This window comes from Carcharodon carcharias, chromosome 15 (genome assembly GCF_017639515.1).
Source record: "Carcharodon carcharias isolate sCarCar2 chromosome 15, sCarCar2.pri, whole genome shotgun sequence".
NCBI lineage: Eukaryota > Metazoa > Chordata > Chondrichthyes > Lamniformes > Lamnidae > Carcharodon > Carcharodon carcharias.
Window position 1 is genome coordinate 11029846 of NC_054481.1, and position 280055 is coordinate 11309900.

Below are 280055 nucleotides of genomic sequence, written 5' to 3' on the forward strand. Positions count from 1 at the left end.
TTATTAAATTCTTACTGTCTTTATTAATTTTTTTAAAAAGCGCTTCAATCTCCCTGAGGCAGCTCCGTTCCTCAGGGAGATTGAAGCGGCCTTTCGCATGCACTCGTGAACTGCACTCCAGGCCCGACTCTCCCTCCTCCCCCCGCCCGCACAGGTAACACTCAGAGCTACCGCTCGCAATCGACACAGGGCGGGTCTTAATTGGCCCACCCGCGTGAAATTGCGGAGTGGAGCCAATCGCGGGTGGCGGTTGGCTGCCCGACCACCCCCACCAAGGGCAAAATCCTGCCCCTCAGCTCTGTCTTAAATGAAAGACCCCTTACTTTTAAACTGTGTCCCCCTAGTTCTTATCTCTCCCACAAGGGGAAACATCCTTTCAACATCCACCTTGTCAAGTTCTCTCATCTTATATATTTCAATAAGGTCACCTCTCATTCTTCTAACCTCCAAAGGATACAGGCCCAGCCTGTTCAACCTTTCTTCAGAAGATAACACTCCTATCCCAAGTGTCAGTTGAGTGAACCTTCTAATAGTATGACAAGAAGTAGGAAACTTTAATTGGATATTATCCTTCAAGCCAATTGGTTTACTGGTGCTTCTTTGTCAAGGGATGAATGTTTAAAAATCTTAGTGTTAGCAAACTGCCTCTGTGATTCAAAAGGGTATTGATGTGCTTATCAAGGCCTATAGAAGGAAATTGGCCTATGTTCCAAGCAGTGCTGGAATTCAAGAGGCATGATGAGATTCTGTGACCTGACCTCAAAGAAATTAGTAATCTGTTTTCATCATAGCACTGAATATATTCGAGTAATGGTCAATCTCATGCATAAGTTGACCAGCGACTTTTAGCCAAAAAAATCCAAACTCTTTTGTACTTACCACCCACTCGCCGCTGAAGTCAAACTGTGCCTGGTGCAAACCTACACATTGATAGAATTAAGAAATAGCGCACAATTGATGGCAGCTGTTTACTTCTCGCATTTGCGTATGTCAATACTTGATAAAAAATACTTTTTGGCTCCTCTTGCATGACTTTTGGAGCAGGTTTGCTGGGAACAGGCTCTGACCTGGCAACTCTGCGATAGCGAGACAATGGGAGAGGGTGGATTTCAACCCCTCCAAAACATTACCCGTGTTAAAGTCAACTTCCTACTTATAAGCTAAAAATTTAGTCTTAGATACTCAACTTTAACACTAGTACATACAGTATCTAGGATTTCTATGAGCTTTCTCCTTGTGTCTTCATCAGGTTAAATATGAGACTTTACTGTGGATAGCATAAATGTCAGCACATACCAATAAATAGCAGGATATAAATATACAGACATTCCCTCAGCATACAAGGACCAAGGGAACATTTCCCTGCTACAGTGTTCTAATGAAGCTCAGTGCATGTTTGAGGAACAGCATCTCATCTTTTGACTCAGCATTTTACAGCCTTCTGAACTCAACATTGAGTTCAACAACTTTAGATCAGAGCCTCAGCATCCACCTTGTTCTATGTGATTTTTTTTTCTCCTTTTGTTTTGTTTTGCTGGGTCAGTCTTCATCTTGTTTCTTTCTTTATCCCTTCACTTTTTTATGTAGCAATTCACAAATCATTTGGACACGACCTCTGTTTCTTTACCAAATCCGTTACCATTCTCTTTGGCTGTTTCGTCATGAAATCTTTTGTTATTTAAATCTCCCCTGCCCTCCGTCCTATCACAGAGCTTCTCCTATGCCTTACCTGCCCCCTCCCCCGCCACCTTCCACTGGCTTAAAAACTTCTGCATTCCTATCTTCAGTTCTGAAGAAAGGTCATCGAGCCTGAAACATTAAATATCCACAGTTTCTCCCCATGTTTCTCTCCCCACAGATGCTGCCTGACCTGCTGAGTTTTTCCAGTATTTTTTGTTCTTATTCTGTACCTAGATTGATATTTTAGTTGATAATGAATAGTAACAAGTAACAATTATACTGCCATATTAATAATGCCCTTTGTTGCTATTGCATGACAGAGAAACCATCAATAATGCATCCAAGTGTCTGATGATTTCTGTTTTCTGATTATTATTGGTTCCTGTTTGATGTATTTAGATGCTGTTTGATTGTCACTGGTTAGCTACTATTGACTGCTTTTTTTTTTAGGTTTTTAGGTTTTTTTTTTAGGTTGGTCATTGCCAATCACTAATTGGGCATCGATGGTTAACTTTTGAGTGGTCGTAGTTAGGTTGAGCTAAAGGGGCCATAGTTCTGATGCCACTCTTACCCCTTATTCCTAGGAGTTGAAGAACTCAGTTCATTTCTAACTACAGAATACTGAAAGGAGAGCCCAAGAATCAATGGGCATTTGGTGGTAGTTCACTGTATGAATTGGCTATATGATGGCCAATTATTCATAGCAAGGGGCAACAGGGTAAGAGTGAGATTAAAAAATGAAAAAATTCTGGGAAATTATAGGAACTTCGAATATTAGCATGTGAGTTTTTAATGTATTTGCATAAAAAAACCTTTGCTGTTACAACCAACACAAAACAAATGGGGTCAATGCCACCAATAAAAAAGCAGGCAAAGCAGCTTCATCCCAATATGTTTTGTTTCTATATCCTCATAGTCAAAGAGTCTAATTTCAAGATTACAGGGATGACAAGAGTAAGGACAGAATGAGAGAAAACGATTAACAAAGAGAGATAGAAAGGAATCAAAGCTCTCAAATGATCAAGCAAAAAAGAGCCATAAAATAAATTAAAATGTAGGGCAGGACGGAGGAAGTGGTATACTGACTGATAAAAATGATCAGCGTATGGTAGCACTCCCACATAACAATTTTAATTTCCTGTTCTTTGATGGGAAATTGCACCTATGCATTAATGGCCACACCGGAAGTTGGTATGTTCCAAAATAAAAATGGAAAACCAGTCAACTGGCAAGCAACACTGCACATGTATATACACATATACAATGTGGTAATAACGGTATCCAAGGGTGTGACACTTGCGTACTGCATAATAACATACCGTCTAATTGAGGTGCCTCCAGTGTATATATTTTATATATTGACAATTGCATATTATTCCATTCCTCAGTGTAAAGGATGCTCCATTTATGTCTTGATTTCACTGCTGCCTGCCAGGAATGCTGTGCAACAGTGCTTTTATTGCTGCAGTGTCTGGTGTGAATGTAAAGTGTCAGTTTTGGATAGTACAGGTTCTTTGACAGATTAATGAAGTGTGGTCTAGCCATCTGTTCTGAGATTTTCACAAAATAAGAATGTTCATCCAATGACTGGGAGCGCTTTCCATAAATTTTCGGGTCAAGCATGTTCCAGATACCCTCTGAAACGTCCCAGAATAACAGGTATTCTGGACAGTCATAGTCACAGTGCTTATGGTGGGATGTCAATATATCAAAAAGGCTTCAAGCAAGAGCATTTGTAGATACCACTGGAAAAAAAGGCTAAAATAATAAATGTGTTGCACTTGCAAAATGGGACTAAGGGAGGGCCTAATTAATCTTATTTATGTTGCTCAATTATGGACACTTAGAAAACATTTAATTGTTTTCATGGACTATCTAAACATAGAGCTATAATGAATCAGTAACTAAAAGAAATAATAAACCTGCTTAATCAGAGTTGTTAATGGCTCCCTAGTTATGGCAAATACGTCCCATAAAACACAGAGGGTGGAATCGTCAGCCCTGATGGCGTTGGGCATCATGGCGAGCGTGAACGGACAATATGATGAGAAGGCCAAACATCAGTTTCGTGCCGTCACAAAACCAGTTTGTGATCGTCCGCTCTGCCTGTCAATGGCTGGCCGCGTTTCCCACCATCCAACATCGGGAACTTAATTTTAACGCATTTACATCTCATTGTGCCCTCATGCTGGAATCATCACCCCATGTCAAATTTATCGCCTCATCGTCGGCGTGACTTCAGAACACCATGCTTCCCGACAGCCTTTAATAGGCACGGGCCTGATAAGCTGAACTTTGAGGGGAACTCGGAGCTGAGTGCGCACAACTTTGCGCAGCGCTCACGAGCATTGCCCGTAGGCATGGTGCGTTTGGAGGGAGCACAGGCAAGTCCCTTTCTCCCGACTGGCCTTCAGTGCGGTACTGGAGCAAGGGCTCCGGTCCGGTGAGGGGGGTTGGGTGGGGGTGGGGGGTGGGGGTGGGGGGGTGGTGGGCGGGAGAGCTGATGGCAGCACAGACTGAAGGAAGTGCACAATCACATGCTGATTGGTGGAGGGGGATGGGGATGGGGATGGAGGATGAGGGAAGCACTTGGAAAAGCTTGTCAAAAGTGAGCATTCGCCTGCAGCTGAGACCATTCAGCAGCAGCTCCATTGACATGCCTGGAGCTGGGCCTCTGAAGCTTTTCCACCCACTCAAGCAATGCAAAAGCATGAATGCATCACCAAACACTCCAGAACTTTTCAACCCTTGGCATTTTAGCGGGCAGCAGAGAAATTAGCTGGCTGAGCAAGTTGTAGAGTCCCCTTGCGAGAGGCGGCCATGGTGTAGTGACTGGTGGAGGTGCTCACAGCTCCCTGCAATGTCTTTATTAAGACTTGGGCCAGTATCTCTCATGGTTCAAGCTAACAGTGCAGCCTTGCAGTGCGGGTTAGGAGAATGCCTGTGCCTAAGCTGAGAGCACAGCATGCAGGCCAGTGGCCAAAGCTGCCGCCAATCAATCAAGTGAAGTGAGATGGGGGTGGGTGGGGTTTCGAACAGCCAATGAGCTCACTACACACTGGCCATCCAAGTGGTGGCTTGCGCTTTCCTGCATGCGTGAAGGGGACTTGAGAGTTGACCAAGACAGGTTCCTAGGACACATCTGCGAGCACACGCTTCTCTCTCTTTGAACCTGCAGGGGGAGAGCATCAGGATCATGGTGCCTGGTGATTTAGCGGTGTGCCTCATGGCTTACAGGGAGCAGAGAAGAAGGAGAAGTGAGCAGCAGAGGTGCCTGGCCTGGTAAAGGGAGAAGCACCTCCCTCAAGATGAAGGGGTGGCAGGGCTGACTGTACACACAGCTGAAGATCCACAGTGAGCCGTCACTCATAGGCACCTCGCTAGAACCAGGGCCTGTAGATGGCACCTGTCATTCCTGCAGATGACTGAGAATCAGTGTCACTGAAGACTGCGCATGTCTAAGGATCTGGTCAGTCACATATGCCACCTGCTGCAGGATTTGGCACCATGGGGACATGGAGGGCATCTTCTGCCAGTGGCCGTGAAAGTGACCACAGTGCTCAATTTTTATGCCAGTGGCTCTTTTCAGGGCTGCATAAGTGACCTGTACAGGATCTCATAAGCCTTCACACACAAGTGTATCCAGGAGGACATGGACGCCATCTTCATAAAGGCACAGAACTTTGTGCATTTTTCCCGGGATCAGGAAAGCCAGGGAGCGGCGATCTCTGGTTTGCCACAGGTGCAGGTGCCATTGACTGCCCTCACGTGGTGCTTAGGTCTTGGTGGCAACAAGCGGTCAACTACATCAATCACAAGGCCCTCCACTAGCTGAATGTCCAACTGGTGTGCGACCACCACAAACACATCCTGCACGTCTGCGCACAATTCCCAGGGAGCATCCGAGACTCCTACATCCTTAGCAGGTCTCAGATCCCTGACATCTTCCAGGGTCCACGGAGGCTGTAGGGTTGGCTCCTTGGGGATAAGGGCTACCCACAGAGGGCGTGGTTGATGACGCCTGTGCAGCAGCCTCAGATTGTGGTGGTATAATGGGGCTCATGCTACAACCCGGACTTTGGTGGAGCAAACTATAGGCATCTTGAAAATGAGGTTCTGGTGCCTCGACAGGTTCAGTGGAGTACTGCAGTACAGTCCCCAGAAGGTTTTGGAAGAGCTGTATGTCTCTTCTGATGAGGAGGATGTCGAAGGTGATGACTGTGATGAGGGCCTCAAAGGCGAGGGTGCTGGAGATGAGGCCATCACACTGGCTAGACAAGGCAGGCAAGCTCAGGAGGCCCTCAGAGCTGCAAGATTCATGGAGGATGATGACAAAATGCAGTGAAGAAAGTCCTGACATCCTCATCTTGCATCTGTGAACGTTTGACTCCAGTCTGGCTGATGGCAATGCACATACCCTCAGTGCTCAGGCTCATGTCATGCAGACACAGCGGAGGCCCTAATAGTTGCTAGGTTCCAGGAGGATGATGACGACTTGCAGTAAGGACACTCCATAGATCTTCACATTATGTCTGTGCATGTCTGACTCCTGTCTGGCTGAGCACAGCTCGTTTGCGCTCTGTGACTAGGGCCATATCATGGAGACACATGAAAAGTTAAATGCATCTGATCCTTTGACAGCCTTCAGCACCTGACCCCTTCAGGAGCACAGCGTCACTGGTCATAGATGCTGAAGAGATGGGGAGTCAGCCCCTCCTCAAAGGTGCTGAGAGCACACAGAGAGAATGATGGAACTCTGTGACACCTGCCCACGACATTCTGGCAGCAATGACCAGCACCATCGAGGTGCAGACCTCACTAATGTGTCCAGTGAGTGTGAAGTTGGACCATCACTTTGGTCTGAAGGTTACATGTTGCACAGGGAAGAGGCCCTGGACTGAGACACCTACTTTTATCTTGTGCAGGAACCAAGGTTTCACATCTGAATGACAGGAACACTGCTCATCATAACAAGGAGTCATAGGCAAGGAGACATTCTTGGGAGTTTATTTACAATTGTGAACATTATGTACAAGTGATTAACACCCATGCCCAAGCTATGCAACTACTAGCTTGGCCTAAATAGCCAAGTGGTTATGGTACTGGGTTTGTAACCCCAAGATCAAGAGTTCAAATCTCACCATGGCAAACTATGAAACAATGTAATTTCATCTGAAACAGATGGAAACAGGTTTGTACTCGAAAGAGTTACATCTTCCTAACCCTGCCTCTATGCCTTGGTGCTCCCCTGACACCCAAAGTGGAATTGGAGGCAGCCTGCTGACTGTGACACTTTGTCTGATGACTTCAGCGTGCCTCCTCTGGAAGGCTAAGACCTGGAGGGCCCCGGCCTACTTTGCGAGTCCTGCTGTGGGCCAAGTGCACCCTCCTTGTCCTGTGGAGCTGGAGCTGTGGGGGTCACAGGAAAAGGGGATTTGGATCGGCCGGACATTCCCGGAGTCACCTGGGTGAATGGCTCCGGGGTGTTGAGCTGCTGATCCTCCTCCCTATGGGTGCCCGACGGCCCCTGGATGACTCCGTGAGAAGTGGAAGCTGGAGTGAGATCGAGCTGCCCGCACCCCTCTCGTGTTGGCACTTTTGGAGGCCAACTTTGGCATGGAGCGATGGACTTCAGTCCACACAGCAGTGCAGGACCGGTGTCCTGGACCAAAGTTTCTATGGCAGCCGCCATCCTGCCAGTATTGACCTCCGAGCATTGGCATGCCAAGGCTATCACTTTGGGCTGAAGGCAGACAGGCTGCTCCATTGCAATGTGAGGAGTGCAGCGGACATCTCTTCCTGATGTTCCTGTGAATGCCTTTGCAACTCCAGCAACTGATTGAGGACTGAGTCCAGAGGCTCATCATCTGACTCGGACTCGGCAGATACCTTGCCTCCAGCAGTCCTCTGACTGTCAGTGACCATGGATGTCCCAGCCTCCGCCCGCTGTGGAACAGATTGTGGGCTGTGCTCACCAGATTGTGATCCCGAGGCTGCTCTACATCTAGGTCCCATCGAGGTGTGCATCTCTGGGCAGGTGGAGGGTGTGGGTGAGCGCTGTGATGGGTCTTCAATGGTGCTGCCCTCAGGGTCTTCATCTGAGGTGCTCTTGGCACTGGGGTCGGGGTTACAGTTGCCTGAAGGCAAGGTGTCTGATTTGCCTAGGACAAGAAGTGGAGATTATTACTGCTTGGCAGCCGCATTGAACACACGACAGTGGACTCAGAGTAGCATTGAGAATGGGATGATGTGGTGCAGGATCCTCTCGTGGGTATTTACCACTGACCTCACCGCAGCCACAGGAATGGTCCACACCCTCTCCGGCCAGCTCCAATGCCCGACTCTCAAATGAGGTGAGGACCTTGATGTCCAGCACTCCACCCCCGGTCTGGGACCTCTCCTGTTGATTGTGCGCAATCTTGTCCTACATAAAGACAGATGGAGGGAGTGTGAGCGAGGTGCATGCCAGGCCAAATGAGAAGGAGGTGGCACGGATGAGACCATTCTTTCCTTTTCTGCACTGGATGGCCAACCTCTTGTGTGCAGTCTTGGCACTTACCTCCTCTGCCACCACCCCCCAAGCCAGTTTGGTGAGACTGATGGGCCTCCTGCGGCCAGTGTGAGGGCAGAGGACATTGCGGCGGGCCTCCACAGCATCCTAAAGGCATCCCGAGGATGTGTAACTGAGTCGGAGAGCTGCACTCTTCTTGGCTTTTAGGGCTATGTCTTCATCAGAACAATCCTGGGCTGCAAGCATTGAGAAGTGTGCGCGTGGTTACACTTTAAATATGGAGTCCGGCATAAGGAAGTGGTGAGGTAACGGCATGGCAGTCAAATTGGAGGCCAGCTGCCAGCAAACCAACATTTTTCTCGTGACTGCATAATTTGTGAGGCGGGAAGGGGACAATACAGTGCAAACACCCACCATTGTGGCTGGCGGGTTAAAAACACTTCTTTTTTGATAACTGCTACCACACTTAGTGCAAATCTGGGACAATTCTGCCCCTAGGATGCGGACCTGTTTAGTAAGAATGGTAGAACACCAGAATTGTAACAAGGAAAGATGGGGCTCCCAGAGCCCATTGCTGTGCATCCTGTCAGTTTTATTTAACTCATTCACAGGATGTGAACGTTGTTGATTTGTTGCCCTTGAGAAGGTGCTGGTGAGATGCCTACAATTGAGTGGCTTGTTACACCATTTCAGAGTTAAGAATTAACTATCCGTTCTGAAGAAGAGTCATACTGGACTCGAAACGTTATCCCTGTTTTTCTCTCCAGAGATGCTGTTAGACCTGCTGAGCTTTTCCCAGGACTTTCTGTTTTTATTTTAGATTTCCAGCATCTCTATGAGTCATAGAGATATGGGTCTGGAGTCACATGTTGGCCAGACTGGGTAAGGGTGGCACGTTCCATTCCCTGAAGAACATTGGTGAACCAGATAGATTTTTACGACATAAAATAATAATATAACAGTCCAGTAGTTTCATGATCATCATTATTGAGACTGGTTTTTTAATTCCAGATTAATTAATTGAATTTAAATTCCTCTAGCTGCCGTGGTGGGATTTGAACTCACGTTGTTGGAGCATTAGTCCAGGCCTCTGGATTACTAGTCCAGCAACATTACCACTGTGTTACTATACCCCTAATATTGTTAAGTAAAATCTCACTGAGTCGAATCCCAGGGGATCCGCCTCCAAATTTGTTTTAAGTGGAGCTTTGCGATAGCTGAGGAGGCCCCATTCCCACATGAATGCGTCTCTATGTAACCCAATATGCAGACAAACATGGTCTATGTCAGATTCAAATGCCAAATGAAAACACAGTAAAGCAGTAAACGAGAGAGAAAGTCTTTACTCAATTTGTTCACATCTTACAGTGACCTGACCTTGCAAAAGACCGGAGTTTTCCATTGAAAAATGTGGGGGTCATCCAGACAGTTTTGTTAGCCTCATACAGCGTGGGTAGTGTCTTGAAATTCTCGAAGCCATGTGGCTTCTTGCACTTTCCTACCACAAGAACCAGCAGATTTTCGGTGCTGTCCATGTTGGCGCCACCTGTAGCAGTGACACGTTCCCTGCTCCACTTTCCATCATTACATATTTCTCCTTTAAACACCAAAGAGCGGTCTGGCAAGAGACAGTAAAACAGTCCAGCTTCATCCTTGTTAAAAGTATTTCTTGGTGCATACTCGTTCAATACGTGGGCAAGACCATTTTGGAACCAATCATTTATCATTGCTGCTGTGACCGCCACGCCCTCACCACTTACCATGCGGAATATGATGCTGCGCTTTGTCTTGAATTGACCCAGCCATCCGTTGCTGTCGGTGAACTCCATGTGGCCCAGCTTTTTTGCCAGGGTGACTCCCTTTTCCTAGGATTTAACCGGAGGTGGGAACGTTCTCTACTCAAGCTGACTTGACCCACATTAGCAGATCTTCTTCAACGTCGGGATATGTAGTCATTCTCATCTTCCTTGCTAGAGCGAATGCTGCTTGTTGAACTGTTCCAAGATGGTTTGTCTTGTGTTTCGTAATGGTGGACAAACTTGATGGCGGAATTTCCCACTTCTTCGTGATGTCCGCTTTTCATTTCATGCCATGGTTTGCCACTTGCTGTATCAACTTCACCTTCCCTCTGTTTGACAATGCTTCTAACTTTCTGATGGGTTTAGTCCTACTTGCAGGATTTACACGTCCTTTTACAGGGAGATCTCGATGTCAAATGATGGTTTGCCCAGTGCTCTGAGTTCACATTCTAGTGTGGTCTAACTCCACACTGGTTGGTGGATGTGGTTATATGACAAGTTTAGACAAGTCCGGCTAATCTGGAGTTACCAGTGTTGAATTTCAGTTTACCACAGTCACAGTTCTATGGGATTTGCTATTTTGCCAGTGGTATGGTTGACAACTTTGCCATAACTGGAATTTCGCATCATCCGAGTTTGATTCATCATGATTCACTATTAGTTGGAAAATGTGCAGGTTAGAGCGCTCAGCATACAACGTAAATTCACGAGGTTGTTAGCTGGGATGAGAAACCAGAAGGAATGATTTGAAGTTCTGCAAATACTTCTGCTGGAGCAGAGAAGAGATTTAATAAAGGTTTTTTAAAAAATTATGAAGGCATTGGTGGGATGATTAGAGAAAGACAATTTCCCTTTGCCAGGAATCTGTTAAATGAGAGTCCATGGGCAGAATCGACCCAGATTTGCACTAAGAGTGGCAGCGGTCAGGTAAAATGACTTTTTACTCGCCGGCCGCGATAGCGGGTTTTCACACCGTATCATCCCAGACCCACCACATTACTTATGCATCCCCGCGACACATACCATTTCGGTGGTGGGCAGGGTCTGATTCACTTGCCATGCCGTCGCCTCAAAGCTTCATCACGCCAGGCGCCACATTTAAAATACAGTCGCGCTCAGTTCTTCCAGCCCAGGGCTGCAGCAAAGAAGGCTTGACCTCAAAAGGTCTTGAGCGCCTTTTGGACACTGTGGAGGCCCGCTGTGATGTCCTCTACCCCTGCTCTGGCCACAGGAGGCCAGCTACATTATCACTCCATCTTGGTAGACGATGGCAGCGGTGATCAGTGCCAATGTTGCACAGAAGAGGTTGGCCATCCAGAGCAGATAGAGGATGAATGATCTCATTCATGCTGCCAGGGTAAGGCAACCATCTCATCACTCTAAGCTCACACACTCACAAGGCCATCACACATTCACTGGCATCTCACTCACTGCCAGCTCAAGGGACATCACCACCCAATCTCACACACATACACTCATATGTTCATCTGGCCTCATCTCCTCTGGAGACAGCCTCCTCATCCCTCACCATCTTGGGGCCACTAGCACAGATCAACATGCGATACCCTCTTTCCCCAGCTCTCATCCTGAAGCCTCTTCCCCTGCCTGAGGCCACTTCTCCCCCTTCCCCAAGCAAGCCCTAGACCTGCAGCCATTGAAAAGCCGCCCACATATGGCTGATCTGGGTAGGTAGAGACCTGCCCGTAAGCCCCCCTAACAGTGATGTGGTGCTGTCTGTGAAGCCTGGCGCTGATGACTGCCAGTGCTGCCCGAAGCAAGGTCGGCAAACAAACCTTGAAGTCCCAAGTGAAGTGCAGCCGGCCAGGTGCATGCCTTGCAGATATTGTTGTGAAACACATCGGTGTGTTTTCCCGCTGACGTGGGTAGATGATCGAGCGGGGGGGGGTAGGAATGAGCCGGCGGGCTGGCCTTATAATGATATGCTGATGTATTACAATGAGATTCCCGAAGTCCGATCACGGGGAACGTGGCCCCCCCCCCACCATCGGCGGGCCATTGCGAAACCGATTTTTGCAGCTCTCGTTATATTGTCCACCGACGCCGGCGAGCACGGAGAATCCCGGGCTATGAATTTAAACTGGCATTCCCGGAACGAGGCGAGAGATTGGGAGAAATTGCACAGTTATTGGAGAGTTCAATGCTTGCCTCAAGGAATAGCTGACACAGAATCCATTGAAATTTTTGAGAGAAAGTTGAATAAGTTTTTGAACCAGATGAATGGAATGGGGCTGTGAGGGGGGGGAAAGAGAGTGGAGTAGTTTTGGATTTTGCCAGAAAAGAGCTAGTGAGACCCCAGTGGATCAAATAGCTGCTTTCTATGTGGTAAACTTGTAAACTTTACCGTTGAACTAACTAACAGCCTTCTGTGCCTCCTTTCTGTCCAATATGAGCCACAAAGATGGTTTTAAGAAGGCATTTATCTGCAAAGCTTTGGTATGATAGGAATTAAAGGAATTCCACACTCGGATACCTGTTGCACTGTCATGAGGCAGAGCTCATTCAAAATCAGCACACAAAATCTGAATTGGGAGCAGATGACTGGAAATATAAGTTTGTGCTGTAGCCCTAATCAAGATACACAACACGTGAAAAACTGCCAAGATGCAACACCAATCGTTCGAAATTGGAGAATTAACGCCTCGTGCATTAGGTTTGGTAACTGAATCGTTAGTTTGATTAGGAATACAGGACGATGCTCATGCTAGAAATTGTTTCCAGTGATTGTAAATGGAAATCTCTACAAAATTGGAATAGTTTCTCATTTAGAAACCAGTGACAGGAGAAGTATTGTGGAAAGGGCCACTGCAATCACGCTCAGCATAGAGGGCAGCAAGTAGGGAGGGTGGCAGTGGACTTGCTTCATTGATTATCGGTGACAGATTCATTGGGCAGAACTTTTCACTTGGTGGGCGGGTGCACACCCAACCCGTTCGAGCGTGAAATGACGCACGTTGACATCAGCTGAATGTGCCGACATCAATGCGCAGTCGCGCGATAGTTTGGTCGACTCCAGCGCATCACCCGCTGACAATTAAAAGGCCTGTTAAGGCCATTAAATAATCAACCAAGTTAATTTTTTTCACTGCCCGTCCAGCCTAATGGTTGGCTGCAAGCAAGAAGGCCAAGCGGCCTTTGTATGGGCGGGAAGAGGTTTCCAAAAGCAAAATAATAATGAAATAAAAGTTTTAAAATTTCATTAATAACGTGTCCCTGCTCATGTGACAGAGGCGCATGAGGGGACGTGTTTCGTTACGTTTTTTAGAATTAGTTTTTAAAAATATCTCTTCATCTCCCTGAGGCAGCTCCGTGCCTCAGGGGAGTTATGCAGTGGTCGCTTGCTCGCTCGCTTGCATTCCCCCCGCACCCCCTCAACCCACTCCGGGCACAGGCAGCAATCAGCACTGCCGCTCACGTTTCACATTGAGTGGGCACTAATTTTACCGGCCAGCGTGAAATTGCAGTGCGGTGCTGATCGTGGGAGGGGGTCAGCTTCCCTACTGCCCCCGCCTGCCCCTGCCGAGTGCCCCTGCCAAGGGCAAAATTCTGCCTGAGACTGGATTTTAAGTCCCCCACCCCCCCACCACCATCGAGTGTGGTTTCAGCGGTTTTGGCAGGGGGGCACATAAAATACAAGAGGTGGCTGGCCCATTGCCTTCTTGTCACCCCCGAGCTGTCCCCCCATAAGATGGGGGTGTGGTGGGCAGGCTCTGAAATCGGCAGCCTGCCCACCAAATGTAATTAAATAATTAAGGGTCAATTGAGCTTGGTAGGAAGCTAATTGACCCCAATATCACGCTGCCCATGCCTCAACACAGTTGGCTTGGGCAGGTAGCTAGGAGTGGGAAACCCATTCTTTTAAAAGGGAAGGAAGCGGGTGTCCTTTGTGTGTCAGGAGCCACATCCCCCCCAAATATTGTACACCCCTCTTCCTTCCGCCCCGCCTGTATTGCAAAACCTGGGTTGAATTCCAATTGCCACTTTTCTGCTCACCTGACCAGTCCATTGATATCTTCCTGCAGTCTGCAGCAATCCTCCTCGCTACCATGTGACCAATTTTTGTGTCGTCGGCAAACGTCTTGATCATTCCCCCTACGTTTATGTCCGAATCATTGATATAAACCACAAAAAGCAGGGACCTAGTACTGAGCCCTGTGGAGCCCCACTGGTAACAGCCTTCCAGTCGCAAAAACACCCAACAATGATTACTCTTTAATAATATAGAGATAAAAACAGAAAACTGCGGATGCTGGAAATCCAAAACAAAAACAGAATTACCTGGAAAAACTCAGCAGGTCTGGCAGCATCGGCGGAGAAGAAAAGAGTTGACGTTTTGAGCCATTCGGGTCATGAGGACTCGAAACGTCAACTCTTTTCTTCTCCGCCGATGCTGCCAGACCTGCTGAGTTTTTCCAATGATTACCCTTTGTTTCCTGCAGAGGTGCTCAATCCCTCCTCGCCCAACACCCCTGACCTAGCTGAGGATGAGGCCTCCAGTGCACCCCTCCGTAAAATCCAGCCCTTGGTTTCTGTTATAGTTCCAGTTTCATCATAAGAGCCATATGAGGTATTTCTCACCTTCTGGAACAACTGTGGGATTCCCCTCAAATTGTGTGAGTTCATGTGAAACAAAACCTTCCTCACGAAAGCAGCCTCTGGCTCATGCCCCTCTGATTGTTCTGCTAGTCTTTGGAATTGGTGGGTGATTTCATGTCTTGCATTGCCAGCGTTAACCAATGAGTCAGGAACACAGGAACATAGGACTTAGGAACAGGAGTAGGCCATTCGATAAGATCACAGCTGATCTGGTTGTGGTCTCAGTTTCGCTTCCCTGTGCTCCCCATAATCCCTGATTCCTGTATCTAACAAAAATCTATCTTATTCAACCTCGAATAAATTCCATGACCCAGCCTCCGCTGCTCCCTGGGGAAGAGAATTCCGCAGATTAACGACCTTCTGAGAGAAAAAAATTCTCTCTATCTCCATCTTTCAAGGGACACCTCATTCTTTAACTGCGTCCCCTAGTTCTAGTCTCCCCCCACCGCAAGAGGAAACATCCTTCCAGTGTCCACCCTACCCAGTGACCCTCAGGATCTTAAGTGGGCGGAATCCTCCAGAACAAAAACGGAATTACCTGGAAAAACTCAGCAGGTCTGGCGGCATCGGCGGAGAAGAAAAAAGTTGACGTTTCGAGTTCACATGACCCTTCAACAGAACTGCAGCAGAAATCATGGCGGAGCAGTGGGTGGGGGGGGGGGTGGAACTTCATTTAGTGGGGGGGCAAAAAAATCTGTTTCCCGCTGATGGAATAAACTGTTTGTATTTTGCTTTCCTGACTTTCAGGTTAAAAGCAGATTGATGAACATTGTAGGGAACCCCATTTGCATGCATTTGCATCTCAGGCACCCTCATTAAAAGGCCCACTGGCCGGAATTAAGTTCACCCTCCAAAATAGGTTCCCAACCAACGAGAAAACGAGAATTTAGGACATTTATTCTTACGGCTATACATAAGCAGTGTGCACTTGGCGAGCTTCACTTCTTCCATGGCCTGAATTTTTAGGATGGCGGTGGCTCAGCGTTGATTGGCGTGAGGCAGCGGGACTTCCGCCCCCCACTTGGGAGGAAGTCCCGACATGGCCAGTGGGGCGGGGGGGGCGGGGCTGCTGCCGGCCGATCGGATTGACCAGCAGCTCTCCAGTCCCAGAAGCAACAGCGCTGCAGTGGCCGGATGAAGAACTGCGGCAGGAGGCCTGGGACCAAATCCGGGAACCTGGAGCAGAATGTTCTCGTTGGCGTGTGGGGGTGGGCCCTGCTTGTAAAACGACGCGCAGTGACGTTGGGCAAGTGTCCCAGCGTCACTGCGCGCCACCGCGATATTTCGTTGGGTGGGCGCGTGGTGATGTCCGATGCTCATCTGTCCTTGATTAACGGGCCACTTAAGGCCCTTGACTCACCAATCGACACCGATTTTTTGGCGGCTGTGCGATCTTCGGGCCGGCGCATGGACTCAACGGGCAGGCGGGTAGGAGAGATTTGTATAAACCTCATCCACGGGCGGGATAAGAGGGCTCACTGGAGTCGCAAGTGTGCAATGTCAAGTATTTATTTTTCAAAGTCATTGAAACTTGCCTGTGTGATCCGCAGTACTTCAAAACACATTCTGGCTGCTTCTTCTGGACTTTTAACCTTCAGGTCAGCACTCTGCAGTGAGTAACCTTTTCTGGGCCTGCAGGTTTCAGGAAGCCTTCCCTTAGCCTGGGAATGGGAGCTGAACTGTCCACTGGAGGCAGATCCTCTGAGGAGGAAGGGAGGGCTAGAAGGGGGAGGAGGCCAGAAGTAGCACATTCAGCCTCCAGGGGAGCCACCTTTGGGAGGACAGGTGCAGGCACAAGGGGCACAGGGCCAAGAGGTAGACCAAGGCGGAAGGGGCCACAGAAGATGCCACTATCCTGCTGCCAGGGTATACAGGTGGCGAAGCAGCTACCTCACTATGTCTGAGGTGGAGTTCCGAAGGAGGCTCCGTCTCTCAAGGGAAACAGTCAATTATATCTGTCAGATGATAGCGCCTGAGATCTTCGCTAACTGTGTGGGCGGACACCCCATGCCAGTGGCTCTGGAGGTCACAGCTGCCCTCAACCTCTATGCCTCTGGCTCCTTCCAGGGCTCGGTGGTGATCTTTGTGGTGTCTCCCAATCAGCTGTCCACACTTGTGTCAAGCAGGTTACAGACGCTCTGTTCAGACGGGCATTGACCTTCATCCACTACTGTTGGGACTAGGTAAGCCAGACACAGCGAGTCAGAGGTTTCGCGGCCATTGCTGGCTTCCCCTGTGTCCAGGGTGCTATAGACTGTACACATGTGGCTATCGAGGTGCCAGCAGGTGAGCTCGGTGCCCTTGTCAACAGGAAGGGCTTCCACTCCATGAACGTGCAGATAGTGTGTGACCACAGGATGCTGATTCTACAAGTCAGAGCAAGGTACCCAGGCAGCTCCCACACTGCCTACATCCTCAGACACTCCCAGGTGCCAGGGCTCTTCAGTGCTCCAGCCCGGCTGGATGGATGGCTGCTGGGTGACAAGGGCTATCCCCTCAGAAGGTGGCTCATGACGCCTCTCCGCCATCCAAGAACAGAAGCTGAGCAGCGGTACAATAGGAGCCACATCTCCACAAGGGCTGTGGTGGAGAGAACCATCGGTCTTCTCAAGGTGTGCTTCCGATGCCTGGACCGCTCAGGAGGCGCACTCCAGTACCCCCCAGATCGTGTGTCACTGATAGTGGTTGCATGCTGCACTCTCCACAATCTTGCGCTGGAAAAGGGGCACACAGTGGATGATGAAGATGTCAATGCAGTGGCAGCAGCTGCACACGATGAGTCCATTAGTGAGTCCAGGGATGAGCATGCACAGAGAAATGCTGAGGGGTTAGACGCTGACCCAGGCATACTGCAGGGAGGCAGGGACACCCTGGAGGCTTTAATCCAATGAACCTTCAGATAGCAGAGCGCAGATGAACCTCCAGGACAAACCTGGGCGGTAGGCTCCATACTTGACACCTAAGTACAAAATCTGCCAGGTTAGGAACAGTAACTGAGGGCCTTGTTATAGAGTCATAGAGTCATAAAGGTCGACAGCACAGAAAAAGGCCCTTCAGCCCATCGGGTCTGCGCCAGTCAAACAAGTACCTAACTATTCTAATCCCATTTCCAGCACTAGTCCATAGCCCTGTATGTCATAGCAACGCAAGTGCACATCCAAATTCTTAAATGTTATGAAGGTTTCTGCCTCTACCACCCTTTCAGGCAGTGAGTTCCAGATTCCCACCACCCTCTGGGTGATAAAATTCTTCCTCACATCCCCTCTAAACCTCCTGCCCCTTACCTTACATCTATGCCCCCTGGTTATTGATCCCTCCACCAAGGGGAAAAGTTCCTTCCTGTCTACCCTATCTATGCCCCTTATAATTTTGTAAATCTCAATCATGTCCCCCCTCAATCTCCTCTGCTCCAGGGAAAATAACCCCAGTCTATCCAATCTCTCCTCATAACTAAAACTCTCCAGCCCAGGCAACATCCTGGTAAATCTCCTCTGCACTCTCTCTAGTGCAATCAAATCCTTCCTATAATGCAGATTCCAGAACTGCACGCAATACTCTAGCTGTGGTCTAACCAGCGTTTTATACAGTTCCAGCATAACCTCCCTGCTCTTATATTCTTTACCTCAGCTAATAAAGGCAAGCATCCCATGTGCCTTCTTAACCACCTTATCTACCTGTCCCACTACCTTAAGGGACCAGTGGACATGCACACCAAGGTCCCTCTGATCCTCTGTACTTTCCAGGGTCCTACCATTCATCGTGTATTCCCGTGCCTTGTTTGTCCTGCCCAAGTGCATCACCTCACACTTATCTGGATTAAATTCCATTTGCCACTGATCAGCCCATCTGACCAGCCCGTCTATATCCTCCTGTAATCTAAGACTATCCTCCTCACTATTCACCACCCCACCAATTTTCATGTCATCCACGACCTGACTGATCAACCCTCCTATATTCAGTCTAAATCATTTATATATACCACAAACAGCAAGGGTCCCAACACCGATCCTTGTGGAACCCCACTGGGCACAAGCATCCAGTCACAAAAACACCCCTCGACCATCATTCTCTGCTTCCTGCCACTCAGCCAATTCTGGATCCAATTTGCCAAATTGCCTTGGATCCCATGAGCTCTTACCTTCGTTATCAGTCTCCCATGCTGGACCTTATCAAAAGCCTTGCTGAAGTCCAAGTAGACTATATCAAATGCATTACCCTCATCTAGAACACCTGGTCACCTCTTTGAAAAATTCAATCAAATTAGTCAGATATGACCCCCCCTTAACAAAACCATGCTGACTGTCCTTGATTAATCCCTGCCTCTCTAAGTATAGATTAATTCTGTCCCTCAGAATTGCTTCCAATAGTTTCCCACCACTGAGGTTAGATTGACTGGCCTGTAGTTCCCTGGTTTATCCCTTCCTCCCTTCTTGAATAACGGTACCACGTTGGCTGTCCACCAGTCCTCTGGCACCTCTCCTGTGGCCAGAGAGGTATTGAAACTTATTGCTAGCGCCCCTGCTATCTCCTCCCTTGCCTCACTCAACAGCCTGGGATACATTTAATCCAGGCCTGGAGATTTATTTACTTTTAAGCCCACCAGACCACTTAAAACCTCCTCCCTTTCTATGCTAATTTCTTTAATTATATCACAGTTCTTCTGCCTGATTTCCATACCCACATCGTCCCTCTCACTTGTGAACACCAACACAAAGTATTCATTTAGAACCCTACCTACGTCTTCTAACTCCACACACAGATTAGCACTATGGTTCTTAATGGGCCCTACTCTTTTCCTAGTCTGGATTTTCCTTTATTTTACCTGCCACTGTTTTTTCATGCCTCCTTTTTGCTCTCTTAATTTCCTTTTTAAATTAGCCCGTACACATTCTATACTCCTCTCCGGCTTTTGCTGTTTTGAGCCCTCGGTATCTGCCATAAGCCTTCCTTTTTCTCTTTATCCAATCCTGTATATCGCTCGACATCCAGGGTTCCCTGGATTTGTTGGTCCCACCCTTTATCTTTACTGGAATATGTTGGCCCTATACTCTCCCTATTTCCTTCTTGAATGAGACCCACTGCTCTGATGCAGATTTACCTAAAAGTAGCTGCTCCCAGTCCACTCTGGCCAAAGCATATCTGAACCTTTAAAATCGACCTTCCCCCAATTTAGAACACTGATTTCTGACCGTTCCTTGTCCTTTTCCATAAAAACCTGAATCTAACGGAGTTATGATCACTATCTGCAAAATGCTCCCCCACTGATATCTCTACCACTTGCCCAGCTTCATTCCCTAAAATTAAGTCCAGGACCTTCTATGTACTGGCTTAAAAAGCTCTCCTGAATGCATTTTAAGAATTCCGCTCCCTCTAAACCTACTACACTATGACTAACCCAGTTAATGTTGGGGAAGTTGAAATCCCCCACTGTTACTACCCTATTATTTTTACACTTCTCTGAAATTTGCCTACATATCTGCTCTTCTATTTCTCTCTGACTGTTTGGGGGCCTCAAGTACACTCCCTGCAATGTGCTTGCTGTTTTTTTGTTGTTAAGTTCTACCCATATGGTTTCATTTGAGGAGCCTTCTAAGATGTCATCCCTCCTTACTGCTGTAATTGATTCTTAGATCAATACTGCAATACCCCCTCCTCTTTCACCTCCTTCCCTGTCTCACCTGAAGACCCTATATCCTGGAATATTGAGCTGCTAATCCTGCTCCTCTCTCAACCATGTCTCTGTGACAGCAATGACATCATACTTCCATGTGTTAATTTGTGCCCTCAACTCATCTGCCTTATTTGGCAGACTCCTTGCTTTAAAATAAATACCATCCAACCTTGCCAAACTCCCCTGTGCCTTAACTGGCCTATAATTTCTATGCCTTCCAGACTCACTTGCTTTCTCTTCTAATTTTGGCTGTGCATTTCCCCCTGCTGACCCTCCTCTCAGGATCCCATCCCCCTGCCAAGTTAGTTTAAACCCTCCCCAACAGCACTAGCAAACCTCCCTGCAAGAATATTGGTCCCATTCCGTTTCAGTTGCTACCCCTCCGCATGTACAAGTCCCACTGCCCCCAGAAATGGTCCCAATGGCCCAGAAATCTAAAGCCCTCCCTCCTGCACCATCTGTCCAGCCACGCATTCATCTGGACTAACCTCCTATTTCTATACTCACAAGCGTGTGGCACCAGAAGTAATTCAGAGATTACTTCCTTTGAGGTCCTGTTTTTTAATCTGCTTCCTAGCTCCCCAAATTCTGCTTGCAGGACCTCATCCCTCTTTCTATCTATGTCATTGGTACCAATATGTATCACAATCTGTCTGTTTGCCTTCCCCCTTTGGAATGCCCTGCAGCCATTTCAGTGACACCCTTGGCCCTGGCACCAGGGAGGCAACATACCATCCTGGAGTCACATCTAAGGCTGCAGAAATGCCTGTTTGTTCCCCTTACTATTGAGTCTCCTTTTCCTCCTTCCACTCACAGTGCCATGAGCGTGGCTGCACTCCCCAGAGGAACTGTCACTCTCATCGTTTTCCACAACAGAAGAACGGTTCTCAAGCGAGATGCACCCTGGGGGTAGCCTGACTACCTTGCCTGTCACCTTTCTTCTGACTGATGGTCACCCATTCCCTCTCTGACTGCACTTCCATAATCTGTGGGGTGACCACGTCTAAAAACGTGCTATCCACGAAACACTCAGCCTCACGGATGCACCTCAGTGCCTCCAGGTACCGCTCAAGCTCTAAAACCCGGAGCTCAAGTAGCTGCAGCTGATGGCACTTCCTGCACGCATGGGTCAGTCAGAGTGCAAGGATCATCTAGGACTTCCCACATTTTGCAGGCGGTACATAACACTGGACTGAGCTGCCCTGCCGTTGCCTCTAGTTGAAAAAAAACCCTTACTTTAAGTTAAATACAATAAAAAAAGTTAAATTATTTATGTAATTTAATTAAAAACTGGAACTCTTACCTTTCCTTAGCTTAATCTATTTTAAACTGGAGAAAAACCGGAGAAAACACTTACCCACTACTCACCAATCAGCTCTCATTTTTGTGCTGTCACTTTTTGAAGCTTCCCCGCACTCGCGCTGGTTCTGATCTCTCCACTGCTCTCTCGCGCTGTCTTGTGTTGTCGCTCTTGTTATTTTCAACAAGAACTGACTACAGGACACTCTTCCCAGAGCTTGTTAATAAAGCTGAATGTCCAACATTACATTTTTGAAAACCATCCACATGCAGAAGAAAAGAGGCACCCTCAGCCATGGTGACATATCTGAATTTAATATGTCAATCAAACCAACTTATTCCAAAAAAAAGACAACAGTGTTACAAATCAGAACAAATCATAAGGACCTCATCTCAGACCAACACAAAAGCACCAGTGAAAAACCCGTGATGTGCCTAAGGTGCCTTATGTCTTCATCTCTGGGTGCTGCGTCTTCGTGCTGCCCCATTGCTCGGAGTCGCATCTGAGCCGACTCTGCTGTCCTGTTGGCATCGATGACCTTGGCAGTTGTCCTCTGGCACGTGAAGCCAGTGAGGGGCTGCCAGTTCCACAGCTACCATCTCCTCAGTCGTCACAGCCTCACTGGATGTTACGTTCACTGGGAGAGGGGCGGAGGAGCTGCCCCCCTCATCCAGCCCGCACTGAGAGGTGCCCGCAGATATGCCAGGCAGCTGCTTCGCCGACGTGAGGTCGCTTCGGAACTCTCTGCTCACCGCGGATGGATGGGCACTGAGCTGGGAAAGTTGATGCCCAAACCATCTCCCACACTGGCACCAGCTGAGGTCAATGCCAATGTGAGGGCTTGCTGGTCAGAGCGCACCTCCAGGAAGCCCTGATGGGTGTCCTGGAAGAGCATCTGCATGAGAGTCGCTACTCTCTCCATGGAGGGTGCTTGGTGCTCGGACATGTGGCTCATTGCTTCAGCAATCGTCCGCGTAGACTCGTCCACCACCACGCCAAGCCAAGCACAGCCTCATGTATCTCCTCCAGATGCTCCCACACACCCGGCCACATTTCCTGCCCCTGCTGTGTTGCAGACGACTCCAGAGGCACATCATCCAGCAGCGACTGAGTGTGTGCCTGGTCCCCTGAAGCCCTCCGTCCGCTGGTGCCATGGGTGCTCTCTGTCTCTGCCAGCTCCAGCTCCTCCAGCGAGTGTGAAGTGCCCTCACCACTGTGCCCCGGGACACTAGCCGATGTTTTAATTCTCACCGAGGTGCTAGTATCTGCGCTGGTGCCTGCCTGGCAGAGACGGTGTGACACTGGTGAGACTTCAGGCCCCTCAGGTGTGAGAGGGGGCCTCTGCTGCTCCTCCTCCCAGCCCTGCTCTGCTGATGCTGAAAGGAAGAACAAGGACAGTGGATCAGTTATCGTGGAGACAATGACAAAGTACATCCCTGTCCCCTGGATCATTATACGCTCATCCTTCTATAAACAATGGTCAAGCTATGTTGCAAAATTAAATCAATTCAACACTGCTATGGCTGTTGGGAGAACAATGCTGACCTCACTGCTGGGCATAAATACCTGGCAGTGACACCACAGCCTCACCGACACCAGTGGACCTGAGTGCATGGCATCTCTCCAGATCTAGAGCCTCCTGCTCGAAACAGCTAAGAATGGTGGTCTGCGCCTGGCTGCTGCCAGTCCTCATATGCTCTGCCGCATTATGAACATTCTTCTCCCGAAAATGCCGCAAATCTAACTTGTATTATTTTCGGGCCTTCCCCCATGGATCTTCAACCAGCCTGCCCGCTAAAAATTGAGGTTGGGTGGGATGGATAACATTCAGATCCCAGCAAGGTGTGGAGCTGCCGCTCATTCTGAGCCATTTTCTGTCAGCTGCGGTTAGAAGCAGATGAAGGGAGGGAGGAAGTTGGATGTCTGTAAGAGGCACGGCTGGTGGAGGGCAGTCAACTCCTGACTCCAAACCTCCATCCTCCCAGTAAATGGTCATGGCTGACAAGGGCCCCTGGTTAGTCCTTCCATGCTGCCATGGTAATGGTCTCTCTATAGAGCCTCGAGGGCAGTGGAGGCAAGCGGGATAGTGTTGGAGGGAAGCTTCTCACACAAGGCCCTCATCACCCTGGTCATCACGCAGTCATGTGTGAATGGGAGGAACACCACCTGGAAAGGGTTGGGTGGGAATGCCACATCTAGACAGAGGCCGGGCGAAGGGCTTAGCACTGGCCTGTGGGCTTTCAGATGGATGGAAACATGTAAAAGACATGTTAACTAAATGTATCACTTCAGTTCGTGCATACACCCACTGAGGTGTCGATGATGCAGGCTGCAGGCAACCCTGTCTTGGTAATGGCTTTCATCCAGATAAGGAGAAGGAGGGCCCATTGCAGGTTGGCACAGGGCCAGGAGGAGGCAAGACCTGAGCAGCAAGAGGGAGCGGAGCTTCAAGAAGGTCAAGATGCTGGTGAACATGGACCACTGCAATGGCGAGCATTGGCCTGACCATGGGTGCCATTGCCAATGGTGCCCTTATCTAGAGATGAGTAAAAGGCAATGCTGGAGGTGTAGTTGCTCACATCTGCCAGCTTCACTAGTACGAGCTGCAGCTATAAGCACTGTGGATGAGTAATGCAGATCTCCTGGCCTGCAAGGAGTGAATGGCTGTCAAGGTGCCCTTTAAATATGGCGTCAGGACCTTGGATACCATGAGGTAACAGAGGGGCTGGCAACTTCCTGTCTGCCCTGCCACAAGATTTGCAAGCTCCTTGCGGGTACATAATTAATGAGCTGAACAACGAAAGATCACACGTGTTCAGCCATTCAACTGCCCAGCTGGAATCACTCCAATTTCCACGCCCGCTACCGGACTTAGCCTCCAGAATGGAAGATTTTGCCCTATGTTTCAATAAGATCATCTCTCATTCAGATCATCTCTCATTCTTCTAAACTCCAATGGGTATAGGCCCAAGCTGTTCAACCTTTCTTCATAAGATAACCCCTTCATCCTAGGAATGAGTCAGGTGAACCTTCTCTGAACTGCTTCATATGCAGTTATATTATTTTTTAAATAAGGAAAACTGTACACAATACTCCAGGATGTAGTCTCACCAACACCCTGTATAGCTGCAGGAAATCTTCCCTACTTTTATTTTCCATTTCTATTGCAATAAATGTCAATATTCCATTTGCCTTCCTAATCACTTGCTGTACTTACAGACTAACATTTTGTGATTCATGTACCAGGACACCCAGATCCCTCTGTACAATCAAGTTCTGCAATCTCTCTCCATGTAAATACTATACTGCTTTTCCATTCTTCCTACCAAAGTGGATAAGTTCCCACATTTTACTCCATCTGCCAATTTTTTGCCCACTCACTTAACCTATCTATATCCCTTTGCAGATCCTCTACCTCCTCTTGACAACTTACTTTCCAAACTATTTTTGTGTCTTCGGCAAATTTAACCACCATACATTCAGGCCCTTCATAGAAGTCATTGATGTAGATTGCAAATAGTTGAGGCCCAGCACTGATCTGTGCGGCATCCCACTAGTTACAGCTTGCCAATCTGAAAAAGACCCATTTATTCCCGCTCTCTGCTTCTTGTTAATGAACCAATCCTTTATCTATTCTTGTTGTTAGTAACTTTAGATGTGGAAGCTCATCAAATGCCTTTTGGAAATCCAAGTAGACCATGTATACAGGTTCCCCTTTATCCACCTTGCTTGTTACTTCCTCAAAAATCTCTCATTAAACATGATTTCCCTATCACAAAACCATGTTGACTCTGCCTGATATTATGATTTACTAAATTTACTCATTTTGATTGATCAATCACATTTATACGGTTGTTAAATGGTTTTTTTCAATTCTTTTAAACTTCTACTAAAAGTGTACTTGTGAAAAAGTATCATTCAATTAACAATGTGAATAGATTATAGTGAGGGAGAGCTGTGCTCCGTAGACCTCATTCATCCAGACACATCTGAGCCCCGTGCCAAGACAAATTCGAGATGGCTGGAGATGATACAAAACCAAAACAGAATGTGGAGCCATCTGATAGTCAATAGCCAAAAGCTTGAAGCAGTCGACAAAGTTACCTACCTTTGGTAGCACCTCTCCAGAGTAGTTTACGTTAATGCTGAAGTCAGTGCCAGAATAGGTAAGGCCCACTTTGCCTTTGGCAAGTTATGAAAAGCGGTCTGGGAGCAAACAGGAATTAGTTCCTCAACAAAAGGTGAAGGTATACAGAGCAGTTGTCCTTCCTACTGTCATGCATGCTTGTGAAATGTGGGCAGTTTACTCCAAGCAAGCAAACAAACTACATCAGTTTTGCATGCCTGCTTGCAGAGACTACCTAAGAACAGATGACAACACAAGGCTCCTAATACTGAGATTCTCTTCCTGACCGAAATGCCTGATATCCACATTGCTGAAGAGAGCTCATATAGGATGGGCAGGTCATGTTGCCAGAATGCCTGATGAGCGCTTGCCAAAAAAACTCTTCTATAATGAGTTAATTAAAGGGAAATGGTCACATGAAGGCCAGAAAAAGTGCTTCTAGGATATCCTGAAGGTATCACTGAAGAATTTCAACATTGCTCTTGGGACAAGGGGGAACCTCGCACAGGATTGCTCTGTGTGGCACAGTCTCAATCAGCAAAGGTGCTATCCCCTATGAGCAGAACAGTGCCACACTGGCCAACAGGAAACATGCCCAAAGCACATCTTCTACGCCAAGAATGCATGCATGTACAACTTACAGGAGATCCTTACATGTTCAAATTGAACTTATTAGTCATCTTCAAACACAGCACACATGACACTTAACCCATGGTGATCTAGTTGATGCCATGGACATCTTTGACTCAGAAGGACGAACACATCACAATATCAGTCTCTGGAGCATCTGAAAGGAAAAGGTTTTATTTCGGGCTCATATCAACACAAGTAGTTAATATTTCAGTTAGCTGAAGGGTAGCAGGATCTTTGTGGTGAATATTTATGCTTCTGTAATGGGGTAATCACTGATGATATTTTGCCAATATGGTACCAGATGAATGTGCAAACCACCCTTTCTAGTTCTCTCAACCCCAGATCTTAAACAAAAACAGAATTACCTGGAAAAACTCAGCAGGTCTGGCAGCATCGGCGGAGAAGAAAAGAGTTGACGTTTCGAGTCCTCATGATCCTTCAACAGAAGCCCAGATCTTAAACCTGCTGCTCGACAATGCCATTCGGTGATGGAGGGCAATCATCTGGATCCTTCTCAAGGGCACCCGCAATTGCTGTCCTCGTGTTAGGCCAAATGGTACCCAGTTAGATGGAGCTCAACACCACCATCAACACTGGCACTCCATCCGTCTGGAGCAAATTTCAAAGTGCGGTCCTGTTGCTCAAGGAAGCTGAGGTTCATTCCTGAAAAGTTTCTGTTGCTTCCAAACTAAGGCTCTCACTAAGCCTCTGTTATGTCCCACTAGCCACTTTCCCTGAGGGCAGGGATGTACCTTTGTTAGGAAGGACTGTCTCCAACTAGAAACACTCCAATGTTTGGGCTGCTCTGGAAGGAGCAGACCATATTTGGGAGCAGCAGCATAACTCACCTCACCCTAACTCCCTGGCCTCCCTATAACACAAGGTTTTGACATCTGCAGTGCATTTTGGGTGTGTTGCAGTATCTAGTGTTCAGAATGAGGCACAGGAAAGTCTATCCCAATTTCTTTTTACTTGTTGTTGTCTTTTTCTATTGATCTTTCTTGGAATATTTTTGCTTAAATATTGAGTGTTGCTGATACATGAAGGGGTCTGTTTTGGTGGAATTATGAAATTCAGCAGTGCAAAATTGACATTCACATTTTTAAAATTCATTCATTCACAGGATGTTGGCGTTGCTGGCTGGACCAGCATTTATTGCCCATCCCTAATTGCCCTTGAGAAGCTGGTGGTGAGCTGCCTTCTTGAACCACTACATGTGGTGTAGGTATAGTGCTGTTAGGACGGGAAGGTTAAAATAACAATATTACTGAAGTACCCCTGAGTTAATGACTGTATCATTATTGATGTTAATTGAACTGCTGGGTGCAGTAGCTGCTCTGACAGCTGAACCTTATCACTCATCATTTAAACATAAATACCCCCAAAAAATGGACATAAAAACATACAAAGGATCAACAGAAAAGCCATTTAATGGATATTAGAGGTACTAATAGCTGTCAGCATTTTAAAAGGTCTATGAAACTCCTTGAAGCCAATAAAGCAAACAGCAGTGCTCACTCATATTGTTGGATACAGAGGCCTGAGGGTATTTAGTGGCTGATACGCACAGTGAGCCATTGCCAGGCCGGAGTGCTTTGGGCACCGTATGTCTGCCCACAGATATTGCACAAAACTCATTACAGTCTTGCTGAGGGGGTCCTCCCCATAATGTCACAGGGCAGAGCAAATTCACAAAAGACTGAGCGCATAAAATGAGCATTACTCTGGAGGCCTGTTTTTTCTACTTCTCCCACTCTGATTGGTGTCCATTTGCTATCCACTACCCTGTAAATCTCTCTGAGATGTCCCCTTTTAATGTAATGAGCTCGTGTAAACATAAATTGACATTGTGGATTGCTTTCCTTACTTTCAATCATTAACTTCATTGATTCTCAAGTTGATAACTCTCACTATGGGGCTGATGATGTTATGTTTGGCCTACCTTATTAAATATTGAAACCTGAAGCATGTTGTTTGCCTGTTGTACAGTGCACTGGAGAAGTACCTGTGACATTGAAGACTTGTACATGAAGCTTGTGCTAAGGGACCTCCCAAAATGCTAATGAGGTTCTTGCCCCACAATATTGCCTTCATGCTTGAGCAGCAATGCTAGAGCTTAGTGCCTATATAATAAGAAAGACTTGCATTTATGTAGCATCTTTCATGTCCTCAGGACACCTCAAAGTGCTTTATAGCCAAAGATGTACTTTGGAAGGTACATACCTTGCAGTTACTGTTGTAATTTAAGGAAACATAGCAGTAAGTTTGTGCAAAGTGAGCTCCCACAAACAACAATCAGATAATGTATTCTGGTAATGTTGACTTAGAGAAAAAACATTGACCAGGACAGTGGGCATAACTCCCCTGGCCTTCTTTGAAATAGTGTAGTTGGATCTTTTATATCCTGAAAGGGCAAAGGGGACCTCAGTTTAACATCTTATTTAAATGATGGGAGCTGGATAGGTTGGTTCCTGTTCCTTAAAAGAGGGTGTATACAGAGCTAGAACCTGAAGGTGAGAGACACGCCAAGCAAGAGTTCCTTTAAGAGTTCCATATTGATTTTTTTGTTGGCATCCTTGGATTTCAGGATTGAAGATATTCACATTTTCTTAAAGCTACACCTCATCTTCCATCTGTGGGTGTTAGTTAGACAAATTGTAATGAAGCTGTGTCTAAATAGGATCCATGGGTATCTCACGAGGTGAGATCGGAGGAGACAGCACAGCTCAGCTAAGTCACTAATTCATTAACTAACAAGCCACTAGCTGACTTCCTGCCAAAATCAGCAGGGAAATCATCAGGAAGTGGTAAACGATCAACCAACTCAGAGGCTGTCTCGAGCCCAAGGTAAGTGCAAGGTCAGAAGGTATACGGACATTCCAGAGTGGCCCAACAGTTTGTGATTGGGGAGAGTGTTTGGGAAGAGTCCAGGATAGGGAAGCCTACACTTTCAATGTGGGGTTTGAAGGATTACTGCCCCCCCGGTCTCACAAAGGAAAGTATTGGACTCACCCAGAAAGGCCTCTTCAGCCTTCAGACTTGCTTGTTGCTACTGGGGAGGCCACTTTGTGTGCCCTTGTCTTCCAGGATCCTATTACAAAGTAGGACCATGGTTTTTATACCAGTATGAGGCTCCCCTTTGGCTCAAGTGTATTGCAATCATAACAGTGCAGGAACAGAATTGACATGTCAACCGCTCCATTTTAACTTTCCACCTGCCTGCTTTTCACTGGGTTGAGGAGTTAAAATTTCCCTCTGAGATGATTGTATCATATTGAATTGGTTGCTTTATTTTGACACAATTGTCGCCAGGGTTATACAATGGGAAGGTACAAATGTTACAAATGAGATATTTGTTTTACAAGTTGTCTGCAGAGTTCTTGATCCAAGGAAAATCCTAATTAAGATATGTAGGTCACCTTATTAGCTCTATAATTACTAGCTTCAACCATGTAATGGCTCCACTGGTAGTTACAGAACACCAATTCCAAGGCAACTCATTTTGAAATGTTTTTGCTGAACGAATCCTCTCAGAGTTGATACAAATTTTAGTGTGTTAGAAAGGACCTAAAGCAAATGTGTACAATTAATTAACAATCCTTGACTAATATTGCTGGGGAAATTGCATTTAGGATGCTGATGGATGACATTACACAGTTATTTATTGACTGGGATGAGGTTTAAAGTGGGAGCCCATTGGCAAAGGGCAGGCAAAGGTCACTGATTGGGAGTCCATCAAGCACAAGTTTAATTTTGAATACCTACTGTCAATTTAATTATAGTTGTATTAATGTAGGCTGAATTTTTCTGCCCCCTTTGGTCGAAGTGTCATATATACTGAATTAAGATCAGCCACAGTATAACTATCATGTTTTAGTAGAATATCTGTAATGTTTTTATATATTAGTCTTCAGTCCTTGCCACAAATTCCGTTCCATAGCCATTGACTCCCTGGCCACTGTCTGAGGCTGAACCAGACCGTCGGCAACCTTGGCACCTTATTTGACCCTGAGATGAAGTTCCGATCAGACACCCATTTCATCACCAAAGCTATCTACTTCCAGCTCCAATCCTGCCTCAGCTCATTTGCTACTGAAACACTCATCCATTTGCTTTTGTTACTTGACTTTACAGACTTGGCTATACCATTACCTTGCTGGCTGACCTCCCTTCTTCTAACCTCCAGAGACTTGCTCTCATTCAAAATTCTGCTGCCCCCATTCTAATTTATGTCAAATCCCGTTCAACCATCACTTCAGTTCTTGCTGACCTACTTCCAGCAGCACCTTGGCCAGGCTTTTTCGGTCGGCGTGTAGGGGGGATGGTCCCGGTGGTAAAATGCCGCGCAATGACGTTGGGCGTGCGTCCCGATGTCATCGCACTATCTCGCGATTTTTCGTTCGGCGGGCTTGCGCCGGAGTCAGCTGCGCGCCCGCCGATATTTAAACAGCCTGTTGAGGCCATTAGGGAAGTAATTAAGGTCAACTTTGCGCTGCCCGTCCAGCCTTACGGTCGGCGGACAAGCAAAAAGGCCAAGCGGCCTTTACGTTTTTTAGGAAACCTCATCCACGAGCGGGGCGAGGTTTCCTAAAGCTCTTATGAATTAAATAAAAACATTTCCTGAAATATAAAAACATGTCCCATCTCGTGTGACACAGTCACATGAGGCACATGTTTAAGTAAATTCTTAGTCCATTTATTTATTTCAAAAGCGCTTCAATCTCCCTGAGGCACCGAGCTGCTTTTTCGCGTATGGCCCCGACTTTCCCTCCTCCCCCCACCCACACAGGTAGCGCTGCTTGCGTCTAATGCTGGGTGGGCCTTAATTGGCCCGCCCGGGTAAAACGGTGGAGCGGAGCCGATCGCAGGCAGCGGTCAGCTCCATGACCACCCCCACCTGCTCCCGCCCAGTCCGCCCGACCTGGGAACAATTCAGGCCCTTGGTTTTAAAATTCTTGTCCTTGTTATCAAATCCCTCCATGGATTGCCCCACCCCCCCCCCCCCAACCCCATCTTGGTAATTCCCTCCAACCCTCTGAGGCATCTCTGCTCCTCCAATTCAGGTCATTTAAGCATTCCCAAATTTAATCGCTCCACCATTGTTTTTTTTCTCTATTTCTTTGAGGGGCGTGGGCTTTGCGGCCTGAGCAGCAGCATTTATTGCCCATCCCTAGTTGCCTTTGAGAAGGTGGTGGTGAGCTGCCTTCTTGAACCGCTGCGGTCTATGTGGCGTTGGTACACCCACAGTGCTGTTAGGGAGGGAGTTCCAGGTTTTTGACCAAGCTACAGTGAAGGAACAGTGATATATTTCCAAGTCAGAGTTGTGAGTGGCTCAGAGGGGAACTTCCAGGTAGTGGTGTTCCTATGTGTCTGCTGCCCTTGTCCTTCTAGATGGTAGCGGTCATGGGTTTGGAAGGTGCTGTCGAAGGAGCCTTGGTGAATTCCTGCAGTGCACCTTGTAGATGGTACACACTGCTGTTACTGTGTGTTGGTGGTGGAGGGAATGAATGTTTGTGGATGGGGTGCCAATCAAGCAGGCTGCTTTGTCCTGGACAGTGTCAAGCTTCTTGAATGTTGTGTAAGCTGCACTCGTCCAGGCAAACGAGGAGTATTCCATCACACTCCTGACTTGTGCCTTGTAGATGGTGGACAGGCTTTGGGGAGACAGGAGGTGAGTTATTCATCACAAGATTCCTAGCCTCTGGCCTGCTCTTGTAGCCACAGTATTTATATGGCTAGTCCAGTTCAGTTTCTGGTCAATGGTAACCCCCAGGATGTTGATGGTGGGGGATTCAGTGATGGTAATGCCATTGAAGGTCAAGGGGAGATGGTTAGGTTCTGTCTTGTTGGAGATGATCATTGTCTGGCATTTGTGTGGCACAAGTGTTACTTACCACTTGTCAGCCCAAGCCTGGATATTGTCCAGGTCTTGCTGCATCTGGACATGGACTGCTTCAGTATGCGAGGAGTTGCAAATGGTGCTGAACATTGTGCAATCATCAGAGAACATCCCCACCTCTGACCATATGATGGAAGGAAGGTCATTGATGAAGCAAGTTAAGATGGTTGGGCCAAGGACATTGCCCTGAGGAACTCTTGCCTGGAACTGACGTCCTGGAGCTGCGGTGACTGACCTTCAACAATCACAACCATCTTCCTTTGCGCTAGGTATGACTCCAACCAATGGAGAGTTTTCCCCCTGATTCTCTGACTCCAGTTTTGCTGGTGCTCCTTGATGCCACATTCGGTCAAATGCGGCCTTGATGTCAAGGGCAGTCTCTCTCACCTCACTTCAGGAATTCAGCTCTTTTGTCCACGTTTGAACCAAGGCTGTAATGAGGTCAGGACCTGAGTGGCCTTGGCAGAACCCAAGCTGGGTGTCAGTGAGCAGGTTATTGCTAAGCAAGTGCTACTTGATAGCACTGTTGATGACCCCTCCCATTACTTTACTCTTGATGGAGAGTAGACTGATGAGGCGGTAATTGGCCAGGTTGGATTTGTCCTGCTTTTTGTGTACAGGACATACCTGGGCAATTTTCCACATAGCCAGGTAGTTGCCAGTGTTGTAGCTGAACTGGAACAGCTTGGCTAGGGTCGCGGTAAGTTCTGGAGCACAAGTCTTCGGTACTATTGCCGGAATATTGTCAGGACCCATAGCCTTTGTAGCATCCAGTGCCTTCAGCCATTTCTTGATATCATGAATTGACTGAAGACTGGCATCTGTGATGCTGGGAACCTCTGGAGGAGGCCAGGATGGGTCATCCACTTGGCACTTCTGACTGAGGATTATAGCAAATGCTTCAGCCTTATCTTTTGTACTAAGGTGCTGGGCTCCCCTATCATTGAGGATAGGAATATTTGTGGAGCCTCCTCCTCCAGTGAGTTGTTTAATTGTCCACCACCATTCATGTCTGGATGTGGCAGGACTGCAGAGCTTAGATTTGATCTGTTGATTGTGGGATTGCTTAGCTCTGTCTATCACTTGCTGTTTAGCACGCAAGTAGTCCTATGTTATAGCTTCACCAGGTTGACACCTCATTTTTAGGTATGCCTGGTGCTGCTCCTGACATGCCCTCCTGCACTCTTCATTAAACCAGGGTTGATCCCCTGGCTTGATGGTAATCGTAGAGTGGGGGATATGCCGGGCCATGAGGTTACAGATTGTGTTCAAGTACAATTCTGCTGCTGCTGATGGCCCACAGTGCCTCAGGGATGCCCAGTCTTATGTTGCTAGATCTGTTGGAAATCTATCCCATTTAGCACAGTGGTAGTGCCACACAACACGATGGGGGGTGGGTGGGGGTATCCGCAATGTGAAGGCGGGCCTTCATCTTCAGAAGGACTGTGTGGTGTTCACTCCTACTAATACTATCATGGACAGATGCATCTCGGGCAGGCAAGTTGGTGAGGACGAGGTCAAGTATATTTTTCCCTGTTGTTGGTTCCCTCACCCCCTGATGCAGATCCAGCCTAGCAGCTGTGTCCTTCAGGGCTCAGCCAGCTCGGTCAGTAGTGGTGCTACCGAGCCTCTCATGGTGATGGATATTGAAGTCCCCCACCCAGAGTACATTCTGTGCCCTTGCAATCGTCAATGCTTCCTCCAAGTGGTGTTCAACATGGACGGGCATTGATTCATCAGCTGAGGGAGGACAGTACATGGTAAATCAGCAGGAGTTTGGTGGCTGTGCCTTCAGCTGCCAAAGCCCTAAGCTCTGGAATTCCCTCCCTAATTCTCTCCACCTCTCTGTCTCACTTTCCACATTTAAAATGCTCCTTATAATATAAGCTTATATTTCAACTCTTTGTTGGACTCGAACTCAAGTTCTGTCGAAGGGTCATGAGGACTCGAAACGTCAACTCTTTTCTTCTCCGCCGATGCTGCCAGACCTGCTGAATTTTTCCAGGTAATTCTGTTTTTGTTTTGGATTTCCAGCATCCGCAGTTTTTTTGTTTTTATATATTTTTTTGTTTTTGTCCTAATATCACGTTGTGTGGCTCGGTGTCAAATCTTGTTTGATAACGCTCCTGTGAAGTGCCTTGGGAAATTCTATTACAGTAAGGGTGCTTTGTAAAAGCAAGTTTCTGTTGTGTTTTGTCATCTCTTGAGGACATGGTGAAACTAGTGTTTTGTTGGAATTCTGCCGCATATTAGTGTGGGCGGTTAGTTGAACACATGCTACATCTGCACATGGTTCTAATTCCAGCAAAGAAAAATTCCAGGAAGCTAAAACCATTGTCACACATTGCTGTTGTATGGAATTTCAGTGTAACTGTGTATTCCCATTGTATAGAATACCAATGGACTGTCATGATGCAGTACCTGCATGATGGTATTATAAATCTTTAAAGACATTATTTAAAGACTATATTTTAAAAATAAATAAAACTGGAACTTAAGATGGCTCCTTAGAGCTACCAGACAGTTTTTGCGGATTAAACTATCTTAACTCTCAAGAAGACAAAGATACCTTTTCTGATATTAACTCGCTGTGGTTTTGGGAAGGAGATAATCGAAACTTCGACACCTTCATTCTAAAAATGCAAATTTGCCTTGTCAAATCTAAAGGCATTAGCCACCTAAAAAAAAAGCCACAGGTGGGAGAAGACTTCAGGCTGTTAATTAAATTACCACTATTATCTTATTTGAGATCATGACTCAAGACTTATGTGAGGTCACTTGATACAGTGGCCCTCTCATCCCCCTGCTAAGGATATAGCAGAAAATTCAAACTGTTTTTAAGAGACATCTTTCAAGGTATAGACAGAATTCCATCAGAGAGAGAGAAAGAGCGAGGTTCAACAGGCAAAGCCATCGACTGCTGCAGCCAGTTAAGCAGCAAAGTACTACATACAATATCTTGAGAGAGAAACAGCCTCCATCTCTCCTTTAAGTGGTTCCATCTTTAAGCCTACCCATGAAAACAGCCTCGGGGCAGATCAACTCTAGGAACCATCGCAACTACTGAGGGATCTGTGCATTTTCGAGACCTTCACTTCAGTTAAAGTAATACTTTTACTATGAAACATCAGGCTTGCACCAAAATAGAGACTGAGTTAAATTCCTGTTTTTATAATTACTGTTTTACCTTCAATTGTGTCTAGTTTTTGTGTATATGATAGGGTGGGTGAGTCTTTTGAATGAGACATCATGTTTTCATCAGTCTCCAGGGCAAGTGTGAGAGAAATAAACTGACCCTCTTCATTTTCAAAACACAAAAGCTTGCTGCTGGGTTATTCAAATTAACTCAATCACTCTGAGGGTAGGAAAATTCACACATTCACACAAAAATATATTTGATTATGGGCAATAAAAGGTAACACTTCAAAATTGTCCATCACAGAACCAAATTATTTTCAATTGTATAGAATAAAATTATTCATCCAAGCTAAATATGAGGGTCAGAACTCCATGGTATTTACATCAGGATCACACCTGCCAGAACCTTCCAGCCTTGACCCTGCCAGAGTTGGTGGAATCAATGTAATGACATCTATTAACCTTCAGCCAACAGGCACTAGTGCCACTAAAGTGCACCTCCAGCATAAGCTTAACTCGTGCTGCCAGAGACTGTGGTGCCTGCTAGCTATTGAGAGGTAAGGAGGGACCAAAAACCATCCTGTTGCCCTTTCTGTTTCCCCCTTTTGCTTCCAATATAAAAGGGATGATGCTCATTTTTTAAAAACCTTCATTTTTGGAGATGCGGGCTGCAGTTCTGGTCTAGTGGTAGGGCCCACCTACCCTCCTGGAGGCTGATGTGTCTCATCTGACTCAATGCATTTGGTCTCAAGCATTATACTGGATCCCCTGTGTGCTGGGGAAGCTGAAATTCCCATTGCAGGAGGTCCCTGCCCCTGGCTCGCCTGCTGTGAAATGACTTGCCCCGGATGATGCAGACAGAGGCTTTATTCATTGCATTGCTGAGTGGAATTTCCCAAATGAATTCAGGACCCAGTGTACCTGGGGAAGTACACTGCACGACTGAGAGATGGAAGGACAGGAATAACCTTAATGGAGGCCCAGGCTCAGATGTTCCTTTGCTGCAGGGACCATTGTTTTTACCTGAAGGAGGTTGCCTCCAGGTACCATGAACAGATACGCATCAAGCAGTCCTTCAAAAATATTCAGATATCCCTGAATGGTATGTCAGAAATCATGCAGAAAAACTGCCCTGACATCTGGGCAGTAATGAGAGAGATACTGGGAGGCTTCACATTTCCAACTTGTGGCCAAAGGCCTTTTCCCCCACAAGATTCCCTGGTCATCCATAAGGAGTATCCAGCAGCAGAAGGAAGAAGTCCCTCTCTTGATGATTATAGATACATAGAAAGTTTACGGCCCAGAAAGGGGCCACTTGGTCCATCGTGACTCCGCCAGCCAAGAAAGGGACCGTCTAACTTAATCCCACCTTCCAGCATTTGGTCTGTAGCCCTGCAGCTTACGGCACTGGAGGTGCATAACCAGACTCCTTTTAAATGAGTTGAGGGTTTCTGCCTCTACTACCCTTTCAGACAAACCTCTGGGTAAAAAAAAAATCTTTCCTCATCTCCCTCTAATCCTTCTGCCAATCACTTTAAATCTATGCCCTCTAGTCATTGACCTCTCTACCAAAGTAAATAGACCCTTCCCATCCACTCTATCAAGGCCCTTCACAATTTTGTACCCCTCAATCAAATCTCCCCTCAGCCTCCTCTATTCCAGAGAGAACAACCCCAGCCCATCCAATCTCTCCTCATAGCTGCAGTTTTCCAGTCCTGGCAACACCCTCGTAAATCTCCTCTGTAGCCTCTCGAATGCAATTACATCCTTTCTGTAGTGAGGTGACTGAACCGTTGCTTAATTAATGCTTTATATAGTTCCAGCATAACCTCCCTGCCCTTATATTCTATGCCTCGGCCAATAACGGAAAGGATTCCATATGCTTTCTTAACCACTTTATAGACCCGATACTAAAGATGCCCAAACCAGAGGACTGAAGAAGTAGACAGGATCAGCCAAGGTGTTAAGGGTAGCTGTGGGAGCATTCCATGACCCAGCACAAAGAGGCAGCATGCCATAGGCACATCACGAGGTTCCCATTGAACAGCAACAATGCGCCACCACACTTGCTCCACCTACAGAATTGAGATTTAGAGTGAACACTAGGTAGGAGACAGCAGACACCATACACCCTTACCAAGAGCATGCATTGGAGAGCAAGCTGTAAGGGAACACATGCAAACCTGTAGGATGGAAATAAACTAACTTTACGTTCCTTTGAGTATAGTGTTTACGTTTTTTTTCAGAAAGGGCATGTTCAGTCATGACCTTATTGAACTGCGGAGCAGGCTCAAGGAGCTACACAGCCCACTCAAGCTCCTATTTCCTATGTTGATAGTGCAGCAAATGGCGGGTTGTTGGGCCTTTGTGGTAGTGGAGGCAGACTGCCGATTAGAAAAGGCATATTGTTCAAAAAGCCACTATACCGTGCTGAAGACCATAGTGTCAGGGATACATCTACAGAGTTAGTTTCAATAAATCTGTCCCCTGTTTGCCCAATTAATGGGATATTTGCTCGAGCTGGCCATTCGTGTGTTTTGCCAGAAATCTGTGCAGCACTGAGCTTTGTTCCATCAGCAGTCTGCCTCAGTCAGGACTTTCGAAATTAATTCATTAGCCAGGGCTCTAAAAGCAGGTGTTTGTGATTTTTTTTGGGTATGTTTCAATGTTTTAATTTAATGACATATTTACAGCATTGTTGTATTTCGATGGGATTTATGGGTTATTTTGATGGTAGTGTTTGGTTGAGTTCCTCATGTGTTATGCTGGAATTTATGGAATAATATGATTACATTGTTAGTATATTGTGATGGTTTTATGCAGTTCATAATTTCTGTTAGTGGAGTGCCTGCTATTATTTTTATGATTGGTATATGTTAAAATGATGCAGACCAAAGGTTTTACAGAGAAATGCACAGAACTTACAGTGCAGAAATTCAACCCAACAGGTCTGTGCCAGTGTTTATACTCCACACAAGCTTCCTCCTACATTACTCCATCTAACCCGATCAGTCCAACCCTTTGTTAATTTCTCCCTCATGTGTTCTTACCTATCTTGTTCTAATCCAGAAAGCCAGTTGGTGAAGGATAGCACTGGAGCCAAATATTTCATTTTTTCTTTACACTTATATTTTTATGTAAATCTGGGTGATCGGTGCCAGCAACCAGTCAAAATATGAACTTAAACATCAAAGCACTGAAGTTCTTGGGGATGACTGAGAAATTTAAAGTCAGAGCACCCCAATTACAAACCTGTGATAGGACAAAGTCTGAGGGAAATCTTTAGACTTATACCTTTGGGAGCAGGCACTTTTCTATTGGAGGGTGCCTGGAATCTCATTTATTTAGCCACCTTTCATAGAGTAGCTTATTGGGTATTTAAAGCTCCACAAATTTAAAAGGGAAACCTTCCCAAATGCATTAAAAAAATGTGAAAATCATAATTCTGTCCTACCAGTCAATCTTTTCATTCTGGATTGTTTGGAAGTTACATCTGTTCCTCATCTAAGAATTCACTGAATTGCTAGCAATGATAGTTTAATTTGGTCCCTTCGATCACACATAGAATAACAGAGCATCAAGGCTATAATTCAACTAAAAGATTCAGATGACATGAAAAACCCTGAGACTGAAGCTTTACCAATTATGAACATAATCATAACCCTGTGACTGAATTATTGCCTTTAATCATTCAAGTTATTTTATATTAAATTACACCCATATGAACATATCTGTCTAGAATGTGGGAAAGATCATATTTTCTTGTCCAATTTTCTTAATGATTTTTGTGGAGGATGTTGCAGTTGGTTGCCTGCCCATCTCTCTGCCAGGAAATGATACACAAATTCAGGAAACCTAGAAGGGAAAAAAAAATACACACAATGGATAGGAGATAGATATATATTTTTTACCAAAAAGCTGTTCCTGTCATGAAGAGGAAAATATCAGGAGAAGAAAAAGCATTGCCGATGATGAGGGATAAATTCTAACCCCGCATTATCCTCAATCAAATTCTATTTAATATTATACAGTACCTTAACAGCACAGGAAGGGCCCATTCAACCTGTCAGGCCTGTGCTGGCCCTTTGAATGAGCTGTTCAATTTAGTCCCACACCCCACCAATTTTTCATTGCCCTGGAAATTAGTCCCCTTCTCATGCTTCAGTATGAAAATAGATGTTTGTACAAGAGCATTACGTTGCCAGTTACATTGACCTTAATGTGCACACGAGACAAAGGGACTGATGTCACCATAATGCAGTGAGCAATGCATCTTTGAAAATCAATTGACCCAAGACAATCGAGTGTCAATCACAAGACCGCATCTCTTGGCAAAAGAAAGAAAGGACTCAGCTCAGCATCTGCATTAAGGAGATCCACTGGGAGCTCCTTCTGCCTGCTGAAATAACATTTGTCCTACAAGGCCTCTCTACCTCTGCCAAACTTTGTAACAGCAACATACATAAGAACTAATGTTGTAAGCATGACAATATTCCCTTTCAATGATCTCTCCAATCTCCTCATACTTCTCACTGTTCCTGTCCCACATAAATAAAGAAATAAGTAAACCATTTCAACTGATAACTCAACATGCAACATTTTCCTTGCAAAATTTTAACATGCTATATAAACATGTGGTGTAAACAGAATTACTGTTGCAGGAGCCGTCAAATGCAGAAAATAGTTCAACTTGTCATGTCAAGGAACATTTAACCCGCTCAGTCTGTAGACTGGTGAGTAATTCCTCTTCAACGTGAGTAGCATTTGTATCCTTGATGTCCCGTTAGTAATTGTATTCATACCATGTTAATATTCTGTGCTATTGCTAAAGTGCAGCTTGTTAAGATGATGAACCAAGTGTGGTAATTACAACACTAGTTATCACACAGAAATAACCTGAACAGGAAACAGTACCATCTCAGATGTGAAGTGGGTGTGTCATGGTCACTGTCCTAGCTTACAGTTCTATTGGCATATCTGTCACATGAATCATAGGCAAGACTCTATGAAGTTCCCCACATTTTGAAGGTGTTTTTTCATGGTTATATAATGCATTTATAAATGTGTTGCATTCTAGCTGACATCAATTTATTTTACTGGGGCAGATGGCGGCACAGCGGTAATGTCACTGGACAAGTAATCCAGAGGCCCAGGCTAATGTTCTGGGGACAAGGGTTCAAACCCCAACACAGCAGCTGGCGGAATTTAAATTCAATTAAAAAAGAAATCTAGAATTGAAAACTAGTCTCAGTAAAGGTGACCATGAAACTATTGTTGATTGCCATAAAAACCCAACTGATTCACTAATGTCCTTTAAGGAAGGAAATCTGTCATCCTTACCTGTTCTGTCTTACATGTGACTCCAGACTCACAGCAATGTGATTGACTCTTAACTGCCCTCTGAAATGGACTAGCAAGCCACTCAGCTCAAGGGCAATTAGGGATGGGCAACAAATTCTGGCCTTGCCAGTGGTGACAAATCCCATGAAAGAATACATTTTTAAAAAAGCTCTGAATGAGTTCATTGGCTGTAGAAGGCCAGCTGATGCAATGCATTGATGTGCTAATACTGTCTGCAATGGAGCGATGGGATTCAATTCCACATCCTCTGCTTCCCCAACATAGTGGTGTCCTGGCTTCTGTCAGGCCATAGTGGAGACACAGAACAGATACAAAGTACTCCTCCATTAGGAGGAGAAAACTATAGTCTGAGTCAATCAGTGTCATCTTTGCACATCAGTATGTGCTCAACTGGAGTGATGTAAGCAGAAATCCAGCAGTAGGTCAGGCAATGTTGCGCAGCTTTTGGCAATAAGCCTAAAAAGGCTGCGAGGTTAACTAAATAAAACTGAAAAAATATATATATTTCTTCCTCAGAATTTTCAGAACTTGCCAAGAGCAATATCTCTGGACTTCCTCCCACTCAATATAAATACTTAAATGAAGGAACTCAGAACAAAATGTTAAGCTCTCAAAACCTACTGGGACAATAGGGCTTGCAGCATTTAGTGCTTGACAAGGCAAGTCCCATGCCATGGATAGGATTGCTCTTCATTTACCACATGTACCCTTGAAACCCTCCCATTCATTTAGGGATGCTTTCTGCTGTCTGCCATTTTCCCCGTTTGTTCATCTTCATCAGTCAGCTTTCTTTTTATCAGTCAGTCCCCTCGCTCTCACCCTCGGTTCCTGGCACTCCTTCCTGCCCACTGCATTCCATTCTGCTATCACTTTACCCAAGTTCCCTGATGCAAACAATATGAGCCATTGTCAGACTGAGCCCCTAACAGCACAAATCAGACAAACTGTTCCACGGGCACTGTCAAACCACTCATCAATCCACTTGCTCACATTACAGGGCACTATTGTAATGATTTCCCTGGGGGAACTGTAAACCAGAATTACAAAATTTACCAAACGACCCCCAAATGAAGAAATTACCAACAAGATTTCATTTTTTGTAACTTTTACTTCAACACAGATCAGAATCAATGCAACTTAAACATGAATTAGCAGGCAAATTATACTCCAAATAAGAAGGTAAATTTCATTTTAAATGCTCTATACAATAAGGTCACATCTTACACAATCACAAGCACCTGCATTGCTCCCTATAGACATGTGATTTGGCCCTCAAGTCCCATTCTAGCTAGGCTCCCCAGAGACAGTTATTACCTGAACAGTATACTCCTGCAGAGCCTCTAGGTTCACCACAGTCTTGATACACAAATTCCCCAGAGACTCCTTTATCGATTCCTATAATAAATCCAATTAAACAGTCTGGTCAGGTCTGGCAAAATTTATGCAGCAGCAGTAAGATTGATTGGCCAATTCACAATCCCTGCCCTAATTCTATCTTCAGCTTCCTGTCCTGTTTAACTATATTACACACACACAGCTGTTTGTAAATGTGCTTTCTCCATTCCTCTCTTTGCTGCAGCTCTCTTTTGTCTGCAACTCTCCTTTGTGTCTGGCCACATGGCTTTCGTATGTTAACTTTCTTCATGTTGGTACTGCTTCCATGTCAAGGGTTGCCAGGTCACATTTTCCAGTATTTCTTATTATTCAAGAAAATTTCAATTGATTTCTTTACAACTGATGCAAACTCTTAATAGTCCTTTTCAAACATTCTTATAACCAACTACAGATTCCACAGACATTTTAAAGAAATTACAAATTTTCCTTAGTAGCTTTTGGGTCAAAGATTGTCACATTATATATATATATATATAAAGCAGCAAAAATGTTATTTTAAAAAATCAGGACATATGGAATAAAGAATAACAGGCAGTGAATATTAATCCAGTGATGAATTACAGAAAGCAAATGAATGAGTGATGTGATTCACATAACTCAGCTGTGACTGTCACCACCACCTACTTAAAGGTTTACAATCCAGTGTTGTCTGATGTGCATCCTCTATGACATTGTTCATATTTGTTACAAATACTCTTTTGTATTATTGTTTTCAAAATAGTTTAAAATCTTACTAAAATACAAAAGGACTACTTTCCTATCATGCAGCCATTGGTGAATCAAAAACATTTCTTTGAAAATGAGCCCTTGGCTCTGATTCTTGACTCTGTAACATTCTATAAGTTTACACAACTGATGTGTTTTGGAGCAGAAATGTGGGCCAAGATTATCATGGCTGGATTTCCACCATGATGCTGCATGATGTGAATTTCCAGCCAAAGAAATGAATGGTAGAGAGAATGCATGCTAGCAATAGGCTGGAGGCTCAACGCTGTGTCTCCTGCCAACACAAAATGGCCATCTGCACATGCGCACTGCTTCGTGCAGATTTTGCTCTGCTGGGTCCAGCCTACCAGGAAGCTTTTTTTTAAAATCGAAGGCCAAGCCCAAAGTGAAAGCAGCCGAAGAAAGGAAAAAAGTGAAACCGCGTGAGCAAATTGCAAACATCTGAACCCAAAGGCTCTTCTCAGAGCCACCCACATCTCTTAAGAAAGAGCTGATCCCTGACCCGATGCTTGGAGCAGATTTCATGTTGAGTATATTTGAGATTCACGATGGACAAGATACTGCTTGGTTTCCTTACTCAAACCATATAGCACACAGACTGGATATGAGTTAGATCAGGATTTGAACATAGATGAAATTGATAGCAGAAGTAGGAATCCCATTCATTTCGTTGGAGGCCACGATCATGATAAATCATAAATATTCTGCCTCAGCTGTCAGAGAGTGATGGCTGTAAATCTACGGAGGGCTTGAAACATTAGAACTGCACATGTGCAGCGTTGGCAGCAAATGCAGCCTGATAATAAGTAGAGTCACTGGTGCCATTTTGCAGCACTTATGTCGGTGGCACACTACTCCTTAAAATTTCCCATACAAATTGGACATCCAATTTCAATCTGCTGTGTCTTTTAAAGCCATTTGAAGGAATGGCCTGTAGATTAAAGAGAAGCCTTCCAAATCACTTTATCACACTTTGAGCAGAATTGTCCCAGATTTGCACCAAATGGGGTGGAGGGTGGGAAACCTACCAACCACAACAGCAGCCTTATCATCCCTTTCCCAGTGCTTTCCATTTAATTAATAATGTAATTCCGGGAAACATGCTGGGTTGCTGGCAGGGCAGCCTCCAATTCGCCTACCCTGCTGTCATCTCAGGCTTTAGGTAATCTGGGCACCATATTTAAAGGGTGCCCCTGCACAGAGCTAGCTCTCTCTAAGGCATCGGAAACTGCTGCAAAGTCTTGGCTGCCAAAGGGAGGAAACATGCTGCCCCCAAATTTAGTGACGCCTCCCCCCGGGCACCCACCGGACACTCTGGAGGCCCACTGTGAACTCCTCTACCAACGGTCTGGGTGAAGACCAACAAGCAAAGTCACCAATTCAGCCTAGGAGATGATGGCAGCGGTGGTCAGCGTCAATGCCCTGCAAAAGAGGACAGCCACTCAGTGCCGAAAGAGGATGAATGATCTCTGTTCTGCCCGGGTAAGTCACCCTTTTCATCACTCTCAACTCACACATTCGCAAACTCATCACACGTCCACAGGGATCTCATTCACTGCCAGTTCAAGGGACATCACTGTTCCCTCTCTTATACACATCTTCATCTGCTCTGCAGATCATGTCCTCATTCTGTCCATGGTACTACTCAGCACCCACGTATGACAGGCATCCTTCTCATTTGCCCTGGCCAGTGTCCTGTTTACACTCTCTCCATCTGTCTTCATGCAAGACATGCTGGCACACACAAGAGAGAGAGGTCGCAGACTGATGGCTGAATGCCTGACCTCAAGGTCCTCATAGACTTTGAAAATAGAGTCATCCAGCTGGCCGCTGACGATCTGGACCATTCCTGTGCTGACGGTGAGGTCGGCGGTGCTCAACCGAGTGAGGATCCAGCAGTGCAACATCCATCAGACAACCATGCTGTGAGTCAGTTCCCCTGTTTCACAGTCCCCCGCTATGCACTAATTATCTCTCCTTGCTTTCGCAGGCACATCTGGGAAGCAGCCGAGGGGTCCATGAGCCTCAGAAGATGCATCTGATGATCCCTAATTGAAGACCCATCATTGCGCTCACCCGCACTCTCCACCGTCACAGAGAAACACAGCTCAGTTGGACCTCGTTCTAGCTTAGCCTCAGGGTCACTGGTGAGAAGATTGCACTATCTGATCCGCAGCAGGCGGTGGCAGGGACTTCCCAGATTTCCAGCATTCGGAGCACTGCTGGAGACTAGAAATCTGCTGAGTCTGAGTCAGGGGATGAGCCTCTGGACTCGGTCATGTCACAGTTGCTGGAGCTGCAAAGGCAAGCTCGAGAGTATCAGGAAGAGATGTCTGCTGCACTCCTCAGATTGCAAGGCACAATGGAGGAGTCCATCCACCTTCAGGCTGAGGTGTTAGCGTCAGCATGCCAACGCACTGAGGTTAACACTGGTAGGATGGCAACCACTCATCATCCTGACTTGGAAATACATCGCTGTTCCATTACTGTCGCTGGGTCAAAATCCAGGAACTCCCTCCCTAACAGCACCGTGGGTGGACCCACCCCACATGGACTGCAGCAGTTCAAGAAGGCAGCTCAACATCACCTTCTCAAAGGAAACTAGGGATGGGCAATAAATGCTGGCCCAGCCAGCAAAGCCCACATCCCATGAATGAATAAAAATAATACCATGGAGACCTTGGTCCTGGACTATCGGTCCTATGCTGTTGCATGAGCTGAACTCCATCGCTGACACCATAGTTGGCCTCCAACAGTGTCAATGCGAGAGGGGTGCAGGTCCAGCTACCCCTTCTATTCAAGGGATCAGTCTGGGGCCCTCAGGCACCAGTAGGGAGGAGGATCAGCAGTTGCACACCCGGGGGCTATTCACCCTGGTGACTCAGGGAGTGTCCGACCCATCTGAATCCCCTCTTCCTGTGACACCGGCAGCTCCAGCTTCACAGTCTGAGGAAGTGCCACTGCCACACAGCAGGACCCTGAAAGCAGGTCGTGGCCCTCCAAAGGATGCCCATCAAGGTCATCACAGACAGAGGGTCGCAGTCAGCAGGCTGCCTCTACCTCCATTGTGAATGTAGGGGGAGCACCAAGACATAGCATCGGGGTTAGGAAGGTTAAGAAGATGTAATTGCACAACATTGGCATGGGTATTAGTCACTTGAATATAATGTTCCCTATTGTAAATAAACTCCAAGAATGTCTCCCTGCCTATGGCTCCTTGTTATAATGAACAGTGTCCGTGTCCCTCAGATGTGAAACCTTGGTTCCTGTAAAGGATAAAGGCAGGTGTCTCAGTCCAGGGCCTCTTCCATGTGCTATCTGCAGCCTTCAGACCAAAGTGATGGCCCGGCCTCACATTCCCTGGGGACACTAGTGATGCCTACACCTCGATAGTGCTTTTCAATGCTGCCAGAATGTTGTGTGCAGGTGTCACCAAGTTCTGTGATTCTCTCTGTGTGCCCTCAGTACCTTTGTGGTGGGGCTGGCCCCTCATCTCTTCAGCATCTGTGACTGATGACGTTGTGCTCCTGAAGGGGTCAGGTGCTGAAGGCTGACAATGGATCAGGTGGATTTAAAGTTTCACGGCTGCATCCTCATGAAATGACCCTGATCACTGAGCGCAAGTGAGCTGCCCTCAGCAAGAAGGGGTCAGACATTCTCAGAGGCTATGTGAAGATCTATGGAGTGACCCTCACTGCATGTCGTCATCATCCTCCTGGAATCGAGTGACTGTTAGGGCCTTTGCTGTGTCTCCATGACATGAGCCTGAGCACTGAGGGTTTGTGCACTGCCATCAGCCACACAGGAGTCAAACGTTCACAGGCGCAAGGTGATGATGTCAGGACTGTCCTCACTGCACCTTGTCATCACTCTCCATGACGTTTGCAACTATGGGGGTCTCCCAAGCACACCCGTCTCATCTAGCCAGTGCAATACCCTCATTGATTATCACCATTGAGGACCTCATCAACATCATCCCTTTCAATGTCCTCCTCATAGGAGGAGACATGCAGCTCTTCCAACTCCTCCTCATCCAGGTCCTCCCCTCTTTGCAAGCCAACAGGTTGTGGAGCATGCAACCATTAACGATGATGCGCAACACCCTCTGGGGACTGTACTGCAGTGCTCCAGGCATCAGAACCTCATTTTCAAAATGCTTATAGTTTGCTCTACCAAAGTCCAGGTCACGGCATGAGCCTCGTTGTACCATCGCTCTGCTGCAGTCTAAGGCTGACACACAGATGTCATCAACCAAGTCCTCTTTGGGTAGCCCTTGTCCCTGAGGAGCCAACCCTGCAGACTCTCTGGACCCTGAAAGATGTCAGGGATCTGAGACCTGCCAAGGATGTAGGAGTCATAGATGCTCTGTGGGAATCGTGTGCAGACCTGCAGGATGTGGTTGTGGTGGTCGCACGCCAGCTGAATGTTCAGCGAGTGAAAGTGCTTGTGGTTGACATAGTTGACTGCTTGTTGCCATGGCGATCTAAGCACCACATGAGAGCAGTCGATGGCACCCTGCATTGGTGGAAAACCTGAGATCTGAGCAAATCCCAGAGATCTTGCTTCCTAGCTTTCCTGATCCTGGGCGGAATGCACAAAGCTCTGTGCCTTTACGAAGACGGTGTCCATGATCACGATCTCCTGGATACACTTGTGTGTGGAGGCTTGCGATATCCCACAGAGGTCACCTGTGGAGCCCTGGAAAGAGCCACTGGTGTAAAAATTGAGCGCAGTGGTCACTTACACAGCCACCGGCAGTGGATGCTCTCCATGTCCCCATGGCACCAAATCCTGCAGCTGGTGGCATATGTGACTGACCAGTTCCCTAGACATGCTCTATTTTCGGTGCCACTGGTTCTCAGTCATCTGCAGGAATAACAGACCCTGGTTCTAGCGAGATGCCTACAAGCTACATCACACTGTGGATCTTCAGCTGTGTGCGCAGTTGGCACTGCAGCCCCTTCATCTTGAGGAAGGTGCTCCTCCCTTTGCCGAGCCAGGCACCTCCACTGCCCTCTTCTTCTCTGGTCTCTGTAAGCCATGAGGCACACTGCTAAATCACCAGTCTCCATGATCCCGATGTTTTCCTCCTGTAAGCTCATAGAGAGAGACACATGGGTTAGCATATGTGTCCTAGGAACCTCTCTTGGTTAAGCCTGAAGGCCCCTTCGTGCATGCCGGACAATACTGGCCACCACTTGGATGGCCAGTGTGTAGTGCACTCATTGGCTTTCCGAGACCCCAGCCACCTCCGCCCCACTCCACCTGACCGACTGGCGGCAGCTTTGCCCACTGGACTGCGTGCTGTGCTCTCAGCTCAGGCGCAGGCATTCTCCTAACCTGCACTGCAAAGCTGCGCTGTTAGCTTGAATCATAGTAGACACTGGTCCACACCTTAATAAAGACATTGCAGGGAGCTGTAAGCGCCTCCACCAGTGACTGCGCCATGGCCACCTTTTGCAAAGGCGCAGTGTCTTATTCTGGATGCCCTACAGGCTATGCTCGCGAGGGCTGCGCAAGGTTGTGCGCACTCACCTCCACGTTCACCTCAAAGCTCGGGTCGCCAGGTTGCACACCTTTTAAAGGCAGTTGTGAAGCTCGCCGTTCTGATTTCACGCCAACGTGGGCAGTAAATTTGACGTGGAGGGATGATTCCGGTGAATAGAGCTTATAATTAGATGAAAATGTATTAAAATGACCTTCCCGAGCTGCGGCAGCGGGAAACACGGCCCTCCACTGATGGGCGGAATGGACAATCGCAAGCTGGTTTCACGACAGCGTAAAACCGATTTTTGGCCTTCTCGCCATATTGTCCCCTCACCTGCCACGAATCCCGAGGCCAACGGGGCCAGAAAATTCTGGTCTTTGTGTTTATTTTTGGCCAATTTTGTGGCTCATGGGAGACCAAGATCACTCTTTGCAGCCTTGGCTGATAATGTTTCTATCACTGAGTTTTATTGTAGGAGCCCTTGATTTGTCTGCACCGTGCCTATGGAATATTCCATCGTGGCTGCTATAGATACATGCACCTCACTGGGCCTTTGCTCAGCTGGTGTGAGCAGCTGCTATAGAGGTGGCATGAACCAGGACTGAAAAGGTAGTCTTGGTCTCCAAGGAGCCAACATTGCATTCTTCAGACACAGAACTAGCCAAAAATAAGCCCAATAAAAATATCAAAAATGATTTAAAAACACAGCTTAAACTTACAAGCTATTCCTTTAAATAAGGTTATATTCAAAGACACAATTGACCAACAAGGATGCCCAATTCATACAGACAAAATTATAATGGAGCGGAGGCCTTGAAGGCCAGCAGATCCTACCCATGAATATACAAGCCTCTAATGAAAGATATTGTTCCTGCCAAGAGTTCAGATACAAAGTACAAATTAGGCTGATCACAGAAATTTATTCAGGCCCAGAACACTAATAGGTAGGTATGGGCTAACAACTTGCCTCATTGGAGACCATGCATGAAAATTTGGAACTGGATTTCCGATACCTTCTACTTCTGATATGGATGTCAGGTTGGTGAATGTAGCACACAGAAGCTAAGTTGGTTATCATACTAGCTGCAAAACATTATCATCCTTTTTAATAAGTACTAACATTCCCACACATTGTCCTTGCGCACACAGACAAAACTGGCCCCCACCCACACAATCATTAGCAAGGCAGAAACCTCTCAGAACTATGCAAACTCCTACAGAAGTTGTTTAGGTGATGTCAGTAATAACTAAATTACCGGTATCATTGTATTGCTGTGAGTTGGCTCCAAATAGGCTATGAAGCAAGTGCAAGAAAGCTATTGAAAGATTGGAGGCACAATGCTGAAGAGCTTCTAATTCTCCTCAAAATGCCTTGTTAGGTGATTTGGTAGTGAATTATGACATGGTGGAACACTGATTCGGATACTTGTTTCATCATATGCCCAATTGCCAAAATTACATTTCAAAAGTACGCTGCCAGATTCATTGCTCGGGATGCTTTATGTGCTCCAGTAAGGTTAATGGAACAACCTGAGTCAGGAACGGACCTTGAACTCCATGGCAGAAAGTTTTGTATCATATACTGTCTTGGGTAAAGACTAAGCAGGATGAATTCAGAGAGCAAAAGCAATTTCAGAAATTCATGGTGGGGGTTTTGTCATATTTCTGTCTTATTCCAATTTCTGTGTCTTAATTAGCCAGTCACTGTAGCAAAGAATGACAGTTCCAAAGTAGCAACGTCAAAAATCTGAAAAACAGGTGACCAGGTCATATTTGCTGCACATGGCATTGAGAAACCAAGAGAGAGCAGGTTAGTAGGTTAGCCACTGGACTTCCAACTCAATAAGATGGATATAAATCCAGCCCAGACCTATTGCTTGAGATGCCCTCTGTCTGTTAATGTCAAGGGCATTTGAATGATTGTTGACAATCTCAGTCCATTTCTTACAGCCCAAGTGCAGGACTGGCAGTAAATCTTACACTAATGGTTATATTTTCATCCATTTGATATGTGTAAACTAATGATAGGAAAGGTTAATGAACTACTTATCCGTGCTTAGCACTTCTCTGAGGATTGCTCCTGTCCATGAACAAGTTTAGAAAAGTTGTTAATAAATGATGAAAACAGAGTTAAAGACTTAAGAAGAGCAAGTCTTGAAACTTGATGAAGAATTATGAAGTATGGCAGTTAATTGAAAAGGGTAAATAGTTTCTAGTATTTAAGTTGGCTAACCCCAATCTAAACCTTAATGAAGGTGAGGGCGGGGGGTGGAATTTATTCACATAGCACCGTTATGGGGTCAACTATGGGGTCACTCACCATCTCTTCACTGACACTGGGTCAAAAACCTGGAACTTCCTAACAGCACTGTAAATGTACCTATACCACATGGACTACAGCAGGGCAAGAGACAGCACATCACCACCTTCCCAAGAGCAATTAGGGATGGGCAATAAATTCTGGTCTTGCCAGGTGATGCCCATGTCCAAAGAATGAATGAAAAAGTAAATACCAAGGTGGCAAACAGATAAAAGCAAAATACTGCGGATGCTGGAAACCTGAAACAAAAACAAAAATTGTTGGAGAAACTCAGCAGGTCTGACAGCATCTTTGGACAGAAAGACAGAGTTAACATTTTGAGTCCGTATGACTCTTCTTCAGAACTAAAGAGAAGTAGAAATGTGGTGAAATATATATTGTTTAAGGGGGTGGGACAGGTGAAGCTGGAAAGAAGGCCAGCGATAGGTGGAGGCAAAGGAGCGATTGCAGATGTCATAAACAAATGTCGAAGGGTGTTGATGGTGGTGATATTGGCTAAAGGAGGTGCTAATGGTAACATTAAGAGTAGAAAGCAGGATGAGCAAGTGACAGATGGCCCTAGTGGGGGTGGGGGGAAGGGACGGTGTGGGAGAAAAGATCGAACTTGGCTAAAAGGTGGGGATTAAACAATGAATGGAAATAAATTTTTAAAAATAATAAGAATAGAAGTAGGTGGGAAAAAATAGATATATAAAAATTAAAATATAAATATTTGAGAAAACGGGATCAAAAAGGGGTGAGGATGGAGGAGAGAGTTCATGATCTGAAGTTGTTGAACTCAATATTCAATCTGAAAGGCTGTAAAGTGCCTAGTCGGAAGATGAGGTGCTGTTCCTCCAGTTTGCGTTGAGCTTCACTGGAACATTGCAGCAGGCCAAGGATGGACATGTGGCCATGAGAGCAGGGTGGAGTGTTGAAATGGTAAGTGACAGGGAGGTCTGGGTTATGCTTGCGGACAAACCGAAGATCTTCCACAAAGCAGTCACCCAGTCTGCGTTTTGTCGCTCCAATGTAGAGGAAACCGCATTGGGAGCAGTGAATGCAGTAGACCAAATTGAGGAAAGTGCAAGTGAAGTGCTGCTTCACTTCAAAGGAGTGTTTGAGCCCTTGGATGGTGAGGAGGGCATTCATAAAGGGGCAGGTGTTGCACCTTCTGTGGTTGCATGGGAAGATGGCATGGGAGGGGGTTGGGGGTTGAAATGTAGGGGGTGATGGAGGAGTGGACCAGGGTGTCCCAGAGGGAACAGTCCCTAAAGAATGCCAACAGGGGAAGTGAATGGAAGATATGTTTGATGGTGGCATCATGCTGGAGTTGGCAGAAATGGCAGAGGATGATCCTTTGAAAGCGGAGGCTGGTGGGGTGATAAGTGAGGACAAGGGGGACCCTATCATGGTTCCGGGAGGGAGAGGAAGGGGTGATGGCGGATGCACGGGAGATGGGCCGGACATGGTTGAGGACCCTGTCAACCACCGTGGGTGGGAAACCTCGGTTAAGGAAGAAGGAAGACATGTCAGAAGCACTGTTTTGGAAAATGGCATCATCAGAACAGATGCGACGGAGGTGAAGGAACTGAGAGAATGGGATGGAGTCCTTACAGGAAGCGGGGTGTGAGGATCTGAAGTTGAGGTAGCTGTGGGAGTCGGTAGGCTTGTAATGATAATTGGTGGACAGTCTATCACCAGAAATGGAGACAGAGAGGTCAAGAAAGGGAAGGGAAGTGTCAGTGATGGAACATGTGAAAGTGATGGAGGGGTGGAATTCGGAAGCAAAATTAATAAATTTTTCCAGGTCCAGACAAGAGCATGAAGCGGCACTGAAACAGTCATCGATGTACCGGAGAAAGAGTTGTGGGAGGAGGCCTGAGTAGGACTGGAACAAGGAATGTTCCACATACCCCATAAAGAGACAGGCATAACTGGGTCTCGTGCAGGTACCCATAGCCACACCACTTATTTGGAGGAAGTGGTGAATAGTCTGGTTCATCCTAAGACAACTGCCAGGATAAATGACCATGAACTCTGTCCTTCATTTTGATTTTTTCCAACTCCCTCCCTTCGCGTCCCCAAGTGCCAGTCTGTATCTTGTTCTCATGTTTTGCTTTGAGAAAGCACTGATCCACATTCTGCTATCTGACCTTTATGCCACTATTAACACCTGCATTAGTCTTTAACACTATCATTACTATTCCCTTTGTCTTGTGTAAATTTCATCTTTGCCATTTTTATCCCTCCTGACCTCCAACCTATCCCAGACCTTCTATTTTGCTCCACCTGCTGTACCCCCCTTGTCAACAGCATGAAACCCATCACATTTCCACTTCTCTTCAGCTCTGAAGAGGAGTTATATGGACTCAAAGCATTAACTCTGCTTCTCTCTCCAGATGCTGAGAGACCTGCTGAGCTTTTTCAGCATTTTCTGTTTTTATTCCTTGGGAGACAAATTGGTTTTTCTCCAATCTCTTTGCAAGTCTCTCCTCATAACTATAGTTTCCAATCCTGTCATCATCTTAGAGAACCTGGATCTCCCACGCAAAATAATTCACAATTTAACCATGAATCGATTCTCATCTGGGGGTTTAGTTTTCTCTCCATGCAGTTTTCTTTTAAATACACTTGCTGATACATTCACGTTAAATTCATGTTTGCATTGTCTTAACATTAGCAGCTAACTCACTTATTGCAAAAAGGTTGCACAATATATATGTGTAATGAACATGAAGTAATCAACCAAGGTGCCAAAATTGTGCCTGGAGGAAATTAAACCCTAAGGTATAGGATTGCCTGTGTGAGAAATGGAAATATTTGCACTAGTCCAGTTTTTCTAAGGTTGAGAAATATTTTTCAAAATGCTTGATGCTGACTGGATGCAGAAATGAAAAATGTCCTGCGTTACCACACTTCCATTTCTTGCCTTCACTGAATTATTCCCCAGCTAGCAGGGTGACCACAAACTGTTCATGGATGCCTGCCAAAGTTGCTTTGTTACTGGCCATTAACAGAGAGATCCCAGAGCATCTCAGTTACTGTTGAATGCCACAACAGGCATCGAAAACTTCAGCCAGTGATCCTAACGCACGGAAACAAAACCAAAATGTTGCAGATGCTGGAAATCAGAAATAAAATCAGAAAATGCTGGAGTCAGCAGTCAAGACAGCATCTGTGGAGAGAGGAAAATAGTTAACGCTTCAGGTTGATGACCATTCCTTAGAGCTGGTAGGAGTTAGGAATTTAACAGTTCCTGTGCAAAATCATACTGGCATCTACAAGGCAATGTGGAAAATTGCCCACGTAAGTCCTGTACACAAAAAACAGGACAAATCCAACCCAGCCAAATACCACCCCCGCTAGTCCGCTATTGATCATCAGCAAAGTGATGGAAGGTGGTGTTGACAGTGCTATCAAGCGGCACTTACTCAGCAATACTTGCTTACTGATGCTCAGTTTGGGTTCTGCCAGGGCCACTCAGCTCCTGACCTCATTGCAGCCTTGGTCCGAGCATGGAAAAAAAGACCTAAAGCCAAGAGATGAGTTGAGAGTGACTGCCCTTGACATCAACGCAGCATTTGATGGTGTGTAGCATCAAGGAGCCCTAGCAAAACTGCAGTCAATGGGAATTGGGGGGAAACACTCCAATGGTTGGAGTCACGCCTAGCACAAAGGAAGATGCTTGTGGTAGTTGGAGGTCAATCATCTCAGTCCTGGGAAAAAGGGTGAGGCAAGGGGGATGGGATGAAAGAACAAAAGCGGAGGTCTTTATTATTGGTGGTACAAGGAGAGGTAAATGGTTGGTTCAGAAGCACAAAGGCAATGCTATTGAAAGAGATGTGGAAGGATCATTGTCTTGCAGCTGACATATAAAATGTACAATTTCCACATTCTTAGGGAGTGCTTGTCCTTGAAACACTCCACCTGCAGTCTCACAGTCCTGTTATGCCATTCCATTTCTGCTGAACATCTGAATTATATAATGTGGATCACAATAAACACACTAAAGAGTACATTAATTCAAAAAAGAGCAGTGTCCCTCGCCTTATAACTGTAGAGAGATGCCCTTCTAACTGGTGGGATTTCCATCTGTTCCAATCCATAATTAAAATAATGAGACAGGCAAAGTAGCTGGAGTGACTGATTTAAAATCTATTTTAATTATGTATTTTATAGTTGGCACCAGCTGCAGTAATTGTCAGGGTGCTCTCCTTAAAATCATTCAAAACAGCAACTTTTCTCCCTCCCCCATCTTCCCCATTTCCAGCCCTCTGCCTGGGCCTCCTGCACTGTTCTTGGTGTTAGAGGGCAGATGGGCAAGATGTTCCCAGGACTACTTGGGCTGGCTCTTTGTGTCTGTTTCTGTGGGGAACAAACTGACCTACAGTTGGTGCTCATTGCTGATGCCATGATGGAGATCAGAAACTCAGCAATGGGAAATCATCACAGGGTCTCAAGCGTTTTTCTTGTCAGAGGCCAAAAAGATTCCTGTGCTGCTAAAGTGCTATTGGCTTTATCAGTAAGAACATAGAGTATGAAAACAGGAAAATTATGATAAACATGTGTAAAATGCTGATTCGGCCTTAACTTATTTCTTTATTGTTTCATGGGATGTGGGCATCACTGGCAAGGCTGACATTTGTATGTGAGGTTATCCACTTTGGTAGCAAAAACAGGAAGGCAGATTATTATCTGAATGGCTATAAATTGAGAGAGGAGAATGTGTAACGAGACCTGGGTGTCCTTGTACACCAGTCACTGAAGGTAAGATGCAGGTGCAGCAGGTGTTAAAGAAGCAAATGGTATGTTGGCCTTCAAAACAAGAGGATTCGAGTACAGGAGCAGGGATGTCTTGCTGCAATTATACAGGGCCTTGGTGAGACCACGCCTGGAATATTGTGTTCAGTTTTGGTCTCCTTATCTGAGGAAGGATGTTCCTGCTATAGAGGGAGTGCAGCAAAGGTTTACCAGACTGATTCCTGGGATATCGGTGCTGACGTATGAGGAGAGATTGAGTTGGTTAGGATTATATTAGCTGGAGTTCAGAAGAATGAGGGCGGATCTCATAGAAACCTATAAAATTCTAACAGGACTGGACAGGATAGATGCAGGAAGGATGTTCCCGATGGTGGGGGAGTCCAGAATCAGGGGTCACAGTCTGAGGATATGGGGTAGACCATTTGGGACTGAGATGAGGAGAAATTTCGTCACCCAGAGAGTGGTGAGCCTGTGGAATTCGCTACCACAGAAAGTAGAAGAGGCCAAAACAATATATGTTTTCAAGAAGGAGTTTGATATAGCTCTTGGGGCGAAAGGGATCAAAGGATATGGGAGGAAAGCGGGAGCAGGCTATTGAGGTGGATGATCAGCCATGATCATAATGAATGGCAGAGCAGGCTCAAAGGGTCAAATGGCCTCCTCCTTCTCCTATTTTCTTTGTTTCTCTTCCTAATTGCCTTTGAACTGAATGGCTTGCTAGACCATTTCAAAGGGCTGTTAAGAGACAGCCACATTGCTGTGGGTCTGGAGTCACATTTAGGCCATGTGAACCATATGTCCATCTGGACCCGCTCCTATCTGAATGCACATAGCATTCAAACAAAGTAAATGAATTGACAGCCCACATTGAAGTAAATAAATATGATCTGATAGCAATTACAGAGATGTGGCTGCAGGACAACAAAGATTGGGTCCTTAATATTGAGGCGTACATGACATTCAAGAAGAATAGGAAGCTAGGTAAAGGTGGAGGTATGGCACTGTTAATCAAAGGTAGCATTTGTGCAATAGTTAGAGATTACCTTGGTTCAGGAGATGAGGATTAGTAGGGGAAAAAGTTATTAGTGGGAGAAGTCTACAGGCCCCCTAACAGTAGCCACAGTGTAGGACAAAGTATTCAAGAGAAAATATTGCGTGCTTGTGATAAAGGAATGGCAATAATCATGGGTGATTTTAATCTACATATAAACTGAAAAAATCAGATTGGCAGTATTAGCCTGGATGAGGAGTTCTTGGAATGCTTTCAAGATAGTTTCTTAGAGAAGCATGTTCTGGAACCAACCAGAGAGCAGGTTATATTAGACTTGGTATTGTGTAATGTGACAGGATTAATTAATGACCTCAGAGTAAAGGCACCCCTTTACAGGTAGCTGTGACCACAATATGATTGAATTTTACATCCAGCTTGAAAGGGAGAAGAATGGGTATAAGATTAATATCTTAAACTTAAATAAGGACAACTATGTGGGGATGAAAGCTGAGCTAGTGGCAGTGGGGAGTTAATAGTAGATAATAAAGAAATGGTGGAAGAAATGAACAAATGTTTTGCTTCTGTGTTCACTATAGAGGATCCAGTAATAGCTGCAAATCAGGAGGTGAACGGGAGAAAGGAACTTGGTGAAATTGAAATCACTAGGGAAAAGGTACTGAGCAAACTGATGGAGCTGCAGGTTGGCAAGTCTCTGGTCCTGATGGACTACATCCTAGGGTCTTAAAAGTGGTGGCTAATGAGATAGTTGATGCGCTGGCATTAATTTTCCAAAATTTGCTAGATTCTGGAAAGGTTCCATCCAATTGGAAAGTAGCAAATATAACCCCTCTATTCAAGAAGGGAGGGAGGCAGAAAACAGGAAACTATAGGCTACTTAGCTTGACGTCTGTTGTGGGGAAGTTATTAGAAACGATCATTAAGGAGGTTACAGCTGGGCACTTAAAAGAACTCAAGGGAATTGGGAAGAGTCAGCATGGTTTTGTGAAAGGAAAATCATGTTTAACCAATTTATTGGAGTTTTTTGAAGGAGTAACATGCACAGTGCATAAAGGGGAGCCTGTAGACGTACTGTACTTGGATTTCCAGAAGGCTTTTGATAAGGTGCCAGATCAAAGATTAGTACAGAAAATAAAAACATATGGTGTAAGGGGTAACATGGATAGAGATTGGCTGGCTGGCAGAAAGCAGAGAGTATGCATAAATGCATCTTTTTCTGACTGGCAGGATATGATGAGTGGAGTCCCTCAGGGGTCTGTACTGGGGCCTCAACTTTTTACAATTTATATCAATGACTTTGATGAGGGGAGTGAAGACGTGGTAGCTATGTTTGCAGATGACACAAAGATTAGAAAGTATGTTGTGAAGAAGACATGAGGAGGTTGCAGATGGATATAGGTAGGTTAAGTGAGTGGGCAAAGATCTGGCAAATGGAGTTTAATGTGTGAAAATGTGAAGTTGTTCACTTTGGCAGGAAGAACAAAAAAAGCAGAGTATTACTTAAATGGAGAACAGCTGCATAATTCTGAGGTGCAGGGAGATCTAGGTGCTCTAGTTTATGAGTCACAAAAAGTTAGTATGCAGGTACGGCAAGTAATTAAAAAGGCTAATGGAATGCTATCCTTTATTACGAGAGGGATTGAACCTGAAAGTAAGAATATTATGCTTCAGTTATACAGGGCATTGGTGAGACTGCACCTCAAATACTGTGTGTAGTTTTGGTCTCCTTATTTAAGGAAGGATGTCAATCCATCAGAGGCAGTTCAAAGGAGCTTTTCTAGATTGATACCTGGAATGAGTGGGTTGTTTTATGAGGAAAGGTTGGACAGACTGGGCTTGTTTCCACTGGAGTTCAGAAGAATGAGGGGTGATTTGATTGAAGGATACAAGATCATGAACAGCCTTGACAAGGTGGATGTTGAAAGGATGTTTCCTCTTGTGACTGAGTCCAGAACTAAGGGGCACTGTTTTAAAATTAGGGGTCACCCTTTTAGGACAGAGATGAGGAGAATTTTTTTCTCTCAGAAGTTTATACGACTCTGGAACTCTCTGCCTCAGAATGTGGTGGAGGTGGGGTCCTTAAATATTTTTAAGGCAGAGGTAGATAGATTCTTGTTCAGCAAGGGAATCAAAGGTTATCGGGGTTAGATGGGAATGTGGAAATCGAAACACAAGAAGATCAGCCATGATCTTATCGAACAGCAGAGCAGGCTCGAGGGGCCGAATGGTCTACTCCTGTTCCTGTTTCTTATGTTCTCATGTTCATATGTTCTTATCAGGCAAGGGTGGCAGATTTCCTTCCCTAAAGGACATTAGTGAACCAGATGGGTTTTAATGACAATCGATGATAGTTTCATGGTCACCATTTCTGAGACTAGCTTTATATTCCAGATTTATTAACTGAATTCAAATTCCACCAGCTGCCAAAGTGGGATTTGAACCCATATCCCAAGAGCATTAGCCTGAATCCAGTTCAGGACACCACACTTTAGTAAGGATGTGAAGGCATTGGAGAGTGTGGAAGAGATTCATGAGACTGGTTTCAGGGATGAGGGACTTCAGTTACATGGATAGATTGGAGAAACTGGGACTGTTCTCCTTAGAGAAGAGAAGGTTGAGAGGAGATCTGATTTTTAAAAATTCATTCATGGGATGTGAGCTTCACTGGCTGGGCCAGCATTTATTTCCCATCCCTCGTTGCCCTTGAGAAGGTGGTGGTGAGCTGCCTTCTTGAACATGCAGTCCATGTGGTGTAGGTACAGCCACAGTGCTATTAGGAAGTTAGTTCCAAGATTTTAACCCAGCGACAGTGAAGGAATGGCGATATATTTCCAAGTCAGGATGATGAGTGACTTGGAGGGAAACTTCCAGGTGGTGGTGTTCCCATTTATCTGCTGCCCTTGTCCTTCTAGATGGCAGTGGTCGTGGGTTTGGAAGGTGCTGTCTAAGCAGCTTTGGTGAATTCCTGAAGTGCATCTTGTAGATGGTACACACTGCTGCTACTGTTTGTCAGTGGTGGAGGAAGTGAATATTTGTGGATGTGGGGCCAGTCAAGCAGACAATAGATCGAGGTATTCAAAATCATGAGGGGCCTGGACAGAGTAGGTGGGGAGAAACTGTTCCCAGTGGTGGAAGGATGGAGAGCCAGAGGGCACTGATTTAAGATAAGTGGCAAAAGAAGCAAGGAAAAACTTTTTTTTTATGCAGCTACTGGTTAGGATCTGAGAGTGTGGTGGAGGCAGGTTCAATTGGGACTTTCAGAAGGGAGTTGGCTCATTATCGGAAGAGAAAAAAATTGCAGGGCGGCAGGGAAAAGGCTGGGGAGTGGCGCTAGGTGAATGGCTCCTGCACAGACACGACGGGCCGAATGGCTTATGATTCTATCTGTGTTCTGCCTTTCTTTTAAGTATTCTCTTCCCAATCGACGTGCCGCCTTGGTTAAACTGCTGTGTACAAAATGAACGGCAGAGAATATCATGTATTTATTGACAAGCCTGTAAAATCCAAAGCGCTTGTGCCGCCTCTCCCACCCCAACCCCCATACCCCAGTCCCACCACCACGCTGGAGGTTTACTTGCAATTTCGTGCTGGTGATTTCTGCTGTATAACAGAGCGGGTGGGGTGGGGGAGAGAAACTGCATGTGAAAAGAGACAGGAAGATCCCAGAGCTGTAAACACAGAGACAAACCGGGGACAAATCAAATAAATGCTCCGTGCAACCGATTAAATTCTCCTCGAGGGTTAAAAGCATGTGTAACGGCGGAAAGAAAATGAGGGTAAAAGAGCGTGAAACCGGAAGAAATGTGCGAGTGACGACACCGCGAGATGAGCGGAGAGGTGGCAGCCCCTGGCTATGAATTATCTCTGAGCTTTCTGCTGCTGCTGCTGCTCTCAGTTTCCCAGCATCGGGCTCGGCCTAGGTTCCAGCTCGCCCTCACAAGCTTCGGGATACAGTATTCCCTCGGCTTCAGGGAGGAGGAGGAGGAGGAGGAGGGGTGGGGGGGCTTCTTTCCTCCTCCATCCCAGACAACATTCCCCCCCCCGCCCCCGCCCCTCCCCTTTTGCTTTCTCTTCCTTTCTGACACTCAATCGTTCGAAAGAGGAAATCCAGGAGGGGTTGTGTTGGTGCTTTCAACCCCCGGAGACGCCTTCTTGCCGGCGTGTGCGTGAGACACACACACACACACACACAGAGAGAGAGAGAGAGACAGAGGGAGAGAGAGAGAGAGAGAGAGCTCGGGGCGGTCACACTGCTAGAGACTGGTTTTAATTTTTAACTAATAAATCTTTGCCACATTCTCCGGGGAGGGCGTCGAGGAGACAATGGAGCAGGGACAATTCTGAACGGTAAGAGGTTGCGTTTACGCCGGCTGAAAATATCCCTCGCCCTTTTTATGGTTTTGTTGCAGGGCAGATGTTCATTTCTGGTCTAATTATGTACAAGACGCGCGACCATGCCCAGGGTGCGCAGAAGTCTGGCCCTGGCAGGCGTAATGTGGCAGGATTTGTTGCGATATTAAATACAAGGAGAAGAGTGCCGGAATGAGATTGTGTGTGTGTGAGAGAGAGAGAGAGAGATGCATGAGAGTGAATCGAATAAGAGAACGTAATTGTGTGTTAGAGAGAATGTGTGAGAATGTCTATGTGCCTGTGATAGAGTGTATGTGCGTGAAAGGTGTTTTGTGTGAGAATTTATTTGAGAATGGTAACGAGACAATGTACGTACGAGACAGGTTAGATGTGTGCGTAAGATTGGGATACATATGCTTGAGAATATATGCCCGTGTGAGGGAGAGAATGTGTGTGTGGGAGAGAAACGTAGAAACGCCTGAAAGAATTGACGGCGAAATTATGTCAACGTTCAATAGGTTGGGTTCATGACTGAAACGGGGTTGGGGGTATTAGCGATGTGGGAACAGAAGGGACACATAGGCTTAGGGCTACTGCTCCTGGGCAATATAAACACCCACATGGACTGGTTGGGCCGAACGGCCGGCTTCCGTTATGTAATTCAATGTATTATGTGTAGTAAGAGAGAACATGTGTATGTGTATATGCACGTGTAAATGTGAGATAGGGAATGCATGAGACAGCATGCATGTGTCAGAGAGACTGAGATGTATCTGTGCGAGAGAGAGTTTATAGGAACGAGTTTATGCAAATATGTGAAAAAATTATGCATTGAAGAGTGAGGATGTGTGTGAAAGAGGGTATGTGACGGGTGTTGAAGTTTCTGGGCTTGTGTGAGAGCGAATGTGTATTTTTGAGAGGAAAGCGGGAGAGAATGTGTGAGTGGCTATATGCTCTGGAGTGAGTATCTTGACATGTGAATAAATACCTGAAGCATGTTTGGCTGTGGTTATGTGAGAGACATGCTTCATGTCAGTGAGTGTGAGGGAACATGTGGACAGTCGAGTTGTGTAAACCCTTTCCTTCTGTATATCTGTTTTCTTATTCGCTCGTATCCCTGTGATCTGATGGGAGTTTCTTTGTGTCTCCCAAATTGTCCCATTGTTTGGTACTGAGATTGAGAGTCGAGCCCAGTAGCAGCACCACCCCCAGCCCCCCCCCCTCCCCCACCTCCCCAGCGCGGGACACAGGCAACAGAGCTGGGCACCGATCCACGTTGTTTCAGACGCTAACGTCACAGGGGTGTTGGCTGTTAGAAATTTCAGCATCAATCAGAGCTGACGGGGAGAATCCACCTGGAACTGAAATCTGGACACCTATCTTTGGGTCAAACAGTGTGATTTATTGAATTAAAAGAAACCACCAGCTTAATTATCAATGTGTTAAATATTTGACTGTTCTGTGTGCGTTTGAGAGTTTGTGTGTGAGGGAGTCTCTCTTGGTTAATCTTTATGGATCTCGAGTTTCTCGTGTTGGTACCAACATTTGTGTTGTGTTAATGGACTGATAGACCTGTGAAAATACCAATACAATGTCCCTGGTTGATATATAGTTTCTTCGTGTGGTGAATATTTTTCATAGTTTCAGAATCCTTGTAGCTTTTGGTGAAGACTGTCTGGGTTACTGGAAGTGTTGGTTATTTACTGTTCTGTTCGGTGAATGGTTCAATTCGGTCTCCATTAAGTGACGGAAATAAATGCAGGTTTGTGTACGAGTTTATCGAATAGCCTTGGTTTGTATTGGGCGTTATTGCGCGTTTACATCCATCTTCGGTGCCACACTTTCGGCCAGGACCCTACCAGTCAGCGGGCGGAGCTGAATTACAATCCGAAAATGATAGTTTGAAAGACTGTTGGTGCTGAAAGGACAGTTCCTTTCCAATAGGTTGTTTTTTTAGGGCACAGCCCACCGAACAAAATCTGGTTCGAGCCCAAGATTTATCTCTTGTGCTGAAACCAATAGAATGCAAGAATCAATCACTTACTTTCTGGAAATGTATCTTAATCCTTCTTATTTTAATAAAATCGCCTCAACTCTCAGAGGACACATTCTCTTTCTTTGAACCCAGCCTTTTCCTATTTAAAGATATTTCTGGAGTCGTTTTATTCATTTTAATATGCCTGCGAATTTTTTTTATTGAGCTCCAATAACTTTACTTTGATTTTGAATTATGACATTGCTAATAGGGGTCAATGGTAATAATGTCCGTTGGAATTGGTTCAGTTCAAAATTGAGATTGATCGATATTTATTGGGTGTGGGTATTAAAGGATATGGACAAAGGCGAACAAATGGAATGAGGATCTACATATCAACCATGATCTAACTGATTGGAAGAACAGGTTCAAGGGGCTGAATAGGCCTACTCTCATTTCTATGTTGCTCCTTTTGATGTTCAATGGAGTGAATCTGATTTGGATTACAGACTGTTGCGCGTTTGGAGTCAACTAGCCACGCCCACTGAAATGGCCTGACGGCAAAGTAAACAAACACAACAAATTTAAAACCAACAGTACGACAGAACAACGTGTTTTTTCTGTTCCTCAGGTCAGCTTCATTTCGGGCAGGGCAGTAACATGAGAGATGAGCAGTGAAAACCCGCAGCTTTAATTCAACCAGAATTGACAACTTTCAATAGCAACCTTTTTTCTCCCACACTCTCTTTGGCACTCCCATTTCCTGATCGGAATTCTGCCCAGATATCTCAACTTCTTTATCTAATCAAATTCATCTGGCGGGATTTTGCTCTCAGAATCCCCGCCTCCGGTCTCCAGAACTCTTTTCAGGATGTGAAGCCTCCAGTAAAAGGGGGATGAATGGCTCGATCTTTTCATTATTGATAAATATGGACAATCCCCTTCTCCCCACCCCGACTTCCAGCTGCAGATTGAAATGATTCAGTGTCTCTCAGGGCGCTTATATTTTTTTGAGGTGCTTCATTTCGGGCCATGATTCAAATGTATCCCTACGTGTCATTAGCTCATCTCCTTTACCTGAACTGTTATTTCCTTTCTGGAGGACAGTTACCCAGGCACCTCTGGTAACCTCATCCGAGGGGCCATTATTCAGGTGTCACCCTTGACGATGTCAGCGGGCTAATGGATCAGGAACGTGATACCTGAGCCAAATTCTGTGTTCACCTAACACATCATTTCAATAAGGAACAATGGATTATGAAGATAAAAACAAAAAAACTGCGGATGCTGGAAATCCAAAACAAAAACAGAATTACCTGGAAAAACTCAGCAGGTCTGGCAGCATCGGCGGAGAAGAAAAGAGTTGACGTTTCGAGTCCTCATGACCCTTCGACAGAACTCAAAAGAGTTGACGTTTCGAGTCCTCATGACACTTCGACAGGGTCATGAGGACTCGAAACGTCAACTCTTTTCTTCTCCGCCGATGCTGCCAGACCAAATGGATTATGAAGGCTTGTTTCAATTTCCTGTCCCTCTGAGACAAGTAGCGGAGCTTTTACTCCTCCCTCCCCTGGGATCAGGTAACTCGGCACAGGACCCGGGGTCGATTCGGTGGTCTTCCTGGTTTATGATTCAGATCCTCTCTGGTTAAATAGGTTGGTCTAGGACTGGGGTGGAACACTGTTTAGATCACTGGGGAGCCATCTGCCTGTTTTTAATGGCAGGAATGTTACGTTAGAAGATGTCACCAGTCTGAAAAGAATTAAAATTCGATCGGAGTCATTTTACTGAGGGAATGTGTTCCAAAGTCTGACCGCTGTTTTCTAATATCTTTAATGTTGGGTTTGATTTTCTGCCCGTTTGGTTTATAATTCGATATAGGACATTAATTAATAACTTGAATTAGTTATGATGAGGTTCGCACATTGATGCCCCCGTGATGGTTCAGTCTGCCAAGCAAAGGCCAAACGTCGCCTCTAACAATGATCCATTAATCTCCACTTTTCAGCGAGGGAAAGGGATTTCAATCCATTTGTACAAGAAAGTGTCATCCACCCACCCGTACCGGTTGTCAGGAACCATCTACCCCTATCAGACATGGCTTTTTAAAGTCCTGCTGTTTGTCTCCAAGATCCTGATACGGCTGGGTTGGGGTGGGAGTGAGGGGGGTTTTGGGGAGGGTGGTGGCTGGCGGCTCAGTTCAAAGTGATTCAGCCCTTTTCTGCAACCTGGTGAAGTCATCACTCGGCGAGCTCTGTTCAAACACTGCTTCCCAGAGAGTGATGCGGTGGACTGTTCCCGAGGGGGTCTCGTTCAATGTTCGCTCTCCATGGTGCTGATCTAGGTCTCTCGGGCCCTGCTCTAATTACAAGGCGCTGTCCGAGGTGCTGATTCCGTCCCCGTTCTCAGGATCTTGGTTGGCTTCGTTGCTGCTCATCAGCCGTTGTTATTTGGATTTTTAAAAATCTTCAGCCATATTTCAAGCTATAATCCTTTCTGTGCCGTGTTTTTGGCTCTCGGTGATCGTAACTTACAAATGCACACCGGCCGGAGGGGCAGCTCCAGGCGGGTATCTAGGCAGCACCCCCTCGGCTAACTCTGTTATTAGGCCCTGTGGACACTGGCCGCCTCTTGAATTTACCGAAGGGTAACTTGATTCCAGGCTTGACCAGGACACGCAAGAGGCCAAGAATGATCCTAAATTGATTGGGACGCCCAAGGAGACTAGCGTCAATGACCCCAAGCCGCAAGGGAATCGGGGCAAACGCAAAACTGACTGGACCGACTCGTGCCTAGAATCAGAATTTTTCTAAGCGAGAAGGGACTCTGATACATTCAAAACCCGTGAATATATATAAATAAGTGTCACCACTCAAACTGAAACTGAGTCTCCGCCAGGTTGCATTTCAATGGAATCAGAATTCGGTGAGATTTCATTTAATCTTTGCCCCGCTTTATTCTTCTGGGTAACATTGTTTAGTAAATACTAAGATTGTTATCGAGATGGTGCATGAAAGAAATAAACATGGACAATTGACAAGTTAAAAGAGCAGATATTGAAAGGTGACAACACTGCGAGGATAGATGAGAGCATTCATGCAGACGGGGCAAGAGATGATTATACTGTATGTAACCAGAGAGAGAGAGAGAAAGGGCACTACTCTTTGACGATGGGTCATGCGGACTCAAAACGTTAACACGGTTTGTCTCTCCACAGATGTTCTCAGACCTGCTGAGTTTTTCCAGCATTTTCTGTTTTTATTTCAGATTTCCAGCATCCGCAGTATTTTGCTTTTATCTTAGGACGTACTGGATAGTTACTGAGAAATAATAGCATGCCAGTGTGTTTTTGAGTGAGTAAAGAAGAGATGAACTGTGGAATTGTGAGAATATGTGCCGACCTCCATACGAAGGAGAAATAGAGAGGGACAGGTGAGAGAGTATTGTCAGGTACAGAGAGAATTTAAAACAGAATAGAACATGTATGCCTACCTGTGAAAGTCTGTGTGGCAGTGTGTTTATATGTATCAGTGTAATTCTCTACGAGCATATGTGACTGTATGTATAAAACTACATTTGTGAGTGAGGATATATGTTGTGTTCTTAGTGTTCAAATTTAACTGAGTGTGCTGGTGTATGAGTGCATGTTGTGTGCATGAGTTAAGATTAATCTAGGCATGTGCATGACTGAGAGTGTGTGTAAGTCTGGGATTCTGCAAAGTTCTGGGGTGTGTATGCATCTGGGACTGTGTATAGGTGTGAGAGTGTGTGTGTAAGTATAGGTCTGGGAACGTATATAGTCTGTGAATGTGTGAGTTTGTTGGGAGTATGCTTGAGTCAGGGACTATGTATATTAGACTGGGGGTGCATATGAGTCTAGGGGTGTGTATGAGTCTGGGGGTATGTATATGAGTCTAGGAGGGTACATGAGTCTGGGGGTTTAAATGAGCCTGGATTGTATATAAGTCTGTGTGTATATGAGTCTGGGGGTATATATAAATCTGGGGGTGTGTATATGAGTCTGGGGGGTATATATAAATCTGGGAGTGTATACATGAGTCTGGGGTGTATATGAGTCTGGGTGTTTTTTGTGTCCAGGGTGTATATGAGTCTGGGAGGTATATATAAATCTGGAAGTGTATATATGAGTCTGGGGTGTGTATATGAGTCTGGGGGCACGTATGAATTTGTGGTGTATATGAGTCTGGGGCTGTATATGAGAATGGAGATGTATATGAGTCTGTGGGGTGTATATGGGTCAGGGGGTGAATGTGTGTCTGGGTTTGTATATGAGTCTGGGGTGTATATGAGCCCAGTGTATTTGAAAATGCAGTGCAAATGATCCCAAGGTTATGTATGAGTCTGGTGTTGTATTTGAGTCTAGGGTGTATATGACCCTGGGTTACATAAGAGTCTGGGGATGCATATGAGCCTGGGGTGTAAATGAGACTGCAGTGTATAAGTATCTGAGTGAGTATATAAATCTGGGCTGTACATGAGCCTTGGGGTGCATATGGAATTTGTTTATGAGTCTTGGGGTGTATTTGAGTATTGGGATGTATATGAGTCTAGGGGTGAACATGAGCCTGGGGAATATATGAGTCTAGGGGTACATATGAGTCTAGGGAGTATATGAGTCTGGGCTATATATGAGTCTGGGGTATATATGAGTGTGGGGTTGTGTACATGATTCTGGGGTGTATATGTGTCTGAGGCGTATATGATTCTGGGGTGTATATTATATAAGTCTGGGGCATCTATGAGTTGGATATACATGAATCTGTGGTTTTTACGAATCTGGGGGTTTATTTGGGTCATGTGTATATGATTATAGGGTGTATATGAGTTAGGTACATATGAGTTTGTAGTTTATATGAGTCTGGGGATGTATTTGGGTCATGTGTATATAGGCCTGGGGTGTATTTGAGATTGGGTATTTATGGGTCTGTAGTTGTACATGAGTCTGGGTGTATATGAGTCTGGGGGTGTATCTGAGTCTTGGGTATAAATGAGTCTAGAGGTGTGTATGTGAGTCTGGGGTGTGTGTGAGCCTGGGTGTATATGAAGCTGGGTGTATATGAGTCTGTGGTGTATATGTGTCCTGGGATGTATATGAGACTAGGGACATATTTGAGTCTGGAGAGGGTGTAAATGAGGGTTGGATGTATGGGTCTAGGGTGTATATGAGTCTGGGTGTATATGAGCCTGAGGCATATATGATTTGGGGTGTATATGATTTTGGGCTGTATATGAGTCTGGGTGTGTACATGAGTCTGGGGTACATATGAGTCTGGGGTTTACATGAGTCTGGGGTGTGTATATGAGTCTGGGAATGCACCTATGAGTCTGGGATGTTTGAGGTGTGTATTTGAGTATGTGAGTGTGTATATCAGTCTGTGGTGTATATGAGTCTGAGTGTGTATATGAGTATAGGGGTCTATATGAGTTGGATGTATATGAGTATGGGGGCATATATGAGGCTGGAGGTTATATGAGTATGGAGTATACATAAGTCTGGGCATGTATATGAGTTCTGGGATGTATATGAGTCTAGGAGTGTATTTGAGTTGGTGGGGGGAGTGTATATGAGATTGGGATGTATAGGAGCCTGGGTGCATATGAGTCTGATGGTGTATATGAGTCTTGGGGTCTGTATGAGTCTGAAGTGTATATGGGTTCGGGGCTGTATAGTAGTCTGAGGTTTATATGATTCTGGTTGTTTATGAGTCTGGGGTGTATATGACTCTTGGGGGGGGGGGGGTGTATGTGAGCCTGTTGAGGTATATGAATCTCAGAGTGTATATAAGTCTGGGTTTATATGAGGCCGGGGGTGTGTATATGAGTCTGGGGGTGTATATGAGTCAGGCAGTGTATATGAATCAGGAATGTATGAGTTTGGAGGTGTATTTATGCCTCTGGGGTTTATCTGAGTCTGGTGCACATATGAGCCTGGGATGTTTGAGTCCTGGGATGTATTAACCTGGAGATGTATGTGATGTATATATGTGTACTTGAGTCTGGGGGTGCATATGAGGCTGGGGATGTACATGAGTCTGGGGTATGTATATGAGTCTGGGAGTGTGTATATGAGTCTGGGTGTGTAAATGAGTTTGAGGGTGCATATGAGTCTGGGGTGTACATGATGCTGGGGTTTGTATATGAGTTTGACTGTATATATGAGTCTGGGGGTCTATATGAGTCTGAGGGTGCATAGGAATCTGAGGCGTACACGAGTATGGGTGCATATATGAGTCTGGGGCTGTATATGAGTCTAGGTTGTATATGAATCTTGCACTTAAAAAAGTCTGGGGATATATATGATTCTCGAGTGTGTATGAGTCTAGGGGTGTAGATAAGTCTGTGGGAGTGTATGTGAGTCTGGGGTGTATATGAGTCTGTGGGTGTCTATATGACTGTAGGGTGTTTATGATTCTTAGGGTGTATATAAGTCTAGGAGCATATAAGAGTCTGATGTGTACATGGGTCTGGGGGTGTAATTGAGTCTGGGGTGTATATAAGTCTCAGTAGTATATGAGTCTGGATGTATATGAGTCTGGTGCATATGACTCTGTGGTCCATATGAGTCTAGGGTTGATTATGAGTCTGGGGATGTAAATGAGTCTGGGGGTGTATTTGAGTCTGGGAGTGCATATGAGTCTGAGGATGTATATGAGCCTGTGGTGTATTTGAGTTTGGAGGTGTAGGTGTCTGTGGTGCTTATGAGTCTGGGAGGGTATATGAGTCTGGGGGTATATTTGAGTCTGGGGGTGTATACGACTCTGGGCGAGTGTATGGGTCTGTGGCATGTATGAGTCTTGAGGTGCATATGTGTCTTGGGTTGTATGATTCCGCGGTGTATATAAGTCTATATGAGCCTTTAAAAAAAATTAATTCATGGGATGTGGGCATTTATTGCCCATCCCTAATTGCCCTTGTTCAGAGGGTATTTAAAAGTCAACTACATTGCTGTGGGTCTGGAGTCACATGTAGGCCACAACAGGTAAGGACAGCATATTTCCTTCCCTGAAGGGGTATTAGTGAACCAGATGGGGTTCTTTTTTTACAACAATCAGCAATGGCTTTGTGGTCACCATCAGACTTTTAGGTCACGATTTTTATTGGATTCAAATTTCACCGTCTGCCACGGGGATATTTGAACCTGGGTCCCCCGGAACATTACCCTGGGTCTCTGGAATACTAGCCCAGTGACTATATCACTATGCCCCACTGGGGTGTATATGAGTCTGGGTCTGTGTATGAGTCTTGGGGTGGATATGAGTCTGGAAGTGTATATGAGCCTGTGGTGTATATAAGTTTGGGGTGTGTATGAGTCTGATGTGTACATGAGTCTGGGATGTGTATATGAGTCTGGGAGTGTATATATATATATATATGAGTCTGGGTACGTAAATGTGTCTGAGGGTGCATAGGAGTCTGGGGCATACATGAATCTGGAGTGTACATGAAGCTGGGGATATGAATATGACTGTGTATATGAGTCTGAGGTTGCATAGGAGTCTGGGACATACATGAGTATGTGTACGTATATGAGTCTGGGGCTGTACATGACTCTGGGTTATATATGAATCTTGCAGTGTATATGAGTCTGGGGATGTTTATGAGAGTCTAGGGTGTGTATATGAGCCTGGGAGTGTGTATCTGAGCCTGAGCATGTATATGTGTCTGAGGGTCCACATGAGTCTGGGGCATACATAAGTCTGGTGCGTACATAAGTCTGGGGTGTGTATATGAGTCTAGGGGTCTATATGAGTTGGATGTATATGAATGTGGGGGCATATATGAGTATGGGGTGTACATGAGCCTGGGTTGTATATGAATCTTGTGGTGTATATGAGTCTGGGGGTGTATATGAGCCTCTAGTGTATATGAATCCGGGGCACATATGAGTCTAGGGTGTATATGAGTCTGGGGTGTATATGAGTCGAGTGTATTTGGGTCTGGGACTGTATATGAATTTGGGTGTATATGAGTCAGGGGTGTGGATGAGTAAGGGTTTTTTTCTTCACTCATGGGATGTGGGCATTGCTGGCTTGGCCAGCATTTATTGCCCATCCCTAACTGCCCTTGAGTAGGTGGTGCTGAGCTGCCTTCTGGAACTGTTGCAGTCCATGTGGTGTAGGTACACCCACAATTCTCTTAGGGAGGGATTTCTAGGATTTTGACCCAGCGTCAGTGAAAGAATGACGATAAATTTCCAAGTCAGGATGGTGAGTGCCTTGGAGGGGAACTTACAGGTGGTTGTGTTCCCATGGCACCTAATGCCCTTGTCCTTCTAGATGGAAAGCACTGTCTAAGGAGCCTTGGTGAGTTGCTGCAGTGCATCTTGTAGATGATATACACTGCTGCTAATGTGCATCAGTGGTGGAGGGGCTGAATGTTTGTGGATGGGGTGCCAATTAAGTGGGCTGCTTTGTCCTGGATGTTGTAAAGCTTCTTGAGTATTGTCAGAGCTGCACTCATCCAGGCAAGTAAAGAGTATTCCATCACACTCCTGACTTGTGCCTTGTAGATGGTGGGCAGGCTTTGGGGAGTCAGGAGGTGAGGTACTTGTTGCAGGATTCCTAGCCTCTGGCCTGCTCTTGTAGTCACAGTGTTTATATGGCTAGTCCAGTTCAGTTTCTGGTACCCCCAGGAGATTGATAGTCATGGTAATGCCATTGAATGTCAAGGGGTGATGGTTAAATTCTCTTTTGTTGGAGATGTTCATTGCCTGGCACTTCACTGGTGTGAATGTTGTTTGTCAATTGTCAGCCCAAGCCTAGATATTGTCCAGGTCATGCTGCATTTGGACATGGACTGCTTCAGTGTCTGAGGAGTCGCAGATGGTGCAGAACATTGTGCAATCATCAACGAACAACCACACTTCTGACCTTATGATGGAAGAAAGGTCATTGATGAAGCAGCTGAAGATGGTTGGGCCTGGGACACTACCCTGAGGAACTCCTGCAGTGATGTCCTGGAACTGAGATGATTGACCTCCAACAAGCACAACCATCTTCCAACCAGCAGAGAGTTTGTCCCCTGATTCCCATTAATCCAGTCTTGCTTTGGGTCCTTGATGCCGCATTCTGTCAAATGCTGCCTTGATGTCAAGTGCAGTCAATTTCACCTCACCTCTGGAGTTCAGCTCATTTGTCCATGCTTGAACTAAAACTGTATTGAGGTGAGGAGCTGAGTGACCCTGGTAGAACCCAAACTGGGCATCAGTGAGCAGGGTATGGCTAAGCAAGTGCTGCTATTTAGCAATATTGATGACCCTTTCCATCACTTTACTGATGATTGAGTGTAGAGTGCTGGCCCGGTAGTTGGCTGGGTTGGATTTGTCCTGTTTTTTGTGTACAGAATATACCTGGGCAATTTTCCACATTAACAGGTAGAACACAGTGTTGTGGCGGTACTAGAACAGCTTGGCTCAGGACACAGCAATTTCTGGAACACAGGTCTTCAGAAGTATTGCTGGAATATTGCAGTATTCAGTGTCTCAAGCTGTTTCTTGATATCATGTGGAGTGAATTGAATTGGCTGAAGACTGGCACGAATCTGGGGGTGCATATATGAGTTTGGGGTGTATATGATTTTGGGGTGTATGTGAATCTAGATTGTAAATGAATCTGGGGGTGTGCATATGAGTCTGGGGTGTATATTAGTCTGGGATTGTATATAATTCTGGGTTATATATGAGTCTGGGGTATATATATACATGAGTCTGGGGGTGTATCTGAATCTGGGGTTGCATATAAGTTTGGGTGTACATGAGTCTTGGGGAGTATATGAGCCTGGGATGTTTATGAGTCTGCAGGTGTATATGAGTCAAGTGTGTATGAGTCTGGTGGTGTCTATGAGTCTGCTTGTATATGAATCTGGGGGAGTATATGAGTCTCAAGGTGTATATGAGTCTGGTGTGTATATGAATCTGGAGGTGCACATTTGAGTCTGGGGGTGCATATGAGTCTGCCATGTATATGAGTCTGGGTAGTGTATATAAGTTGGGTGTACATGAATCTGAAGATGTATATAAGTCTGGAGGTGTATTTGAGTCTGGCAGTGTATATGACTCTAGATGAGTATATGGGTCTGTGGTGTATGTGTCTTGTGTTACATATGTGTCTTGGGTTGAATGAGTCTGGGGTGTAAATGAGTCTGGGGGTCTTTATGAGTCTGGGGGTGCATATATGAGTCTGGCATGTATATGAGCCTGGGCTTTATATGAGTCTGGAGATGTATATGGGTCTGGGCGGGTGTATAAAACCCTGGGCATGTATATGGATCTACAGTGTATATGAGTCTGAGGTACATATGAGTCTTGGGTTGTGTGTGGGTCTGGAGTATCTATGATTCTAGGGGTGTATATGAGTCTGTGCGGATGTATATAAGTCAGGGGTGCATATGAGTCTGGGGTGTATATGAGAACGGGGATGTATATGAGTATGGGGTGTACATGAGTCTAGAGTGTATATGAGTCTCAGTTGCATATGAGTCTGGGGTGTAAATGAGTCTGGGGCATATATGACTCTGAGAGAGCATATGAAGCTCCAATGTATATGAGTCTTCAGGTGTATATGGGTCTGGGGTGTATATGAGTCTCAGTTGTATATGAGTCTGGATGAACAGAAGTCTGTGTATATGACTCTGTGGTCTATATGAGTCTGGGGTTGTATATGAATCTGGGCTGTATGTAAATCTGTGGGTGTATATGAGTCTGGGGTGTAAATGAGTTTGGGGGTGTATATGAGTCTCCAGGAGTATATGAGTCTGGGGTGTATATGAGCACAGGGGTGCATATGATTCTGAAGTGTATATGAGTCTAAGGGTGTATGTGAGCCTGGGGTGTATATGAGTTTGAGGTGTAGGAGTCTGTGGTGTTTATGAGCCTGGGTGTGTATGTGTTTGGGGGTGTATTTGAATCTGGGGGTGTATACGCCTCTGGGCTAGTATATGGGTCTGTGGTGTATATGAATCTTGAGGTGCATATGTGTCTTGTGTTGTATGAGTCTGGGTTGTATATGAGTCCAGGGGTGTATATGAGCCTATATGAGCCTTTTTAAAAAATTTGTTCATGGGATGTGGGCATTGCTGGCTATGCCAGTATTTATTGTCCATCCCTAATCCCCATGTTCAGAGGTCATTTAAAAGTCAACCACATTGCTGTGGGTGTGGAGTCACATGTAGGCCAGACCAGGTAAAGACAGCAGATTTCCTTCCCTGAAGGGGTATTAGTGAACCAGGTGGGTTTTTTTTTTACAACAATCAGCAATGATTTTGTAATCACCATCAGACTTTTGATTCAAGATTTTTATTGGATTCAAATTTCAACATCTGCCTGGGTCTCTGGAATACTAGCCCAGTGACAATACCACTATGCCCCCTGGGGTGTATATGAGTCTGGGGGTGTGTATATGAGTCTTGGGTGGATATGCATCTGGGTCTGTATATGAGTCTGGGAGTTTTTATGAATCTGGGGGTGTGTATGAGTCTGGCAGTGTATATGATTCTGAAGTGTATATGAGTTTGGGATGTGCATGAATCTGGGATGTATATTAATCTGGGGTGTCCATGAATCTGGGAGTGCATATGCGTCTGAGGGTGTATATGAGCCTGGGGCGTATATGAGTCTGTATATCTCTCTTGAGTGTATATGACTGCAAGTCTGGGGCTTGTATTTGAATCTTGGAGTGAGTGTACAAGTGCTCAGATCGAGTCGGGCTCAGATACTGTCTCTCTCCAGAGACCCGGCTGGCAAAAATATCCTTTCAACGGTTGAGTCTGACGTGGGGATCTGCAGCTTGGAGACTGTGGGCGGGGAGCAGAGAGACCAACACGGCATACACACACACAAAAAAACACTGCAGTCCTGGCGCAGTCTTGCCTGATTTGTTTCAATGTGATCACTTAAAATGTGGGCCTGGGACCCAGGAGTCTGATCCACATCAGGCTCTGTACAGCTCTGAACAGACACTGAGCTGTGAGCTAACCGGTCTCTGGGAGGACGCGGGACCAGATGACAACCGTGCCTTTTAATGCGCCCTTTAATGAGCTGCTGTGTGCGCGGTCGGGCTGAGCATCTTGGCTGCTGTTTGCTAGGGTTAACTGATCCCCGGGGATCATCCCGCTTTAACCAGCGCCGCGATGTGAGCGCTGCTCTGTCCCATTTTGGAACAGGTACCGGGTCCTCCCAGCCTTTGCTTTCTGCTTGGGGTGACAGAAGTTGCCACTCCGTTGGTTTCAGGACACACACACACACACACACACACATTCATTTGTCGACGTGTCCAGCCCCCGCCTGAAATGTGTCGGCTTTTATGTGAAGACATCCGGCATCCGGATACATCCACCTCGCTCCCCGGTTCAGTTCCAAGCGGCTTCTCAGGTCTTTGACTGAAGCCTCCCTGAGGCTTATGCACATTTGTCGGATATTCTTTGGGTTTTTGTTTTCAATAAATATTGGAGCATTTTGTATGTCTGTGTGTGTGTCTCTGTGTGTGTGTCCAGCCACCCATTAAAAAGCGCGTGGTAGCAAAGTCCAGGTTAAAAAGCAAGAGGGAGAAGCGACTCGGGGGCAGTAATCCATCTGGTACTAACCCCCGGGCACACTAGGCGCGGCCAGGCGCTGGCTCTTGCTCGTCGTTCATTCCACAGAAAAGCGGGACCAATGAAATTAATCGGCCCGGAGTGATGGAGCTGGGCTCTCTGTCCGCCACAGATCATTTGATGCAATACAATGACACTAGGTTATAAAGGGGTGCTGCTTATAACGATAGGAACACAGGCACCACCTACAAACGGTGTGTAAATAAATGGGAGGGAATTAAACAGAGGCGTTTGGCTGTTACACATTCCCTGTTTTGCTTTCAGATTCATCACTTTATTTGCGAGGGAAGTCGGTGATGTAACAATTCTAATTACAGTCGTTCTATTTCATTAAAGTGTGTAGTTTGTTATTCAACACCACCATTGGTGTGTCTCAGCGTTTGCTGTAGATGTTGGATTTGTGTGTGTGGGGGGAGTGGGGGTTGAAGGGGAGATGTCGCGTCGATTTAAATCTGCACTGATTCCTATTCCGCCCAGGATTCCGCCCCCTATCTGGACATCAGGGGTTGCCTCGCCGATGGCGATGGCTCGGGTTTATTTTTACCTGTGGGATCGGAGCCTCTGGCTGAGTTGTCAGCGCATGATGTCTCCCGGAGTGTGGGTGCTGCCCGGCTGTACATGGGAGCTGGCTGTGGGTGAGAGCCGGAAGGGGAGGGATGCTCACTAAAGCCCAGAAACAACCTGTGTGATCATGTGTGTGTGTGTGTGTGAATGTTTGAGTGAGCGTGTGTGTGTTTGTGTTTGTGTGTGAGTGAGCGTGTGTTTGTGTGTGCCCCTGTGTTTAAACAGTCAAAGGTAATTAAAGCTGCTCATCCATCATGAAAACGTATGAGGGAGAGACAGAGGGAGTGTTAGTTGAATATTCATTCCTAAATTCAGTGGGATATTTTGCACAATCCTTTAATTCTCTGAATTGGCTCTGAAATCAGTCGCATTGTACCAATATTTCATTAACCTGATCGCTTATTCATTCATTTTCCCCTCCCCTGGAAATTCTTTAATTTCTTCCAACAATAAGGCCCGAGTCAGATGGGAAGGATGTTCCGAAGCCTTGTTAGAATGAATGTGCCTGATGCCTATGAGTGCTGTTTCAGAGACTGATAATGGGCAGACGGAGGAGCTTCTTGATGAAGCTGAATCCATCTTGTATAATCCTCCTATTATCAGTCTCAAAACCATGGGTCTGCCTTCCAGGATATGAGGTATCTGCTCAATAGGATGTCTTTTATAAATTTACCAATCCCGCTTCACTAGTTTTCAATTACGCTTTCTTCTTGGGGCCCTTGAGGGTTAGGGGTTGGGAGGGTGGTGGTGGTGGTGATGGAGGGTGGGTGGAGAGAAATCTATTATTTTAGTTTGCAATGTGGGGCTCTTTCTGGATCCCTAGCCTGGCTGGCTGATTTGAAATAATTTCTGAACAGGCCTCAGTTTGATGCGAGAATGAAGTTGGTATGCTTCCAATCACTTGTTACATGTTTCAGCTCTGTAAAGAGGAGGGAGCTTCACTCCCTATGAGCGGACTGGCAACCACTACACTCCCCTTAAATATTATAAGAGCAGCACTATTCCTGTACAGTAGATCTATCTCCAGATGTTTCCTGGAATTTTGGGGGAAGAGCATGACCTGATGTAGAGGTTTTGTGCCTTCCTCACAATCTCATCATATCAAATAGATTGAATTGCATTCTTGGAAGCCTTCTGCACATCTGCAGCTTCGACCATGCATATTCTCAACAGATTTACAACATGTCTGTGCCTTTGGTCATTTTGCAGTGGATATTCTTCTCATTCAATTATTGCTGTGAAATGGATTGCGGGCTAAAGTAGTCTGATGTTGATAGAAAGTAGCAATTGCCTATTGGCCCATGGTTAGACCTGAACTGAGCACTGGCTAGCAACAAAAGAAGAGAAAACATTTGATTGTTTGAAGACCTTAGAGTCACCAATGAGGAACTGATGCAATATTTTAAGACATCGTCAATGGTTACTTTACCCCAGATTGGAACTGGATTTAGTGGGTTTAAAGAAATGACACATTTAAATATCATCAGAGCAATTGCAGAAGTGAATACCTGTAGTACAGAAGAGTTTTCTGCCCCAGGACAGAGATGTAGTGGCCATTGGTAGGTACATCACAGTGGAGTACAAGGGCTTGATTCATATGTGCAGAAGGTAATAGAGATACGTAACGTAAAGCAGGTACTGCCCAGGCAAAGATGCACTAATGGAAACATGTAATGTCCAGCAGGTACTTTCCAGGCAATGAATGCACTGCAACAATCAGCTATTTTCTATGATGGAGGAATAATTCATGTAGATGCTTAGCAGAAGGCAGATTCTGAGATGTACTATCTGATCCAGGTTCCTCCATCAAAATATTATACCACAGGCATTCATCACCAGCTGCCACCCAACCCTGCATTTTACTTTTAAATGTAAGATTGAAGCAATGTTACTTGGCCCTTAGAAATATTTTCTGACAATAAAGTTTCTTTCTCATCCTAATAATATATTTTGCATAGCCCTACTGTTTTCATATTTATCATCCTTGTGGCTACATCTTTGCTAATATTTGTCGGTATAAAACACTTCCTTCTATAAAGCATTTCGTTCAGGCCTGAATAGTTCCTGTGCAGTTATCCAGTAATATTTTTATCATGCAATTTCTTCTGCACATTACACCAGGCTAAAACTGAGTTCTGTCAGTCAGTAGCACCTACTCTGCATACTTAAGAGGCAGTCTTCTCCGTAACAAAAATGTGCACACATCACTGTTACGGCTGTTGGGGGAAAGACAGTGGTGTAAATGGTGTTGTAATGGTATTGTCACTGGACTAGTAATCCTTAGGCCCAGGTACATGCTCTGGGGACATGGCTTCCAATCCCACCATGGCAGCCGCTGGAGTTTAAATTCAATCAAGTTGAAAATGTAAAGCTAGTCTCAGAAGGGGTGATCATGAAACTATCGCTGATTTTTTTTTTAATACTCATTCACGGGATGTGGGCTTCGCTGGCTGGGCCAGCATTTATTTCCCATCCCTAGTTGCCCTTGAGAAGGTGGTGGTGAGTTGCCTTCTTGAACCGCTGCAGCCCATGTGGTGTAGGTACACCCACTGATGGTTGTAAAAACCCACCTGCCTAACTAATGTCCTTTGGAGAAAGAAATCTGCCATCCTTACCAGGTCTGGCCTACATGTGACTCTAGCTCTTAATTGCTAGAATGGCCTAGTAGGTTGCTCAGTTCAAGGGCAATTAGGGTTGGGAAACAAACGCTGGCAATGCCAGCAACAGCCACATCTCATTAAAGAATCAAAAAATTCAATATAAAATTGTGTCACCCATAGCTGGATGAACAAACTTTTCAACAGTCAAATAATGTCAACTGAAAAGTAACAATTATTGTGCATGAATGATAACTGTCTAATCATTTTTGATTGCCGCCAAGAAGTTTCAAATCCACATATTGCCGCAATTTTGCTCGCGGTTTGGTAATTACCCTGATAATTGGCATTTCTCCAATAAAAGAGCAATATCATTCCTTCAACCATTCTAATATGCTAAAGGGAAACAGATACATGAGTCAAAAGAATACATAGAAATTAACCTTTCTTAAACCTGTACATGGCAATCAGGTTTGAGACTAAACTAATCCAGATGGGACTGTGAGCTGAGCTCCTGCTATGTCAAATGCAAAAACAGAGCTGGATGTATAATCTAAAGCACCCTTATGTTAGCTTTTCACCAACATGTTCCATTTTCCCTTTTATTTCCTTGAAATCCTTCTTGTGATTTTCCTTCATACTTTACAAAAAGACAAAGACTGCAAAATTATTACCATATTTTCCTAAAGAGTGAAGGAACCAGTGTCAAAAATTCTGGTTGATGGGTGTCGCTAGATCTGTTCTGTGATTCAGGGCTCATTTTAACAAGTCTGTACTTGTGTCACTGGGTTGCATTGAACTAAAACAGACCATTTCAATCTGTACTATACTCCCAGAGCACAAATTGCTGAAAAATTCAGAGTATAACAGCATGCACAGAAATGTACTTTCACTAGTAGGTATTTAAGAAGAAAAGGCATCGGTAAGAGGCAAGGCCTCCTCGGACTGTCCATTAATAATGAATGGTAACTTAGCCTTCTCCTCTATCTCATGCCATTCAGTAGGATTGAATGGCACCAAGACACTTTTTCATTTCAACGAGAAAAAAATATAAAATTTAAATTAATACTGTGCTTAGGGGGAGAAAAGCTCAGAACCTCTCTCTTCTTCACACACATAACTGTGGTGCTGGCATCTCAATTCCACTCATTAAAGTTCAAGTTGTCCCGATTTTCCATAGTCCGTTCAACCTTACGGTTGGCAGACAGGCAAATCTGCCAGGCAGACTTTGCATTTTTCAGCAAACCTCATCCAAGGGCGGGATGAGGTTTCCATTATTAAATTTAAAAAAATGTATGGACGGGATTTTCATCATGTGTATGTTCAGGTGACTGATTCTGATAGGTGGACGTTTTTTTTTCCGGACTTTATAATAAATATTTACTGGTTTTAAATTCTTCAGCTTCCTGAGGCAGCTTTCAACCTTCAGGGAGCTTTCATTCCGCGCTCCCCCACGCTGGTGCTTACACCAGCACCCGCCCCCACCTCGGCAGTGCTGAGCATTTCAGCGCACATTTAACCAATTAACGGCCAGCCAGCGTGAAATTGCAGTCGGGGGCCAATCGTAGGCGGTTGTCCATTCTTCGGCCACTCCCAGATCCGCCAATCGTAGCTGCACGTCTAGCTAAAAATCCTGCCCGTGGATTTTACTTTTTACCATGCAGTGCATTTGTAGCAAAACTATTTTGAAAATGGAAATTCATATTCTATGAGGAAAAATTGTATGAGGAGTCTGAAAGATATAAAGGTTTAAAGTGAGCTGGTTAGTAGTAATTTTCTTCCGGCCCTGGTTTTTCAAGGCTATGGCCATGGTGCAGAATGTCACTGGTGGAGGACACATTTTGGGAAATTTGTCCCAAACCCTGTGTCACCATTTTGCTGCACAAAGCATGTTGTGATCTTAATGGCAAAATTACACTGTACTTGAGCCTCAATGGTCTGAATTATTTGTTTTAAATTGGTCCCAAACCAAATCTGTATTTGTGGACGAAGGTCCAGCCCAGCACTCATATCACCTTTATCAGCAGGTCTATGAGAAGCTCTGGAACCTGGCTCACTTAAGTAAGCAGCTTTATTAAAAGGAGATTGTTGTTTGTGTGTATTGTTCATTAGTACATCTGTAAATCTATTCTGTCTCATTTTGCTCTGTTTATTGGTTGGCTTTGCTGGGTGGTTGACATGCTTTGTGTTTTAGACCAACGCTTTCCTTCAATATTTTTTATTACCTGTTTAAGTAGAGTCATGCAGAGTGGTGAAGGGGTGGGGCAGGTGGGGTGGGGGATGCTTTCCCATGGTACTGCATGGTTTAATTGAGGCTCAATGGCTAACAAAGGCAGCCACCAGCATTCTGGGACCCAGATTTATTGGCCTTTTCATACATACTTAGACATGGGCCAGAATTTTCTGTCCCTGCTGGGGTCGGGCATCATGGCGGGAGTGAGCAGAGAATATGACAGGAAGGCCAAAAATCGGTTTTACGGTGTCATGAAACCAGTTTGTGATCATCCGCTCCACCCATCAATGGCAGGCTGCCTTTCCCACTGCCACATGTCGGGAACATCATTTTAATACATCTGCATATAATTATAAGCCCTGTTCGCCAGAATCATTCCGCCACATTGGATCATCCGGACACAGCGGTGGGAAAACATGCAGCCTAGAACACCTCTTGACAAGTATGATGTGCAGTAGTCGGGGCTTAGCCGTTAGGGCCTTGCTCACATTGCAGATATCCGAAGAGCAGAAGATGTTGGAGCCCCACAGCTACCGGACCCTGGAGGAACACATGCATCACATGCTGGGCGGATTTATATGGACATGGCTCCGCCGCAATGCAGCTCACGGGAGGTGGAAGGTCACCATTGATGTCTGGGGTCTGCTTCAGAACGTCAGTGACTTGGCCATGATCTGCTGCGGATGATCGTCGAGCGGGTGGAGAGGAAGGTGTAGGCTTGACTGGGAGAGGAAGGTGTACTGGGTGCCTGGGGGGGGTGGGGGGGGGCTAAGTTTGGGAGGAGGGCAACGATGGTGTCAAGGGGGTGATGTTGGGAGTGGCGTACGATGGTGTTGGGTGGCGTTGAAGTTGGAGGGAGGGAGTACGGGGAGAGGAGGGTGCAAGGGGGAGAATGAGGCAGATGAGGAGATGTGTGTAAGGAGTTAGGAAGGGTAAGGGAAGGAGTTCAGAGGTGGGAAGGAATTCGGAGGGCGGCAGGGCTTCAGAGGGAGGAAGGAGTTCAGAGGGTGACAGGTGACAGGAGTCCAAGGGGAGGAAGGACTCCAGGGGGAGGAAAGAGTTCGGAGAGGGCAAGGAGTCTGGGGAGAGGAGGTAGTTGGAGGGAGGATGGAGTCCAGGTGGAGAAAGGAGTCGGGGGGAGGGGGAGGAGGGAGTAATGGTGGAGGAAGGAGTAAGATGGGGCTGATGTCCAGGTGAACGTGTAAGGAACGTGTCTTTGGAGTCAATGGCTGCCTCCTGGGGACCGAAATGAGGGTGGGCATTGTAGGAGGAACGGTGGGAATGAGAGAGGGCAGAGTGAGCCGGTAGGGTAGGAGGGTGAGGGTGTGACGATAGCGGTAGAAGGGACAGTGAGAGTGGTTGGTGGGAACTCAGAGGCAGACACGGACCCTGGGGGTGGGGAGGAGGAAGTCGAGGTGGTCATTGTGGATGGGGGTGGGATTCTTGAGAAGATAGGCAACGTGGACATTCACCTGGAAATCCTGGAAAGAAAAGGGTTCTGGTTGGCAGGTGATGATAGGGAGGTGGAAGGTGATGCCAGTTGGGCCAACAGTGATGGGGGGAAGGGACATGGGTGACTGGGAGAGAGGAAAAGACAGGGGAGCCGACAATATACTTAACAGATACCATGCTTCTGAAATTGAAAGTGAGAGGGCCCTCGTGTTGGGTGGGCACAGGCGCTACATTGGAGTGCAGTCAATGGGTGGGTGGGGATACAGATCAGCTCAGATGGACAACTGAAGGAGAACCCCAACAAGCAGCATCGAAAATGTTTGGGACGTTGAGATAAGTGTGATGGAGGAAGGCTCTGTGTGTGTGAGACAATGCTTGTACAAGTCTCCGAAAGGCCCTGTCACACACAATTCTCCCTCCAGAATCACTCCTGAGCCGGCTGCGTGCAGCTGAACTGCTATTGTGTGGGGGCGATGCAGGGGGAGGACTTGCGAAGCCTGTAAATGAAGCTGAAAGACACCATTACACTTTACTCAGTGAAAGGGTATATACTCTCAGATTATAAAGTGACAAGATGTGTTCACCCACTTGTGATCAGAAATTCTTAACTTTTCTAGGCCCACCACTTCTTCTAGGTGCTGCCCTGACATCTGCAGGAGGGGTGCAGACAGCCTGTGCAATGGTTGGCCTTGTTGCCTCTGATGTGAGTCCTCTGGAAGCCCCAGTTTGCTTTGTCTGTCCTCCTGTGGGCTGGCTGCTCCCTCTACGGTGATGGAGGACAAGGTTGAGGGGCTCACAGGCAAAGGGGATTCAGAGGGAGCAAATAGCCTTTGAGATCCCTGAGTGGATGTCCCAGGGGTGTCCAGCTGCTACTCCTCCTCCCTTCAGGTACCTGAGGGCCCCGGCCTGAATCCTTGAGGAGAAGGAGCACCTGAGGGGTAAGTCGAGGTGCCCAGTTTCCCTCTTGCGTGGCCACTGTAGGAACTCACCCATGGCTACCGCAATGGCATTCAGATCTGTGCACCTCTCCACATTCTGCTGGACCACAGTCTCCATGGCGTCCACCATCCTTCCCATGGACACCTCCATGCGTGCACATATGGGCAGCACTTTATCAGAGAGCAGGCGGACACACTCCTCTGACTCTCATGCCATTCTGTTGAGGGCTTCCAATAGCTCCGTGTATTTCCCCACCTTCTGCTGACTCTCCACGATGAGTGGGAAGGCCAAGTCTAAATGTCCGTCATCTGACTCGGACGTCACAGATACCTCTTCCCCAAGAGTCCTGCGAGTGCCGGGGAGCTTGGCTGAACCTGCCTCCTCCTGCTATGGACACGTTACCACCAGATTGTGAGCCCGTGCTTGCTCTAGATCTAGTTCCCACTGAGGTGTGTCTCTCTGCACTGATGGAGGGTGTGGTAAGCACTGTGATGGGTCTTCCAGGCTGCTTATTTCCAGCTCTTCAATGGAAGAGTTGTCCTCTTGGCTGGAGGTGCTGACCTGGATGAAGCTGATAGATTGGCTGGCTGAGGGTGTCGGTCACTTAGGAGAACTCCATGTGAACCAAAGTATAGTAATTACTTCATGGCAGCAGAGTCAAAAGCAGGAAAGAGAGCACTCACTGTTGCATTGAGAGAGGGATCACGTGGGATCCTCACATAGGTGTTTGCCACCGATCTCACCATCACCGCAAGCACGGTCCACGTCTTCACCAGTCAGCGCAATGGCATACTCCTCAAAGTGAGTGAGGGGTTCAATGTGGACCACTCCATCTCCGGTCTGGGACCTCTTCCTGCTGTTGTGAGCCAGCTTCTCCTGCATGAAAACAGATGGAGAGAGTGTGAGCAGGGTGCATGGCACTTCGTGGAATGTTAGTGTGGTGAGTGGAGCCAAGGACGGGATGAAGATGCGAGCTCCAGAGGATATGATCCTGACGGAGATGTGAGGGTGTGTGTGTGAGTTAGTGGTGTTGTTCCTTGAGGTGTGAGATCCCTGTGGATGTGTGATGGGTTTGTGAGTCTGTGAGCTGGGAGTGATGAGAAGAGTGACTTATCCTGGCGGGAGGGATGAGACCATTCGACCTCTTCCTGCACTGGGTGGCTGTCCTCTTTTGCAGGGCATTGGTGCTGACACCACTGCTACTGCCTCCCAAGCTGGATTGGTGACCTTGCTTGTTGGTCCCTGCCCAGAGTGGGGTAGAGGACATTGCGGACGGCCTCCACTGCATCCAGTAGGTGATTGAGGGAGACATTGCTAAATCTAGGGGCAGCATGTTTCCTCCCTTTGGCAGCCATCAGTTCTCAGAAACTTCCCATCCTTTAAATATGATGTCTAGTTTACTGAAGGCCTGAGGTGATGGTGGGCGGGTAAATGAGAGGACACCCCAGCAGCGACCTGGCATGTTTCCTGGGAATGCATAATTAATAACACAGGAATGGGACAAATTGGCATGAAAAGCTGCCATTGCGGCCGACGGGTAAAATGTCCTTTTTTCCCGCTTGCTACCCCACTTAGAGCAAATCTGGGATGATTCCGCCAATGGAAGCAGATTTAATAATAATTTGGGAAAGGGAATTGGGTATGTGCCTGAAAAGTAAAAGAAAATGCCAGGCTACGGAGAAAGAGCAGGGGAGTGGGACTGATTGGATAGGTCTTTCAAAGGCCCAGCACAGGCACATTTGGCAAAATGGCCTCCTGTGCTTTGTGATTTTATGACTCTGTGACAAAGGAGGCCTGTCTTGGCCACTTTTACTTAACCAGACAGACTGTCATTGAGATGTACCATCTGCTGCTGGAAGATCTGCAGAACAATAGCTGGAACTGGAAGCTTTTCCCATAAAACTGAAGGCTATGTTAACTTTTGTGGACTTCATGCTATCACATGCATCTAAGGGGACATCTGCCATGTAAGGCAGCCGATAGTGCACACTGGAACCAAGCTGGTGACACAATGTCAGGCTTGCATTTGTAAGTGGCTGTACCTTCATCACTTGCCCTGTGGCAGGGAGGCATCAGCTGGACAGAATGCAGAGCTTTCAGGGGATGACAGGTTTCCCTTCAGTGCAAAGTGCCAATGATGGTATTATGCGGGTATCTGGGCTCCCCATTGTAACTACGTTGTCTACATGACTAGGAAGGCTTTGCATTCAAGTTATGTTCAAATGATATCTGACCCCAGAAGCATAACTATGCACAACAATGGTACTATTATGTATAAGACAAGAGATGACTGGCATTGTGTTACGTATAAAGCAATGGTGACTGGCATTATGTTTTATATGTATATATATATATATAAATATACAGTAGATATCTAAGTGTGTTAAATGCTCATTTTTGTTGCAAACTTCAGCTCATACAAATCTTTGCTGCCCATATCATATCCTGCACCAATTTTTTTCACTCATCACCCCTATGTTGGCTGATTGACATTAGATCCCAGATCCCCAATGTCTAAAGTTTAAAATTCTTACCCTTGTGTTTAAATTTCCTCATGCCTTCACACCTCCATATCTCTATGCAGCCATAATCCAGGCTGAACCAGGTAATTTATTTTAAAAAAAAATTTTTTTTAATTCATTGGTTGTGGATGTCACTGGCTGGGTCAGCATTTATTGCCCATCCCTAATTTAAAAAAAAAAAATAATTCATTGGATGTGGGTGTCACTGGCTGGGTCAGCATTTATTGCCCATCCCTAATTGCCCTTGTTCAGGGAGCATTTAAGAGTGAACCACATTGCTGTGGGTGTGGCGGTGTCTGCTGGCACTCTCAAGGCCTTCCGTGCCCGGTGGGCACCGCGGGGACTGGGGTGTTTTGTTGACCCCTTTAATCACATTTTGATTTAAAGTTTGTAAGGTTCCTTTAAATTTTGTTCTTGGTTTTACAGCTGACCTGAATTAGGGGCTGTGCCTGACTTATCCCAATTTATTTGATTTGGTTTAATTGGTTTCAATTAAAAGATTATTGCTGTGGGTGTGGAGTCACATGTAGGCCACACCAGGTAAGGACAGCAGATTTCTTTCCCTAAAGAATATTAGTAAACCAGATGGGTTTTACAACAATCAGCAATGGTTTCATGGTTATCATTAGACATTTTAATTTATTGTTTTAATTCCAGGTTTTTATTGAATTTAAATGCCACCATCTGCCGTGGTGGGATTCAAACCTGGGTCCCCAGAGCATTACCCTGGGTCTCTGTATTACTAGTCCAGCAACAATATCACCACACCATCACCTCCCCTATACCCTGCAACACAATTGATGCTAAATGTGCCAGAACTCACCGGCACTAGGACTGAAACAGGCTCAGGTTGAGAACAATATTTATGACAAAATCATGGAGATTAGCCCTTTCTCTTTCATAAAACAAACTCTTAAGCTCTGAATAGATCCAGTTTAATATACAGAATACTTTGGCTTTATCGAGGTTTTACCACATATTTATTTTTATCATTGCATCTTCATAGAACTCTGTCCTTCTGCTGCTGGGATCTCAGTCTGAATACAAACCAAATCAATGGGAGTCTCCTCTCTGTCTCTGCCAACTGTTTTAAACAAATTCAGGTAAATAGATTGAACAATCTTGATCCAGTCCCAGATAGCACCAATTGGTAATATCCCTCTGAGGAGCCACAAAGAATAGAAATATCACATTGCTCTGCTCAGGTTCATTCTGAAACATCTTTGGGGATGATTTTGTCTGGTTGCTAAGTGCAACTTGTTAAACGCAAATTGTGTCTGGAAAAGGTTGATTGAGTTCCTCAATGAAATAACGGAGAAAGCTGATGAAGTGTATATGGACTTTGATAAAGTGCCACGCAATAGCAAAGTGGAAGCTCATTGGTACGAAATTGGCTAAGAAACAGAAAACAGAATAGTGGTGAATAGTTATTTTTCAGCATGGAGGGACAGTCATGTCTCCTAAGGGACAATATTACAACTACTGTTCTTTTTTAATCAATAGTATTGACATATAATCGGATACATAGGAAAGATTTGCAGAGCTATGGGGAGAAAATGACTAATTGGATAGCTCTTTAAAAGAGCTGGCACGGGCATGATGGGCTGAATGGTCTCTTTTATTGTGATATGATTCCATCTAACAACATTGTAAGCAGAGCAGGAAGATATCCTATGTTCACCATTACGAGTGAAATCATAAAAATATATATTAGAATTTGTTTGTTACGTTGTTAGCAGTAGTGAATATAAGAAATCTTTTTTTTATATTGTTGCTAGATGCCAACCACAGGAAATCTTCCTCAAATCCCCAATTCTGTGCACTGCACTTTAGGGAAAACATGAAAGCATTATACAGGATATAGCAAAAAATTATGAAAATGGTTCCAGGGATGAGGGACTTCACTTCTGAGCAGAGATTGAAAAAGTTGGGGATATTCTCCGTAAAGCAGAGAAGGTTGAGAGGAGATTTGTTAGAGGTGCTCAAAATCACTAGTGGTTTAGACAAAATAGATTGAGAGAAACTGTTCCCAATGGTGGAAGGGGTCAAGAGGACACAGATTTCACATGATTGGCAAAAGAATCAAAGGCGACATGAGGAAAGACTTTATTTTTATGCAACGAGTGGCTTGAATCTGGGATAAACTCTCTGAAAGGGCAGTGGAGGCAGATTCAGTCATAGCTTTCAAAAGGGAAAACTGGATAAGCACCTGAAGGGAAAGATTTGCAGGGCTATTGGGGGAGGATTGGGGAATGAGATTAGCTAAATTGTTCCTCTGGAGAGTGGGCTGAATGGCCTTCTTCTGCGCTATAAGCTTTCTGTGATTCTATATTATGAGAAAGAGGAGAGAGATTATTAACCTGGACCCAGCCTAAGGTTAATTGTCCTCCGCTACAATTTTTTGGCCTGTGAAGGAAGGCAGAAAGAAGGTGAGCAGCTGAGCAGCAGTTTTGACTATGTGGGCTGCTTTTGGATAGGAAGGGGTGTACCTATTTTAGGGGATCCCTTGTGCCCATCGGGGCACCACCTCCAAGATGGTACCCCCCCCTCCCCCACTTTTTGCCTCCCTCCTAGCCTCTCTAACACAACCCTCACCCCTCTCACGCCCAAAACCCCCTTCCTTGCTGCAGTCTTGTAGCCTGGATCCCTGGACTTATCTGAAGTCTGGTCTCCATCTTCACTTCTTCTTGGGGACTGGTTGTAGTCCCAGCCATGGCCACTACTGTCTTTTGGTGCTGTCCTAAGTCCCTTGGCTATTTAAGGCCACTCCCTTGGCGTACTATCACAGTGGGCCAGCAGGATTTTGTGTTGGTGAAGTGTCGATTGACTTTTAGGTCAGTTTGGGGGGGTAGTGGTATGTGATCTGTCCCCCTGTAAAATCCACCCTCCCTATTTTCCTCTCCACAAATGCTGCCGGACCTGTTGATTGTTTCCAGCATTTTCTGTTTTTATTTCTGCGAATACCTCTTCCTAGTGTTGATGGGGAAATTGGCCACTCTGCCTAATCTGTCCTCTGGCTCATTTTTCTTTATGCTTTGGTGAAGAGCTTTTTAATGTTAAAGATTCTGTGCAAATGCAAGTCCTTATGTTGAATGAATTAATGGGAAAAACTATTCTCTTCCACATCCTAAATACTTCTCGCCTGTAGTCATCAGAATATTGGAGGAAAGTTTCGGTATTAAATTAATTTTTGGAGATTGAATTTACCCTTCAAAAACATTTTTTTAAAAATTGCTTATCATATAAACAACAACACTACTTGTCAATGCCACCTTATTAAAAAATGTCCAATTGCTTCCATATATGCTTCCAATTTTTTCTGACCTGGAGAGTTTCTGAGTTAGTCAGACTGAGACATTGATATGTGCTGTCAATGATCTTCAATGAATCACATGAATCATATACATGGGAAACTGAAGGTGTGCCGAAGGCAAATCGAGAATTGGGATGGGGTGGCGGATGACAGTGGGATTCATTTAATCTGTCATGCGATGTCATTATTTAACCTTCATTGTCTCTGATTAATATGTTTTTACATGGATATTCCCCATGTGTTCTGCGGAATATTGATGATTGCACAGTGTTCAGCACCATTTGTGACCCCCTCAGATACTGAAGTAGTCCATGTCTGTATGCAGCAAGACCTGGACAACATTTAAACTTGGGCTTATAAGTGGTAAGTAACATTCATACCACGCAAGTGCCAAGCAAAGATCATCTCCAACAACAGAGAATCTCACGATCTCCCCTTGACATTCAAAGGCATTACCATCACTGAATCTCCCTCAATCAAAATCCTGTGCGTTACCATTGACCAGAAACTGAACTGGGCTAACCAAATAAATACTGTGGCTATAAGAGCAGCTCAGACGTTGGGAATCCTGCGGCAAGTAACTCACCTCCTGACTCCCCGAAGCCTGTCCACCACCCAGAAGGCACAAGTCAAAAGTGTGTTGTAATACTCTGCACTTGCCTGGATGAGTGAAACTCCAACAACACTCAAGAAGCTCAACACCATCCAGGACAAAGCAGCTTGCTTGACTGGCATCCCATCCACCACCTTAAACATTCATTCCCTCCACCATTGACACACAGTAGCAGCAGTGTGTACCATCTACAATTCATCAAAGCTCCTTTGACAGCACCTTCCAAACCCATGACCTCTACCACCTAGAAGGACAAGGGAAGCAGATGCATGGGAAGTTGCACCTGCAAGTTTCCCTCCAAGTCACACGCCATCCCAACCTAGAACTATGTCGCCGTTCCTATATTGTCACTGGGCCAAAATCCTGGAACTCCATTCCTAACACCACAGGGACTGCAATGGTTCAAGAAGGCAGCTCATCACCACCTTCTCAAGGGCAATTAGGGATGAGCAATAAATGTTGGCCTCGTCAGCGACACCCACATCCCATGAACAAACCAAAAAAGAATGAGGCTGGGTATTTAGGTGGTGGCCTGAAATTCATTTTTCTGATGGGAGGCGTAACATTAAAGTGCAAGTGGATAAACATATAGTTGAAGCCTGCAGGACGTCCACCTTCAGGCTGACTTCAGGCGTCTCTGTCAGGTATGTTCTTCTCATACCAAATCTGGGCCCGAATGCTGTGACTATGTTCTTCCCTGGTTATGAAGAACTTTGACACGTTCTGTAAGGCGGTATATAAATGCAAGTTTGTGCCTTTCAGCCAGTACCATCCATCTGCATGGCTCAATTCCTTCAGCACGTGGTATTTAAATAATAAACTCTCACTCCTGTCTTCCTGATGCAGTTTTAAATGGCCTCTGCCCTGTATCAGGTTGGGCTCTCTCCTGTGTTTAAGCCAGCACTGAGAGTCTTGGTAGGAGTTGGAGAGAAAGTTGTTCAAAAGGCTGGAGGAGTGTCAGCTGACACAAAAAGCTGTTAGGAATGCATTGGTTGATGTTGTTGGGCACAGTTTTTATAATTATATAGAGTATTCACTGGTATGCAAGGTATCCAAGAACTCCTTCAATCCATTTTAACTAAAAACACCCCACCCTCAATCATCAATCTCATCTATTTAGCCTGAGGATCAGCCATGGCTCGGGAGTCTGAAAAGACAATGGCCATAACTGTTTGTGTTGGGTCTATAGGCTTTGTGTCACTGATTTGCACTTCAAAATTTAAAAACAATCTATTCATTGGTAAACCAGTTCCTAAAGAAATGCTGCAGGCTGGAGGCTCATATATCAATAAATTACATATGTGAGTGGCAGTGTCAAGCCTGCCACATACCCTGGAGGTGTACCTTACTGTTGGTTAAGGGGAATTAGTGCTTGAGGTGTTCTTTGCATCTGCAGAGACACCATCCCTGCCAGAGGGTTTGTGCTCCTAATGTCTAGCAGATGACATGCCAGCCCCTCACCCTCGTAAGCATTGTGCCAGTCTGAAACATGGATGAGATTCCTGGGCTCAGGCACATCACATGTCCATCTGGTGCAAACTGTATTTGCTGTCATTTTTTACATTTTTCTTTTTGGGGAAAAGAGGAAATTAAACCTATGGGGGCAGAATTGGCAGACTGGTTCCCATCAGCCACCTTCCCCATATAATGAATTTGGAACTTCTGGCCTTGCAGTCTCCTTCGACTGCTGATGTTGTTTGGTTCCAGGCATATGAAAGAGCATTGTTTAATCCCTTTGAAGCTGAATCCGTTTCTAATTCCTGAACTGAATCCTTTTTTTGGCAACTGCACAATCTTAATTTATGGATAAAGCTTGTCAGTGCCTGATTCTGTGTGCTTTTAGAAATTCATCCCATTGAGCCCCTGAAACAGTAAAATTGCATCTATAATGAAGCCATGCTATAATTACAGTCAGTCAAAGCTCTCTGGCTTGGCAACAAACTATGAATCACCTGGCCTGAGCTGAGAATATGTAGGTATAAAGGCGAGTATGTTGTCATTAGGATACCATCTTAACAGTTACACAGAGTGTTTTTTTGCCTTAATCCTTTTTTTTAAACCAAAATTGCTTAAACAATCATTGCTAAAGATATCACCTGAGAACTGAGAGCTACTGGGGGCCAAATGAATATCAGTGAGGATGCAGTCATTAACATGGAATGCTGCAACCTTTATAGCCTTGATGTCCGTTAGCTCAGCTCCTTCAGTGTATTCCATTGGACAGTAAATCTTCTCAAAGCTGTCAACATTTGCAATGAGATCTAAGATCACAAGCATGAGGCAGAATACAAATCCATTTAAATATATGAGTGATGTGAAATGGGTGATATTTCTAAACCTAAATAAGCAAGCCGTTTTGCGAATGAATGAGATTTGACATGTTTGCAATAAACAGAAATGATTAAAGGTGTCCAAACCAGAATCGTGTATAACAATAATATACATAGTTATAAATTAAGCTAGTTTTGTAATGGCAGGAAACCATTATGCAACAAGATGTTCTCTATGAATTCCTGAATTTAACATTGGACTCTTAAAAATTGAGCATGTGAGTGTGAAAGAATGCTTTGCAGGATTCATGTTGTCCCTATGGCCTAGAATTTCCTCAAAATGAATTATACCTCTGGTGCCCAAAATGTGTGTCTACAGTGGGTGTTACACATGGATTTCCTGGGTCTACTCATATTTGCGTTGTCAATGGTACAAAACATGGAGGTCAAGTGTGAACAGTGGACTAAATTTTTCAGCAGCAGACTAGGAGGTGGAGTGGGCAGGTTGGGGAGAGAACGACAGGTAAGAGACAAAACAGCGCTGGGCTTTTTCACTTCACGGGCTGTCTTAGCAACACTTTTCTTTCTCTTCTAATAGAAGTAATAGAACATGAGGAAACATATTTTCTCGACTGCCTTTGCATTCGAGAGACTGTTTTCTGGGGTTTTTTCTGTATCAAATTCACCTTTTAATGCGCACAGGTCCTTATCCTGACTCTCACTTCCTCACCAGCAGAACTGGCCAAATGGGATGTTGCAGGGGTGGCTGGGTGAGGAGTGGTGATAATGGCGAGTTTACTCCCACCGAGTGTAAGTAACCTGCTGGATTTAAGACCAGTGTTCCAAGGCCAGAGCTATGCAGGGTGAAATTGGGCGTGCGCAAGGATGACAGACATACTGTCAAAACCTTTCGCCTGGCACTCATCAGGACAGAATCGCAAGAATACCAAATCTCAAAGGGAACACCAATTTGAGGGTGCTGATTGATCGGCAAGTGGATTGGTTGGCAAGTGGACTCTGATTGGTAGAGGCCACTTGCCAACCAATCCACTTGCTGATCAATCAGGACCCTCAAATTGGTGTTCCCTTTGAGATTTGGTATTCTTGTGATTCTGTCCTGAGGAGACCAAGATGGAAAGCTTTAACAACATGTCTCTTTTATCAGCAATAGTATGCTTCCACTATTATACAAAATTCCTGATATTCAATCCTATTGAAGCCAATGGAACTAAATATGGGGCAGGACATGTGCCAGGTGGTGCACCAATGCAGTGTCACCAACTTTTCAACCCCACTTAGGTTGGAACTCTCTCCCTAACATCACTGTGGGTCTACCTGCACAAGATGGACTGCAGTGGTTCAAATCTAGGGCAATTTGGGATGGGCAACAAATGCTGGCCTTGCCTGCGATGTTCACATCCCATGAAAGAATGAAAAAAAAATCCAGTTTTACTCTCCCTCTTTCATGTCAGAGGTACAATGGGAGGGGACTCTCAGCTCCCATTGGACACAGGGATCTCACTGGATGTCAACCCGGTATTCAGAGACTGGATCACTTGTCTCTTCCCACCTAGACAATACTTTTACATTATATTTGTTCAGAATTATGACTTCTAGAGCATCACCTGTGCCAAGAGAGCGGCAGGTCCAAGACCCGTCCAGTAGAAGAACACAAAACCTTAACTGATGCAGCCTTCTTCAAAGATCTTGATGGCATGAGACACATATTCCTGGATAAATACCCACCAAATCTGCCAGGGATCTAACTAGTGCTGCCTGGAGGGAAGTAGAACAGCCCCAGGACGGCAGAGCATACCACAAAAAGTTCAACAATCTCACCAGGGCTGTCAAGGTAATACACTAGGCACTCTTTCCTTTTCTCCCCTGCCTTACCTTGGGCACCAAAACACTCTTCACGCTCTTAAAGCAGCACTTGCACAGCTAAGTTTTCATACTTGGTTTATGGGTGACTCTAACTCTATATCCTGCACTATGGTTACAATGTCCTTAACACCAATAACTAGCCTCTGCAACTCAAAAACTCTTCCTCTATTTTGCCAGCTTCATACCTGCACATCACTCCATCTCCCCTATGCCAACAGGCGCACATACCTCACTGCTAGCCTTGCCCTCATTTACTTTATTTTCTTGCAAGACAAATTGGCACACTATTCACGCCAAAGGCAGGCCACCAGAGTGGGCATGTCCACCTTTAAACCTTCACCCACTTTGAGGCGAAGGCTATGGAGCTAATGGGCACTCACTCTGACTTCTGCATTTAACTCCTGTGCAATGCTAAGTGAGTGGGAAACCCCTGCAAAAAGACAATTGACTGTGTTTTTGACCATGGATTCTGACTTTAACTATACCAGTGCACAGGTTTTCTGTGCCCTCTGAAACTTTCTGGGTTTAACAAGGTGAACAGATAGCAGGGATTGACAGAGCTGACCAATTGACATTGTGGAGAACTTTTAAGTATTGAGATCTAAAAGTGTTTCTTTGTCTAGCGAAAGGCAATTTTACTCAGAGTGTGCTTTCACTGTTTTGGAAGTGCCTTCAGGCACTTTGGAAACCATTTCTGCTACCTTAGACTTTTGTGCCCTTGATCTGCACTTCCCAGTTGTCATCTTTCACAGTCGCATTGGAGCAGCTCATGCAGCTTTGCTGAGGAAAGAGAGGTGCAGCACCAGTAACGCCACCAGAAGCAGCAGCAGCAGCCTTCTCCTCAGCTATCATCTGCTCCCTGGAACAGAGATGATAAGCACAGAGCTCCACCTCTCAAGAGGTGATACACTCAACACAGGGGTGGTGGAGCAGCTCTCTGGCTGTGACCAGTGCCTCAGGATGCTCAGACTTCCGCAGCAGGTCATTCATGACATCTGCAACCTCCTGGAACAAGACTTTCTTCCAACTGGACCAGGTGGGCATGCATTGCCAGTGGCAGCCAAGGCCACAACAGACTGAATTTCTTGGCTCCAATACCTCTGAGGGATCTACTGGCAACATGACACAATCTGCTATGTACTAGTGCATCTCCCAGGTGACCAATGTCATATTTGCCAGGGATGCCTGAGTGGACGAGTTCAGACATAGAGAGCTCTCAGATTTGGCTCTGGCTGAATTTCAACAGGTACAATAGAGTCATAGATCGCACCCATGTGGCAATCAAGACCCTTAGATTAATCGGCAACATTTGTCAATTAGAAGGGATTCCACTCCAGTCATGTTTAACTAGAATAACTATAAATAAAAATAATAAAATAAATAAAAGTATACATTGTTGTTGTTGATATGCAACCATGAAGATTATCATGCGTGTCTGTGCAAGATAGCCAAGAAGCTGCCACGATGCCTTTAATACTGCACCAGTCAAGTCTTCCCCAGATCTTCATGCCTCCTTGCAGAGTCAGCAGGTGGCCTTTTGGAAATAAGGACCACCCTTTAAGCATATGGCTGATGAGCCTTACCACTGATTTACAGGTGAGATAGAAGTGAAACCACATGAGCACAAGGACACTCATTGAGATGGCAATTGGGATGCTGAAGATGCAATTCAGGTACCCAGACTGATCTGGAGTTTCAGTAATCAGCAGCAAGAATGTCCAGAATGATAATGATACCCTGCACCTTGCACAACATAGAGCTACAGAGAGGGATGGCCAGCAAGAGAAGTAAGGTGAGGAACACACTGCAACTTCAGAAAGAGAGGAGGAGGAACAGGACGAGGGGAAGCCTGATGCGGCCAGGGTTCCTGCAGCCCCTCAACTCACTGCCAGGGTTGCTTGGGAAAGCTTCTTATGGGTATGATTCAGCTAATCCATGGCTCTGCAACCAGATGGTACACAAATGCTGAACCCATTGGACAACTCTGGCCCCCTCTAACACAAAGCATCCCCATAGTCAATAATCCAGCTATCCCACTGATACCCTTCCTCTTTTCTTGAGGCTGATGGCCACTTTGGAGGTGAGAGGCAACTACAGAGCTGACTGAACAATGGGGACACAAAATATACTTTATGGTGAAGAAACATTGACAATAAAAAGTGACAAAAGTGCACTTTCAAAAACATCTATGTGATTTCCCATGTCAAACTACAAAATCTTTCTCTATCCATTCCTATTACTCCTACGGGGTGCTACCTCTTTAGCAGTGCTCAGGGAAGACTGTTTGTTCCCCTGCTCTGAGAGCTGAAATGCCTGTGCTGAGATCCTCCAGGGTTTGGATCCTCTGAAGATCCCAACAAATACTGCCCCACCTGCACCTGTGCAGAGGCAGACTCAGTCATTGGGGCAGGAAGTAGCATGTGGAGCCCTGACTGGGCCCTGACTGTGGGGCAGGGGTTGCAAGGGGAGAGGAGTGGAAGTACTTTCAGCAGAGTCCCACTTCTATGTGCCCTTTCTCCATCTTCCATCTCATGGCCCACCTACACTTCCCTAATAGCACAAACTATATTTGAGTAAGGCTCTGAACAGCCAATGTGAAGCTTTCCCCATCCTATTCAAAGTGGCAGACTTAGTGTGAACACCATTGGTGAGGGACAGCATACACTCAGTTGCTCCATACAGATTACCTCTTTTTCCATGGAGGTGGACTTCAGTGCAAAGACCTGAGACATCATGAGGCTCACATAGAGATGGACTCCTCCAATCTCTTTCCAGTTGTGCACACTGCTTCTGGAGAGACTTACAGAACCTTACATGTTTTCTGTTGCCGCTCCAGAATAGTCTTCTTCATCAGTAACATCAATGACCAAGGCTCAGCTAAGCAGAGCTTGGAGGATCCTTTGCCAATTCTGTAACCAGGTGTCTGGGAGACCTCCGTATCTCCATCACTATGTATTCTCCACTGTGCTGATCATCTTCTCCAGCTGTCACGGCAAAATGAATCGATGACCATACCCCACTGGATCTCTCCCTCTCCCTGGTAATCTGCGCTGTTTCTGCGAAAGAGAAAGATTTATGAGTGTGAGAAATGGAATATGTGGAGTGGACAGAAGGACATTTGTGGAGGGTGATTGTGAGGGCTGGGTGTGAGATGACAAAAGGATGAAGGTGAGTGTCAATCTGGTCAGCTGGGAGGTGCCTCGAAAGAGATGAATGAGTGGAGTGGCAAGGTGGTTTGAGGAGCACTGTGCAGGAGAAGGCTGGGGACTTCAGAGTTAAGGAGTTGGCATTTGTTTGGGAATGCCACTTACCTTTCCTGCCTTAATGAGGTCATTGAGCCTCTTGTGGCACTGTATCCACGAATGAGGGAATACACTCTTGCTGGTCACCTCCTCAGTCACTTGCAGCCCTGCCTGCTTGGCTTCAGAGGCTGGTCTCTTCCTCTCATTTGATGTGAACAATATTTCTCATGTCTCCAGGGATGCCTCAAAGAAACTTCCCATATTGAGAATCTATCAGTAAAGTTGCTGTCTCTCTTGCTCCCTCTCTCTCTCTCTCTTTTGCAGAATGGATTCATTCTGTCACCCCTCAGGTTGTGGGTTACAATCACACACTCAGCTTCAATTGGTTGAGAAGCCAGGAATCAGGATGGTAATGCTGTAGATCCATTGGAGAACCATGGCAAAATCCACTTGGGTTCCTGACCTACTGCTGACCTCCCCCACTGTAAGCAGGCCCAATCATTAAAATTCAGCCTAACTCTATTAGGAGTCAAGGAATGCAATAGTCCATGCTGATAAATCAGTTAACAAAAGCTAATGGAATTCTATGTTTTATCTCAATTTGCATAGCAATGAGGTAATGAAGACCTTATATTGTATGTGCAATTGTACCCCACACTATAAGAAGAATTTTGATGTAGAGTATCATGGAGAGTACCATGCTGATTCACTGGGATGCTGCTTGGTATGAAGAAATGCAAACATAAAAGATGGCTTGAGAAATTGGTGCTCTTCGTCCTGAAGAAAAGTAATATTGGACTCAAAATATTAACTCTGCTTCTCTCTCCACAGATGTTGCCAGACCTGCTGAGTTTTTCCAAAACTTTCCGTTTTCATTTGAGAAACTGGGTCTTTTTTGTTAGGACAACGCAGGTTCCAGGGTGATACAATATTGATGAAAGTATGGGACAGGGTAGTTAGAAGACTCACAATAGTTCTTGTTTCTAGCAGTTGAAAGGTCAAGAATGAAAGGCTAGGGATAAAGGATTAAGTTTAGAGTACTTGAGACAGGGAGCAGGGAAAAACTCCTTTGCACAGGGAGTTGTGAGGCTGCAAATTCACTTCCAAAGTTAACAGGCAAGACAAAATCCAGGTCAAGATTAAATATTACATCATATAGGTGGAAGAAATAAAAATATTTGAATGAATTTGGGAACGTGGTGGGTAATTGTGAGTTGCTCACATGGAGGTAAACACTAACATAGACTGCTCGGGCTGAATAGACTGTTTCTGTGCTGTAGCTTCTTAATATTTCTATGTCTTTTGATAATAATTTCTAGTGTATTGACCTCTGATTTTGGTTTGCCTGCAGTGAATTTGAGAAATGTCTACACATAGCTCCAGTGACATCAAGCCTCCCTGCATGCCTAGGAACGGACTAGTCAAGATTCCAGCCCAGTCCAATGGATTAGGATCAGCGAGTATCACCAAAGGAACCCCTGCCGCTAAAAACCGACTGTGCCAGTCCTCTTCTATTCCAACAGTGCTACCACCACCTCTACCTAACCACAGTGAGCTGGCTTCATTAGCACAGGCAGCGCACGTGCCTTCCTCATCTCTGTGCGGAGTGACTGACACTATTCCACTGGTGGAACCAAACTCTAACAAGACCTTGCCAAGTACATGCCAGCCATCAGGGTCCAAAAGAAAACTATCGATCTCTTCAATGGAAGGACAATTGCCTATATTGGATGAGAAGATCATCAATCGACTCTTCTGGTACTTTTCCTCTTGTGAGAGATGTGTTTTGGCACAGGTGTGTAAAGTATGGAGAAAGGTCTTGTATCAGGTCAAGTTCTGGGAAGGCATCACACCCATCCTTCATGCAAAGGAGCTGTATAATATCCTTCTCAATGGAGAAAAGGAGTTTGTCAATCTGCAAGGATTTGCTATCCGTGGCTTTGATTCTTTCTGCCTGATTGGAGTCTCTGATCTGGACATTTGCGAGTTTATAGATAACTACCCTCTGTCCAAGAAAGGTGTGAGATCTGTGAGCCTGAAAAGATCGACCATCACTGATGCAGGACTTGAGGTGAGATGGCAATATTCCTATTATTATTGACCCCTGATACTCTGGTAATCTTTCCCCCTGCAATCTCACAAATCTGGACTAAGATCCTCATTTCCTTTGGTTTAGTCCCCCCATGGGCCAAATATGGAGTGAGTCATATAAATCATTATCCTGAAAATAGACAGTAACTACTCATCAAAGGCAATCTCCAGGTTTCCACCTCCTTGAATATTGGCACATTATCCATTTGGTCATGACTTGTTTTGTAGTGGCAGGGGGAGGGTGGGATAGGGGTGGGTGTAGAGTGGGGGAGGGTGAAAAGCACGTTCCGGAGAGATACACACAACAAATAAAAACACTAAAACTTTACTCGTGGTTGAAACATTTTTTTCTGTTTGCAGTAAGTATGTTTATCTTAAAATTGATTATCCTGAGCTGCCCTCTACTCGGGAGCAGTTTGGAAATTAACTTTTAAACAACAGAACTATCCCAGCATGAAACAAGCACTGAAGATGCTATCATGGACTTTGCTGCAGATAAATGCTTAGGGCAAACATTACAACAATATTTTTAGGTCCTGATTTTAATTCCAGGATTTGGGTGAGTGACCTGTAGCCAAAAACAGACCCAGGATATTTTAACTCTGAGGCTTCATTATAATCTGACTGGCAGGTTTCCCACTGAACTGGCTGACCAAAGACACATCACTTCCGGGGAGAAATTTCCCACGGATCAGCCAGAAGTCTATTTAAAGCAGGAATGAGCCTCGTAAAGAGAGGTTGCTTCCCTTGTGACTGCTTTCATTTCCAAGGTGCTGGAAAAAGATCCTCCTTTGCACTGAGTCACAGACCCAGCTCCTCAGAAGCCTCCGTGGACTTACGTGTGGAAGAGAGAGTCCCCCAGCAATACCAGTTGTCAAATACTGTATCCATAAAGCATGGAGAGGGATTTCAGTGGTCATGAGCTCCAAGCTTGTCATTCCCAGAACCTGGATACAGTGGAGGAAGCATATCACTGACTTTCGGGAGTAGCAAGAGTGAGTACTACTTTTCATTACCTACACTCTCTCCACAACACATGGCAACAGTCCTTCACACACCTCTCCTAACATCATCAATAATTTCCTGCCCTGTGTCACATTCTTCACCACCCAGCACAGGGCCACAGACCAATACAATCTCTCATTGTATGCATACACACACTCACTTCTTGATTCCTTCACACCAACCTTCACAACAGCCTTCTCTACTTATTGTCTACGCCTTGGACAATCACCAACTTCAATCATGATTTCTTCCTTACTTCCCACTCTGCAAACTTGCAGCCCATTCAACACCACCTCACCCTGTTTACCTCTTATGTCTCTGCACAGCCCTGTATCTCTCCATTCTCCTTTTTATTGATCACTCATTATCTCTCCCACACACTCTCTCTCTCTCTCTCTCTGCAGGGAAAATGGTTTTGGGAACAAGGCTGGAGGCCCAGTGACTTCATGATCCTGGAGCAGCAACCTATGGAAATCTGTGGGTCTGGCAGAGCTGTGTGCAATAGGCATATTGATATGAGGAGTTGCACTGAACAGAGTCTCTGATAATTACCTGTACCTCATTCACTAGGCCCTGGAGAAATACATATTGAACCAGCTTCAACACATTAAGTTACATTGTGAATGTGCATGTCTTCTGCAACTGTGAGGCCTCCCAATGCCACCCTAAATATTGTCCCTTTTCTCTTTCCTCCAGGTCCTTTTCAACAGCCAGAACCCACAAAGATACAACCTCAGAGGAGGAGAATTTTTCCAAGCAGTCAACATCATGCACTCCATCCCACCTGAGCAGCAACACAGAGATTGGCACTCTGACTAGGTTAGAAAGTGAGTTAGGGTGGTCTGCATGTGGTGATGCATTTAGCACTAATGCACAGAAATGGGTTCTAGTGGCAGGAACAGTCCAAGAGACACCTTGCTGAATTGTGAGGTCCTCTCCTGGTTCTGCATTGAAAAGTAGTCTGCTTGCCTTATTTGAAAGGTTGTATGAGATTCTGAAGGTCCAGTCAAGGAGTTTCACCTCCACAGCTGAACTTGTGGAGGACTCTGTTTCTGACCTGAATGTTGCCATCTCAAATGGCAACAAGACTGCAATCTAACTAGAAGAGTATGGCCATCTCCAGAGAGGCTCACAGCAGAGTCCATGTTTGCATGTTTTGCAGCTTCCGTGGAAACTCAAGCCTTGTAGATTGTGGAGTCAAGTCCGTGCTCCACCTGGGATAGATAGGCATTTGTCTTACAGAGGCAGACACCTGTCTTGGAGACATTGGTGAAAAAGTGGACAGGGGTCGAGAGATCATTCATCTTCTGTACTTTTCCCTCCTGCAGATAAGTAGCAGTGATGGGCCCATCCCCATGGGAGGAACAGTGGGGTAAGGGGAATGGGACATGTTGCTCCCTCTCAGGATGTCAGCATGTTTGAACCCTCGCCTCCGCCTCAATCAATATCCAATACGGTACCAGAAAGCCAGCTGGGCCAGGCTGCTCTGGCAGAAGTCAAAGTGCTGCCAACTGCAGTTGTGCCCTCTTGGGCTCAAGCAGCCAGGAATCAATGGCCATGAGCATCTCAAAGGCCCACAATTGAACAGCAGCAACTCTGCACCAGCTCTGATGAAGCCATTATAGTGTGGAGAGCAGAGAGAGGAAATCTTCTGTTAAGAAAAGCACTATAGGCTGAGGACTTCAATGCCAATAGTTCAATCTCCTGTTTGTAAATAAATTCAACACCTTTTCACATTTGGGAGATTGGTGTATTGTTTTTCATTCCAGCTAGTTAGTTTGCATGGTCAGTATGGCACTGTAGTATAGCTGGGCAGAATGGTTTGACAGTTATTTCAAACAGAATGAAGCAAGTAGTTGAAAAGGTTAAGAAGAATTGATAATGCAGAGGTTTTTTTGCCACCTTCAGATAAGGGGGTTGAGCAGGTCAACAAGAACATAGAAGGTCAGCTGCTCCCAAGCCTTTCTAGCTGCCAGATGTTCTGCTGCCTCTCCTTCAGATTCTCCCTCACCCAATTGTTCCTCATTGGATGAGGCCTCTTGCTGTTTCTGTACTCCTCCAACACCAATCCTCATTGCATTGCCATGTTGTGCAGAGTGAAGCATTCCACTTTGATACAACCCACTTTGTGGCATAACTCAAGGAGTCCGCGGGCAGATATAGGAACTGGAATCTTCAGGTGCCAGTCCTGTGTTCAAGGATGTTCCTGGTGGTCCCAGGTATTACACCTGAGATGCTCAGATATGGTGGAGTTCTGGAGAGGCACCAGGTGTGGAAGGGGTATCTTGTGTCCCTTTGATATTCCTGGAGGGGTAGAATAGTGGGGGAATAGACAAATGTCTCAGGATAAAGGCGTAATGCCAGCCAGCATACTTGTATTATCCTTTAGCAGTGATCACACAAAAGAAAAAAGGGAAGTCTTCATTTTCTATAGTGCTTTTCACAATCTCAGGAATTCCCATAACACTTTCATAGCCAATTAATTATTATTTGACTTGTGATCACCATTGTAATGAGGGAAATGTAATGATAGCCTATCGTGATCGTTTGGGTCTGGAATGTACCGCCTGGAATTATGGTGGAGGCAGGTTCAATCAAGGCATTCAAGAGGGCATTAGATGATTATTTGAATAGTAACTATGTGCAAGGGTATGGGGAAAAGACAGGGCAATGGCTCTAGGTCATAGTGCTCATTTGGAGAGCTGGTGCAGACATGATGGGCAGAATGACCTCCTTCTGTGCTGTTAAAATTCTGTGATTCTATGGAGAAAAGCCCTTAGTTTGCCCTCTGGTATTCTGATAGCCACATGAATGGTCAATGATGCCAGTACCCAAGGGAAACCAGTCACTATAGCAAACCCCAGAGCACCCTCATTATGCTGTTAGTGTCCATTGGAAAATAATGTACTGATTGCCTCTGGTTAAGAGGAGTTGGTGACCTGCTTAATGCAGCTGTACACTGCAGACTGGGAGATATGGGTGATGTTGCTAATAACAGCCTGGAAGGAGGCCGAGGTGAAAAAATACAAGGTGTGAAGCTACTTTCAGAGCCACTGACAAAAGGTGAGTCCTTGATCCAGCAGGCTGCAGGTCCTGGTGTACTTACTGCTGCTCTGAGATGTGTGTTAAAGTGACTTTTAGCCGAAAGACCCTGTGGGTTAGGTAAGGTCCTACAAGCAGCCCTCCACACCTGTTGTTTTCTACCAGGCTAAACTACTGCTGTTCTTCATCCAATTGTTCCTCCATCCAGAATAAGGGAGCAAAATTGACTTAATCAGAGTGGGTATGGCAAAGAAATCAAAGCTCTGACATGCTTTCTACTAATCAGAAAAGCACAACAATCCTAATAATCCAAATGACTTCAAGTGAGTACCCCTATAAATTCTTCTTCCAGTCCTGAGAAGGGCAGAGAGTAGTACCAAGGCCCTGAAGATATCATGGGACCCCATTTGAAAACATTGATTGGCACCCAACAGTTTCTAGCTTCTGACCTGAGTCAGTGGCATCACAAAGATCATGACGGGAAGTTCGCATCGGGTCTGGGGCTGTAAGTGGATGTCTGTGATTTTAACCACACACCCAGCCTGACTCGCTGAGAGGTAGAGTTAAAATGAGCACCTTGCAATTTTTTTCCCAAAAATTTCTGCTTATGTTACGACATGGGACTACTTCAAATTCTTACAGAAGCACACATAAGTGAAGAAAATTGATCAAACTGCAAAAGATAAAAATACTAATTGAACAACTGTTTAGTTGGTTTTCAGTAACTGCTAAATCGCCCATTAGATGTAAACTGTGTTTTGTATCAACAGCTGGGGAAGGAACACTTCTGATGATAAAACCTTCTTTCCCGATCTATTAAGTTCAATGCAAATCAAAAACAATTTAAAAAGCACTTTAAAATATATTTTGTGATCACTGAGTTAGAATCATTAATGACTAGTATTTGAGTATTGTCCCATTTCCATTTCTTACTAGCTATGTCTATTTTGTTTTCATTCTTTCTGTAATTATCTTCTATTCTGAATTTGTGATTTCATTACTTTCTCTGAAGTTTAATGTTCAGGTGTGTTTGTAAATCAGCTTCTGCCCAGTACAATGTTGTCTTATTTGAGACTAACAGGTGACTTTCCATCAGTTTGTTTCAGACTCTATAATATCACAGCTGCAGTGAACTTTCCCTGTTTTTTTACTATGTATGGATGCAAGGGGCTATTCTGTGCATCCAACATTCCCGCAGGCCCCATTCCTCAAATTCAAGGGTCTTTAGGCCTCTACATCTTTCAGGACCTTGCGATTCCTACAGCTTTCAGGACTCTCAGGTTCATATATGCTTCAGATCATGCATTAGAAATTGAATATTCCAACAGGTCCTAGGTTACAAATCCAATATTTGTTGGACCCAGTGGCACAAATCTAGCATTCCTTCAAGCCCTACTTTATTTTTACTTTTTTTTATTCATTCATTGGATGTGGGCACTGCTAACTAGGCTAGCATTTATTGCCCATTGCTAATTGCCCTTGAGAAGGTGATCTGCTTTCTTGATCCACTGCAGTCCATTATTAATGCACTATCTCATCAGGTCCTACATTACAAATCTGACATCCTCCAGGTCCAGTTGTAAAATCAATATTCATTTGTATTCTACCTCGCATTGGGTAAGATTTCCTCTTTGCACCATGTGCAAAGAAATCTTAAACCTGTTTATATAAAGAACGCATTTATGATTTTGTTACTTGAAGGGCACAGAAGAATTTGTTCTCCCCACGGTACTTTGAAATGGAAATGGATATATGACACTGCAACGGCAAGCAAAGTAATTGGAAAAGAATTCCCCACTGTGTATCTATTGTATTATTAAAGGCGACAACCAGCTCCTGGTGAATTGAAAGCTACCATTCAATCTTGGAGCTTAAGATGGTGTACATAATATCCTTGAGTATTGTTGAACCCCATCAAAGACAGTTTGAAACTAAAAATGCTGGGAAAACACAATAGGTCAACCAACATCTTCAAAGAGAAGTACAGGTGAATATTCCTGCTCCAGATTCTTCACACAGAATCTATACCTAAAATATTAATCTTTCTTCACTTTCTCAAATGTTGACGGGCAAGTTCTAGATTTTCATAGTTTCTGTTTTTGGTTCAGATATGTAATTTGAAACATTTTTTTTACCCTTTTTAAAGAGAACACTACCTTATAATCATTCATCTATGCCCTAGTGAATCATGTGACAGCTTTGCATTGCAGCAATTATAGTCTTTCAGTCTTAAACGATTATCATTTCATCATCACCATAGACTGTCATTACTATGGTTTCCATTTTATTTAGACTACGATAGAAATTCCATTGAACAATGCATTATTGCCAGTAAGTACAGGTTTATTTTAGCTTAATCTTGTAGTTCAAATGATTTCAGTTAACTACTCAAATTTTGGTTTTAAGGCTAATGACATCACCTGAGTCAGATTAAATTACGACCTCATTGCTTTCTCGCACCCATGCTAAATATTATGTGAAATGTAAATATATAGAGATAATAATACACAGCACAATGATGAACCATTCACCTACTTGGGGTGCCAGCTTGGGAGGGTCAACAGCTGTGAAGAAAATGAGAGGAAGCCTGTTAATACCAAATGACTAATGATTAAACAAAATAGCTGTGAATATCTTCAAAGAAAATCTACAAGTAGTAATTAATTTCATGTATGCTACAAAATCTCTGTGTGGCCCCTTCATGTTCAGACCTGAACACCATATGTCCCCATCTTCATGTAGGGTATGAACTTTTTGTGCACCCCTCCCCACGTACAGTGCTTACTATTGTACGTAGGGGAACATTATATAACACGAGGCTTGAGTGATTTATTACAAAACATGCACAGAGAATGCACTGGAGCCCTGATGTGAATACTGTTATGTGTGATTAATTACATTGTGGTCTATACAGCATCTCCATTTGGCAGTGAAATGTGGAATATGTTTGAATCAATTCTTAAGTTTTGAAATATCATTGAGACCTGGGGTAGAATCTTCCCCCCAATGGGGGGGCGGCGGGGTGGGGGGGGGCGTGGGGGAGTTCAGGAGTGGGCGCGTGCAGGCATGCCTCCAATCGGAGCCCCCGATCGGGGGGTACGCTGCCATTTTACATGCGCGGGCCAATTCCGCCAGGAAACGCTTTGCGGGTGGGGGGTGGGGGTGCCGAGGGTGCGCTCTTTCCCGCATGCATGCAAAAGAGCACACTCATCTCCCTGAGGCTAAGTGCTGCCTCAGGGAGATCAGCGCCAAATTCAAAAATGTTAAAAATAGAAAAATAAAATTTTCCTGACATGTCCCCTTATGTGACACTGTCACATCAGTTGGGACATGTCCATCACTTTTAGTTAAACTTTTATTACATTTTTGAAAACCTACATGAAACCTCATTCCGCCCACGGATGAGGTTTTGTGCTTTCTCTGAAGCCCACCTTAAGGTTGGATGGGCAGGTCCATTAACTGCTGCAATTACTTTATAAATGGCCTCAATTGGCTGTTGACAGGTCAGCGGGTGCACAGCTGATTTGGTTGCGCCCCCGCCGACCTGGGAATTGAAATGAGGCGGGAGTTCCGCCCAGCGTCATCCCGTGTCATTTTACGAGTTGGCACGCAGGTCCCGTCCCCCGCTTGCCGACCGGGAAGTCCTGTCCCTGGACATCCTAGCCCTATGGCCTTGTGCTGTGACAGTATAAGGTGCATTATCTGAACCCCAATTAGACAGTATTGATATGTTAGCTAAAACAATGGCCTGATTGGGGCATGAGTATAAAATGTTTTCCTCAAAGTTTTATTCTATGGTCATGAAAAGAGATCCATAGATCACAATTTTATTTTATGCCAGTGATGCAAAAAATCTTGCAACGATAACCATGGTAAACCTAATAATTAGTGTCTGATTTACCTTATCTTCTATTTTATGTTTTGAACCTTTGTGATTTTCTGCACTATGAGCTTTGACCTTTCGCTTAGGCCAGCCAGTTAAGGGAAATGTTTGAACGAGAGCGTACCAGTACAAACTCCAGACCAGGGCAGTTATTGGGATAACAATTCACTAGTTTGATATGATATTGACACTGGTATTGTGACTGACCAGCCTGGTTCTATGATTGTTACTGGTACACAAGTTCATCCATACGGGTTTTAACAGTGATGCAAGCTCACCTGCAGGGTATGTGACTGATTCTGAAAAACAGACTCACCCATGTGGGTTCATGATTCATGCTGGTCTATCAGCTTATATATGTGGGTATGTATAGACAATACCACCACCAACAACATAGTGCCATGTCCCAAGGCAAGCATAGGAGTGATTATTAAGCAAAATTTGACACCAAGCCACAGAGATATTAGGATATGTAACCCAAAGCTTGATCAAAGAGATAGGTTTTAAGGAGCATGTTAAAGGAGGAGAGAGGGCTCAAGAGGCAAAGATGATTAGGGACGAGATCCCAGAACTTGAGGCCTGTGCATCACCACCAATGATGCAGCAGAGACAATCAGAGATGTGCAAGAGGCCAGAATTGGAGGAACAGAGAGATCTTGATGGTTGTAGTGCTAGAGAAGGTTTCAGAGATAGGGAGGGGGAAGGCCATGGAGGTATTTGTGAACATGGAATTTTAAAAGTGAGGAAGGAGCCAATGTAAGTGAGCCAGCACAAGTGTGATGGTATATTGTGGAATTAACAAAGTGATTTCCCATTTCTTGTTATGTGGTAGACACTTTCTTTAGCTTTAATGTATTCCTGTCCATGTTGTGTGACACTTTTCGTGGATGATTGAAAGATGAAAAGGTAGAGGGAAGGTGTAATCCAGGGGTATTTCACCTCAAGATGAGCTTCCAAACACATATCAACTCCATCACTAAGACTGCCTATTTCCACCTCTGTAACACTGTCAACCTTCATCCCTGCCTCAGCTCTTCTGCTGCTAAAACCCTCATCCTTACTTCGTTACCTTCAGACTTGACTATTCCAATGCACCCCTGACCAGCCTCCCACATTCTAACCTCTGTAAACTTGAGGTCATCCAAAACTCTACTGCCTGTGTCTTAACTCACACCAAACCCCATTCAACCATCACCCCTGTGCTCACTGACATACTCTGGCTCCCAGCTAAACAGTACTTCAATTTTAAAATTCTCATCCATGTGTTCAAATCCTTCCATGGCCAGACCTCTTCTCATTTCTGTATTCTCCTCCAGCCCTACACAGGGCCACAGAGATAAATCATGGGCCCTGGTGCTTCTCCTGTTTCTGGGCTCCTTATCCAGCAACATTCAAAAGACTTGAACCTCACAAACACCACAAACAATAATTTCATGTACAAATGAGAAAATCTTGAACTAACAGTGACATATTTGACTAGCACATGATTCCTGGTTTCATGTTTTAAAACGGAAAAACCTTTCAGTAAATTAACACCATCCAATTAAACTGCAAAAATGTGCTATTTCTATCCACACAGGTGAGCTTTCTTGACAGAGTGTCAAAAAAAGGTACATGGTCAAATCGAGTCCAAATGGCTTGAATGCGGAATAATGTTAAGAAGGCTAAGTTCAGGGCACTCTCTCATAACGCATGCAGCATTCGCAACAAGGTAGATGATTTGGAGGCACAAATAAAGGTAAATGGGTATGATTTAATTGCCATTACAGAGAAATGGTTACAGGGTGACCAAGACTGGGAACTGAATATTCAAGGATATTCATCATTTAGGAAGGGAAAGGGAAAAGGAAGCGGGGTAGTACTGTTAATAAGGGACGAGATCAGTACGTTAGTGAGACATGATTTTAGATTGAAAGATCAAGACGTAGAATCAGTTTGGGTGGAGGTAAGAAACAGCAAGGGGCAGCACACATTGGTGAGAATTGTTTATAGACCACCAAACATTATAACGTTGCGCATAGATCAGGAAATTAGAGCTGCATGTAACATGAGTAATACAGTAATAATGGGTGACTTCAATTTAAATATAGACTGGGTAAACCTAATTAGCACTAATTCAATGGAGGATGAATTCCTGGAGGGTATATGAGATGGGTTTCTGGAGAAGTGTATTGAACAGCCAGTTAGCGATAGGACTATTTTAGATTTAATATTATGTAATGAGAACAGGCTAATTAATAACCTTGCTGTAAAGAAGACTTTAGGAAACAGTGACCATAATATGATAGAATTTTCTCTCAAATTTGAAAGTGATATAGTTCATTCTAAAACAAGGGTCTTAAATCTGAACAAAAGAATCTATGATGATATGAGGGGCAAGTTGGCTATGGTGGATTGAGAAAATACACTAAAAAATTTGATGGTAGACAGGGTTATGGAGAGGAGAGGGGTTAATTTAAACTGCACTAATTTCTCCTCTCACCACCAGTCCATAAACAGAAATGTGTTTTGATTTGTTTTCCTCTTTATAAGCGATAGCGTGTTTCCCTAACCCCTCATTTTTTGTGCAATCCAAGTTTCTATTAATAACCCGACAGCAAACTCAAAATAAGGTGAACTCAAAGGGACAGTTTATTTGCACAAACTCAACATGTGGGAAGAAGGGTTTGCAGCATCACCTCCACACTCAGACAGTAAAGAAAGGGATGGAGAAAAGAAAGTTTTAAAGTACAGGAACTACGGGGAAAACAAATATTAATTCACATGAGTTCCAGAGCCCAGAATCAAAGTCCAATGAGATATTCCTTCACGGAGGCCTAAAAGCCGATGTTGTAGAATTCACTTTTCCGGCGGTGTTGACTTCACAAGGTGAGATGGGCATGCAGAGATGAATCAGTCTTGTAGATGCTGGCACAGAACTTCCAACAGAAGCAGTGTAGATGGGGGCCACATGACCTCCACCTCTCCACGAGGTCTTCAACAAAGGATATGTATCCGTCGTCTGGAATTTGGCTGGGTCTCAGATTGCTAAATGCATCAAACGTTATGAGTTGAAAGGGGTGCTTGAGTGGCCTTTTGTCTTAGCAGATCCTCTGTCTCCTGTTGGCAAGCCTGGGTTATCAAATGCAAATTCAAATGGTCTTTGTATAGCTCTCTTTGAAGCTGGACAGTGCAGTCCCCAGGTGATCATTAGTGACTCCTTAGAGATAAGGAGGTGTGAGTTTTCCCTAAACTGCAAAATGGCTTATTTTGTTCTGGGATCACAGACAGACATTGGTCTAGCCATTTGAAGGATCTTGTTCAGCCCAGGTCCAGTTTGAAAATGTAGAAATAGCAATGAATATACATATGTATATGTATACATATGCTTCTATTACTGCTTGTTTGTCCCTACAACCACACCAACCCCCTCCACTTCTCTCTCTCTCCCCCCAGCCAACCCCCCCCCCCCCCCCCACCTCCCCAACACGCCTTAAACCAGCTTATATTTCACCCCTTTCTCAGACTCACTCAAGTTCTGTCGAAGGGTCATGAGGACTTGAAACGTCAACTCTTTTCTTCTCCGCCGATGCTGCCAGACCTGCTGAGTTTTTCCAGGTAATTCTGTTTTTGTAATGAATATACATATATGTACAGTGTGAAGTCTTAGTTCATCACAACTGGCAATGGCTAATATTTTTAAAAGTATTACATGGTCTACAATAAATATACATTTCTCTAAGGCACAAAAACCCAACAGGAAAGGTGAATCAATTATGGCTAACAAAAGAAGTTAAAGACTGCATTAGATCAAAGGAAATGGCTTATAAGTTTATCAGAACAAGTGTAAGTCCAAGGATTGGGAGCAATTTAGAATCCAACAAAGGATGACCAAGAAACTGAAAAAGGGGAAGAGGAAGCTAGCAAAAGACAAGAAGGCAGATTGTAAAAGCTTCTTTAGATACGTGAAAAGAAAAAGATTAACAGGGACAAATGTTGCTCTATTACAGGCAGAGACAGGAGAATTTATAATGGAGCGTAGGGAAATGGTGAAGAAACTAAACAATTACTTTGTGTCTGTCTTCATAGAGGAAGATACAGAAAATCACCCAGAAACACTAGGGAACCAAGGAGTTTGTGAAAATGAGGAACTGAACAATATTAGTACTAGTAAAGAGGTAGCACTCATAAAATTAATTGGATTGAAGGATAAATCCCCTGATGAGCCATATCCCAGAATGTTGAAGGAGGTGGCTATAGAGATGGTGGATGAATTGGTGGTTAATCTTTCAAAATTCTATAGATTCTGGAAAGGTTCCTGCAGGCTGGAAAATAGCAAATGTAATCTCACTATTTAAGAAGGTAGGGAGAGAGAAAACTGAGAATTGCAGACCTGTTAGTTTGACACCAGTAACAGGGAAAATGTTAGAATCTATTTTAAAGGATGTGATAACTAGGCACTTAATAATGATATGATTGGACAGAGTCAACATGGATTTATGAACAGGAAATCACTTGACAAATCTGTTGGGAGTTTTTGAGCATGTTACTTGTAGCATAGATAAAGGAGAACCAGTGTTTGTGGTGTATTTGGATTTTGAGAAGGTCCCACAGGATGTTAGTAAACCAAATTAGATTACATGGGATTGGGGGTAATATAGTGGTTTGAACTGAGAATTGGTTAATAGACAGAAATCAGATAGTAGAAATGACAGGTCATTCTCTGGATGGCAGGCTGTTACGAGTGAGGTACCGCAAGGATCAGAGCTAGGGCCATAGCTGTTCGCAATCTATATAAATGATTTTGATGTGGGGGCCAAATGTAATATTTCCAAATTTTCTGAAGACACATAACTATGTGAGAATGTAACTTATGAGGAGGATGCAAGGAGGCTTCAAGGGCACTTGGATAGGCTAAGTGAATGGGCACAAACTTGGCAGATGGAACATAATGTGAATAAATGTGAAATTATCCACCTTAGTAGATAAACAGAAAGGCAGACTATTCCTTATATGATGAGAGGTCGAGAAGTGTTGATGTTCAAAGGGACCTTGGTATGCTTGATCATGAGTCACTAAAAGTTAGCATGCAGGTGCAGCAAGCAATTAGGAAGACAAATGGTATGTTGGCCTTCATTGCAAGAGGATTTGAGTACAGGAGTAAAGATGTCTGGCTGCAGTTGTATACAGACTTGGTAAGACCGCATCTGGAATATTATGTACAATTTTGGTCTCCTTATGTAAGGAAGGATATACATGCCATAGAGGGAGTGCAGCGGAGGTTTACCAGTCTAATCCTTGGGGTGGTGGGATTGTCTTATGAGGAGAGATTGAGGACACTGGGTCTGTATTCTCTAGAGTTTAAAAGGATGAAAGACGATTTCATTGAAACTTATAACATTTTGCAGGGCATTACAGGGTAGATGTAGATGTTTCCCCTGGCTGGTGAGTCTAGAAAGGGGACACAGTCTCAGAATAAGGGGCAAGCCTTTAAAGGCTGAGATGAGGAGGAATTTCTTCACTCAGAGGGTGGTGAATCTTTGGAATTCTCTACCCGGAGGGCTGTGGAAGCTCAACCACTGATCATGTTCAAGACAGAAATCGATAGATAGCATGGGAATGTGGTGTTGAGATATATCATCAGCCATGATCTAATTGAATGGTGGTGCAAGCTCAATGGGCCAAATGGCCTACTCCTGCTGTTATGCTCCTATAGCTAACTGGGTAAGCATAAGGCCAAATCAGATTTAAATAAAATTACTTTTGCAGACTAAAAGCAAATAACTTTCACAGCAACGGGTATAGGTATTGAGCTTTTTATCGAGAATCGTTTTTTAGCTATGCTAGGAGTCAGTGCTTGGTTAAAAAACTGCATGGGACAGTCAGATAAATCCTTAGGGAAGATCCAGGCAAACTTTCAGTGTATGACAGAGGTTTTAAATGGCTCACTTGCACCAATCTTCACTCCAGTAGACAAGGCTGGGGTATCATTATTAGAACGTACACTTATGAGTGTCAATTTGGATACAGATACAGTGCTGGAAAGAATAAGAAGTCTGGAAAAACACTCAGATAATTAGGAGCTGTGCTCAGTGAGTCTTTGGCTTTAGCAATTTGTTAGTCACGGCTTGTTGAGATGGACTGCAGGGAGGCTCATGTTGTGCCAACATTCAAAAAGGGCAATTAGTCATAACCAGGAAATTAGAGGGCAATTAGTTTGACTCTGGTTAAAGGAAAGTTACTGAAAGGGATCATTAGAGGTAATCAGTATAACCACATGGACAGAGAAAGGACTATTAGAGACTTCCAACATAGCTCCTTGGAAAAGACAAACATCTCTTACTAAATCTGGATGAATTCTCTGAGGAAGTTGTTAGGTTAGTAGATGAAGGTAATGTAGTTGACTTTGTGTACTTGGATTTTAAAAAGCTTTTGAAAGGTGCCTCCTTTCAAACAGGCTACATTATAAGATAAGAGTCCTATGGGATTGGAGGGGAATTTCTTTCAGTCGGACAATGAATTGTTCACACTCTTTGAGACAAAAGGTTGGTAATGGTAACGATTCTGTTCTGTATGGAGATCAGTTATTAGTGGAGTTTCACAGGGTCGGTGCAATCTTTATTAATGACTAAGATGAAGGGATTGGAAAACTTCTCTGCCTGCATGTGGATGGTCAAATAATTCTGTGAGTGTTAGAAAGTTGGATGAGGAAAAACAAGTACAAACAGGTCTAGATGTGATGGAGAATCGGTCCACATCTGGCAGATGCCACTAACGCTCTTTGCACTGTTTATTAATGACTTGGATGAAGGAATAAAGAGTTATATGTCCATTTTGCAGATGACACTAAGTTGGAAGGCATCGTAAGAATTGCAGGTGGAAGTGGGAAGTTGCAAATGAATAGATGGATTGGCCCTGACAATAACAAGAAGGAAGTGGGAGAGGGAAGGGTGAAAATTTATCAACTGGGAAACCTGAAAATATGCGTCTTCCAGGGCTCCTGCTGACATTACTGGCAGGGCAGATATAATTTCTTGAATAGTTTCCTGACAGTAGCCAGCCAGATTGAGAGAATGGATGGCTGTCGGGCAGATAGGTGGCCATGGAGTGGACCAAAGGTGAGTTGGACATTGAGAGGGAGGGCATATGCAGGTGAAATTAGACATTGGAGGTCAGGACATGAGTCAGAGATTGGGATGTGGGATGGGAGTGGGGGTGAGTCAGACATTGAGGATCTGATAGCTGGGCGGTGGGTGTCAACCGATCTAAGGGTTTGGGTCATGGGACAATTTACAGATTAGCTTGGGGAGGGTGGGGAAAGCACTCTGCTCCTCTTGGCCCACAAGCAGTGCTGGAAAGACGTATTTCTGATGGATTCTACCCCACTCGCCTTCTTTATCTTTTGGGTTTCTGAAGCCCAGAAACCCCTCCACCACAAATTAAATGTGAACCAGTGGTTAAATTTGAGGCAAGCAGTCTCATTTAAATAATTTGAAGATGCACCTGCCTTTGGTGATAAGGTTAGTCACCTGTCTCCCCTACACCCCTGCAACTTATCTTCAAAAAAATGTGAAGGAGATGCCTTGTAGATGGGCTGGGATCTAGTTTGCTAGTTTTTACATTTTAAACACCCACCCCCATCCATCCTTGAGTATTAAACTTCCTCCATTGAGTTGACAATACAAAGGCAAATGGAGTTCCACATGAGATAGTGCTTTGGACCTTTCTTGTCCTCTCTGCAGCCTTTCACACGTTTGACCATACCATGCTTCTCCAATACCTCTCCACTGTCATTCAGCTGGGTGGGACTGCTTTTACCTGACCCAATTTTTTCTCTATCTAATCGTAGCTGGAATCACTTGCAATGGTTTCTCTTCCTCTGATGTCCCCCAGTGGTATATCCTTGCCCCCCCTGCCCCACTCCCCCCCAACCACCGCCCCCCCCAACCCCCCCCACCACTCCCCCACCACCCCCACCACCCCCAACCACATGCTGCCTCTTGGCAACATCATCCGAAAGCACAACATTAATTTTCACATGTACACTGATGTCATCTAGTTCTACCTCACCACTACTTCCTTTCTTGACTCATCCACTGTTACTAAGTTATCAGACTGCTTATCTGACATCCAGTACTGGATGAGCAGAAATTTCCTCCTATTAAATATTGGGAAGACTGAAGCCATTGTTTTCATCCTCACTCCAAACTCCATTCCCTAGCAACCAACTCCCTGGCAACAGTCTGAGATTAAGCCAGACTGCTCAGAATCTTGGTGTCATATTTAACCATGAGATGAGCTTCTGACCTCAATTTCATGTCATCGCTGAGACAGCCTGTTTCCACCACTGTAAGATCACCCGTCTTCGCCCATGCCTCAGCACATCTACTGCTGAGACCCTCATTAGTGCCTTTGTTACCTCTAGTGTCTACTATTCCAATACACTCCTGGCTGCTCTCCCACATTCTATCCTCCGTGAACTTGAGGTCATCCAAAGCTTTGCTCCCATGTCTTATTGCACAGCAGTCCTGTTCCCCTATCACACCTCCCGGTCAAGTAACATCTTGCTTTTAAAATTCTCATCCCTGTCTTAAAATCCCACCATAGCCTCGTTGCTCCCTTTCTGTGGAATCTCCTCCAGCCACACAACCCTTTGAGATATCTGTGCTCCTCTACTTTTGGCCTCTTGTGCATTTCTAATTATAATTGCTCTGCCATTGTTGGTTGTGCCTTCAGTTGCCTGGGCCCTAAGCTCTGGAATTGCCTTTCTACACCTCTCCTCCTCTTTATGCCACTTTTCTTCTTTAACACAGTCCTTAAAACCTCCCTCTTTGACCAAACTTTTGGTCATCTGACCTAATATCTCCTTATGCGGCTTGGTGTCATATTGTGTTTTATAATGCTCCTGTGAAGCACCTTGGAACGTTTCATTACATTAAAGGTGCCATATAAATATAAGTTGTTGTTGTTGATGCCTCCCCCACCCCCACCCCCACCTTAAATGCATTCATGCCAGTCACCTCAATTACTTCTTGTGGTAGCAAGTTCCACATTCTAGCCACTCTCTGGCTGAAGAATTTTCCCCTGAATTCCCTACTGGGTTTATTAATGACTGCCCTATATTTATTTCCCCAAGTGTTCTAATCAAGTGCAGTAAATCTCTTTTTTCTATTGTGATGTGTATAAATGTTGGCAACTGTAGTTGGCACAGGGCTACCGCTTTGTGCTTGTGCTTTGCTATAGATGTTTAGCACCTAAGCTATTACTCTTACTAAGTGTTTCCCTCGTGAAAAGCATGCTGGCGGGTTGCAAAGTCCCAGAATTGCAGGGATCCTAATTACTTGTGACCTCCTTGGGCGATGTAATGGCTCTAATACTGCCTAATCCCTGCCATCTCCTTCTGCGCCTCATGCACTTCTGGTGGGAGTTGGGGGGGTGGGGGGGGGGGGGGGGGGGGGTAGAGGGAGGGGGTAGGGGGTTGGGGGGGGGGCAGGGTGTCATCTATCCTATTAAACAAGTAGCTTTTTACTTTGACTATGTGCAGTACAGCTTTCAGCCAGTTACTCTACCATTCTTCACTCTGTGATACTCAATTCTGCTCTGTGATCATTCATGCCTGCCTTCCATTGCTAATTCAACTGTTTAAGTGCTTCCAAATTGCACTTCACAGCGATTAAGTGAATTTGTGCTTCTTCCTTTTCATTAGTTGGTCTGTTAAGTGGGAGATATAGTGTATATTTTAGTCCTCAAACTGAAAACAGCAAAATTAAGCAGCAAGCCTTGTTAATTGCAATATTTTACAACCTCTGATGTCTAACCCACCGATGTTCTGGTCCTAATTGACAATAAAAAATATTGAGGTCATCAATGATTAATCCAAACTGGGGACTTTAAAAAAAATCCACAGAACTAGAATTATGAAGAACTCCAGAAATGTTCTCCATCAGTGCTGTACAGGACACAGGCTGCATACAGCCCAAGGGTTCCTTCAGTCTCCTGTGACTCCTCTGTTGCCCTTGCAAACCTGTGGACCACAGCACCTAACATTGGCAGTTCTCCCAAGGCTTTTAAAATTCTATTTTACCTATGAAAAATTGGAATAATTTTTGTTTTGCTTTTTCCTTTAACCATGTTAGGCCCTTACATCTTTCACCCACATTCCATGGTTTAGTCAATGATGTCTTTGCCACACCCTGTGGAAGGTTTCCAGTGAAGTAATCTGTGAATTATTAATTCCTTCTTTTGGTGTTTTGAGGTCACTGATGATTTTATGATTTTGGTTTTAATTATGTTGCCATGGAGGTGATTTCTGTCCCTTGCTATTTTGTACATTTGAACATTGCTCTTGATAGTTTATCAAGCAACTTGGATTTACGCCCGCACGAAGCTATTCCCTTTGGTGTTTCTTGATGGTAATCTTCCACATGGAGGTTTGGATTGCTCTTTCCCCTCAGTAGTAAGACAGAAATTAATAGTTGTTACTGAAATATGTAAGATGGGGCTTCCATATACTTTCCATTGTCATAAAACACACTCATAAAACATCATATCCATCCGCAGTTGACCCCTTAAGGTTTCACAGAGAGGCCTCTTCTGCACATATGCAATGTCAGAATGTGCACAGAGGAGGCATGAAGCTGTACTGAATGGATCGGGAGTTAGTTGCAACTGGACATGCTAATGTAGGACCCACACTGCGAATGTGGGGAAGTCCAAAAAAAGGGAGCTGCCACTGAAAATATGGATGTTTGACAATCCAAGTGCTTTTCGGTAAAGTTCATGAATAAATATTCTGCAACGTTAAGCGTATTTGCTAAACAATTCTTCCTACCAGAGGTCAGGGAAGGGAGTCCATCTTTAGACGCAATTATTGTTGTAGGATGGGTCGGTCTGGAGCAGGGGGAGACAAGCTTTGAATGGAAACCTAGGCTTTGTACTTGGAGAAGCTGGGACTCGGCCTGGAAAGGCTCACTTATGAAGAGTCAGGTTTCAAAATGTGATCTATTTTGATACTCTTCAAAAATAACCCCTCCGTTTAAGCTGACTTATGATCTGTCTCACCCTGTCCTGCTGGTGACAAATCTCAGTTTTCACATTCCCCCAGTGCCCTAATTCTGAACACTTATCCTGCAGCGAAGGGAGCCAACCCTGAAGCTGAGTCAAAACAGAATTACCTGGAAAAACTCAGCAGGTCTGGCAGCATTGGTGGAGAAGAAAAGAGTTGACGTTTCGAGTCCTCATGACCCTTCAACAGAACTAGGTGAATCCAAGGAAGGGGTGAAATATAAGCTGGTTTAAGGTGTGTGGGGAGGGTGGGGGGGGGGGGGGGTGGGTTTGGGTGGGGGGAGAGAAGTGGAGGGGGGTGGTGTGGTTGTAGGGACAAGCAAGCAGTGATAGAAGCAGATCATCAAAAGATGTCACAGACAACAGAACAAAAGAACACATAGGTGTCGAAATTGGTGATTTATCTAAACGAATGTGCTAATTAAGAATGGATGGTAGGGCACTCAAGGTATAGCTCTAGTGGGGAATTCAACAACTTTAGGTCTTGACCTCCCTCCTCCATCCCCACCCCCTTTCTGTTTCTTCCCTCTTCCTTTTGTTTTTTTCAATAAATTGTATAGATTTTTCCTTTCTCACCTATTTCCATTATTTTTAAATATTTTTAAATCTTTTATTCTCCCCCCACCCCCACTAAAGCTATACCTTGAGTGCCCTACCATCCATTCTTAATTAGCACATTCGTTTAGATAATATCACCAACTTCAACACCTATGTGTTCTTTTGTTCTGTTGTCTGTGACATCTTTTGATGATCTGCTTCTATCACTGCTTGCTTGTCCCTACAACCACACCACCCCCCTCCACTTCACTCCCCCCACCCAAACCCACCCCCCCCCCCCCTCCCCACACACCTTAAACCAGCTTATATTTCACCCCTTCCTTGGATTCACCTAGTTCTGTTGAAGGGTCATGAGGACTCGAAACATCAACTCTTTTCTTCTCTACCGATGCTGCCAGACCTGCTGAGTTTTTCCAGGTAATTCTGTTTTTGTTTTGGATTTCCAGCATCCGCAGTTTTTTTGTTTTTATCCCTGAAGCTGGGTCCTTCATTAGCCTGGCTGAACTCATTTCAAAGATTGAGGCCGAGATTTCATAGGGCGATGCAAAGTCTGAGGCAGCCCCACCTCGCCTGATTATGGAATCCCCAACTGGATTTTACTGTCTTAAGGGAGGATGTCCAATGCCAGCCAAGAGCTGTCAGCCAATCAGAGGGCTGGCAGCTCTTTAGTCCCAGGAATGATGGCCACTGTTTGTATTGCAGTTAGTCCTGAACCAGCTACCATGGTGGATGCCCTGGAGTACAATTAAGGTAGTGGGGTTTGGTAGGGCTGGCTGGACTGCCCTGGCAAAGAGGGGCGGAGGGACATGTTGGTCATGTGGAAATTGACTTTGAGAGTGGATAGTCCTTGCTGCTGGGAGGCCTCAGCTCAGTTGGCTACAGAGTCATTGTAAGGCAGGCCCCCTGCCATGCACCATGTGAGGCAGCAGATAGGCCACCAGGTGGTTTGGTGATCTCCCCAGATGGTGAAGTGCCTTATCAGCAGTAGCAGGAAGAAACCCTTAAATGGCTCCTAACTGGCCACTTAAGGTTCCCACCCATCACCTCCTCCATCCTACCCAATTTTCCACAACCCCCACCCCCCTCCCCACATCTCAGCCTGTTCCCTGGGTATCCGGTAAAATCCTGACCTTTGGGTGTATGTACACTGGAACTGAAGTGTAGATGCTCTGCTTCCCACAGATACTGTAATTTTAGTGTAAATACAGCCATATAATCAAGAATCAGAGCTCAACAAGACACTGGAGCAGTGAGATTCTGGAGGAAGCCGCCTGCTTCTCCATCACTTCAGGCTCACCTTGGACCTTATCAACAGATTACCACTTGACAAGTGTAGTGTGCAGCTGAAACTGCCCTTGTATCAATACTAAACCTGTAGTGTAATTACACACTTGAGTTTAATTATTCCAATGATGTTTAATGTGGTGGGGACAAATAGTTACATAGATTCTTACATTAATTCTTGCTACAGGCACAACAGCAACATTAAACCATTGCAATCTTACACATAGCAAATTAGTACCATTCTTTTAAGTCAAATGAGGTTGACATCAGCTATCCCAGCAGGAGAACTCCAGCAATAAAATGCATTCAACATATCGTGACTTGCATTAAGATTCAAATTACAATAAACTACAGTGGAAGTCCAAGGAAGATAAAACTCCATCTGTTATGGTACAAACTCAGCAAGAGAATTCAAACATTTAGCGAAAACATTAGGATATAATTGATCGACATTAAGATTAAAAAGGAAGAATATTTGAGGGAACTTCACAGTCACTTTTGGCTTTGAGCTTGTGTTAGGTCACCTATTCATTCTCTTTTTTGATTTTCCCCTTTTTATCCACTCTGGGTGCTGTTGGTGGTAACAATATGTAAAACATTTAAGAGTTGCTGCAAAAGGACACATATTGTCAAAGCTTTTCATCTTGCACTCATCAGGACAATTCACAAGAATACCAAATATAAAGGGAACAACAACAAGCTTGGCAGTTAACTGTCAGTCTTCAGTTAACTGGTGCATTCTCCATGGCAACACCTGTACCAGGATCCACTTGCCAACCAATCAGCAGTCTCTTCTCATGCAGTATAAATTGCTGATCCCTTTACATTTGGTATTCTTGTGAATTGTCCTGATGAGTGTAAGACGAAAAGCTTTGACAACATGTGTCTTTTTTAGCAATTCTCAAGTTCTGTACTACCAAATGACTATTTGTAAAACAATTATGTTAATTGAACTGTCAATGAAAGCAGGGTCCCATGGCTACATCTGCATGGATTCTGATATGTGTACTATGTAAGAAGACCAAGATTGAGCTTGTTTGGAATGTGGCAGGATGTGAGATATAGTTCTGTAGCTTCGTCATAATATTGCAGTCTCTCCACTTGCAGTCAGGGGCAATGCTGCCCCATATCAGTTGTGTTCAATATGTCGCCTATGATACTGTTTCTGAAGTGGTTAAGTGGTTTGATTTTCATGGAGGCAGTTGCCTGAAGACCAGACTGTCATGAACAGCAGTGAGAATCTCTAGTATTTTGTTATTAGAAATTAACTTTCAATCAACTGCAAAATTTTTTAGGATTAAGCCTGGACAGGAAACTGATCCATTTTTATACTAAGGGATGGGTCAGTTCTTCAGCCTTAAAACAATGTAATGTCTGAATTCTTGGAAAGTATATTTTTTAATTCATAGAATGTGGGAAACGCTGATAAGGCCAGCATTTATTACCCATCCCTAATTGCCCTTGGGAAGGTGGTTGTGAGCCGCCCTCTTGAATATAACTGAGTAGCTTGCTCGGCTAATTCAGAAGGTAGTTAAGAGCCAGCCAAATTGTTGTGAGACTGAAGTCACATACAGATTAGATCAAGTAAGGACTGTTTACTTCCCTAATGGGCATTCACAAACTGAATGGGGTTGTACAACAATCGCCTAGTTTCATGACTACCATGACTGATATTAGCTTAGCTTTTCATTCCAGATTTATTTAATTAACTGAACTTAAATTCTCCAGCTGCGATGGTGGAATTTGAACTCAAGGCTGGATTTTCCATGTTGGGTTGTGAACTGGACATTGGCCTTAATTTCAGGTTGGGAACCAAGAAATGGACATGGTGGGACACTGGTCATGATCTTTCCAGAGGCAGCCAATTAAGAAACTGTCTCCAGGAGTCTCATCCAATTAAGCATAGTGAGGGGACCAGGGAAGCAGGAGGCCAATCAGAGGATCCACATCAATGATAGCGTGCAGCCCCACCAAGAGAGGTAGAGCTGAGGAGGGAGGGATGTGAATGTGAGAGTGTATCAATGTGGATGTGCTGTCTGATGCCTTCTGCAAATGTTAGATTGAAGGGTCCCAAGAAGATAGGGCCATCGTTGTGGAAGGGGGAACCCCTCCACAGGACTAGTTTTGGCTGTGGCAGCAGCCTTTTGTTTAGATAGAAAGGTTACTGGGGTGTGAAGGCTCTGGCTCCAATGGCCCCCTTGGCCTACCATCATGAGGTCACCTCTAGAAAATTGGCAGGCCCCACTCATGGCAGGGAATGATCCGGCAGTGGGAAATTTCCGTCCCCATTGGATAAGGATCCCTAATGTGGCCCTTGTGGCATAACTGGCTCTCCACTTCGTTAGTGACTTGACAGTCTTGACTTTCTTCCCCGTCCAGTTTTGGGAAGTTCCCCAGGAGGTGGGAATGCATTGTGTGGGGCTATCCCAAAACATATCCCGAATGGTCCCCCCCCCACTCTATCCCCACCACCTCAACCCCTGTCTCTCTGAGGCTGGGAAGATCCAACCCCATGTGTCTGGATCGTTAGTCCAGGCCTCTACTGGTCCAGTAACAAAATCACTATGCTACTGTACTCCCATTTTGGATATGAAAGATGTACATAGACTTATAGCTGTTGGACTACACCAGATAGATTCAGCAGCCTTTCTAATGTTTCTCTGGAATATATTAATAGTCTGAAGTTTAACATTATGAAATTAGCTTTTGTGGTTTTAATTTAGTTTTCTCTTAGGCTGTGATTTTGAAATGAATTTGGCACAGGGAGTTCCCACACATTGTGATTGTATCATTGAATTGTCCATTGGATGTTGTCATGCAATCCTTGATACAAGCACAGCCAGTTGTCCTGCAGGATATTTCACAGTGGCTGCAATGATCCATTAAAACAAAATCCTGTTAGATCAAATCTGCTTTAAAGCAAATCATCTCTGGTTGTTCATGCCAAGGATCTGAATTATCTTGAGCAGAGATAAAGCAAATATCTGCAAATATTTCTGTGATCATGTCACTTCCACAGTATGCACGTTAAATCAACTTTTTGAAAGATTGTTTTTTTTAAGCCAACTCCCCTGATGATGTCATTAACATGCCCAATAAGTCCATAGAGGATCCAACCGGCTGCATCTCTGACGAGAAACTGCCAGAAATGCCGGGGAAACGACGTCAATTGTTGAAAGCGGCCATATGCACCTTTCTCTGGGGATCTGACTGGTCTCTTGCCAGGAGTTAGGCTGGGAAAATCTCCATTGAATTTCAGGGCCAATATATATATATTTTTGTTAAAGAGATGCAAAATTAGGCTAAAGTTTATCATATAAACAAAACGCAATGAACACCAGATGCTGGAAATCTAAAACAAAAACAGACCCAACAGGTCAGGCAGGATCAATGGAGAGAATAGATAAATTAACATTTCGAGCATGGGTCCCTCATCAGAACTGGTGCAAATGAACGGAAACAAAAAAAAAAGGAAGAGTGAAGAGAAGGAAAACAGCAGATGGTTAAATGAATCATAATACCGGGCTACCAGGACTGGTGAAGATAAGCTTGAGGTTATTTATCACAGTAAGGTAAAGTATGGAAGCTCAAAAAAGTACAGCAAGAAGGTGGAAAAGACATCAAAATGACTGCTAATTTTACAATTGTGAGGATAAAGTTGGATTATAAACTTAGATTTAAGCCTCATGCACTTGAATCAAGATGCAAGAGCCACAACTATATTGTAGAGTTCAAAAGAGTGACTTTCTTGTATGACTGCCAACTCAAATCCACAGTAATCGCAGCCTCAAGACTCCCATTAGCTCCCTGTTGGGCTGCACGTACACGAGGCTGAATACACACTAGACATTATACTATTGGATAGGACATTTGCAGTATTGAATTGCATGCACCCATTGTGCTGCCTTATACATTACACGAAAAATCTTGCTTCACTTAACTGATTAAGCTCACATGGACTAACCTTACATCATGCGACACACTTAATAGGAACCAAAAGAAAATGCTTTTCCACAAACAATTGCGCACTGGAAGATTTTAATTATTTACCCAGTTAATCAAATTTAGGACTGTGTAGTGCATCTTACTTGCTTACAGCAATTCCCAAAACTAATTATAGCATTTGTTATTCTGACTGAATGGAGTTTCTCACGAAGGTGCAAAGATTGAGGTGCTGGATGTGCTTAGTACCTATATGAGTTCTGTCATGTGCACACTTTTATTCGCAAGGCACATTGGATATAGATTAATTCTGGCGCTAGTCCATAAAGGAATGCGAGAGTTTGTCCTGAGATTCCGCTGAGCTTCTACTCGAGCGGGAGACTGGCAGAAATCCTGAAAACTGCCACTGAAGGCTGTCGGCAGCTGTTCATCTCATTTCCCTGGGGGCTCCTTGGTCCTCCTACAGTCAGAGACCGGTAGAATCATAGCAGAATCTCAGGTCCACAGTGCCTAGTACCTGGAAACTGGAACCATAGTAGCTCAGGTAAACATGGATTTAAAGCAAAATGTGCTGATCCTCGGTACCCTGTGACTGAGGTACATATTCATTCTTCTGGCATCTGGTAAACACTATTACCTGCGATATCGCTGGTAATGAGACACCAACTCAGGTGAGGTAAAATCCTCGCTGTGTGTCATTGTTTTTTTTTCTTTGTTTTTGTGTTGTTGGTTCTAAGCTGCTTGGCCACCTGCTTTGTGCCATTTTCTGAGGGGTGATCTTTTAACTCCCACCCTTTTTCAGATGGAATACAATGCCATGTCCTAATTGGAATTTTCTACCACCTTTGATTTTTGCAAAGAGTAAAGGAGGACCAAATGAAAGAAACAAATTGGAGGAGAGATTAAAAATGGCCACTGAAGAGCAGAATTTACATGTGAGATGAAGGTTTTATGGGGTTGTATGCCGACAGGGTATACAGGGAACATACAGTATAGGAAGAGAGGAAACGTCATCACAAACCTACTGCTACCTGCATCGTACTATTCCATCTCATGCTTCCTCTGTGGCCTCAATCCCAGAATCTACAAAGTGTCTTCCTCATTGAGGAGAAAGGTTTCAGATTTGGGGCCACATAACTTACAGCTTCATCGCTATAGGATGCCTTTCCCTTAAAAAAATGTAAAACAACTTCTTTGTCAATTCTCTGCCCAGAGGCAAGTCCGACCCACAACATCACAAACTCCACCACAGGTGGGTCAAAGAGGCAAGTCCCAAACCCACCCCAGCCAAAACGGGGATCAAACCCTGTGCTGTTGGCACCAATCTAATCCACACCAGCCATCCAGCCAACTGAGCCAACCAGCCCCCTCCAAGGACTCCAAGTTGCTGAGGCAATATGCCATTTTACATGCATGTTGCACCCTGGAGCGATGGAAAATGATGGTAGAGGCTCCAATTCCTTTCCATCACATGGCTGACCAGGAATCTCTCCCACTCTTACTGCCTGCCATTGGTGTGTGTTAGAAGGATTTATAAGTTGATACTTAGCCTGTTTGGCCACTTTACAAAGGCATCTTCTTTGGCCATCAAGTCCTGGATTTGAACCCAGAGCTTCTGGCTCAGAGGCAGGACTGCTATCCACTCCACCACAAGACCTCCTAAATGTAAATCTATTGAGAGTGAACTTTAGTCACCATCACATATAGCAAAATTCAGTTTGCTGCCCATAAGGCAGGTGTAGGCAACAAAAAACTGGATGCTTTCAGTGAGGTCATTTTGTATAAGGTTGTGAGTGAAGGAACACTTCAAGGTAAGGCTCAAGATGTGAACAGTGACACATTCCCTCTTTGACATGGACAGTAAAAAAATTCAGGCACTTTTTAACACAATGTGAGAGGAAGTCACTTAAAAGGTTGCCATGCTGAGCACAGTGCATTCTTGAAAGGTGTAGCTGACTGTCCTTACCTTGTCTGCACTGGTGGGTTTATTATACTTTTAGCTTTGGAGTTGCATTTGGTGCCCTGGTGACTTCTTGCCACCTTGGGAACCTTGTAGTTCTGACTAAAGCAACATCTCCCTAGCTTCAAGTGGAAGTATGTCTACCGCTTTTTCCTTAAATTGGAATAACACCACTGCTCAAAGTCCTGACTCACCATGAGCAACGCCACATGAGTACCTCTGCAGGATATGACAATACTGGATATTTTCAAACCAAATGGATTCTGAGCTGTCCTGTGGACCTTATAGACATTGTCAAATCCCTGGCTAAACAATTCTGGCTTCTATCTCAATTAAACAGCTGCAAGCTCTAAACCTGGCAGTAACATGTCAGTCCCTGCCCCTCAAATAGCAAGTTCTCAAACGGAGATGTTCACAATGTCAGCAGCGCACCAGGAATGTTGAATTTAGTTTGACCCCAGAAGCTACAATGGGAATCAGTGTACATCAGGGGTGGATATGCATCATGCCCCATCATACTTGGAATTTGGCTGAGTGGAAAATCTAGGCTGGATTGGACAAAAAAAACTGCAAGGACCTATAGAAGTGGACTTTCTGTAGGCTAGTCATAGAGCAGCATAGATTGTGCTCTAGGGAGATCCTCAATCCTGACTGTTCAGTTCACCTGGGTGAGATTCATAGGCCTGACTATCGCACTCTTTTGCAATTCTGTCTATGTGTCCCTCAGGGCAGGTTGAGGAGACCCAGAATGATCAGTCTTACGAAAAGCAGGACAAAGCGAGGGCAATTAGGGCTGGGCAATAAATGCTGGCCTAGCCAGCGACACCCACAGCCCATGAAAGAATAAAAAAAGAAGCATTATTGTGAAACCTGTATTAGCAATAAGGTGATAACAGTTGGGTTCCCAGTTCCTAGTGATTGTTTTCCATTTTTATTCCCTTTGTGGAAACTGCATTTAGAGAGGCATTTAAGCTCTTGATTTAAAATGTTGAACTTTCCTAATTTGATTATTCTAGAAGTATTTTCATTAGAAAGCACCTTACATAAGAAGAAAACTGACAGAATTGTGTTGGCTGTTTAACTCTCTAACATATATTTATTTAAATAACATGTGATATATTCCTGTGAAATCCATTCACTTACCCAGCAGCTACTGCCAAATGGAACTCTTTGAAGTCATATTTTTGAAGGAAATATGTTTAATTAAAAATCAGTTTTGAAGGACAGCTTATCGTTACAGCACTGAGACTGAATTCAAATTGCAGACTTAGAATCATAGAATGGTTATAGCACCGAAGGAGGCCATTTAGCCTGTCTGTCTGGGCTGGCTCTCTGAAGGAGCAGTTCACCTATTTACCACCCATGTCAGGCTGACAACATTTATATAGTCATTTAATTTTTTAAAAAATAACTTGACTGTGCAGAGTGACAAATGACTGGGAGTAAATCATAAGGAATTTATTTATAGAATCGTAGAATCATAGAATAGTTACAGCACAGAAGAAGGCCATTTGGCACCTCATGCTTCTGAAGGAGCAATTCACTTAGTGCCACTCCTCTAACTTTTCCGCATAGCCCTGCAATTTTTTTCCTTCTCAGGTAAGGATCCAATTCCCTTTTGAAAGCCTTGATTGAACCTGCCTCCACCACCCTCTCAGGCAGCACATTCTAGATATTAACCACTCGCTGCAAGAACAAGTTTTTCCTCATGTCCATAAGATCAGAAGACAGAGGAGCAGAAATTAGGCCATTCGGGCCAAAGAGTCTGCTCCACCATTCAATCATGGCTGTCGCCATTGCTTCTTTTGCCAGTTACCCTGAACCTGTTCCCTCTAGTATTTGATCCTTCCACCAATGGGAACAGTTTCTCCCTATCGACTTTGTCCAGACGCCTTATGATTTTGAATACCTTCAGCAAATTTCCTCCCAACCTTCTCTTCTCCAAGGAAAACAGTCCCAACTTCTCCAATCTATCTGTGTAACTGAAATTCCTCATCCCTGGAACCTATACGTGATTTTTTTTCCACCATCTCTCTAATACCTTCGCATCCTTCCTAAGGTGTGGTGCCCAAAATTGGACACTATATTCTAGTTCAGGCTGAACAGTGTTTTATACAAGTTTAACATAACCGCCTTGTTTTTGTACTCTATGCCCCTATTGATAAAGCCTAGAATGCTGTGTGCTTTATTAACCGCTCTCCAATCTTCTTCTGCCACCTTCAATGATTTATGTACACATACACCCAGGTCTCTCTGCTCCTGCAAACCCCTTTAGAATTGTACCCTTTATTTTATGTTGGGTGGAATCGTCCCAAATTTGGGCAAAGTAGTGGACGGGAAAAAGTTTTCACGCCATTTCATCCCATTCCTGCCTCATTAATCATGCAGCTACAAAAAACAGGCCGTCTTGCTGGCGGGCGGCCTCCGATTTGCCCACCACGCTGTTACCTCACCGCTTCCTCACGCAGGGCACCATATTTAAACTGCAGCCGCGTGCACACTTCTCAATGCTTGCAGCCCAGGACTGCTCCAGTGGAGACAATGTCCCCAAAAGCCAAGAAGAGTAAACCCCCTGATTCAGTGATGCATCCATAGGACGCCTTCTGGATGCCATAGAGGACCACCGCGATGTCCTCTACACCCTCTCTAGCTGCAGGAAGCCCATCAGTCTCAGCAGTCCGGCTTGTGAGGCAGGGGCAGAGATGGCCAGTGCCAATGCTGCACACAAGAGGTCGGCCATCCAGTGCAGAAATGTATGAATGGTCTCATCTGTGCTGCCAGGGTAAGGCAAACATCTTATCACACTAAACTCACACACTCCCAAGGCCATCACGTACTCACTGCCATCTCAATCACTGCAAGCTCAAGGGACGTCGCAACTAATTCTCTCACACACACCCTCACATCTCCATCTGGCCTTATCTCCTCTGGAGACTGCCTTCTCAGCCCTCACCATCTTGAGGCCACTTGCACAGATCAACATGTGCCCCCCCCCCTCCGCCCCCCCCCCCCCCCCCCCCCACACACACCCTGGGATACCCCCCCTTCCCCAGTACAGCCCTTGCACTGCAGCCTCTTCCCTTGCCTGAGGCCACTTCTCCCCCTTCCCCAAGCAAGTGCTAGCCCTGCAGCCATTACAGCTGGTCTGGTAGGTAGAGACCTACCTGTGACGCCCGCCCCCCCCGCCCCCTGCCTAAAAGTGATGCATGCTGCCTGTGAAGCCTGGTGAAGATGGCCGCGAGTGCTGCCTGAAGCAACGTAGGCAAACAAATCTCAAAGTCCCAAGCGAAATGCAGCTTGCCAGGTGCACGTCACTTATGTACAGTTGTGAAACACCACACCAATGTGCCCGGACGATCCAGCATGGGGGATGATTCCGGCGAGCAGGGCTTATAGTAAGATCTAAAGTATTGAAATTAGGTTCCTGATGTGTGGCGATGGGAAACGTGGCCCGCCATTGTCGGGTGGAGAAGAAGATCGCAAACTGGTTTCACGACAGCATGAAACCGATTTTTGTCCTTCTCGTCACGTTGTCCACCCCCGGCCGGCATGACGCCCGACGCCAACGAGGCCGGAAAATTCTGGTCATCGTCTCTCCCCATTCTTTCTATCAAAATGCTTCACTTCATGCTTCACTGCATTAAATTTCATCTGCCATTTGTGTGCCCGTTGCAGCAACCTGTTTATGTCCTTTTGAAGTTCCACACTATCCTCCTCACACTTTACAATACTTCCAAGTTTTACATCATCCGCAAATTTTGAAATTGTGGTCCTTTACGCCAAGGGCTAGGTCATTAATATATATCGGGAAGAAAAGGAATCTTAACACTGACCCCGGGGAAATTCCATTATAAATCTTCCGCCAGTCCAAAAAATGACTATTCTTTATTTCCTGTGACTCATTCAATTTCGTATCCATGTTGTTACTGTCCTTTTTAGTTCATGAGCTCGAACTTTGCTCATAAGTCACTTGTGTGGCATCTTATCAAATGCCTTTTGGAAATCATGTACACCACATCAACAGCATTACCCTCATCAACCCTTTCTGTTACCTCATCAAAAACTCATGCAAGTTAGTTACATGATGGGTTCAAAATTGGCTTAGTGGATTCAAAATTGGCTTAGTTGTAGGAGGCAGAGGGTGATGACAGAAGGACGCTTTAGTGACTGGAAGCCAGTGTCCAGTGGCGTACCACAGGGATCTGTGCTGGGTCCCCTATTATTCGTCATTTATATAAACACCATAGATGACTATGTGGGGAGTAGGATTAGTAAGTTTGCGGATGACACAAAGATTGGCCGTGTGGTTAACAGTAAGGTTGAGTGTCTTGGGCTACAGGAAGATACAGACGGGATGGTCAAATGGGCAGATAAGTGGCAGATGGAATTTAACCCTGAAAAGTGTGAGGTGGTACACTTTGGAAGGAGTAATTTGACAAGGAAGTATTCAATGAACAGCATGGCACTAGGAAGTTCTGAGGAACAAAGGGACCTTGGTGTGTGTGTCCATAGATCTCTGAAGGCAGGGGAGCATGTTAGTGGGGTGGTGAAAAAGGCACATGGGACACTTGCCTTTATCAATCGAGGCATAGATTGCAAAAGTAGGGAGGTTATGTTGGAGTTGTATAGAACCTTGGTGAGGCCACAGCTGGAGTACTGTGTGTAGTTCTGGTCATCACATTATAGGAAGGATGTGATTGCACTGGAGAGGGTGCAGAGGAGATTCACCAGGATGTTGCCTGGGTGAAACTTTTAAGTTATGAAGAGAGGTTGGATAGACTTGGGTTGTTTTCATTGGAGCAGGGAAGACTGAGGGGCGACCTGATCGAGGTGTACAAGATTGAGGGACATGGACAGGGTGGATAGGGAGCAGCTGTCCCCTTAGTTGAAGGGTCAGTCATGAGGAGGCATCAGTTCAAAGTGAGGGGCAGGAGGTTTAGGGGGGATGTGAGGAAAAACTTTTTTACCCAGAGGGTGGTGATGGTCTGGAATGCACTGCCTGGGAGGGCGGTGGAGGCGGGTTGCCTCATATCCTTTAAAAAGTACCTGGATAAGCACTTGGCACATCATAACATTCAAGGCTACGGGCCAAGTGCTGGTAAATGGGATTAGGTAGGTAGGTCAGGTGTTTCTCACGTGTCGGTGCAGACTCGATGGGCCGAAGGGCCTCTTCTGCACTGTGATTCTGTGACTTGCCCTTAACAAATCTGCACTGGCTTTCCTTAATTAACCCACATTTGCCCAGGCGACAGTTAATTTTGTCCTGAATTATCGTTTCTAAAAGCTTCCCTATCACTGAGGTTAAAGTGACTGGCCTATAGCTGCTGGGCTTACCTTTACATCCTTTTTTAAACAATTCTTCAGAGCTCTGGCACCACCCCTGAGTTTAAGAAAGATTGTAAAATTATAGTGAGTGCCTCCACTCTGGGATTTGCAGTCAGATTTCGTTTGGAACATATTCCCAAGTCTCAGCCGAGGAATCAATGGAGGGACAGCAGTTGACCTTGATGAGCTGCCAAGAGTGCTCTAACATGTAAGCTGCTGGGTTGACATAATTTTGACTATCTGAGAATGCAGATTAAGCAAGAATAGTGTAGGTTTTGACCGTGAGATGAACAGGATATTTTCACCCCAAATGAATCTGCACTGTAATATTAATGGCTTTGCTTAATTCAAGGTGTATTTACTGTTGTGAATTCTTTGTGGTGAACTATGGCAGAAAAATGTATAAACAAGGCAGAATGCCTCTGCCACTCTAGAAGGCAAAGTTACTCTACCATAGAGAAAAGAGAACCTGTTTTGTAGGTTGTCAGCTATGTTACTGAGGACTAATGTTACCTCACAAGGAAGCTGAAAATGCAGAGAGATATCTTCTTCTAACACTTTTATTGCCTAGTGCTGGGCATTGAAGCATTTCATTGTTGTCACTTCAAAACAACTCTGAAATCCCTGGGTCAGGTATAACACCAGCCAGATCAAAGTAAAAATCTTACTTTAAAACGACTTTTTATTGAGCTTGAAGTGGTTGTAGGCTCTTCTACCAAGCACGAGAAGCAATATTATTTAGACAAACTAACTGGTCGCCTGTGGTGTTGCTTGTGGTGATTCAAGGTTTTGAACAACGGTGTCACTCCAAGCCAGATTACCACATGGCAAGACTGCAGTGGGTCTTCTGGTGATGCCCTACTGAAGTGCAGGAAGGATCTTAAAGCTTCGATATTCAAAGTCAGACTTGATGGGCAGAATGTTCCATTTATGAGCCTAAGTGCGGTGGTGGGAGGTTTCAGCAACGCCCACCCCGCTGGTGGGAATGGTGAGAACTCATGCCTGATTCTGCACTTGGAAGCTCATTAATTATACACAGGCGAGTAACGGTCCAAATCACCTGGCGGGTGGGGAGCTGATTCGTCCACCGGCCATCAGTTGGCGGGCTCGAAGGTCCGGGTGCCACATTTAAACGTCAGTCCAACATATAATCCCATTCTCTCCAGCCCACCTGTCTTCAGGACACAGAAAGAGATGTCTTCCAGCCACAAGAAGGAAGCCGAAAGCCTCAAGAAGAAGGCAGCACCCTGCTGCGCCCTCCACACCCCCAGCCTCTCCAGGCTTTGATCGGAGGAGTGCAGGTCCTCAGACATGTCCTGTGTCCCAGGGATGACTCCAGGAAGCACACAAGCCTCACCTCTCTGGCCGGGGAGGCTGTCGCAGAACAGGTCAGCACAGCTGGCAACCGCGCCCATAATGCTACACAGTGCAGGAAGAGGATGAATGATCTCATCCGCTCTGCCAGAGTAAGTCATCCTTCAGCTCTCTCCAACATCAAACTCCCATCATGACATCATGCACTCAAACGGCTACTCTCTTCAGGGATCTCACATAACCAGTAGCGGGGGACACATATCAACACTCATTCTCTCACCGAGACTTTCACATCACCACCAGCCCATCTATCATGTTGTTCACACTCCATCCTCTGGCCCTTCTGAGGAGGGCTCACTACACTCAGGGGACATGCACCTCACCCAACCTCTGCTCCATCCCTTCTCATCACATTGCCTTTCTTCCTTCTTCATACAGGCCAAGCTGGCACACAACAGGCGCGAGAGCGCGCAGACCAGGGGAGAGACGGCCGACATCATTGCTCTCACTAAGTTCGAGGAGGCTGTGGCCAGGCTGGCTGGGAAGGACAGGAATTGCTCTGTGGGGAAGGCAAGGTCGGCCTCTCCCAGCAACCTAGTACGGATCACAGCTCCATCACTTCATCAAAGCCTGACAATCACAATGACTCATGCGGTCTTATGTAGCTCATGCTCATGAACTGAAACTCTATTTTTTATTTTCTAGGCGCCAGCAGATCGAGGCCCACAAGCCAGCCGAGCACCAGTCCGAGCCCCCAGACCACGTCCGAAGAGGAAGCTCTGGAAGAACCGTCACAGCGCTTCACACGCACCCCCCACCAGCTCAGAGACACACATGTTGGTGGGGCACAGCTCTACATTAGGCTCGGGCTCATTTTCTGGAGAACACATTATTGACATGACCCTGCAACAATCGGAGACTGGCCCAGGTCTCCGGCACTCAGAGGGCTGCTGGAGACCCGTCACCCATTCAGTCCGAGTCAGATGATGAGCCTCTGGAAGCCGCCAATAACTCAATGCTGGAGATGGAACAACAGGTGGCAGAACATTAGGCAGAGATTCGACAGTCACTCAGCAGACTACAGTGAACGATATAGGAGTCCGTCTGCGTTCTGTCTGATGTCGTAGCTCTGACACACGAGTGCCTTGAGGTCACCGTGGGAAGGCTGGCAACCACCATGGAGAACCTGGTCCAGCAGGTCTTACCGGATTTGAGCTCGGCCCTGCACTCCACGGCCACACACCCTGGTGGGCACCATCAGGATTTGGGCGACGTGGGGATGAGGCATCATGACCTCCCTCCAGGTACACCATCTCCTGCAGGAGTCAGGGTGGGGCCCTTGGGCACCCACAGGGATACCCTGGTGGCCTCCTCTCAGGACGCTCCAAGGGTGTGCAGCTGCTCTCAGCCCCCTCTGCCTGTGACCCCATCCACTCCAGCTTCTCAGGCTGCCATGGGTGCTTCTGCCCTTGAGCAAGTGATCCTTATCAGGTGATGGCCTTCCAGACCTCGGGCCACCAGAGGATGTCTGCCAATGTCATCGCAGACATCAGGATGTAGTAGTTAGGAGGCAGCCTCCACCTCTGCTGCAGATGTTGGGGCTGCAACCAGGCATAGCGGTTGGGTTAGGAAAGTTATGAAAGATTGTCACTTTTGGGTCACGGGTGTGCTATACCTGTAAAGAAATTGCACTTTTGTGAATACATTTGATGATTATGTGAATGTTTTGGGCATCTGAAGGCATTGTGATTTTGTACATTGGAATCCTCCTATGTCAAGGTTTAGTCATCCTCCCGCTCAATGATAGTGTCTCATTGTGAGATTCACATTCCTGAGATGTCAACCTCAGTAAAACTAGTCTCCACGCCCTTGTGCAATGTGAGGGAGATGTGTTTAAATCTTCATTGGAAGTGTGTGATGTAAGCATTTCTAAGCCTTCTTCCTCAAGGAACACCATTGAGTGAGGGCAGCTAATCAGCATTGATATTCTAGCAGCATTTGTGTCTCCTCAGTGATAGTGGCAGAAGTCAAGACATGCATGGGAGGAGGAGATCCCTAAGCATGTTCACATCTCAGTTGCAGCAGTGTTTGCTTCATTAAATGGCAACAAAGGCTTCAAGTCTTCTCTTGCATCGCTCTTGTTCCTCAGTGGACTCTCAGTTCCCAGAGTGAGCTCACTCACAGGGCACCACAGACCAAAGCAGAGATCATGGCCTGGCGACTCAGGAGGTGAATCCGGGGCTCATTCTTGCTACACTGTGTGGACAACCCCTGAGATGAAATGGAATAACATTGAGGGCTAGGAGAAATGTGGCCATATGCCCTCACTTAAATTCCTGGAACCTGTCAGCAATTAATGTATCATATGGGCAGGTCTCCCACATCTTCCTTCCTCCATGGAGTGATCGCACTCATACTGACCCTCAGCAGCCTCCTGAGGCTTCTGGGCCTCTGGATCATCATCCTCAGCTGAGCTCTCATCCTCCTCCAGTTCACCCTCTGGCAGGGGTTTACCTCTTTGCATTGCCAGATTGTGAAGGGGGCAACACACTGCGATGATGCGGGAAACCCTGTTGGGAGTGTATTGGAGTGAGCCACCTGAGTGATCCAAGCATATGAAGCACACCTTCAGAAGCTCAATGGTCTGCTCTATAAGGGAGCTTGTGGAGGTGTGAGCAGCATTGTACCTGTCCTTGGAATGACTCTGAAGGCAACACAGTGGTGTCATCAGTCAGTGTTTCAGTGGGTCTCCCTTATCCACAAGCAGCCATCCCTGCAGACGTAATAGTCCCTCGAAAGTCTTAGGGACCTGGGAGTGACTCAGGATGTAGGAGTCATGGCAGATCCCAGGGTACCGTGCACAAACTTGCAATATGTGCTTCCGATGATCACACACCAGTTTTACGTTGATGGAATGGTAGCCCTTGTGGTTTATAAACTTTAGGGGCTGCTGCCATGGAGTCCATATAGCCACATGGGTGCAGTCTATTGTACCCTGCACTCTTGGGAAGCCTGAGATGGCGGCGATGCCAGTGAATCTCGGATCCTGGATATCTTCATCTGGAATACATCTGACATAGTGATGGACCTTCCCATAAAGGGCATCTGTGACCTCCTTTATGCATCGATGTGTTGTAGACTGAGAGATGCTGCACAGGTCCCCTGTTGATCCTTGCTAAGACCCAGAGGCAAAAAAATTTAGCACTGTGGCCACCTTCAAAGCCACTGGCAGGGGTTACTCTCCAACTACATGTGGTATCAGGTCTTCATGAAGAATGTGGCATATATGACTCGGGACAAGTGCAGACGTGCACAGCATTGCCTTGCGCTCATTTGTAAATAGGAGCCTTTTCTACAATAAATCCTAGGTCTAGCAATGCGCATCTGTTGTCTGGGTCTAAGCTCCTGACCCTCCTGTTCATGCTCTGGCTGCACTTGCCCATGTCTCTCAGGCGTGACCTCCTGCTGGAGCTGTGCGCGGTGTCACCTCTCCCTCCTTTGCATCCTCCATTGCATTAGGACCCTGATGAAGGCAGCATTGAGCCCTGGATCCATATGTGCTTTTGCCTTCTCTCTGAAAGGAAACATTGAAGACATTAATGATTCAAGGGGCAAGAAAGTGAAGCTCAGAAAATGACATGTTTGGAGACGATAGGGGTCCATAACTTTTCTTGCCCTACTTGTATGTGGCTGATGCCCTCTTGCCGCTGGGACATGAGCTCACACATCAAGGTGACCAAGAAGACATTGCAGATATGTAACATCTTGAGCCCTGCGTGGCATGCTAAGATTTAATTGAGATGAGTGACCCAACCTAGCTCTGTGCTCCAATCTCTGATGTGGCATATTAATGACTAATCACTTGCTGATGGTCAATGAGTGGATGCCCTTTGGCCTGTTAAGAGTGTGAAATCTGGTGAAGATGACAGGCCTTCATTGATGGAATGCCATATATTATTCAGCTGGGTCTCCTTAACTATTGCCTGCATTCCCAAATTCTAAATTCCTATGTGTTACTCTTGAGATGCAGTGACTGTAATGTAAAACCACTGAGTTCAGAGTATCCCTTTAACAGTCCTAATGAAGCCATTGGCTTTCAGTGGCTTTCATCGCGAGGAGGTCTTCCTCCTCTCTAAGCAAACTCCTGTTCACTCTTGCGGCAACAATGATGTAGAGGGAAACCCAAGAAAGGTCCACTCGTGTTCGCCCTTCTGCCTCATCGCCATTCCACAGCCTTCCCTCCCCATTGCCCTCCTCATATTTGCCCTTCTCCCTCATCGCCTTTCCATAGCCTTCCCTTCCCGTTTCCTCCCTCGTGTTCACCCTTCCCCATCACTGCCACTCCACCGCCTACCCTCCCCTTTGTCACATTCATGTTTGCCCTGCCCCCTCACTGCCATTCTAAGGCCTCCCTTCGCCATTGCCCACCTTGCGTTCGTCACCCCCCCACCCTCACCTCACAACCCACCCGCTGTTGAAGTGCTGGTTTTAAAAATGGAGTTCTGCCTGACTACCATTTGCCCAGTGGTGTCCTTGTGGACAAAGGTGTCAGCCACCTGGAGTAGAAGACTCCTGCACTCCCAAACCCTGGCCACAGTACTGGTCACCGTCTGAAGGTGGAGGCCTGTATGAATACCACAGCACAGTAGTATTCTTCGGAACAACGTAGGCAAAGAGCAGGAGCAGACCAGCTCTACAGCCCCAGCCGTGTGGTGTCCATCACAACAAGACCGGCACAGCGCTATGGCAGGTAGGCTATTTATGTGGTACTCACCTTGAAGTAACGAGTGAACTGAGGCCCGACTTGTGCACACTATGCCTTTTCAAACGGGTTTGAGGCCACATAATTTCCCGCTGGCGTGATGCAAAATTGGAAGACTTGACAAGATTCCTGCAAGTAGTTGTTTAATGAGCATTCGTCAAACGTTAATGAATTAAAATGACATCCAAGCCACTAGTTGGTGGAACAACCGACCTGCCATTAACCCACCATCGGGGAAATTGCAAACTATTTTACGCCGGCGGATTTCCGACTTTTTGCCTGCTGCTGGATTCTCCAGTCCCTCCCGCCACCAAACCCACCGTGGTCAGGATGGGAAAATTCCACCCAGCAGGAAGGTAGAAATGGTTTTAGCTTCATTTAGGTGTTGTTTATGAACCTTGGTGCCTGGGAGTCTGGACAGACTTGTAACTAAAAGGTTTCAGGTCTTTTGGGTTTGTTTGTATGTATATATATTTTTAATGAGGTCCTACAACTCCTGAAGTTAAAGAGAAGGGTTAAAAGAGATTGAAAGTTCAGTGATTCTGAAAAAAAATGTAGAAAAGCTTTACTGTTTCCTAGCAACAGTGATCCAGGGACACAGACACAGAAAAGACAGGCGTTGATAGAGAGGGAGTTCAGTGTGTGTCAGAGAGAGAATACATGGATTTTAATCTCTCTGAGAAGAAAAAACTGCAAGGTTGGTGGGACAGTAGTTAACTGAATAATCAGTCATAGGACTCAGTAACGTGGTCAGTTTTGTGGAGGTGCTACTGGGAGACTGAGTTTAAGGAACTTATTTGTTTACTCTGCAGTTGAAGAAACAGTGGCCTGAATTTTTAGGATGGCGAGGCTTGTTTCCATCCCTGCCAATCTTGACTGCCCTGCAGTAAATTTATGCTCCAACAAGCGTCAATTGGCTGCAGATCAGATTTCCATTCCTCACAGTCCCTCGGTCCCTGCACTGACAGCTCTGCATTGGACAGAAACGGAAGTTCAAGAAGACATCAGAGATTAAGTCTGGAAACTGGAGGCCCAGGTAAGTTCAGGGGGTCCCAGGGTGGGGAGAATAGGGAAGGCCTGTGGCGGAGGGGGCACAAAGGGGGTGATCAAGGATTCGGGGGAGAGGGTGGGGGGGGTGTGGTGAAGGGAGGTCCAGAGGCCTTTGGATCCTAAGTGGGGGGTGGCCAGCCTCAGAAGGCGCCACCCCCTTCCCACCCAGGATATAAGTTTGATGCATTTGGGGCTTGCCCCATGGAGGTTCAATCTTTCCACCAGCCTAAAACTTGAGCCTGCATGGGAAACGGCCCTTAAGTAGCCATTAATTGGCCACTTAAGGTATTCAATTGGGGCAAGGGTGGGTTTCCACCCTGAGACCTTGTCCACCCCAGCATAAAATCGCTATGTGGTCGAGCTTGGCAGGAACCCAGAGGGTATCCCATCCCTTCAATTTCACCCTCCCCCGCCCCCCCCACCTAAAAACCTGCCTGTGGGGGAGACTAAAATTCTGGCCAATGAGTTTAGAGTGCAGTCTTTGGGTATCTCTGGGAGAGATATCAGTTGGGTGAGAAACATCAGGTGAATGCGAAGGAATTCACTGGAAGAAAACCATTTGCAAATGTGCCAGTCCCAACTGAGAAGCCTTTGAGAAGCTAGTTGTAGGTCTTCACTGGTTCATGCGTCTGTAAAGATATTGCTGGGATAAAGCAATAGTGGGAATTTGAAACTGTATTGAGATCTTTTCAACCTTTTCACCTGGTGTAATATAGTTCATTTTTCTTATTTTAATAAATATTTTATTCTTTATATTAAAATTTCATCAGCAGACTCCTGTGAACTTGTTTAGTAACTTTCTTCCACGGTTTCTAAAAAAAAGTTAGGATCTATCAAGCCAGGTTTCACTCTGGGATCTGACTTGTCCAGTTTTAACTTATCACTGTGAAGGAGCACGTGTGCACTGAGTAACAATAGAGAGTGGTTAGTGTTTTGGCACCTGCAATGTCCAATAGAGTAAAGGGGCAGTTGAAACATAGGAACATACAAACAAGGAGCAGGAGTAGGCCATTCAGCCCCTTGAGCCTGCTCCACCATTTAATAAGATCATGGCTGATCTGAAACATCTTGCCTACCCCCGTCAGATCAATGACTTTTTCCTGCATTGGTATGAGAGAGATGCCACTCACTGCCACTGCCACCTCCCATCACATGGTTTGGACAACACTAGCTCTCAGCAGTCTTTGTCTCCTTTGCTGCATTTGATCTATGAAGTTGAAGGTGGCAGACTCTCTCAAACTTCCTGATTTTCCTTTCTGCCTCAGTGGACTAATCCTTTCTGTCAGCTCCTGCAGTTGGATCATTCTTTTCAAATCACAGAAAATCTCTGGTAAAGTACCTATCTACGTAAGCTGACATCTGATATACTTTATGATCAACGCTTACTGTTCAAACAACCTGTTGCAGCTCTCCTATAAATGACTCATTTTATAGGTTGCTGGACCAGTTTCTCCATCCCCTGGAAGAGCAGTGTCATGGCACACAACGTCTGTGCGCCTGGCATGCTAATGGATTTTGCAGAAGAGCTAATCCCATATTTTACAGAGGGGTCAGCTCTGCAGCAGGGCAGTCATCCTGTCTCTGAAGCACAAACACAGAATAACTAGCCCCATGAATTTTTAGAGACAGAATTGTTTTTGCGCCCAGGCTCAGTGTTTGCTGCACAGGCCAGCTGGAACAGAGGGGCCCAAGATGTTCCCAAAATTTGGTCTTGGCTTTAGTGTTACCAACCCTCCTGTCGTCTCTAGGAATGAGAGGTTACTCTCCTGGGCACCATTGTGAGAAAACCAGGACAAAAATCATAAGGGCATCAAAAAATGTGTTTCCTTTTTCCATTTTCTTTTTGCTTATTATTTATAAAACATATTGGAGATAGGCAAAATGGCTGTTCAGGTTGGGTAGTTAGAGACAGGAGGTCATATAATCATAGATAGTAAATAGTCCAGGACAGGAGGAGGCCATTCAGCCCATTGAATCTGCACTGGCTCTTTTGAAGTCCAGGTAGTCCCATTTTCACTATTCTATCCCCGAACCCCGACAATTTTTCCTCCAAGTATTTATCCAATTTCCTTTGAATCTGTAATCACCACCCTATCAGATACTACATTCCAAAGTCTAAACACTTGTTGGCTCAAAAAGTTTTCCCTCATGTCACCTCTGGTTCCATTGCCTAGTCCTACCTAATCCTAAAATCCTAAAACCCTTAAATCTGTGCCCTCTGATTATTGACCTTTCAGCCATTGGATACTATTTCTCCTTATTTACTTCATCTTGCTGTCAGTGGCGATGACTGTCCCTTGATTCATGGATGGTATCTACTCAGGGCCATGAGCTACTGCCAGGTAATGTGACTGAACAGGCGAATTCTCGACCCTGCAGACCTTTGGGCACATAGGGTAGGACGTCCCATGAGGTGATGGCATCCAGAGTGCAGAATCTGTCCACATAACTGAAGTCCATCAGATCTGGAATCATTCTAGTAAGTTTCTTCTGTACCCATTCCCAAACTTTCACTCCCTTCCTAAAGTCTGGTGCCCAGGATTGGGCACAATATTCCAACTGGAGCCAAACTAGCGTTTTATAAACATTTAACACAACTTCCTGTCTTTTGCACTCTATGCCCCTCTTTACAAAACATATTTGTAATCTGTTCTCCTTAGGGCAGAGAAAGCTAAAAGGAGGTTTGATAGAAGTGATCAAAATCATTTAGTTCGATTAAATAAAGAGAAACTTTTCCCAATGGTTGAAAGGTTTATAACAAGATGGCACTGATTTGAGGTGCTTAGCAAAAGAATCAGAGGTGACAGAAAGAAACGCTTCTTTAAGCAATGAGCAGTTAGGATTTGGAACGCATTGCTTGATTGGACGCTGGATACAGGTTCAGTAGTAGCCTTCAAATTGGAATGGAATGAAACCTCAGGAATAGTCCAACCAGAGTTGACAACATTACTCCGGCATCATTATCTTAACCTAGAGTTGGCAGACATGGATGCTGAAGCTTGCTGAACAGGACAGTTCTTGCCCCTACCTCGGTCATTGGGAAACAAATGTTTTAGAGAGGTTCTTCAGCAGGATTTAGCTCCCTCATTAACGTAATTAAAGGCCTAACACTTGTTTTAGGCATTGACCCTGGGTGCCTGAAAAATGGTCACTGTCAATTTAGCAGTGGGACCAATGCAGGCTGTCCTACTGCTAAATTGGTATGCAGGCGCAATGCCTAACAATTACTAACCTAATATCATTAGATGATGTTTTCCATTATAAATGTTTGCATAGGAATTTTGGATGTTAAGTGTTGACATAAAAAGTGGAATGTTGAAGAAAGCAATATTTATCCCCCAACCAACACAATTAAAAACAGATTATCTGTTCATTATCACATTGCTGCTTGTGGAACCTTGCTGTGCAGAAATTGGCTGCTGCATTTCCTATTTCACAAGAATGACGACACTTCAGAGGCTCCTAACAAGCTGTACAGTGCTTTGGAAAGTCTTAAGGTTGTGAAATGGGCAATATGTTTGCAAGTTTTTGTTAATAAAATGCAGACTAAAAATCACAATAACAGGATATGAGGCTTGAGGACAGCAGAATTCTGCACCAGAAGCAAGATTCGTCTATATCATATAGGTGGAGGTGCAGAACAAGCAGACTGAAGCAAAAATGCTAATGGTATTACTGCAAATTTTTAATTCCAGTTATTTTGCAAATGTTCAATCCATCTTTGAGCACTTCTTAACCCTGATGTCCTTTGCTGCACAATATCAGAGCCTCAGTAATGCTGTCGCTGGAAGCTGGAAGGCAACCAACTTGGCTGTTCAATGAAAACGATTTATTTATTTAAGCAGTTTCCTGCTGCTGGAACCTGGGAATTAACAGGGAGAAAGAATTTGCAGAAAATTGATGATGGAAGAATGAAAATGCATCGGAACATTGCCTAGATACATATACACATTTAAAGTGAAGCTGGATATGGACAATGAGAGAAAAGAGAATAGAAGGATATGCTAATAGGGTGAGATGACATATGGTGAAGTACTTGGGGAGAAAAGACACTGGCATGGAGGTGGGCCAACTGGCCTGTTTCTGTTAAAAACAAAAAAACTGTGGATGCTGGAAATCCAAAACAAAAACAGAATTACCTGGAAAAACTCAGCAGGTCTGGCAGCATCAGCAGAGAAGAAAAGAGTTGACGTTTCGAGTCCTCATGACCCTTCGACAGAACTTGAGTTTGTGTCCAAGAAAGAGTTGAAATATTTCAACTCTTTCTTGGACTCGAACTCAAGTTCTGTCGAAGGGTCATGAGGACTCGAAACGTCAACTCTTTTCTTCTCTGCTGATGCTGCCAGACCTGCTGAGTTTTTCCAGGTAATTCTTTTTTTGTTTTGGCCTGTTTCTGTGCTGTGGAATTGTATAGAATTAATCACCTCCATAACAATAGCACTAATTTGGTGTACCTGTCTTTACAGTCATCAAAATGCCAAAGATCAAGCTGGCAGTGACTGACTGATTATTGTGCAGAAATGAACACATCCTAGGCAACCCTAGCCTCACATCCCAGAAGTCAATGGCCTCATATCCCAGATGATACTGGCTTTACATCCCAAGTGACACTCATTTCTCCTCTTAGCCAGTCTCCTGGCTAGAGTTAAGGAATGGGAAAGGTGCAATAACATTGTTTGGTGTACTGTATAGACCACCAACTAGTGGAAGGGATGTGGAGAAACAAATTTGCAAAGAAATTACGGAGAGGTGCAAGAGTTATAGAGTAATCATAATGGGGGACTTCAATTATCCAAATATAGACTGGGATAGGAATAGTACAAAAGGATAAGGGGGCGAGAGTTCCTGTAATTTGTTCAAGATAATTTTCTACAGCAGTATGTTTCCAGTTCAATGAGAGGACATATACTTTTGGACCTGGTAGTTGGGGATGAGTGGCCCAACTGGATCAAATATCAGTGGGAAACCCTCTAGGGGACAGTGGCCATCGTATTATAAGTTTTAGGTTAATCATGGAAAAGGACAGGGAATAATCCATAGCAGGGATAATTAATTGGGGGAAAGCCAACTTCAATAGATGAGAATGCATCTGAGTTGAGTGAGTTGGAATCAAATGTTGGCAGAAAAGGCAGTGACTGAAAAATGGGCCACCTTCAGAGAAAAAGTACTGCAGGCAATGTCAAGGTATATTCCCTTCAAGGGGAAAGAGAGGGCAAATAAATTCAGAGCACCTTGGATAAAGAGAGAGATAGAGGTAAAGATGAAAAGGAAGAAATGCACATATGACAGATGTTAGGTAGAAAATACAGTGAAGAATCAGGCTGAATATAGAAGGATTAGAGGGCAAATGAAGAAACTAATAAGAAAAGCAAGGAGAGAACATGAAAAGGAGTTGGCAGTGAACATAAAAGGGAATCCCAATGTCTTCTATAAGCATGTAAATCATAAAAGAGTGATAAAAGAAAGATTAGGGTCGATTAGGAACAAAAAGGGGGACTTGCATTCGGAGGCTGGAGAAATAGCAGAGGTGTTGAATGAGTGCTTTGCATCTGTCTTTACAAAGGAGAAACTTGCTACCCAGGCCAAGGTGAGAGAGGAGGCAACTGGTACACTAGAAGAGCTTTCAATCGAGAGGCAGGAGGTGTTGGAAAGGCTATCTTTACTTAAAATAGATAAGGTGCCAGGACCGGATGAGGTGCATCCAAGGGTGCTGAGGGAAGTGAGAATGGAAATTGCAGAGGTACTAGTGATAATCTTCCAGTATTCCTTAGATACAGGGGAGGTACCAGAGGACTGGAGAATTGTGAATGTTATACCCTTGTTCAAAAAAGGGCGCAAGGATAAAGCTGGCAACTACAGGCCAGTCAGTTTGACCTCAGTGGTAGGGAAACTTCTGGAAGCTATAGTATGGGATAAAATCAACAATCACTTAGAAAAGTGCAGATAATTAAGGAAAGCCAGCATGGATTCATCAAGGGAAAATCATGTTTAACTAACTTGTTGGAGTTTTTTGAGGAGATAACAGAGAAGTTTGATAAAGGAAACACTGTTGATGTGGTGTTTATGGATTTTCAAAAGGCATTTGATACAGTGCCACACAACAGACTTGTGAGCAAAATTCTAGCTCATGGAATAAAAGAGAAAGTATGCACTTAAATAAGAAATGAGCTGAGTGATAGGAAACAGAGTAGCAATAAATGGTTGTTTTTCAGATTGGAGGAAGGTTTGTAGTGGAGTTCCTCAGGGGTCAGTTTTGGGACCCTTGGTCTTCCTGATATATATTAATGAACTAGCCTGTGGTGTGCAGGACATGATTTCAAAATTTGTAGATGATATGAAGATTGGAAATGTTGTCGACTGTGATGGGAATAGCCTTGAACTTCAAAAGGACATAGACATGTTGTTGGATTGGGCAGAGAAGTGGCAGATGAAGTTCAAAGCAAAGAGGTGTGAGATGATTTGTTTTGGCAGGAAACTTATGGTAAGACAGTGTAAAATAAAGGGAAAGCCTCTAAAAGAGGTGCAGGACAGAGGGATCTTGGTGTAATCGTTCATAGGCCATTGAAGATGGCAGGGCATGTCTAGAGAGCAGTTAGTAAAGCATATGGTATCTTGGGCTTTATTAATAGGGGCATTGAGTACAAGAGTAAGGAGGTCATGTTGAACTTGTATAAGACACTAGTTAGGCCTCATCTGGAGTAGTGCGTCCTGTTCTGGGTGCCATACTTGAGGAAGGATGTGAAGGCATTGGAAAGAGTACAGAGGAAACTGATTTCTGGGATGAAGAACTATAGCTATGAGGATATATTGGAGAGGTTGGGCCTGCTTTCCCTGGAGAAAAGAAGGCTGAGAGGAGACTTGATAGAGTTTTCAAGATCCTGAGGGGTATGGACAGGGTAAATAGTGAGAAACTGTTCCCGCTCAAGATAACATCAAGAACTAGAGGGCACACATTCAAAATAATTGGCAACAGGGATAAATGTGATGTGATGAAAAATTTTTTCACCCAGAGGGTGGTTGGAATCTGGAACAAACTTCCTGAAAGGGTGGTGGAGGCAGGTTCGATTGAGGTATTCAAAAGAGAATTGGATTGCTACCTGAAAAGTGAGAATCTGCAAGGTTACAGAAATAAGGCAGAGGAGTGGGACTAGCTGGAATGCTCTTTTGGAGAGCCAGCACAGACTCGGTGGGCCAAATGGCCTCCTTCTGCACTGTAAAGATTCTGTGATACTGTGAGTTGATGGTCCACCTTTATGTACTGAATAATTAAAGGCACCTGTAAGATTGGATTTATCCAGCTCCTTTACATTGTCAGGCTCAATAATCCTTGATGCCAGATATCTTGATGATGTTATTAGCATTCACTTTTAAAATTGTTCAAATAAAATTCAACAGAAACTGATGGGGAAAAATCTGTTAAATCATCACTAAAAAGTCCTAATTGCCCACCATTCCTTAGAAAGGATTAAAATACAGCAGAGTCAATGGAGATCCCACAGTCAATGAAACTGCATATCCCATGCACATGTCAGACACAATAACATTGAACCATCTGCTGCTGCTTTTAACCTCTTAACTCTTAATAACATCAAAACCTAAGGGATCATTCTCAATTGTCATCATTTACAAGGAGTCTTCAGTATGGGTAATGCTGGGTGGGTACATTTAGATGTTGTAATGTGTAGTAATTGGGATCTGTTACTCAGGATCCTACAGAATGATTTGATTTTCTCCTTATTCTTATATTTAGTGCTTCTATGAAGACACCCTGGAATAGCTTTTATTAAGAGTCAAATGTGTGGTATCGGCAGGCTTCAGTTTGAAAGCATCCTTTACAGACTACTGCTAATAGGAACCTAATTCAACATCAAAATCATCGCTTTTCCGAGTTTTGTACTTTACACTTTTGGTAGGGGAAAGGAAGAAACAATTGGGACCAAAAAAGAACTCCTTAGAGTTGACCATTATGTATTTTCAATACTATGGTCCACCCGTGGTACATTAGGTGAAATGTTATGAAAAGTAAGCTGCACAGCATTAAGCCTGCACTTTGGTGAAAGACCTTTTAAAAAATAGTTAATCAAATGAAGAGCGTTGTTCCCAAAGGAGTTTCTTGCAGCTAATTTTGGCATAGTGGCCAAGAGTTTCTGCTTTGGACACAACTGGCAATTCGGGGGGCAAATTGCACTTAAAATGCTTGTTTCAAGAATTGTTCTTTTCGCTCAGATTTCCACTCAAACTAAGTACTTATGACTGAATGTAAAATCTTCCATGATATAAACACAATTGGGTATCCTTTTAGAATGTAATATTAAAAAAATTGCATTAAAAATATTCCTTCATATGTATAGTACTGGTAACCTGGTGCAGTTTTATTAATGGAACTGAAAATGGGCTTATCACAAAAAATAAGAATTTTTGATCAAAGGGCGGAATTGTCCTCTCCTGTGGAAAATCACAAAAATCGGTTTCTCCTTATGGTAAAGCCAGTTTGTGATCGTGCGCTGCAACTGTCAATGATGGGGCCGTGTTTCCCACCACCGCACATCAGCAACCCTGGGGCAGAATGTTTAGCTTGGTGTGTGGGTGCACACCTGACCCACTCGAGTGTAAAATAGCACGTGTTGATTTTGGGCCAGTGTCCCACACTCGCGTGATATTTCGGTCGACGTGCGCCCAAAAGTCGGAAGCGTGCCTGCCAACAATTAAGAGGGTAATTAAGCCCGTTAGAGTTTCTATTGTCCATGGTTTTTCGTGGTCCATCTAACCTTACAGTTGGCGGACGGGCGAATCTACCAGGTGGACTTTGCATTTATGATAAAATCTCATCCAAGGGCAGGATGAGGTTTCCGTTATTAAATAACAAAAAACATTTTAAAGTATGGACAGGATTTTCATCATGTATATGTTCAGGTTACTGATTCTGATGTGTGGACACTTCTTTCTGGATTTTAAAATCTTTATGTATTGCTTTTAAATTCTTCAGCTCCCTGAGGCAGCTCTCTGCTTTCAGGGAGCTTTCATTCCGCCCTCCCCCACGCCCACGCTCACGCCAGCGCCGGCCCTCCTCCTGCCCTCACCCCAGCAGTGCCGAGCATTTCAGCACGTTTTTCAGGCTGGCTGGCTGGTAATTGGCCAGCCGGCCTAAAATCGTGGCCGGGGGCCGATCCCGGAGGGTGGACTGTTCCCCGGCCGCTCCCAAGCCCGCCGATCATGCCCGCACGCCAGCCTGAAAATCCTGCCCCTAATTTCAACACTTTAGCATCTCGTTATCAGTCCTGCTCATCAGAATCATACCCCGTCCCCCCTCCCCCATGCTGGATCACCCAGGCACGTCAGCGTGACTGCACGTCAATGTGTTTCACAACTGTACATAAGTGACCTGCACTTGGTGAGCTGCACTTCGCTTGGGACTTTGAGGTTTGTTTGCCTACGTTGTTTCGGGCAGCACTTGGGGCCATCAGTGCTAGGCTCGAAGGCAGCACCACATCATTTTTAGGGGAGGGGTTACGGGCAGGTCTCTACCTACCAGACCAGCCGTAAGGCAGGGGTAGCTTTTCATTGGCTGCAGGGTTAGGGCTTGCTTGGAGAAGGGGGAGAAGTGGCCTCAGGCAAGGGAAGAAGCTGCAGGGTGAAGGCCGTACAGGGGAAGGTGTTGGGGGGGGGGGGGGGGGGGGGGGGGGTGGTATCCCAGGGTGTGTGTGGGGGCACACATGTTGATCTCAAGACGGTGAGGGCTGAGGAAGCAGTCTTCAGAGGCCAGATGAAGATGTGAGGGTGTGTGTGAGAGAGTGAGTGGTGATGTCCCTTGAGCTGGAAGTGAGTGAGATTCCAGTTAATGTGTGATGGCCTTGTGAGTATGCGAGTTTAGAGTGATGAGATGGTTGCCTTACTCTAGTGGGCTGGATGAAATAATTCATCCTCTTTCTGCACTGGATGGCCGACCTCTTCTGTGCAGTGTTGACACTGACCACCAGTGCTAAAGCATCCCAAGCCGGAGTGGTGAGATTGCTGGACCTCTGGCAGCCAAAGCAAGAGTGGAGGACATCACAGTGGTCCACCAAAAGGCATTCCAGTGATGGGTCACTAAACCCTTCTTGGCTTTCATGGCCATGTCTTCATTAGGGTAATTCTAGGCTGCAAACATTGAGACATGCGGACATGCGTGCAGTTTAGATATGGCACCCGGAGTGAGAAAATGGTGAGGTAATGGCATGACGAACAATTCAGAAGCCGCCCGCCAGTGAGACAGCGTGTTTCCTGTGGCTGCATGATTAATGAAGCAAGAAGTGGACAATACAGCACAGAAACCCGGCATTGCGGCCAGCGGGTAAATTGTCGTTTTTCACTTAGTGCAATTCTGGGATAATCCCCCCCAAAGTGTCTAGTTCACTATCTGTGAATAACCTAATTTTAATAACTGAAAATGACTTGGAAAAGCTATACAGAACCACTTACTCAATATGTTGGTGTACATTAGTCATATTTTTAGCAAATTAGGAAATAAAGCTTTTAAAACGTGCCTATTAGTGTATTTGTACCTAAAGAAACAGCTCAATATAAAGAGCCTCCTTGGCAGCCTGCGAGTGGGGTCAGGACCAGTTTGTGGACAGAGCTGGCTTCCAGAGATGTTTTTTAACCTAGTGCAAGAGATTATGGAAACTTGATTTGTGCTGGACATAAGATTTTCTTGAAATTCCTCAATCTTTTGCACCGGTTTGGCCAATTTCGAACAAGTGGCACTGACAAAAAAAAATCAGTGTAACCTCGTGGAAAGTCCTCCCCAGCCATCCCTTTGGGGAATATGCTAATCAAACTCAAATCTGCCCACAGACTATGTCAGACCATTTGGCACTGCAGTGAGGTTCCAACATTGGCTTATATCATTGAAAACTGCCTTTAATTTTTTTAAGCCCGGACAGGTAGGTCTGTATATTTCATCATTCAATGCTGTAATACAGTCATCCTGAGTGAGACCTGTCAAACATGCGTGGGGAAGAAATTCAACCTACAGCCACCCGTTATGTACCTATAAAATGAGCATTGGTGGTGCTGCGTTACAGTTCACTCAGGGAGTCCGGGTTGCTGTGGCAACGCACACTTTTGACAACAGTCTGGAACTATGGATAGTGATGGTAGAGGCTTCAATTTCTTTCCAACACATGGCTGACCAGGAATCTCTCCCACTCTTACCACCCGTCAGTGGCGTGTGTTGGAAGGAATAGTGATTATGACACTCAGCTGGTTTGGCCGTGTGATGAACACACTTACCTTGGCCATCAAGTCTTGGGGTGGGACTTGAAGCCAGAGTTTCTGGCCCACAGGAAGGGACACTTTCTGCTGTGCCACAATACCTCTCTTAATATGAGTATTAGATCTCCAAATTTTACATTATATGTTGAGTCAGAGCATATTAGCTTTGGCACCTTTTATTCATCCAGATGTCAACCAAAACATGCACCAAGCTTCTTAAATATGAATGCAAAATTCAGGCACAAATGGACAGAGTTTGTGCTGCACAATCTCCTCCGAGCTTACCAGTTCTTGAACAGCCTAACCTTAAACAGCTTACTGAAGGCCACTTAGTAAAAACTCCAAGGAATCTTCAATTTTTATACTTGCAGGCCGAAGAGAAGCAGGAATGCTTCTCCTAAACCCATGAAAAAAATTCCAGCCAGTTACCAATGCATTTGAGACTCCTCCTGGGATGAATTCTCTCCCCCACTAAGCTTGTGAGTTCCTGCCCTCCTGTGCCAGTGAACTGTGGCAGGGCTCCTATTGACATCTGCAACTAGCAGCATTTAAATGAGCCGAAATTGGCTCAAGCTTCAGGCTGGCACTGACCACCGGTACACTCAACTATCATAGTGCCCATTTTGGCTGCAAATTAAATTTGGTGGATGTTGGATCCTGGTCACTAGTTTAGTTGGACCAATGGATCCAGGCTGCACGCTTGTTTTGGGATGACCGAGTTGGTATCATAGGCATAGCAGATCAGCAGACTGTTCTTATGTAGAACACATTCTATTTATTTACAAAGGAACTCCGCAGCTACACTTGTGTGCTTGCAACTCAAACCCTGTCCCTACATTACAGACTACTCACTACTGACTACTAAGGTAGCCCATACTACTCTGCTATTGGATACTAAGATCATGTGAGCTTCCATTATAACATTCTCCTTAAAGGTATAGCACACATCAGGTTACCACAGTGGACAAGATACACTAATGTATATTTGCTGCAAATCATTCTCACAGTGTATTCTTAAGGAATGCTTCCATTCTGTGCTCACTTTGAAAATAAAACCAGCTTGGATTATTTGAAAGCACTCTTTTATTTGCGTCGCAAGATTCACAGCTCTACCCTCAAAGCTGGGCTCTTCCTGCTGGATAATGCTCCATTTTAGGACTGAGGGATTGTCACATTGGGGCCTTGTTCTTCAGATCACACGTTTAACTGCAGCCTGGCTGCTTGTCCTGGAGATTCAGATGACATTAGAAGATTCCGCAACACTATTGGAAGATCACGCAAGAAGTTTTGCCAGTGTCCTGAGCGGCATTCTCTCTCAACCAACACAATGGGCTGAATTTTACTCTCCCAAGGTGTAGGGCTGGCAGGTGGGTGGAGGGGGCCAGAAAATTGGATATAATGCCATGTGTGCCCTTCCCGGCATCTACCCATCTACCCCAACCCATTTATACATGCAATGGGTGAGGCATCAGGAAGCCTGCCCGTGGGCCAATTGAGTCCCTTAATTGGCCAATAAATGGCTGCTTAAGGGCCTCTTCCTGCCCCTGTTGCAATTTTTCCCATGGTGGGTGGAGGCCAAATGGGAAGCCCAGCAGCTTTCACCACTCTGGCTGGTGGCAGGGAAGTGGGAGGTCCTTCCTTTACAGACCTCCTGGGCCCATCGGATAACCACCACCACCCTAACCCTAACCCTAATCCTAACTCCCCCCAACAAGGTCTTCTCCATCCACCCACCCACCCCCATCAGGTTTCGCTCCCCCATGGCCTCCCACCTTGGCACATACCCACCTCGACAGGCTCTGCTAGACTGGCCCTGTCCACCAAAAGGAAAATCCTCCCCATTAAGCTCCAGTGACGATCACTGTTGGGAATTGTGTGCAGTCCAGGAGTGGCCATGGTTCCCAGTGGCACTACTAGGACCAGAGAACAGCCATTTGATTAGCCCTTGGAAGCAGAACTTCCTCTCCAGTGAGGACAGAAGTCACAACTTAAGCCAATTAGCGCCCTACTGAGCGTTAGATGGCCCCGTAAGATTCTGCCCAACATGTATGAAGCACTTTGAGATGCTGCTGAGTGATAAAGTGCCATTTAGACCTTTCTTTGTTATTTAAAGGAAAGGTAATCACAAATGGTGAAGAGGCTCCTGGTTTGTTCCTCAGTCTTGGTAATTATTGTAAACGTTTCTGATCAATGTGTTGTTCTACTGCCCTGAAGATTCTGAGCTCACTTCAGCTGGCTAATTTACTACAATATGTATTTTCTGTTTCTGTAGGTCAATACATTACAATTTCTTGATTCCTGTCAGAGTTAGTCTTCTATGGCTTCAATCTCTTATAAATACTGAAACTGAAGTTGCTGATGTGATCCTTAAACTGGAACAGTGAGTCATTGATTTTATGGCACAACCTTTTTGTCAGAGTGATCTCAGTCCTGGTAATGCTCTAACCTTAGTAACTATTAGTACATGACAATCTTATTTGTTCACTGATTAAAGCATGGTTGACAAAAATATTTTCCAACAAGGCAGCGTTGGGAGACTAGATCCTTTTCAGAGAGTATTAGTGTACAGATGAACTAGAATGCAATATTGTTTGTGCAGCTCTCACTCAAACACCGAGCGTTTCATAATCCCACAAGAATTGTTGAGCTGCAGATCTCATTCGGCATGTTATAGAATGAAAGGGTGCAGGCAGATGCTGGTGACTCCTGTCAGAAAGTTTCTGATTACCAGAGCTGAGGCACTTAACTGCTTACAGGAAGAAATGCATGGGGAGAAACTTGGAGGATGTGCACTGTTGTCCCACACCTCTTAGCAGCCAGCTGCAGAGCAGTATGAGGAGATAGTGCTGCTGACCTGATGTGCATGTCAAGCATTCTCTGCTTTTCTTTCATCATGTGTAAGGCCTGCAACCCAGTTGGCCAAGGAAGGCATCCAAAGTTTGCACATTAATAGAAGGGGAGCAGGGCAAAAAACTGGAGAGGAGGGAGAGAGATTGTTTTTGCAAATCTACAGAAACTGGCAATGCTGGTAATCATTTTACCCATTGACTGGGGAGCTAAGGGTTAAATGGATGATTTCAATCTCTGCTCAGGAAGCTTGAGTTTGGGCTTTATGATTTTCTGGAACCTTGAGACAAATAGTGTAAATGAGTGACCTGAGCATGCAATGGAAATATTTCTGAAATGGATATACCCTGGAAATTTGGATAATTCAACAAGGAATGGAATTAGAAATAAAAGTATGTGGGGGGAGATGATGGTGTAGTGGTATTGTCATTGGACTAGTAATCCAGAAACCCAGGGTAATGCTCTGGGAGCCTGGGTTCGAATGCCGCATTTGGTGGAATTTGAATTCAATAAAAATCTGGAATTAAACCATGAAGCCATTGTCAATTGTTGTAAAAACCTATAGGGAAGGAAGTCTGCCATCCTTACGTGTGACTCCAGAACCACAGCAATGTGGTTGACTCTGAAATGGCCTAGCTGCCACTCAGTTGTATGAAAACACTACAAAGTCTCAAAAAAGAAATGAAACTGGATGGACCATTCGACATCGAGACAGGCACTGGAAATGACAACAGCAAAGTCCTCCTTGCTAGCATCTGTCAAATTAGGAGAACTGTCACTATGTCAAGCAACAGCCTGACATGGTCATCCTCACAGAATCATACCTTACAGGGATGTCCCAGGCACCACCAACACCATCCCTGGGTATGTCCTGTCCCACTGGTAGTACAGATCCAGCAGAGGTGGCAGCACATTGGTATACAATCAAGAGGGAGTTGCCCTGGGAGTCCTCAACATCGACTCTGGACCCCATGAAGTCTGATGGCATCAGGTCAAACATGGGCAAGGAAACCTCCTGCTGATTACCGTGTACTGCCCTCCCTCAGCTGATGAATCAGTGCTCCTCCATGTTGAACATCATCTGGAGGAAGCACTGAGGGCACAGAATGTACTCTGGGTGGGGGACTTCAATGTCCATCACCAAGACTGGCTCGGTAGTACCACTATTGACCAAGCTGGCCGAGTCCTAAAGGACCTAACTGCTAGACTGGGTCTGTGGCAAGTGCTGAGGAAACCAACAAGAGGGAAAAACATACTTGACCTCATCCTGCCGCAGATGCATCTGTCCATGACCAGCATCGATAGGAATGATGACCACACAGCCGTTGTGGAGAGGAAATCCCGCCTTCACATCATGTTGTGTGACACTACCACTGTGCTAAATAGGATAGATTTTGAACAGATCGAGCAACTCAAGACCGGGCACCCATGAGGTGTTATGGGCCATCAGCAGCAGCAGTATTTTATTTGAACACAATCTGTAACCTCATGGCCCAACATATCCCCCAACCTACCATTACATCAAGCCACGGGATCAACCCTATTCAATGAAGTGTGCAGGAGAGCATGCCAGGAGCAGCACCAGGCATACCAAAAAATGAGGTGTCAGCCTGGTGAAGCTATTATATAGGACTATTTGTGTGCAAAACAGCATAAGAAGCAAGTGATACACAGAGCTAAGCGATCCCACACAACCAATGGATCAGACCTAAGCTCTGCTGTGCCACCACATCCAGTTGTGAATGGGCAATTAAACAACTCACTGGAGGAGGAGGCTCCACAAATATCTCCATGCTCAATGATGGAGGAGCCCAGCACATCAGTGTAAAAGATAAGGCTGAAGCATTTGCTACAATCTTCAGCCAGAAGTGCCGAGTAGATGATCCATCTTGGCCTCCTCTGGAGGTACCCAATGTCACAGATGTGTATTTATGGGAGTTTGATTCACTCCATGTGATATCAAAAAACGGCTGAAGGTACTGGATAGTGCAAAGGTTATGGGGCCTGACAATATTCCGGCAATAGTACTGAAGACATGTGCTCCAGAACTTGTTGCGCCCCTAGTCAAACTGTTCCAGTACAGCTACAATACTGGCATCTACCCGGCTACGTGGAAAAAAGCAGGACAAACCCAACCTGGCCAATTACCGCCCCATCAGTCTATTCTCGATTATTAATAGAGTAATGGAAGAGGTCGTCAACAGTGCTATCAAGCGGCACTTGCTTAGCAATAACCTGCTCACTGACCAGTTTGGGTTTCACCAGGGCCACTCAGCTCCTGACCTCATTACAGCCTTGGTTCAAACATGGACAAAAGAGCTGAACTCCCAAGGTGAGTGAGAATGACTGTCCTTGACATCAAGGCAGCATTTGACTGAGTGTGTCATCAAGGAGCCCTAGCAAAACTGGAGTCAATGGGAATCAGGGGGAAAACTCTCCGCTGGTTGGAGTCATTTCTAACACAAAGGAAGATAGTTGTGGTTGTTGGAGGTCAGTCATCCTAGTTCCAGGACATCACTGCAGAAGTTCCTCAGGGTGGTGTCCTTGGCCCAACTATCTTCAAGTGCTTCATCAATGACCTTCCTTTCATCATAAGGTCAGAAACGGGGATGTTCGCTGATGATTGCACAATATTCAGCACCATTCATGACCCCTCAAATACTGAAGCAGTCCATGTCCAAATGCAACAAGACCTGAACATTATCCAGGCTTGGGCTGACAAGTGGCAAGTAACATTCATGCCACACAAGTGCCAGGCAATGACCATCTCCAACAAGAAAGAATCTATGAAGTTCTGATGAAGAGTCATACGGACTCGAAACAATAACTCTGTCTTCCTCTCCACAGATGCTGTCAGACCTGCTGAGCTTTTCCAGCTATTTTTGTTTTTATTTCAGATTTCCAGCATCCACAGTATTTTGCTTTTATAAGAGAGAAACTAAGCTGGTTCCTATGCTTTGGGTATCATATGTTGCCTGATATTTTGTACTTCTAGCTAGTTCCTCCAAGCAAGTGTTAATACCTTATAAGAAATTGTCACTGCCAAATGCACCCTTAATTTAGTCATTACATAATATAATTCCTTGACTTCAGCTGTAGTACATAAACACAAATGTGCATGTTTGTATGTGGATCCTATACTGCTTTTTGGTGATCATTGAAATAATACAGCAGAAGATCACAATGTCTAAATTTTATAGTGTGTTGAGCACTTAGAGGTGAGAATATCATACTTAAAAGCATTAACAAGTCTGGGGAGATTTTCAATACAATGACTACCCGCATGTACATAGCTTGAAAAAGTTACTTATGTGCAATCATCAGTTTAGCCTGTTATTTCTATTTGAGATCGCTGTTCATATCGGGGCATGCTTCAGTGACTCATTGTGGATTCACTCATACAGCCAGAATCATTGCATTAGATAGCATGAGCTTCTGATTCAGTGGTGCCCTAAGATAGAAAAGCCTGCTGAAAACTGAGTGCTACTGCATGCTCAACCAGTACAAACTTTTCGCAGCTAAGGTACCTAGTTAATGACATCCAGGTTGATCTGAAATGCCAACCTCTGTTTAAGTGACTGTGACCACATCAGATTAGTTGGGAGCAGCACCCATAACCTGCGCAATTGGAAGAGTTCTGGGTGCAAAAGGAGATATGAAATGGCAGGTCTGCAGAAGGGGAAATGTTCAATGCAAGGCATCTGCTTTATAAAACATCTACAGTTCTGATTGTCTTTACCTTACAATTGATTACACACTTGTAAGTGCTGAAAGAAATTTCACTAAGCTTCACTTCTTCAACTGCATGTTTCTGTTAAATATGTAATCAATATTTTCAGATTAACTGAGCTGTAAGCAAATTGAGGCAACTAGTTTGCTGAGGAACTGGAGGATCATGCATCAAACAAGATCTTCATCAATGTTATCAGGCATCTCAAAGAGAAGTTGCAAAATGCACCTGAGTTCCTTTATCTTCTTCTAAGCCTTGAACACATAATATAGTAGAACTGGCAACTGGTCATTTTACTGCCATGACCATTTTCATAGTTAGCGTGTAACATACCAATGCCATCTGTTGTAAAGACTCTGCCTGTCATTTTTCATTATCTCTTTATAATACGTGCAACAGTTAATTCAACAGTAATATGCTTACAGCTTAACTATAAGCACTGGACATGTATATTTTATGAAGATAACTTGGAGATATTGAGTTTTCCTAACATTTCCACTTATATTAACAAAGAAATGGCTTAACGACTAGCCAAGATCTAAGACAGTAGACTGTCTGGAGCTCTACTGCCAAATCAGGTCCATTGTTAATTAACATAATGGAATGTGACAGCAGGCAGTCAGCTGATAGATTAAATATTTTCATATGCAAAATGAAATGATTCATAAACTGAATCAAAAATACAATCATACATAGGTAAGCTGATCTATCAATTTTATAAATTGGTTCACAAATATATTTATTGATTCAGTTATTTATGAGTTTCAAGTGCATTTATATCTTTGCACATTAATGCAATTTAGAAATTAAAAAATACACATTACCTGAATGCAGATAATTAAGCTTAAATGTATGAAACAAAATGCTATCTTTTATACATAAATTGGAAACTAATCCTTAAGCTTTCTGACTTTTACTTGAATGGAGCACTGTTCAATACAGAAAGGTATAATTCATATTGGCACAATCTAAGCATAATACTCCAAGTGACCAAACTATTTCCCATTCACTTCTGATGCATAAAACTCTAATGGACCAGCCCACACCCCATTCATTTTCGTAATATAGATCATCAATGAGCAACTTTGCTCTGCAATTAAGTAGAACTTTAACAGGTTCAATCACTTCCCATCTCACTTTCACTTTGAACAATTGCTGATATCCAAAGTTATAATTCCATAGGTAGAGAGGTAGAGATAAAATGAGTTCCATTTTTCCCTTTTCCTGTGCATATCACCCCAGTTCAAACACCATCTTTGGCACGTACACAAGTTCTTACAGAAGATCGTACTTGGTATGATTTCTGATTCAGCTTGCGGTTCATATAAAAGCTACAATTGTATTGTATTTATCACCTGATGGCAGGAGGTAAGAACAGGAGAGTTTCCTGGTCAGCCATTCTACAGAAGACAATGGCAAACCAGTGCAGCCCTTTGCCAAGCATAATCATGGACCAATCCACTGGAAGTCCAGGCCTTAAAGCATGGTACCTGAAGGAGGAGGAGGAGTCTATTTATGTTATTTTTAATCAGTGTGGATCCTACTCTCCAGCTGTAGTTGTAAGTTTAATACACTTTGTGTTGATTTCTGTTGAATTGACACATAAGGATTACTGTTTGTGATGCCATTGCTTCAATTGCATAAACTGTAATCTGTTGTTCATTATCAGGGAATGAAATGTACTTAAATTAAAATCTTGAATCCTAAATTAATTAATTAGAACATTTAGCACATTTTTGGAACTGATAACAAATACAAATGTTCTGAAATTTTGAATTACATTACTGAAAAAAAACTTACAATCATAAATATTTAGTAATTTAAACTTCATTTTTTAAATTTGTTCATGGGATGTGGGTGTCACTGGCTAGGCCAGTATTTATTGCCAATCCCTAATTGCCCTTGTTCAGAGGGCATTTAAGAGTCAACCATCTAGAGTCACATGTAGGCCAGACCAGGTAAGGATGGCAGATTTCCTTCCCTAAAGGATATTAGGTGGGTTTTCACAACAATCAGCAATGGTTTCATGGTCACCATTAGACTTTTAATTCCAGATTTTTATTGAATTCAAATTTCACCATCTGCTATGGAGGGATTCAAACCCAGGTCCCCAGAGCATTACTGTGGGTCTCTGGAATATTAGTTCAGTGACAATACCATTACGCCACCACCTCTCCATTTATGGATACAGTTGCGGATCACAGTCCAGCAAGATAGAGGTGCAGAATACAAGGCACAGAGACATAATGGAAAAGAAAATGGGACGGGTGGTTGGGGGGAGGGGGGAGCGGGTTTGTAGTGCAGAGCTTTGTCAAACTGGCTGGTGATACACTTTTTTTTCAGCACTGGCAATTTCATCGCTGTTATTTTTATACAGAGTTTGGTGAAACTGTGAAATTCTCCACCAGAGGTAATGATTGAAGCGGAGACCATCGACATTTCATAGGTTAGATAGGTGGTTAAAGAAAAAGGGAATAAAGAAATATGGGAACAAAATGGACACGTGGGGTTGGAGCTCATGACTTGTCAAAACCAGGACAATCACAGGCTGAGTGTTCACAATCTGTGAAATATCAGCTGTGACTGAAATGATTAGAAAGATCTTTTGTCAGCTTTATTGTTGAAACAAGATTCTGCGCACTGCCTTTCAACAGACTCAGACAGGAACATCGATTGCTTCCTCCCTTCTTTCATAGAGTCCTTCCCAGAGGGTTCAATATGATCATTCCCATATATGTCTTTATGATGGAGGCAGAATAGGAGCAGAATAAATAAGACAGGCATGCAACAAGGATGAGGACCAGGTCCTCCTCCATTTCTTTCTGTAACAGATTTAGGTGCATAGTTTCCCAGGATCTCCAAGTCTCCTCCTCATGAGAAATCAGAGGCTTAGATTTGGGGACACTACCTTATTTGACCTGAGATTCCTGATGTTATGGACCACATTCTCTTGTGGGACAGGAGAAAAGGGAAGACATGAATATAGTAGTGAAGGTTGGACATAGAGTCTTGCTAGAATAGTTTGACACATAAGGCGATAACAGGGACTGAAAGAATAAAGACTAAGGGCAAAATTTTCCCATCCTGCCTGCAGTGGGTTTTGTGGCAGGCAGGAGCGGAGAACTGAGCGGGAGCCAAAAAATCAGAAACTCAACGGTGTAAAAATAGTTTGCGATTCTCTTGATGGTGGGTTAATGGCGGGTCAGTGTCCTGCTGAGCAGTGGTGTGAACGCCATTTGCATTCATTACAATCTCACGAATATTCATTAAATTAGCTTCTCGCCAAAATCATGTGGCCCCTTCCAATCTTGCGTCACGCCAGCAGGAAATCACTTCCGTCTGAATCTCATTTGAAAAAGGTGGATACTCATAGGTCGGACCTCACTTCGCTTGTGGCTTCAAGGGGAGTACAACACAAGTAGCCTACCTTCCACAGCACTGTGCCGGGCTCGTTGCGATGCCAGTGGAATGCCACACTGCTGGGGCTGGAGGGTCGGTCTGCTCCCGGTGGCTGCCTCTGTAGTCACATGCATACCACTGTGTAGTGGTACCCACATAGGGCTGCGCAATCAGAAACCAGCATTTTGGCCGGTGAAGGGGTTGGGTGGGGTGGGGGGAGTTGGTCAGTTGGGAAGGGGGGCTCAAATGGGGGGGGGCGGGTGGAAATGGGGAAAGAAGGCCTTGCAAGGGGTTGGGGAGGAAGGGGGCATGATGGAAGGCAGAGGGGCAGGAAGGCTTTGCAAGGAGGTAGAGGAGGAGGGGGAATGATGGGAGGCAGAGAGTTGACTGAGGGGTGGGAAGCTGACAAGGAGGTGAAAGGGATACTACATGTAAGAATGGGAGGGTGTGCACGCAGACTCTGGAATAGGTATAGTGATGGTAATGGGAAGCATCTGCAGCCTGCATTTGGGGAACACATATAAAAAGGTGGAGGGGTATATGAAGCTTTTCTGGCGGGGCTGTTCACCTCAGTAGGTGACTGTGCACACAGCCTCTAGATGGGGAGTGTAGAGGTCCACATGGGCACAGCAGTAGTGATGGGCTCAGGGGGGAAGGCAGGAATGTCCACCACAACAACTATGGGATCCACTATTACTGGGAGAGACTGGAGAATAACAGGATGGAGTTCAACCTTCACATTATGAGGCTCCAGGTAAACATTGGGTACAAGGACAGTGAGAAAGGGAGCGTCAAAGCTCGTTTCGAAATAGTAGTGCAGAACCACCATTGTGCTCTACCGGAGTAATGGTGCAGTTATAAATCGAAAGTAGAAGTGATTCTGAATGGGAGGGGTCTGAAGCTGCATGGGAGGAGCGCACTGCTGAACCCTCTAACTTGGTGCTGCAAGAATGAACTGCAGTCTCATTCGAGAGAAAGGGTGAAGAGCACTTTGAGAAGAAAGCCAGTGGAAGCCAATGCCTTTATCAGCGCTGTAACAGGGACACTCAGAGGTCATCGGCTTAACATCACAGTCGCTGCATCTCAACATCAACACATTGAAATGTAAAATTTGGGAATGTGGGCAATTGTTAAGGAGGCACAGGGGCAGCAGATATGACATTCCATTAATTGAGGCCAGTCACTTGATCTCTGGAATTGGCATTTATAACAGGACAAAGGGAATCCAGTCATTAGTCATTATCCACCTATTGTTAATTAGTATGCCAGATTTGAGATTGGAGCACTGAGCCAGGTTAGATAGCGCTTGTCATTCAAACCTTCTCATATCACTGAGGGATTCTGATATTACGTTTCTGGCATGGCATCTTGGTCACCCCACTGTGTGTGGTAGCACCTCAAAAACAAGGCAGCATCAGCGACAATGCAGGTAGGGCAGAAACCACTATAGACCTCTACAGTTGCTAGAGGTAACAGATTGTGAGCTTCAATATCTTGAATATATACTCAGACAACGGAGGCGACTTGCCAAGACAAGGATATACTGAAGGAGACTCTCCTGTTTACCAAATGAGTGGGAGACAATGCCACGCTCAGGGCCAGGTGCACCCTCCTCGGTCTGAGCAGCTGGACTGGATGGGGTCACAGGCAGAGGAGACTCTGAGCAGCTGGATATCCGTGAGGTGTCTTGAGAGGATACTCCTGGGATGTCTGACTGACGGTCATCATCCCTATGGGTTCCGGAGGGCCCCACCCTGCCTCCTCGAGGAGATGGTGCATCTGGAAGGAGGTCAAGGAGCCTTGTCCCCCTTTTGCCTACATCTTGATGTTTTTCCACCAGGGTGTGTGGCCATGGAGTCCAGGGCAGAGTGCAAATCCAGAAAAACCTGTTGGAACAAGGTCTCCATGGTCGTCGCCAACCTTCCCATGGTGACTTTGAGGAACTTGCATGTCGGAGCCATTACATCAGAGAGAATGTGGACAGACTCCTCCACCATTCGATCTAGTCTGCTGAGTGTCTGCCACATCTCTGCCTGATGTTCCGCCAACTGTTGTTGCATCTCCAGCATTGAGTTGGTGGCCACTTGCAGACCTTGTTATCTGACTCGGACTGAGCAGGTAGCTGGTCTCAAGCAGCCCTCGGATTGCTGGAGACCTGGGATGTCCCTGTCTTCAACTGCTGCAGGGATGCTTCAGTGAGGTGTTCTCCAGTAGGTGAGCCTGAGCCTAATCTAGAGCTGTGCCCCACTGAGGTGTGTGACTCCCCGCTGGTGGAGGGTGTAGGTGAGCAGAGTGATGGTTCTTCCGCAGCTTCCTCTTCTGACGTGGTCTTGGGGCTCAGACCTAAGGTGGGCTCCCTTGTGGGCCTCGATATGCTGGTGCCTATAAGGTAGAGAATTGAATTTTAGTTGATGAGCACGCGGATTTGAAGATTGCTCGTCATTCATTGTGACTGTCAGGATGTGATGAACTGATGGACGTGTGGTCCGTACTAGGTTGCTGAAACAATCCGACCTCCTGTTCCCCACAGGAGTGATCCCTGTTCTCTCCAGCAATCTCGGCTACAGCCTCCTCGAAGTCAGTGGGCAATTATGTCTAGCATGCCTCCCCTGGTCTGTGCTCTTTCCCACCTGTTGTGGGCAAGCTTGCCCTGGATGAAGACAAAAGAAAGGCTTGTGATGAGAAGGGATGGAGCATAGGTTGGTAAAGTTGCATGTCCCCTGTGTGTGGTGAGCCCTCCTCAGTAGGTCTGAGAATGGAGAGCGCACAGCATGATAAATGGGATCGTGGTGATGTGAAAGTCTCCAGTTTCCGTGAGACTATCAGTAGTGACATGTGTCCCCCGCTAATAGCCGTGTGAGATCCCTGAAGAGAATATTCCTTTGATTACATGATGCCACAATGAGAGTTTGATATTGAAGGATGACTTACCCTGGCAGAGCAGATAAGATCATTCATTCTCTTCTTGCACTGGATGGCGATTTGGGGACAGTGGTCTGCTGTGCTGACATCCACTGCAATGGCCTCCCAGGCCAGAGAGGTGAGGCTCATGTGCTTCCTGGAACCATCCCTGGGATATAGGGCATGCCTGTGCGCCTGCACTCCTCTCATCAGGGCCTCAAGAGCCTGGTGGGTGAAACGGGGTGCTGCCTTCTTCTTCTGGGTGGAAGATGTCCCTGTGCATGGCCTGGAGACAGCTGGGATGGAGAAAGTGAGTGGCTTGTGCTCCAGTGGCATTTACACATGGCGCCTGGACCTTCGACCCTGCCAGGTAATAATGGGGTGGATCAATCAGCTCCCGACCTGCAGTGATTCCGAGAGGTACTTGCCTGGGTATAATAAATGAGCCTCCAAGCGATTTCCTGCCATTCCGAGCAGTGGGATACATGCCACCAAACCTGTCTGCAGCCGCACTTAGTTTCAAAAATGGAAAATTCTGCCCTAAGCGTTGTAAGTCAGGAAGGCTTCTTCACGTGTGGATGTGATTTAATCTATGTATCCACGTGTCACTCCATGCTTATATATTAGTATTTTCTTAGTTGGATTTGAAGAGGTGGAGTGGAAGGAATAAAATTCTGTGGCCAGGATCTTCCAGTCTCACTATAAGTCAACGGACCTTTGGCTGGTCCACTGTGGCAGGGCCAGAAAACCCTGGCCTGTATCTTTCTCTGTTCAACAAGAACAAAAACAGCTTGCATTAAATAGAGCCTTTAAAGTAGTAAAACATCCCAAGGCACTTCACAGGAGCATTATGTTATGGTCAGGGATGAGAGAGAACTGAAACCTCTGGTCCCTTCCCTTATTGTCCGTAATTGGTGTGTATTTGAAAAGGCAGGTGTGTGTGTTTCTTAAAACCCCTGAGTGTGCGGTCAATTTGAATAACCAGCAGCAAGCTTTGCATGGGTTTAAATAAAGAGGGCTTTTATTCACACGTTTACCCTGAAAATCCAAAGCTACGTCACTCACTCAGCCACTCTTTCACTCACACACACACACACACACACACACACACACACACATAAAGTACAGCTAGAGAGAACAGTGCATTTTTACAAATTATAAACAAAAGAATAGTTCATAATTCACGTGTTTGACTCGTCTCATTGCACGCCTGGTGAAGAGGAGGTTCCTCTCCACGCTTGAGGCGTAGCTAGGTGAATTCAATAACCAGAGATGTATATCAAAGTAATTGCAGGATCCCCTCGAAGAGGTGGATTTTCAGCAGGTCACAAAATTAGTTCTTTGTGGTCTTATTACGAGGAGGTCGGCTTTCTGTACTGGTGGACTTGAAAGGTAACAGGCTCGGAGACCTTACAACGTTGCAGCTCCAGCTTTAAGGCATAGATATTTCTGCCTTTGCTGCTGCTGTTGTTTTCTTGCTGTGTTGTTTGCAGACTGACTGGTTTCTCCCTGGTGCTTAGAGTAAGTAAGATTGGTTACGTGAAGACAGTTTCAATTAAGTGACCAAATTATCAGTACTTTTACTGCTCACCTAGGATGATTTGAAATTAGAAGCCATTGCTACACAATAGGGATGGGAGGCCATTCATACCTCCTTATGATGACCTGGTTTCTCTACAGCTCAAAGTTTCAAGCTTAGATTCAGTGACTCTAGGAGTCAATAGATTTTGAGTTTAGCTAAGTCCACAAACAATAGGAGACTTGAATTCCACAAATGGTTTTTGTCTTGGTATATTCATTCAAGGGAGGCACTCCACTCATGGTCATTCAGTTAGGAACTTTCAGAGACTTAAGATACATAGTGGTATTGTCACTGGGCTAGTAATCCAGAGACCCAGGATAATGCTCTGGGGACCCCCAGTTCGAATTCCACCATGGCAGACGGTGAAATTTGAATTCAGTAAAAATCTGGAATTAAAAATCTGATGATTACCATGAAACTATTGCTGGTTGTTGTAAAAAACCCATCTGGTTCACTAATGTCCTTTTGGGAAGGAAATCTGCCATCCTTACCTGGTCTGGCCTACATGTGGCTCTAGACCCACAGCAATGTGGTTGATTCATAAATGCCCTCTGAATGAGGGTAGTTAGGGATGGGCAATAAATACTGGCCTTGCCAGCGATGCCCACGTCCCATGAACAAATTTTAAAAAAGCACAAATTGCAAAAGCCACCTTACCCCAGCTGCCTGTTAGCAGCCTTTTAATGTCTATTTTCTTAAAAGAAAAGACAGTTCCAGAAAATTCTATACTGAATACAACCCATGTTTAAAGTTATGAATATGAAATACCTTTATTGGGCATGACAATTATCATGCCACCGACTAATACAAGGAGATATTAGGGCAGATGACAAAGCCATAAATTTTAAGGAGTGTCTCGAATGAGTAGAGAGAGGTGGAGAGGTGGAGAGGTTCAGGGAGAGAATTCCAGAGTTTGGGGCCTTGGTAGCTGAAGGCCTGGCTAACAATGGTGGAGTGATTTAAATCAGGGAGTCTCAAGAGGTCAGAATTGGGATAGCGCAGATATCTCACAAGAACATAAGAAATAAAAGGAGTAGACAATACAGCCATTCATTCAAACCTGATTCACTGTTCATTAAGTTCAGAATGACCTTTTACCTCAGAGCTGGAGGAGGTAACTGAGAAAGGGAAAGGTGAGGCAATGGAGGGATTTGAAAATGAGGGTTAGAATTCCAGCACTGGGAGCAGCCTTGCTGAAAACGCTGGTAGATGTGGTAGGATGGCACCAGCTTGAGATGATTATTGTCCTTGCTGGCTCCCTGCAACTGCTAAATCTATCTTCTTCTCCACCTAGAATGAATGCGCAAAGCTGCACACGGGACATGCATGACGTGTGAAATAAGGGGATTTAGCTGAATGTTCTATGACCGTAACCATTAACATTTTTATTTCCTGAAAACACCAAAACTCTCACCAGTATTGCTTTTCTGTTTCACTTGGAATGGGGTTACCTGGTAGGTTTCTAACTTTGACGGTCAAAAACACCCAACAGAACACAGGAAAAAGGACAAACAAAGCACACTTGTTTCCTTGCGCTCCTGGGGGCTAATGACAAAGCCATGATGGTGACCATTGAAACTGCAGGAGATTACAAATAAGAAGAACAAAATCCTTTATATCTGAAGATATAATCCAAGAACGCGAAACAAATTAGCAATAGTCCATGAAGGACCATAGGCATCTCTCTCTCTCCATTTGAGAGAGACAACTGGTTATATATAGCTTGAGAGGCACTGCTTTGCAAATGTGGGCGAGGCAAGATATCTGTAAGTATATATGAAATTGCATAGAATATACAGTACAGAAACAGTCCACGCTCATGTTCATGCTTCTCTTAAGCCTACCTCATATAACTCTATCAGTTCATCCTTGTGTTCCCTTCTCCCTTATGTACTTAGCTAGCTTCCCCTTAAATGCATCAATACTATTTGCCTCAACCACACCCTACGGTAACGAGTTCCACATTTTCACTATTCCTTGGATAAAGACGTTCTTTTCTGAATGCTCCATCAGATTTCTTAGTGACTATTTTACATTGATGACCTCCAGCTTTGCATTAATGCATACAGTAGGGACAGTGATAACAAGTACCGTGTCGTGATTGAACGTGAACTCACAACATACCAGGCCAAAGTAGTAAAAAGTATGTATGCGTGCCAGCCCAGGATGTTGGTAAACATTGGCCAGCTGCTTCACAAAAGATGATTCAGCCCCAAAAAAGCTGACAGCTGAAGAACAACCCCATATTTAGGCCTTGTGGCATGAGAAAGTGAGGGGTTTGCATTGGAAGTGCAGTGACACATGAACAGGTCTAATTTAGCCTGCATATATACTCAACATCTGATCCATTTTATTGTAGTGGAACAATCCTGGAGTGCGTAGAAGTGCAGTTTTCCACAATGATCATAGAATCATACAACATAGACTGAAGGCTATTCAACCCATCCTGCCCGTATTGCCTCTTTGAAAAAGCTATCCAATTATTCCCACACCCTGCGTTGTTCAGTAAGTTTTTCCCTCTTCAGGTTTATATCCAATTCCTCTTTGAAAGTTAGTCTCAAATCTGCATCCACCACCTTTTCGGGCAACTTAGTCCAGACCATAACAACTCGCTGCGTAAAAGAATTCTCAATTTCTGTCTGGTTCTTTTATCAGTTTTATCTTAATTTGATGACTGTAGAAGTTACTGAAGGAGAGTGTGAGCACTGAAGTCTGACATTTATTTTCAGCACTGATCTATGTCTCCCCACAGAATGGGTGGGATTTAATGTAGGGGGCAGGGGTCAGGCCCGACAGCTGGAGATAGCCCCACAGCGCTTCTTTTCGGGAAGGCCTTAAGTGCCAATTGACTGGGCAGTGGCAGATCCCCGGGGTCAAGGACCTGGGGGGGCTGGAAGACCTGCCCACTCAGGGTTACTGGCCAATCAGAGACTGGCAGTTCTTTAATGCTCAGCTGTGCCACTGGGGAGGCAGTGGCTGTCGCCCGAGGCTCAAGATCGTTGAAGAGCCCAGGCCACAGGTAAGTAAAAGCATCGAGAGATGTGCGGGGTTGGGAGGAGACAAGGGTGGAGGGTGTGGCTCTCAGACTGCCCTGAGAGGGCACTGAATGAAAGGCACTGAGAGGCCTTTGAATGAGGAACCTCACCCCCACCACCCCCCCCCACCTCCCCCGAAAGCCTGCAAGCAAACCCAACAGGGTTTGCTTTAAGGAATTTCCACATGGCAAGTCCCCTTCCACTGCTGGGTGAATACCAGTGGCGGTGTGATGAAGCCCTTAAGTGGGCATTAATATTCCAATTAAGGGCTTCAATTGGCTATGGAGTGGGAAGGCCATCCATGAACCTTCTTGCCGTGAACTTAATCGGGGTAGAGGTGGGAAGGCAGCAGAGTCCCCATTGGCCACCCTCTCATCTAATTGCCCCGACTGCTAAATTCACCATAGGGGAGGGCATTAAATTCTGCCCAACGTTTTGATTTTTAACACTCTTTTGCGTTCTCCTGTTATTTTAGAGGCTATTATAATTCTGCCTTTCAAACCATAAATGACTCCTGAAAGGTTTCCAGATATTTTAATTGTGCAAATAAAACTCAACTTAGCAGTAAGTGCACCTGAACGATTCCATCCAGTCCAACATTTGTGTGTAAATAAACTGAAAGTTACAAAACATAAACAGGTACCATGACTGACCCTCAAACAAGCCAGTGGCCAATAGCACATGTTATAGAAAGGTGCTGTAGTAAAATTCAACATATGGGAATCTCAGCAAGATTTGTTTAAATTAAGTACAGCTCATCATCATTTTTATTCTGCTTTTTGGGATGAATTTTAGGACAGGATTCGGGACCTCTACGTTTGGGTAAAAAGTGGGTAGCCAAGCCTTCATTTACTGGCAGCCAAACCTGTTCCAGCAATTTTTTTTTTAACAACAAGCAGCCTCCTAATTGGAACTGTCTGTTGCCATCCAATTAAGGACAGCGGCTGGGCTCTCCATGCTGCTGTCCAATCAGAAGTCACTTGCTAATCCTGGGCCTCTGCTGGGTGCATTGCCAGCAGCTACCACCACTCCCCTGGTGGCACTGAGGAGCTGCTGGGCTCTGATTGGTTGGAAGTTCTCGAGGTTGGAGGGGGGGGGAGGGGGAATTTTCACCCCTGGGTTCTGGATCCTGAGGAAGGCCGCTGGATACTTAAGTGTTTAACTGGCACTCAATACAGCGGGCTTTCCTTAAAGGATTTGCCCAATGCGGGGCTCTTGCCGGCCCTCTAGCCTGCGAGTGAGACCTCATCCCCTGGATTAAATTCTGCCCATAGCATGGGTATGTGGAAAATGAATCCCCTGCTTGTTGGCTGGTAAAATGGACCTGCAGCTGCTTGAAGAGGGTGAAAGAAAGGGGTGCCCTGTTTGACATTTCATGGAACCCTCAACAGGATACAGCTGGGTACCACCCCAGAGAAAACTGATCCTAGATGGTCAATCAGTAATGATTGGATGTAATTTATGTATAATTTGCACCATTGACAAAACTCTCCTGTCCTTCCGTAGAGGAGACTCCAACAGGTCAACTCACTTATGGGATACGATTCACATCCTACAGGTTTGTATAATACATGTCTTATGCCAAAACCATCCAATGGACATTTGGACACATGACTGGATAACCATCACGAATTGGTCAGGATATTAAAATTTGCTGGGATATTAAAATTGGTTAGGATATGTAATGCAGTCCCAGAGTTCCAATAAAATTATTAACCCCTTAGGCTTTGCTCTTGAGGTCTTAATCTCTTTTCTTATCACCTTTATCTCTTGTATTCCAATTGTATAAATTAGAGGCTGCTTTTGTACTGTATTTAACATTAAATCTAAAAATAAGATGGGACAACTGCACTGGGTACGATCACGCAATAGCTTTTTGAGTCAGAAACCCAGGGCAGAATTTTATGGTCCTGTCAGGGGCAGAGGGGGCGAGGCTGTAAAATAGGACAGGCCATTCAAAACTCCATTGACTTTGACAGGACTGTAAAATCCTGCCGGTGTGAAATTCTGCTCCCAGAATTCCAAATGTGACCCCCCCCCCCACCCCCCGCCCCCACTATGATGCTGCTGATCATAGCTGACTCGGGTACCAGGAAAAAAAAGGTCTGTTTTGGAAAATGTAATTGTTCCGATTAAAAATAAATGAAAATGTTCACATTCTTTCTTCCATCTTGGGGAACACTGCATTATCCCTGAATGCTGACATACTGCTGGGGGGGGGGCGGGGGGGGGCTGGTGGGGGGGTGGGGGCTGGTGGGGGGGTGGGGGCTGGTGGGGGGGGTGGGGGGGCTGGTGGGGGGGGGGGGGGGGCTGGTGGGGGGGTGGGGGGGCTGGTGGGGGGGCGGGGGGGCTGGTGGGGGGGTGGGGGCTGGTGGGGGGGTGGGGGGGCTGGGGTGGGGGGGTGGGGGCTGGTGGGGGCGGGGGGGCTGGTGGGGGGGCGGGGGCTGGTGGGGGGGCGGGGGGGCTGGTGGGGGGGTGGGGGCTGGTGGGGGGGCGGGGGGGCTGGTGGGGGGGTGGGGGCTGGTGGGGGTGGGGGCTGGTGGGGGGGCGGGGGGGCTGGTGGGGAGGTGGGGGCTGGTGGGGGGCTGCTGGGGAGGTGGGGGCTGGTGGGGGGGTGGGGGGCTGGTGGGGAGGTGGGGGGGCGGGGGGGCTGGTGGGGAGGTGGGGGCTGGTGGGGGGCTGCTGGGGAGGTGGGGGCTGGTGGGGGGGTGGGGGCTGGTGGGGGGGTGGGGGGGCTGGTGGGGGGGCGGGGGGGCTGGTGGGGGGGCGGGGGGGCTGGTGGGGAGGTGGGGGCTGGTGGGGAGGTGGGGGCTGGTGGGGGGCTGCTGGGAGGTGGGGGCTGGTGGGGGGGTGGGGGCTGGTGGGGGGGGTGTGGGGGGCTGGTGGGGGGGTGGGGGGGTGGTGGGGGGGGTGGGGGGGCGGGGGGGCTGGTGGGGGGGCGGGGGGGCTGGTGGGGAGGTGGGGGCTGGTGGGGAGGTGGGGGCTGGTGGGGAGGTGGGGGCTGGGGTGGGGGTGGGGGCTGGTGGGGGGGGCGGGGGGGCTGGTGGGGAGGTGGGGGCTGGGGTGGGGGTGGGGGCTGGTGGGGGGGTGGGGGGGCTGGTGGGGAGGCGGGGGTGGTGGGGAGGTGGGGCTGGTGGGGGGGTGGGGGGGCTGGTGGGGGGGTGGGGGGGCTGGTGGGGGGGTGGGGGCTGGTGGGGGGGCGGGGGGGCTGGTGGGGGGGTGGGGGGGCGGGGGGGCTGGTGGGGGGGCGGTGGGGGCTGGTGGGGAGGTGGGGGCTGGTGGGGAGGTGGGGGCTGGGGTGGGGGTGGGGGCTGGTGGGGGGGGCGGGGGGGTGGTGGGGGGGTGGGGTGGGGTGGGGGGGGGGCTGGTGGGGGGGTGGGGGGGCTGGTGGGGGGGTGGGGGCTGGTGGGGGGGGGGGGGCTGGTGGGGGGGCGTGGGGGCTGGTGGGGGGGTGGGGGCTGGTGGGGGGGGGGCTGGTGGGGGGTGGGGGGGCTGGTGGGGGGGGCGGGGGGGCTGGTGGGGGGGGGTGGGGGCTGGTGGGGGGGTGGGGGGGCTGGTGGGGGGGTGGGGGGGCTGGTGGGGGGGTGGGGGGGCTGGTGGGGAGGTGGGGGCTGGTGGGGGGGTTGGGGGGTGGTGGGGGGGCGGGGGGGTGGGGGGGCGGGGGGTGGGGGGGCTGGTGGGGGGTGGGGGGGCTGGTGGGGGGTGGGGGCTGGTGGGGGGGGGGGGGGGGCTGGTGGGGGGGGCTGGTGGGGGGGCGGGGGGGTGGGGGCTGGGGTGGGGGGGGGGCTGGTGGGGGGGGTGGGGGGGGGTGTGGGGGTGGTGGGGGGGTGGGGGCTGGTGGGGGGGCGGGGGGGCTGGTGGGGGGGCGGGGGGGCTGGTGGGGGGGCGGGGGGGCTGGTGGGGGGGTGTGGGGGCTGGTGGGGGGGTGTGGGGGCTGGTGGGGGGGTGGGGGCTGGTGGGGGGGGCGGGGGCTGGTGGGGAGGCGGGGGCTGGTGGGGGCTGGTGGGGGGGTGGGGGGGCTGGGGTGGGGGGTGGGGGCTGGTGGGGGGGTGGGGGCTGGTGGGGGGGCGGGGGGGCTGGTGGGGGGGCGGGGGGGCTGGTGGGGGGGGTGGGGGGGCTGGGGTGGGGGGGTGGGGGGGCTGGTGGGGAGGCGGGGGCTGGTGGGGGGGTGGGGGCTGCTGGGGAGGTGGGGGCTGGTGGGGGGGCGGGGGGGCTGGTGGGGGGGGCTGGTGGGGGGGTGGGGGGGTGGGGGGGCTGGTGGGGGGGGCTGGTGGGGGGGTGGGGGGGGTGGGGGGGCTGGTGGGGGGGGCTGGTGGGGGGGTGGGGGGGCTGCTGGGGGGGGCTGGTGGGGGGGTGGGGGCTGGTGGGGGGGCGCGGGGGGCTGGTGGGGGGGTGGGGGGGCTGGTGGGGGGGTGGGGGCTGCTGGGGGGGGCTGGTGGGGAGGTGGGGGCTGGTGGGGGGGTGGGGGCTGGTGGGGGGGCGCGGGGGGCTGGTGGGGGGGTGGGGGGGCTGGTGGGGGGGTGGGGGCTGCTGGGGGGGGCTGGTGGGGAGGTGGGGGCTGGTGGGGGGGTGGGGGCTGGTGGGGGGGCGGGGGGGCTGGTGGGGGGGGCTGGTGGGGGGGTGGGGGCTGGGGTGGGGGGCGGGGGCTGGTGGGGGGGCGGGGGGGTGGGGTGGGGGGGGCTGGTGGGGGGGGTGGGGGCTGCTGGGGGGGGCTGGTGGGGAGGTGGGGGCTGGTGGGGGGGTGGGGGCTGGTGGGGGGGTGTGGGGGCTGGTGGGGAGGTGGGGGCTGGTGGGGAGGTGGGGGCTGGTGGGGGGGCTGGGGTGGGGGTGGGGTGGGGAGGTTGGAGAGCACGGTAGCAGTTCAGTTCTTTGTCTTATTAAACAAGTGCAGTGATGATTTAAAGTGATTGGGGTGTGCGGGTAAGGAATTGTTGCTACAGCCTTTTATATACTCTCTTCACTCTTTCTGTCCCCTAGGTAATGTTGGAGCAGATGCAGGGACTCGCCCATTTGGAGCTCTCAGGCTGCAACGACTTCACGGAAGCAGGCCTGTGGTCCAGCCTTAATGCACGGATTACCTCCCTGAGCGTCAGCGACTGTATCAACGTGGCGGACGACGCCATCGCCGCCATTTCACAGCTGTTGCCGAACCTCACTGAGCTGAATTTGCAGGCCTATCATGTGACAGACACGGCCATGGCCTATTTCACCGCCAAGCAAGGATACACCACGCACACGCTGCGCCTGAACTCCTGCTGGGAGATCACTAATCACGGTGTGGTGAACATGGTGCACAGTCTGCCCAACCTCACCGCCCTCAGCCTCTCCGGCTGCTCCAAGATCACCGACGATGGCGTGGAGCTGGTGGCGGAGAACTTGCGGAGGCTGCGCAGCCTGGACCTATCGTGGTGTCCACGCATCACTGACGTATCGTTGGAGTATATTGCTTGTGATCTGCACAAGCTAGAGGAGCTGATATTGGACAGGTAGACCAAAGGCTAAGTCTGCATTGATATTAATAAGGCTAGTTCATGGGCTAAAGTAAGACATATTAAATTGGTCTCAGGTGATTCATTCAGTAAAGGAAAGCACAATGTGAATCTGCACAGAGTAAAGGTCCACCTAAGCACCAGATTGCAGGGCCTTCAATTTCTTATGGATAAGTCTCCGAATGCAGTTTTTTTTATTCTTTCATGGGATGTGGGGGTCGCTGATAAGGCCAGCATTTGTCTCCCATCCCTAATTGCCCTTGAACCGAGTGGCTTGCTGGACCATTTCAGAGGGCAGTTAAGAGTCAAGCACATTGCTGTGGGTCTGGAGTCACATGTGGGCCAGACCAGGTAAGGATGGCAAATTTCCTTCCCTAAAGGACATTGGTGACTTAGGTGGGTTTTTACAACAATCAATTATAGTTGTCATGGTCACCATTACTGAGACTAGTTCTATCTTCCAGATTTATTAATTGAATTTAAGTTCTACCAGCAGTCATGGTGGCATTTGAACTTGTGTCCCCTCAGCCTCTGGGTTACTAGTCCAGTGACATTACCATAACACAACAATCTTCTCTCTGTTATGTATATAGAACAGAATATTTTAACTGGTAACAATAATGCAAGTCAACAACTACAACCACACTTCACCTCCTGCCTATTTCTCTTTCACCCTCTGCGCAGAGCTACCTAGTTTTATTTTATATTCCAAACTTGCTCCTCTATTTCCCCAAGGTAGGAGAAGCTTTGGCTCAACCTTTCCACAGCCCAGTTTTCCAGGACTGTCACAAAAACTATTGGAGTGTAAAATGCATCTATCAACTTGATTAAGGGTCCAGGTTGTGAGCACCACCTGCACTTTAACCAAGGGAATGTGTGGACTGCAGAGAGAACAGTTTAGTCACTGGAAGGCACCACGATTCTCCAGGTTCCAAAACAACACCTGAAACCAGTTCAGGTCTGCTAGTTACTGATAAACTGGGATATGAATGAAAGTTAGTTTATCTGAAACTAAGTAGAGATAATCAGTTGACTGGCCCCATTTGTTGTTTCCTTGTCCCATGATTCACCCTATGTGTGCAGAGGTCTGTGTCATTGAATATGCTTGCATTTATTGTTGCTAAAGAACTATTTTCTGCTGAACTATTTACAATAGTTGTTGTCCGTGAAGCTCAGTTGTGAACTGGGGATCTTGAAGAAGCATCGTACATGCACAAAGGCCAATTCTCAACTTGCCAAAGAAAACGAGGAATAACAGCTGCAATGCAAGGGCTGACGAATGTGCATATTAACAAAATGTTTCAAATCTGATTTAGGTTTCAGTTCTCAAACTTTATTATTGAGGTGTTTTGGGCACTTATATTTTCACTGCAGCTATTTTCAATGGCTTCAGATTGCCCACTGAATGAGCTCTATTTACTGTCATGTACACCAGGAAGTTGAACAACCAAACTCCTTCGACTATCAGGATATAACAGACAGATGGATCAGAGAGTATATTTCTCTCTAATTATATCTCTTCTAATTAACTTATACTTTCACTACTGCAGGCTATAGGAGATTGATTTTATTTGTTAGACACTTTAAACAGATTACCCTAATGCCAACCATTTTGTGGTGCTTTATGCCAAAAAGCGAACGCACCCAATTTTGCTTACTCCGGACATCAACATACAGTTGGCGGAAATGGCGATCTTTTGAACAGATGTTGGATTATTTATACAAATTTAATATTTTTATCCATGTAAATAAGCCACTTGATCTACGTAAATGACCCGACTCAGTAAAGATGTGTGCAGAATGATACATGATGTCTTGATTCAGCAAAGGGGAGTTTAATCCCCTGATAATTAGATACAGAAAAAGAATCTTTTCTAAGAGTCAAAGCGATCCATGGCACATGACCATGGCTAAGGCATGTCTCAGCATTACCAAAGGAGTGAATCAATGCTCTAAGGACTGGAAATGCTATTGATTGTTGAGAGGGAATCAATGACCTTAACTATCCAGAAAGATCAAACCTACATCACTGAACTATAAAAGGCCACCAAGGAAATTGCTAACAAGGCTTGAGAAAATCATTGCCCTGATAATCCACTTGCAGTATGATCATGACGTTACCTATACCTCAAAGGCTGATGCAAGATTTGGTAAGTCATGAACTAAGTTCTGTCTTGCTTTTCAATAAAAATGAATATTCTCATTGTAAAGTTTATGCAATCATTTATATTTACTAAGAATATGTGATAAAGTCAACTAATAGTAATACGTAATTTCTTGTTAATTACGTATAGTCCATCATCTAGAATATTATTACTTTCGAGACATTAGAAGGCTTTACAGAGTTCAAATTTTGATCATTTAAATTCTTTTATATTTCCACAGATAAGTTCACTAATGAGACAATGCAGGAGAATGTCACAATTTTAGAAGACGAGGAAAAAGGCATTAGGATACTTCCATCAAGAAGGATCAGGGCATAGGATCTGAGATCCAAGCAGGTTGCAGTGATATTCAGTAATAGGGAAACATATCACTTTTGACTCGAACCTCTCTTTGAGCCTTAAATTCTGTAGTGCATGATGAAGAGTTATGCACAGAATAATAGGAGATGGAAGCAAAATAATGCGGATGCTGGAAATCTGAAACAAAAACAAAAATTGCTGGAAAAACTCAGCAGGTCTGACAGCATCTGTGGAGAGAAAGAGCTAACTCTTAGAAGAATCATCTGGACTTGAAACATTAACTCTTTCTCTCCACAGATACTGCCAGACCTGCTGAGTTTTTCCAGCAATTTTTGTTTTTGTTATACTAGGAGATGGGCCTTGCTGACAGGACAAGTACTGCCATTTTCCATTTTTGCACCATTTCACACTGAGCATGTTGAAGAAGGTCTTTTGTTATTTACATGTTACAATGTAATGTCCATATAGGACTGAATTTAATACCCTGGCAGGTACGTAAGGTGGCAATGTGGGTCCCTCCTTCTTGGACGTCCTGTGCCCAACGGAGGGACCAGCTAATATAACAGAAAACAAAACCTTGCCCTTTCCACCAACAGCAGCACCACCCCCATCCCCTTCACTGGGGACTTCCTGACTGGCTGCAGTGATCTCGCCCCATTTACCTGTGTTCTGGGGCTCCAGCATTGTTCCATCTTCTTGGGCTTCCTGAGTACTGGCAGTGGTCGCTGCTTTCACCTGGAGAGCTGCCGGCCTCTGATTGATCAAAAGCTCTTGGAGGTGGGAAATTGCCCCTGCAGGACCCAGGAATTCTGAAAGCAGACTGCTTGACTGGGAACTAATCCCGATGGGGCTCCTGGAAATGGTTGCGGCAGGATTGCCACCGGCTCTCCAGCCAGTGGATGGACCCGCCATGGCAACCATTAAGTTCCGCCTATCTAATACAATCTGAGAAACCTAGAGGCGCAGTGATGTGATACTGTTGCATACCATTTTAATGGGCGTAATTGGCAGAGCAGGTTGTGTCTCTAATCAACTTATTCACTGCACTGATAAGCCACCAGCAAGTCTAAACCAGGTACTTCCAAGACATCGCTGTTCAGAGCACTCCATTGGTCCATGGGACTGTGCAGTGAGCACCAATTTTGTGGCCACCAGTCTAATACACCTCCAATCTTGACTGTCACTCTCTGGAAATTCACTGAATGAGGATTCTTTGTAGAATTCCAGTCAGTTTTTGGAAATATATTGATGAATAGAACAAGTGCATACAGTTTATATGTGTAATAACTAACAATGTGCCATGCATAATTAGTATTCAACTACTTCATACATTGCGGTTATCTTTTCAAAAGTAAGGAACTTAAGAATAACTAATAAAAGTTTGTAGAGAATTGCTAATTTATAGGTTTTATACAAAACTAAGAGAAAGGTCTATAATGAAGTCATCCACTATATGTGCCTATAATATTTATCAGTTAAGCTGAGTAAAGAAATTTATTTAATCATTTCTTATAGTTGTTTGGTAGTACAGAACTTGAGTACTCAACTTAAACAAAAGCTTGGGGGACAGCTGTTCCCTGGTTTATTTCCCATGGCAATGCTTTGACCAATCACAGTCGACCTGCCTGGTTTGAATTTAAACAAAAGCTTGACAGTTAACTATTCCCTGGTGCATTCTCCATGGCAAAACCTGTACCAATCAGAGTCCACTTGCCAACCAGTCAGCACTCTCTTCTCATGCAGTGTAAATTGTTGTTCCCTTTAGAATTGGTATTCTTGTGAATCTGTCCTGAATAGTGCACAATGAAAAGCTTCAACAACATTTCTCTTTGTTCAGCAATAATCATTTCTTATTTGAATGTTTCACTCTTTGTTATTGCCTTCATTTTGGAAATGTGCATCAGAATGAAATTTCCACTGCAAAGCAAAATATCTTCTCTATTTGGCACCCTTTTATCTTGTTGGATTTGTAGTGTTTCTGTCATGGATATATTCATTCTGAAGGTAATAAACATCATGCCATATAAAGTTTTACTTTAAATTTTATACCAAAACATGTTAAAGTTTTCTTAGTGGAGCATCTCCCCTTAACTTTCAACGGCATTACTCACTGAGTCCCTCACCATCAACATGGGCTCAAAATTGACCAGGAATTTAACTGGGCCAGCCATAGAAATACACTGGCTACAAGAGTGAGTCAGAGACTGGGTATTCTGCAGGGTGACCTACGTCCTGACTCCCCAAAGCCTGCCCACCATCTATAGGACACAACTCAAGAGTGTGATGGAATGCTTTCCAAAGGCCTGGATAATACAGTTCTAACAACACTCAAGAAGCTTGACACCATCCAGGACATAGCGGCTCACTCTCCTGGCACTCCATCTACCACTTTAACATTCACATGTGTACAATTTACAAGATGTACTGCAGTAACGTGTCAAGACATCTTCAACAGCACCTCCCAAACCTGCCTAGTAGGATGGAGACAGCAGGTGCATGGGAGTCCCAGCACTTGCAAGTTCCCCTCCAAGTCACACACCATCCTGACTTGGACATCTATCACCATCCCTTTAATGCTGCTGGGTCAACATTTTGGAACTCTCTTCCAAATAGTGCTGTACCTACACCACATGGACTGCAGCAGTTCAAGAAGGTGGCTCACTACCACCGTCTCAAGGGCAAGTAGGGATAGGCAACAAATGACGACCTTGTCAATGGCGTTCATGTCCTATGAATGAATGAAGAAAAAACAGCACCACATGGACCTGTTGGGCTGGTAAATTTTTCAGTAATATAATTCTTACCTATTGAATATGCTATAAAATGAAATATTATTCCAATGATTGCATTAGACATATGGCAGATAGTTCCAAGTCAGGATGGTATGTGGATTGGAAGGAAACTTGCAGGTGGTGGTGGCAGATATAAGCAGTATTGCGAGCACTCATTCACGTTGTTTGATGATGCATCATCATTCATCAGTAATGCTAAAACAGGCATTGAAAACAGATGCCTATAAATTGGATCATCCAGTGGCCATTCTACATCTCAAGATCAGAAACTGAGGTGTCTAACATGGTGTGTAGTTTGTGTGTGTGTATGTGTGTGTGTGTGTGTGTGTGTGTGCTCATTCCATGCCACATACATGCTGCATGCCATATTGATTAGGGCTCCTTAGGGATGAAGGAGGCATCAGCCCATTCCCAATGCAGGTCTGAGGCCAAATGCCTATAATTAGATCCATTCCTGGAACTATCTCATGCCTGGCTACAGCATGTGCCGGTCAGTTTTCTCAAGCGCAGGGCAGTCAAATCCATGGCTCTTTTATGGAATCACTGCATACTGCCCCCAAGAAAGCTAAGTATAAATATTTTACTCACCTGAATGTGAAGCCAGATAAAGCTGGTGTATCCCACCTCTTGATCTCCTCCACACAACCCCCACCCCATCTACGCCAATCCTCACCATTGTTCTGGTAGTGTCTTCCCTGTCAATCGATTCTCATCCTCTTTGTGACCAGCGCATTGCTTCTTGTGACAAGATTTGCCCTCTCAGCATGCCGGTCATCCCCTGATGATGCTGGAGGATGAATTTTGCTTGATCCTCTTGCTCATCAGTTTTGGTGTGGCAGTTCCTGTTTGCTGCAGGCTTTGTAAGATTTCTGGATTTGGGCCCACAGATACCTAAATAGGCAGTCGACTATTTGTATGTTATTTTAAGATAGTTTACTGAGTTTATTAAGAAACAACAGTTTCTTAACGTATGATACATTAATTAGAACAAAAGGTATACGTCCCTTAAAACTTGTGATAACAGCATTCCGTTTTCTAGTTGAAGTGTTAGGAAACTCTTCCCTTGATCTTCCTCCTCCTCCTCTAGTCCATCTTCCATCTGAAGAAGGCAGCTGCCCAATGGGCACTGCCATCTCACCTGCACCTCAGCCCACCTCAGTCCTAGCACCTCAGCCCACCTCAGCAGTATGACACCATTCTATATATCCTTTTTTGGGGGCTGGGAGCTTACCCAGTGTCAATCATCTACCTAACTATTCTGACCAATGGATACAAGACAGGTAGTCAAAACATCAGGGTGGTTACCACCACCTCCCCCCACCCCCTCCGCCTTGTGCATCACCCCACTCGAGGTTAGTTTTTTGGTTTACTTTTTGCTGAGTGTCATATCTTGGTCTTTTCTAAACACTTGGGAGATAGGTGGGTGCACAGGACACCATCTAACAACTCGAGAATTTGAAAAAGGCAACCTGAGCTAAGCGACCTTGCTGTTTCTGAAGACTATTCAGAGGTCAAAATGTTTAGAAAGAGAGGCAACCAATGCTGCTTAGAAAATCCGATAAAGTGCAGAAGATACCCGCTTATTAAAGACCCCAATTTCTTACAGCTTTGTGGCCAAAGTTGGGCATGAACAAATTTCTGGGCCAGGGAATGCTGCCAGTGTCCAAGAGTACCAACATGAAACATATTGGTGGCATTAAATCCAGCTTTGAGGTGAAGAATCAGTAAAGAAGGAAAGAGTCTGCATTTATATGGTAAAGTGCTTCACAGCCAATGAATATCTTATTTATTGGTGTCATTCTTGTTAAAAATAGGCAATAAGATAAATGACCAGTTGATTTATTTTTGATGGTGTTGGTTATGGAATAAATGCAGGCCAGAATACTGGGAAAATTCTCATGCTCCTCATCAAATTGGGCCATGAGGTCTTTTATGTCCACTTATTCAGGCAAATGGAACAAATATTATAGTATGCAATGTTGTTTAAGTGATTTGGATTCTTCATCTGATAAGTGACTCAACTGTGTTCTGAACGCTGTTGTTATAAGATGGTTATGTTTTAAACTGTCTCTTTTAATTCAAAGTAAAATGGTGTAATTTGTTGAGGGGGGAAATTATCTCCTACTAATTCTGCCCAGTGACAGGCCCATGCAATTTGGCAGCCATGGGGATAGGGGCTCAGGTCAAAGCTTATTCAAAATCAAATACCTGGACACAAAGGCCAAAATTTTCCAGCCCCCCACGGCGGGTTTCACCAAGGCAGAACCAGCGAGCCATTGAAATTCCCATTCATATCGGCGGGACCAGAAGATCCTGCCAGCATGAGGGGCTGGAAAATTCCTGCCAAAGGAAAGGGCAGCAGGCCTTATTGCTGCCAAAGATACAGGTTCAGAGTCCCTAGAGAGAGGGAGAGAGAGAGAGAGAGAAATACTATTATGTGTGCAAAGCAGGGAAGCTATTGTTGTGAGAGGAGAATGTTGGTGAGAATGGATTCCTCATTTGAAGGGATGGACCTCGCAGAAATTTAAAGACCAAGAACTCATCAGACAGTGCCTTGCTGCTAGAAGTCAATTTGATTTTATACTCAGGAGGATTGAGTGAAGGGACTTATGAAAGGACTCTGGAAGACTTGCCCCAGTGTAGAAGGGAGAAGAGAGCCTGTTGAATAGCTGGGAGGAATTTGGGATTTTAGAAACACGACTACATTTCAGCTAAGAATGTAATGTATAAAGGGTGTGGGGTTTTCGGTTGTGTGAAGAAGTTAAGAAGAAATACCTTTCTGTTGTTAAGTGCATTAGTTGACTACTAAGTAACGTTTAGCGGATGATTTTAGTTTTGTTTGTTACAGTAAAAGTCTTAAAACGTGAAATCTTGCTGCATGAATCTTTGAGTTGGTCACTGGGAAATGCATATCTCTTGGAAGTTATCGGTCTTTACAAGAATTGTAACTTACCTTCAGAGAGAGGAGTGGACATATGGGAGATGCATAGGGAGAAATCCAATTTGAAAAAAAAAGTGAACAGTGACATCACAGGAACGCTGTAAGTCGATTGGCTGGTGAGTAACAGCCAGGGACTGTCTGTAAAGAGCTGGAATTTAGAAAAATGTAAACTTTTAAATAACCCTAAAGTACCTACCTTATAATGAATTTAGAGACACTAGCAGAAGGGAAGTAAGAAAACAGTGAGTCCATTATTTCTTTTATTCTTAACTGATAGCCTTTATTGGATTACTAAGGCTTAAATTAGTACAGTAAGTGTTGGTGAGAGCAGGCATTGATTTAATTCAAAATTAATTAAGAAAATAATTCATTAGTTACTTAATTAAGATACATTAAGGATGGAAAGACAGGTAATGTGCTGCGACTGCAGGATGTGAGAGCTCCTGGATGCCAGTGTGATCTAGGGCAAACACATTTGCAATAAGTTTTATTTTATTCGTTCATGGGAGGTAGGCATCACTGGCTAGGCCAGCGTTTATTGCCCATCCCTAATTGCCCTTGTTCAGAGGGCAGTTAAGAGTCAACCATTGCTGTGGGTCTGGAGTCACATGTAGGCCAGACCAGGTAAAGACAACAGATTTCCTTCCCTAAAGGACATTAATGAACCAAATGGGTTTTTACAACAATTGACAATGGTTTCATGGTCATCATCAGACTTTTAATTCCAGATTTTTATTGAATTCAAATTTTAATCATCTGCCATGGTGGGATTTGAACCCAGGTCCCCAGAGCATTACCCTGGGTCTCTGGAATACCAGTCCAGTGACAATACCAGTACGCCACCGCCTCCCCTGAGCTGTGGCTTCAGGATCTTTTGCTCAGAGTCATTGAGTTTGAGGCTGAGCTACGGGTGCTGCAACAATTCAGGGAGGGGGAATGTTACCTGGACACTTTGTTCCAGAAGGTGGTCCTTTCCTTTAGGATAGGGTCTTCCATTTGGTCAGCAGTCAGGGACAGGAGGGTGTGACTGCAAGTGAGGCAGGATCGAGAAGGTAGAGTTGGAGGAGCCTCAGACCCTGCAATTGTCCAACAGGCTCAAGATGCTTGCAGCCTGTAAGGATGAGAGTAGGGAGTGCAGGGAGGATGAGCAAACTGACCATGGCACCATGGTACAGGAAGCCATTCAAGCAGAGGAAGCTAACAGGAATGTAGTGGTAGTAGGGGACATTATAGTAAGGGGGATCGAAACAGTTCTCTGCAGCCAAAACAAGAGTCCAGACGATTGTGTTGCCTGCCTGGTGCCAGGGTTCAAGCAATCTGCTCTGGGCTGGAGAGGAACTTGCAGTGGGAGGGCAGGATCCTGTGGTCATTCTAGAGACTAAATTAAAATGTAGAACTTCAAAGATAATAATCTCTGGATTATTACCTGAGCCACGATCAAATTGGCATAGGGTAAATAAGGTTAGAGAGTTAAACGCATGTCTTAAAGATTGATGTGGGAGAAATGGGTTTCAATTCCTGGGGCAATGGCATCAGTATTAGGGAAAGTGGGAGCTGTACCTTTGGGACGGTCTTACCTCAACCTGTGCTGGGACCAGTGTTCTGGTGTGTCTTTTAACTAGGGCAGTGGAGAGGTCTTTAAAATAACTAGTGGGGGTGAGGGAAGATATGGTAAACCAAAGAAAGAGGAGAAGGTAAGAGAGCAGGATAGCAATAAGGGTAATGGTTATCAAAGTGTGTCAGGAAGGGACAGGCTGTATTAACATAAGAATGTGCCAGTAGTTAATGCTAGAGATTGTGAAAATAATAAGACAGAATTAAATGCACTCTACCTTAATGCATTTATTGCCCATCCCTAATTGCCTTCGAGCTGGTGGTAGTGAGCTGCCTTCTTGAGTGGCTGCAATCCCTGTGGTGTAGGTACACCCACAATGCTGTTAGGGATGGAGTTCCAGGATTTTGACCCCGTGACAGTGAAGGAACAGCAATATATTTCCAAGTCAGGATGGTGAGTGGCTTGGAGGGGAACTTCCAGGTGTTGGTGCTCCCATCTATCTGCTGCCCTTGTCCTTCTAGATGGTAGCAGTCTTGGGTTTGGAAGGTGCTGCCTAAGGAGCCTTGGTGAGTTTCTGCAGTGAGTTTCTTGTAGATGGTACACACTGCTGCTACTGTGCGTCTGTGGTAGAGGGAGTGAATGTTTGTGGGAGGGGTGCCAACCAAGTGGGCTGCTTTGACTTGGATGGTGTCAAGCTTCTTGAGTGTTGTTGGAGCTGCACTCATCCAGGTAAGTGGAGAATATTCCTTCGCACTCCTGACATGTGCCTTATATATGGTGGACAGGCCTTTCCACAGGATTCCTAGCCTCTGACCTGCTCTTTTGGCCACAGTATTTATATGGCTAGTCCAGTTCAGTTTCTGGTCAATGGTAACCCCCAGGGTGTTGATAGTAAGGGATTCAGCTATGATAATGCCATTGAATGTCAAGATGTGATAGTTAGATTCTCTCTTGTTCGAGATGGTCATTGCCTGGCACTTGCGTTACTTACCGCTTGTCAGCCCAAGCCTCGATATTGTCCAGGTCTTGCTAAATTTGGACATGGACTGCTTCAGTATCTGAGGAGTTGTGAATGGTGCTGAACTTTGTGCAATTATCAGCACTGTTAATAAAGGATGGGATCTGTACATTAGTGAGACAGGATCTTTGATCAGAAGATCAAGATGTAGAATCATTTTGGGTGGAGCTAAGTTATTTATAAGCCACAAAATAGTAGTGGTAATGTAGGGAATGGTATAATTCAGGAAATTAGACGTGCATTTAACAAGGGTAATACCATAGTCATGGGGTCTTCAATCTACATATAGACTGAGTAAACCTAATTAGCACGAATGTCGAGGAGGACACATTCCTGGAATGTGAATGCAATGGTTTTCTAGAATGTTGAGGAACCAGTTGGAACATGGGCTATTTTAGGCCTGGTATTGTGCAATGAGAAAGGGCTAATTAATAATCTTGTTGTAAGGGAGCCTTTAGGGAAGAGTGACCATAATATAATAGAAATTTACATGAAGTTTTTGAAAGTGATGTAGTCCAATTTGAAACTAGGATCTTTAATCTAAACAAAGGAAACTACGTAGATATGAGGGACAAGTTGGCTGAGGATTGGGGAACTACATTAAAAAGTATAATGGTAGACAATGGCTAGCATTTAAAGAATTAATACATGGTTTGCAACACATTTACAGTCCTTTAGGGCATATAAAGCCAGCAAGAAAAGTGTTCTAAGCATGGCAAAAAAAATAGAAGTTAAGGATTCTATTAGAGCAAGGGAAGAGGCATATAAAGTTGCCAAAAAAATAGTAAGCCTGAGGATTGAGAGTATTTTAAAATTCAGCAGAAGGAGAATCAAGAAATTGATAAAGAAAGAGAAAATAGAATATGAAAGTAAACTAGCGATGAACATAAAAACAGCCTGTAAAAGCTCCTATAGGTACGTAAGAAGGAAAAGGTGAGTAAAAGCAAATGTGGGCCCATTACAGGCAAAGAATAGAGAATTTATAATGGGCAGTAAGGAAGTGGCAGAGAAACGAAATACTTTGTGTCTGCCTTCACAGCAGAAGATACAAAAAAACCTCCCTGAGATATTGGGAAGCCAAGGGACTAGTGAGATTGAGAATCTTAAAGAAATTAGAATTTGTGACAAAGTAATGCTGGAGAAAATAATGGCACTGAAAGTTGATAGGTCTCCTGAACCTGATGATTTATGTCCTAGAATGTTGAAAGAGGTCGCTGTATAGGTAGTGGATGCATTGGTGGTCATTTTTCAAAATCCTGTAGATTCTGGAATGGTACCTGCAGATTGGAAGGTAGCAGATGTAACCCTGCTTTTTAAGAAAGGAGGGAGAGAGAAAACAGGGAACTACAGACCTAATGCCAGAAGCGGGAAAAAGGCTAGAATCTATTATAATGGATTTGATAACTGGGCACTTAGAAGATAATGGTAGGATTGGGCAGAATCAACATGGATTAATGAATGGGAAATCATGTTGGACTAACATATTGGAGTTTTTTGAGGACGTTACTAGCAGGATAGACAAGGGAGAACTAGTGATTGTGTTGCATTTGGATTTTCAGAAGGTTTTCAATAAGGTCCCACACAGGAGGTTAGTAAACACAATTAGAGTTTATTGGCGGAAACATACTGACATAGATTGAGGATTGGTTAACAGACAGAAAACAGAGTAGGGATAAACGGATCATTCTCAGGCTGATAGGCTGTGACTAGTTGGGTACTGCAAGGATGTGTGCTTGGCCCCAGCTATTCACAATCAATGATTTAGATGTGGGAACCAAATATAATATTTCCAAATTTGCTGATGACACAAAACTTGGTGGGGATGTGAGTTGTGAGGAGGATGCAAAGAGGCTTCAAGGAGATTTAAACAGACTAAGTGAATGGGCAAGAACATGGCAGATGGAATATAATGTGGAAAAATGTGAAGTTATCCACTTTGGTAGGAAAAACAAAAATGCAGATTATTTCTTAAATGGGGAAAGATTAGGAAGTATTGATGTCCAAAGAGACCTGGGTGTTCTTGTTCATAAGTCATTGAAAGCTAACATGCAGGTGCAACAAGCAATTAGGAAGGCAAATAGCTTTTATTGCAAGGGGATTTGAGTACAGGAAGAAGGAAGTCTTGTTGCAGTTGTATAGAGCCTTGGTGAGATCACACCTGGAGTATAGTGTGCAATTTAGGTCTCCTTACCTAAGGAAGTATATACTAGCCATAGAGGGTGTGCAATGAAGGTTCACCAGACTAATCCCTGGGAAGGCAGGATTGTCCTATGAGGAAAGACTGAGGAGACTGGGCCTGTATTCTCTAGAGTTTAGAAGAATGGGAGGTGATCTAATTGAAGTATACAAAATTCTTTCAGGGCTAGATTGGGTGGATGCAGGAAGATATTTCCCCTGTTGGAGGGTCTAGAACTAGGGGACACAGTGTCAAAATAAGAGGTAGTCCATTTAGGACCAAGATGAGGTGGAATTTCTTCAGTCAGATGGTGTTGAATCTTTGGAATTCTCTACCCTAGATGGCTGCGGAGGCCCTGTCATTGAATATGTTCAAAGCAGAGATCAATAGATCTATAACCAATAACATCAAGGGATACGGGGATTGTGCAGGAAGATGGCGTTCAGGTAGAAGATCAGCTGTGATCTAGTTAAATGGTGGTGCAGACTTGAGGGGGTGAATGGCCTACTCCCTGCTCCTATGTTCCTATGTAACAATTGGTGGAAACCATCTAATGCTGTGCTGGATCCACCTTGGAGATTAGAATTCAGCATTAACAAGAAGTTTGCTTTTTTAAAATGCTTTCATCAACATAAAAAAATCTGCCATATGGAAAAACAATTTCAATTCTGGCATCAGCTGCATTCAACTGACATCTTACAGCTCTTTTGGATCTTTTACCCTTTTTACTGTAGATATTTTTGGTGCCTGCATTTCAGATGACTCTTGTAAGTGAGATCTCACTTCCTAATCTTCAAATTGCCATATCTGAGTAAAATGCTTTAGCACTCAGGATAATGAAGAGAGAATTATTTTACTGATGACTTTAGCTATTGATTTTATCCCATGCCTACATGAAGTTCTCATTGTCTATGAGAGCTGGTAGAGTAATACTAATAATAGGCTTTAAAAGCCAAACTCATTTATTAAAACAGTAAACAGAAATAAATAATAGCAGAAACATAACACTTCTGATTGTTATTTTAAACATTGCTTGTCATATTGTGGAAAATAACCAAGTTTAGTGTTATAGCTATGTTAGAATTACTTAGTATACTGTGTTTCTTTAATCCTTTCAAACCAATTATATCATTTTATGATGCACATTCTGCCCATCAAAACCTCAAAACTCCAATTTGCTTATTACACAGCCATGTGAAGGTTCCGACCAAAATGGTGGCAGGTATACTTGTAGAAAGATGTGCGAATCCTACCAGCCACAGACCTGCAGTTCCTAAATGGAACTTGTCAGAGTTTATTATGTAGCACATCATCCTTCAGTTTTGCAGAGACATTCCAACTTTAACCTGAGACCACAGCAACAGACATAGGAGGAAACATGGCAGTGAATGGAGATTCCAAAAACAGGGTGTTCCAAACCTCTCTTCTAGCGGGTACATTGTTGGCAGCAACCCCACTGGATGAAGCTGGCATACTGGCCTGCAAATGACAGAAATGTGGACTGCCTGGATCAGATCAGGGTTGCAACCTAGACCTCTGAGGATGGAGGCCATATCTTTCACACATTTCTGCCCCTTACAAATGGAGTTGAGGAGGAATTTGCCTCTTCCGTGTAAGTGTTGCCCTGGCACCCCCACAAAGCTGGAACACTGTCACGCAGTATGCTATCTCCTTCAGTGGGCGGACACTTGAAATGCACCTCTTGTAACTTGGGTGCATGCCTGTCATATTTAAATCCAGAGATTTCCCAACTTCACAAACGTCGGTAGGGTGAGCACTGAAAGTCTTGGGTAGGTACCTCCTGGAACTTACACTGTGATGTCATCTTTGCAAAGCATCTTTCCTTATGGTTTCATTATTTTTAGAAGATGCGTGGCCTTTAAATCTCATGATAATAAACTGTTTTGGACAATCTGACCCAGTTCTAGTCCACCATAATTCAGGGAAGAAATGCAAGTTGTGATTTCCAGTTCAGTAGAATAACCTTCTGAAAACCAAGCTCAATTTATAATACTGAACTGAACCACAAATCACCCAAGAATAAAAGTGGCAGGGTGTAAAACTTGACAAACTGTACATTTGAAGAAGACAAATAAAGGCATCCAAAAAGCTTATCGCTCAAAGAAAACACACTGGGAGATTATCAAAAAATGAATCAGTGGTGTTGCGCTCCAAAACACATTCTCTCATGTCCAGATTGATTGCTGGTTTGGGATTCTGGTGATTCAATATTTGAGAGGCCTATTCCAGAACATGATTGATTCAAAGGCAGGGAGGTCTCCACCACTTAACTGACATGGAATCATAGCAAAACTCCGCAGTTGCAAGTTTACAGAGTAATGAAGAGTCTTTAGACCTCCTCCATCAACAGATATGATTATTAAGTTTTAGAATCGAATAGGGGAATAAATGTTATGAGATGTTACACTCATTAGGGTAGAAATTATGATCACTGCTAAATTCTAAATATACTTGTCCCTCATACCTCTCTGTGCTGCTTTTGTGCAAACATTGTTAGCTCTATAAGGATCATACAAGAACAGCACCAATTCTAATTTCTGCTCTATTTTGTCAAATCAGCTCCAATGTAAAGTAAGGAGAAAGGACTCAAAATGTTCTATTTTGCTTTGGAGGCTTACTGGTGTGTTATAGTCTAGCCATGTGATGATGGCTGAAACAGGAGTAAAGAAGAGACAGATTGGTTCATTTAAAATATTGTATATGAGTCAGTTCATGTGACAAGAGGATAAAGATGGCTTTGTAGCCTTTCGCTGAGGTTACAGAATGAGATTCTATCCTTGTGTTGGGTTTGGGATCAGATTTCACCCTTGTGACTGAGCATGAAGTCCTTGTGATGGAACATAGGTTTGAATGGTTTTCAGGGAACTTGTATTACATTAAGCAAATCAAAGAAATTCACCAATCATGTTTATTGAAATTGACAATAAAATGGTTCATTGGGCCCATATGGAAAGCTGATCATGTATCAGGATGCTGACAGTGGCAGTAACATTAGCCCTCAGCAATAATAAAATGAAACACTCAGTGAATATATAGAGATGGTTATTTCCCCACCAACTGATGGTTATCACTCCAGAACAAGCAGGGAAATAGCCATGAACAGATGCACAGTGATCACCAATACCAATGTCTCTCGAGCAGTTCCAGCTGCTGCCTCAGTGAGACCAACAGTCTCAGTTCCCTCCCATTACGATGAAAATATCAGATAATTGACATCGCCAAAATCGTTTTGCTTTCCCAAATAAAACTAGTAAATTTTGGGGGTTGCAGTACTAGCAACCGTAGGGATTGCCTTTCAAAATGTGATATTTTTAAGTTGACAGAATTTTATTGGTTAATTCCTGATTCCAGTCAAATTGACAATTTTACCACGTAACCAAGGCACTGACTGCATTTCATGAACACAGACCAACAGTATTAACTCCATCATAAGAATTTAAGAAAAGGGAGCTGGAGAAAGCCATTTTGCCCTTTTTGCTCTGCCATTCAGTAAGATCACAACTAATCTTCTACCTCAATCCCATCTTCCCACTCTATCCCAACATCCCTAAATTCCCTTACTACCCAAAAATCCATCAGCCTCTATCCTGAATATACTCATTGGCTGACCGTCCACAGCTCTCTGGATTAGAGAATTTCAAAGATTCAGAACCTGTGAGTGAAGTTTCTCCTTTTCTCAGTCCTAAACGGCCAATCCATTATTCTGAGACTGTGACCCCATGTTCTACATTCCCCAGGCAGGGGAAACATTTTCTTAGCATCTACCCCGTCAGGCCACTTAAGAATTTTACCTCTCATTCTTCTAAAATAATGATCAATTATTATCATCATTATCATCCTTAACACATGGTGGCTACATGTAGCCTTTCACCACCATCTACAATTCATATTGAGAATGAGAGTGCCATATATGACAGTGAGTGAGCACCTCCACACCAAAACCTTGATTGTAACACTGGAGAAGTGGCAAACCAAGCTGATCTGGAGTGAAGCCTGGGAGATTTTAGGAACAATCTTAACCTTGCCCCCTCGGCAGCAGCCATTGGTGGGGGGTGGGTGCAGTGGAGCTAGCAGTTAAAACATCCCATGGGGCTCATCCACCGACTTCCGATGCCAATGTCATTGGTTGCGATTTTAACCTGTTCTTCTGAACACACAAGACGGACACCCAGCAGTGGGGTGTCTCTCTATATGAGCAATTTGGGCTCTGAATCTATGATTGGATCTCAATTGCCAGTTTGACGACAGGCCTGAGCAAAGGAACGGGTCTGTACCTCATGGGAATAGGAGTCAGAGCCCAAGTTGCATATTTAAAGAAGAACTCTACTGGTTTCTGCCAGGTGTCCCTTTTTGCCTGCTCAGTAGAGCAGTTTAAACTCACAGCCTGCACCAGGATCAACGTGAGGCATTTGTGGGTGTGTCCCAGGGCGATTTTAACTGCCCGCCAGGAATCCATCAATAGTGGGGGTTAAAATTTCCCCTGCAGTTCCATTAGTCTAGGCTGGATTTGACCTCAGGCTTTAAAGCTGATTGTCTTTTTAGTGTTTTAACTCATTGCCTTGTTCAGTTCTCCGTCAAAGACAGGAAACATTTGCCCCATCAAGGTTTCAGTTCTCAGTTCTTGGAGCTGAAAGGTAATGTTGAAAGCCATCCTGATACCCAGTGTGGATATTGCACAGGAGAGTGAATCTCAACAGTGTTAATCTTTTGTTTAGCTATTACACCTGTCTGTCTAGATATAGGTCAGTGTTAGCACTGTATAGTAAAATCTTTACTATACAGCATATGCAAGGAATGGGTGGTGTCTGTTATTCAAAAATGCTGCTTAACGGAGAGTTCCATTTACCAACAGAATACAGCGCAATAATTATAGCATGAATTAATATGCCAGTACTCAGGAAGTAAAGAACAGTATTCTTTTTATTTTTAACCATCAATAGTACACTAAAACATAAATTGAAGTGTAAAATACAGTATTGTATAGAGCTATGAGTTCCAGATAACTTCATAATTGCTTCCAGTTGGTAAAGTGACGATTCATTTTAGGGGAACATCAGAAATTCTAGTTAGTAGAGAATTCTGGTTGGATAACACAATGTTTACTCTATGTGGATTGTCATGACCACAAATCATAGCCCCGAATTATTTATGGACATATTGAACTGTTTAAGTAAGACCTTTGTTTTTTTTCAAAAAAAAAGGACATAGAAGCAAAAGCTGGCTGAGACTGTAAAGTAACCACTTGCTGGAAAATTCCTACATGGATTACACTTGACCAATTAATCCAGAGAATGGAATGTCGCACCTGAAAAGGTGTCAAGGCCTACTTCAGACATAGGCACTTCAAAGGAAGCGATGCAATGCAAAAACTGAACTGTAATCTCCTGTGATTGCAAAGATAATGGAGGCTGATTACCATTTTAGCAGAAACGATCTCCTGTTGAGATATATCCCAGACTGTGGACATGATCTGAGTTGAAAGAAGGCAGTTGCTGGGCAAAAGCCATGGTTGTTTTTTCCCTTCCAGGAATACACAAGAAAAGGGGTTAAAAAAAGCCAACTGCAACCCTGGTTTCTGTGTTCTAGCCTGGTGTTGTGGTGCTAGTGTGTGCTGCGAAGGTTACAGCTGAAGAACATAAACTAGGTATCCCTGCGCTTGCAGTAAAAAAGTTTCTCTCTCTGATTGCTAGAAGCAAGTCACAAGTAAGCAACGCCACAATCAAACAGGAAATAGGACAACTCCTTTCAACTACCTGCAGAACCAAGAATCTCCAAACCAACTGCTCAACTGCCAAACTCAGCTCTACTGGAATCATCCAATTTAACGGCTGCAATGTTTCACCATCTACTCCTCACAGACAAGACAAAGACTGCCTCATATATCTTTTTAAACTTCTATTTCTGGACTCACCTCTCATTTCTAATCTGCGTGTATGTGTGTTGCGCTTTTATTATTTTTTCTCGCATTTTAGTAACTAATAAACTCATACTTTCTTTGACTCAAGAAAGCCTGGTTAAATTGGCTCTTTTTAAAACATAAATATATTTGGACTGAGAAAAGGTATCCACGAGGGAAGGGACCCTCTTTAAATTAACCTTTTTGCGACCAACCAAGGGGGTTGAATAAAGAAGGGGAGCCAGTTCATCCCTCCTCACCCGGGAGCATAACATTTAGGGGTATCTTGTTCAGGATCATAAACCAGGGGGACCTTGCCCGGGGACCAGTCATAGCAGGATTAAACAATAAGATTTGGAATACTGGGGATTAAAGGTAGTGGGTTTTAATGTGGTACATATGAGTTAATGTTCTTTCTTTTCTGAGCTTTATCTTTGTAGAAGAACTCCAAATTTTAATTTGTATTTTCCGTGCTTTTGTGTTACCCTGGTGATGATCAAAAATAGGTCCACAAGGAAGTGGTACACACTGATGTTATCACACAGCCCTACATGCTCCAGTTCTTTTATTATAGTGTATATTCTCCAATGCAGAAATACATGAAACCACAAAATTATTTTACCTGTCCTTTTTTTAAAAGTCATTTTAAAATTTAAAAAAATCCAAGCTTGGGGATTTATTTTGTTTTATTCCTCTTAACTGTAAATCTGATTCCCTGACAAGCCTTGTGGAAACTCATTTCTATGTATTATTTAAATATTGTCCTCCTTTGATGTTTATGAAAGGTGCTAACTACAGAGGTGCTCCTTGCCGATGAATTGTGTTCACAGGCAAGCAATTAATCTGCCTCTACACTCTCACTTTAACTTTAATTAGAAATGTGAGACTGTGTGGTGGCTGATGAAATAATGATGAATGATCTCGTTTCACAATAAATGAGGTCACACTAGCAGCCGCTTTCCTCATGCATAATGGGAACCTGTTTTTTGTGTTGGGCAGACAAGTGATTGATCATCGACCCCACCCATATGTATCATGTTTTTCCTGGAATTCTAATCCTAGCAAACAACAAGAAACCTCCTCGCTAGTGATTGTAACCAATTAGCACATAAATGATACCCTCCTAGCAATGCATTGCTTGTATTCTATTGTACATATACATGCCTGTTAAACTTCTACTTGTTGAGCAGCTCAACTACCATAACTGGGCTATTAGGTCAATAATCTATTTAACTAATGGTCAAAGACATGGTTCACTCTGGACCAAAGGATAGCAAGCTGATCACATACTAGACTTTGCCTCATGCTTTAATCAGTTCCCTGACTCAACAGCAGTATAAAGCATTCTGCAACATTCATTATATATAGGATAATGGATAATGGTATTACAAGGTAGATTTCTAATCAAGGGGCTCAGGTCAAGATTAACAGTCATGATATCAATCCTGCAGGTTCTGAAAGAAATAATCTGTAGTTGATTGTCAGAATGTAGATTACCTAGAGAATAATGGCTATCTGAAAGTGATTGCAAGAATGTAATCTCCTCGAGAGCTCAGATGATTTTTACATTAACACTCTGAATGCCATGATAAGATTACACTAGCAATGGTCTCCTGTGTAGCCATTATTTTTACTATATAGTCTTTAGATTTTTCAGGACTGGTTTTATTTTGTCTTCATTTTGGATTTTCTTTCTTCCCTTGGCATAGCAGAAATGGAACTTAAAGAGCCAGAATCCTCATGAAATAGTGCTCGAAACATTTTTATTTATTACTGTTTTCCAGGTCAGTGACAGCCAAGATAAGAGTGTGTTGTTTTCATTACAGTGAGATTTCGATGTGACATGTGTTATGTTTTATTTCATTTCATTATGATACCTTTGTAAACAAATTAGCGAAGGTTTACCAAACATGTTTTCATTAAGAAGGTGCCCTTTGAGTTTGCAGTTGATTACTGGGAAATAAAACACTGTTTATTATAACTAACAATGAACTAGCATTCTAAAACAGAGCACATGAATCATCGGAGCTAATGGTCGTAACACAGAGACAAAAGAGATACACCATTCCAATCAAAGCACGTAGATAGTGCTTTCTGCTCGACTTGTGAAATTTATTTGATTGATAGATTATGCGCTCACAACAGACAGCAGAAACTAACCCCTTAGAAAGAGAGCCAATTTTAATTTAACTTGCCCGTCAAGAACTGAAGGGTATGGATACCACTGATTTTTCATTCCTCATTCACTTTCTTACTTTAAAATCAGTAAGCCCCAGCATTCCACCCAATCCCTTGGGATTCCTGTTCCATACATTAGGCTAAAATTACATCCCAGCTAGAGTCTCTGCAGTCCTTGCTGAATCTGGACCCATGCTACCTCATTTTACCGAGATGTTATTGATTTCTATTATGCCTTGTGGGGAAAGCCAAAGAAACCATTATGGCCGATCATGTTTCACCTAGAAGTGAATTTGACCTCAGGCCACCAAAGGTCAGTGGAAATGATAAGCATTAAACATTAAATGCACTTTTTTACTTATCCTCAAAAACTACACAAGCTTGTGACACTAAATATTAGAGTGATTTGGGCAGACAATCAATGTAAAACAATCAGCAGTATTTTAGGTTTGCATTAGGTTCTAATTATATATTCTGATAGAAACAAAAAAGTGTGAGCATTTAAAATTAAAAAGAACAGAAAATGTTGGAAATGAAGAGATGATAGAGGCAGCATTTAAAAGAGAATGTTAGGTTAATGTCTTCACCAGAACTCATGACTTAATCTCCTACTTGAAAAACTTACTCCAGGATCTGAAATTATCTAAGTGATTTTTTTTTTTCAAATTCTGTTTTCAAACAATTCGATATTTTAATAATTTTTTTATATTTAGGGAAGTATGTCTGTAAAGCAAACCACTTGCCCAATGATTTTGCTGTGCTGCAAAAGTGTCACTATTATTAACTAATTTTGAAATAATAGCAGAATTTCCTGCAAAAGTGGCAATTGCAGCTTCCTGGAGAGTGCAGTACCAACGCAGGAAGGTTTTGTGAAGCATGTTCAGCCCTATGCTGTAGACCCAACTTCATGACCTGATAAACCGCAGCAAAACTGCCAATGCCCTTTGTACTGATTGTGATTGAAATTCTGTACAGTGGGAAGAGACTGGAAAGAAGTTTAATGGTATATGTTGCTGTATTTATGCATAACATTCCTACAAATAACAACCAGTGCCTTCACAATTGACACCATGAGCAGGATTTTACTGGTCTATACTAGGTGGGAACAAGGCAGGGGAAGGCCAGTAAAATCATGGGGATCCACGGCAGATCAGCTCCCTGCCCATGTCCTTTCATCAAAGAATTTTACTGATGGTGGTACAATGACTGCGTGAGGAGGGATGAACTGGTTCCCCTTCATTCAGTCTCCTCGGTTGGTCGCAATATAGGTTTTTAAAAATTTATTTTTCCCAGAACTGTCTTTTCCAATCCAAATGTATTTACATTTTAATAAGGATCCAATAAAACCATGTTTCTTGAGTCAAAGAAAGGGCAAGTTTATTAGTTACTAAACCCAAGAAAAAGTAATAAAAGATGCAATGACACACACACACACATACATACACACACGCACACACACACATAGATAACATAAATAAGAAAAGTTACAGTCCAAATAAAAGTTAAAAGAATATACAATTGAGTTCTCTGCTTGTCCTTAAGGTATAGGTTATTGAACATGTGGCCATTTGAAATTTCCTGGTTTCCTTTAAAATCCTGGAGTTGAACTGAAGTTTAGGTAACTGCACCTTGCTGGAGACAATCTTAGCTTCAGAAAGAGAGAGAAAGAGAGAGAGAGTGAGAGAGAGATTCCTTACTGCTTCCTTCAGCACATTTTCCAGATGACTTTAACAACTTCATTCTGTGTCTGGTTTGGCAAAACCAGTTCCTATACCTCCTGTTTGTATATTCCAAGAAAGAAATTTGATTAACATGTCTTGCAGTCATTGTTGTAGAACAAGTAATCACATTTTTGATCTTTCATCTCAGAAACTTTTGATCACTGGAGATGGGGGCTCTTCATCCTCCACAAGGGGTTTTTGAGTGTCTGTTGGGTGTATTTGGTTAGCTAGCAGTTCCAATTGACTTGACAGAATTACCGCTGATTAATGTCCAGCACTTAACATTTTTAATGCCTTCCTTTCAAGAGTTTCATTTTGAAGTGGACCTTGACACCCCTCCGAGATGTGAAATTCAATGCAACACGTCAGAGCAGGTCTGCAGTACAATCCAAATTGGAACTTTCCAGAAAAGTGGTCAACTTACAAAGCCAGACATCAAGTGACTGGTGGTAATAACCTTTGGTCAATGATTTTTTGTATTTTTTTAAAAGCAGGTCCTCTTTAAACAGTTCAATATGTTTTTGGTTAGCTGGTGGAGTTTTAGGTAGATCGTATTCAGTCACAATTTCCTGTCATCATGACAGTGGGAGCAGGATCGGCAGGTTGCCCACCACAAGGAGGCAGAAAGCCAATTCAAATATGCAAAGGCCCTATGAAAGATTGTATATGCTGATAGGAGGTCAACACCCTGCTGCATACGGAGACAACCAGTTGGCCTCACACTAGCAGCCTGGTTGGGGGGTGGTGGGGGGGGAGGTGGTGGTGGTGGACAGTGGTGTGGGATGGGGGGTGGGGTGAGGGTTTCCCATCCAACACTTTACCAATCACTTTTTTTGTCCTTCCTGCCTTACCAATGGCCACAGCAACAGGGCCCCTGCCTGTCTCAGCAGTGGCCTCCACTCCTTGTGACACTGTGGCACTGAAGGAGCTGAGCTGCTGGCACTCTGATTGGGCTGGCAGCTCCTAGGGGTGGGCAGCTGCCCTGAGTAGGACAACAACTCTGGTGGCAGCTATTTATGTAGCTGCTGCCCATAAAATTAGGAGGAAATTGCTGCCCTTGAGTGTTGCTGACACGTATTTCTGGTCCATGTTGGGAGCGCAATGGATTTGTGAAAATCCTGCCTAATACCCCTGGAATTCCTCTTCTTGATATTAGTCCGTATATCTAATCAAGTGCTAAATTGAAGTCCTACTGGAGTCTGGAATGCGAATAGTAGCACAGAAATTTTGTGCAGAGACTGAAGGAGTTTGTGTTGAGGACCATTAAATAAACCAGAGAATACAAACTTTACTTTAACAGCATCATTCCACAATTGTTAATTTGACAAGAAAATATTCCATATTTATTTATAAAACTGTGCAGGCGATAACACAGATTTTGGTGACTGCCTCAGCCCTCATTAACATGCTCTGCATATTGCACCATATGTACAGGGTGACAATAAATTTATATTTTGGGGAACCCAAATAACAACCCAGATAAACTCACAAGATCTTTTCCATTCTCTTGAAGAATTAGAAGACTTTCTCTTGCCTGGGTGCATGATATTACTGAACATAATTATTTCATAGAAGGGGTGTAATTGTATTTTATCAGTAATCTCACAGGTTGAAAGAACAAATGACACCTGAGCAAGAAAATGGAATGATTGAACAGTAAAGGGCTTCACTGTCAATGAGAAGCATTGGATCCCTTAGGTGTCTCTGTGCAACACAATGTTTAAGAAGCCAGAGGACAAAGACTGAATGGTTTGCAATTATATCTGTGTTTTGTTGGTCAGCAAGTCTAAAGATTCTGCTGATTGCTGCTTCTCCCTGTGATAGTTTTTCAACATCTACTGTGCAACACAACGTTATCATAATATTTTAATACCTCAAAAAACTTATAAAAGCACCAAGATAGAGTGGAGTAATAGGTAAGTAGACAAAGGGCAATGGAAAAGACTCTTGAGAATCATGTGTAGTGTAAAACAGGTTACTAGTTCACTCTGAGCCCATTACGCACTCCTGTCTCAGCAATTTCACCCCATAAAACCTGCTCAGTAAACATCCAGTAGCAACAAAATAACAGAACAGCAGCCATGATTCTACCCTTTGCCCACAAGATAATTATGGATTACAAAGGCCATCTAGCCCAGCTCATCTCATCTATCTAAATGACACACAAACATATAAACATATGTATTAGGAGCAGGATTAAGCTATTCAGCCCCTCAAGCCTGCTCTGCCATTTGATAACACTGCCTACAGTGACTACAACTCTTAATTGGCTGTAAAGCAATTTGGGGCATTGTGAAAGGTGCTGTTTAAAATGTTGGCTTTGTCTTTCTTCCATTACACCTGTATGCAATAGGCAAAGTGACTGTGGAAATGATGCAATTGGAGGCCCAATGCTGATTCTCTAAGGATAAATAATCACAGAGTGATCAACTGATGTTAGGAAAGTGGCTACCAAAAAAATCTGCATTTACAAAACAATCCAACTCTATAGCTAATACTTCCTTATCATTCTGACTTCACTAGTACCTATCCACAATGTGCCATAAATGGCATCTGCTCCTTTTACACTAATGACACTATCCCAGAATTTTTCAATCAGACATCCACTAGCAGTTCAGGAAAAATGTACATTGAATTGTTCTGAATTATTCAAAGAATGATACATAGTACATACATTCAGTATAGGCTTAACTCAAGAACTGGATTGTTTCCCCTCCCTCCAGAAACTGTCATACAAATTGTGTTGTACCCTATGAATTTACAAACTATCCAGGGTGAACTTAGGATGGAGCAGAGATTTGTAAAATCTTTCTTTAAGCAATCTCCTAGTGACAATTAGGAATTTAATTTCTCAGCCTTTGCAAGAATAATAAAATGGGCAAAAGCGAATCAACACTACATTTATTTTGATGAGGCCCAAGATTCTGGTACATCAACACAGCATGTCATCAGAATTGTATCTACTTTAGGGCATAATGAAAATTTAGACCATCTATATGCTAGTTTAAATTCAAAAGAGGATTTTGAGTATACAGTACTTAATTTTGTGATACTAAACTTTAAACGTGACCCTAACAACCCACCCGAATCCCCACATCCCTCACCCCAACTGTCACCCCATCTCTTTACCCCAGCCTCCCATGCCCCCACCCCCTCACCTCACCCCACCCCACCACCACCCCAACCCCCACAATCCCATACCCCAAACCCCCATCCTACCCCTCACCACACCCAACACCACCCACCACACCCCACCTCCATCCCATGCCCCTCCCCCACCATAACATCCAGTCAGCTCTAAAATGATTCTACGGACTTACTACTTTTCAAGCCGATATTAAACCAAGAACATTCTTCTGACAGTTGCTTCGTTGCTGCTCCTGCTGACCTTCAGGCAACTTTGTGGTTTTCTGATGGATATTCCAAAAAAACTAGGAACCATGAAGCTGCCCGAAGGTCAGAAGCAGCAGCGCAGCAACTCAGTGAAATTGTCCTGAAAGATCGGCTTTAAAAAAAAAACAGAATCACCAGCCTGACGGTTCCGATTTGTTTTAAGCTGATCTTACAGGTCTGCTGCTCAGTCTGGATGCCATTTAAAACACCAAGGCTGGGCCCCTGAGCCCCCAGGCCCCAGTGTTGGGCACCGTCTGCACCCCCTCTCCCAGGCCCTGGGTAAATCCATTGGTGGAGATCATGGAGGCAGATGTTCTGGGAATGACAGCGACTCACATTGTTCTTGTGGAGCCTGGAGGAGCACTCCTCCTTCTCCTGGCCCAATGAAACTAATTATTTACTCAACTCTGTGGGGCCTCTTCCAATGTGTTGCCTACTTCAACTGGGTGGAGCTTGTACAATGCACCCTCTGTCCAGTTTTCCTTCTACCTTTCATTGGGGTCCCAGGTATGTCATAGGACCCCATTCATCAACAGTAAAGAGGTAACTATCTGATTGAGGTGGCTCCCCTGGTGGAAGGCGTCAGTAAACATGGCGGTAGTGCAGTAGATAATGCACAGCATCCTCTGGTTGGACCAAATTTGTATCTTTCTGCTGAGGAAATGTGACAATAACAGCTCTAAAACAGCTCCAATGCACCTACCAGCCAATGGCACAAAATGGTCGGCAGTGGATTGGCATTATACGTGACCACCTGATTTTCTTTTATAGTGGCAGTCACCAAATGGAAAATCAGACAGGCTGTACAATGGACAGTCAAACTGCTAACCCCGGTTTTCTGGCTCACCTAAACGTAAAAGTCAACCTCAAACTCCTGGCAAGAAATGGGCAAGCAACGGGCAGAAAGTAGAAATTAGCGTTTTGAAAGTGGAAGGAGCAGAATGATAGGATGCCATAAGAGAAAGGTGGTTTGTTATTAGTGTGGTTCTGTATTGCCTTTCCACATATAGAACATGAGGTGCTTGCAAGTTAGAAGGTATGCTTTATACAACCACGCCTGCTTTATTCATTGGAATTAGATGCTGGTGTCATGTGACCATCAATATGAAATCGTCGTGATATTGTGCATGAGATATTAAACATATTTTAAACGCTTCAGTAAATTTTATCCTCTATATGCACGAGGATTAAAAAACAGTAATGGAAACTTGAATCCTTGTCAGGTCAAACTTTGGCTCCAGGATAATCGAGGTAAAGTAATTGATTCAATTTCAGGGCCCTGTCACGGTGAAAGCAATGTTGTAAACTATCAGAAGTGCGAGGCTGAGATCAAAAGAAGATTGCAGTAATCTAAATGTATTTACTCAGAAAGGAATAAAGTAGGTTTTTGTTTTAAACAGCGGTAAACCATACAGCCAAATTTCCCCCCACCTCACTCTACTTGGCTGGGCATTGGACAAGGGACAACATCTGATGATCACTTTGCCTGTCCGAACTCCTGAGTTCTCAAATTTGGTGGGTCGGGTAATTAATTTCAGTTGCATCTCTTGCAAAGTTGCACATGCCCGTCAGGAAACACAGGGCTTTGGGGGAGCAAAAGTAAAGCTGCAGGACAGGCTACCAGCCTACAGTGCTTTGGGCAGTTAGATAACTTTCAGGCTGAAGATGTATTGTGAGTCTGCAAGAGAAAGGAGGCACCAGCCTATACAGCCTTGCTCGCCTTGCTGCCTGGCTTCCAGACCCACCAACCTGAGGGGGTTCCATGCACAAATTCCACCACCTGCATGTTTGGGCATCCCTGGAAGTGCCCGCTTTTGGACCTAGCTACAGAAATGTGAGATGGGAGGGAACTTCCATGGATAGAATTTGCCCTTAATCTATTGCAGACCTTGCAGAGAGCTCTTTCAGGCAGACCCAGTTAGGTGGGTCCACAGGGAGGAGCAGCGTGAGAACACCATTTGGCCCTTCAAATTGCTCCTCTATGCAAATTGATCAGATATGATTGTATTCCTGTCCCCCCCCACCACCATCCCCCCACCCCCACCCCACCCGATCGATATCTGCCATAGTAAACCCATATCCCTTGACATCTTTATCTAGCTGAAAAGTTTTGTGGTTACTTTGGAGTCCACTCACTGAGAGTGCCTCACCTGCACTATGGGTCGCTGAGTAGCAACCACTCTGGGCTCTCTAGTCACAGAGACTCCTACAAGTCTCAGTCCTGGATGATGTTAGTATTAATGTGAGACTGTGATCTGTCATTGTGGACACCCCAGCCAAGGTAAACATCTTTCCTGCATGGACCCTACAGAGCCCTGTTAGAGTTGCTGATGCTTCAAATGGATAGCCTCAAAATCATTGGCATGGTTCAGCACACAGGCTCATTCTACTCTCTCTCTCACCACATGGAGTAAAACTCTGGTCCTTTAATGATGTCTGATGCACTTTGGCTGCAAACCCTTTATGCAAAGTCTACTGCCACCCTTGATAAAGAGATGAACAGGCCAAAGAAATCTCCATATCAAGTCTGACAAGTGCTTCAGTCAACTGCATACACACCTTGTAAATCCTACACTCAAATTCCTCTTGCAGTCAAGGCTAATTTGCCTGTTACCCGTTGCCTCCTTATTTGCAGCTTTCACTTGCATGTTTGCTCAAAATGTCAAGTTGCCAAGGAAGGCCATTAATGATTGGTCGTGCCCACAATAGTTTCCTCCAGCCATTTAGGACAGCCTCTTGGTTTTCTACTGTTAAGAAGACAGTTTAGAACTTCACTCTCATAGCCCTGAAACTGCATCTGCAGTGATCCTTGCCACCGATATAGCAGGTTTAACACCCCTTGAGTACTGCAGCATCCACCCACATATCACATCAGGGCAATAGCAGTAGGAGCTGCAATGACCTCGCTGGACACATTTGGACTTACATGATGCATGGCCAGGTCACAACTTGCAAAGATGGCTGTATTAGAAGGGTCTGGTACACACAGGGTTAATGTGGGACTGAGTACAGTACCATGCACACAGTGATGTAAGAAGGCATATGACCTATACCTAGAGTCAGTGTATTGTTGGCCAGAGATATGATAAGACTAAGGATGGAGATAACTGTACCGTTTTCCGTATAATTGTATATAGTTACAAGTAATTAAAGACTTGCTGCTAACATACAGAACATACAGAAGACCAAACCCTACAAGAGAACCACTACCATCTGGAAGGACAAGGGCAGCAGATACATGGGAACACCACCACCTGGGCGTTCCCCTCCAAGCCACTCACCATCCTGACTTGGAAATATATCACCGTTCCTTCACTATCGCTGGGTCAAAATCCTGGAACTCCCTCCCTAACAGCACTGAGGGTGTACCTACACCACATGGACTGCAGCAGTTCAAGAGGGCAGCTCACCACCTTCTCAAGAGCAATTAGGGATGGGCAATAAATGCTGCCTAGCCAGCACAGTCCATATCCCATAAACAAATTTTAAAAAGGTACGAAGACTTCTTGAACAGACTTGTTCTGCAACCAACACCATTCCAACATGGCGGCAGCTCCAGGATCAAAAACCCTCATCTTCACAGACTAAGAAAAAAAGGACATCTTCAACTGATTCTGAATAGAAAGAAGCTCCCAACTGAAGCTGCAGATGCTGAGAAAATTCACCAGAAAAAGCTCCAGAGAGGAGTCTGGAAGCTAAAAGGCAGACATTTCACTGCAGCAGACAACTCTATTGAATCTCCCTCGGAAGTCCAGCTTTAACAAGCAGAGGTCATACCCTGCAAGGGTGAGCTACACTCTTTTAATTTCCAGGCTGCAGCCAGTCAGAAGCACCGTTTGAACGCAACCCATCGCGAATCCCAATTCCCTGACTCCGAGCCTCAATACGTGGCTTTCGTGTTGAACAGAAAATATCAAATTAGTATTCAATGTACTCAATTCAGGAACTTTGTGATTGGCTGATTCCTTAAACAGCAAGCTTCCGGTTCTTTTAAACACTTAGTTACATGCGATGCTACATGGCTGATTAAAGCAAGTCAGCAGACTGCTAACCCATGCAGCCATTGTTGAAAATGCTTCTCCCCAAAGTGTGCCAGCACTATTTTGCGCAAACCGCCAAAATTGGCAGGCGCAGGATTTCTAATGTTCTGCAGTGAAACACGATGCCATCTTGAAAGCCTGTAGGCTCTTAAAGCTGTACCCACACTTTTAAAGACTTCAACATGATCACAATTCCACACTTCCAACTCCACTGGGACTCACCAATGGCCCAGACCTGTCACAAAATTGGAATCCTTGGAGGAAAAGATTTTTAAGATACAGCATTTCTTCAGGTGTTATTAAAAAATCAGAAACAGAACGAGTAAACACACTTCTTTAATCAATTGGGCCAACTGCAGACAACATCATTGCAGCAAGATATTGATGAGTCATCTGCCAAATTTGAGGAGGTTTTAAAATCCTTTGACGTTTATTTCACCTTGAGATCCAACAAAGTATTAGAAAGAGCTAAATTTAAGAAGAGAGTCCAAATGCTTGGGGAACCTGTCAATTCTTTCGTAAATGATCTCCATAGGATGGCAGAGGGGTGTGAATATGGAAATTTAAAAGCTGAGTTCATCTGTGAAAGAATTGTGCTGGGTGTTGCAGACAATTCATTCTCTGACCTCCTACAAGCTAAAGGTGATCTTACCCTGGACAAGGCAACCCAGCTAGTTAGACTGTCTGAGGTGAGTGAACAACACAGAACTACCCTAAGAGGAAAAAATACAACATGGGGCAGAAGCCAAACCTGAATCCAGCTTATCAGGTTACAAGGAGGCAGGGACAATACAAGTGAGGGTAGGCGATGGGGTAGTGGTATTGTCACTAGACTAGTAATCCAGAGACCCAGGGTAATGCTCTGAGGGGTTTGAATCCTGCCACAGCTGATAGTGGAATTTCAATTCAATAAAAATCTGGAATTAGTGATGACCATGAAACCATTGCCGTTTGTTCACGAATGCCCTTTAAGGATGGAAATCAAGACCCACAGCAATGTGGTTGACTCTTAAATGGCCTAGCAAGCTACTCAGTTCCTACAAAGAAATGAAACTGGACGGACAACCTGGCATTGACTTAGGCACCTGAAACGACAATGGCAAGCACAGCCCTGTTGACCCTACAAAGTCCTCCTTACAAACATCTGGGGGCTTGTGCCAAAATTGGAGAGCTGTCTCACAGTCTGCTCAAGAAACAGCCTGACATAGTCATCATCGCAGAATCATATCTTACAGATAATGTCCCAGACACCACTATCTCTGAGTATGTCCTGTCCCACCGACAGGACAGACACAGCAGAGGTGTTGACACAGTGGTATACAGTCGGAATGGAGTTGCCCTGGGAGCCCTCAACATCGACTCCGGACCCCATGAAGTCTCATGGCATCAGGTCAAACATGGTGATTACCTCCTGCTAATTACAAGATTACAAGGGCTCAGAATGTACTCTAGGTAGGGGACTTCAATATCTATCACCAAGAGTGGCTCGGTAACACCACCACTGACCGAGCTGGCCAAGTCCTAAAGGAAATAGCTGCTAGACTGGGTCTGTAGCAGGTGGTGAGGGAACCAACAAGAGGGGGGGAAAACATACTTGACATCATCCTCACCAACCTGCTTGCTGCAGATGCATTTGTCCATAACAGTGTCCGTAGGAGTGACCACAGCATAATTGTTGTGAAGAAGTAATCTGGCCTTTACATTGAGGATTCCCTCCATCATGTTGTGTGACACTACCACTGTGCTAAATGGGATAGATTTTGAACAGATCTAGCAACTCAAGGCTGAGCATCCATGAGGCGCTGTGGGCCATCAGCAGCAGCAGAATTGTACTCGAACATAATCTGTAGCCTTATAGCCCGGAATATCCCCCAATCTACCATTACCATCAAGCGAGGGGATTAACCCTGGTTCAATGAAGAGTGCAGGAGGGCATGCCAGGAGCAACACCAGGCATACCTAAAAATGAGGTGTCGACCTGGTGAAGCTATAACACAGGGCTACTTGCATGCGAAACAGCATAAGCAGCAAGCGATAGGCAGAGCTGAGTAATCCCACAAACAACGGTTCAAATCTAAGCTCTGCGGTCCTGGCACATCCAGTCATGAATGATGGTGGTCAATTAAACAACTTGCTAGGGGAGGAGGCTCCACAAATACCCCGATCCTCAGTGATGGGGGAGCCCAGCACAGCAGTGCAAAAGATAAGGCTGAAGCATTTGCAAAAATCTGCAGCCAGAAGTGCCTAGTGGATGATCCATCTCTGCCTCCTCTGGAGGTCACCAGCATCACGGATGCCAGTCTTCAGCCAATTCGATTCACTCCACATGATATCAAGAAATGGCTGAAGGCACTGGATAGTGCAAATGTTATGGGCCCTGACAATATTTCAGCAGTAGTACTGAAGACTTGTGCTCCAGAACTTGCTGCGCCCCTAGCCAACCTGTTCCAGTACAGCTACAACACTGGCATCTACCCGGCTATGTGGAAAATTGCCCAGTTAAGTCCTGTACACAAAAAGCAGGACAGATCCAACTTGGCCGATTACCGCTCCATCAGTCTACTCTCGATCATCACTAAAGTAATGGAAGGAGTCATCAACGGTGCTATCAAGTGGCACTTGTTTAGCAATAACCTGCTCCCCGATGCCAAGTTTGGGTTCTGCCAGGGCCACTCAGCTCCTGACCTCGTTACAGCCTTGGTTCAAACATGGATAAAAGAGCTGAACTCCCGAGGTGAGATGAGAGTGACTGTTCTTGACATCAAGGCCGCATTTGACCGAGTGTGGCATCATGCAGCCCTACCAAAACTGGAGCCAATGGGAATTGGGGGAAACTCTCCACTGTTTGGAGTCATACCTGGCACAAAGGAAGATGGTCGTGGTTGTTGGATGTCAGTCATCTCAGCCTCAGGACATCACTGCAGGAGTTCCTCAGGGTAGTGTCCTTGGCCCAACCATCTTCAGCCACTTCATCAATGAGCTTCCTTCCATCATAAGGTCAGAAGTGGGGATGTTTGCTGATCATTGCACAATGTTCAGCACCATTCGTGATTCCTCAGATACTGAAGCAGTCCATGTCCAAATGCAGCAAGATCTGGACAATACTCAGGCTTGGGCTGACAAGTGGCAAATAACATTCGTGCCACACAAGTGTCAGGCAATGACCATCTCCAACAAGAAAGAATCTAACCATTGCACCTTGACATTCAATTCCGTCACTGAATCCCCGACTATTAACATCCTGGGGTTACCATTGACCAGAAACTGAACTGGGCTAGCCATATAAATACTGTGGCTAGAAGACCAGGTCAGAGGCTAGGAATTGTGTGATGAGTAATTCAGCTCCTGACTCCCCAAAGCCTGTCCACCATCTTCAAGACAAAAGCCAGGAGTGTGATGGAATACTCCCCACTTGCCTGGATTTGTGCAGCTCCCATAACAGTGAAGAAGCTGGACACCATCCAGGACAAAGCAGCCCACTTGATTGGCAACATTCACTCCCTCCACCACCCACGAGAGTGGCAGCAGTGTGTGTACCATCTACAATATGCACTGCAGGAATTCACCAAGGCTCCTTAGACAGCACCTTCCAAACCCATGACCACTACCATGTAAAGGACAAGGGCAGCAGATAGATGGGAACACTACCATCTGCAAGTTCCCCTCCAAGTTACACATCATCCTGACTTGGAAATATATCGCTGTTCCTTCACTGTCACTGGGTCAAAGTCCTGGAACTCCCTCCCTAACAGCACTGTGGGTGTACTTACACCACATGGACTGCAGCAGTTCAAGAAGGCAGCTCACCACCACCTTCTCAAGGGGAACTAGGGATGGGCAATAAATGCTGGTCTAGCCAGTGAAGTCCACATCCCTTGAATGAATTTTAAAAAGTCAAGGAAAACAATTCCTGAACTGTGCAGCAGTGACCTTGCCAGCGCTGTGGTCCAAAGTGCCCTCACAAGAGAAATCAGTGTCCTGCGAGTAAGGCCCAATGCTTCCATTGCAGCAGATAGGGACACTTTGGTGAACTGTGCAAGTCAAAACCCTCACACCGCACAGCATCCCAAAGGTAATCCACGAGGTTGAGACCAAAAACCCAGAAGACACACAGACTTGATGCTTGGGTGAGATCAACGAGTGCGTTTCTTCCTTTTGGAATGCTGACATCTTGGTAAATGGTCATCTAACAAATTCTAAATTAGATTCAGGCTCCATTGTTACAGTCCTATCAGACGGTGAACATGGCTCAAAGGCTCTAGCTTCGAACAACGGACACCACTTTACGGAGCAGGGATAGCCCAATTCCCAGTCATTGGCACCATCCTTGAACCAGTGAGGTATGGCAGCAAACAAACCTTAGGCTGATTACGGAAGACATACATCAGCTCATTCTCTTTCTGAGCAGGGATGACTGCGTAGCCCTGGATCTCCTCCAGACTGCGGAAGATGTCAAGACTATCACCAGACCGAACAGCATAGTCCTGAGTACGCAAACACTAAAGCGTATTCAAGCTCAGATTTCACCATCGATCTCCCTTTTCTCTTTGCAGTGCAGGTTTGTCCATTATCATTCCAGGTCTAGGAAAGTCCCCAACGGCTCAGGCCAGCCTACCACCCATGAGATTACCCATGGCACCTCTGGTGCAAGTGGTACCAGAGAATGATCAGCAGCCTGAGGAACCTCTACCTCCAATTGCGATGATGATACAGCTGATAGACACATCAACCACTGTGCACACACTGCAACTTCCAGCCAGCATGTCATAACCACAAGGGATGATGAAACTCGGTAGCAGTTTATCACCATCAACAAATAAAAGCAGAGGTGAGCATACCGTTCAACCTTCTTCTCAACACAGGAACAGTCTTCCTCAGCCTCCAGATATCCCACATGGAAAAACAAGAAAAATTACCTCCAAGGAGACAAGTACCATCTTCGTCCACCGCAAGAAACGATCAAGAGTAACAGTAACCATGCATTGACGTAACAGCCAGACCATCCATGTGTGGGTTCAACATAAAGCAAGGGAAAGTGCCACATCAAAGCTTATTACGGAAAATGAAAGCACAGAAAATGACACGGGATGACATCAGGGGAACCCCCGAAGTCATCCCGCTCCATTTAAATCTTCAGGAAGGTGGGGGCACAGCAAAATCAGCTGTCCGACCGCCGACCTGTCAATGGCTACTGAGGCCATTGACAGGATAATTAAAACAATTAAAGGACCTGCCCGTCCAACCTTAAGGTTGATGGGCAGGCCAGGAGCCCCAGCGGGCTCCTGATAACACATGAAACCTCATCCACAGGCGGGATGAGGTTTCATGTAAGTTTCAAAAAAGTTTATTAAAGTTTTTGTGAAACTTATTAACATGTCCCATCTCATGTGACATTGTCACATGAGGGGGACATGTTAATGATTTTTTTATTTTTCTATTTTTCGAGTTTGAAAAACTTTCAGCGATCTCCCTGAGGCAGCACTTAGCGTCAGGGAGATGTGTGCTCTTTCACACGCATGCGCAAAAAAGCGCACTCTCGCATTTGGGGAATCCCCTCCCCACCCATCACAGGGAGTGCATAGCGCTTCCCACCAGGCATCACGCTGGATGGGCCTTAATTGGCCCGCCCACGTAAAATGGCGGCAGGGCCCGCTTCTCCGGCGGGGATTGGCTCCCCGCCCTCCGGAGATTGGGTCAGGCCCACCCACCCGGTAGGCAGAAAATTCTGCCCATGGTATCTAAATTTGCAGATGACACAAAGATAGGTAAGAAAGTATTTTGTGAAGAGGACCTGAGGAGGTTGCAGATGGATATAGGTAGGTCGAGTGAGTGGGCAAAGATCTGGCAAATGGAGTTTAATGTGGGAAAATGTGAAGTTGTTCACTTTGGCAGGGAGAACAAAATAGCAGAGCATTACTTAATTGGAGAATGGCTGCATAATTCTGAGGTGCAGAGGGATCTGGGTGTTCTAGTACATGAGTCACAAAAAGTTAGTATGCAGGTACAGCCAGTAATTAAGAAGGCTAATGGAACGCTATCCTTCATTACGAGAGGCATTGAACATAAATGTAAGGATGTTATGCTTCAGGTATACAAGGCATTGGTGAGACTGTGCCTCGAATACAATGTGCAGTTTTGGTCTCCTTATTTAAGGAAGGATGTAAATACATTGGAGGTGGTTCAAAGGAGGTTTGCTAGATTGATACCTGGAATGAGCAGGTTGTCTTATGAGGAATGGTTGGACAGACTGGGCTTGTTTCCACTGGAGTGTAGAAAAGTGAGGGGTGATTTGATTGAAGTATACAAGATCCTGAATGGCCTTGACAAGGTGGATGTCGAAAGGATGTTTCCTCTTGTGGGTGAGTCGAGAACTAGGGGACACTGTTTTAAAATTAGGGGGTTGCCCTTTTAAAATAGAGATGAGGAAAATTTATTTCTCTCAGAGGACTGTGCAACGTTGGAATTCTCTGCATCAGAAGGTAGTGGAGGTGGGGTCATTGAATACTTTGAAGGCAGAGGAAGATAGATTCTTGTCAGGTAAGGGAATCAAAGATTTTCGGGGTTAGTTGGGAATGTGGCAGTTGAAACACAAGAAGATCAGCCGTGTTCTTACTGAATGACGGAACAGGCTCGAGGGGCCGAATGGTCTACTCCTGTTCCTATTTCTTATGTTCTTAGAAGAAAAGAATGGAAGCATACCGAAATGCCAGTCCAACCTCCAACAACAAGAACCAGAACCAACAGAAGCTACCACTCTCCCAACAGAATGGCAAACGAGACTTGGTAGGGTTATAAGGCCTCCAACCACCTGAACCTCTAACTTCAAGGACTTGAAGGCGGTAGCTGGGGAAGTGAAAATGGTGTCAATGCTAATACTATAATAGCAATAATGTTGAATAGCATTAAGGTTGTAACAATAAGTTAAATGCATAAGATGTACAACAATGTAGGACCAAAATAACCCTATATCCAGGGATAAAGACTTGGGGAGAGGTGTAGTACAAGGGTCTGGTACATACAGGGCTAATAGGGATATATATCACACGGTGATATAAGAAGGCACATGACCTAGACCTAAGGACAGTGTGATATTGGCCAGAGACATGATAAGACCTAGGATGAAGATAGCTCCATAACTGTACCCTTTACTGTATAGTTGTATATAGTTACAAGTAGTTAATAAAGACTTGCTGTTAACATACAGAAGACTGTGAAGTCCTCTTTAACAGACACGTCTGCAACCAGCACCATCCCAACAATGGGCAGTGCTTAATCAGGTACATGTGGGATTATTGAGTAATCACTATGTTGATAATGTGAGAAAAATGAATCTATAGGAGTTCATTATCAGACTCTGATGAGGGCTCAAATTCCACACCCTTAAATGCCTGTGACTATTGAAGAGAGTTGCAGCAAGTTGGAATCCACAAAACTTCCAACAGTGCAAGTGAACATATATTTACAAGTGCCAAAATTATATAGAATGGTTGTACACCCATGCCACCTGTGTGCCTTTAAAACTTCTTAACCCTTCTTTGCCTACTGCTACATCTAGGTGCAGCTCCGACATCCGCAGTTGAGGCGAAGGCAGTCTGCTGACTGCTATGCTCTGTTGACTGTGAAGACTTTGGTGGCCTGAGGCCTAGAGGGCCCTGTCCTGCTAAGGGTCTCTTGCTCAGGTACAGGTGCACTCTCCTTGGCCTAACCTGTGGAGATGGCGGGGTCACTGGCAAAAGGGAGGTGGAGTGGCAGGAAACCCTTGCAGTGTCCTGGGATGAAGCCCCAGGGTGCCTGGCTGGCACTTCTCCATGTGGCACCCCCTTGACTCCTTGAGGAGGAGGAGCACCTGGAGAGAGGTCAAGGTGCCCCATCCCTCTCTTGCCTAGCCACTGCTGCACAGCGCCCATGGCTAGAATGGTGGAGTGCAGATCTGAGCGCATATCCAGCAGAATCTGTGCGTTCTGCTGGACCCGGATGTCCAAGGTGGCTGCCAACCTTTCCTGCCAGAGCCACGACAGCAGACAGAAGTTGGATGGACTCCTCCAGCCTTTTGCCCAGTCTGTGCATGGCCTCTGGCATCTCTGCCAGTTGGTCAAAGGATATGGCATTGGGAAAAATGGCATTCAGGTAGACGATCAGCCTTGAACTAGTTGAATGACAGAGCAGGCTCAAGGGGCTGAATAGCCTACTCCTGCTCTTATGTTCCTGTCACTTTGTAACCTGAAATGCTTAAGGATTGAGCAATGATGCCTTTGAGGCCCTTCAGTCAAACCTCCCTCAAGAGTGAACTGAAGACAAGGAATTCAGCTTTCTTTGTCCTAAAGTGTGTGTATTAATAATATATTTTTTAAAAAGCATCTTTTCTTGAGCTTTACAGCAGCAGAGTAGAAATTTTTCAAAGAAAATTCTTGTAATTTGGAAACAATCTGTTGAGATGAGCGTGGGCTGGACACTGCGGAGGAGGGATTAATGTTGCCAAGAAAAGCACTTTCAAACGGAAGTTGAACTCAACCTGCACATGTCTGTAAAGAGACTATAATGAGGACATCCTTTCTTATGTTAATTTATTATTAAAGTAACTCCCATTCCACTGACAACAAACATAATTCAACATTCATGCTACAAATTTGCAATGAAATAGAATGAGAGCTGTCTTCCAAAATATAAACTCCTTACTCCTCAGAGTGCCATTCTAACTGTGGAATATTCTTGCTGAAGGTTGGGATTGGCTTTGCATGGAAGTGGTAGAGGTCACAAAATAGACATAAATTTCCCTCAATGTTCATATAGCATATTCAATTAGTATGAATCTTTTGAGCTGGGTCAGAAAGGAGAAAGCATAATATTTTTATGTAATGCAGCTCTAGTGATCAACTGATTCTTCAGAACCATATATACAAGCTTAGTTTGATAGAGAAAGAAGAATTAATCATTCCCTTCATGAAGGGAAGTGAGGCAAAGCATTAATTCTTACCCATTAGTTAGGAACATGTGGGCCATTCAGCCCTTCGAGCCTGTTCCATCTTTCAGTTATATCATGGTTGATCTGTATCTTAACTCCATTTCGCTGTTTTAGTTCCATATCTCTTAATATCCTTCCTCCTCCTCCTTCAGTTACCATGCCCTAAGGGGGCATTGGTGACCATGGACTTCTACTGGATTGGTCCATGATTATGCTTGGCAAAATACTGCAGTGGTTTGCCATTGCCTTCTGCAGTGTGGCTGACCAGGAAACTCTTACTCCCACTCTTACAGCCTTCCATTCGGTGAATTGGAAGAATTTACAGGATGATAATCAATCTTTCTGGCCACATTATGAATGCACCTTCCATGGCCCTCAAGCCCTGAAGTGCAACTTGAATCCAGAGCTTCTGGCCCAGAAGTAGGGATGCTCCCACTGCACCACAAGACCTCCCCTTGCCATACAAAAATCTATCATTTTCAATTCTGAAAATTTCCCAGTAGTTTTTTATGGGGGGAGAGTTCCAGATTTCCATTTGTGTCACTCAGTGTTTCCTGACACTACCCCGAATGGCCCAACTCCAATTTTAAAGTTATTTCCCCTCGTTCTTGACTCCATCATCAAAGGAAATCACTTTTCGCTCACTACTCTATCAATTACTTTAACCACCTTAATCACACCCATTTGATCACCCATTAGTTTTCCATACTCCAAGGAAATTGAGCCTATTATGCAACCTGTCCTCAGAAGTTAATCGTTTTAGCCACAGTATCACTTGTTATTTTAAGAATGATGACTTATGTCATATAACTTTGCCACATTGATTGTACATTTGGGTTGTTCATCCAGGAAGGTCTTCAGCAATTTCACAACATTGTATGGAATTGGTCAGGAAGTCATTCGCTGATGGGATTTGCAACAGTTCTCAACCACCTAGAACTGTGGATGAGCATTGGGCCCATAGACTTTTACCATTCACTGAGCTGTTAATTTCTCTAATCAGAACTTGGTGAGGAGCAGTTGGGGCTCTTCAGTCAAAAGCTCCACCCTCTATCCGAAGATATTTATCATACTAGTCCCTGTCCGTTAAAATTAGGCTGCGTTTGTTGCCAACGCCACCACTAGGTGGAGCACTGCGCTCATATGCACAAAATCAGCATGTTGCAGTGCTGGCTGCATCACTGTTCAGCGACAGGGGAGGCAGCTGCCTGAAACAAAGATGGCACTGTTCATATACTCACATAGAGCGACCCTGGCAATGTTTGCAAACTCCAACGGCGGTGGCGGCATTTCCAGAGTTTCTGGGTGGAGACGAACCGGGTTAGGTAGGAGGAACTTTACCCCCCACCGCAACCCTGGTTTAGGAGGAGGGGTGGGGGTGGGGGGGCCACCTCCCCCTCCCCCTCCCCCTCCCCACATTGTTTGCCGGTGTAGAAACCTGAACGTGTGATTGAAAGGCAAAAAAAAATCCAAGATCATTCTCAATTCAGAAAAGTGGCATCTCCGGGGCCACTGTCTTCACTGACTGTTGCTTCGAAAAATAACAGCCAGCAGAGATAAGATGAGCTGAATGGATGTACTGTGAGGCTTTATTAGCAGTGTGGAGCTCAAGTTACTCTCTCCTATATTATGCAAAATGAGGAAACGTGGGACGTTATATAGATGCCCACGGAAAGTCAGTGTAAGATAGTAAAGGTTTGTGAGATGAGGGTTGATAGAAAGTTAGGAGTAATCAGTCTAAAAAGAATCTATGGAAATGTCAGGAAATTATGTCATGTTCCATGTTTGGGGTTTATTGCATCTTGACTTAGAGAGGGTAGGATTGTGCCTATAGTAGGTGCTAAGGTTAATTTTTGTCCTTTGGCATTAAGCATGGGCTGGGTTTGGCACAGTGAGTAAAATGGGGTGAAGGAACAGCACATGTGTAATGGACCTCTGCCTGTTTGAAAGGAAAATCCCATTGGCACTTGATTTTACAGATGTGATTTGCACCGGTTCCAAACCATTTGAACCCAAGGCAAAAATTGGCCCCCTACACTTCTACCGTGGGGAAGACTTTTGGATTTTACATCAAACCGGCAAAATATCGGCATAATGCCCACTGTGCCCATCTAATGTGGCAGTTTGGAAGACCCCAAACCATTTTCAGCTTTGGGCCTTGTTGCCTCGTTAACATTTTCTAACCAAGCCGCAAGAACCAATTGATCCTTTGCTCCAGGGCAAAACCAACCAGAAATTGAATGCAGTCTAATGGCAGGTAAGGCCTGTCCGGGGACGGGGGAGGTGTGTGCACCTCCAGCTCCTCCTGGCTGTCCAAAAAAATCTTAAACATCTCCCCACATCACATATTTCAGGAGAGGCCTCCAGTGGTCCTTTTAAAGATCTGTGGTTGGTCCCCTCAGTGCCTTGCAGGAAATGGAACTGCCTGAAAATGTTTAAGCCTTCACCAGCAACCCCTCCACCCCACCCCAAGAGGCTTTACCTGCCATCTGACTGTGTGCAGTCACTGGTCGATTTGCCCTACAAGAATCTAATTCGTGCCTTCAATTCGGTGAAAAATGTTAATGAGGCCTGAGCATGGACTGTGCACGCTTTGCCTGTTTCACCTTGAATGTTGCAATCCTGCAACAAGCATAGATTTCTGATTTGCATATGTGCATATCTATATTTGCAATAAACAGCCCAATTCGCCTCCATCCCCGTCTCGCAACTCCCCTCTCCCCACCCGGGCAGGAGTACTGAGCACCCATTTAAAGGCCTGCCTGAAAGTTGATTTCAGAGATCGGAAGTTGAAAGTTTCCATTGAATGCTGGCTGGAGTCATTGATTTCACGTTGCAGTTAGCAGTCCGGAAGGAGAAAACAATTCAGACCAGTACTCCTTATTTCCCAGTTTTTAACCGGTGTTCCATTTTAAAGTATGCAAGACCAGTTCGGACCAGTGTTCCTATTTTCCAGTTTTTACTGATTTTTCTTTCTGGGAGGGTCAAATATCCCCCATTGCACCAGAAAACGGGCACCTGAAGCTGCTTACCTGATGTCCTGCTGGGAGCAATGTTGGTCATAGCATACGTATTCTGCCCATCAGTAGATGCATGTATTACTGAACGATGAAAGTGTTGGAAATACACCCTGCAGCCTATGACCTGCCATGCTCCGTAGCAACGTTGGATGCTAGAAATGCCACACGATCCCGGCATCAGAGTCTTAACTATCTGGCCCCAGGGAGGTTTAAAATTTAACAGGGCTTTCTTGTCTAGTTCAATCAATCACACTGGGCAAGCTGGGAAAATTGAAAACATTTATTTTTGCCTCGTCTGAGGTAGGGAACTCAGTGTTAGCAGAAATACAGCCAAAACCTGCTAAAATTGTTCAAACAGGGATCAGACGGTGCAAGGGAAGCGTGGAGAAGATGGTTTTTACCTCCAAGGTGGTCTATGAGAAAATACAACCCAACAGTGTTAAGCAACTAATGCTCCTCATGAAGAATCTGCAGTGCTCTTGTTGCAGCAGTCTGTAAGCAACGCACATACATTCTGTGCTGCTGATCAAAGCTGGCTATCGAGATTGTGCTCAAATTTGCTTCCTAACTATTGCGCTGAAACTGAAAGCACAAATTGACTGATGAAAATGTTTGGCTTTGTTACAAGTTACAACTGAAAGGTAATTGAATTATTTATACACCCCCAATACATCTACTGTCAAAATGAGAGGCCAGATTTTCAAAAATTCGTTCCCTCATTGCATGGTTGTCGCATTGCAGAAAAAAAAATGTTTTGGCTTTATTTTTATTTTTTTGCTCCCTTTGTATTTTCAGCAATGGATTTGCAAAATTCAAGAATGTAATAATTCACGACTAATCAGAAACATGAACAAATCTGTGCTGATGTTACAGGTCCTCTTAGTTAGGATAAAAGTCAATGCAAATCAGGTGCAAACATATTCCAGGAAGGCAGAGAGAAAGCCAGTTCTTGGTTGGTAAGGTCAACATTTATTGCCAATCCCTAGCTGCCATAGAGAAAGTGCTGCTGGGTCACCTTCTTGAATCATTGAAGTCCGTGTGATGAAGGTGCTCCCACAGTAATGTTAAGTAGGGAGTTTCGTGATTTTGGCCCAGTGACAATGACAATACTTGTTCAAGTCTGGGTGATGTGTGATTTGGGAACCTTGGAGATGATAGTGTTCCCACACAGCCATTACCCTTCCCCTAAATGGTGGGGGTTAGAAGGTATTGCAGAGGAAGTCTTGCTGACATGCTGAAGTGCATCCTGTAGATTGTACACATGGCAGCCATGCTGGACTGATGGTGAAGGGAGCGGATGTTCAGGCGAGTGAACTGGGTGCCAATCAAGCAGAATGCTTTGTCCTGCATGGTGTCCAGCTTTGGAATGATGCTGCAGCTGCACCCATCCAAGCAAGTGGAGTATCTTCCATCACAGTCCTGACATATGTCTTGTAGGTAGCAAAGTGGCTTTGATAATTAGGAAGTGAGACTCTCTCCATCACTTCACTGGTGTTTGGGAGAAGGCTGATAGGATGGTAATTGGTTGGGTTGGATTTATCATGATTTTTGTACACAAGCTATACCTGGGCAAATGTACACATTGCCAGGTAAATGCCTGCATCATAGATTTATTGGAATAGATTGGCTCAAGTTAGTTCTGGAGCACAGGTCTGTAGCATTACAGACTGGGATGTTTTTGGGATCTGCCATTGCTGTGTCCAGTCAACACAGCCATTTCTTGCTGTTACATGCGGTGACTTGAATTAGCCAATAATTAGAATCTTTAATGTTGGGGACCTCGGGGAAGAGAGAAGAACAACATTTGGTAACAAAGAAATGACTCAGGAAGAGCGAATGTAATGTTTGCATATGTTTACTTTGCATTGTTTAAAAATAAAACTTCAAGGACTCTAGAGGAAAGATTGCACTGTTATTACAGCACATTAGTTATAGTGTAACCAGGGAGTGATAGAAACTGGGCCCGTGCCCAAATTTCCACACAAGGCCACCATTGGTAGGTGGTGAGCAATTAAGGTGAGATTGTAAAAAACAGTGTGTCAAACTAAGCCACTCCGGTATTCCTTCTGGACTGTTGTGCGAGCAGTGTTGGTGCAGGATTTGATGCAGGTCCTCAGCCTGTATTATCAACTGGGGAATGGCATATAGCAAGAATGCAGGATGAAGATGTGACAAGGGGCCTAAAAAGAAAAAGGGGAGGAAAATAATGAAAGTGGAGAATAAAGAGGGTTCATAGATTTAAGAAAGCATGTATGTCAATAATATGCAAATTACTGGAGAGCAATAATACTGGCATTGTTTCTAGGACAATCTTTAGTTCAACCAGGTAATTTAATTGCAATTTTCATTCAGTTCCTTTGGATCTATTGTCATGAATGTGGCTCTTGCAGTTCCTGATTCTCATGGCAGGTTTTTCTGTGCTTTATGGAAAACAAAACTCGCGAACATATAATCCCTGCATTTAGCCCTGTGCCAGTCATAGCAAGCTGTACCCCTTGTTCATGGTTCCTGTCATTGAATAGGATATGAGTGCCCCCTGCAGTCAGGATCTGTGCGTGCGTGGGCCTATTCTATTTGGTCGTTCATATGGGAGGATTGTTTTGAGCAAAGCGGGACATAAAAGGCACTAACAACAAAAGGTTAGTATTTTGAATAATGTTGGCAATAATTATCCCCTTAGAGAATACAATGTGTTCAGTCACTGATTAAATTCTGCCCTCAGGGCACAGGAATGGGATGCATACAATTGTAAACAAGATTTTGGCTTCATGCTTTCCTGTTATCTTTCTGCCCTTATTGTTCCCTTCCTCCTCAATCCGCTATCCTCCTTAACCAGTTCAACGACCAAGAAACATATTCCACGGGGGTACTGTTTGGAACCAGAGCCCTTGTTTCAACATCATTGGAAGGGAGAGCTCCAATGTGACTAAAGAAACATTTTATTTTGAGAATGCCATCCGACGCTTGTCTCCTGTGCCGAGCAGCAGTTTAATAACAATAGCAAAAAACAGTCTAATCTTTGAGTGTCTAGATAGCCTGTTGGCCAGATCCAACAATCAAGTTTAGTTATTTGGTCTGTGAACCCCCAGGCGCTGATGCTGCATCTTCTATTTTAATTAGATTTGTTCCACCCCTGGGCTTATGTTCTTGAGCTGCTATTACAACTGGCACTGCCATATTCATGCTACCCAGTCCTGCTGTTACTTCTTACTGCCTTCCCTTGTTGATTCTGGAGAGAGGGAATAAATTCTTGTAATCCCTAGTTTTATTTGAGATTCCTTAGTTGTGTGCTCAATTTACATCTACATGCTTCAGGCCCTAGCATTTTTAAGTCGTTAATTTCAGTAGATTTATCAGCATGATTTACTAAATCCACATTGGCTGCTCCTTTTAAGCTTTGGAGTTTGAACACACATGGCTTTCCAGGAAATATTGTTCATTACTTTCCCCAAGAGGGATACTAAGATAACTTGCCCATAATTCTTTGAACCATATTTTACTGCTTTTTGCGTATCAAGACAACCACAACAATGATACTTGCATTCATATAGTACCTTGAAAATACAAAATATCCCAAAGCACTTTACAGAAAAAGGGAATGGATGACAAGCCATAGGAGATAGGTTAGTGGAGCTGACGGAAGGTTAGGTTGAAAGAGAAGGTGTTTAGAAGAGGGTCAAGAAGTCAAAAGTTAGCGGGCTCTAGGAAGAATGGCTGAAGTGATTGTAATCTCTGCCAAAAATGGTCAGACAGAAGGGGAGATGTACAGAAAAAAAGAGCTCAAGAGTACAGGAGTGGTGCGAGACTGGAGAATGCTGCCAAGATAAGCGGGAGCAAAGCTGTGGAGCAACTTGAAGACAAGGGCAAAGATTTTAATTGGATGTATTGGCCAACAGGATGCTAGTCATCAAGAGTGGGTGATCGATATGCCGGATTTAGTGCAGGACTGTGAATATCACAGAATCTTCACAGTGCAGAAGGAGGCCATTTGGCCCATCGAATCTGCATTGGCTCTCTGAAAGAGCATTCCACCTAGTCCCACTCCTCTGCCTTATCTCTATAACCTTGCACATTCTTTCTTTTCAGGTAGCAATCCAATTCCCTTTTGAATACCTCGATCGAACCTGCCTCCACCACCTTTTCAAAAAGTCTGTTCCAGACTCCAACCACCCTCAGGGTGAAAAAGTTTTTCCTCACATCACATTTACTCCTTTTGCCAATTACTTTGAATCCATGCCCTCTCGTTCTTGATGTTCTCTTGAGTGGGAACAGTTTTTCATTATTTACCCAGTCCATACCCCCTCAGGATCTTGAATACCTCTATCAAGTCTCTTTTCAGCCTTCTTCTCACCAAGGAAAAGAGTCTAAACCTCTCCAATCTATCCTCATAGCGATAGTTCTTTATCCCTGGATAAATATTCCAGTTTAGAGATGTCAAAAGCACAGATGAGAGTTTCAGATTGGAAGGCTGAAATGGGATGGAAGTGTGCAATATTTTGGTGGTGGAGCTAATGAAGGCCGTGAATCTGTGGCAAAGTTTGAAAATTAATCCAAGGTTGCATGTACTTTGGTCAGTCTGAGCGTCTGGCCAGGGAAAGGGATGGTATAACTGAAAAGGGATTAGAGATAACAGGATAACGTTCACTATGCTCCAATAAATTAGATACATTATGGTCTTCTAACAATGGATCACTAACAAGGGCCACACCTATTTCTCTTTCATTTCCCTGAAGATTCTAGACTGTACACCCTTTAATCTAACATAATGCAAACAGTAGTTCCTTAAATTCTACAATAATGTGTGTTCCACTGACCTCTACATTAGCTATTAGTTGCTGAATTAAAGTGGCTGAAGCTGGAAAGTGCTTTTATTAGTAAAGAATGTTGTGAACAATCATTATATTTCTGTCACTAACTCATCCTGTGCAATTACATGGCTCCTCCTCTGGTTTAGCTGATTAAGGCAGTTTGCAGCTGATCCATGAAGACCAGAAAATGCATCTTGTTGTGCCATTTAGTGGGTGCCTGATGCTCCAATATGGCAGGTGGCATACATGCATTCATTTTGTACCATGTGTACCCTCCACCATATTGACAATGGCTCCTCCATAATGCCTAGGGTACATGACTGAAATTGGAATGAATACCTGTTATGAGCAATCTCCACTGCTTTTACATTGCTAATATGATCCCAGCCTATGTTACCACTGAACAAGTCGGATCCCTGGTGGTGCCTGGCTGGATAGATCCTAACTTTTATTTTTTGGTTTAGAAATATGAGGAGCGGCTACTGAACAGAGTCACAGGAGTCTGCTGATGCACTTTTAACAGAAGAATAAAACATTTATTAAAGAAGAAAAGATGAACTACATTACACTACTGCTTCACTCCAGCTATACCTTAACAGATATATACAGATTCGTAGAGATGACACAAGTTACATATGAACATATGAAATAGGAGCAGAAGTAGACTATTCGGCCCCTCAAGCCTGCTGTACCGCTCAATAAGATCATGGCTGTCTGCTTGTGTTCCGAGTTCCACATTCCCATCTACCCCCGATAACCTTTGATTCCTTTGCCTAACAAGAATCTATCTACCTCTGCCTTAAAAATATTCAGTGACTCTGCCTCCACTGCTTCTGAGGCAGATTTCCAAAGTCACACAATCCTCTGAGAAAAAAAAATTTCCCCTCATCTCTGTCCTATAAGGGTGACCCCTAATCTTAAAACAGTGCCCCCTACTTCTGGACTCACCCACAAGGAAAATCCTTTCCATGTCCACCTCGTCAAGATCATTCAGGATCTTATATATTTCATTCAAGTCACCAGTGGACTAAACTCCAGTGGAAACAAGCCCAGTCTGTCCAACCTATCCTCATAGACAACCCACTCATTCCAGGTATCAATCTAGTAAACCTCCACTGAACTGCCTCCAAAGCATTTACTTAATTACTTAATTAATTACTCCTTACTTAATTAAGGATTACTTAAATAAGGAGACTAAAACTGCACACAGTATTTGAGATGCGGTCTCACCAATGCCCTGGATAACTGAAGCATAACATCCTTACATTTATGTTCAATTCCTCTCGTAATAAAGGATAGCATTTCATTAGCCTTTGTGATTACATGCTGTAACTGCATACTAACAAAAATCTATCTTATACTCTAATGTTCACAATAAATATACACTCTATATTAACCAATTGGCAACCTGTGGTCAGACATCCCACACTCTGAAACCAAGTGACTGATGCCATCCAAAACAGATGCTATGGATTTCTCATCAATTCCCTCCAGACATTTGTCACACAGTGAGCCACCCAGTCTCACTGAACTTCACCTTTCATACGAGGGTTTCTAATCTCCACTCTCGAAGAACTCGTCTTGGAATTGTCTCCCCAAGTGACGCTTTCTCTCGGACGCCTTCCACAATGATTCACTTCCAGATTTTTGATCTCTCCTTCCAATGCTCCTTCCCCTTGGATCTCTACGTGCATTCAGACTTCACCCTTCATGCACCCTCTCAGGTATTCGCTATGCCAAGCAGTACACAACTGCTCCAAAAATCCATAGTAAGGAGTCACCACCCTTTGGCTGTCTCCTCAGATCTTCTGGCTTCTCACAAGCTCAGTGTTCCAAGTATCCTCCCTGCAGCTCTGTTTTTCAACTTGCAGCCTTTTCCTCTGCTGCTCACTCTTAACTTCACTTAACAGGACATTTTCCAGATTCCTCTTCTTTTCCTTTGACCAGAAGGTCTTCTTGGGATCTTTCTCCTGTGCCACTGCCTGGTTTTGAGACTTTTCTTTTTCGTTCTTTGGAACCTGCTTCCTGCAGTTCCCTCTCTGTCCAGCTGCTCCTGGCACCTGCTTCCAACTGAGCTAAAACTGCTTTCTGTTTTCCTGTGTCTATGTGGGCTATTGCTAGACAACAGTAGTTTTTTCCTACTTTGTTTTAACTTCCCTAAACCACTTCAAGGGTCATAAAACCTCATTAAAATGCAGGTACACAAACAAACCCACAGCCTTGCAGGCAACATTCTCCCAGAGAAAAACTCTAAATGAAATTAGGTCCAGGTTTCACCCTTTTAATCCACAAATTAAAAAAATATACAAATTAAACTTAAACTTAAAGCTACAGCTTATTTCTAACACTCACAAATACACATATAACTTATTTAAAACCACCTCCAGTTCCTAACGGTTTCCCTGGACTTCATAGGGTTTTCCCCGGACTTCATAGGGTTTTCCCCAAGGGGTGATAGATGCAGGCTCAACCTATTCATATAAGTGAGGCAGGAGTATTTGTTTCTGGCTTCCCATTTCAGTTACAGGCAATGCATAATAGGGGCGACCAACACCAGCGCAAGATCTGGTGCTAGCTTATGCCAGAAGACCCCTCAATTTGGAAGATCTGAGCTGTCAGCAGAAAGTTTAAGAGGACCATTTGTTGACATCTCCCTTTCATTGTGTGCCAGCTTCTCCTGCAAGAGGAATGGGAGTGGGTTTGTGTATTCCCTGTTGAAGGATTCCGAAGATGTGTGAGGTAGCTTAACACATGCTGAGAGGAAGAAGCAGAGGGCAACAAGAGGGCTGTTGTTCTGAGGGCAGTAGGTGGTATGGAGAATCTGAGTGCAAGTGGGAGGTTCAGTGGAAGTTTCCACTATGGATTGAAGAAGATTGGTTTTGACCTCAACAGCTGGGATGAGAGTGCACTGGACCCCCTTGATGGCGAGACCTGCTTCACCAAGGTGTAGCTGATTTTGAAGCAGGGTGGATGACAAAGGCTGAAGACATGAGAACAAGAAGAAAGCTCAAGAAGGCACACAACCTCTCATCGACCATATACTGATCGACTGACTGATACGGAATGTGGATTTTGGATATATTTTATTTCTCCCTTAGCCTTTCACTTTCCCTTTACCACCTCTTTTACCATGAACTGACTTCACCCTTTCTCTTACAGCCTCTCTCTCTTTCTCTCCCCCTTTCTTTTTCTCTCTCTTACTACTCTAGAGCTCCATGGCAAGCATCCTCCACACTCAAAGAACAGTGAAGTTCTCCCCGGTGCCCTGGCCAACATTTATCGTTCAGCCAACACTGCTAAAATAGATTATCTGGTCTTTTGCTGCTTGTAGGCTTTACTGTGCATAAATGGGCTTTCATGTTCCTACATTACAACAATGACAACACATCATTGGCTGTAAAGTGCTTTGGGACATCCCGGTGTCATTAAAGGTGCTATATAACTGCACACTTTTCTTCCTATTCTTCATACAGTTCACTCCTTCCTTCAATATTGATATTCTTTGTGTATCTTCAACTCTTCAAAGGGAAAACATTTAAAATGAAATTAAAGTTTATGTAGAGTAGTGAAGTCACTTCACATTGAATTAAATAAATTAATATAATTCACATTGAAATAAATAAGTTAAATCGACAAATAATGAACAATTACCATGTATAGTCAATTGTGTAACTAAGTGTTATAATGGGCATTATGTTATATTAGATGTCATGATATATTACTGAATGGTGCAGTGAAGAATCTTGTTTTATTATGCAGCATATTACTGTAAGGAGCTGGTGTGTTATATCAGAGGATGCAATTTATCAGAGAAATATAAGAAGCTATGGTAGTTGCCAGAAATGGATTGATTGCATTTGTGAAATTGAATGGCAGAAAGATGCATTTTAAGTTAATATATATGTCTGGAATGAGTTCTCCTGAGCAGATTCTGTGGAACGTACAAGGAAAAACACAGACAGCATATTTGGCACATTTGCCACTTCCATTTGTCTGATAGGTCTGTTTGGAGCAGGTTTGTTTCCAGGCTGCTGCTGTTTCTGCTGCTATAATTAGCAATAGTTGACCTTGAAACCAGCCCACAAACATGCTTCTCTTGAGAAAATTAGCCATTTTGTTCTTTCTCACTCTGATTAATTGAGTGCTCAGCAGCAGACTCTTTTGTCACATGGTCATAAACAAAACTTTGATGAATGGGCTGACAGACCCAGGTTTCTGTGTGATTTATCCCAGTAATTCTGACCATTGCTGTTTCCTCATTTACCTGCCCATTCCGCTCAGAGAAAGAGACTAAGGAATATATTGTTTTTGGCATTGAAACTCGACTTGCTTTATCACAGGAACTTAATTAAAATTATGTTTTTTAAGTGTGCTGGTAAAAGCAATGAATGTGCTGAGGAAACAGATGTATCAGAATTATTGATCATAAAACAATAATGTCTAATGGGTTTTTACAAAATAAGGGCATGATGTTATTGTAAGCCAGGTGCCAGAGTCAATAAAATTGATATTGCAATATAAAAGGGGAGAGTAGCATTGATTTAATGCTGTTTCTTGCTACCTGCACAGCCCAGGACACTGCCTGCCCCAGGGAATCAGGCACCATTAGAAGCAGCACTCTGTGAATTAATTTTTCCCCAAAAAGTCCTCAGACGTGCCCAATACAACAAAGCCATCCTGTAAGCTGCTGCATGTCAATCAACAAATAGGAGGCAACAACAGATGAGATAACCATAAATTTAAGATTTTAGGCAAAATCTTCCGCTCACGTTGAGGATCCCAATGACAGGACCGGAAGTACATGGCACTGCTGCTTGGAGGCGGAGCAACTGGGCACATGCAATCACATGGAAGCCAACTAATTACATATGCAGAGGCGAAGGTCCAGCCAATCATGCGGCAGGGACGGGCAGGAAGTCACCAGCCCCTTCATGGGGTCAAATGGCATCTGGATTGGCATCCACTCCTTGCCATCCAGTAGCATTGGACTGGCTATTTGTGAGGAGTTTGTAAGCCCTGGATCTGCTGGCACTTACAGTGACCTTTCGTGAGGAGGTCAAGAGATCTTGCTGGGGCTTCAATCTGGCTGGAATCTAAATGCAATAAGGATGACATGGGCCTGTCTGGTGTGATGCTCCATTGGCCTTACCCTACCTTTGATGACCCTCAACCTACCAGCAACCCCTATCACACTTGACCAACTATTTATCTTCGAGCTTCTCCCCTATCGGTCAGCCCCTCCAACCCCCTACCAGAACTACCTGTTACCCTGATCATCCATTAACCTTTCTCTATCATCCTTGTCATGCTCTCTGTTACCCTCAACTCTCAGGACCTCACCACTGACCTTCCCTGTATAATCCTTGATCTCCCCCTAATCAAGATTGAACCACCGTCTGTAGATATTGAACTTTCCTGTGTGGTCCAGCTTCCTCCCCATGTCCCCTGTGAGCCTTCGTAAGGCTGCCACCTCCATCCCTCCCTTGGTTAGCCTTCTTCTTTCACAGTCGCCACCTGATCTCGATACATCTATGCCTCCTCTCCCCTGGTTCAACAGAGCTCCCCAAACTAGAAAAGCAGCTCCTACTCAGCCCAAATTCACCAGGATGACCACCTCGCTTGCTGCACACCACCTGTAACCAGTCGTGAATCTGAAGGCACTTCATGTTTGCTGCATGCCTAATTCCAAAGGTACAATTTACCTGGCAAAGTCGTACTTTAATCAGCATACATGGCATTTCCTGCCATTTGCCATCAGGAAGTATGATCCGCCCTCAATCTGCTGCCCACTTAATAGCCAACTTTCATCCCACCATTAAGAAGCTGACATTGTGCCTCCCTGCTGGCCTCTTTTCCCACCACACACGATTCTGCCTTTGAAACTTGAGGAACATTTTATGAAGGTGATAATTCAGACATAGCCAAATCAGCTAAAGGTATGTGGTAAATTTAAGGCCCTGGGAGTACTTGGTTGTAGGTGGCCTCAGGAGTTACCTGAGCCGTAACTAGGACTCCAACACAAAATTGAAATAGTCTAGACACATTGCAGGATTCCCTGCAATTCAATATTGATGTTTTCCATCATGGTTATATGGTGAATCAACACTCACTTTTAAGAGAATTTGTGTTCTTTGAACATGGAGAAGAATTGTGTATATCTTAGAAGAATACACAATTATATTGTAACAATAATGAAGCTGCCTTCCTCAGGCTATCATTGACACCCCTTCTGCCAGACTGGGCTCATTTGTATAGAATAAGGGTTCTCAACCATTTATGTTTTTTGGGGCCCTTCTATCATGTAATAAAAATTCTGCAAATGCCCTGTAACACAACACTAAATTCTCTGTATAAAATTTGGTTGTACAATTATGTGCGATTTAAGCACATGGGCTGCATGAAGGTTATAAAACAAGGTGATTTAATTCCACTGGCATCAAAAGGGTATCAACGTTCAAGGGAGTGTGTAACTCCAAGAAACAAACTATTTGCAGAGAGTATTCGCTGCTGATGCTCCAGGTCTCTTTGGTAGTCAGGGCCTTGGCTCCGCAATGCAGTCACAAACCAGGCTTTTTCTGGCTTGCCTGATGCCAGCCCCCCCCTCCGGCTGCAGTCCTGTTCTCTCACTTCCTCAGACTCAGAGGTGCGGCCAGTCAGTTTGACTAGGTTTCCAATTCTCTTCCTGGCTCCTTAGCCATCCTTAGGAGCCTCAAGCTGCCCTAGGCTCCTGCCAACTGCCACTCACAAGCCTTGGATTAGTCCTTGCCTCTTTCTCCCTCATGTCAAGGCATCTGGTTCCGCCCCCCCTCAGCTTGTCGGAGACACTGCTGTCTGCGGGGCGGGGCCCACAGGAGCCAATCAGTTCTCCTGCTCCGTGCTCTCCCCCAACATTGCCACTTGATGCCGTAGGTCCCGCTACACATATATCGATTATTATTTTTGCTTTACTTAATATAAAACTTGTTACTGGTGCTGAACAGTGATTCTCAACCTGATTGTGGGAAATACTCAGCAGGACATTTGTTTGAAACAGGAGTTTCGGAATTGGTCATCAGCTTGAAATATTAACACTATCTTTCTCTCCATCTGCTGCGTGTTTCAGTTTCACACTTCATGCATTCACAGTATTTTGATCGCTTGTACATACCCGCTTCCAGGTGGGATCTTAAAAACACAATAATTTGTCCCTTCCCCTCCCCTAAGAAAGGTTATAAATGGAAACTTTACAGGTGGAATCAAAAGAACAATATCTGCATGTGGTAGGAGGAAAAAAATTATAAAATTATGAAAAGGCCTGTGAATCCCATGCATCTGGGAGTGAGTCACTCATGTTGGTTTAAACATGTGACTTACTGTGGATGCCAATGACGATTAAACATTGCTTCATTGTATTGAGAAGGGCTGCAATTCCCCCTTATTGCTGACATAAACAATAGCCCTGAATCATTTCTAACCGTTCACTCCCTGCTACAAGTGTTGTCCACTTGCCCACGGGTCAAATTATTGGATACAACAAAGGTCAGAGGCTGGGAATTCTGGGGCAAGTAACTCACCTCCTGACTCCTCAAAGTCTGTCCAACTACAAGGTAGAAGTCAGGAGCGTGATGGAATATTCTCCTTTTTCACCTGGATGATTGTGATTGTGACTCAGTACATGAACAAGGGCGACTGCAGCAATTGCAAGAACTATTGAGGCACCTCCCTGCTGAGCATCATGAGAAATGTATTTGCCTATGTTGCCCCTGTCAAACTGCAGAATGATACTGCATTGCTTTTTTAGATGGAAGGGTTACTTGATTTTACTTAAATTATGCATGTGCAATCCGGTGGCAGGGTCCATACAGAGCAGTTCAACCATGTCCAGAATGTTAATATCTAAGAACTATTTAACCTTTCTTGCCACAATTTAGTTATTCTATTTTATTGCAGCGACATGTTAACAGGATGCTTAGTGTGCAATTCTGTCAGGCTTACTACTTGTTTTTAATAATCACTTGATTAATATAAGTCTTGCACTTTCTCCTTAACAGAATCAAGTTGACCTCCAGACAACACATCTTGGTACTTCTGAACATTGAAAACCGTTCAATTCCATTTAAGTAATGATCTCATTTGACAGTGGCTAGTTGTCAATCACACTTAACCATAGTTGGTTGTTAATCTCAATTGAACACTGCTACTGCTTTTATTCCCCTCGTTCCTTCTAATCATTCCACATGTCATTGACATTGTAGATGCGTGCGAATCACTGACACTGGACTTGGTTATCTCTCAACAATGTCTTCCCTGCGCAGTCTGTACCTGAGATGGTGTTGTCAGGTGAGTATTACAATATTCACACATTCAATACTCAAATTATTTCCACATAATGATAACTAAAAGGAAGGGCGTAGAAACAGTCAAGTCAATCTGCATGCCACAGTAACACTGAGTACTGTCAGAATTAATACTCTGTGACATGATCAACACAGTGTTCACAACGACAGATACGTACAAATATATAGTACGATGCTGTTGGCAGTGTGCCCAATACTAGTATTAGCATAGATTGGTGATAGCAATATTAATAGATACAACATTGAGAGAGGCAGTTATTAATGCAGATAATTTCCAAGTTGATAGATTTAATAATAAACCAAATGCACAATGACAGAATCAATATAAGCACAGGATTTTCAGTAAATTAACATGCTCAGTACATGTGCCTTGTAAACAATGGTGGGGAGAAACAAGCAGTACAGGTAATGAGAACAAAGTTGTAGAAATTTTGTTACATGAATAAAAGCAGTTTCCCAACATCTGGATTTAGATAAAGATAAAAGCACCTGTGCAAAATGCCCTATTTACTGAAAACTTGCAGGAGAGTTGATGGGTTGGAAACCATCTTTACTATCTCATGATGCTATAACAATAGTTAGGATCTAGGAAATATCAGGGTTTGTTGCCGGTTTTCTTGCTGAAAACACCGAGGACGCCTCTTTTTAAATGAGCTTATTGACATTACCTGCACCTTCCTTGTGTTACCTCATACCTACCCCACACAAATAGAAATTAATGCAATTCATATCTATGAAATAATGCCTGGGTGAATAACTTATTCATTTCTTCTTTCCACAGGTACAAGATTTTGGATTACAACATCTCTTTGGAATGAGGAGTTTACGATTACTTTCATTAGCAGGTGATTAATTTCAATTTGATTAAAATTCCAATATTTAGCAATTTAGTGGAAGGAATTGTTCCCAATTTCTATCCAGGTGACCTATTTCATTAAAAAAAATACAAGGATATTTGTGTTCTCCACTTGAGGGATGACAGTGTGAGACAATAAACCGCCAGGTCATGTTTAGCACGTACTGCAGAGCACACCTCACTCTACGTCTACAATGTAATGACAACTTAGAAAGGCACAGCATACTGCAGCAGTGTGATAGTTATGGGGATGACTTTCCCAGGAGGTGGGATCATTGTATACGGAGGTAGTATTCATTTACTTTCAAGTCTTTGACAGCTTTGAATTGTGAATTTGTTGGAGCTTTCAAATAACAGGTAAGGAGGGAAAAGGTAGCTCTCAGGTTTTCAGGCGCTTCCCTAAAGATGTTATTATCCGAGGTGAGGACCAGAAGGGTCTCACAACATGGGAAGAAAGTGTCTAACAATTTAGTGAAGAAAGCTCAGCTGGAAATCACAGATCAAGTCCATCACAAGGATGTCACCACTGGACATTGATACCCTTCTACAAGATATTTAATGATCTCACAAGTACAGCAAAGGTCAGTACAGCCACTCTTTTTCATGTCTTGTGCAGCTACTCACAGTAACTCTCCTCCAGCATTCAGAGCAGAGACCACTCCTGCAACCCATCCCTCAAGAGTAACCACAAGGCACTTCCTTTCACTCTCACCTAACATAAGCTCACCTTTCCCAGTAAATGTGATCACTGTTGTCTCCACTGCTTCCAATCACCTGACATCACTTGCACAACGTGCAACTCCTCTCATGAATCCTTTGTCAGTTCATATTCAACCCATTTACTTCCCACTCCAAATGTTCCTATTCTCCTATTGGCAATCTTAGTCTTCCTCCCAGCTTATGCACTACTAGAAGAAGCCTCAAACATGCACTTGCTTTCCAGCTACTGCAGGAGCTGACAGTGCACAACAGAGGTCAAAGAGATAAGAGCAGTGGAGGAACACTTGTTATTGTGGCCCTCCCCCATATGGAGCAGAAGGCAATAAAAATCTGGGGCACAGATTTTGAGGTGGCAAGACTGGCAACACTCCTCCGAGCAGAGTGTTTGCTTAACGCTTGAGCCTCATCAAGAACTACAAGCAACTGCACTTTCAGACAACTGTAAAAGGTGAACCAGCATGGTCAAGCTTTGCATCTGTGAATATCCAAACTCTTAATACCATCCTAACTCTATCCTTCTCTTCTTTCCTCGAGAAAGAGATCAGAAGGAACCTGATCAGCCACCTGCTGAAGAGGAGACCTCAGAGGGCAACATCTCTCTTGAGGAATTACTGTCACGTGCTACATCCTTTCCAGGCACCAGCACAGAGATTGGCACCCCTGAGGGGTAGGAGGGAGGAGAGGCAGAGATAGTGAGTTAGGAGGGCTTGCACCTGTTGAAGTGCATGGCACACATAAGGAACAGTTGCTGAATCATGGCATGTTCCGGGTCAGCCACTGCTGTATGTAGCTAATGAGGCTGGTGGCAGGACGGCATGGAATCATTCACTGCCCGCATTTGTTTACCATTAGCAAACTGCAGTCATCAATTGTGGCCACAGAGACAGCTAGCAGGTCCCTAGTAGAACGAAGATCAGCTCGCTTGAATGTTTTCCTAGGCAGGAAATCGAGTCTAGGACGAGGTGGGGGCAGCAATCGGGAGAAGGCAAGTGGTGTGTGGCTGCGACCAAGAAAGTTTATGTGGTACTCGAGGAGCACACATGCACCTCCTGTATCCAAAATATGCAAGTATAGAAAGTTAAAACTTAGCTTTAATTTTCACTGGTTCCTTTAATGACTGCTAGCTTGTTGGGAATACTGACTGTAGCATCAACTCAGTGACTGACACACTTTATAAAGGGGGCTTGAGACAGGTGTTACGTACCCTATTTGCATATGCAAAGGGTCTAACACCTGTTTCAGGTGTGAGCCCTGGATGGTACGCACAGACTTTTTATCTATATAGCGGACAATGCATTTATGATGTAGAATGTACATGTGCCTGTCAGCCGCCACGTTGTACGATTGGGAGTCAATCTTATGCACACTGCCTACAGATTTTCAAGGCCTTATTCTCTAGGGTCAAGCATAAAGAATGGCCAATTAAGAGGAGTATCAGGGGACCACAAGCAACCATGATATTATATTCCACTGGCTTCTGAAAGGGTGACCGTAAAAGAGAAGATTAGAAAAAAAATGAATAATTAATTTATATTAATAGGTTACCTAATGAGGCCATTTATACCTAGCCTACATAACTCACAAGAAAGAGATTGTGAGTGGATTACGCTGTCCTCATTTTTGGGATTAACAGTTTCATCTTCAGCCCCAATCCTAACAAATATTTCCCATGTAAGTGGTGCATTTGCTTTTTTTCAAAAGTGGGGTGATAACAATGCTTTTTTGTTTCCTAGGGTGCCCATTACTGACTACCGCTGGCCTCTCAGGCTTGATTCAGTTGCAAGACTTGGAGGAGCTGGAACTCACCAACTGCCCCGGTGCTACACCTGAGCTCTTCAAATATTACTCCCAGCACCTGCCCCGCTGTATGGTGATTGAGTAAAGACAGCGGGGATTGGCTGCTTACACAGAATTACCACCTCCAGCCAAACCCAGCACTGATTACCATTCAGAGTAAAGCTTGGAGACGAATCTGCATCGGCTCAGCGATAGGAAAATGTTATACAGTGTCAGGAATGAGAGAGAAACTGTGAATATTAACGAACTGAGATTCTTTTTGCTTTGGTGTGCACCAGAGTCATCCCATTCTCTGTCTGGATGTGTGAATTCCACAATCATTCCTGCTCATCACACTGCTCTTTTTAACTAAATGTGGAGTGGTTGTGACCAGGCTTGTTCTGAGCATGTGCAGCGTTTGCGGGTAGCTGCTGTCACATGCTGCTGCCGTAACTCTTGTGTTTCAGTGCCGGATCTCTGTAATGTGTCTTAACGTCTATGTAGAATTCCGTTTGCTGAAATGTTTCCCTCTGCGGATGTAAGGCTGTATTTCTCTTATTAGAAACGAGTTGTGGTGATCATTCCTTGTACCAGGGATGGATGTTAAACATCTCTTCCGGAAGCCATTGTCAATTGATTCTATTGGCCCTATCTGACTAACAACGGAGACCTGTCGCCACCAGCCCACATACTGGCAGATATTTCTCTTTTAACTTGGTATTTTTCCTTTTCAGTTTCTAATGCTGGCTGGTTCACTGCTGGAATCTGTAAGAGGAACAAAGTGGGGGGACTGTGTTAGGATTTAGATGATCGGGTGCAGCGCGTGACTTTTTTCGGTGCAGGTTGAAGGACATGTGGGGAAAAGTCAGCATCAGCGATGGTCCATTTCATTCCTGAAGACTTCAGAGATGGGCTGAGTTGGACTGTTTTGATATCTGCAAGAGTTTGTTTTCATAGAGACCAAAAGAAGCCCACTCTGATTCTGTGCCTCCTGTGACAGCAGGATGCCTTCTGGACTTTCTTATTGTATATATTTTTCTGTCTGTTTGGATACTCTTTAAAAAAAAAGTTATAGCTTATATTTGCTAAGTGTTTTCCTGTGCTGTCGCCCACTGGCTCGCCTGTGATTTATATAATGCATCGCTTTAAATGAAAAGGTACAAGCAGAGATGAGACAAATAAGGTGAAAAGGAAGGCGTGCACTCCATATGTCATCTGTAAAAACACCAAGCTCCTCTACTCCCCTCTTCCTCCCTCCCACAATACAATGAAATTTTACAAAGAAATTCAAAGCAGAAGCAGAAATATTATTTCTAACATTGCTTTCAGCTGGATTGTGATGCCTTTGTTGTGTACAGTGTGATGCTTCCATGCTGCAGTATCCTTTCGGAAAGTCAGTCCACTGTCAGTACAAATATTCTTAAAATAAATATTCCAAACAAAAGACCTAGGCCTTGCTAATCTTATTGAAAGTGCTTGCAAAATGAATATGTTAAAGGCCATTCCAAATGAAATGCTGGTTCACTGCCAGTCTAAACCCAAATGCTTGCTTGCTAAAATCCAATACGTGCTAAATCAGTGTCACTTCAGTGTTGTTCATAGATCCAAAGCTGGTATTGGCCAAATGGCCCATTCTGCCTAGCTTGAGCAAATAATTATCCTTTCTATGTTCAGCTACAGATGTCATGTTAACATTTTCTTGAATTTATTTTAATTCTTACATTGAGGCCATTATAAAAGAACAGTAGTATTTTAAGACTCCGTTTGGACTTTTCACATTTATATATTGATTGAAGAGCTTGGCAGATAGGATCAGTCAAGCTAAGCCTATTGATTGTCAACAAGATGAGCCATTTTGATTATCATCAATTTGCATTGCAGAGACCTGACAGGGAGGCAAAGGAACTATGTCGGTGAGGTGAAAATTTTGCTATAAACAGAAGTATATTTGAATATCATAGAGCTTTTTGTCCCCAGAAAAATTGGGGAAGAAAGTTTCCCTTCTCTTTTCATAATGTTCCAGTCATACTCTTAGTCTGCTTCACGTTTGGCTCAATCATAGGGTTTGGATTCAAACATCACTCCATAGACCTGAGCCCATAATCTAGGTTAATTCTTCAATGCGGTACAGAGCGAGTGCTCTGATCCTGTCTGCCCTCTCAGCTGGCTATCAAAGAACCCATAGCACTATATGAAGAAGGGCAACTGAGTTTTCCCAATGTTAAAATTTATGCAAATGAGTGTCCTGCAGGGTACAAGAGGGTAGGATGATTACCTCTTTCAGGGCAGAGCTAATGTAGAAAAAGGATCAGGAACAGTAAAGAGCATCCAATCAGCCCAATACAATGCAGGGAAAAACTAACTGTGCTTTTCAGCTTAAATAGAGGAGGCACTATGATGGATGTAAGAAAATTGCACAGAAATATGATAAATTGACAAATCTGGTGTTTGTAAATTTTTCATAGTTGATGCAGGAAGTAAGGCAAGAAGGCATGACTGGAAGATTTGGAAGAAAAAACTGACAATGATTTTATGAAATAATTCTCTTAAAAGTTGCTGGAAACTGAAATAAGCTGCCCAATAATGAAGCAAGCATTAAGCTGATCAAAAAAAAACCTGAGCAAGAATTTGTTTGAGCAGCTTGAGGATTGCAAGCCCCAAAATGATTTTGGCTAAGATGTAAAATGCAATGGTAATGGGGCTAGTGGATATGATAGTCCAGGAAGTAATGTCTATACCAGGAAGGAGCAAACCTCTCGTGTACCATTGAAAAGATGCAGTGCATCAACACACCGAGGCTTCTTCAACAGCACCTTCCAAACCCGCGACTTCTACCACCTAGAAGGACATGGGCAGTAGATGCATGGGGACACCACCACCTGCAAGTTCCCCTTCAAGGCACATACCATCCTGACTTAGAACTTTATTGTCACTTCTTCACTGTCGCTGGGTCAAAATCCTGGAACTACCCCCCCCACCCCCCCCAACCCCCAACACCACTGTGGGTGTACTTACACCACATGGACTGCAGTGGTTCAAGAAGGCAGCTCACTGCCACTTTCTCAAAGGCAACTAGGGGTGGGCAATAAATACTGACCTAGCCAATGATGAGGACATCCTGTGAAAGAATAAATAAAAACCTGATGGGCTGAATGTCCTTTAGTTAATCCTTATTTTTATATGCCTTTATTGTGATTCTCTTAGTAATGTGGCTGAACTTAAGTGAGGAGGTAACTTATAAACAGGAAGGCTTACCTTTTGATGACAACAAGGAAGATAAGTGTGCTTTGCTTTTACCCTATGAAGAAACCCCAGTGATTTTGCACGATATTTGAGATACCTTCGAGAAGTTTTAATGAAACTCTGACTTATTACAATGTAGAGCATTATAATAATAATTTATAATAATATACAGGATTGCATTTCTTCAACAAAACCCTCTGTTCCAAAACATTTCCTCATGATCATGTAAACCTCCCTTTTTCCTTTCATATGATGCAAAGTCACAAAGTAAAATACAGTGGCAGGTGACAGAAGATGTGAATCCGGTACTAAGCTCAAGTGGATAAAGTTTGAAGCCTGTAAATGATATAAATAACAAAAGTAGTTGAAAGTGTTTCAAAGGCTGTAACACAGTCCTAGGGTTTGGTGGCATTCATAGATCTACAATTTTCTTCCACAATTTCTGGCATCATTTAAACCCTTCAAGTATAATTCAGCCTTCAAACACTCCCAGTATCTAATTATCTGTATAATGTAAGCAAGCTATGACGTTCCCCTGTATCATTCAGAAATAAATCCCTATTTCACAGTCTTGTCAAGTCACATAATTCAATCTGTACGTTAATAACACCCCTATTAGGGAATATGAACTGAAAATGGTGAATGGTACGATTTTATTTTATATAGTTAAATTGTTCATGGATGGTCTGAGTTAGACCATGTCTCTGATGCTTAATGTGGTTCCATTCTAAGCTGGGCAGAAAGGGGAAATGGAAATTGCAACACAGTGGTGATGATGGGGAGTTGAGAATGGAACACAATGGAAGGAGACAAGGAGCAAGGGACAGAAAACAGTGAGTTACTGTTTAATGGTGCTGGAAACACAGAACGCTACGATGACAGCTGTTGAGAAAGCTCTTTCCTAGATCTGATTTACAAGGTATGTGGGAGAAAATAATCCTGTTTTAAAAATCAGGATTTTAAACCACCATTTTATAACTGTCATAAAAATTATAGCCACAGAGAAGGCCACAACTTCCTATTTGTTAGCCCTGCGCTCCCTGTCCAATACTGTAGAAGACTCAATGAAAAGTGACTATCCAAAAGCTGAATTCTGGGAGCACGGAAGCATTTTCTAATTCACATGTGTGGTACGCACAGAGTGACACAAGTAGGCAAGAGCCCACTGTGTGAAGTAATCATCTTGAAAGAAAATGGCTGACTTAATGGGTAAGCTTGATATTGTTTTCATTTTTTTTTCTACATGTCATTTATTAACTGTATATTTATCAAGGTCAGAGAACAGCTAGTTTGAGGAAAAACAAGCAACGCAATTGGTTGATCGTGTGGTAGCTGGTGCTATACAGAGAAAATATTGAACAATTGAATTAGTTTAATTTAACAGATAGTGATTGCATGACCCAACCAGAAAAGTGCCGTGTAGACAGAGTTAACGAGGTTCTCTGATTTAATGGATGGTACTCATATTCTAAACCATAACAAAATTTGAAATAAGTTCACAGAGCAGAATAATACGTACCAAAAACAAGTTTGGCCCACGCCCACGCTGACGTATTATCATGTGGAATGATACCGGGTCACGTTCCCGACGTCACCAAGCCCGATCAGGATAACATGGCAGGTAGGTGGGCCTAGAAAATCAGGAGCCTGCCCATTTTATTCAAATTGAATTAAATTGGATATTTTGATTGTTACTGTCCCAATTGACTGAAATAATACGTGATGGGAGCAATAAAACACTTGGAAAGTGTGATTCACACCAGGTGGAGATTGTGCTTTTTTTAACTGAAAGCTTGCAAGGACGAGTTTAAAGTCACCAGCTGTATCCTTAGTTTGAACTCAGCAGTTCAGAGTTCTGTGACTGCTGGCAGTACTTGATATTTTGCTCTTTTGAGGCGTTTTTTTTCTGTTGAGAGGTGAATTTAGATCCTCAACTGCACTTCAGCCTTCTTGGTAGGGAAAAAAAATGGGAATAGTTGTCTCTATGGGAGACACATCCTCCATTGAGGGGGAGAGGAGGAGGAGGAGATGATTGAGGGGCAGTGGAAGAAAGGCAGATGGAGAGGTTCAGGATGCACTGGTAGTGCATGGGGGTGGCAAGCCTGCGCCAGAACAGGAAGGTGATGCAGGCATTATGATGCATCAATGAAGGTGCAGAAGGACTTATGCCAATTGAGCAAATAGGCAGAGAATGAGCTACCTTCAGATGTCAAAGACACAGTGCTGGCGGAGAGTCAAGCTTTCCAGAGCCACTGTGACCTCTCTTTGTGACATGCTGGCAGTGGAGATCTCTTCCAACTACATTGGTGGTCACAATGCCAGTGGCTGTAAAGATGATTGTTGCACTGAATTTCTTTGCCACTGGGTCCTTTCAGGCTGCGTGTGGAGACACTTCAGTGGCATTAGGCAGCTTGCTGCACATCATTGCATTACAGATACAATGTTCAGAAGGGCAGGTCATTACATTGCATTCTTAGTGGACCACCAGAGTCATCAGGAAAGAGCAAGAGGCTTTGCAGTGATTGCAGGTTTCTCCAGGCTCCAGGGAGTGATTGACTGTTCTCACGTCACCATAAAGACTTCAGCTGGCCAGATGTGTACATTTATTAACAGGAAAGGCTATCACTCCTTGAATGTCCAGTTGGTCTATGATCACAATTGACGGATTATGCAGGTATGTGCAAGGTACCCGGGCAGCAGCAGCAACTCATACATTCTGCGGAACTCTCAGGTGCCAGACATGTTCAATGGACCTGATGCCCTGGATGGTTGGCTTCTAGGTGACAAAGGTTACCCTTTGAAAAGATGGCTCATGACTCCAGTAAGTGCCCCAAGAATGGTCAGGGAGAGAAGCTACAATGACAGCACGGAAGCACCAGGGCCATTGTAGAGCAGACATTGGGCTACTGAAGATGAGGATAAGATGCCTGGACAGATTAGGAGGAGCATTGCAGTATGCTTCATCACAGGTGTCACTCATGGGTGTTGTGTGCTGCGCTCTCCATAACCTCACCATTTAGAGAAGGGGATGCCCTTGAGGAAAAGGATACATCAGATAGCAGTCATTCTTCTAATGATGAGGGTGAAGAGGAGGTGAGGGAACACCCTGACTTAGAGGTGCAAGGGCCTGCTCACGAGCACATGGATGACAGTAATAACAAAGGATGCCTTGATAAGACAGTGGTTCCAATAAGTCAGGTATTCTTGGCCCCACAGATGCGTGTATTGCATGTGTCTCAACATCATTCCATGTGGAATGTGAGATCACTGAGAACATCCTGTCATCACACTCACCATTTCGAGTACTTAGGATTTGAGGCATCTTGACCTGCGTCCAGCACTGACAAGTCAACTATATTCTCCCAATAAAAATTTAACTGCACTAATACATTCAATGAATCTCTGCATGAGGGGTAGTAAATATAAGGTTTATTGGCATCTTGGCTCTGGCACATCTAATTATCACTTATACAATACACACCCATGTGACCCACTTGGTGACTATTGTGGAGTTTTCTTAAATCGTTTCCTTGTGCTCCGGCGCAGTGCTCCCCCTTTGCTTGCTGCTGCTCTGGAGAGAGGCTGCTGATCTGCTACTCCCCTCGCCCTGGATGACATTGGTGGGCGTCCTCTGTGCGGCTGAGGCCTTGAGGGCCCCGCCACTATAGAAGACTCCTGCTGAGTCACAGGAGTAGCTTCTGTCGCCGTGGCAATCAAGGAGGACTATGCCAATGGCGGAGGAGCAGAGGAGAGGCTCCCCCCATCAAAAGTGGCCTGAGAGGTGCTTCCATATGGCAGCACCAGCAGCTCATCCTCTGCCACAATGACCGAATGGTACTCCCTGCCTTCCTGCGAGGTCCCAGGAGCTGCATCAGTGTCCAGGCTCCCAAACTCCCTGTCGCCATGGCTCTGGGCCCCTGAGCTGGGCGATGGTGTGCATCTGCAATATGGTTGGTTTGCCCCTCCAGGGCAGTCGCCAGCCTCCGAACAGTGGGTGATCGCAGTGCGCGTGGCCTGGATGGACACTTCCACAGCCTGGCCCAGACATGCAATGCCTCTGGTATACCCGCCAAATCTCCACGCACTTCGGGTTGGACATCCAGCATCTACCACCTCACATCTGGACAACTCCAGAGGCTCATTATCCGACTCAATCAGTTTCTGGTTCATCTTGAACACTCCTCCAACTGCCTGAGGCCTGCTCTGCCACACTGTCTGGCAGCTGCATATGCAATTGTGAAGTGCCTTCACCAGATTGTGCCTGCCCTTGTCTCAATGCGTTAATCCCAGCCGATGTGTCAGTATTTGCGCTGGTGCTTGGTGTAGGGAGAGGATGTGACGCTGCACCTTCCGAGGGTTCTCCTGCCTCTTCGCAAGCAATTGTTCGTCCCACAGGTCTGGTAGGTTCAGCAGAAGAGGTTTCAACTGCACAGGAGACACAGGAACAAGAGCCTTACTTGGCATTTGAGAGCCTTCAATGGGTGTACAAGGTCATAACGTTCATTAGCAGCATGTGTATTATGAGATATGGCACATATAGCATACTCACAATGTTTCCACTAGTAAGCCTCCCTGCCTTTAGATGCGTAAACCACACACATTATTTATGTAAGCATAGAAACATAGAAACTAGGAGCAGGAGTAGGCCATTCGGCCCTTCGAGCCTGCTCCGCCATTCATTATGATCATGGCTGATCATCTAACTCAATAGCCTGCTCTCGCTTTCTCCCCATACCCTTTGATCCCTTTCACCCCAAGAACTATATCTAACTCCTTCTTGAAAGCATGCAATGTTATGATCTCAACTACTTTCTGTGGAAACGAATTCTACAGGCTCACCACTCTCTGGGTGAAGAAATTTCTCCCCATCTCAGTCCTAAATGGCCTACCCCATATCCTCAGACTGTGACCCCTGGTTCTGGATTCCCCCACCATCAGGAACATCCTTCCTGCACCTACCCTGTCTAGTCCTGTTAGAATTTTATAGGTTTCTATGAGATCCCCCCTCATTCTTCTGAACTCCAGCAAATATAATCCTAATCGACTCAATCTCTCCTCATGTCAGTCCTGCCATCCCAGGAATCAGTCGGGTAAACCTTCGCTGCACTCCCTCTACAGCAAGTACATCCTTCCTCAGATAAGGAGACCAAAACTGCACACAATATTCCAGGTGTGGTCTCACTAAGGCCCTGTACAATTGCAGCAAGACATCCTTGTTCCTGTACTCGAATCCTCGGGCTATGAAGGCCAATATATTATTTGCCTTCTTTACCGCCTGCTGCACCTGCATGCTTATCTTCAGCGACTGGTGTACAAGGACACCCAGGTCTCGTTGCACATTCCCCTCTCAATTTATAGCCTTCCATTTTTTGCTACCAAAATGGATAAACTCACATTAATCCACATTATACTGCATCTGCCACGCATTTGCCCACTCACTCAGCTTGTCCAAATCACACTGAAGCAACTCTGCATCCTCCTCACAGCTCACCATTCCACCCAGCTTTGTGTCATCTTCAAATTTGGAGATATTACATTTAATTCCCTCATCTAAATCATTAACATATATTGTGAATAACCGGGGTCCCAGCACCGATCCCTGCGGTATCCCATTAGTCACTGCCTGCCATTCGGAAAAAGACCCATTTATTCCTACTCTTTGTTTCCTGTCTGCCAACCAGTTTTCTATCCATCTTAATACACTACCCCCAATCCCATGCGCTTTAATTTTACACACCAATCTCTTATGTGGGACTTGGTCGAAAGCCTTCTGAAAATCCAATTAAACCACATCCATTGGCTCCCCCTCATCAACTCTACTAGTTACATCCTCGAAAAATTCCAGTAGATTTGTCAAGCATGATGTCCCTTTCATAAATCCATGCTGACTCTGTCTGATTCTGCCACTGTTTTCCACGTGCTCAGCTACTAAATCTTTGAAAATGGACTCTAGAATTTTCCCCACTAGCTACGTCAGGCTGACTGATCTATAGTTTCCCGTTTTCTCTCTGCCTCCCTTTTTAAATAGTGGGGTTACATTAGCTACCCTCCAATCTGTAGGAACTGTTTCAGAGTCTACAGAATCCCGGAAGATGACCACCAATGCATCCACTATTTCAAGGGCCACTTCCTTAAGTACTCTGGGATGTAGATTATCAGGCCCCGGGGATTTATCAGCCTTCAATAACATCAATTTCCCCATAACAGGCATCAGTCCCCCTCCCCCTTTCCCTCTCCCACTCTGTGTCCCAGATCTGGTTTCAGCTCTTATAATCTGGACAGCCCCACGCCTTCCTCCAATCTTGCCTCTGCTGATGGATCGGGTCCATTCCACTGAGGACAGCAAAAGAACCTCATCCTCCAGTGGGGTAAGGATTGCCAGATTGGGCACTCCATTTCCAGACCTGTTTCTTTCTCTTGAATTGTGGGTGTAACAGTGCAATGATTATCACTCAATGTTAACTTAATGTTATCCCGTGTTCAAAGGAAGAGAGGAATGCATGATCTGCACAACGCTTGGCAGCCAAGACTCTGTGCATCTTCCTCATGTCTAAGGCCTTCCAGCTCTCCAACCCAGCGCACCGCCCACACCCCCCAGCCTCGAAACCGGAACCACAACGACACCGCAACGGAGGCATCAGGCCACGAAGAGTGACAATGCTGCTAATGCTGCCTTGGATCTCAGTCATCCTCAGAAGGTCCCAGCATTTTTGAGCCTTCCCCATACTCTCCTGGCACAATAACACACATAGTGAGGACTTGCCGGTCTCAAGATCAGCAAGATCATTCAGCCTCTTTCTGCATGGTCTCCAGTTTGAAGTGTGGAAAATGAAAATATACCCCTGATCATACCATACTCCCAACTCCACTGTTCTATGTATAACACTTTGCAGGTGTTCTCATTATTTAATTACACTTCTGAACAATAAGAAAGTTAAGTCTATAGAAAATATGAACTTAATTAAAATTGAACTGGGACAACAGGATAAGTGGATACATTGCAAATAAACAAAAGTCAAATTTTCGGAGAAGGCCACGGCAGGGGGAGGCAATGGCATAGTGGTATTGTCGTCTTCGAGGCATGACACCCACATTGCTGACTTTCGCGGCACGACACCCACAAAGCTGCCGTTCACGGCCACCTCCTCCCAAGCTGAATGGGTTACAGAGAGAGGTCTCCACTTCCCATCTGCTGGCATAAGGGCCTAAGGCCTGGTGGACACAGCCTGGAGGAGGGCGCGGAGGGATTCCTCATCAAAACACGGGACTGCTCTTTCCCTTCTTCCCTGCCTCTCCCCTCGCTTAATTGTCTCGGCCATCTATGGAGGAAAATGTGCTATAACTAAACAGCTCCTTTCCGTTAAGATCTTGACATCATGTTCATGATCAGATTTTATGCCATCTGTGTTCACTGGCAAAAACAACGCAAAGCCTCTGCAGAATTTAAGAAACTTTACATAAGAATCACAATCACCTTTAACAATGCCTGATACCCTGTCTGAAAAAATATTGCTTTGCCTTTCAGGTTCACACATTCACAGGGTCACACATTTGACACTGCCTTGTGCCAGATGGCCCTTTAAAAGAGTGGCCGTGACTTCCTTCCGGGTCATGGTCAACGATTGTGGACGTCGGACATCCCACCCTCCAGCTCTGATTGGGCCAATGACCGACAGACGTTTGACGTTGTGGGATTGAAACTCCTCCTTAAGCCCTCAATTGTTAACTACTGTTTTGTACAGCGTGCAGCAATGATGGGGGCAGGAGTTGGAAAAATCCCTAATTATGCCCCCAGTTTGGAGTGTGGAAAATGAAAATATACCTCTGATCATACCATACTCCCAACTCCACTGTTCTATGTATAACACTTTGCAGGTGTTCTCATTACTTAATTACACTTCTGAACAATGAGAAAGTTAAGTCTATAGAAAATATGAACTTAATTAAAATTGAACTGGGACAACAGGATAAGTGGATACATTGCAAATAAACAAAAGTCAAATTTTCGGAGAAGGCCACGGCAGGGGGAGGCAATGGCATAGTGGTATTGTCGTTGAACTAGTAATCCTCTGGGGACCAGGATTCATATCCTGCCATATCCAGATGGTGGAATTTTAATTCAATAAAATATCTGGAATTAAAAGTCTCATGATGACCCATTGTCAATCGCTGTAAAAACCCATCTGGTTCACTCGTGCCCCTTTAGGGAAGGAAGTCTGCTGAGCTTGTCTGATCATGACTCCAGACCCACAGGAATGTTGACTCTTAAATGTCCTCTGAACTAGGAATGGGTAATAAATGCTGGCCTGGCCAGCAATGCCCACATCCCATGAATGAATTTTATAAAAAGGCGCTCAGGGAGCACTTCACTGAGAAGTAGTGTGTGAGGTGCCTTTGCTTCACCAAGGAGGCTATCATGGAGCCTCACACCAAGGTATGAACAGCACTATCTGTTGTGGTCAAGGTCAGCGTGGTCCTTAACCATTATGTAAAAGACTCCTTCCAGGCTTCAGCAGGTGACATCAATGATGCCTCCCACTCTGCTGATGGTCGTCAAGGTGCTCTATGCCAGGACGAACACCTACATCACTTTCCAAATTGACAGACCAAAGGCAAATGTGAGAGCCCTAGGGGGCTCCCTGGGCTTCAACTACATTGCAGGCTCCCCCAAAGTCCAAGGAGCCATCAGGTGCAACCATATTGCCTTGCGTGCTCCCCATCACCATCCTGGCCGAGAATTTGCTCCCTCAATGTCCTGCTTGTTTGTGACCAAGGGCAGTGGATAACACAGGTTTGTGCCAGATTTCCTGGCAGTGATCGTGATTCATTCATCCTTCATCTGTCCTCTGTGTTACATTTATTCCAACAGAATTTCAGGTCACAAACTGGCTTCCACCAGAAATAATATCAAGCAGGTCAAGCATTGCTTTCACATAGATTAATTGTGAGGAAACTTGCAGTACTCTCCTGACCATACACTCAGATTTGTGATAGTTTTCCTGCATGACCTCTTCATAATAAGGGTGCATCCCCTTCCAGCACCTGGGCAGAAAGAAGTACAGGGGGAATATGAGGAGGAGGAAAAGCTGCACCATAAGGAGGTAGAGCAGGGCCAACATCAATCACAACTACCAAAGAGCTGCTAAAGCTCTTATAGAAAGCAGCTTATCCGAATGCTTCATCTGAACTATACCCCGCTTCCCCAATACACCAACAGTACTGCAATCCTTATCACCATTGTTCTTACTACTGCTATCGACTTGCCTAACCAGTATGTGATCGTGCGCTCCAGCATGCTGGCACATGTGGTGCCTATCCCTTTGTCCTTGGTCCTGCACATTTGAAGACTCTCGTTGCTACTCCCAGCTCCACAATCAGGCCAGTTTTCTTCTTAACCTTACTTTTTGATGATGGCCTCATGCAGTCTCTTTAAGGACCACTGGTCAGGCCGTGATTACCTGAACATAGCCAGCCCAGCACAAGCTGCATTCAGGCAAAGGGATTTTACAAAGGGCGCTTGAAACAAAGCTGGGCTCCCATTTACACATACATGGGGTCTAATGCCTGTTTCATTTGTGAGCCCCAGAGGCCTAGAGCCCTCTTCTGTCTTTATCAAAATGGTGGACCTGGCAGTTTTAGCAGGTAATGGGCCACATCTTCAATGCTTAGATGCTCGCTTTCCTCCTCTAAAACAGACACTGTGCCATTAAATTTCTAGGCCTCAATTCTTACATCATATATTCATGACCTGCATTGCAGCAGAATGACCTGTTTCATTAAAACCTAATAAGAATCCCCACTGAAATTTCTCTTTTGTTGGCTGCATTACCAGCATCTTTCACCAATCTATATCAAGGACATTTGCATCCTCAGGGATTTAGCAACTAAAAATAATTAAACGTGCATTGTGCTTTTGTATGTAGGCTGTGTACGAACTGCCTCCTCACAGCAGAGAATGTATAATATTTGAACAGGATATGTACTCAACATTATCACCTAATTTGCTGGAATTTGACATTTTTCAGCGCAATGACATATTTGTTGACATTTGTGAATTGTTCACTAACTTGCTAACCTGTGGAGTTTACACCAGGGTGTTACTAATGAATTGCTGACATTGATGGATGAGATTTCTGTTCAGCACTGACAAGACTGGTGACAGTGTCCCTTGTTACAAATGCTGTCACACATTTTCAGTACATAAACCACATTCAAATTCCTCTTTTGTCTGTTGCATATCTGCAGGGCAGGTCAACAAGTTTAAAATTCGACCACCTACCCACCACTTTCCAAATTGAACAAATTTGCCAATGCTGTTTAAGGTGTGTCACAAGCCAATCCACACATCCATGTCAGAAATTATATCTGTCAAATTATGTAAAGACATATATTGTGTGTTTAATTAGTTTGTTTAAACAATCATTGGTCTTCAATGCACAGTATGAGGAGACACTGCAACTCAACTGGCTACTTATAGTGATAAATACATTAAAATACAGGAAATAAACAATAAACCATCTTCACACAGGATGTTGCATTGCTGGGTAACTATCTGTCATCTAATTCCAAAAGAATTAACACAAAAAAGGGGAAAAACACAACAACAAAACATTAACTATTCCAACAGCACACATAGGTTTTTCTGTTTAATGCATTGTTAAAATTGTGAATGTCATTTGTTAAACATCTGCCTACATTGTCATTTTCTTTGAATTCAGTGTGATATTCATTACAGCAGTACCTTGCTGATCATGTATTTGCATTTCAGAACCACATTTCCTGCAATATGTCAGTTTTGGTGAAGGTAGTTCTATGCAGGAAAGGGAACCAATGGTTCATTTCTTGTAAAGTATTTCAAACAGTACTAAACAGATTGGAATATAAACATTTTTGATGACTTGATAAATGCAGAGATGTTTCCACTTGTTGGGAAGAGAAAAATTTGGGGTCATAAACATAAGATCATTGCTAATCCAGTAGGGAATTCAGGAGAAATTTCTTTACCCTGGGTGATTAGATAATGGAACTTGCTACCACATTGAGTAATAGAGGTTAATAGCATAGATATGTTTAAGGCAAGCTGGATAAAGCCACAAAGGAGAATTGAATAAAAGTGTATGCTGATAGGATTAGATGAAATAGGGTAGGAATAGGCATAAACATACCATAGATTGTGGCGTATAAGATGACCCAATTTTTTTCAGCACCAAAACGCATGGTTAGACCTATACTTGATGTCTAAGTCGACCCACCATTCCCCTCCTTTTTTCAGCTAATAAATGCATGTTTAGGGTTATACTTGCATTAGGAATTGGCCTCAATTTTTCAGCTCAAAAATACATAGTTACGGTTGTACCCGCCTTATAAGCCAGCACATGGAATCGAACAGGCGACATGGGCCATGTTGCCAAGAAGATGCATGGGAGTTTAAGAGATGCCCAAACAGAGCAGGCTGCGCATGGTGAACAATGAACAGAAATGCGTCCTCCTGCAAAAAGAATAAAGCATGAAGCCGGTTCTAAGCTAACTCGCCAAATAATTGTGCTGCAGTGAGGGAATCCGGTGTTAGTGAAAAACTGATATGATAATGGAAGAAGATATCGCCCTGAAGAAGATGCCCAAGGCCAAATGCACCATGAGAACAGGCACCAGCCACTGGTTTGATCTTGAGAAGCACGTGTTGGTATGGGTCCTCAAAAATTTTTAGAACGGTTACATTGTCACCAGAAATACGATTTGTATATATGCACTTAAGTGGGCCAAATCAAATCCTGAGTCCAACAAAGATTTCAGGACAACAGCTAGCTGGTGTAGCTGCTTTATGGTATGCCAACGTCTTGTGTTGTGGCAGAAGGCCATGATTGCTCAGAGAGTGCCAAAAGGTCTCGATGCCAAGATTTCCAGTTTCCAGTGATCCATCAACAAACAGCGGCAAAAATATATGTACCCATTATGTCACATCAGCAACATCAATGAAACGCCTATGAATTTTGATATGTCGAGAACTGTGGAGTGGAAAGGTTTGGAGACAGTTATAGTGAAAACCACAGGACATGAGAAGACAAGATTCAAAGTGGTACCAGCATGCATGGCTGATGGAATGAAATTAAACCCTTTGGTCATTTTAAACATAAAACGAAAATCAAGTTCCCTGCAGGAGTTTTTGTGTATGTCCTTGACAATGGTTGGATGGTTGAGATTGGAGTGAAGTTGTGGATTGGTAGTGTGTGGAGTAGGCACCCCAGTGGCATATGAAAAGAACATAGCTTATTGGTGAGGTACATCTTCAGATCCTTTATAATACCCAAATTGTAGTTATACCAGGGGGTCTTACAGTCATAGTTCAACCTTTGGATGTGTGCCTCAACAAGTCATTCAAGGATCATGTTCATCCAGAATGCAATAGTTGGATGGTTGATTAAAACAAAAATCACAAAGAGTGAAAATATGCATGCTGCCCCACTTGATGTTTGTGTAATTTGTCATCAAATTGTGGGATGCTATTAATACAAACTGTCATCGGATCATTCAAAAACATGGAATATCCAGTTCAGTGGATGGAGAGGAAGATGATTTGTTGTGGAGGGATGATTATGAAACCACAAATGCCACATCTGATCTAGAGTGGGATCCATGTGATGACACCATAGCAAAAATGATTCAGGATGAACTCGATGAACTCTTTGCATGGATTTGATGGTTTTTAAAATATTATGATTGGGGTTCATACTAACCCTGTAGAATTATTTCATTAAATAAAATGTTACACATTGATTTAATTTGAATTACCATGTTGTTTATTTTTATATTTCAACATGGCCACCACCTACACCAACAGTTCATATTTTATACTTGGTGTATAAGTTAATCCTGTTTTTGAAAGGATTTATTGAAGTTTCAAAAGTTGACTTATTATAGAATGGAATTTCATAAAATTGTTACAGCACAGAAGGAGGCTATTTGGCCCATTGTGTCTGTACCGGCTTTACAAACGAACAATTAACCAAGTGTAATTTGCTCGTCTTCTCCCCATTATGCTGCACATTCTTCCTTTTCAGATAGCAGTCTAATTCTCTTTTGAATGCTTCATTTGAACCTGCTTCTAACACACTTTCAGGCAGTGCATTCCAGACCTCAACCACTCGCTGTATGAAAATAGATTTTCCTCATGTTGCCTTTGTTTCTTTTGTCAATTATTTTAAATCTGTGCCCTCTGGCTCTCGATCCTTTCACGAGTGGGAACAGTTATACAGGGATCAATTACAAGCGTAGATGTTGAACCTAAAGGCCTGTTTCCATGCTGTACATTCTATATACGATGTAATGATCCACTCAATGCCCAATTTCCCTTTACATCATGATGGCATTTTAAAAGGGCATGGTGGTGGCGTAGTGGTATTGTCACTAGACTAGTAATCCAGAGTTCCAGGGTAATGCTCTGGGGACCCAGGTTCATAAGAACATAAGAAATAGGAACAGCAGTAGACCATTCGGCCCCTCGAGGCTGCTCCCCCATTCAATCAGATCATGGCTGAACTTCTTGTGTTTCGATTTCCACACTCCCATCTAACCCCAATAACCTTTGATTCCCTTACCTAACAAGAATCTATCTACCTCTGCCTTAAAAATATTCAATGACCCTGCCTGTGCCACACTCTGGGGCAGAGAGTTCCAAAGGCGCACAACCCTCTGAGAGGAAAAAATTCTCCTCAGGTAGAATTTTGCTGTTGGCGAGCAGGGGGTGGGGCCCGCTCGCCAACAGGTAAAATGACGCGGGATGATGTCGAGTGGAACCCCTGATGTCATCCCGCCCCATTTAAATTTTCAGGAAGGCGGGGGCGCAGCAAAATCAGCTGCGGGCCCGTCGAGCTGTCAATGGCCAATTGAGGCCATCGACAGGGTCAATTATACAATTGAAGGACCTGCCCGTCCAACCTTAAGGTTGGTGGGCAGACCAGGAGCCCCAGCAGGCAATGGAAAAAACATGAAACCTCATCCACCGGCGGGATGAAGTTTCATGTAGGGTTTAAAAAAGTTTAATAAACTTATTATGTAAATTATGCACATGTTCCATCTTATCTTACATTGTGACATGAGGGGAACATGTTGAGGATTTTTTTTTTCTATTTTTAAAAGTGTCAGCAATCTCCCTGAGACAGCACTTAGCCTCAGGGAGGTGTGCACTCTTTTGGTGCGCATGCACGAAAGAGTGCACTCTCGCTTTTGGGGAATCCCCACCTACCGCCGGCCGCACAGGAAGTGGACGTCATGCTGTGTGGGCCTTAATTGGCCCGCCCACGTAAAATGGCGGCGGGGCCCGTTTCTCCGGTGGGGATCGGCTCCCCGCCCACCAGAGATTGGGTCAGGGCCAACCACCCGGCAGGCAGAAAATTCTGCCCCTCATCTCTGTCCTAAAAGGGCAACCCCTAATTTTAAACAGTGTCCCCTAGTTCTGGACTCACCCACAAGAGGAAACATCCTTTCGACATCCACCTTGTCAAGGCCGTTCAGGATCTTGTACACTTCAATCAAATCACCCCTCATTCTTCCAAACTCCAGTGCAAACAAGCCCATTCTGTCCAACCTTTCTTCATAAGACAACCCACACATTCCAAGTATCAATCTAGCAAACCTCCTTTGAACCACCTCCAATGCACTTACATCCTTCCTTAAATAAGACGACCAAAACTGCACACGGTATTTGAGATGTGGTCTCACCAATGCCCTGTATAACTGAACATAACATCCTTACTTTTGTACTCAATCCCTCTCGTAATAAAGGATAGCATTTCATTAGCCTTCTTAATTACTTGATGTACCTGCATACTAACTTTTTGTGACTCATGTACTAGATCCCTACACCTAGATCCCTCTGCACCTCAGAATTATGCAGCCGTTCTCCATTTAATTAATACTCTACTTTTTTGTTCTTCCTGCCAAAGTGAACAACTTCACATTTTCCCACATTAAACTCCATTTGCCAAATTTTTGCCCACTCACTCTACCTATCGATATCCATCTGCAACCTCTCCATGTCCTCTTCACAACATACTTTCCTACCTATCATTGTGTCATCTGCAAATTTAGCTACCATGTCTTCACTCCCCTCATCTAAGTCATTGATGTAAATCGTAAAAAGTTAAAGCCCCAGTACAGACCCCTGTGGGACTCTACTTGCCACATCCTGCCAGTCAGAAAAAGACCCATTTATGCATACTCTCTGCTTTCTGCCGGCCAGCCAATCTTCTATCTATGCTAATATATTACCCACTACACCATGCGCTTTTATTTTCCGTATAATCTTTGATGTGGCACCTTATCAAATGCCTTCTGGAAATCCAAGTACAATACATCTACAGGCACCCCTTTATGCACTGCGCATGTTACTCCTTCAAAAAACTCCTATAGATTGGTTAAACTTGATTTTCCTTTTGCAAAAGCATGCTGACTCTTTCCAATTGCCTGGAGCTCTTCTAAGTGCCCAGCTATAACATCCTTAATGATTGATTCTAATAACTTCCCCATGACAGACATCAAGCTAACTGGCCTATAGTTTCCTGCTTTCTGCCTCCCTCCCTTCTTGAATAGAGGGGTTATATTTGCTACTTTCCAATCTGATGGAACCTTTTCAGAATCTAGCAAACTTTGGAAAATTAACACCAGTGCATCGACTACCTTATCAGCCACCTCTTTTAAGACCCTAGAGGGTATAATCCATCGGGACCCGGAGACTTGCCAGCCCGCAGCTCCATCAATTTGCTCAGTACTGTTTCCTTAGTGATTTCAATTTCACCAAATTCCTCTCTCCCTTTCATCTCCTGATTTGCAGTTATTACTGGAATGTTTTTTGTATCCTCCATAATGAATACAGAAACAAAATATTTGTTAATTTCTTCCTCCATTTCCTTATTATCTACTATTAACTCCCCACTGTCACTCTCTAGAGGACTAACTCTCACTTTACTCACTCTCTTCTTTTTTTAAGTACCTGTAGGAACTCTTTCTATCTGTTTTTACATTTCTAGCTAGCTTCCTCTCATACTCTAATTTCTTTCTCCTGATTAACCTTTTAGCCATCCTCTGCTGTTCTTTGTATTCTGTTCCATCATCTGTTCTACCACTCATCTTTGCAGAGTTGTATGCTTTTTCCTTAAGTTTGATGCTTTCTTTAACTTGTTAACCATGGATGGTGGGTTCTCCCTTAGAATTTTTCTTTATAGTAGGAATGTACTTATTCTGAATACTCTGAAATATCCCCTATTGATTTACCCTCTAGCCTAGTTACCAGTTCAGTTCAGCTAGCTCACTTTTTATCCCCACATAGCTGCCCTTATTTAAATTTAAGATACTAGTCTTGGACCCACTCTTCTCCCTTTCAAACTGGATGTAAAATTCAATCATATTGTGGTCACTGCTACCTAGCGGTGCCTTTACTCTGAAGTCATTAATTACTCCTGTCACATTACACAATACCAAGTCTAATATAACCTGCTCTCTGGTTGGTTCCAGAACATGCTTCTCTAAGAAACTATCTCAAAAACATTCTAAGAACTCCTCATTCAGGATACTACTGCCAATTTGATTTTTCCAGTTTATGTGCAGATTAAAATCACCCCTGATTATTGCTGTCCCTTTATCACAAGCACACAATATTCTCTCTTGGATATTTGTCCTACAATGTGGCTACTATTAGGGCACCTGTAGACCACTCCCATTAATGACTTCTTTCCTCTACTATTCTTCATCTCCACCCAAACCGATTCTACATCCTGATCTCCTGAACCAAAGTCATCTCTAACTATTGCACCAATGCCCTCTTTGATTAAGAATGCTACCCCTCCACCTTTACCTAGCTTCCTATTCTTCTTAAATGTCATGTACCCCTAAATATTAAGGACCCAAGCTTTGTTGCCTACCTTGTTGCCTATGTCTCCTATCACGTTCGATTCCCACCATGGCAGATGGTGGAATTTGAATTCAATAAAATATCTGGAATTAAAAGTCTAATGATGACCATGAAACCATTGTTGATTGTCGTAAAAACCCATCTGATTCACTAATGTCCTTTAGGGAAGTAAATCTGTCGTCCTTACCTGGTCTGGCCTACATGAGACTCCAGACCCACAGCAATGTGGTTGACTCTTAAAAGCCCTCTGTTGACCTCTTAAATGTGCCCAGTTGTATCAATCCACTACAAAGTCTCAAAAAAGAATTGAAACCGGATGGACCACCCGGCATTGACCTAGGCACCAGAAACAACAACGGCAAACTAAGTCTTGTTGACTCTGCAAAGATATCCTCACTAAAATCTGGGGACTTGTGCCAAAATTGGGAAAGCTGCCTCGCAGCCTAGTCAAGCAACAGCCTGACATAGTCATACTCAGGGAATCATACCTTACAGAAAATGTCCCAGAAGCCACCATCACTGTCCCTGGGTCTGTCCTGTCGGTGAAACAGGGCAGACTCATCACAGCTAGAGGTATAGTGGGAGGGAGTTGGAGTCGTCAACATTGACTCCGGACCCCATGAAGTCTCATGGCACCAGATCAAACATGGGCAAGGAAACCTCCTGATTATCACGTACAACCCCCACCTCAGCTGATGAATGAGTACTCTTTCTTGTTGAACACCACTTGGAGGAAGCACTGAAGATGACAAGGGCACAGAATGTACTCTGCATGAAGGACTTCAAAATCCATCGCTAAGAGTGATTCAGTAGCACCACTACAGACCAGCTGGCCGAGTCCTAAAGAACATAGCTGCTAGACTGGGTCCGTGGCAGGTGGTGAGGGAACCAACAAGAGGGAAAAACGTGCTTGACCTCATCCTCACCAACCTGCCTGCTGCAGGTGCATCTGTCCATGACAGAATTGGCAGGAGTGATGGTTGTGGTTGTTGGAGGTTAATCATCTCAGTTCCAGGACACCGCTGCAGGAGTTCCTCAGGGCCAACCATCTTCAGCTGCTTACTCAATGACCTTCGTTCCATCATAAGGACAGGAGTGGGGATGTTCACTGATAATTACACAATGTTCAGCACCATTCACGACTCCTCAGATGCTGAAGTAGTCCATGTCCAAATGCAGCAAGATCTGGGCAATATCCAGGCTTGGGCTGACAAGTGGCAAGTAATATTCATGCCACACATGCGCCAGGCAATGACAATCTCCAACAAGAGAGAACCTAACCATCATTCAAAGGCATTACCATCAGTGAATCTGCCACTATAAACATCCTGGGAGTTACCATTGACCAGAAACTGAACTGGACTGGCCATATAAATACTGTGGCTACAAAAGCAGGTCAGAGGGTATTAATTCTGCAGCAAGTAACTCACCTCCTGACTCCAAAAGCCTGTCCACCATCTAAAAGGCACAAGTTAGGAGTGTGATGGAATACTCTCCACTTGCCTGGATGAAGCTGGACACCATCCAGGACAAAGCAGCCCCCTTGATTGGCAACCCATCCACAAACATTCACTCACTCCACCACCGATGCTGAGTGTGTACCATCTACAGGATACACTGCAGCAACTCACCAAGGCGCCATAGACTGTACCTTCCAAACCTATGACTACTACCATCGAAGAGGACAAGGGCAGCAGTCACATGGGAACACCGTCATCTGGAAGTTCCCCTCCAAGCCACACACTATCCTGGCTTGGGAATATATCGCTGTTCCTTCACTGTCACTGGGTTAAAATCCTGGAACTCCCTCCCTAACAGCACTGTGGGTGTACCTACACCACGTGGACTGCAGCGGTTCACGAAGTCAGCTCACCGCCACCTTCTCAAGGGCAATTAGGAATGGGCAATAAGTACTGGCTAGCCTGCAACACCCACATTGTATGAAAGAATATAAAAAAAGTATCTTGAAAGATGTCTTCGGCTGGCAACAGTGTTGTTCACTGTGGTGACTTCTTAACCTGTCTTCATGATTGTGTATTTAACCTCCATAGGCTGTGAAGTTAAGGTGTTTAACTTCACTGCACACTGACTCATAACTTGTGATGTGCAATGATTAATTGTGATTAATTGCACCACAGAGGAACCTCTTTGTCCCACTATGTTGCAAGTTCAAAGGTCAGGAAATTGTGATATAATTCTGATTAAGACAATACATCAAGCTGGCAATTGGCAGCTTATTGACAAAAATACTTTGGAAGAACTTTCAAGTGATGTCACCTGGTGTTGATGGGCATCACAGTCGCACCATGTATGATCAACCAATCTTCTATGCCAGTGCAAACATACCGTCCTAACAAAATAGGGAAAGATAAAAGAATTCAAGAAAGGGAAAATAAATAGAAAAAGCACTCTATATTGATTTTAACCCCTCCCGCTGGTGAAAACCAGGTAGGTTGGCAGATGAAAATGAGTAGGTTACTTAACCTTTTGGAACTCAACCACTTACTACTGTGTCGGATTCTGCAGGCAGATGAGGTCCTCAGCAACACAGATGCCAATCTTCAGGCAATTTGATTTTTTCTACGTGATATCAAGAAACAGCTGAAGGCACTGGATACTGCAAAAGCTATGAGCCCTGACACATTCCAACAATAGTATTGAAGACTTGTGCTCCAGAACTTGCCGCAGTCCTAACCAAGCTGTTCCAGCTCAGCTGCAACACTGGTATTTACCTGGCAATGTGGAAATTTGCCCAGGTATGCCCCATCCAGCCAATTACAACCACATCAGTCGACTCTCGATCTTTATTCACGCCACACAAGTGCCAGGCAATGATCATCTCCAACGAGAGAGAATCTAATCACCACCCCATAACATTCAATGGCGTTACCATCACTGAATCTGCACTATCAACATCCTGAGGGTTACCATAGACCAGAAATTGAACCGGACCAGCTATATAAATACTGTGACTACAAGAGCAGCTCAGAGGTTGGTAATTCTGCAGCGAGTAACTCACCTCCTGACTCTCATCTACAAGGCACAAGCCAAGAGTAGAATGGAATATTCTCACTTGCCTGGATGAGTGCAGCGCCAACAACACTCAAGAAGCTCAACACCATCCAGGACATCCAGGGACCCAGGTTCAAATCACCCCACGGCAGATGGTGGAATTTGAATCCAATAAAAATCTGGAATTAAAAGTCTAATGATGACCATGAAGCCATTGTCAATTATCATAAAAAGCCATCTGGTTCACTAATGTTCTTTAGGGAAGGAAATCTTCCCTTATCTGGTTGACTCTTCAATGAGAGTGGTTGACTTTTAAATGCCCGCTGTTGCCCTCTTAGTCAGTTGTATCAAACCGCTACAAAATCTCAAAAAAGGAATGAAACCAGATGGAAAACCTGGCATCGTCTTGGTACTGGAAATGACAACGGCAAACTCAGCCCTGTCAACCCTGCAAGTCCTCCTCCCGAAATTGGGAGAGCTGTCTCACAGACTAGTCGAGCAACAGTCTGACATAGTCATACCCACAGAGTCCCAGGCTGGGTGTGTCATGTCCCACCGGCAGGACAGGCCTAGTAGATGTGGCAGCACAGTGGTAACCCATGGCCACTACCAGCTAGAAGGACAAGGGCAGCAGATAGATGGGAACACCACCACCTGGAAGTTCCCCTCCAAGCCACACACCATCCTGACTTGGAAATATATCACCATTCCTTCACTGTCACTGGGTCAAAATCCTGGAACTCCCTTCCTAACAGCACTGTGGGTGTACTCACACCACATGGACTCCAGCGGTTCAAAAAGGCAGCTCACCACCACCTTCTCAAGGGCAACTAGGGATGGGCAATAAATGCTGGCCCAGCCAGCAAAGCTCACACCCCGTGAATGATTTTAAAAAATCATATGACCTCAATTTGTATCCATTAATGAGCCACATGGACACCTTGACCACCTAAAGAAAGGGTCCAACTGAGATGGCAGTTGCTCGGAATTGAGTAGGAACAAGACAGTATGTCGTTGCACGGATATTTTAACTATTCACTCACTCCATTTCTGTCAGGTGTTGGGGGTTACAATTCCCCCCTTGCTTACATGAGGGCTGACAGTCACTGGGGACAATGAGCGTCCTTTTCCCAACTCCTCCAAACATTAATTGTCCCTAAACTTTGAATGTTAAAGCAAAAGTGGAGAAACGTGCAGAACGTTTTTATTTCTCCAGTAAGATTTGCTTAAATACTAAAAAAGGGGAGGCCAAGAAGGAATATGAAAAGCTTGGAGAAGTTAAAAATAAAACTAGGAAGGCAAAGAGAAATTACAAAATCAGATTATCAAGAGGTTTAAAAAGAAATAATAAAATATTCTACAGACACATAAATAACAGAAGGAAAATTAAAGTAAGGATAGGGTCACAAAAGATAAACTTATAGGTAACAACAGAGAAATGGGACAAATGTTGAAAACTATTTTGCCTCAGTTTTTACCAAAGGAGATAATCAAATAAATACTTTATCAGAGGATGAGCTTAAAAGCAAGATTCACACAGCTGGGGTGGAAAGGGAGAAAATAATTACAAACTAGCAAAACTAAAAAAGGATGAAACCCCAAGTCCAGGAAAGGCTCTGGATAGTGCCAGAGGACTGCCAGACAGCAGATGTTCATATATGCAAAAAGGGAGATAGGACAAAGCCTGCGAACTATCGGCCAGTTAGCTTAACATTAGTGATAGGAAAGATATTGGAATCAGCACTAAAAAGATAGAAAATATCAAAAATAATAATCAGCATGGATTTCAAAAGACTAAGAGGTAACTGAAAAGATAGATAAGTATACTGCAATAGATGTCATGTACTTCTTGGATTTTCAATAGATCTTTGATAAGGCACAACACAGTGGGCACATGACAAAGATTTGGGTATGTGGATTCAGGGAAAAATAGCTGAACAAATTGGCTAAAAAGGCAGAAAGCAGAGAGTAGGGTAGTTATTCAAATTGGAAGAACAAAGAAAATGGTATTCCAAAAAGATCACTAATATTCATAAAATGATTTAGATGTAGGAGCAAGGAACACAATCAAAATTTGCAGCTGATAAACTGAGGGGGTGGGGTTTAGCTAACATGGGAAGAATGCAACATAATACAAGGAGGTTAGAAAACGTTCAGATTTGTCAGTGGAGTAAATGACAAATGAACTTTAATATAGATAAATGTGAGGTGATGCACTTTGGTAGACAAAGTAGAAACAATACCTGTACCTTAGACCAATGGTCTTCAACCTGCAGTTACAGCGTTGCATGCGCTTCATTAGGACTTATGTGCAGCTTCCGACCTTGATCCATCAAACCCATCTTGACAGTAATTGAATGGCTTATTTTATTCTTTTAAACTTTTATTAACATTGTACTTGTGAGAAAATATAATTGAATTAACGACATTTTGTGAAAACCTTTAAAATGGTGACCAAATGTATCTTTGTTTTTTGTTATTAATGGCATTTGAGTAACAACATTAGCACTCTTAAGATATTTTGTTTATGACTGGATTTTAAAAATAGTTCTTCTCATTATGAAGGTTGTCAATCCCTGCCTTAGAACATAAACTGGGATAGAAGAGAGAAAAGGGTTTGGGGATACAGGTGAACAATCATTAAAAAGGGCACTCAGGTTAGCAAAGCAATTAAACATGTTAACCAAGCACTGGGATTTATTTCTAAGGGTATAGAATTCTAAAGTAGTGAAGTTATATTAGACTTGTATAGGACCCTGATCAGTCCACACATGAACGGTTCAGATTTCCATACTATAAAAAGGACATATAAACACTGGAGAAACTGTAAAAAGATTTATAATGATGGGACTAGGACTGAGGGGTTACACTTATTGAATAGGTTGCTGCTTTTTCCTTTGGACAAGAGAAAACAAATGGAGGCCTGATAGTGGTCTTTAAAATTATGAAGGGATTGGATATGATAGATATGGAGAGAATGCTTCCACTTGGGAAAGAATCTAATACTAGGACTGCAAATACAATGCAAATAAGGGGAGATTTCTTTACTCAGAGAGTGGTTAGAATGTGGAACTTGCTACCACAGGAAGTGGTTGAGGTAATAGCTTAGATGCTTTGAGAAGAAAGCTAGACAATTACATGCGAGGAAAGGGAATATTAGGGTATGCTGAAAGCCTGAGATGAAGTAAATGGAATGGGTGGAGATTGTTGTAAAATATAAACACCAGCACAGACTAATTGCACTCAGTTGCATGTTTCTGCTCTGTATATTCCATATAATTCTATTCTTCAAATAACTAAAACAAATAATTTTGATTTATATTTCGGACTTTAATGCTGAAATGCTACTGAAGTCATCAAAAGAGGAAATTATACTATGATATATTGTTTGAATTTTAATACTCCTTCACATTCAGAATGAAGGCCACAATATACAACAGCAACTCATGGGACATATATTCCAGAACTCGCACACATAATAACTTGAAATGATTAACTCGAACTGGAATCTATTGATACAATTTTCTAGTTATTAAAAATAATTTAATAAATAAAGCCGGTTTTGTATGTGTCAGTGTCATTGAAGAGCTGAACAAAATGATGTTCTAATGTCAAAGTAGACAGTAAAAGTCTCTGAATATAGAACCAGTGTTTGCTGCATGGTAAATTACTGCGTCTCATTACTTCCCACTATATGAATATAGTGGTGATAAAAATCTGAATTGAGGACAAAATACAATGAAATCTGCAGACATTAATCAGCAGTAATGTGTAAAGGTTTGATGATTTTACTTATGGACTGAATTACACTCAGTCAGTTCTGGTGTGTCCCTTAGTGATGACTAATCAATTGTACAGGCAGATGAAGGCTGAATTTACAGCTGGGATGACATAAAAAGAAACACATTTATACCTTCAAAAACAGTTCCTCTGACATGTCCTCCTTCTTCCTTAACCGAGGTTTTCCACCCACGGTCGTTGACAGGGCCCTGAACCATGTCCGGCCCATCTCCCGCGTCCAATCCCTCTACACCTCCATCCCCCACCAGGATGGTCTGAGGGCCCTTAGCTTCTTCCTCGAACAGAGGCCCGAACAATCTCCATCCACCACTACTCTCCTCCGTCTGGCTGAACTTGTTCTCACACTGAACAATTTCTCCTTCAACTCCTCTCACTTCCTCCAAATAAAAGGTGTGGCTATGGGCACCTACATGGGCCCCAGCTATGCCTGTCTCTTCATGGGGTATGTGGAACATTCCTTGTTCCAGTTCTACTCCGGCCCCCTTCCACAACTCTTTCTCCGGTACATCGATGATTACTTCGGTGCTGCTTCATGCTCTCGTCGGGACTTGGAAAAATTTATTAATTTTGCTTCCAATCTCCACACCTCCATCATTTTCACGTGGTCCATCTCTGACACTTCCCTTCCCTACCTTGACCTCGCTGTCTCAATCTCTGGTGATAGACTGTCCACCAATATCCATTACAAGCCTACAGACTCCCACAGCTACCTTGACTACAGCTCCTCACACCCCGCTTCCTGTAAGGACTCCATCCTATTCTCTCAGTTCCTTCGCCTCCGTCGCATCTGTTCTGATGATGCTACCTTCAAAAACAGTTCCTCTGACATGTCCTCCTTCTTCCTTAACCGAGGATTTCCACCCACGGTCGGTGACAGGGCCCTCAACCGTGTCCGGCCCATCTCCCGCGCATCCGCCCTCACACCTTCTCCTCCCTCTCAGAAACATGATAGGGTCCCCCTTGTCCTCATTTATCACCCCACCAGCCTCCGCATTCAAAGGATCATCCTCCGCCATTTCCGCCAACTCCAGCATGATGCCACTACCAAACACATCTTCCCTTCACCCCCCCTGTCGGCATTCCGTAGGGATCGTTCCCTCCGGGACACCCTGGTCCACTCCTCCATCACCTCCTACTCCTCAAACCCCACCTATGGCACCACCCCATGCCCACGCAAGAGATGTAACACCTGCCCCTTCACTTCCTCTCTCCTCACCATCCAAGGGCCCAAACACTCCTTTCAAGTGAAGCAACATTTCACTTGCATTTCCCCCAACTTAGTCTACTGCATTCGTTGCTCCCAATGTGGTCTCCTCCACATTGGAGAGACCACACGTAAACTGGGCGACCGCTTTGCAGAACACCTGCGGCCTGTCTGCAAGAATGACCCAAACCTCCCTGTCGCTTGCCATTTCAACACTCCACCCTGCTCTCTTGCCCACATGTCTGTCCTTGGCTTGCTGCATTGTTCCAGTGAAGCCCAACGCAAACTGGAGGAACAACACCTCATCTTCCGACTAGGCACTTTACAGCCTTCCGGACTGAATATTGAATTCAACAGCTTTAGGTCTTGACCTCCCTCCTCCATCCCCACCCCCTTTCTGTTTCTTCCCCCTTCCTTTTGTTTTTTTTCCAATAAATTATATAGATTTTTCTTTTTCCCACCTATTTCCATTATTTTTAAATATTTTTAAATCTCTTATGCTCCCCCCACCCCCACTAGAGCTATACCTTGAGTGCCCTACCATCCATTCTTAATTAGCACATTCGTTTAGATATATATCACCAACTTCAACACCTAGGTGTTCTTTTGTTCTTTTGTCTGTGACATCTTTTGATGATCTGCTTCTATCACTGCTTGCTTGTCCCTACAACCACAACCCCCCATCCACCTCTCTCTCTCTCTATCTCTCCGCCCCCCACACACACACCTTAAACCAGCTTATATTTCAACTCTTTCTTGGACTCGAACTCAAGTTCTGTCGAAGGGTCATGAGGACTCGAAACGTCAACTCTTTTCTTCTCCGCCGATGCTGCCAGACCTGCTGAGTTTTTCCAGGTAATTCTGTTTTTGTTTTGGATTTCCAGCATCCGCAGTTTTTTGTTTTTATCTCAGAGTTCACCGAGTTCAGCACAAGTTCACACCAACACCACACCCCGCTCCCACCCCAACCCCACCACACCCCTTGGCCACCCCCTCATCCCCAATTGTGTTTCAACTTAAATGTAAAAGGACAGTTTAAAACAACTGTTTTATAAAGTCTGGCGGTCATAACATGTCACTGTCACTCTGTGCCCACCCCTCTCGCCCCAATGCTTTCAGTCTGTTTCCCATCCAGCCCACAGTACTGAGACTGCCTTAGTCAAAGTCATCAATGGCATTCTCTGTGACAATGACCTCCTCATCCTACTTAAATTCACTGCAGTTTTCAACCTGGTCACCCACGTCCTCTATCCACCCCCGCCACCTATCCTTTCAAATTCACCATGCAAAGGCACTGCCTTCACATAGTTCCAGTCCTGTCTTTTAAAATGTAGCCAACACACTCCCTGTAAGGGTTTCTGTCCCCATGCCTACATAAGTATAAGTACACTGTATCTGGTTGGTGATTCCAGAACCGCCGATCCACTGCAGTATTGTGCAAAGACAGCTATCTGCAATGATTTTATGAATACGCCCAAATGTTCACTGAGTGGATCTGCTAATGTGTAGGGATTGTTTGTAGCTGGCACCTGTTTTTTAAAGAGAATGACCTGTTCTGACCTTGTGGAAGTACAGTTCCTCCTAAAGTGCAAATTGATTTTTTCTGTTTTCTAAATGAAGTAGCTTCCTCTGCTGGAGTGTATTATAACTGCAGTTGCAGTTCTGAATTGTTTTTCTAACTTTGGTTGACTTTGATCCACATCTGAATCCCAGCTATTTCTTTTCAGACCTCCAAGGCGGTCAGTAGGATATAATACATTCACAAAAAACATTTATAAGTGGAATTACAATTACTATATACTATTACTATACCATTCTATATATATACTATATTATACTATATACTATAATAATATATATTATATATATATATATATAATATATACTATATTACTAACCTGCACATTTTCCTTTAACAGTTTGTATCATCTTCTTTCCAGAAGGTTGACTGTTATGGATCTCCAATCCTGTCTGTCCGGCACTGTCCCTACACATTCCGCATAAAGCAACTGCATCCAGTCCGTTTCATCCATCATCCATTTTCTCCTCTGCTTCCCTCTCCTAAGTTTTTCCTCAAATCTCCCCTCCAATAACTGTCTCTGCCTTCCACCTGCTCTAATAATTTGACCAAAGTATGCAGTAAGTTTCTCTTCTCCAGCCATTTCTAACACTTCTTCATTAGTCTTTCTGTCTGTGTAGGATATGTAAATCAGTTATTGACACAAATAATTTGATTTCTTTTAATTTGTGGTCAGGGTACACATCTATTCTTTAGGGATGTTAAGGTGGGTTCCTCTGAGGATAGCCAGTTACAAGAAGAAAATTTACTCATTTTCACTGGCTCATACTGCATCTGGGCAATCAAGAGAGAAATAAAGAAATACTGCATTTACATGAGTGTTTTCAAGACCTCAAGAAATTCTAAAGCACTTCACGTCCAATTAAGTACATTTTGAAGTATAGTCATCATCATAATGTGGGAAAATACAACTGCCAATATCCACACAGTAGGGTCCTACAAACAGCAATGAGATAAATGACAAGGTTATCTGTCTTCATGCTGTTCGTTCAGAGATAAATATTGTTCAGGACCCCCAGAAGGCACCCCTGCTGACCTTCAAATTCCCCATAATTTGGACGAGACCTTGGTTTAACATTTTATCCAAAAGAGATCCAAAACAATCTCATCCAAGAGTGCAGCACTCTTGTAGCACTGCACTAAAGTGTCAGTTTGGAATGTGTGCTGAAGTCCTGAGAACTTAGCTTGAACCCACAAACTTCCTAAGAGATAACATTGCTGCTTTTGAATTAATGCTTAGACCTTAACCAACTCATGCTTCAGCAGCTCAAAATTTCAGAGAGAAGAACTGAGAGGGAGGGTGATGAGGATGAAGGAGGTGAGTAGCGAGGGGAAGAGAAATGCATATTTTTGTGTTCTGCCAGTCCCCTCTCCTGCTGTAGAAGTGACACCAGTTATCCTTGATTTGTCTTTCTGCCATAAACATCAACTGCAATGCAAATACGATCAAAGGAATTTTCACCACTGAAGTATCTACTACTTCCTCTTAATGTATTCGATAGCTCTGCAACATGTGTGGCATTTCTTTGAGACTTGATGCTGTCCAATTCTATCCCCAGCCATTTCATCATTATCTTTTTACATCAATTTATCAGTTCTTCAAGAGCTTTCACTGCCTCAATTCTAACTCTTTTACTGTAGCTATTTGTTCACTGCTAGGTTCTTTTGAGCTCTTGTGTTATATCTGCTTCTTACAGAAGACCTTTCAACAAATCACACTCTTCATTGATGCTTTTTCTGGTCCAACTTCTGCTTTTACTTTTTTGATCCTTCTTTCTGTGCCAGTGAGGTAATGGTTTATTCTAGAGCTAGCATGGTAAGTCACATAATTACTCTTTCTCTTTTGTATTGTAATTTGGTGCAGTTGTGTGTGAATTTTACAGATTCTGGTAAATATTCTCCTGAACTCTAAAATAACCTAGCCAACCTAATCTCTGTTTGTAATATTGCCAAGTAAATTATTAGGGCTATCAGAGGCAACTTTATTGAAAATCATCCTATCTCTTCAGCAATGATGCCAAATGGAATCCACCATTTCATCTTTTTTTAAAAATCTCTTGCTAGCTCTACTAAAAGCAAAATTAATCTGCTGGGATCATTTTTCTTCTCTGATTCTAATCTTGATAATTTTTTAAATAAAGAACCACAAATAACTCTGCCCTGATGATATCTCTTCCATGATGCTAAAGGTGTATGCCCTTCACCTTACAGTGCCTGCTTGGATTGGTAGTAGCTATAAGTCTGAAGTTTTAGGTTCAGGCCCTTCTTGGGAGCCTAAGTGCGTAATCTAAGCTAACACTTCCAGTGCAGAAATGACTAAAAATCACACCATTGATGGTGCTATCTTTCAAGTGAGGCATGTAAACAACATATCTTTTTATTTCTGTTGGACTGTGGATTAAAATTACAATGGCTGCAGTTTGAAAGACATGTCTACTAGAACAGTGTAAGGGATATATACAATGTTGCTGTCCTGGAACAAAGTGTGCCATGAAAGACAGGATGGTGGGGAGAAGGAGTCCGGTCTAGCAGGGAGCCGCCTGGCAACAACATTTTGATTGGCTCCTAACCAGGTGACCAGGGTTTGTGTGAGAGCAGTGCAGCAGGGAGAAGCTCCTAGCCCAAAAAGAAAAAAGACCTAAAGCCTCTTTTTCCTGTGTGTTTAAGATTGCAGTAATTCTACAATGATAGCCAGCTGTTTTTTGTTTTCTCATATTTCTGTAACCTGCTCTCTCTCTGAAAAACCCCTGTCAAAAGTGAAAAATCACCATTAGAGATAATGAAAAGCAAGTGCTCAACCAGTGAACTAAAGAGTAAGTGCTGGGAAGACCAACTCATGTCATCAACAAAGAACGTGGAAGACGCTGATCAAAATTGACCCATTGGATCCTGTACTCCGGAATTGGTGCTATTGAACTGTTTTATCCCACCCTTAAAATCCATGATTTTGCGTGTTTTATGTCGTGTGTGTGTGTGTGTATAGGAATTCAGGAAAGGGTAGAGTTTAGGTTATAGAGTTAGAAATTAGCAGTTCATATTTCTTTCTTTTGCCTCTGGTTAAAGACAATTTGTTCAATAAATAATTATTTACTTAAGTTTACAAGCCTGGTGCTCATATCCTGTTAACCTAAACTAAACAACTAGATGGACTGATCAACTTCTCACATTTGTCGCGGCTTGGGGAGCAGTGGGGCTTGATTTAGCTGCGCACTATCCCCAGTGAGTCGTGCCAAAGTTTGGGGGCTCCTCCCAGGATATTTTGGAACAAAAAACAACGATGATTTGGGTGAAGACTTAGTAAGTAATAAAAATTAACAGGAAACACCAGGTTTTTACTATCAAAAATAAGACGGCACTAGAAATTACTAAAGCTTTCCTGCAAGCAGAAGAGATGTCCCTGATGATTTTACAAGGGATCCCAAAAGCCAGGTTAATTGAATTGGCAAGTAAAGTAAGTGTTGGATTGCCTGCCAAAGCTAGGAAGGCAGAGATAATCGGAGGGATAGCACAGCATTTAAAACGGGAAGGAATACTTGAGCGATTGAGTTCTCCAAGGTGTGGTTCATTGGAATGGGCTCAAATTCAGTTGCAAATAAAACAATTGGAACTAGAGGCAGCAGGAAAGAAAAGAGAAAGGGAACAGGCAGAAAGGCAGGAGGGAGAAAGAAAACAGGAAAGGGAATTAGAAATGGCGAGGTTAGAAAAGGAGAAAAGGGAAAAAGAGAGAGAGACAGAGAATTCCAGCTTAGAATGCTGGCAGTTAAAAATGAGGCACCAGTAGGTGAGGCAGGACTTATTTCCAGATCAGAACCCAGTGGGGAGAGGTTTAAATTTGTACAAGCTCTTCCAAAGTTTGAGGAAAGGGATGTTGAAGCACTCTTTATTTCATTTGAGAAGATAACTAAACAGGTGAACTGGCCAAAGGAAAACTGGACATTGCCCATGCAGAGCAAATTGACAGGTAGAGCACAGGAAATTTATGTTTCACTGTCAAAGAAAGTTTCTAGGGATTATGATGTGGTGAAAGAGGCCATTTTGAGTGAATATGAGTTGGTCCCTGAAACACACAGACAAAAGTTTTGAAATTTAAGGAAGTAGCCTGGGCAAACTTAAACTGAATTTGAAAGGGTTAAGCAAAGTAGTTTTTACAGGTGGATACAAGCTTTGGGAGTTGGAACTACCTATGAAGTTCTCAGAGACCATTCTCTTGCTAAAATTTAGAAACTCCCTACCTTCTGTAATAAGAACCCATGTTGAAGACCTGAAGGTTGCAACTGCTAGACACGCAGCAGGAATGGCTGACGATTATGAGCTGATCCATAAAACTAAACCTTTTCTCCATCACCCCCATAAATTTGAAAAGGATAGAAAGTAGTAGAGTGAAAAGGAAAGCAAGTAACCAAGGTAAAGAATAGATAGCTGGGAATACCTTGAGATCTCCTCCCCAGATCAGGAAGGAAGGTACTGAGGGTGGAGGTGAAACTCAAAGGCCTAAGTGTTTCCATTGTAATAAAATGGGACACGTTCATTCAGAGTGCTGGAAGTTGAGTGAAGCTCATGGGACTTTTTGGAGTTCATAAGAGTGAGTTTGAAAAGGGAGCTCAAAAAGAAAATGCCACAGGTCAAATTGTAACTTTAACCACAAATAAAGGATAATCATTGCTGTGAATGCAGGTGAAGTAAATAAGGTAGATGGGTTTTTGTCTAAAGGAAAGATAACCCCTTTTTCATCAAATGATGCAGCTAAACTCATAACTATATTTAGGGTCGCAGGAGCTACTCAAACTCTTCTGCTAGAGAAGGACCTAGTTTTCCCTCCAGAGAGTTCAATGAAAGCTAAAATATTGGGAAACAGGACAAGTGGAGAGTATATCCTGGTTCCATTGTACAAAGTGCAATTGGATTGGGTTTGTTGTCTGGATCGGTGATTGTAGGAGTGGTTAAGAAATTTCCTTGTGGATAGAGTTGATTTACTCCTGGGGAATGATTTGGCAGGACTGAAGGTTATAACTTCACCCATAATTACGAAAAGTCTGAGAGAGGCTAAAGAGACAGAGCAGTTACAAGAACAAGTTCCTGGTATTTTTCCATTGTGTGTGGTGACCAAAGCAATGGCTAAACAAAGTCCATCGCCAGAAGTCAAGGTATTACCACGAGCAGATGTTAGAATAGCCAAAACCTTCTTTAAGGATGAGGATAATTCAAAGGAAGTGTTTGGCATGTCTTCATTAATAACAGATCCAGAGTTAAACAAGTTAGCACAGTCAGCCCACACTGAAGCTGAAGTGGAAGGAGTTCCGGAGTGCTATTACATTAAAAACAGAGTTCTGATGAGGAAGTGGAGACACCCTCATCTGCGGATGAGGAATGGACGGTCATTCATCCAAATGACGGGTCATACCACCCAAATATCGTAAAGAGGTAATGGGAATGGCATGACATTTAGGAATGTGGAAAACCCAAGCATTGATAAACAGACATTTTACATGGCTGATACTTCATAAGTACATAGTGCATTTTTGTAAAATGTGTCATACATGTCAGGTAGTAGGTAAACCTCAACATGTAATCAAACCAGCACCTTTAATATCAATACCAGCTTTTAAAGAACCATTCGGTCGGGTATTAGTAGATTGTGTAGGACCATTACCCAAAACAAAATCAGGACATCAGTATATCCTTACAATCATGGGTATGACAGCCTGATTTCTAGAAGCTATTCCTTTAAGGACAATTACAGTTAAGGTGGTAGTGGAAAAGTTAACTCAGTTTTTCACTTTACTTTTATTATGGCCTACCAATTGAAATCCAATCTGACCAAGGTTCTCCAACTTCATGTCTAAAATTTTCCAGGACATAATCAGCAGTTTGGGTCTCAAACAACTAAAGTCTACTATCTATCATCCACAAACACAGGGAGCTTTAGATAGATACCATCAGACTCTCAAAACCATGATTAAGACCTATTGCCATGAATACCCAAAGGATTGGGACAAAGATTAGATTTCTTACTATTTTCCCAGAGATTCGTCAAATGAATCTACCAGATTTAGTTCATTTGAATTGATCTATGGTCATGAAATAAGAGGTCCAATAAAAGTGATTAAGGAAAAGTTCCTAAAGCAGAAAGACGAATCCTCCTTGCTGGATTACGGATCCATATTTCCAGAAAGACTCACAGGAGTGTGTAAAGTAGCATGAGAGAGTATGCCAGGTGGTAGGAGTAATTGAGGATGACAGAGACAGTAAGAGTGAGGTAGAAGGAGAAGTAGACAGCGCACAAAGTGGACCTCCTAAAATTCGACTAGCTGATACAAAGATACTGGGACAGTTAGACACCGTGTTCGCATATTTAGGGGAAGATCTAATAAGGTTACTTAGGAAGTATAAAAGAAGTTGTGTGGATACACCTGGATGTACTATGTAAACTTGATGTGAACATAGGAGACTCAGTACCATAAAACAACATCCTTATTAGCTGAGCCCAGAGAAACAAGCTCAGGAAGAAACAGAGATCAAATATATGCTGGAAACTCAATTGGCTGAGCCTAGCCAAAGCAGCTGGAGTCACTGGTAGTGTTGGTTCCTAAGCCAGATGGATCAACTAAATTTTGTATAGACTACGGGAAAGTGAATGCAGTAACGAGGACAGATTCATACCCAATTTGCATCGATAGGGTTGGTAGTGTTTCATTTCTTTCTAAAATTGATCTATTGAAGGGGTACTGGCGAGTGCCATGAACATCAAGGGCTAAAGAAATATCTGCCTTTGTTACACCAAGTGGATTGTATCAATGTCGAGTCATGCCATTTGGGTTTAAAAAGGTCCCAGCTACACACCAGAGACTTATAAATCAAGTTGTAGCTGAAGTACATAACTGTGTGGTTTGTTTAGGTGATGTTGTAATATATAGTAACAAATGGGAAGAACATGTAAAGCAACTAGAGGACCTGTTTAAGCAACTGCAGTTGGCTGCCTTAGTCATAAATCTGGCCAAAAGTAAATTTGATTTGCAAAACCAAGGGTAACTTATCTAGGTCATATCATAGGACAAGGGCAAGTGTTGCCAAGAATAGCAAAAGTGAACACTCTAATAGAATTCCTCATTTCCAAAACTAAATGAGAAATCATGAGATTTTTGGGAATGTGTGGGCTTTATCAGAAGTTTGTGCCTAACCTCAGTGCAATAACCATACCTCTCACCAATTTGTTAAGAAAACATGCAAAAAGTAGTATGGTCAGCAGAATGCCAAGCAGCCTTTGAAAAGCTGAAGGCAACCTTAATAAATGAACCAGTGTTGGCTGCCCCTGACTTTACCAACCTTTTAAAATGGCAATTGATGCCAGGGACTTGGAGTAGGTGCAGTTCTATTACTTGATAAATTAGGGATAGGAAAGCCGGTGGGGTACTTTTCCAAGAAACTAAATCAATATTGGAGGAAGTACTCTACAGTAGAAAAAGAAAATCTAGTGTTGTTGCTGTCTCTTCAACACTTTGAAGTTAATGCTCTACACGATAACAAAGAAACACTAATCTACACTGACCATAATCCACTGGCGTTCATTGAAAAGTTTAAAACTCGAAATGTGAGACTGTTTAGATGGAGTCCATTGTTTCAACCATTCAATGTAAAGATTCTTCACATTGCCAGCAAAGATAATGTAATCGCGGATATATTGTCCCAGGTGTAAAATACCGAAATAAATTAAAAGGGTAAGAAACGCTGAAGATTGTATAAAATTGTGTAAGGATGAGGAAGGATGAATGGAAGTAAGTCTCATGTTTTGTTGTCCATGTATCACATAGCTTGTGATGAAATGAATTTTTGAAATAGTGTTGCATTTCTTTTAAGGGTGGAGGCATGTAAAGAACATATCTTTTTATTTCTGCTGGACTGTGGATTAAAATTACAATGGCTGCAGTTTGAAAGACATGTCTGCTAGAACAGTATAAGGGATATATACAATGTTGCTGTCCTGGAACAGAGTGTGCCATGAAAGACAGGATGGTGCTGAGGAGGAGTCCAGTCTAACAGGGAGCTACCTGACAACAACATTTTGATTGGCTCCTAACCAGGTGACCAGGGTTTGTATGAGAGCAGTGCAGCAGGGAGAAGCTCCTAGCCTGAAAAGAGAAAAGACCTAAAACCTCTTTCTCCTGTGTGTGTAAGATTCCAGTAATTCTACAATGATCGCTAGCTATTTTTTCCTCATATTTCTGTAATCTGCTCTATCTCTGAAAAACCCTTGTCAAAAGGGAAATCATCAGCAATGTGGTTGATTCTTAAATGCCCTCTGAACAAGGGTAATTAGGGGTGGGCAATAAATGCTAGCCTAGCCAGCGACGCCCACATCCCATGAATGAATTAAAAAAAACACTAGTTAGGCCTCAGCTGGAGTACTGCGTGCAGTTCTGGTCACCACACTGAAGGAAAGATGTGATTACACTAGAGAGGATACAGAAGAGACTTATGAGGATGTTGCCTGCAGAATTTTAGCTATGAGGAAAGAGTGGATAGGCTAGGGTTGTTTCCTTTGGAATAGAAGAGGCCGAGGAGAGACCTAATTGAAATGCATAAAATGATGAGAGGTCTATATAGAGCGGTTAGGAAGGCCCTATTCACCTTGGTTGAGGGGCCCATAACCGGGGGCATAGATTTAGAACTAGGACATTTAAAGGGGATTCAAGGGGAAATCTTTTCACCTAGAAGGTGGTAGGGATCTGGAACTCACTGCCTGAAAGGGTGGTAGAGGCAGAAACACTCATAACATTGAAAAAGTACTCGGAAGTGCACTTGAAGTGCTGTAACCTACAAGGCTGCGACCAACAGCTGCAAAGTAGGATTGGGCTGGTTTGACTCTTTGTTGGCTGGTATACCAAGTAGTGAGATTGGCCCATTTTTGTTCTTCAGTTTACCCATACGGCCTCATTTGATGATCCTTCTACCATATTATCCCTTCTCATAGCTATTATTGTTTTTTCAAATAATGATGTGGCCCTTCCTCATTTTTAGCCTCCTCTCTATCTCATTTGAAAATCCTCAAACTAGGAATATTGAGCCACCACTCCTACCCTTCTTTCATCCGTGTCTCAGTAACAGATACAATATCATACTTCCACATGTCAATCTGTGCTCTCAGCTCATCAGCCTCATTTGCTAGACTTATTGATTGAAGCAAATACCATTTAGCACTACCAAACTCCCTTGTTGTCCTTTCTAACCTTTGTTTCCCCTGCCTTCCAAACACGCTTACTATTTATTCTTGCTGTACATTTTCTACTTTTATTTTTGTCCCTTCTGAATCCACACTCAAGTTACCATCCCCCTTCTCCAACAGCACTGGCAAAATCTCCTGTCAGGGTATTCACCCCTGTCCTGCTGAAGTGCAACCCGTCTGGTTGGTACAGTTCCACCTCTCCCAGTAGCAGTCTGAATATCTCAGCAATCTAAAATCCTTGATCTTCTCCATTCCTTTTGATGAGGCAACAAAATCTTGTTTCTTTTCATTCTTTACAGCTTTTACTAGTCTCTTCTAAGTCCAACAGTTATTTCCTCTTTATGTTTTTGGTTCACACTTAGCCTTCTTTCTTTTTCAATACTATTGGTCACACCATCTCTTCTGACCTTAAATAGAACTCACACATCTCCCCAATTGTTAAACTGCCCCCAAAAAGTTCAGTTATTTTTTAAACACAATATAAAATTATGGCTGTTCAAAACTTGAATATTGCTCCCATAACTGGTAATTGTCTTCTAATGTACTCCCCACAATCTTGCATTGGATATAAGAGAAAGTTTATTATCTGATCAATAATATGGTTCCTATTTTTCCTCTTTCACAACTTTTCTTGTCTGTCCTTTTTGTGATGGAATCTGTGATTTCGAAGCTTGTATTTTTTTTAATGAGACCTTAATTCAAAGGTAAGTTGAACTTTCAGGTTTCTAAGAAAACTAAAACTGAAATTGGAACTTCAGGTTTTTCGGGAAACTGACATTGGTTGAAATGAGATAAAAGACATGGAGCCATTCGAGCTCAGGAGTGTTGTAGAGCAGTCAGGTTGAAGGAACATCCAGGCTGGATCTGGGAGTGGAGATAAAGGGGAAAAAAAGGTTACCGCCACTGCTTCAGTTATTTTAAAGGAACTGATTAACCAGCACCGGCCATACAGCGCACAGGGTTGTTACTGAGGGTTTGGATAAAGGTGTTTTGGGCGGATCCATGCCATCAAGACTGTCATGAACAGAGCTGGTGAGGTTCTGCAGAATTCTGACATTTTGGTAAAGATCATGCCCGTGGAACTTGGGTTGTTTGAGAGCTGCTGTCGGATGAGAAGTGATGATTAAATCCTGGAAGGAAAGGAGCTAGAATTCGACTTGAGGAAATTCAGAGCTTTGAAGGATTTTATGGCTGAAATTAGTGCCATATATGCTGAGGGGGCTGCCTGCTAAATCTGCGAGCAGTTATGAAAGCTACACTTACCTCGTCGGAGAACTGGAGGTTGGAAAGTCCAAGTCTCAATAGACTTCGGAGCTTCCATGCATGCACAGACCGGGAGTGGCCTGCACATGTGCAGTTCTGCATTTTTGAGTTCTTTAGGCCCAGCGTGCCTGTGCATAAAGAAAAAAGGCATGAAAACTCGAGTGAGCTGGAGCAGAGAGCCATTGCAGGTTAGGGTCCCAGGCAGGGAGAGAGGACAGAAAGAGGTCTCAGTTATCGGGGAAGCCCTGAAAATCCAAAAAGGCAGAAGGTTGGTGACTCCATGCTGTGGGCTGTTGGGACAAAGGTACTGCTTTGGAGCAGTAGTGTTCTGCTCAGTGCAGCCAAAGAGCTGAAGTTGTGTTTGTGAGTTAGCGTTTAAGTGCAGATTCAGGAATCTAGGGGAACGGAAGCTCAGCAGATGAGATTAAAACCTTGTGGGATGGGCTGTCGTTGACGCCATCCAAGTTGGAGCGACTTTTGAAGAGAATTCCAAGGTTAGATCTTTGAAAGTGAAGACTGGAATCCACGTGAGAGAGACGAAGTTTCAGTGAGATTGATTGACTCAGCGTTACTGATGTCTGATGGGTTGTTGAGAAATCCGTAGACTTTGCCTTGGTCATATTTGCTATTTAATGTGCAATGTGGTATGTTCGACGATAGTTTGCCTGTTAATTCAAATGTACCTCATATTAATCCCAAATGTTAGAGTATAAGACAGATATTGCAAATTGTATCATCTTTCTGAACTTGTATAGTAGTTTATCTTTGCTTGTTCAATTCTCATGGAATCTTGTGGCTTTATTCACTGAGCAAGTGTCTTGAATGTCAAACTTTTTGCCTCCTTAAAACAAAACCTTATTGGTCCCTAACTGAATCTTACCAAAAACTTGGAGGTCTGGTCAAGGATCCTAAGAGAGTTCTAACTTTGTTGTATTTGTAGTTTATATTGGCCACAATTTTCCTTATGTTGATTTTGGTTTGATTTTTAAAGTTATAAAAAGTGAAATCTTGTCCTTTGGTCTTCTCGTTGGGGTCGTTCAGTAAATTCAGTTATTTTGGTTTGTTGGTTTCCACAGGGATAAGTTTTTGATCCGACAATCGTCAAGCACATTAATGGGCTTTGCTCTCTTATTGCTTCTAATCTGCAACTGTGCATTCCTACATGTCCTTCATCCCTCCCTCATTCCAATACACACCATGCTGAAATCAAATCTCATTGCACATATTCTTATTCTCACTCATCCTTTCCCATAACCCACTACTAACACACCCTTTAGTCTATTCTGCCTCCTACACTCTTTCAGTTTATTAAACCTAAGCTTGGCATTTGCTGCTTCTTGATTTGCTTCATCATGTCCTTTCCTGTTTCCAACCTTGTTAATGTGCTGCAGCATCCTTCACTTTGGTTTCTCATTTCTCAATAAAATAAATTTAAAATTAGTTTTATCCTTGCCTTTTTCACAACATTAAATTATGTGGCCATAATAAGCTGTTCATGTCATTAATAAGACACTGACAGATGCATAGTTTTGCAACTGAAGACAGCGACTAACTTTAAGAATTGAGAACAGCAAATATGTTCTTCACTGAATTGCCTCCCGATGGAGATTTGCAAGAATGAGAGGAACTGGAAAAGGGAAACCAGAGATTGCGAAAAAAGAAATATAATAAGAGAGAGGGAGGGAAAGAGAGAGAAAATAGCAGAGAGATATAGTGAAATTCCACCTTTTTAATTTTATTCTAGCATGTTCAGTTATTTCATTGAGCATTTTGATTTTACTTATTTAGTTTGATAATTACTTCATGACTCAGTCACAGAGGCAGCTGATGCTACTGCTTTGCTCTCCTATTGAAAATAGCGTGGGTGTGATTGCTAAATATTCCACCTGAGCAGATGAGTTACCCTGCATTTTAACATTGTTAATTAATCAAAAGGCATGCTGGATGAGTTATTATACCCTGTTTTGAATTTAAATTTGATTTACAACTATATACTTTTACATAATTAGTAAACAAATCGGAGAAAAAATGTTCATATATAATTTCTTAACACAACATAAAAAAGCATTTATTTTTGAAGAAATATATGTGAAGGATTAAGATTTTAGTGTAGAATATCAAAGCTCAAAAGAGTGGGATGGAAGACAAGCTTAATGAAGAAGTAGTGATTAGGTAACAGCGAGAGTGGAATGGGGGAGAAAATCAGTGGGAGAGATAGAGTTCCATAGTTTGGAGGTCCTGGAAAAAAATGAGTTACAGTAGGAGACTATGATGAATCTGCACTTTAACCTAAAGGGGTGAAGGGGTGTAGCAATGATTAAAAACAGGGACAAATTGCTCATCTTCAGCATTTATGCTATACACTATTATTGTACTAAAATGATCATGATAATTTGCAATTTTACAGATTTGCACCTTTACTGTATTAAACATGTTTCCTTGATGTTTTTAACTGTGCAAATCTTGTGCCCATCAAAGCCCCTCAGGGCTCATTTGCAGACCTACACTGTTCAGTTACTAATTCTGTTCCCGCACTCCCTGTAAGTTACATATAAAAAGAAATGGTCAAACTAATTCCCTCTATAATTTCAGAGCAGTGTCAGTGAGCAATTGGGAAGCAGAAGAGGGCACCAACTTCACTTACTGGCTGCAGGCTTCCAAGTGACTTCTTTTAACCCACTCCTTTACATTTTTACTCACTGACACTTGCAACTTACAAGGCTTGTATATTTCTTAACTTTTATAAAGCAGCCAAATAACCCCACTTAGGCATCACCTGCCCCTCGACAGCAGAGGGATAGAATCAGGAACTACTACAGGAGAGCTTACATTCTTGATGACGTGCATATAGCACTGAATGTGCCAATCAGCTTTGTTATTCTGCCCTAATTAGAACTATTGGTGAGGATTTGATCAAAATTTGATTTTCAATCCAAAAAGCAATCATTGTGTTGTATCAAAGAGTCATTCAAATATTTGTCCACTTTGCCTCTACATAATAGTGTGAAATGGGATTTTCTTCACTTACATTAAAATTAAATATATTTTGATATATATTTTGAACATAGGGGCTGATTTGTGGTTGAAACTCCATGTGGTCAATCTGATATTCCACTAATTTTGAAATTATTTACCACAGAGGGCAGTGGGTGCTCAGTTGAGTATATTCAAAACAGAGATTATAGTTTTTTGGAAACTAAGGGAGTCACGGGATGTGGGGATAGTATGACAAGGCAGAGTTGAAGTAGAAGATCAGCCATGATCGTATTGAATGATGGAGCAGGCTCAGAGGGCCAAATGACCAACTCCAGCTCCTATTTCTTATCTTCTAATTGTGCACTAGCAAACAAACTATTTTGCTTACTGAGAAAATGGTAATCACAAATAATCTTTTATGTTCAAGATTATTCTGTGGTGTAGAGCTGGCACTATGCAAATTTTACTCTTGAGCAAAGTGCCACATAACCCAAAAAAACCCAATATCTTCTTGTTCCACACAAAAATACTAAGAGTAATTTTAACCTTACCTGCCCCATACCTGTTAGCCACCTATTTTACATGTTGACTTTAATGGAACATAAAATTGGGCAGAGTGTAAAAGCGATGATGGACTCAAGACCTAGTCCTTTCCTGAGAAATAGATCAAGTTAAATTAGGTACTTTCCAGCCTTCTGAATCAACACTGAGTTCAGCAATTTTAGATCAAAACCTCTGCACCCCAATTTTTGGTAGGCAGCTGTTGGCGATGATTCTGCTAATCCCAATTGCACCTCCCCTGGACCCATTTTTTTTGTTTCTTTGCTTGTCATCTCCTTTTGCCTTGCACCATCATCCCTTTTGTCATTTAATTTCTGTTGCTTTCCACCCTATATCAGAGCTTTCATTTTTTTCTACACCTCCAACATTCCCTGCCTCTGTACTTGCTTAAAACCTGTTAAATCCCTTAACATTTTCCAGATCTGATGAGAGTTATTCAACATGAAGTGTTGGGCTGAATTTTCATTCCCATTTGCCAATCCCACCGTCTGGAAGAAATGTGAGTCAGGAACCCGTAAATGCCAACACCAGGACCCAGAGGCCGATTTTCGAGGATGTGGCCCATTGAGTGGCCACCTCCGGAAGCCCTGTTCAATTAAGGACGAAAAGCAAGCTCCTGAGGCCTGAAGGGAATAGGAGGTAATTGCAGCTGGGGGAGAGCGTCACATTCAATGAGTCCGCCACAGGGAGGTCGGCCCAATTCATTAGTTGGGCTTCAGCCTCAGTGAGCAGCCTGATTCCAAATGGCTCCTGACAAGTGCCTTTGATGGGCAATTTAATTGGCTACCCAACACTGGTGGCTGGTGTCATGACAATAGCTGATTATGTGTATGGACTTGAGTATTAGATGCCATGCAGTACTCGGATAAGATACTGTAAGGTACACTCTGTACTACATATGGGTCACCTGACTTGGGGTTGAAGGTCAAAGAGCACATGTTAGGGAGTTAGCCACCAAGGCAGGTTAAATGATGTTTTTCTTGCAGTTAAATCTATGTCTTTGAGTCTCGTTCTTTCAGCCTGAGACGTAACAGCTGGGTAGCCATAACCCCGACTACCCACCCTCCAATTCATCATCAAAGAAAATTGTCTAGAGACAGAACCTTGGCGGCAGACCGGCACACTGGTCAGTAACGGGAAATTGCGGAATTGCGGGCTTGCTCATCGCCAAGTGCAATTGAAAGTTCAGCCATCAGTTCTGTTCCTTTCTCCACAGGTGCTGCCTGATCTGCTGATTATACCCAGCACTTTCGGTTTTTAATCTTAGATTTCCGGCAGCATTTCCCTTTGGCATTAGGTTAAAACTGCCGCACTGTTACTTAGAAAGAGAGAAATGGGAATGAGGTAAGAGTAGTGTTGCCAACACTCCAGGATTGGCCTGGAGTCTCCAGGAATTGAAGATCAGTTCCAGGACATTGTTTTTTGCAACCCTGGAGAAAGACTTTTTTAAAGCATTTTCTTTGAACATCCTTAACCAGATATAAAAATATTGAAAATAGGGAAAGAAGGCTGTTTGGCTGACAGTCATGCATCATCCAATTGGTTAATGAGTCTCTTTGTTTTCCAGTTGGCATAGGAAGGCAGTGCCTCACAAGGGTGGATGTGTTGGCTGACTAATGGCTGGAGCATGGGAACAAGTGATGGGATGAAACCTCTAGGAATACACTTGGTCACAGTTAGCAACCCTAGGTATGATGTAAAAGGGGATGGAGGTTCAGCAGAAAAATTGGGGAACTTGTTTATAGATAAGGAGATGCTTTAATTTGTTTTATGGAAACGAACTTGCAGCAGGAGGGGGAGGATCCAGTTGTCGTGGTCCATGTAAGTACCAATAACATTGGCAGAACTAGGAAAGAGTTTCTGCAAAGTCCGTATAAGGAGTTGGGTACCAAATTAAGACTGAACCTCAAAGGTAATAATCTCTGGATTATTACCTGAGCCACGTGCAAACTGGCATAGGGCAAATAAGATAAGAGATAAATGCGTGGCTCAAAGACTGGTGTGGGAGAAGTGGGTTCTGGTTTGCAGGACACTGGCATCAGTACTGGGGAAAGTGGGGGCTGTACCGTTGGGACAGTTTACACCTGAACCGTACTGGAACAAGTGTCCTTGCAAATTGCATAACTAGGGAAGCAGAGGGGCCTTTAAACTAAACAAGAGAAGTGAGGGGTTAAGATAGCAATGCAAGGTGTAGAGTCAAGACAGGAGAGCAAAATAGTAATATGACAAATGAGGGTCAGAGAAGGGACAGAGAGAAAAAAAACCTAAGAACACATCAACAGTCAAGACTAGATGTTACAAAGGTAACAAAAAGACAAAACTGAAGGCTCACTATCTGAATGAGCTTAGCATTCATAACAAAGTAAATGAATTAATGGCCCACATTGGAGTAAATAAATATGATCTGATAGCAATTACAGAGACGTGGCTGCAAGATGACAAAGATTGGGTCCTTAATATTCAAGACATTCAAGAAGAATAGGAAGCTAGGTAAAGGTGGAGGGGCAGCACTGTTAATCAAAGAGGGCATTGATGCAATAGTTAGAGATGACCTTGGTTCAGGAGATCAGGATGCAGAATCAGTTTGGGTAGAGATGAGGAATAGTAGTGGGAAAAAAATCATGAGTGGGAGAAGTCTACAGGCCCCCTAACAGTAGCTATAATGTAGGACAAAGTATTCAAGAGAAAATATTGTGTGCTTGTGATATAGGGATGGCAATAATCATGGGTGATTTTAATCTACACATAAACTGGAAAAATCAGATTGGCAGTAGTATCCTGAATGAGGAGTTCTTAGAATGTTTTTGAGATAATTTTTTAGAGAAGCATTTTCTGGAACCAACCAGAGAGCAGATTATATTAGACTTGGTAGTGTGTAACGTGACAGGATTAATTAATGACCTCAGAGTAAAGGCACCCCGCTAGGTAGCAGCGACATCAATATGATTGAATATTACATCCAGTTTGAAAGGGAGAAGAATGGGTCTAAGACTAGTATCTTAAACTTAAATAAGAGCAACTATGTGGGAATGAAAACTGAGTTAGCTGAAGTGAACTGGGAAACTAGGCTAGATAATAGATCAACAGAGAAGCACTGGCAAACATTTTAGGGAATATTTCAGAGTATTCAGAATAGGTTTTCCCTATTATAAAGAAAAATTCAAAGGGAAGGACCCACTATCCATGGTTAACTAAAGAAGTTAAGGAAAGCATCAAACTTTAGGAAAAGGCATCCAACTCTGCAAAGATGAGTGGCAGGACAGATGTTTGGACAGAATATAAAGAACAGCAGAGAAAAAGGAAAGGAGTAAGTAAAGTGAGTGTTGGTCCTCTAGAGTGTGACAGTGGGGAGTTAATAAGGAAATGGTAGAAAAAATTAGCAAATATTTTGCTTCTGTGTTTACTATAGAAGATACAAAAAACATCCCAGTAAAAACTGCAAATCAAGAGGTGCAAGGGAGAGAGGAACTTGGTAAAATTGAAATCACTAGGGAAACAGTACTGAGCAAATTGATGGAGCTGCGGGCTGGCAAGTCTCCAGGTCCCAATGGATTATATCCTAGGGTCTTAAAAGAGGTGGCTAATGAGGTAGTCGATGCGCTGGTCTTAATTTTCCAAAATTCGCTAGATTCTGGAAAGGCTCCATCAGATTGGAAAGTAGCAAATATAACCCCTCTATTCAAGAAGGGAGGGAGGCAGAAAACAGGAAACTGTAGGCCAGTTAGCTTGATGTCTATCTTGGGGGAGTTGTTAGAATCGATCATTAAAGAGGTTATAGCTGGGTACTTAGAAGAGCTCCAGGCAATTGGAAAGAGTCAGCATGGTTTTGTGAAAGAAAAATCAAGTTTAACTAATTTATTGGAGTTTTTTGAAGGAGTAACATGTGCAGTGGATAAAGGGGAGCCTGTAGGTGTACTGCACTTGGATTTCCAGAAAGCTTTTGATAAGGTGTCACATCAAAGATTATTACAGAAAATAAAAACACATGGCGTAGGGGCTAACATATTAGCCTGGTTAGAAGATTAGCTGGCTGGCAGAAAGCAGAGAGTATGCATAAATGGGTCTTTTTCTGATTGGCAGGATGTGACGAATGGAGTCCCATAGGGATCTGTGCTGAGACCTCAATTTTTTTAATTAAGGAGGCTAATGGAATGCTATCCTTTATTACAAGAGGGATTGAACATAAAAGTAACAATGTTATGCTTCAGTTATACAGGGCATTGGTGAGACCGCACCTTGAATACCGTTTGCAGTTTTGGTCTCATTTAAAGAAGGGTGTAAATGCATTGGAGGTGGTTCAAAGGAAGTTTACTAGATTGATATCTAGAATGAGTGAGTTGTCTTATGAGGAAAGGTTGGACAGACTGGGCTTGTTTCCGCTGGAGTTTAGAAGAGGGAGGGGTGATTTGATTGAAGTGTACAAGATCCTGAACGGCCTTGACAAGGTGGACGTCGAAACGATGTTTCCTCTTGTGGGTGAGTCCAGAACTAGGGGGGCACTGTTTTAAAATTAAGGGTCGCCCTTTTTAGAACAGAGGTGAGGAGAATTTTTTTTTTTCTCTGAGGGTCGTGTAACTTTGGAACTCTCTGCCTCAGAAGGTGGTGGAGGTGGAGTCATTGAATATTTTTTAAGGCAGAGATAGACAGATTCTATTTCACCCCTCTCCTTGGATTCACCTAGTTCTGTCGAAGGGTCACGAGGACTCGAAACGTCAACTCTTTTCTTCTCCGCCGATGCTGCCGGACCTGCTGAGTTTTTCCAGGTAATTCTGTTTTTGTTTTTGTAGACAGATTCTTGTCAGGGAAGGGAATCAAAGGGTACTGGGGGTTAGATTGCAATGTGGAAATCGAAACACAAGAAGATCAGCCATGATCTTATTGAATGCTGGAGCAGGCTTGAGGGGCCGAATGGTCTACTCCTGCTCCCATTTCTTACGAATTTAACATTACATTATCGTGGAAATTAAGCTAATATGTAAAAACATATTAATACCTTCAACAAAAAGACTTGACTAGAATGTTTTGGGAAGCTGTGAGAGGTTGAGCCAGATGCGAATGACAGAAGTACCTTCAGTAATCAGCTGGAGGAGCTCCACCGCCTCCGTCCCTCCCTTCACTGCCTGCCCTGGGTCACTGAACTTTCGC

The 280055-nt window shown here is 44.4% G+C and overlaps 1 protein-coding gene across 2 annotated transcripts; it reads left to right on the forward strand.

The window, feature by feature from the left end:
• Positions 1 to 60518: 60518 nt before the first annotated feature.
• On the forward strand, positions 60519 to 232584 carry fbxl16 (F-box and leucine-rich repeat protein 16). 2 transcript variants are annotated; one of them, XM_041206642.1, is made up of 7 exons: positions 60519 to 60760; positions 98328 to 99047; positions 171960 to 172468; positions 227488 to 227556; positions 227692 to 227776; positions 228575 to 228638; positions 231103 to 232584. In XM_041206642.1, the coding sequence occupies exons 2-7, from the start codon at positions 98340 to 98342 to the stop codon at positions 231249 to 231251; spliced, it is 1584 nt and encodes a 527-aa protein (XP_041062576.1). In that variant the 5' UTR covers positions 60519 to 60760; positions 98328 to 98339; the 3' UTR covers positions 231252 to 232584. The 2 variants fall into 2 exon arrangements, with proteins under 2 accessions (XP_041062576.1, XP_041062577.1); XM_041206643.1 differs by lacking the exon at positions 227488 to 227556.
• The last annotated feature ends 47471 nt before the right edge of the window (positions 232585 to 280055 follow it).

Coding starts and splice junctions, on each gene's coding strand:
- fbxl16 (XM_041206642.1), top strand. CDS start 98,340: ATGTCTACACATAGCTCCAGTGACATCAAGCCTCCCTGCATGCCTAGG. Junction 227,557..227,691: donor AACCGTTCAATTCCATTTAA/GTAATGATCTCA, acceptor TTGACATTGTAG/ATGCGTGCGAATCACTGACA. Junction 228,639..231,102: donor ACGATTACTTTCATTAGCAG/GTGATTAATTTC, acceptor TTTGTTTCCTAG/GGTGCCCATTACTGACTACC.